Source organism: Lissotriton helveticus, chromosome 1_1 (assembly GCF_964261635.1).
Source record: "Lissotriton helveticus chromosome 1_1, aLisHel1.1, whole genome shotgun sequence".
Lineage (NCBI taxonomy): Eukaryota > Metazoa > Chordata > Amphibia > Caudata > Salamandridae > Lissotriton > Lissotriton helveticus.
Window position 1 is genome coordinate 62,556,484 of NC_136057.1, and position 288,358 is coordinate 62,844,841.

The 288,358-nt window shown below is 46.7% G+C and overlaps 2 protein-coding genes and 1 long non-coding RNA gene across 4 annotated transcripts; 2 read left to right on the forward strand and 1 right to left on the reverse strand.

Annotated features, from left to right (window-relative positions):
* Window positions 1–31,011: 31,011 nt before the first annotated feature.
* On the reverse strand, window positions 31,012–109,511 carry LOC144825096 (uncharacterized). Of its 2 annotated transcripts, none has more exons than XM_078684004.1 (2): window positions 109,444–109,511; window positions 31,012–33,412 (listed from the first exon to the last, which is right to left on the reverse strand). In XM_078684004.1, exon 2 carries the CDS (start codon window positions 32,718–32,720, stop codon window positions 31,971–31,973), a length of 750 nt encoding a protein of 249 aa, XP_078540130.1. In that variant the 5' UTR covers window positions 32,721–33,412; window positions 109,444–109,511; the 3' UTR covers window positions 31,012–31,970. The 2 variants fall into 2 exon arrangements, with proteins under 2 accessions (XP_078540130.1, XP_078540180.1); XM_078684054.1 differs by lacking the exon at window positions 109,444–109,511 and adding an exon at window positions 109,267–109,421.
* Window positions 109,512–110,311: 800 nt separating this feature from the next.
* On the forward strand, window positions 110,312–242,098 carry LOC144825590 (uncharacterized). The gene is made up of 2 exons (XR_013609465.1): window positions 110,312–110,482; window positions 239,713–242,098. It is a non-coding gene; the product is annotated as an uncharacterized LOC144825590 (long non-coding RNA).
* Window positions 242,099–280,918: 38,820 nt separating this feature from the next.
* LOC144824342 (uncharacterized) lies at window positions 280,919–283,387 on the forward strand. The gene has a single exon (XM_078683473.1). The coding sequence runs from the start codon at window positions 281,395–281,397 to the stop codon at window positions 283,066–283,068; it is 1,674 nt and encodes a 557-aa protein (XP_078539599.1). The 5' UTR covers window positions 280,919–281,394; the 3' UTR covers window positions 283,069–283,387.
* Window positions 283,388–288,358: the final 4,971 nt, after the last annotated feature.

Sequence of the window (288,358 nt, forward strand, 5' to 3'; positions counted from 1 at the left end):
CGGGGTCAGCCGCGACAGCGTCAGCAGGGCTCTTGACTCCAGGATACAACTGGCGTCCTACTCCAGGGCTGGCCCAGATATAGGACTGGAGTCCTTTGATGTCCGGACCCTCGCGCCTGGGGGTCAGAGGGGCCGGGATGGTGGTGCCCAGACACCCAGCAGGGGGGTGGAGCCAGCGCCCAGGGAGGCCGGAGGGCGATCGATACCAGGCGTCCGGGGACGGCTGGAGGGCCATCGAAACTCCCCTCCTCTTGGATCCGTTGAGTGGCCACTCTACCACCCGGGGGGGATCTTGGTGCCTCGATGTCGGGGCTTCGCTGGGGCCTTGGCCGGGGCCACGTGCTCGGGACGTGATGGGCCCAAGATGGAGTCGGGCGAGGCCTCGTGCTCGGAACGTGATGGGCCCAAGATGGAGTAGGGCCTGTAGGGGTGGTCCGGAGTGGTAGCCGGACCGGCAGTGTTGGGGCGTGCAGGGTTCGCCGTGTTCCAGGGGGGAGAGCCGTGGTTTGCCAGGGTGGTTGCTCTCGTCGGTAGTTCGTGTAGGGTCGTGCTAAGGGGGCGACCGTGGCTCGATGGAGGGCCGATGTCGTCCTGGGCCCGCCATGCGGGAGGGGTAAGACCACGCCATGAGGCCGGGTCCAACAAGGTATGTGACTGTACCCAGATTTAGTGTTGTGTCGTAATTTTAACAAAGAAGTTACTTCTTACAAAGACGTTAACTGTAATAGTGTTAGGGGTGAAATGACTGGCTGACTGACTGAAACATTTATAAAGCGCTCGAATGCCGCGGCGTCTTGGCGCTAAGGTGCAGAGAGAGTGGTGTGAACGGGAGTCTACTGCAGAGAGAAAAGCCAGGTTTTCAGTGCCTTTCTGAAACACATTTTGGATTTTTGTGAGCGCAGTACGGGGGGCAGAGAGTTCCACAATCTAGAGGCTTGGTAGGAAAAGGATTTCCCGCCCCAACGAGCTCTCCTTATTCTGGGTTGGCAGATTAAGTCCTGGTTGGCTGATCTCAAGGTACGAGCCGGCGAGTACCGAGGAAGGAGTTTGATAAGGTCAACAGGCCCCTTGCCATACAAGGACCTGTGAACCAGGCAGAGGGCTTTGTACTTTATTCTGCTTCTAATTGGTAGCCAGTGAAGCTCGCGTATGGCTTTAGAAGTTGGATGGCGACGCGGTAGGTTCAACAGGACCCTGGCTGCGGCATTTTGGATTGCCTGTAATTTGGTCAGCTGCTTTTCTCCAGTGCCCAGGTAGAGTGCGTTGCAATAGTCCACTCGGGACATTACCAGGGCCCCCATCACCGTCTTTTTTAGTGCTGACGGAATGTATGGTAGCACTTTCCTGAGGATCTTGATGGTATAAAAGCAGGTGGAAGTCACCTGATTGATTTGCGCCTTGCAAGAAAGATCTTTGTCCAGCAAAAAACCGAGGTTCCTGACCTTCTCTGCAGGGTTAGGACAAGAGCCCGCCTCTGGGGGCCACCAAAGGTCACTCCAAATGGAAGGTTTTTGTCCGAACTCAATTATCTCGGTTTTATCCGTGTTTAATTTTAGGAAATTTCCGCTCATCCAGTTTTTTACACTAATGAGGCAAGTCTTAAAGCGCTCGGCTGTTGCTTCGATTGATTGGGATATTGACACTACAATTTGAGTGTCGTCTGCGTACGACACTAATTGTAGGCCATGAGCTTGGATTAGAGCGGCAAGAGGAGTGACATACAAATTAAATAGTGTAGGTGATAGTGCAGAGCCCTGGGGAACCCCACCCGGCAATGTGAATTCATCGGATTGTAGACCGTCCCAGTGAACCTGCTGGATTCGAGAATCCAAGAAAGATTTTAAAAGGGTCAACGCGGTGCCGGTAAAGCCAAGAGTTCTCAATCTGCTTATAAGGACCAGATGATTCACGGTGTCGAAAGCCGCTGTGAGGTCCAATAGAATCAGGGCCGTTCTGCCGCCTTCATCCATTGTCCTACGTATGTTTTCCGTTGCCATTATCAGGGCAGACTCAGTTGAGTGGCAAGGACGAAACCCATGTTGTGATGGATCCAGTAGCTTGTTAGAGTCTACGAATCTCATCATTTCGTTATTCATAGCTTTCTCCAGGATTTTAGCTGGAAAGGGCAGGCAAGATATGGGCCGGTAGTGTTTAAGTTCGGCAGGGTCCAGGGAGTCCTTCTTAAGGATGGGGCGGATACAGGCTTTTTTCCAGTTTGTGGGGAATTCGCCGGAGGTGATGACCTTGTTTAGGAGGGGAGTTAATACAGCTGACACAGTCTTTGGGATCATATGCAGTACATGCGGTGGACAGGGGTCAAGTGGGGAACCTGATTTCATTTGTATAATTAAATCCATCACTTGCATCTCCTCTAATAGAGGGAAACAGGAGAAGTTGGGGTGAGGCATCATGATGATCGTATTGTTGTCAGTGGGTGGGTCAGCTGATGAGACACTGAGATCATCGTAAACTGCCTGGACTTTCTGTTGAAAGAAGGTAGCGATGCTTGTCACCATGTTCTGGTTGGGACTAAAAGCAGTATCACGGGGGCTCTTTGTCAAGTGGGTGACGGTTTTAAATAGTTCTCTAGCAGTGTTGGAGGCAAGTTGGATTTTATTTGTAAAGTAGGTTGATTTGGCCAGAACTATTGCTAATTTGTATTCATGCAGGGCTTTAGAGTATTCCAATTTACTTTGGTGACTGTAGTCTGAACGCCACGACCGCTCTAATCGCCGGCACTTCAGTTTTATTAGTTTCACCTCAGCGGAATACCATTGTGCAGTGGCAAACCGTCTTCTAGGTTTTTTTATTTCTACTGGAGCCAGCTCGTCCACTGCCTGGCTGATCCAGTTATGATATTTAAGAGCCCCATTGTTTGAGTTTTCATGCTCAAGTCTCGGGGAATCCTTTGCAAGTATATTTGCCAAAGGAGTAGGTTCAAGCTTCTTCCACGGACGTATTTTTTCAGGGAGTGTAAGGCCTCTCCTATGGTTGACCAGATTAATTAATTGCAGGTTAAAGAAAATAGCATTGTGGTCAGACCAGGGAACTGGTTGAATTGAGATAACTTTAACATGGTTATTATTTGTAAAAAGGCCATCCAGAGTATGTCCTGCGATATGAGTGGGCTTTGAAATTAATTGAGTCATGCCAAAGCTCTGAAAATTATCAATTAGTGCAGTTGAATCGGGGTCCTTAATTGCTTCCAAGTGGAAGTTAAAATCACCCAGAATTGTATGAGTAATCGAGTCCGAGGTAGTTTCTAGGTAGGTATGTAATGCTCTAATAAATGGAGCTCTCGGGCCTGGTGGCCGGTAGATCAGCAGGCCATCGAAGATCAGGCAGTTATTGTTTTTAATTTTAAAGCTCATAGCTTCGGCTTCTAGGTCTTGTTGGGAGCATGCAAAAACTTTTAAGTGGGATTTATAGATTATCCCAATTCCACCACCCACTGCTCCTCCTCTATTTACATATTCCACCGAATAACCTTCCGGGGTGGCCACATTCCAGTCCGGGCCTGAAACATCGGATGCCCATGTTTCTGTTAGAAACATTAGGTCAGCAGCATGGTCTGAGATCAGTGCTTCAATTTCATATTTATGTTTGACCATGGATCTGGTATTTAGCAAGATACATTTTAAAAATCTGTTCCCACTACCTGTGCACCCTGCCCCGGGTTTCTGATTGTTGTTTCGCCCCTGATGAGCAGTAGGGCATTTGTTTGTAGCTAGCGACAGGATGGGCAGTTTATAGGTTAAGCAGGGGGAGTTATTAATCACCTGCAAGCCACAGGTAGCACACTTGAGGGTAGAGGAAATATCTACCGGGTTTAATCTTCGCGGAGGTTTACAGGAATGCGTATCCAATCTTATCCAATCTTGGAAACGTAACTGAAACGGTAATAGCAGTAACATTTTGAAGTGTTTGAAAGGATTGATCCGCAGTTTGTACTCTGGTCAATGCTGAACATTTGAGAATTGCAAACTTAATTCACTGCCTGAGATTTATATGGAGGCGCAAAGAAACGTTGACATCGATGATAACATTATCGTTAATACATTTTAAAAATGGCTTCAAGCGGTGTTTAGAGATTCTTCTTCGAACACAGCTTCCAGTGATGTTTGAAGATTCTTTGTAGCTGACGTAACGACGCTTCATGTGTATTGAGTTTGCGCAGTACGTGTTACAGTGTAACGCGTCATCGGCGGACATTTTGTTTATCCATTGTTGCCAAGGCAACCAACCCAAGTCAATGCAACTCATGCAGCAATAAATAAACAGTTATCATATTAACGCAACGTACTCTGCAATTTGAATTCCGGATCGGTAGTCGTTTTATTTAATATCGACTGGCAAGCTAATCCATTTGAATATAACAGCGAACAGTGGTTACCTCCATCAACGAAGCATTATTATTTTGAACAAAGAACGGTTACAACACAACAAAAATACCGTGACAGTGTTCAAGACATATTGATATTGGGAAGAAGAAACTTTTGTTTAAACACTATCTCAATGCAATGTTGTGAATAGTATTTCTAACTGTGGTACACTTATATTTTAATTAGAAAAGAAAAGTATTTTGTTTTAATCTTTACCTCCTTTTGTTATATGCTACTTATTTGACATAACAATAGTCCTACAAATTTGTGATTGTTTGCAAAACCAGTAAGCACATAGTATACTAATAATTATGGAGGGCAATACAGTGCTACCACCACCCTTATTTCTTCAACAACCATGTGACCCTCCCATTGAGTGGGATGAATGGATAGAGATTTTTGAAAACTATACAACAGCTTTGGATGGTAAAGACTTCAGTGCTGAAAGAAAGGCGTTATTATTGAGCATGTTGGGAAAGGAAGGACAACATGCTTTTCGATTTCTACCCATAGGTATGGATGCTGATGGTAGGGTAATTTTGCAATGTGTATAATGAAGCGAAAGCAAGACTAAAGAAAAAATATGCAAAAGAAGTAAATATAGTAATGTGTAGACATAAATTCTATACACAACCTCAGAGGTGTGATGAGACCATAGACCAGTTTGTCACACGGTTACGTGAGTTGTCCCTCAAGTGACATCTCAAGTGTCAAGTGAAATGATCAACCGATAGTCCAATGTTGCAATAAGAAAATGCAGGAAAGGTTGTGGGCTGCGAAGAACCACATTCTAAGCAATGCAATTGACATAGCTAAAGTTGTTGAGCAGTCAGAAACATGCATGAAAGAGATGGAAAAGAAAACAAATACAACTAATGTGAGTAGTGTAGGGCAGGAAGAAGTTGCTGCAATAAGTTCTAACAAGAATAGTGAAAATAATGGAAAGAAAGTAATCCCTAGTGGGAGGAACAACAACAATTCTGGAACAAATTTAGAACAGAATAGGATACAGGAAAAATGCGTACCAGATGTGGTAGTACATATCACACAGCTGAGTATAAGAGGTGTTATGCATTAGATAAACAATGTAAGAAATGTGGTCGAAAAGGTCAATTTTTACAAAATGTGTAAGTCTAACTATAAATCGAAAGTATCAGTTGTTCACAGTCAGGTGAACAATGAAACATCAACATGTGTAATAGAAGGGGCTAACAAGATATTATGTGTTGAGGAAGATGATAAGACAATGGCACCTGGTAGAAGTACTAGACCTAAAGATATGTTTACAATTGATGGTAAGGAAACTGAATTAATGATTGATTCAGGGTCATTTTGGACGATCATTCCACAGTCAGTATTTAAACAAAATTGGCCAAATATAAAATTACTTCTCAAGGATATCAACCCGGGAGGATACCAGGGTGAGAAAATTGACATTATGGGATACATGTTAAGTAGTATACATTTTCAAGGGAGAAATGTTGAAGGCAAAGTTTATGTGGCTGGTAGTGGTCCACCGATATTAGGTTGGGCACACCAATATGATTTGCATATAATTATAAATCCTAGAGCAAGTCAACAAGTTATGGTTGTAGATGAAATGACTACTGAGATGATTGTGGATAGCATGGGTAATTTATTTGAAGAACAAATAGGTGAATTAGAAGGATATTTCCACAAGATAATACTTAAACCCAACACAATTCCTATGCAACATAAGGTTCAGAAAGTCCATTATTGCCAGACAAGAGGTTAAACGTATGCTGGATGATATGGTTGAGCAGAGGATTATTAAACAAATTGAGACATCTAGCTGGATTTCTCCAGTTGTGATCATGAGCAAACTTGATGGTAGTTTTAGTTTCTGTGTGGACTTGCGCACCGTAAATCAGAACATAGTGGTTGAAAATGTTCCTCTACCCAATATCAACAAATCGATTTTGTTATTAAAAGGGGGAATTTATTTTTCAAAACTTGACTTACGAAGTGCGTATCACCAAATTAAAGTACACAATATTTATAAACAACTCACAGCATTCATCGCTACGGAGGGCATATTCCAATTCACTAGAATGCCGTTCGGACTGGCTTCAACTGCTGGGGTATTTCAGAGGATGATGGGATCGGTATTAAAAGGGTTGGAAAATGTAGTTTATTTCCTGGACGATGTACTAGTATTTGGCAATACAATGGAACATCATATTCTTGTGTTAAAGGAAGTTCTGATTAAGATGGATGATGCAGGACTAACACAAGGAAGAAAAATGTAAATTTGCAGTTGAAAAAGTTTAATATTTGGGTTATACACTATCTGCCAATGGAATTAAGCCAACGCGTGATCTGTTAGAAGCCATACAGAAGGCTCCAGCACCAGTAGACAAAGACCAGCTTAGATCTTGGATCCCATTCTGGACAGGTCAATGTCCACGATCTACCGTAAGTTAATCAACAATATGTCGGACCCGTTGGTGTCATTAAGGGTGACCTGAGAGAGGGATCTGGGCCCCGCGGACGACGACGATTGTCAGGACGCCCTACAAAGCCCGCAGGAAATTGCGATCAGAGTCCGGTTCCGGTTGGTGCAATTTAAAATTCACCGGGTGTACTACCCCCGCAGTCTGTCGTATCCCTGGGGGGGGGGGTGCCAGTCCTCTCTGGGTGCTCGGGGATGTGGGGGGGAAGGGTCTTTCTACCACATTCTTTGGGACTGCCCGGAGATTGTTACCTTCTGGACCACGGTCACAGACATAATGTCAGAGGTGGTGGGGTCTCCGGTCCCGAGGGAGCCCAAATGGCTGCTTTTAATGATAAAGGGACCCACTGACTGGACCAGGTATGGGGAACTCTGGCTGGCCATGGCGGCTGGCGTGGCCAACAGGAATATCGCCAGGGCTTGGGGGGCGTCGGCGCTCCCACAGTGTGACCAGTGGAACCTGGACTGGTGCCAGAGGGCCGAAGAGACCATTTATAAGAGAAGGTGTTGCCCTAAAAAGTGGAAGATATGGAGGCCTTGGAGAAGATACAGGAGGATGGGGGGAGGCCTAGGGTAATGGGTTCCACTGTGATTGTCTTGATGCTGGCTTACTCTGATTATTCTGTTTGCCTTACACTGCCTGTTTATCCGATGCAATGTGACCTATGGATGGATATGTCAATCGGACTGAGCACTGTTAATAAAAAGAGTTTTAAAAAAATTAAAAAAATTAAAAACTGTGGCATTTGCTTCAAGGTCATTAACTATTTCTGAAAGAAATTATTCGGTAATAGACAAAGAAGCTTTAGCTGCAGCGTGCGGGGTCGAATACTTCCGCATATACTTGTGGGGTTTCCACTTCATGTTACAGACAGATCACAAACCTCTTATCAAAATATTACATCCTGGAGGTGTGAATAAGGGTTCTGCACGTTTGGCTAGGCTTGCTGCACATCTTCAAGAGTATTTGTATAAAGTAGAATACTTAGCAGGATGGAAAAATTGCCAAGCGGATGGATTGTCCAGGTTACCCTTACCTTGGAATCAGGTTGATAAAATAAATGTTAAATCTTTCCAATCTGAATGTGCGGTTGCTACGATTGATGAGCTGGTTGAATTGTGTGGTGGTGCTATAGAAAAAAAACAATGGAGAGTAAGCATGGCTAAAGATGAAACGTTAAAAATAGTGAGGGATCTGATTATTAAAGGGGGGAGACGGGAAAGTACCCTTCCCATGGCTGTCAGACTTTTTATGAAGGCTCTGGAAGATTTATCCATTTTTTATGATGGTGCAAATATAATTATGAAAGAAGAAAAAATGATTCCTCCGCAAGATCTTAGATTTACTCTTTTTAAGATAGCTCATGAAGGTCATATGGGTCAATCACTAACTAAGAAAAGAGTAAGGGAACACTTTTGGTGGCCTGCTATGGACCAACAAGTTTGAGAGTGGGTTGAGAGGTGTGCTGAGTGTATAGAAAGTGAAAAGAGGTTGAAAGTCAGGAGTCAATTAGATTTGGGAAAGATCGATGATCCAGGATTACCATGGCATACGGTGTGCTTGGACTTTATTGGCCCCTTTTTCAGGCATTAGTGGTGATCTTAGATTTGGTTTAGTCATGGTGGATGTCATGTCCAAATGGTTAATAGTGAAATTTGTCAAAGAGATTACTACAAAGAGTACTATAACGATTTTATTTGAAGTCTTCAATGAAGAAGGTTTACCCATTAAGTTAATTACAGATAATGGCACACAATTGATTTCTAAGGAAATGACTAATTTTTTTTTAAATCTTGTGGTATTGTACATTCGAAAAAACATCATTATACAACCCACAGGGAAATGGTATTGTTGAGAGGGCAAATCGCAGGGTGACGGGGGCGTTTCAGATGGCAATAGCTAGCAGGAACGATGTCAGGGAAAGTGTGAATGATTTAGAATGGGCTTACTGGACGACTGAAAACACTGTTTCTGGAAAGATTCCTTTTGTGGTTATGAGAGGACGTTCTGCTGGTACAAAACTAAATCCAGCATGGTTAAAAGACTGTCTAGGTCTAGCAAATCTCAAGTGTGATAAAGGAGAGGATAATAAAATCACCATGCATAAGTCAAATATAAAACCAAATGATTGGGTTAAGGTTAAACCTGGTCGTATCAGTACTGGATTTACCAAATTTCGTGGACCATACAAGGTAAAAAGTGTTTAGAATTAGGGCTCCCGGTTTTATGGTATTTATTTTTTTGCCATTTCCGTATGTATTTATCCATATTTATTTTTTGGGCATTATTTCTGTATTTATCCGCATTTATTTTTGCCACAAGGAAAACACGCTGCTACAGCTAGTATTTTTCTGCATTTATTTAAGTTGACAATACACACTAGCCCCCTAATTCACAATATGAGGTAGACTGCGAGACTAATATGAGTGTATATCTACCGAAACAACACTTTTCAGCGGCATTAGGAATAGATAATGAAAGACTGGGGGGAAAAAACATAACAACCTGACTATTTTAGACAGTTTGCTTGCAGCTCTTTGATGACAGTTTGTAAGAGTCACTGTTCTATATTAGGGTTGTAATTTATGAACTACGTAACAAAAAGGATCTCTGTGACAAAAGCAGGAATCCTCTCAGCTATCCACGTAAAATAAGGGTCTGTGACCTGCATGAGACGAGTTCTTTGAAGCAGGCTTATTAACCCTCTGTGCTACTTTTTGCCACCAGGCCAAACTCCGATCTCACTCTCTAGTACGAACATTAAACACAAGAGTTATCTTGACATTATATTGCTGCCGGAAAGCTGGATGGGACAAGGAATTCTGGATAAAGTTGTTTTAAATTGTACATTATTGTTAACAAAGCGCACCCCCTCAGGCCAAGTGGGCTGGATGTCGCGCGCACAGAGGTAAGCCTGCTTCAGTGCCAGAGATCAGCCGAAAACTTGATAAAAATCGTCTAAAAACGGAGTTGTCCTGCAAACGTTGTGGGGGAGTCACCGAACTGATATGTGCCTCGTTACAAGGCTACGTGGGGTGTGATGTGACTGGCTGTCCCTGTGTCCCAGCGCTACCAGCCGCGTATCAGGCGAGGTCATCAATGGTCATGCACGTGAACGTTTCCTCCCGCGCTGAAGCAGAGACTCCCTCTATTCAGGTAGCTAAGTGCACCCTAGGGAGAACACGTCTCACCCTGGAGGCCCCGCTCTGACGCGGACTCTTTCTTCCTGAACTCCATGCAGCACTGTCTTTGCCCTAACGCTGGGAACACGTCTGTCAGCAGCCTAATGAGAGTATCACTAGTGAAGGGGCATCGTTGTAAAATGACCCTCATTTCCTGCCTCTTGTATCGCTCCATCAGCCCTAGGAGTCAATCATTAGAAGTAGTGGCAAGTGCAAGAGTGCCCCCGGGTTCCCAAAGATGTCAGATATCACTTACCGGGCCGTTGTACACGACGCTAGCATTCTGCCTCGGCCTTCTGGGTTTCTGTCCCAGAAAAAGCATCTTTAGGTATTTATCAGGACCCCTCCTCCTCCAGGAGTGCAAACAAATGACCAAGCACTATCATCCAACCCATCTATTGAAACCTAATGTAGACAGACGCTACCCCCACCAACTCCGCAGTCTCAGACATACCCCGCCCTCTATCACCTCAGACCTCTCGGATCAGGAAGAACGGATACCCCAGAGGGAGGGTGGCAAACAAACTGAGCAACAGCACAGCCGGGAGAGGAAACGGAATTATTTTGAGTTCATGTGTGAAATATTCGTATCTACAACGTCCCTAGCGCTACACTTAACCTGCTTCCTGTGCCGGGGACTGGAGACGCGCAGAGGTGGGGAGGTTAGTGGCACTAGGAAACAGATCAACAAGCATTTTCAATTGCTTGGATGATGGATCAGAGGAGGGTAATTGCGCATTAAAAACCCTCAAGGCCAGGGCAGCGTCTGCCGTATATATGTAAGGACGGGACGACGGAGGAGAGAATCACAGTTGGAGAGATGCAGAAACGATACATGCTCACGTGCCCCTGGCAGGGGAATGAGTGCAGGGGCACCTAGGGTGATTCAGTCGCTCCTCCACTCGCTGCCCGTGCTTCGAGAGCCGAGGTAATGCCCCCAACTGTGCAGCCCACGCACTTCAAGCAGAGCCGCCACAAGAATCAATTCCGACTCGATAGAGACTGAATTTGTGAATAGGAATGGCGTCGGGCTGACGCAGAGATAAAGCCAACGGTGGCAACAGGAAGGCGCCTTCACACCTGGTGGTCCGTAGTGCAGGCAAACAGGAAGAATAGGCAGGTGAGCCCCAGAAATAACGGCCAAAGTTACGAGGCAGGGGCCGGAGGTGTTGGAATGCCCACAGTGACGCTATGATCAGACCAGGATAGGCTGAGGGGCACGATCGTCACTGAAACAACCTGCGCTCCAAGGCCCACATGAGGGCAGTAAAAGATCCTGATTGAAGGATTCCAAGGAATTTCCTGGAACGGGGCGTGGCAAGGAAACTCTTCACTGGAGCACGGCAGAGCACGCAGCAACATTTAGTAGTATTTTGCCGTTTATACATATAAATACAGACAAAGGAAATATCGATTTCCGTTTGTATTTATATGTATTAATCCGTAAAAACAGCAAACCGGGAGCCCTATTTATAATAGAAATGTTACTGTTTATAATAGTGAACATTGGAATATGACGAGAGTTGCACTGTATAAAAAAGAAAATTTAGATGATGTGAGTGTCACGAGTGAGATTGAAGGAGTATTAAATCCTCACCTTTTCATGTAAATGTAAATGTATTGCGACTTATATAGCACACGTATCACCCGAAGGCATCAAGGCGCTTGCCTTGGGAACCCGTCCTGGCTTTTCCCTGTGAGATAACCCCTACTGGGTATCCCCAGGGTGAAAGCCAGGCATCCCGCAGCGGGTGGGCCGCCGTAGTGGAGATTAAGCAACTATTGCCCAGAGTTGCAGCGTGGGAACCCATGATTAGAATAGGCACCGAGGCGAGAATTATCGAGTCCGTGGACATTTTGGCTCAGGACCCTGCCGTATCGGGAATTGAACCCTGGTCCCGGGCCAGACCTCTGCATCAGGGTCTGCCGCTCTAATCAGTGAGCCACACTCCTCCACATGTGTGAAGATGATGCCACTGAGAGTCCATCTAGCATGATGCCAACTAATAGTGGAGATAATATTTCCAATAGTGTAAGGTATCAAAGATCAAGAGTTCCTCCCAGATATCTTGAGGATTACATTAGTGGGGATTTTTAGATCTCAAAGTCTATTTGAGTATAGTGAATCAATTAATGCTTTATCAGTATTTCCAACATTTCTTGATTGTATTAAGCATGATACGTTTTTACATACACTGTATTTTATTTAGTTTTTTTTTTGCCTTATTATTTTTGCTGTTATAGTTTATTAATCCAGTTCATGCTAGTATCTTAAAGTAATAAAGGAGAAGGATGTGTTGTATTCTTAAATGTTAATTTGAGAAGAAGTATGTGTTACTTTAAATATAAGATTCTCTGTGATGTTCCACTGTTGCTATGTTCTATGACACAGCTGTATTCACCTAACCAGATGAAAGCTGACTGCAGTGGGATGGCCACTGTTACCTCTGTGCTCTCATAATAAATACTGAAACATCTTCAATTGGATTTCATTGATTGTATATTTGTGCTACAACAGACCGTAGAAGAAGGGCGAAGAGACAAGAGGTTACAGCATGGCAAGATAGGCCGGTCATGTAACTGCTGGAATCAGAGAGCTCATCTTTGTAAAAATAAACCTGCAAAGGAACGAAGTACAGTGCAATGAACAGGAGTGGGAAGAAGTCCTGAGCAGGAAGACGCCCTGACCAGAACAGCTGACGACACCCAGCAGAACACTCCACTTGAGTACTCTCAGGCAGGAGCTGTCAGGTGCTGGAGCTGGAGAAGCATTTTCTTGGGGTCTCGTGATCAGTCAGTGGAGACTTGGCACTATTACAGGCAGGCACTGTGCTTTCAGGGACACCAAGGCTGCAGCACTTCAACTAAATAACCAGGTTACTTTTTTTGAGTAAATGACCCTCGAGGTAGTAAGGTCAAGCAGTCAAGGAATGCTCTGGCACAGGCTAGAAATCAGACACAGCACAACATAGTAAACCACACACAATAAGGCCAATGTGCAACCACAGCTACAATGTGAAAGAAGAATTTGACTGTCACCAAGAGGTATAAAATGGAGCAGCAAAAAATATACAGAAGGTGCCGGGACCCTTTTGGGGAGATAGAAAGTCAAAAACATTTACTGTGTAGGAGCACGAATTGGCGTCTCAAATTACATTGAGTCCCATGTTCAATGTTAACCTCTGGGATAGCGCTTGAATGTTCTCAGAAGTCTTTAGGACTCAGTGGCTCTTCCTACGTTTTTAAACAAAACTAGTCAATAGGAAATTGGTGCCACATAGAAACTGGACAACTCATTGAACGTGAGTCCTTGCTACTGTGTTTCAAGTTATAAACATTTCAAAAATCCCTCCTTGCCCACAAAAACGTTTAAGACACAAAAGGACCCACCAAAATTAGTTTTATGGCACCAAGCATCCCAGTGTCCAGTCAGAAAGTTGTAAATGGATCAGCTGATGTCCGACAGCGACCCACAAATAAATACCTGCCAGGTGTACATATTTTGACACTGTATAAATTCCAGTCATATATGCACAGAATTACACACACATGGTCTGCTTTGTCAGTTTGTATGTGTAGAACTCCAATTTGAACTTTTAACAACTTGGAAAATGTTACATTTTACTTCAGCAGAATGCTGGGGTAACTCTCCTACCATAGTGGGAAGGCAAATGGATCACCCACCAAACATTGTGGTTTGTACAAGGGTGTGTCAAAAGAAAACTGGGGAAATATCAATACGCATTGGGAAAATGGAATGACACCAAAATGGGATACATTTTCACTAGATGGTATTACACTTTTATTTTACAGATGGGGCACTCTGTGTTTAGTTTATCAAGGCCCAGTGCTTGGTATTAAGACATAGAGCAGAGTTAACCTAATTAAGACCTCAACTGGTCTGGTAGCTGCAAAGTACTCAATTTGAGATAAAGGCAGTGTAAGTAAGTGCCCTCTTTGGAGTCCACTGGAATAGGACTCTGCTGCCGTGTCGTGAAAGCTTCCCATTGCAGCCACTCTTTTTAGTGGTGCAGGAAGCTTAAGGACTGAGTCCAGTCTCTATACTGCTTTAGAGACTGTCAAATACTTGCTTTAAGTCGAATATCCCTCGATGGAAGGCATGCAGGCAGACTAGACTTTCCAATCATTCTGCTCCTATCAGTGTGGGGGTTCTCAAAACGTTCCTCTTCTGCTCAGCAATATAACCGAGCAACTCAAGGGCTATGCTACCTCACCCTTTCTCTTTAATCTGTTTGTGGCAGAACTGAGGGGTTAGTCCACTCCTTTGGTTTAAAGTGTAAGCCTATGCCGATGACACACAGCTCCTCTGATGCTGGACCAGGATTCTGACGATTCCATCAGTCATCTGGGGGTCTGCTGGACAGTCATTCATGTGCTGATGACTACTAAATGTATTCAGATGAACAGCGATAACACAGAAGTTCTAGTTGTTGGAGGAACAACATCAGCTGGGAAGTTGGACCACTGGCCCATGCAGTTGTAGCTAAAAAGATTAAGAACCTGGTCATCACATTTAACTTTCCATCCTTAAATTAAAAAGGTTTGCTCTTCTTGCATTTTACAACCGTGGATCATAATATGATATTGCCATTGACCCACAGCCCTAAACAAGAGGAGGGGGTAAGAGCGTTATTTTCTACCTCGGCTTGCTGAAAACTACGTTGTTAAGACTACAGTGTAGTCACAATATACCAATAATGCTATAGAGTTAGAGATGCTGAAATCTCATACTTCTTCAATGGCTCACAGGAAAAAAACTGATCCACTTTAAAATTCTCTGTCTTACTCATCAGGTCTTTTACAGAGTGCAAAGGCATCCCAAATTCATTAGCTGACGTGTTGGTGCCCCACACTCCTATGTCGCTTCTACAATCCAGCGCCCGGGTCCTGTGTCATATACTTTCCTTCCAGTGGGCTAGATGTGAGCAGGGGACCTTCGGTGAACTTAGACTGCACATCCAAATTCAGCTATTTTTGTCTCCTCAATTCATTCCTTCCCACTGTACAATCATAATTGTTTCAGAAGAGCTGTGACAATGTTTTATTCTGCTACCATGCAGTCCTGCTGGCTTGTGCTTTGTCTGTCTGTTTCAGATCTATCAGTATGCTCTTGGTTCCCGAGTGCCATGACACCTGTGGTCACAGAACGACGGACTGAAAATAAATTTCTACAGCACCACTGCCCTGGATGATTCTTGTTGTTGCTCTGAGGCCAGCAGGGCTGGAAGGAGCTTGTGGTTTGTTGGAGGCTCACCGGCTTGAAGCCACCTCCAGGCAGGAGGTGCCTCATACAGATCTTCCAGAGCTTTCTTCCAGTCAGGTGTTGCTCCTTTCTGGGCTTAGCAGTTCAAAGGTCAGGTGAGTCAGAATTGCTCCAGGTCACCTTCTTCTTAATTGGTGTTTGACTGAGACAATGAAAGGGATTTAAGATCACCCCAATCTTCTCTCCCACCTACTTCAAGTCCTTAACCAGAGAGGATACAATGGTTGCTAACTGAAGAAGGTGACCATCACACGGACCAAACCCCGTGTGGAGGAAACTCCAATTTCTTTTTCCCCTCAAATGTTCACAAACTGAATGATGTTCTCATTGGGTCAGAGATTGAAGCATTCAGCACAGAGGGTCATCAAACTGTTTGGAAGAATTACAGTGAACTAGCCAACTTAGGTCTTTCTAGGTTAACAACAAAGTGAATTATCAAAAGCCAGCAGTCCCAAAGTAAAATACAGAAAAAAATGGGAAAATGCTTGTCTTGACTTTGATAATATCGAGATATAGGACCAGATGTAGGTAGCTAAATACCGGTCGGTAACGGCCGAAAATCGGTAATTTTCCCGTTACCGACCGGTATTTTGCCCTTTAGCCCTAGGAAGCTCTAAATAAGGATTTGGTGATTTACCGAGTCGTTATTTTAAGGAATCTGTAAAATACCGATTCCTTATTTTAAGCAATCAATAAATTACCGAATCCTTAAAACCTATGTAGGTAGCACTCAAGTGAGTGCATTTTTGCTTTAAGGATTCGTTATTTACCACCAACTACACGTTGGTGCTAAATACCGAATACCTTTAAAAAAGCAATTATTTGTTTTTTTAAAAGGGCATGTATGTGCGCCACATGTGCACACATGCACGATTCAGGGGTGCAACAAGGTGTCAATGTGACACCCTGCCACCCTTGAATATACTCCCCCTATTACCAATTCGGTATTTACCGAATTGGTAATAGTGAATGGCTTCCCATTCATTCCTATGGGGTTCCAGGTCCATAGAAATGAATGGGAAGGTATTCCTCATTACCGAATCGGTATTACCGATTCGGCAATGAGGAATATTACCCAATCAGTACATTTTACCGATTTATTACCTACATCATATGTACCGATTCTTAAATACTGAATAGGTAAAATTTGGTATTTACGATTTGGTAAATTGTGATTACCTACATCTAGCCCATAGTTCTGTTTAACAGAAAGAGTGGAAACTGGAATGAATCTAGTTCTGAGATTACCATCAACTCCAGAACTTTCATCCTCCTTTGAGACGCGGACTTTCACTTAGAGGACCGTAATGACTGAAATTCAAATACCCTCCTCAAAAGCCTTAGGAACCCCAACCTTACTCAGCACATCACCAGGCCCACCCATACTGGCAATCACTTCCTGGCACATCTCTTCTCCACACTAAACAACATCAGAATCTACAAACAAAAGCCTATCACCTGACCTGACAATACCCTTTTGAGTTTCAAGTTCACCATTCTGGATTACTGGAGATCCACCACCTCTCAACAGGCAGCTGCTGCTGGAAGAACATCTCGTAGAAGGACTGGGCTTCTGCCCTCTCCATACGCCTTCAAAGCACACCAGTAACCTAGTGGAAGACATGCAAAACTGCAATGAATGGATCACCACCTGCACCAACAACCTGGCCCCCCTCAAGCACAGAAAAAAAATCAAGATCACAAAAGCAAACCAGCTGGTACACAGAAGAACTCTGGATTGTGATGCAGCACTGTAAGCACCTGTAAAGCAAGTGGAGAATGATCCAAGATACCGCAGACAGCGCCGTCTTCTAATCTGCCCTGACATGCTTCCACCAGCATGTCTGAAGTACCAAGTGAACAGCCCACACCCAACGCATCAAAGCCAGCAACAACAGCACCAAATACATTTTCTTCATAGTCAGAAAATTCAGTGCTGCAGCCACCAGCAGCAACATCTCCCCTTACAGGCAGGACCCATTGCAACAACCTCTGTAACTCCATTTGGAAGGAGATCACAGCAACCTACGCCAACTTCAACATTCAACCTGACTCCAGCAACCTCGCAGCCAGTCTTCCAATCTCAGCTGAAGAATGGACCTTGACCATGTAGAACGCCATCTCCACAAAGGAGACTGCTGCAACCATGAAGACCATCCACTGTGGAGCCCCATGAGACCCATGCCCCCACCACACTTTCAACAAAGGTCTAACCACCATCAGTGAAGACCTCACTCCCATCCTGAATGACTCCATCAATGCGGTCCTCTTCTCAGAAACACGGAGGCAGGCAGAAGTCACAGCCCTGCAGAGGAAACCCTCTGTGGATCTCACCAAACTCTCCAACTACTGACTAATCACGCTCCTATCATACATGGCCAAAGTCCTAGAGAAAACCATCAGGAAGTGTCTGACCAGTTACCTCGTCAACCACCAGCTCCTCAAGGCCACCCAGTCTGGATGCAGGCCCAACCAGAGTAAAGAAACAGAGCTCATTGAACCGACCTACGCATCATCCTAGACAGAGGAGAAGGTAAGGCTTTCATCCTATTGAACCTCTTGGCGGTGTGTTACATGGTACCACATCTCATCCTCATCAGGCGCCTTCACGAGATCAAGATTCAAGGACCTGCATGCAATTAATCTGCTTCTTCCAGATAAAAATAACTCCAACAATCAACCTGACATCACACTCCTTGGAAACTGGAAATCTCATCTGCAGAGAACCTCAAGGTTCATCCCTCAGCAGAACACTATTTAACACTTAAATAACCCCACCGGCCAATGCCATCCATACTCACTACATTAATATACTCACCTACACAGACAACACACAACTAATAATGTCCCTCTCGGAGAAAATTCACAACAAAAGGAACAAGTTCACTGCCTGCATGATGGAAGTAGCCACTAGGATTAAGTTTAACTGTCTCAAACTCAACACTGACAAAATAGAAGTGTTGATCGTTGGAAACATCACCTGTCCACGGGACTCCACTATCCAACCTAAGAACTACTCCCACCTCCAGCTTGTGCACCAGCAATCTAGGAATCATCATCAACAAAAAGATGGACAGGTTCACCCAGGTCAATGAAGTCACTGCTTCCACAACCTAAAGAACATCTTCAAATGGCTCCCGAGAATCACCATAAGACCGTCATCCGCACATTCATCAACAGTAGATTGAACTACAGGAACTCTCTCAATGCAGGAATAATTAAAAGGCTCACCAGAAGGCTGCAAACCACCCAAAATACAGCAGCCAGGCGTATCCTCAACCTCCCACTCCGAACACATATAACAGCTCCCTGGCTCCAGATACATAAGCGCCCACAGTTCAAACTCTTCACCCACACATTCAAGACACTACCCAACAAATCCCTGCCTACACAACTGCATCTCCTTCCATCAGCCTCATAGGCACCTCCGTTCAGCCAGACTCATACTCAGACACATCAAATGCATACATAGAAACAGACCCAGAGGCCAGCTCTTCTCATACATCACCCCTAAAGTGTGGATCTGTAAAAGTAAAAAACCTTTTAGGGGTTCACTGATGCACCTGGTCCTTAAACCAACAAAGAAGAGACTGGCACGGAAGCTGTAATATCAAAAGAAGTATTTATTAACCTCACATGAGGGAGACTGCGTCAATACGGTACCCTCAGGGCACTGTAGGAGGCAGTCTAAGGAGTAGAAAGATCACAGGTCTTATATACCCCATTTACCGCTGAGTGGGAGTAAAGACTCAAAAAGAGGCAGTATAAGTGTGTAAACAAATACATATAAGGATACATAAGAAGCGCGTAGTCAACAGAGTGGGAGGAGAGACTAAACTGCTTACATCAGTAAGAATAGCCTGACAGTTACATACTAGGACAGGTGTATTGGCAGCTACAGGTCTTTCTGAGCATGTGCAAGGCTCCGGCTCAGTGATGAAGAAGTGAACTAGATCACATGACACAAGCAGAATACAAGGACAGTCACCAGTGAAGAGGGAGAAAGCACATGGCGAGCACATGGCTAACTAAAATGACTAAGTGTGAAGGTACCGCAGCACTCCAATGTGGTTAGGGTATTCTGTAGGTAAAACAAAAGTCAGTATCTTGTAGGTACTCCGGGTGTTCACCTCCTGGATCCTGAGGTGCTAGTAACCAAGTGATTAGAAAAATCTTACAGGGAGTAAGAATAACCCGGGGCACTCTTAGGCACCAAAATGTGCTGCATGTAAGTAAATCTCAGTAGTCCAAGATAGAGTATATAATTTTACTCGATGCATATAACGAATTATTTACACGATAATCCAATGTTCCATCATATTAGCATCATATGGTGAATTTATAGAAGCATATCCATCATTGGTTATCCAAAGTAGATCCTTGTCCCAACCGACGATCACTTCCACATGTTTACGTCATACCCTACGGGGTCCTTACGATCGTGTGGGAAACGGGGAGATCTTTTCTGTCCCTGGGAACTCCTGGACAGGATGCCAGTCAACTAGCCCTTGGAGAGTGCTTGGGGACCTGGGCCACAACAGTTCAGTTGCCAATTAGCTGCAGGCCAGCAACACCCAGGCAAAATCCACCAAGTGATAGTCCCCTTCCTAGAGCACAACAAGCCCCAGGCCACCACTAGTCTGCAGATAATCCCGTTGCAGACCCCCCACCCCAACAGTTCTTCTTGTTGATGTCGCAGCATCGAACCAGCGTAGTATGTTTCCAATCCCCAAAGTGTCTCTAACTCCTAAAGGCAGAGCCCCAGTGGTTATACTCACAATGACCTATGAAGATGAGATCAGCTCAAAAGGCCACCTTTGAAAGGCACGGGCCCTCTCTAAATTTTGTCATGTCAGACATCCTACCCTGTGAGGCTTGATCAGTATCTTTAGTGGGGCCACAACCCTGCCCCTTGGAATGCAGGTGCCAATTCCACCCCTCTTAACCAATACAGGAAGGCCCCTCAGAGTGAGAGGTCTACGGTATACCTTGAGTCCTTAGTTTATGGCTGTCTTATCAGAAATGCACAGATGTAGCCATCCCCCCAGCAGCCAGCTGTGAATTGGAGACAGGTGGATACGCATACAGAGCCATGAGTACAGACATTCCCACTTTCCCAAAGTGGTATTTCCACCGTCATAATGTCGAATTCACTCGCACCACCAGAGCAGGTTCGCCATTACAAACTCATCGATATCAAGCACTATACGGACACTCTTCAGCATACAGGAAATCCAGCTCAATAGCCTTTCCACAGATCCCTCCGGCCAATCCAATACGAGGAGCAGGCCCTACTGTCCCAAACACACTACTCAGTGCCATTCACTACCAGTGTATGTAGCAGACACTCGCACATGCCCTACCCTTTACCGACATCGCACCCTGTCCCCAGGGAGTACTCAAATATAGCAAGAGACATGCAGAACCTTGGCAAGCGTCTTCTTGAAATGCCAATCCTAGTAACAGTAACCTGCACACACAGGCCCCGTCATGGCAGATCTGTGGCACATTTAAAGAACTACCTCTGTGGGTGGCACAACCAGTTCTGCAGGCCACGAAGAAGGTGTTGAGTTACATGCCCTAGGTATAATTCTTATCTTAGACAATAGACTTACAGCTAACTCAATTTAGCCAATCATGCATACACTAGTCACCAGTATGTATAGGACAAGCACATCACTTTGGCACTGAATGGCTGTGTAAAAAGCGATCAAAGTCCTTAGACTATTACATAGATCAACAGAAAACCAGGAGGGACAAAAGCAAAACAATTAAAAAGTTGAGGGAAAGCACCCTAGAAAGGGCCACCTCCAACAGAATTTATTAGGATTGGTATGTTTAATACAAAGGTAACACAGATCTGTGCAGTATGTGCATAAACACATTTATTAAGGAGGACGGTTGGAACCTGGGACCTCTTAACTATCTCACTTGAGCTGAGATTGGTAACCCGAAAATACATTGATCCCTCCCTTTGGTTCATTTACAGCGTTGGCTAATTGGAATTAAATCCCAGATCCAAAGCTATAAAGTTGGTTCAAGTATTGGTACCACTAAACAGCACATTACACCTATAACACTTGAAGACTCTCATTCACGTCACACTTAAACTACATTTTAAGCTCCTAAAATACAATTCAACTTTTGGCAATTTATAAATAATGTTCATAGAGATTTCTTTTCCTGGCCATCTTTTAGAACTATCGTTCCCTCCCATACAAATTTCTTTCTTTCATATTTTGGCCGATATCTATTATGTACTTTTCTCCATCCTTCGTGTGTTTTCTCTCTGTATCCCTTTAATTTCTCTTCTCTGGCCTCTTTTTGCTTTTTCTGCTCGCTCTTCTTGTTCTCCCCTTCCTGCTTGTGAGAAGTTGGCCTGATAGGTGATGTTTCCGATTCTGGAACCACCGGTTATCAGACCAAACAATCCCTTATGGTGTCTGGTTGTAAGTCAACCTTATTAGACAAGCTATCCTAGGGGTAGCATGGACTAAGCAGCCTAAAGGCTTAACTTAAGAGGTTGTGTTAAGCGAGCTGTTTTACCACATACAATCCTGTAATATCAAATGAAAGGACACCACACAAGTATATATTATAAAAATATATGTGTTTATTACTAAAAACAATCCCCAGTATTCTTTATGAATAAAGGGGCACAAGCGTTAAATCAAAAGCACAGTTTAAACATACAAAGTTGCACAATTATGGATGAGGGCGGGGCCATTCAAACCATATACTAAACAAGTGGTATAAGAGATACCAATCGAACAGTGGTTAGGCCTAGGGCCTAGGGAATCGCTGGGAGCAGTCAGGACAAGCAGTGCTGAAGTCGGGAAAAGCCCGCGGGATTCGGGTGCAGTGCGGAAAGCGCACGCATGCACCAATGTTAACCAATGGTGCGTAAAAGTTATAAAGTTAAAGTTTTAAGGACACTTCCGCTGAACCTAGAGGAACAAAACTTAAGACACAGACCCTAGAGATGTGTACCAGTGTGGGAACACCGGCGGGGCAAAGTTACCTCACCCACAGGAAGCGGGTGCACAGGGTCGAAGTTGAGTCGGGTTTCGTCACGCAGGCTCTTGGTGCTTGAAGCTGAAAGGGCTGCAGGCGGGGTGAAGGAGAAGTGTCCGGTGGAGTCCAAGGGTGGACTCAAGTCGAAAAGTACCTGAAAGCAGAGGGGACAGAGGCTGGGTCACTCAGCAGTGACCAGGGTGGAACCAGGACGGAACCAGGCAATGTCGGGCGCAATCAGGTGGTCGTCGAGGAGCTTCTCTCCGCTGTCACGTGGGCTCTGGGGCATCTACGACGTCCAGGAGCAGGTCATGATCTGTCCCACGCAGGCTCTCGCCGTCGGCGCTGTCAGCTTCAAGATTGGAGCAAACAACACTTGGCAAAAGCAATACACGCGGAACCGGGAGATTGCTTCTCACTCGAACCAGGAGGGTCAGAGTGGGGGCTCCTTTTCAGGGGAGCTGGTGCAAATCTGGAGCAACCAGATTCACAGGTCGAATTTCAAAGTTCGTCGGCACAGGGGCCACTAGCCGGCTGGCAAGTGACCGGGCCAACGCGTTGAGCCAAAAGTAGCAGAAGGGCCCCACGCAGCACTCGTCGAGTGTGGAGGGCTGAACTTCGGTGCAAGTGTGGCTCAGGGTTGGGGCTTCTCAAACCCCGGTGTACAGCTTCGAGGGTCACTCGTGGGCTGCACGGTCAGCATCTCGTGGTCTTTCCAAGATGGCGTGCCCCACGCTTCCGGTCGCCTCCACGGGTCTCAGCTCTGCAGGGACTGTGGATCGGGCTGTTGGAAGGCAGGCAAGCTTGATCTCGTCGATCTCAGTCGCTCGAGTTCCGGCGGGAACTGCGACAAAGCAGACGTCGATGGCTGGATGGTGCCTGTTTGCACAGGGTGGTCACTCCTTGACCACAAGGGAGATTCTTCGGGCTTCCACGTTGAGTAGGATGTCGAAGGGTCCAGAGTTTCGTTTCTTATGTTTCATCAGGATAATCGGCCGTGTCTTGGCACTGCTCCCACTCTTATTCGAATCTGGGGGGCTGGATTACCTGCTAGGTCCCCTCCTATGGGTGGGACCCAGGAAGTGGGTGGATACACCCCCTTCCTTTGATCCAGGCCGCCCTGGCACGAGGGCTGGAGTGCCCCAGAACCGGTTTGGCCGGATTATGCAAGGGGCAGCCTTGTGCGCCCCAAGCAGTGTCTGGTTTCTTTCAGACCTCCCTGCTACAATCCACTATCTCCTGTCTGGAGGGTGGTAACACCCCCCTGCGACAGGAAACCCTTTGTCCAGGCCCCATTTGGCTGAGTTTCGGTCAGCTGCAGGGGGTCAGACTCTTGTCTGTGGCAGAGGCATCCATTTTGTGGATCTAATGTCCCTTTTAGAAATTAACCGCATTTAAGTAAAGTAACATGTCTTACCCCTCTAGAGGGGTGGAATGCTATCCCCGTCGCCAGAACTGGCGAGGGGATAGTATTCCAAATCGTATGACACCTTACACGACATGTTTTGATAAAGCCAAACCAGAGTTGCTATATAACCGCGAGGATTATAAGGCACTTAAGAGTATATGGTATGGCATTATCCTGAAACAGCTTAGGGAGTTGTTCCCGACAGCTGCAGACAGGCTCAGCTCATGCTAGAGCTCCATCTCACATTAAACCACGCACTCTGCCTCCAGGATTGATGAGGCCTTCCATAGGAGTGGCTCACAGGTTTATATGTGTCCAGATATAGGTTTAGATATAGGTATACTATATCTAAGTAAGGGGTGGTTACACCACCTTACCCCAGCTGAGTGATCAGCCAGTAGTGTTAATTTAAGAACCAGCCAGGGGTGGCAATAGATATGCTGCAGCCCCTGGTAGGCCTTGGTGGCCCCTATGCCCTGGGCACCTATAGTGCATTATACAGGGGCTGACAAGGAGTCCATTTCCAATTGTGGTATGTACCTAGGGTACATGGAATCCATTTTACAGAGAGAGCAGATGGCCTGGGGCCCTGATTAGCAGGGAACCAGGTCAACTAAGTCAAAAAACCAGCTAAACACAGGCAAAAAATCTGGGGTAACCATAGTCAGGTAGCCACCTTCCTACATAACCCCCCCCCCAAACGAAAGGAGATAAGGCTATCCTTGGCCAGGTAAGCCTATATTGCCTGAGTGGCCATATAAGGAAGTACCTGCACTAGCATGGGTACCCCCTGTCTCATGGTCCACTAAGCAGTCCCTCACCCTTGGGTTATTTGAGGGTCTCCACCATAGGGAATCACTACCTTGGGTGTGTTTATGCAAAGTCAAAGGCTGGTTTGGATATGGAGTATTGAAGTGAGGCTCTACTAATTTAGGGCTTAGCTTCCTCCAATTATCTTCCACCATGTGTGCCTTTCTTTCTTTAACTGAGTTGCACTGTGCTCTCAGGGTCAACCTCTGGCTACCTAAAGCTGGAGGCTGGGTCCCTCTGTTTGGCTTGCTGGAGGGACAGTTCAGGTTTGGGCCCCTTGGGTCCCAGGTTTGGCTGTGCCCAACAGAATCCATCTGTGGGAGGTCCCTAACTGTCTTTAAGGGGGCCCCCTCAGGAGTTTTTAAAGTTTTCACCTCACTAGGGCTACTAGTTTTGGTGCCCCTAATCTGTTGATGGGGGTGCTTTATTTGACAGGGGGCCCTCTGGGTCTCACTGTCCTTCTTGTCCTCTGCAGCCCTGGGCTGACTAAGGCAAGGTAGAGAGGGGCAGGTTACCTGCTCCAGACTGGGTCCCACCTGAGAAGGGTCCACTGACATCAGGGGTTCTGTCAGGCTAGGCCCAACCACCTCTGGGGCAGTTCCTTCATCAGGGGTAAGATCAGTTCCCTGAGGAGGCTGATCCTGTCCTAAAGTCTGGTGAGGGGGAGATGTCTCTTCCTCCTCCATGCTCTCAGTTTGTGTGGAGTTATCCATCATTTCAGGCTTCACAACACACAGATCAGTGTGAGTTTGGGCTGTGGCCATCACAGCCCCACCAACCTTTTCAGGAGGAGACTCAGTTTGGGTTTCTGCTGTTATCATAACAGCTTTGCTATTCTGTTCAGGAAGAGCTTTTGCTAAAGATGGGGCAGAGAGTTTCTCAGCCCTACCAACCTTTTCAGGAAGGACATCTTGGATTGGGGCTGTAGCCATTACAGCCCCACTAACCTTTCCATTGGAATTCACCATTCTAGAATGGGTTTCCTGTTCAACCTCAGCCCAGGCTGAGATTTCCAAATCATTACCAAGTAGGCAGTCTACAGGCAAGTTTGATGACACTGCCACTCTCTTTGGGCCAATGACAGCTCCCCAGCTGAGACTTACTACTGCCATGGGATGATTTGTTTTCATTCCATCAATGTTTGTTACCTGGTATGTGGCACCCGGTAAAAGTTGCTTAGAGGGGACTATACAGTCAGCCACCATGGTGATGCTAGCCCCTGTGTCTCTAAAGGCCTCAACTTTCAAACCATTGATGATGGGTTCTTGTCTATACTTGCTCAAAGTATTTGGGCAATCAGAGAAGTTGGCAAACCCCATGCCAGTCTCATAAACAAGATTATGTGGGGAGGGGGACCTGAATAGGCCAGGGTCCTCCTGAGCTCCAAAAGTAAACCCACCCAGATTCCTGGGTGTGCTCCCACTTCCTGGGGGATTACTGTTGACAGTAACAGGAGGTGTTGGAGCTGGCTTTGGAGGTATATTCTCTTTATTGTTATTCTTGGGACAACAGTTGTCTGTTTTGTAATGCCCAACCTGTTTACAGGCATAACAATAAGGCTTTTTCTCAGTTGAAGAAGTGTCTTGGGACCCACCCCCATTCTTGGAGTTTTGGGGCCCTGGGGAAGTCTTTTCTTTATTTTTATCCCCACCCTTATCTTGAGGCTTGGTAGACTCCTTCTTCTGGTTATTGTCCTGATTCTTAGGCCTAATCCTGGTTCTGACCCACTTGTCTGCCTTCTTTCCCAATTCTTGGGGAGAGGTCAGATCAGAATCCACCAGGTGCTGGTGTAAGAGCTGGTTCTGACAATTACTTAGGATCTGCTCCCTCATAATCAAATTATACAATCCTGTAAAGTCATGTACTTTGCTGCCATGTAGCCAACCCTCCAGAGCCTTAGTTGCACAATCAACAAAATCAGTCCAGTCCTGAGTCTGTGTCTTCTGGGTGTCTCTGAACTTCAACCTGTACTGTTCAGTGGTTAAGCCAAACCCATCTATTAGGACACTCTTCAGGACTTTGTAATTGTTTGCATCCTCATGTCTAACAGTGAGGAGCTTATCTCTCCCTTTCTCTGAAAATGAGTACCATAAGATTGCTGCCCACTATTCCTCAGGAACCTGCTGTACCATGCAGGCTCTCTCAAGAGCAGTTATCCACTTGTGGATGTCATCCCCTTCCTTGTAGGGGGGCACAATCTTTGTCAGGTTTCTACTATCATAGGACCTGGGTTTCTCTTTAGGAATATTGCTGCCACCAGTGGCATCTAAGCCACACAATTTTTGCTCTCTTGCCAAGGCAAGTCTAGCTTGAGCCAAGGCTACCTCCTCCCTCTCTATTTGGAGTTTGACAGCCCTCATTCTGGCCCTATGCTCTATCTTCTGAGAGGCAGTCATACCTCTCTGAGATTCTCTTGAGGCACTAGAAATATGAGAGTCCCCTGAGGGAGATCTCACTCTTCTGTTGCCTGGGAGAATGATATGGTGGGATCTGGGGAGGTGCTGGCCCTCTCCAGTTCCCAGTAGGTCTAAGTTGGCCTGGTTTAGCCTGGCAACTAGGACCTGGCTACCCCTCTGATCCTGATCTTCTGGGTCCTCTACATCTGAGTCCTCCTCCCCCTCCTCTCCTTCCTCTTGAGGGGTATCAGTTACAGGGGGGTTCACTCCATCTCCTGACTCTAAGGGAACTTCATTCACCTTCTCTAAGTCATCCTGTTCTAGAATGGCTATCAGGATAGGACAGGTGGGACTTCTGCCCCTTTTTAACCCTCTTGAGATGCACAAGGCAATCAAGTCTTTTCGGGTTAATTTGTCATCGCTGGAAGTTGCCTTGGTAAGGTCAACTGTCTCAGGAGCAGACCCTGAGGCTATTCCTGTGTCAGACATGACTCTAGTGTGGTGTAAGTGATGCACCTACCTACACTAAGTGTTTCCCTACTGTACCTTGCTAGTGAGTTGTAGTCAGGGTGTGCTAATCCCTTTAATCTACAACTACTAAGTTCAGTAGAACTTAATATGCTAAGCTTTTGATTTATATGTACATAGAGGTACTTGATGTGATCTTTCAATTTGATAAAAGATTGCAATGGTAAAACAACAGCAAGCTCAAATCCGCACCGCTGCTCACCAATGTGAGAAGTTGGCCTGATAGGTGATGTTTCCAATTCTGGAACCACCTGATATCAGACCAAACAATCCCTTATGGTGTCTGGTTGTAAGTCAACCTTGTTAGACAAGCTATCCTAGGGGTAGCATGGACTAAGCAGCCTAAAGGCTTAACTTAAGAGGTCGTGTTAAGCGAGCTGTTTTACCACATACAATCCTGTAATATCAAATGAAAGGACACCACACAAGTATATATTATAAAAATATATGTGTTTATTACTAAAAACAATCCCCAGTATTCTTTATGAATAAAGGGGCACAAGCGTTAAATCAAAAGCACAGTTTAAACATACAAAGTTGCACAATTATGGATGAGGGCGGGTGCCACTCAAACCATATACTAAACAAGTGGTATAAGAGATACCAATCGAACAGTGGTTAGGCCTAGGGCCTAGGGAATCGCTGGGAGCAGTCAGGACAAGCAGTGCTGAAGTCGGGAAAAGCCCACGGGATTCGGGTGCAGTGCGGAAAGCGCACGCATGCACCAATGTTAACCAATGGTGCGTAAAAGTTATAAAGTTAAAGTTTTAAGGACACTTCCGCTGAACCTAGAGGAACAAAACTTAAGACACAGACCCTAGAGATGTGTACCAGTGTGGGAACACCGGCGGGGCAAAGTTACCTCACCCACAGGAAGCGGATGCACAGGGTCGAAGTTGAGTCGGGTTTCGTCACGCAGGCTCTTGGTGCTTGAAGCTGAAAGGGCTGCAGGCGGGGTGAAGGAGAAGTGTCCGGTGGAGTCCAAGGGTGGAATCAAGTCGAAAAGTACCTGAAAGCAGAGGGGACAGAGTCTGGGTCACTCAGCAGTGACCAGGGTGGAACCAGGACGGAACCAGGCAATGTCGGGCGCAATCAGGTGGTCGTCGAGGAGCTTCTCTCCGCTGTCACGTGGGCTCTGGGGCATCTACGACGTCCAGGAGTGGGTCACTATCTGTCCCACGCAGGCTCTCACCGTCGGCGCTGTCGGCTTCAAGATTGGAGCAAACAACACTTGGCAAAAGCAATCCACGCGGAACCGGGAGATTGCTTCTCACTCGAACCAGGAGGGTCAGAGTGGGGGCTCCTTTTCAGGGGAGCTGGTGCAAATCTGGAGCAACCAGATTCACAGGTCGAATTTCAAAGTTCGTCGGCACAGGGGCCACTAGCCGGCTGGCAAGTGACTGGGCCAACGCGTTGAGCCAAAAGTAGCAGAAGGGCCCCACGCAGCACTCGTCGAGTGTGGAGGGCTGAACTTCGGTGCAAGTGTGGCTCAGGGTTGGGGCTTCTCAAACCCCGGTGTACAGCTTCGAGGGTCACTCGTGGGCTGCACGGTCAGCGTCTCGTGGTCTTTCAAGATGGCGTGCCCCACGCTTCCGGTCGCCTCCACGGGTCTCAGCTCTGCAGGGACTGTGGATCGGGCTGTTGGAAGGCAGGCAAGCTTGATCTCGTCGATCTGTCGCTCGAGTTCCGGCGGGAACTGCGACAAAGCAGACGTCGATGGCTGGATGGTGCCTGTTTGCACAGGGTGGTCACTCCTTGACCACAAGGGAGATTCTTCGGGCTTCCACGTTGAGTAGGATGTCGAAGGGTCCAGAGTTTCGTTTCTTATGTTTCAGGATAATCAGGATAATCTGCCGTGTCTTGGCACTGCTCCCACTCTTATTCGAATCTGGGGGGCTGGATTACCTGCTAGGTCCCCTCCTATGGGTGGGACCCAGGAAGTGGCTGGATACACCCCCTTCCTTTGATCCAGGCCGCCCTGGCACGAGGGCTGGAGTGCCCCAGAACCGGTTTGGCCGGATTATGCAAGGGGCAGCCTTGTGCGCCCCAAGCAGTGTCTGGTTTCTTTCAGACCTCCCTGCTACAATCCACTATCTCCTGTCTGGAGGGTGGTAACACCCCCCTGCGACAGGAAACCCTTTGTCCAGGCCCCATTTGGCTGAGTTTCGGTCAGCTGCAGGGGGTCAGACTCTTGTCTGTGGCAGAGGCATCCATTTTGTGGATCTAAGGTCCCTTTTAGAAATTAACCGCATTTAAGTAAAGTAACATGTCTTACCCCTCTAGAGGGGTGGAATGCTATCCCCGTCGCCAGAACTGGCGAGGGGATAGTATTCCAAATCGTATGACACCTTACACGACATGTTTTGATAAAGCCAAACCAGAGTTGCTATATAACCGCGAGGATTATAAGGCACTTAAGAGTATATGGTATGGCATTATCCTGAAACAGCTTAGGGAGTTGTTCCCGACAGCTGCAGACAGGCTCAGCTCATGCTAGAGCTCCATCTCACATTAAACCACGCACTCTGCCTCCAGGATTGATGAGGCCTTCCATAGGAGTGGCTCACAGGTTTATATGTGTCCAGATATAGGTATACTACATCTAAGTAAGGGGTGGTTACACCACCTTACCCCAGCTGAGTGATCAGCCAGTTGTGTCAATTTAAGAACCAGCCAGGGGTGGCAAAAGATATGCTGCAGCCCCTGGTAGGCCTTGGTGGCCCCTATGCCCTGGGCACCTATAGTGCATTATACAGGGGCTGACAAGGAGTCCATTTCCAATTGTGGTATGTACCTTGGGTACATGGAATCCATTTTACAGAGAGAGCAGATGGCCTGGGGCCCTGATTAGCAGGGAACCAGGTCAACTAAGTAAAAAAACCAGCTAAACACAGGCAAAAAATCTGGGGTAACCATAGTCAGGTAGCCACCTTCCTACACTGCTGAAGTGACAACTAGAGCAGAATGACTATAAGAGTCTCATGGAATCCTTCATGTAGGCTTCATATCATAGCACAATCCTCATCAACACACCGTTGATGAGAGAAATAAACTAGCATTTGCACATGGCATTTCTTGAGATCAGTTGTGAGTAGCCCCATAGCTTGTCCCATCTCTCCTCAGTGAATTGTTTGCTCTAGGTTTCCTCCCATGTTCTACATTTGTATCACCTGGTATAATTCGGTCACAGCCTGACATCCAGTGACAAACGTACAGGTGGGATTACTGGTGGGCTTTTAGTAGGGTATTTGTGACACATAAAATAAAAGCATTTTTTGCTTATGAAATCAGAGGTGGTACCATCTCTAGCAAAGAACCGCCTCTCACACTGAGAGAAGGCACACTGTTGAGAATAGTCCACTCTGATGCCACCTGCGCCAGACTCTCTGCAGAAAGCAGTCATGTTATCAAGATTTGACCCCTCTATTGCCAAATAAACTAGGCTCCTTGCTGACATCACAAATTATCTTTAAAATTTAGTGAATAAATCACATTTAAGATCTCCTATACAATCAGCAATCAAATACCGTGAATTCAAATAAATTTGTTGTTTTATTACATATCTAAAAACATAAATTTCATATGAATATGTAAAATCTAGTCATTATTGTGTACATTTCATAGCCTCATGATTGTTTCTGCTGTATCATAATTTAGTTCATGTTAATGTTAAAGTAAATTGAGTTTGAGCCTGATACACACCTCTGTAGTGTGTTTTTTAAAGGCTCTTGGATGTCCATACATGGGTGGTGTTTGGATGTTTGGTTATGTATCATTCATACAGATTTATAAAGTATTGGGTTTCAAATGTATTATGCCACTAATGGCCATACAAACCACTTGTTCCTAAATATAATTTGTTCAGTTTAGAACTTGTTGCTGATAACGTGTAAGGAAAGTGAGTTTGACCCTGGAGCAAACCCCTGTAGTGTGTTATGTATAAGGATGGGTGTGCTGAAGAGCAGTCTCATTCCTGTTCCTGACTGGCAGTGTGGTTGGATGGTGGTGGTGAGGATGATGATGATGGTCGGCAGCAGGAAGAACTTCCCGGACTCAGCACTTTGTTAAAATGAACTCGGTGGAAAGCATTCGTTTCTACTATCTTTGGCTACTGAAGATGTATCCTTTCTTCTGATGTACATATTATATCGAAGAACTCCTTCCTCTGGGCAAGGCTGGTCTATGAGAACACTGTGTATTTGGCAGCTCCAGCAACACAAAAGCACCTTACAGATCATTCAGAATGCTACGATCTAGAGTGTGTTCACTGATGTCTCCGCAGAATTGATAACATACTAAAGCTCTTCATACGTTCCTGGCACTGTAATGGCGTTTCCCCTATGTGTGTTCGCTGATGATTTCTGAGATTTGAGGAATCACTAAAACTGCTTCCACATTCATTGAAATGGTATGGTTTTTCCCCAGTGTGTGTTTGAATATGTTTTTGTATATCTGAAGACCCACTAAAGCGCTTCACACATTCTCTGCAATGCTATGGTTTTTCTTCTGAGTGTGTTAGCTGATGTATTGTGAAGTTTGAGAACTGACTGAAGCTCTTCACACATTCAGTGCATTGATATGGTTTTTCCCCTGTGTGTGTTCTCATATGTATTTTGAGGTGTGATAACCGACTGAAGCTCTTCACACATTCACTGCAAGGGTATGGTTTTTCTCCTGTGTGTGTTCGCTGATGATTCCTGAGAGTTGAGGAATCACAAAACATACTTAAACATTCATTGCAATGGTATGGTTTTTCCCCAGTGTGTGTTCGCTGATGTATTTTGAGGTGTGATGACAGACTGAAGCTCTTCAAACATTCAGTGCAATGGTACGGTTTTTCCCCTGTGTGTGTTCGCTGATGTATTTTGAGGTTTGATAATTGACTGAAGCTCTTCACACAGTCAGTGCAATGGTATGGTTTTTCCCCTGTGTGTGTTCGCTGATGTCTTTGGAGTTGTGATGACAGACGGAAGCTCTTCACACATTCAGTGCAATGGAATGGTTTTTCTCCTGCGTGTTCTCGCTGATGATCTTTTAGGAGTGCTAACTGACTAAAGTTCTTCACACATTCATTGCAATTGCACGTTGCTTCTCCTGTGTGTGTTTGCTGATGGCGCTTTAGTAGTGATGACAAACCAAAGCTCTTGCTGCTTGTGTATGATTTCTCTTTCTTGGTTAGTGTCTCTGGGTCAGGTTTATAATTATCTGCATCCCGTGACTGGGTTTCCTGAGGAGCTAACATGGTTGATAAAGCACTTGTGTTACTCTCACATTCCTTGTATGTGTGTGGTATTTTGGATGGTTGATTTCAGATTTCACAATGAAATACAAGACTCACCAACTACACATATTATAATTGCGGAAAGTAAAGCTTCTTTGTAGGTGGTTATGTCTTTAGATTGAGGAATGGTTTGGCATGTTTATGAGTGATGATTAGTCTTCCTTCTGGTCGAAGCAAATTGGGACAGTCTCAGAGACCCTCTTTCCTTTGCCCTTAGTTGTCTGGCTCCACTCCCTTGGGCTTTTCTCTTGCTCCTGTGATATGGCCAGCAAGAGTTTACAATACACCTAGCGTGCTCAATGGTGGTCTGTCATCATCACAGGAAGCAGAGCAATGCTGTATCCACCTCATACCGAACACATTATCAAAGCTGGTGGTAGAGGTCTGTTAATACAGGAAGTGGTTTGATAGTGCTGTTGCCTTAATTTTCTAGAGGTCATTTCTTAGTCCTGTTGCACAGCTCAGACTCTTAAATCCACTGAATTGCTCTTGACTGCCTCTTCGAGGATCTATCCGTTTATGTTCAGGTTTCTCAGTCTCTGACTGTGCAGATCTTTTCCTGAATATTGGAGCTCATTTTTTTTACCACTTTTTTCAGATTTGCACGATTACTGTCATTATTCACGATCATTTGTGCATTCAAGGCTGGTTTCCTATTGGATGTAAAGAGAATTAAAATCACTAAATGGAAATGTAAGAGTATGTGAATACACAATATTTAACTAGTTGTAAAATACATCTCGTCATGACCATTTATGAAAGTTACCAAGAGATATTTCACCATACACAGATATTTAACTAAATGTTCTACTGAACATGTAAATCTTACTTAATTCAGAAAAGGAGGTGATTTTCCAGTGTTCACAGAGTAACTTAGTACAGAAAGAGCACACATGGAGCGCCCACTTGCTAGAAGTACAGCTTTACGAAGACACACATGGCTAAGATTTCATTTAAACAAGAAGGTATTGTGTAAAAAGAGATGGATCAGGATGTGCTGCTGTCACTTCAGTTTCAGGAAGTGTATGACAACAGTAACCCTTTCAAGACTAAATGACAAAGAAAACTCTTCATGAAGTTTATAATAAATGTAACACTTCAGGAAGTATATAACTAAGCTAACGCTCCAGGAAGTATATAATAAAGGTAACGCTTCAGGAAGTATATAATAAAGCTAATGCTCCAGGAAGTATATAATAAAGCTAATGCTGCAGGAAGTATATAATAAACGTAACGCTTCAGGAAGTATATAACAAATGTAGCTCCATTCACACTCTTCTTGACAGTACTTCACAGTTTACACTGGAGGAGCTGAAGTTCTAACTCCTGTCTTTACTTCTGTTTGTTAAGTTATTTTTGCCACATTCCTAGGGATGGTTCAAGCATTTGTTGGAAGATTGCACCATTTATTATAGTGATTCCATCACAACTAATAATATACCTGCGATATCTCTGCTGCCAGTACGTGTCTGCTTTTTATCTTTTTCTGCCTTTACCGGGGTATCTAGCTAAATGTCTTCTGTTTGGTGCCAGCATGCTCCTCGGTCAGTGGATGGAGCATTGGAAGAGTAAGACAAGATGTCCATTGCTTGAGGGGGAGTGCAGCACCTACACCTCTGGATATTTCTTACATTCAGCTCCCTTATGGCTGCATACTCGCTCAGCAGGGTTCATTGACCGCTAAAGCAGGGGAGTGACACAATGAACACAGCAGACATCAGGTAATGAACTAATAGACAAACACCATGATAGCGTAGATGGATCAAAAGCATCTTTAGAGAAGCTCGCCGGGGACATAAAAACTGAGGAAGTGCACAGGTAGCTACTTATGAGGTACAAACAGGGGAGGCGAACATGTAGGTACATGCTCGATTTTGGGTCTGTTTAAGGCTTTTACTGAGCTGGGAATTGGGGTGCACTGTATCTTAATCCTGTGGCTGATAAAGGCACTTGCTGCAAGGGTGTTACCACTTTGACCCTTTACAAGAGGGGAGCCGAGGCTTAGAAAGCACAACACCTGAAGGCTGCCTGCCTGCCCTGAGGGTAAGGTAAGGGTCCGGGTGTCAGAAAATATCAGCAAGGGACATAAAAGGATCCTAATAAACACAGCCCCAGAGAGGCGAAATAGTCAGCCTAGATGGAGAAGAGCTGGGTCCTCCACTGTTTCCGGGACAATAAGTGATATTGAATCTTTCTTAGGTTAGGAGGCATAGAATTTTATCTGGGTTGGAGCTAAGACATGGAAGGAGAAACCTTTCGTTCGGTCTCTCCTGACGAGGGATGTGGGCCAGGTTTGGATTGGATGGAGGGTAGCGTTCTGGAGGGCATGTAAAGTTGCATCCAGGCAGCTAGGCTGGTTGCTCCTTAGAGCTCTGTTTGTTTAATTAAGTTTTAAACAGTTGTCGTGCATACATTTGGCCAACGCTGATACACATTTTTTAGATTTGACACAAAAGCCAGTCGACTCTGCCGACAGGGAAATAATTAGCTGAGTGCCATCAGCATACAACACTAGTGAGATATTCCAAAATATTTCAATACCTCTGCCAGAGGTCTGATGTAAATATTAACAAGTATCTGCAATGCAAATAGGTCTCGCATTTGTGAATTAGAGCTATTGACGTTGTGAATGCCAATTATTTTTTACCTACACGTTTTATTTTTAGAGTGAATGTATGTAGTGTGCAAAATCCCTTGGGAAGGTCCTGCACTTCGTAATAAATATATTGAAAAAGACGCAAGGTGTGGATTGTGTCAACAATTGCTTGGCAAGTACCTCATGGGTGAAGTGTCGCCACACATGTACACCGTGGTGCTTTACTAATGAGAAACTCATTAATAAAAGTAGTGCTTACAGACTAACCAACGTGATCGTAGCATGTGAATCCGTTTCCCGGCTTCTCTTTCATTTTCTAGACTATTTGACTCATTCTGCGTCTTGGTTATCCCCCAAACACTTGGAGGCAATGAAGTTTGCCAAGGGGATTGGGGCAGGGGAGTTTTGGGGGTACATGAAAACGTATTCATCGCCTAGTTGTCAAAGTTAGCCCGGTGCTATTAGTTAAAAGTGAGTGAAAAGAGAGGGGTCCCAGTAGCAATGGAACTTGTAAACACATGAATGAAAAATAATCAAAGAAACATGACTTGAGTCCACACTGTTTACTTCACAATGGGAATGCGTATTTAAATATGCTGTATTAGTATACACAATAATAAATCGGTAATTTACATGGTGCCCCAAAGACAGGAAGGGGTTGGAGGTAGTGGTGGTTGTGGGGAAATGGTGAGGGAAAAAGTGAAAATTCGAAAGTGACAGTAAAATCAACAGTTGTCAATCATTTAACAATGTTACAGACTATGTACAGTGAAATGAGACCAAAATGTTCATTAGATTATTCAAAGAACGCCATACTCCAAGCAGTTCAATTAATGAAAATAGTAGGGAGTAGAGTTGACGATGGAAAGTAGACGTATGTCGACGTTTCGACCCTTTAGAAGTGCAGATATCAGTGGTTATCTTGCTGTAGGGTCTTCATCAGGACTGGAGGGGCACACACCCTATTTGGTATATAAAAATATTTTGTGAGTACGGGAAACAAGTCCCTGTAGATAGTTGTACATAGGCAATAAAGCACATCACCCCATAGTGGGTAGAATTCAAGGCACTGGTTAAAGTCCCATACAGTATATAGGGACAGTGATATCTGTAAGAATACATTGAATTAGACTAGGGTCAAATAAATTGGAGGTTGACTAGTTATTGGCACGTGGAGATAGGCCACAGCGAACAAGGTGGACAGTTGTACGCGACTGCTCAATATTGAGACCGCGTTAGTGAGAGGCCCAGGCAACAATATGGCTAAGGATTGTAAAGCGCCTACATACAGCACAATTTGAGAGTCGTTGTATGACTTACCACAGATGTGGTAGAAACAGGACCGAGTCTGGTAAGTAAAACGTGTCCCGGATGGATCTGTGGAGTGAATATATCCAAAATATGAAGCACTAAATGGCTACTGAATAATAGGTGATCGGGGATAATGGTAAAGGCAAAACTCACCGTCGTTTGCAACAATAGTTGTAAGTACGTTGCTGGTATGGATCCGGGTTACAGTTACCCTGGAAAGTCGACTCTACAAAATTGAAACGGAGGTGCATTGTAGTAAACTGGAGAGAGTGAGAATTACACGAGCAAAACGGATGGACATGAACTCACCCGGTAGCCGTCGTGAGTAAACGTCCGGCTTGGAGATTAGTCCGTGTCGATGTGGATCAGGGTAAACAATACCCGCAATTATAGAATCTGGAAAATTCAAGCGGACGCAAAATCAATTAAACTAGAGGGACTGGTGGATACAGACTGCGGCAGGCATGCAGGGTGGAAGGAAACTCACCCGAATACCGTCGTGTGAATGCGTCCGGCTCGGAAATGGGTCCGTGTTGATCAGGCAAACCTTGCTCGTTCAGGGATCTGAGGAGCATAGAGTCCTAAAATTACTCGTGAGCCAAAAAACCAAGTGGATTGCATACAGATGTAGGGATTAGAGGAACGCCGAATGGCGGCTAACCGGTCTCGGACTGAATCCGTGCTAGATCGCGGCAGGCTGTCACAGTGACGGCGCCCGGTTCCGGGTATGATAATATCGCCGTGGCAACCGGGTCACGTGACAGAGTGGGCGGGGATACGAAAAGGCATGAGGTCGCTTAGCAACATGGAAGCCATGGAAATAGTCAACATACTGCGTTAGAGATAGGATAGCTACAGGCGTATGGAGATTAGAATGGTTAAACGTGGTCCCGGTGAATGGAAGGAATCAGCATTCACAATGAGAAAAACCACCAAAGGGAATCGTCTGCAATACTTATTCAAAGAAGGGCAAATACAGGAGTGTTGGTATTGTGTAAAGACTAAATCAAAGCCTATTAAAGCAACAATATAGTTGTAACTAAATCAAGCCAAGGTTAGACCATCAGGCTCCCAAGTGGATACTAGGGGCCCGAACATGGGCCAGAATTCCCGTTTAAAACATACATGTAGATGGAACATTCTGCTGTACATTTAAGAAGTTAAAGCCACAAAATTAGTAAACTGATGACCAATGTATAACAACAATAAGTAAACTAATGACCAATATATAACAACAATAAGGGGCGTACCTCACTCAGGCGGGTAAAGGCCCTTTACAATTGCAATAAGACATGTTTGAGCGATGATGGCGTACCTCGCACATGCGGGTAAAAGCCACTGAACATTAAATTGAGATACTAATTAAGTCAAAGTGGCTAATTGTGAAAAAGAACTGTCCTGCTCGTTGAGCCCTTATTCAATCGAGTTGAAAGTGAACATCCATTTGAGTTCACGGGTATTGAGGATGCTGGAAATACTACCCCCCCCGAGGTCCCAAGGAGGCTTTCTCAATGATAACCCACTTTAAACTTTCTGGTAAGTAATCCATTCAGAGACCATCTCGGTCTCTGGATGAGATACATAGACGACATCCTATTGATATGGCAGGGCAATTTGGAAGAATTGAGGTTGTTTTTTGACTGGTTGAACGTCCAATCCCAGTTTCTAAAATTCACAATCCAATCTGACAAGCATCAAATCAACTTCTTGGATCTTACTATCTATGAGAACGAAGGCCACTTGTTGACCAAATTATACAGAAAACCAGCTGAAAGAAATTCCTTGCTGCATTACGGCAGTCATCATCCTCGAGCATTGCGGGATAATTTGCCCTTTGGGCAATTTCTACGCCTACGCCGTAATTGTTCCATCAAAGACCATTATTTCACTGAATCTGAAGAACTCAAACAGAGACTTTTGAGTCGAGGCTACCCTAAACAACTGGTTAAGCGAGCAAGGAAGAGAGCCTGGTTCTACCCACGTGAGGAGTTGCTCATTCCTAAGACGGACAAAGATGAAACGGAACAGAGAATGGTATGCGTCACAACCTTCAATACAAAAAGTAACAAAATAAAACGGATCATAAACAACCATTGGGAACTGATATCGGATGATATCCAACAAAAAGACCCGCCACTACATGCTTTCAAGAAAGCAAGGAGTGTTAAAGACCATGTGGTCCGCTCCCTCTTTAAGACACCGGAGGCCCCCACCATCAACACTATGTGGAACTTACCCCCCATTCTGGGACACTTCCGATGTGGTGGCTGCAAAGCCTGTGACAGCACAATACAGACTAAAGAGTTCACCTATCGCCATCACAAAATTCAACTGAAGAGCCATACCAACTGCAACACGGTCAACGTCATTTATGCCATCCTCTGTCCATGCAATTTGATCTATATAGGACAGACCCAGCAAAAGGCTAAAACCAGGATACTTCAACATATGAGCAGAATCCGTTGCCAAGTACAAACTGCACCCATGGTTGACCATTTCTCCACCGCAAGTGACTTACCAGAAAGTTTAAAGTGGGTTATCATTGAGAAAGCCTCCTTGGGACCTCGGGGGGGTAGTATTTCCAGCATCCTCAATACCCGTGAACTCAAATGGATGTTCACTTTCAACTCGATTGAATCAGGGCTCAACGAGCAGGACAGTTCTTTTTCACAATTAGCCACTTTGACTTAATTAGTATCTCAATTTAATGTTCAGTGGCTTTTACCCGCATGTGCGAGGTACGCCATCATCGCTCAAACATGTCTTATTGCAATTGTAAAGGGCCTTTACCCGCCTGAGTGAGGTACGCCCCTTATTGTTGTTATATATTGGTCATTAGTTTACTTATTGTTGTTATACATTGGTCATCAGTTTACTAATTTTGTGGCTTTAACTTCTTAAATGTACAGCAGAATGTTCCATCTACATGTATGTTTTAAACGGGAATTCTGGCCCATGTTCGGGCCCCTAGTATCCACTTGGGAGCCTGATGGTCTAACCTTGGCTTGATTTAGTTACAACTATATTGTTGCTTTAATAGGCTTTGATTTAGTCTTTACACAATACCAACACTCCTGTATTTGCCCTTCTTTGAATAAGTATTGCAGACGATTCCCTTTGGTGGTTTTTCTCATTGTGAATGCTGATTCCTTCCATTCACCGGGACCACGTTTAACCATTCTAATCTCCATACGCCTGTAGCTATCCTATCTCTAACGCAGTATGTTGACTATTTCCATGGCTTCCATGTTGCTAAGCGACCTCATGCCTTTTCGTATCCCCGCCCACTCTGTCACGTGACCCGGTTACCACGGCGATATTATCATACCCAGAACCGGGCGCCGTCACTGTGACAGCCTGCCGCGATCTAGCACGGATTCAGTCCGAGACCGGTTAGCCGCCATTCGGCGTTCCTCTAATCCCTACACCTGTATGCAATCCACTTGGTTTTTTGGCTCACGAGTAATTTTAGGACTCTATGCTCCTCAGATCCCTGAACGAGCAAGGTTTGCCTGATCAACACGGACCCATTTCCGAGCCGGACGCATTCACACGACGGTATTCGGGTGAGTTTCCTTCCACCCTGCATGCCTGCCGCAGTCTGTATCCACCAGTCCCTCTAGTTTAATTGATTTTGCGTCCGCTTGAATTTTCCAGATTCTATAATTGCGGGTATTGTTTACCCTGATCCACATCGACACGGACTAATCTCCAAGCCGGACGTTTACTCACGACGGCTACCGGGTGAGTTCATGTCCATCCGTTTTGCTCGTGTAATTCTCACTCTCTCCAGTTTACTACAATGCACCTCCGTTTCAATTTTGTAGAGTCGACTTTCCAGGGTAACTGTAACCCGGATCCATACCAGCAACGTACTTACAACTATTGTTGCAAACGACGGTGAGTTTTGCCTTTACCATTATCCCCGATCACCTATTATTCAGTAGCCATTTAGTGCTTCATATTTTGGATATATTCACTCCACAGATCCATCCGGGACACGTTTTACTTACCAGACTCGGTCCTGTTTCTACCACATCTGTGGTAAGTCATACAACGACTCTCAAATTGTGCTGTATGTAGGCGCTTTACAATCCTTAGCCATATTGTTGCCTGGGCCTCTCACTAACGCGGTCTCAATATTGAGCAGTCGCGTACAACTGTCCACCTTGTTCGCTGTGGCCTATCTCCACGCGCCAATAACTAGTCAACCTCCAATTTATTTGACCCTAGTCTAATTCAATGTATTCTTACAGATATCACTGTCCCTATATACTGTATGGGACTTTAACCAGTGCCTTGAATTCTACCCACTATGGGGTGATGTGCTTTATTGCCTATGTACAACTATCTACAGGGACTTGTTTCCCGTACTCACAAAATATTTTTATATACCAAATAGGGTGTGTGCCCCTCCAGTCCTGATGAAGACCCTACAGCAAGATAACCACTGATATCTGCACTTCTAAAGGGTCGAAACGTCGACATACGTCTACTTTCCATCGTCAACTCTACTCCCTACTATTTTCATTAATTGAACTGCTTGGAGTATGGCGTTCTTTGAATAATCTAATGAACATTTTGGTCTCATTTCACTGTACATAGTCTGTAACATTGTTAAATGATTGACAACTGTTGATTTTACTGTCACTTTCGAATTTTCACTTTTTCCCTCACCATTTCCCCACAACCACCACTACCTCCAACCCCTTCCTGTCTTTGGGGCACCATGTAAATTACCGATTTATTATTGTGTATACTAATACAGCATATTTAAATACGCATTCCCATTGTGAAGTAAACAGTGTGGACTCAAGTCATGTTTCTTTGATTATTTTTCATTCATGTGTTTACAAGTTCCATTGCTACTGGGACCCCTCTCTTTTCACTTACGTAACCAACCCAGGTCCCCGTAACTTTAACTGGGTCAACCCCCCTACTAATAAATTAGTTAAAAGTGTGCAGATATCATTTAGATTACTTTACTCGCATCTATGAGAAAATCGACATTATTTATACAAAATGCCAGAATGAGTCAGTTTTCACAGTGCTGGTTGATTAGTTTGATTGCATTCATTTTTGTATTTAATCTTTTACATAGCATCCTAAGTAGGTTACCTAACCCCAAAGCACAGAGTTGTTAAATGACCCATAGTAGGGAGTATTTTACAGTTGAGCAAATGTGTCCAAATGTAATTTTGGTAGTGCCATGAAATGATCAGCCAATGAGGTACTCGATGAGCAGGTTTTCAACGACAAGTTCAAAATGCTCAAAATGTACGGTATTGTGACTGTTGTTTGTTTGTACACAACTACCTCTCTGAATGTGTTTAATAACACAGAGCTCCATCTACCAGACATTGCTCACAGAGGGGCGACTGAAGCACAGAACAAAATGTATTCATTTATCCTGAGTGTGAAGGCACCCGGAAGGTTTAGGTGCCCACCCTGAGAGGCTAGGGATCCCTGCGCTTCTACAGACTCTGCCGTGCTCCTCTGCAACAGAAGGGCACAGCTCAGAATCTGCTGCTTCTGCTAAGAATAGGGGAGGGGGATGAGGTTGGAGCATGCAGGAGTTTCGGGCAGGTTTCCAGGTTATTGAAAGTGATGATTCTAACGGGAGGCAAAGGAGTTTGACTGTCAGTTTGTCTGCACCAGTCTATTTCTCTACCATCTACGGGGCTCACGGTCATGTATCCATTCATCTCTTTGTTAGAGGTGTGTGAGCCAATATATTAATTAGCAGGTAGAGCCAGCCCGAGACAAGCCAAAGCGTATACGAGTCAGTGGGTGAACCGTGAAAATGATCGGCATGTTAATCATACAGTAAACATGATGCAAATGTGTAAATGTGCCACAACGTCTCTTCAGAATTCAAAAAAGTGCATTTCGTTAGCGTGTCACTTCAGTACACAAGATTATAGAGCTGAATTGAGAGGAAGTTATTAAAAGTGCTCGTTTTAAGCATGAGGTAAAACACTGCCGCTCCTCCGGCCTGACAAAAATGCCAATTGGGAACTAAGGGGAGTCAGTTGCCATGCATACCCCGAATGTTGCCTAGAGTCTTACTATATTTAGAGTAACATCAAAATCGAGTTGATTAAACACAAGAAGTTTTTGCACAGCACGCATCATGAACTTGCATATTTCAAAGTGGCAATAATAAAGATGAAAACGGAAGTGCCAGCAGGAAAGAAAACACGAATGGCAGTGGGGGGGGGTGTAAAGTCACAGACTGAGGGACGGGGCGGGTGAGGTGGGGAGACAGAGAAGAAAATAGTGTTAGCAGTAAAGGGGCCAATAGCCGTGGAAGAATACAAATGATGAATGAGGAGGGACAAACAAGCCTCAAACCAATCTGAAGGCAGCATTTAAGACCAAAGCCAATGGGCAGAGAGTGGGCGGAGCTTCCATGAAGCTTCCACACTAGAGTGTGTACTGCATGCCTCGCAAAGAGACGGTAGCGCGTTCACGCTGCAACGCTAGGCAAGACCTAAAAAGGGTAGGAATGAGCTCCGAACCCAGAGGGACACCAGGAGCCAGTCCTCTTTGTGATGAGGCGAAAGGGGAGGGTTTAACTTTAAAAGACCACTTGTTCAAGTAGGGGACAACCAGAAGTCAAATATGAAGGTATAGATACGTTTTATTGTAGCTTCTTTCATCACACAGAGATCCCACACACCTGCCTCAGCAACCACCACTCCTAGAATGACCGGAAGACCTGGAAAAAACTAGAGTTCCAAGGAAGACCAGTCAACCTCGCGCGGCAGGTCAATGAGGAAAGAGAGAGAACCATAATAACACTACTCCTTTAAAAAGAAGGTAAACCAAGCGAGTTAATATTATTGCATGTGAGACAGTGTCGAAGATCGAACTTAAATCTAGGAGTATCAGAGCCTGGGATTTGCCAGCCTCTGCAGTACTGCAAAGGGATTCAGTAACTGTTAAAATAGCAATTTTGGTGCTGTTTATCGAATTCCATTTTGGGTACAATCTAATAGTTTATATTGTTCTAATATTTTAGTTAGGAGATTGTTAACATGTTTCTCCCCATCCTTGGACACAAACGACAGAAGAGAAATAAGTTGATAGTTTTCTGGCTGAGTGGCATTTAGCAAAGGCTTTTTAGAAGAAGTATAACCTTGGCATGTTTCCATGATATTGATACTTCTTCAGTGCTCAGCAAGAGTTTGGCTAATTCTAGAAATATGGGTGTGACGCTCTCCTGAAATGTTAAAATAATATCAGGTTTAAATGGGTTATCTGGAGATCCAGATTTCACTTGACGCATTAAGGTGGTGATAGAATCTGTGTTAAGTAGAGCCAATTGGTCCAAGGTAGCCCATTGTGAGTGGTAGGTCCCTGTATCAAGAGAGACAGGTTAGACTGTTTTCTCACCCCTGTTAAAGTAAAGATAAAGATAACTGACCAAGCTTGCTGCAGTGGCTGTTAGAAGCTTCCGCTAATCCAGGAGTGGAGGTGGGTTTAATCAGGTTGTTTACAACAAAGAAGATTACTTTTGAAAGCTTGCTGCTGCTTTTGATTTGTCGGCAAATAATTTGACACGGGCTGTTTTAATCAGTTTCTTGTAGCATTTAATCGCTCTCAAGAATTGCATTCAGCATGATGCTGCAGCATCATAGGATTTGTAGCAAGCACACTCTAGTTCTTTGAATTGCTTCTTTTATGAGCAATGCTTTATAGAACCAAGCAACTGGGGGGCTGCTTCCTACTTTTAAAGAGCTTGGCAGGAAAAAAATGATCCAAGGCAGAATTGAGCCATGCTTTGGTGGAAGTCTCCTCCCGTTCTATATTGGAGTCTAATAGAGGTACACTCCTTTCAATTAACCTTGAAAAGACAGATGGGTCCAGTTTATGCCACTACCTTCTCATTGTGGGGTCACCGGTAATGTTTTTTTCAACGCTAGGTGTATCAATGGTCATAGGCACCAAATAATAGTTTGACCAGGTCACTGGAATAGGGGGAGCAGTTTGAAGGGTGGCAAGGTTGTAAAACTCAGGGTTCAGCAGATGGCCAGCCTAGTAGCTGAATGTTTTTAATAACTGAGCTAATTGGAAAGTGGCCATGCCATTAGTAAAGTCATGGATTTCTTTATTGTTGATTAGATCAAGATGAAGATTCAAGTCTCCAATTATGCTCAAGTTGGACAATTGAAGTGAGTGCAAGGTAGAGCACTCTATTAGAGATTCCCTGGGGAAGCATCGGAGCAGAGGCGGGGCACTGACTACAACCCCCAGGCTCCACCGCACGCCACATCACTCTTCCTGCACCAGGACATGCTGCAAGGCAGCTGCCTGGTACCTCTGCGCGGGTCCATCCACGCTCGTCGGCGGAGGCTAGGCTGGGGCCCCCCCCTTTAACCTCTACACTCCCCTGTTACAGGCCCACCATGGGCAAGAAAAATCTGAGAGCAACAGAGGAGGTAACTATTACTTCTTTAGATACCTTTCTGGCCAAGGCAACATCGGCTTAGAAAAATAAATCCCACTTATAGAAAAGAGACTTTGGTTGGGGTCAGGGGCAGGGCAGTCATCTAGTTGTTTCTACAACCAAGAGGGGAGTAACAAAACTAGATGGGGTTTCTCTTCCATAATTGCCAGCAGTCTCTGTACCAACTCCCGAACATTCACAGCGTGCCTCTACATTTAGTGGGAAACCAAACCACGCTACCTCCATGAATGGTAAATGAAAACGAGGCCATGCGACACTGCCCTCCAAGTGTCCTGCCGAGAAGATCAGAAAGGTCGCATTGCCAGCGAGTACCACATGTATGAATGGGCACCAACATTCAGAGACTACATTTCCCTCATTGGTGTGATCTTCTTGATAACTTTAAACAACTTTTGCGACCTATCTAGATTCTATCGCTTGCACCTTACAAGGTTAGCAGAACAAATGACGGTAGATTCCAGTGGTAGTTTAGCTACTTCTATCCTCTAACCACCAACTAAGGTCATCCCCTCTGATGTCTGTAAAACTCCTTAAAACTATGACTGTGAAAGTCATAATTTGTGTACTAATTGTGAAAACATGATCCTTGGTCGTGAGTTAGTTAAATCGCCCTCTAATTCTATTGGTCATCCTTGTGTTGAAAATCAGTGGCTCCCAGCAGGGATCCTAAAGGTCCAGACCATGTAGATCTGGTCTCTAGGTGTTGCCTACCGCAGGTGACCATACAAGATTCTATGGGTAAGGGGCAATCACATGACTTATGAAGACCACAGGTTAAGGTAAATCCCCCATCTACTCAGGCCCATAGCAGACCAAATCACCAATACATGGACTCCTGCAGCTTGTCACAGTGTTAAAATTTTAGTCAACGTCCCTTTACTACATCCCAATCTTACAAAATCTTCACTTCAGCTGATGGCCAAGGCTCGATACTGAATGACTCAAAACTAAAATAAAGGTCATCTCATCCAAAATCATTTGATCAAGACCAGAAGAACGCAGTGAATTAGGTCTGATGAAAAACAACCAATATTGACTGGTTATTTTAAATTTTGATAATGAATGGCTTGTGAGAGACCGGTTAGGGAGTTTACCGGTTGCCCCTTCACTCCATTCTCAGATTTATGCAGTCTCGTTGGGCTTTTTCTATAGGTCGCACCAGTACGTAGTTCCATCGTACTCACTAAGGGCCTTTCTTTAGTGAGAACTGGTCATAAGCCTGCCCAGGTGGCTTTTAATGCCCTTGCTCTATCAAATAGGTACTCATTGTTGGAAGATATGAAGGCATGTGATTGACTGATCTCTCCACTAAATCATTTGCCTCCTCAGTTTGGTACCCATGGAGAGGATTCAGTTGGTTGTTTTAGATTCACTGAGCAGTATTACATCCTTACCAATTGACCCTACATCATCCTTCTTACCAGTACCGACAGCGATTCGGTCGCAGGAGTCCCTAAGTGATATAAAGTTTCTCTCCAGTAATATAGCGGGCTATGAAAACAAAAAGGATAATCAAAATTCGCATAAAGTGTTTAAGAATTCTGATACTATCTGCTTTAAGGAAAATTGGACAGAGCAGTCGGTCTATGTAAATGGCTACAGCTCCTTTGTTATGCCAGCAGTTCCATCAGCAACAGGTAGATCTACTCAGAATTATAGCAAACAGGATTACCCTAGGTAATGTGACCTTTATCAATAACGTGCCCCATTTTCATGTCATCACGACTGAAGGTTCTGGGAAAATTGATTTGTTACGGATTCAGTTTTAGAATAATAATTTTAAGATTCCTACACAGGTGATAGATGAGTTGGCGGGAATATTTGGAGGTTCTGTTAACATACCACACATGTTCAAGTTTTTTTATCTGAGCTGGGGATTTTCATGTGTACTGTAGCCCCAATTCGGACAAACGTATTAGTGGGGTAACTGACACGAATGATTCGTTACTAGTCCATTTTTATGCATCATAACTACGGAAACATTTCAAACAGTTTTTCCATTAACTTGGGACATAGTTATAATAAATCTGTGTCACTCCACGACTGGTCAACTCCTCCCCAGCTTTCAACGTACTGGAGTTACCTCGACAACTGATTTTAAAATTATTCAGACAAATTTGAAGAGATGTATTAAGTCCTCCATAGCCAAGTTGACAGAGTTCCGTGATCATGCTTCCCTTCTTTTTTTGTTTTGTTTGTCCTCTTTCTGCTATGTCAAGCTCTATAAATGCCCCATACCGATTAAGAAAAATGGATCTACTCTTAAATGGGAGAAAATTAACCCTATTACCTTCCTCCCAAAAGTTGTAAAAGAGGTGTTACCTGACACTGAATCCTGCTTAGACTCCAACACTGATAGTCATCAAGTAGTAATAGCATTTAGTAAAATTTTAACATCTATAAATTCTAATCTTTTATATCCAGGTACAAGAAACACTCCATCGACGATAAGGGGGTTTGAGACAAATTGCTCGAAGGCATCCAAAGATCTTTACACTGCTCTTAAAACAAGTCCAACAGAAACAAAGATTTGATAAGGAAGCTACGAGCTGACTATAAGACAGCTAGGGGGGTGAGAAAAAAGGAGTTACGGAATGAAGTATAGGTACATTTGTGTGAGGCTTCGAGGAGTAAAGATAGCAAGGCATTTTGGAGGGTGGTAAATGCCCTTCTTCTGCATGATCAGGGCAGCCCCTCTCTTGATATTCATATAGATCAATCCACCTGGCTGTTTGACTTCCTACTCATTTTTATTGTAGAGATGGATAGCGCTACAAAAAAACGTTAGGACTTGATGACTGGCCATTTGGGCATGCAATTCTCATGGGAGGAAATTGAGCTTGCACTCTCTCAATCACCTGCCCTAACGGCAGCAGGTTCGGATGGGATTCCTCTGCAGTTTTTCTTTGTACATAAACATTTATGGGCGTCATTCTTGACCCATGTTTTTAATACTGTTTTCCAAAGTGGCACCCCCGGTATCGTGGAAACAATCCATGATTATCGCCAAATATAAGAAGGGGGATCCCTCGAATCCGGCAAATTACCGCCCATTCTCCCTGCTGGATAGCCCTGCCAAACAAATGGGGAGATTGCTCCTAAATAGACTGGAGGAGTGGGCATTTGTTAATAATGTTTTAGCTGAGACACAATACGGGTTTAGAAAGGGGAGGAGTATGATCGACTACGGACAAAATTCACTCTTACTTGCAGCAAAATATGTTTGTGCAAAAAAGGGCCGTTTTTATATGGCTTTTGTGGACTTGTCCGTGGCCTTTGACTGCGTAAACCACTCAGACAACTCCATGATTCTTTTTATTAGAGAGATGTATAGAGAGACAGGGGCAGTAGTCAGTTTTGGGAAAGAGGGGGAATGTTCGGAAATATTTTTAAATTAAAAAGAGGGTGTGACAGGGGTGCGTCCTTGCCCTCTTTCTTTTTTCCTTGTACACTAATAAATGTAATGAAGTTTTGACCGCGCAGTGCAGAGATCAGCAGGTGTCATATTGATATCCTTTGCATTCGCACTGTGTTAAGTTAGCATGAGCTTATTAGGAGTTTAAACGCCATTTTACCTTTCTGCTGCTTCTACACACGGCACATATTGTTATTAGAGCCTTTAGCCTAGTAGAGTATTTTGCTTCACACGAGAATAATATGTTTTGCTATTAGTATCAGCTTTGTTTGGTAAGCTATGTCTGTACAGTGAGTGCCGAGGCCTTCAAGGTTAGTCCAACACAGTGGTTGTTGTGAGGTTTGATCTTCGCACGTTCTGACATAACATACATGCAGATGCAGTGAAATTCTAGCTTTAGGCACGTTTAATATTGTACTACACAGAGCATTAACACACACTTGATGCTTCGCATGCAGAGAGCTGGTGGAAGATGATGTGATCCCTTACCACTAAGATCAGAGGTATGGGGCCGCCCTGCTAAAACCCAAAGAGATCTTCTTAGATATAATATAATATACTAGCAAGGGAGGGTGAGAATTAGGTGTCTTTGAGCCTTCTTCCCCCTAGCATTTTAACATGCTTTCACTCTTTGTATTCTATGGACTAGTAACTATGCTGATGACTTTGTTTCTTATAATATGTTTACTTGTATTAGTTAAGATACTGCGCTTGAGAACACTGCATTAGAAAAGAAACATTTCAAATCTGCACGCGTCCTCATTTACTCCTCGTTCTGGATTGATATGATTGTATAACGAAAGAGTGTTCATGTGTTCTACGTCACCTGAGATGTTCTAAGTCCATGTTCTGGGTTGTCTAAACATTGGGAGTTTGTAAGAACCAATGAGACACTGATTGCTAGTCTAATCCCTGGTCTAATCCCTGGTATGATGTAACCCTTAAAACCATGCGTAAGGACTGTAAGAGAGCCGAGCGCCAATGGAGGAAAAACTTTGACGGCCAGGATAAAACTAAGTACTTATCTAAGCTCAAAACCTATCACAAAGCCATTAGCTCTACCCGCGCAGCTTTTTATGCTGATAAAATCAGCTCCAACCCGAACCCATCTAAAGTGATCTTTAAACTTGTCAAAGAGCTACAAAACCCTAGGTCACCCTCTCCCAAAATCTCATCCAACTAACAATGCGAGCAGTTGGCCACATTCTTTGTGGAGAAAGTCCAAAAAATCCATGCAACTTTTTTGCAGAATTCTCCTCATTCTGAGGAACGCAAGAAACCTGCCTCTACCAGCACCCCTCTTACCCAAATCCCTGCCATCACGGCTACTGAGCTGATTCAACTTTGCAAGAAAGTGAAATCTGGCTCCCCGACGGATCCCATGAGCCCTTCTCACTTTCTGGATTCGATTGACTTTTTCCTACCCCCATGATGGATATTCTCAACCTTTCCTTCACTTCCGCTTCCGTACCCATAGCTTGGAAGCAAGCCTGGGTATCACCTATAATCAAAAAACCCACCCTGGACCCTTCAAAGCGGGAAAATTTCCGACCAATATCCCTCCTCCCCTGGATATCTAAAATAGCAGAAGCCCATGTCAATGGCATTCTCTCTAAACATGTGCACCTAAATGGAATCCTGGACCCATCCCAAAATGGCTTTAGAGCAGGTCACAGTACCGAATCTGCCCTATTGGCCACGACCGAACATCTCCGGACTATTCTAGACTCCGGTCAAAGTGCTGCGCTGGTCCTCTTAGATCTCAGCGCGGCCTTTGACACGGTATCTCATGACATCCTTCTGAATCGTCTGGAGATGGCCGGTGTGTCTGGCTTCGCGCTCGCCTGGTTCCACGCCTTTCTTAAGGACAGATCCTTTAAGGTATCAGCCCCCCCATTTCTCTCAAAATCCCATCCTATAGCACAAGGAGTTCCCCAGGGCTCAGCGTTGAGCCCCTCCCTCTTCAACCTGTATGTCCAGCCACTCGCGGAGGTGGCCAAAGAGTGGGGGCTCACGCTGGTGTCGTACGCCGAAGACACCCAGCTGGTTGTCTCTCTCACGGAAATCCCGTCCTCCGCGGCATCCAAGTTCAGAGAGGGCATGGCAGCAGTGGCACAATGGATGACGGATAACCACCTTCAACTCAACGCCGGAAAAACCGAGGTGCTCCTCCTTGGCAGAAACACCAGCCTATGGAACGAGCACTGGTGGCCGTCATCCCTTGGCACCACCCCACTCCCCAAAAACTGTGTAAAAAACTTTGGAGTTTGGATGGATGCCAACCTCAGCTTCCAGTCACACACTAAAAAGGTGGCAGCCACCTGTATAGGTCTTCTAAGAAACCTCAGGCCTATACTCGGGTTCTTTGATCCTAAGGTTCGACAGATAATTGTCCAGGCAACCATTCTGTCACGCCTAGACTATGCGAACGTCCTCCTCCTGGGAGCAAACAAAGCAGAAACGGCTAGGTTCCAACGAGTCCAGAATGCGGCAGCTAGAATGTTGGTCGGTCTCCCACGTAGATGTTCAGCCAGAGCCACCATCCGCAAACTCCACTGGCTGCCCGTAGAACACAGAATCAAATTTAAAGCTCTCATTACGATCTTTAAAATTGCCAAACAGGGAAACCCCCCTCTGCTGCGATACCTGGCTTGCCCTTATGTCCCTGGCCGTGAACTACGCTCCTCCAACCAACTTCTCCTGAAAGTACCCAGAACAAAGCGCTGTCGTACGGGAGGCCGATACTTTGGCGTTCTCAGTCCCAAACTTTGGAACGATCTTCCTCTCAGTATACGCTCCATAGATACTCTCTCGGTCTTTCGTAAGGCAATCAAAACTCTCCTTTTCCCTGCCCCCTAGGGTATCTCTCCATTCCCCCCCTCCCCCGTCCAGTAAGGTGTGTGCCTGTCTCTCAGCGCCGGGACGCCCCATTGCTGGGGTAGCTGTTGCGCTTCACCAAACATAGAATAGAATAGAATAGAATAGTAGGGGATTTTGGGTACTAAGGTGAGTTTTGGCACACCCTAATTCACTGAGGTTCCAAGTCTCTATGCACAGTTCTGTGTAGGAGCAGAATCCCTGCGACAATCGCTGCCTGCTCTCTTCTATGCAGATGATGCAGTTTTTATGGCCAGGACACCCCAGGCCCTACACTGCGTGATTGGGTCTCATTCAACTTTCAAGGCTGAACTGGGTCTGCTTGTTAACAAATCAACAACCTTGGGAAGGAAAACGTCTACTTCATTCCATCTAGATAGGTTTTCTCTGGAACGGGCACAGTCCTTTATTAGGTCGAGCCTGAGCCAGCATGAGGGCACTGCTCTGTGGAGATCTGTGGTAGTTCAGTACGGTACGGAGAGAAGCTTTGCTCACTCTCCCGACCTTATTTTTGATTGGCTTGTGTCTTTGTCCTTCCTAAATGCTGGCGTCTGATTCATTATGAGGCTTATTAGTCCCTCCTTAGAAAGCGCATATCCCCATTTATATTCTGCCGTGGCTACTAGCACCTTTTCTTAGTTGTTAAATGGTGCGTGCTCTATTTTCTGTAATGAGTTTTTCCTACAGCAGGCACGACAACGTACCCAGCCGGGACAATGGCGTAGCCGATTTTCCAAGCGCTGCAATTAAATTTTATTTCAGCTTCAAAGCTGCATCTGCTCCTCCTCCAGCCCCACCCACATCTTCATCAGCGGCAAAAGCCTGTTCCGGCCATAGTGATCAGCCACTGAGCTGGACTCAGAAAGGCCCGCCTCCCCTACTCCCCTGCAACAGCTGACCAGCAGCCCATGTGGCTGCAAGGAACGCGATGCACGACAGTACTGATTTTGTTAAATGTAAAATATCAGCTTACTTCCTAGCATAGATTTGCAAATGGAACACTTATGCCATCTACACTGCGTGTACACGTTAGTTCTCCGAAATGCATCCTAACTAAAACGCTTCCAAGTTAGACATAAAAGCCTAATTATAAAGCTTCCGTTTTCAATAAATGATGTGGAAAACAATGGGCAAGAGCTCTCTTGCAACCAACCTTGTTAATCTCCCCCCACCTCTGAAGCTATTTTGGCCAATCAGCAAGGAGATTGTTGTCCTGCAACCTGCTTGTTCCACATGTGCAGGTCATGCTGGGAACGTGAAGGTAATGGCTGCCTCCTATTGCGCCAACGCATAACAGCAACAGCTCTGGACCCTGGGGCTCGCGGATTCCGGAGAACTGGTCGCTTTGCAATCTGGCCTCCCTCTCTCCCGTGCTGTTCCGAAGGGCTGTCAACATGATAGATAGCTGCAAAAACAACAGAAGCACAACCAGCAGCAGGACTTTCAGGACATCTGTACCTGCTGAGGATTTCGAAGCAGTCATGAAAGACAAATAATGCCTTGATCTGAACAGCCAGAAAACACTGAAGGAGGGTCAGTGAGTCTGTGGATGGACGGGGGCGTGAGGGCAAGCCATGCAGATAGGACTTCAGCTTGGGCTGAAAATCCTGTGGATGAGACGGTGTCTGTCTGCCCCTGCTGCACATTCCTGTCCGCAGTGCACACATCCCACCCCTGCCCAGACCTATGCAGATCAACCAGCCACACCCGGATCCAATGTCAGAAGACGGGGGGGCGCGTAAATGTTTTCTGTAAAACCACAGAAAAAACATGCCCTTCTCAAAACATTTCACAATATAGTTGCTCTTCTGTGCACATACACACACACACACAATCAATACACAAATCCGAGGGTTGTCCCAAAAATCTTTTGCTTTGTGGGGTAAAATCGATCCATACTATGAATTAATTACTATAGTCACCATCTGTTGTAAACAAAGTAGGCACCATATGACTGCCCATGTGATGAGAGAGCAGTCCGTGAACCATTTTAAACACACGCCGTATGGGGATTCACTGAATAGTTATTATAGCTAAAGATATGAAATATGCCCAAAACGTAAATGCGGTTACTTCTTCCCAGATTCCAACATATGTGTGTCCTCAATTATAGATCGTATTTTAATTTGTAAAGATCTAGAGCAATTCTTTAAGAGCTATGTAGTGAGGGCAAGTTGCATGAGTGACCACAATCCTATTGTCATACCTCTACATTTGCCTTTGGCAAAAATACGGTATAAAAAAAACAAAGAGTAAAGTTGTGTATAATAGGAACAAGGGTATTAATATCAAATGGGTAAAGATCGATAAGTTTGCATTCCTGGAAGGTCTTATGACAAACAATAAGCTGGAGATAGTCACAGTTCTCTCGGATACTGCCCCCCCAGTTGACATTATATCTGCCTTCTCAAATATAAATGGCCTTATGGCAGACAAATTAACGAAATGCCATAGGATATGTCTGTAAACCCGAGATGGTTCAATAAGAGTAGTTCTGAAGCCCATAAGGAGCTATGGGTGGCACTTACAGGAACCAGAGGAACAAGGATGAAATAACTAGAGTAAGGAAAGACTATAAGAAGGTAAAGGCCTGGGAAGATTTAAAAGCTGCGTCAGCTCGGAAAGACTTGGGATTTCTGGGAGGTGGTTAATTCAGTTTCTACGTCTGGCGCCGAGGTGCCCAAAATTGATACTGTAGTTACAGCTGAAGCGTGGGTTACCCATTTCTCAAAAATGTTCTCCCCGCAGCCTAGGACAGTAAATTTACCCTTCGTAATGGAAACTCCTTTTGATCTGGGTTTAGCCCAGGGCTTAAGTACCTCCATAGAGGTGAGTGAGGTACTTTTAGCCATAGAACAAAGCCACCCAGAGAAAGCTCCTGGTCCAGAGAGAATCCCCGTGGATCTATACAAGCACTTACCAGACTTCTGGGCACCACTGATTACAAATGTCTTAAAAGCTGTAATAGTAGGCCCATTAGTTAAGACCTGGCAGGAGGGAATTATAGTGCTGATTCTTAAAAAAGGTGATAAAACGCAAACCAGCTGCTATCGCCCAATCTCCCTTCTTGATAGCTCAGTAAAAATATTTGGCAGGGTAACTCTGGCGAAATTGAAACTCTGGGCATCGAAATGTCGGACACTCTCAATTTGCCTGTTTGAATCCGACCTGGGCTTGGAACTGTGGAACAATCTCTTAATTCATCATTAATTTTTCAAAAGTATACTAAGGCACAGAAGGGCTGTGTTCACCTAGCTTTTATGGACCTAACGTGTGCTTTTGACACAGTTAATCGTAGTCAATTGTGGTCCATAATGTCAGAAATGGGAATTGACAAACCAATTATTATGTTGCTTAATAGACTTCATGAACACACCACAGCCACAGTCCGTTACAGCTGTGAGGGAGATCTGATGGAAGGCTTTCCCTCTGAAATGGGTATAAGGCAGGGGTGTGTCTTGGCCCCATTTCTCTTTTTATTATATATTAAAGGGCTGGGAGATCAACTGTGTAAGGTGGGAAAGGATATCTCAAGATGTAATGAGGGTCCAATTTCCATTCCCTTATATGCGGACGATGCTGTCCTGATAGCCAGGAAAGCAAATACACTACAAATACTGCTAGATTCCGAACAACCTGGGGTTAAAAGTGAATCGTACTAAATCATTTGTCATGAAATGTGCACCTAAAAACGCTAAAACCAGAACTTTTTTATTGGGGGAGAAGTAATTGAGAAAGTTACTTGCTTTACCTACTTAGGGATACCATTCAATGCTAACTTTAATTGGAAACATGCCTTAGATATTAGGATTATGCAATTTCAAAAGTCAAATGATGCAATCTTTAGATTTGCTAAAAGGCTAGGAGGTTAACCAACTAAGGAGATTTATGTATCTACAAGAGCAAAACCCTTTCTGTGGCAACTTTTAGGGCTGGGGATATGTAAATTGTAAATCATTGCAAATAGTAGAGAATAAGTTTCTATTTTATTCGGTCACGAGGAAGTAAGTCTGAATTATCTGAAAGACTGTTTTGCGATTCAACCACTGTTGCTCTGACAAACAATTTGGAAAAACCCTGAGGCTGCCCTTTGTAGAACAATATTGACAGACTGCATGAATTTGGACAATAGTTTAGACATACCTTGGCTTAAGTATGTCATAAGTGTGTTTTTCCAAAATGGGTGTTCCAGAACTTTATACAAACCCGACACATTACAAAATGTATCCTCTGCTACTATAAAGTCACTCTTTCTCAAAAGCTACACCCAGGCTGGCCTCACAAGTAGAGAGACCAATCAGTTAGCGTGTCATGCGCAACCACGAAGAGAACCTGCCTTGTACCTTCGATTCGATCTAAATAAAAGAACATTTTTGTTGACAAGTCTGGGGCTAAAAATAATACACTTCTTAGTTGCCTTCCCTATTCAAGGCTCGTGGTTTCCCTCACTCCCAGTTTGTCCATGTGATAACTTCTCATTGCAAAGCAATATGCACTTTATTCTTTTCTGTAGATTTTATTTCCCTCAGAGGAAGCAGTTTATTTGTCCATTATTACTTACTGCAGGGATTGCGAATCATAATATGGCAATAGAGTTTTTATTTTGCCTAGGTAAAGTTGAGCTAATGCACTGTATTTTAAATTATCTTTTTATTGCTGTTAAAATTCGAAGCAGGTACTAATTGTTTTTAAAACTGTAATTATTGATCGTGTTGAAATATTGTTTTATTATAAAATGAAATTATGTGTGTACAAACTTTTATGGCTCTTTTAGAGTCGAAATAAAGTATTTCTGACTGACTGACTAGCAATGCTATATAAATTGGGTGGTTGCTTTATCCTTTCAAAAACTTGTTGCGTTTTACATATAATGCCAAGGTGGCATAATTTGTCTTCCAGTATCCAGCACGTCTAATTAAATGGCTCCTTCATCTGAAGTGATTATTGTTTTCTGATTCTGTACTAGCAGCTGTGATTAAAAATCTGTCCCAACCAAGCTCAGTCTAATGTGCGCGAGTCAATAAATCAGTATTATATTCTGTTTTCTCCTGGTGAATATTCTTTTGCTAATTTGTAAGATCGGTTACTTGGTTTTTGCTGGAAGTGTTATGCTGTATCCCGGTGCCGCCTTGCAGCACTCTTGTTTCTGTCGGTTCTCTGCTGTCGAAGAGCTTGGTTACAAAAATCTGTAAGGTGTGGTTAAGCATTAAATGGGCCATTCGGTGAATTATGTTACGCTGGATATCCACACCCAAACTGATTTCTTTGAACAAAGGAACCTTCTGGAAGGCCTATTGATGAAGATGCAGAATTGGGCAAAGTGTACCTTTTTTTATCTCTACACTGGATGGCATCTTTAAATACATTTAGAGTGAAGGCTCAAAGCTGGGTTCGAGTCTCAGCAGGGATGCTCAACATCCTGTGATTCTGGGCAAATCACTTGATCTCCCCATGCATAACAAAAACAACAAAAATTAAGGTGTCTGTCTGTAAGCAACTGGTGCTCACGTAAAGGGTTCTGATACCATCAGGTCTAGTTTGAGCTATATTGAACTCCCCCCAAAAAGTAATCAGGCATATTTTTGAGAACCCGCAACTATCTGTTCTAGAAATTGGTTATTTTACGTGGGCTACAGACTTTCAAAAACAACTTTCTTCTTGAAAAATTAGTATTTAACCCGTTTGCTGCTTCGAACATTCAACGCCAGTGCTGAACGTTTGAAGAAACGGGTGCGGCCGCGTCGGCAGTTGGACGTGCGCAGCACCAGGGAGGTAGCTCACGCCACGGTCGACGGCAGCAGAAGCAGAAGGGGTTAAGAAGCAAACACTCTTAATACTTTACAATCTTGGCGGTATTTTATATAAAACTGCAAATAATATGATTATAAGTTTGTACACCCCACTCTGGGCTCTATGTCTGATAATCGTAATGAAAAATTATGTCTGACAAACATTTTGTCCTAAATATAGTTTACAAAAATATTGTCCCATTGGGGTAGATTTCACATTATTACTCCAGTGTACCAATGGATTTGAATCAACAAGGCACAATATTTACATCCAACAATATTACAACCACAGTTTTCTGGCACCATACCCACTCTAGAAGAATTAAGGAATTCACAAATAGTGTTTTTTGTTAATTTAATTTTTGGAGAGTTTGTTAGTCTTCCTGCACCTTGCATTTCTGCTGGATTTTGTTTTCGGTTTCCTCAAAATGACCATACTTGTTTAAGAATAACAGTGTGTATCAAAATGCTTAGCAAACACCCATGGCTTGCCTTGTGGAATATGCTGTTATAATTTCCTATTGATCAGTAGCGGCCGGTGGTGGAGTGCTGCCTTGGGAAGGATAGGGCGGGGGGGGGTAGTAAACCGCGGATTACGGCCGATTACAGGTAAGTAAACATATAAATAAACACAAATGTTTTGAGCGCGCTTCATCGCATTTGGCGTTGCAGCATGCGCAACAAAATTTGATTTATTTATTTAAATTCGTATTCAGTTGGGAAATCTGGTAACTTTCAACGTGATATGTTTGTATGTAAACTGAATACTGGGCCTGGACATGCATTGAGCACATATATAAGCATAGACTAATCTTCTGCATTTGGTTCAACTTCTGGATAGGAATGTGCTATTGACCACAAATATTATGGAGTTGGCAGTGCCTTTCCCAGTAAGTCCAAGAGCTCTTCCATTAATCTAACAATATACTTTTTCTGCTTCTTAACCTTGAAAAAAATGCCCCACCCTCCATATTCAGTGCAGGAAGCTGAAAATAGTAAATTTGTGTTACACGTCATCTGTATTAAAGCCACATGACCATTTGTTTTCAAAAGCCGGTTTTATTAACACCACCACCGCCACCAATAATACCACCACCACCACCAGTACCAATACCACCACTTCAGTGCCTCTCGCTCACTAGTAATAGCAGGGGCTCTGTAAGTGGCCGGAGCTGCAGCAGATTCTTTCCCTCCCTCCCTCCATGCCTGCCATAAAGCACAGCCCGCCCTGCACCAGGAGGTGAAGCCAGGGCCCTATAACAGCTGGAGTGTTTTTTATTAGGCCAAAGATAGCAATGACATTACGCAATACCACACTGCACACTCAAATCACGGAGAGGTCAGGAAATAGCCCACCCCCTGCTCTTTCTCCTGAGGCACGACAGTGTAATCATAGAGCGAAAGGCGTTGGAGTGCTTTGTTAGTGTTTATAGCTCGGACCATATGTAACTCTCCCTTCAAACTTTGTGTGTGTAATTTACAACATTTTCACATCATCTTCACTGCACTATTTATCACTACTTTGAAGACGTCGCAGGCCGGTCGCATCCTCCGATATTTGCAATCTAACAAGCGGTTGAAAAGGCCCTTTATTGCAATGCGAAAGGTCTTGCTAGAGCTTAAGCTATTAGTATTGTAAATGACAATGCCTTTTATTTAGGTTTTATAACTCAATACATAAATAAAAGGCATTGTAATTTACAGTGCCAATAGCTTAAATTTGCATGAATGCAAAACCTATTGCATTGCAAATGCTTGTGTTCTAGTCCTTTTCTTCGATTCAAAACTTGACTGGTCTGCTATGGTAGAAAACAGAATTATTTATTGCAAAGAAGCATAGCTGCTCTGTGGAAATTTGCCTCTAAACTGGGTAAGAAATAAATTAGGGAAATGGTATAAGTTTATTTGGCAAACTCCTTAGTCATAGAGCCTTACAGAGCAGAATTATGGGGCACAGCTGAAGTGGGTGCTCTGCAGAAAGTGGAGGATAAGTATGTTAACAAGCTGCTTTCAGTTACTTTGGCTTGCTCGAATCTGATAGCCCACAAAGAACTTGACCTCCCTTTTATTACTGACTTGATCAAAATGGCCCTCGTCTCTTATGGCTAGAAACTTGGTTATGTTGAATCAAGCTGTAATAAAGATATAATCAACCATGAACGAGCCATTAGTATTCCTTGGCTAGCATACGTCAAGAAGTCTTTCACAGATTTGGGCCTGGCTTTTCTGTACACAACACCCTCTAAATGCGTATCTTTCTGCAAAATTGAGTTAAGAGGGGCTTTAGTAAATAAATGTGAGTTAGAAAGATGGCAATGTAATCAAAGTAAAGTCACAGTTCCATTCGACCAGACACTTCCTAGAGTGCCCAGAGGATACGATTCATATCTCTCCCTTATCTCTAACGACATGCATCGATATCTTTTAACAAGAATGAGATTGAATTTTTCCCTGATGGTAGGATATCCAGCTTGAATAAAATGAAATGAGACTTATATAGCGCATGGCTACCCTGAGGCATCCTAGCGCTGCGGACAGATCAAGCAGGCAAGGAGCAGATGTTAGAGAGGGATGATAAAAAGATACGTTTTCAGGAGTTTACGAAATGCCATCAAGTTGGACTCCTTCCGCAGAACATTCACTAAATAATCTATTGCTATGTCCTTGTGATGGCATGTCTACTCAAACGTTGTTTCATATTTTATTCTTATGTTGTTTTTATAAAATGGAAAGAAAAACGAATTCTCCCAATGTTAATAGCGCTGAGACTATTTTCTTACGCTTCAGGCCTTCCTTAATTCGCTGGAAACCCCTTTCATCTGTTTTATGAAAGCAAATGTGTTATACTTAGTCATTCGGACTAGGAAAAGTTCATTAGAGAGGGGGTTGTTTTATTTGATCATTTTCCTGTCGTTAATTGCTTAATTACTGATAATGAATTATTGTAAGGTTTTAAACATGTTAACTAGAATTCGACACAGGATTAGGAAGAGTTTGTGTACGGTTGGCGTCATTTTAAATTGCTGGTCATAATAATTTGTTCTTATTACGTTTATACATCCATAATGAATTGTTGTTAGTTTTAGTGACGAGGATGCTTGGAAATATTTTTATTTTAAAAATAACTACTGATTTTAAATGCTTTTCAATCAATTTGCATTGTGATATTTCTTTGTACTTTTATGCTTTCGCCAAATGCAAATAAACTTATTTGATTAATTGAGTGCAAGGTAGGGCACTCTATTAGAGATCCCTTGTACTGTTTAGAGGTGCCTAGTGGTCTATAAATCAGAAAGCATGCAAATGTAATAGTTTTGCTAAAATGCAATTTAAATGGCATGCTTTCACAGTCCTAAATAAGGCCAGGGTACAGAATGCCCTTAATATAGGTTCTGTGTATGATTGTGATGCCAAACTCTCTGCCACAGGGTCTATCGCATCTTTGAATGAGATATCAAAGAGGGGGAGTCCAAACAGGTTCACCATATGTAGATTGAGTGAGCCATGTTTCGATGAGGAATAAGACGCTGAGCTTGTGATCCAGGACCAGATTGTGGATATCAGAAAAGTGGCAGGTTGGTGGCTGCAGATCATCAGGTGAGAACTGCTCAAAATGATGAACACCACTGAAACTGACCTACATGCAAAGAAGAAATGTGTACCATCTGCCTCATTGTGATGTAGAACCGGTATGTCTTGGACTTAATACCACAATGGAAGGGGGCGTATGCGTCAAGATATGTACAGTGTGCTGTACCTTCATTCCCATGAAAGACCTGGACAAGGACACACTGACAATCGCCTTCCAAACACTATACAACCTACAGTGGATCATGATTAAAAAAAAAAAATAAAAAAAAAAAGGTGCCCCAAACATAGAATGGATTACAGGTTTGTATACCTGGCTACCTAAGTGGATCGCAGGTCTAAGCAAGGCCTCTTTACCAGTGGTTACAATTTTGCTCTTGCTATGCAGCACCCTGCAACTAATATGGGGCTGCATGAAGAAGGTTACCCTGAAACTAGGGAGAATACACCTGATTAGGACACACAATGCCAAGGGAAACACTCACACCACAAGCCAGAAACAGGAACCATCCATGCTCAAGACACAGACACAAACAACCAGGGAAGTAGATAACTCAATTAGGGAGGGGGAATGTTAGATTTGGATTAATTTATAGAAAGGGCCAGCTCTTTGGAGTCCAGCACACCAGAGAACAACTGTTGCCTGCACTACCTAAATCACCATAAAACACTTGTTACGGTTCCAGAGTAACCCTTTATCAGATCAACACAACACAGTTGTCCTCTGTTCATCCCTAGCACTTACCGTGATGGAAACATCAGACATGGAACAAGCCTCAAACACACCAGGAAGATTGCAACAGGAAAAATTACATGTTGCCTCAGGATCTAATACCTGAAGAAACAAGTCAGATGCACACTGTTAGAAATAGGGGTATCTAGTTGGCAAGGGCTTGCACCTTTTCCAAATAGGGACCCTTCTTCCTAGTCAGGATAAGGGAGTTACACTCCTAAAATAACCCCTGCTCAACCCCTTGGTAGCTTGGCACGAGCAGTAAGGCTTATCTTCGAGGCAGTGTGTAACGTATTTGCTCATAACCAACAGTAATACACTGTAAGCACTAAATAAGGATGCCACACCAGTTTAAAAAAATATCCAATCTATTTATATATAAAAACGAATGTCTGTCTGTCTGTTTGTCCTTTATGCATTACTACACCATTCATCCGATCGCCATGAAACTTTGGGAAGTTGTTGAGTACACTCCGCGAAGGTTTCTGGCATTATAATTGTTTAAATATCGCCCCCCCCCCCCCCAGGGCCCTCCTAATCTTTCGAATACTGATGTATGCACCAGACAGAAAAACCAAAAATTGCGTATCCACAAGCACTCAAATAAATAAATAGAATTAAAACACCATTCATCCGATCGCTAGGAAACTTTGGGAAGTTGTTGAGTACAATCCCGCAAAGGTTTCTGGCATACATTTTTTTTAAATATCGGCCCCCCAGGGCCCTCATAATCTTTTGAATACTGATGTACGCACAAGACGGAAAAACAAAAAAACCTGTATCCACAAGCACTCAAATAAATAAATAGAATTAAAACGACACTTTGAAACGTTTTCCATGTTAAAATGAATAGGTTTCAAAGAAATTGACAATGTAAATTGAATGTTATCATAACGAGTTTCCTTGAATTTTCTTTCTTCTGAGATCGCAGCAACACGCGACTGGTAAGCTAGGTTTCAATAAAAATGACACAATGTAAATTGAATGTTATCATAACGAGTTTCCTTGAATTTCCTTTCTTCTGAGATCGCAGCAACGCGCGACGGGCATGCTAGTACTTTTATATATTTAAGACAAGACCCAAAACTATAAAAATCCACAATACAGTAAAAATCTACAGTTATCAAAATACGCTTTAAAAATAGTTCCTTGATGTCAATAGCTTCGTCTGGGGCTTTCACGGCGCTATGAGCACACAAATCCAAACAGTTCTGGCTGACCGCGTCATCGCGGGCCAGCTACAGTGTCAGGAACAAGTGCAAACAGTACCTTTGAGAAATGCAGGGCATCGTTGACCTCTCGTTGAGCTTCCGAAAACACGGCGTCTGCAGGCGCCGGTTCCAGAGGTCGGTTTAGGATTTGTCGGGCCCCTTGAAGTCACACGCATTGCAGGTAGATCTCCTCTTTGTTGGAGTCAGGAGCGCTGGCGTCGCCAGGTATCATGTGCTGCGGTACGAAGTGCAGCGGTGCGGCGCGCGGTGCCCTCAGGTCGCGGGGCGAGCAGCGGCTCGGTGGCGGAGTCAGAAGGGGTCGTTGGTGAGACCAGTGTTGAGGTGCGAGATGAAGGCAGTGCTCGTCATGGTGCTGGCAGGTCTTGGTGCAAGCAGTTGAGTCGTCACTGCTGAAGCGCTGTAGTCGGCTGACGAAATGGAGTCGATGGCGTCGGTAAGCCAAGGCTGCAGTGCGTCGTGTAACTTCACGAATGGTGCCCTTGAATCACGGTGCAAGCAGTGGCGTCAATTTTGGCGTGTAGCGGTGTCGTCCAGGATACCAAGGTGTTGAAGCGAGGTGGTGCGGAGCGCTGTGCCCACAGGTCGCGGTGCATGCAACAGCTCAGGGCGGCGTCAGCAGGCGTCTTCAGTGAGACCAGGGTTGCGGTGCGGCGTTGCGGTGGTGCCCTATGGTGCCAAGGCATTATCGTGAAGCGAAGTGGGGCAGAGTGCGGTGCCCACAGCTCGCGGTGCGAGCAGCGGCTTGGTGGTGGCCTAAGCCATCGGTGGTGGTTCGGTGGTAGCCTAAGCCAGGCATCGTCGGTGAGACCAGGGTCGCAGTGCGGCATTGCTGTGTTGCCCTCTGCAGTGCCTTCAGGACACGGAGTCGGCAGCGGCATCCTAGATGTCGTCAAGTTGTTTTTCTTCAGTTGCAGCACAAAACACACAGTCCCCAGTGCGGAGGGCAGAGGCTCTACCTCCAGCCCTTGGAGAGACTCACAAAGTAGATTGCAGAAATTTCAGTCCAGTCCTTTCACACCCCAAGACGGAAGCAGCCACTGCAGGCCAACACAGAAAAGCACACAACAAAGTGGTAGTTCATCTTCACAGCTTCTCCGGCTCTTCTTCTTGGTAGTCTTCTTGATCCAAAAGAGTTCTAAAGTTCAGGGTTCTAGGCCCCAATATTTATATCCCAAAATCCTTTGATTTCTTAGGCAGAGACTGTGCCCAGGCAGAACCAGTTTTGCATTTTCTGGTGTGATTTCCTGGCAGGAGGTTTAGAAGGCATTGTCAGAAGCAGACCAGGCCCTTTGAGGTGCAAGGAAATCTCCTCCTTCTTCCCTCATTGCAGCCCAGGTCTATTCAGCCCTTTCCTGACCCATCTAGACTATCTGCAACCAATCCTGCTCCGCCAGTCTTCTGTCATCTGCAACCAATCCTGCTCCCCCCCCAGTCTTCTGTCATCTAAAACCCAGACAGGCAATCCACATTCCAGCATAGGCACACAGGAAGACTGAGCAAGAAAATACACACTTTCTAAAAGTGGGATTTTCAAACAAAGAATGTAAAAATCACCTTCAGTAAAAGATGCACTTTATATTCCGAGTTCAGGCATGCTAAACTTTATTTTCCTACCTAATTCACCGGGCCAGTTATGTTTATAAGATGTTATCTTATAAAGATGGCGGGTGGAGTTTAAAGCCCTTTGCCTAGTGCATAATGCCCCGTTACGTCCCACTGCGTTGCCTGAGATCCACTGACACTGCACTAGTACTTCTTCCGAGGAAAAAAAAGAATAAGATGGGGAGGAAAAAGTTTTTCATTCTTTCTTTTAGGAAAAGTATAAAAACCTGGCTCTACACAAGAATCTAATCTTTTTAGTCTGTCTTGGTTCCACATTATCCAGTGCCAAGATGCCTCAGCAATAGTGCGCTCTACAAATAAATAAATAATAAATAAATAATAATAAATAATCCACATTTGTAAAGTGCACAATCACCCGTAAGGGTCTCTAGGCGCTGGGGGCCGTCGGGAAGATTAAGCGAGCTATTGCCCAGAGTCACATGGTGCTGGGCTAACCTGCCGCCGGAGCCGGGGATCGAACCCTGATCCCCAGATTCCAGCGTCAGTCGCCCTGGCCGCGGCGCCACACCTCTCCATTAACCCTTCTACTTCCTTTTCTGGAGGCCTTGTCTATCGCCCTCCTGGTAACGCTACGCCCTTCCTAGATTCCTTGGATGAAACCCTTGGATCCCTTCTGTCCCACTATCCCAACTTCACCCTTCTCGGTGACTTCAATCTCCATTTGGAATCCCGCGTAGACCCTCACACTCTCACTTTCCTACAATCCCTTGACATCTTTGGTCTCTCTCAATTAGTCATTCCCCCCACACACCAGGCCGGCCACACACTAGATGGCATTTGCTCAAATTCAATCACTCTTGCTGTATCCCCCCCTATCCCACAAATTTGGACTGATCATTGCTTTATATCCTTCTCAGTCCTGGTAAAACCCATAGCACAACCGATTACCAAGAACACCCCCCCAACCTACTCGACCAACTGGAAGAAAGTAGCGGATTCCATTAAACTCCACCCTCAGCTCCCCACCCCCCCCGCCCACTACTATCGGAGATGTATCACAAGACTCCATAAACTTTCACACCTGGATTAATCAAATTGTTCTGGCCAATTCTAATTCAACCCACCTAAAATCTACTCTTCACAAAAGAAAACCCAATGCCCCCTGGTATACCCAGACCCTTAGCGATAGTCACCATAAGTGTAGGGTTCTTGAAAGAGAGTGGAGGAAAACCTATGATCCTTCTTCCAGAGCCCGATACACCCAACAGAGGAAACAATACCTGTCTCTCATAAAAAACGCAAAAAAGGAGTTCTTTTCTGCAGCAATTGAATCAGCCAATCAGAAACAACAGACGATTTTCAACATTGTCAAGTCCTTCACCCATCCCAAGGCCCTCACAGTGGAAATCCCCCCATCCCAAACCCTCTGCGACCAAATCGCCGACTTCTTCGTTGAGAAAATTAATAATATTCGTCAGGATTTTCCCCCCGCTTCCGGCCCCCCACAAGCTGCCACCACCAATTTGCCCCTGCTTGGTAATTTTCCAACAGTGACCTTGCTCCAAACCCAGAAGGCCATTATGTCTTGCCGATCAGGAGCCCCCACAGACTCATGCCCCCCTGCTATCCTCCACCTTTTCATCGAGGCCGTCAACCCTCTCATCAATTCCATTGTTAACCAATCCCTCAGCTCAGGCACCGTCCCCGCAGATTGGAAGAAGGCCATCGTTAAGCCGCTTATGAAAAAACAAAATAAATCCCCCACAGACCTTTCCAACATGCGCCCAATCTCCCTACTCCCGGTACTAGGCAAAATCACTGAGCAAATAGTACATGTGGAGTTAAAAGCATTTGTGGAAAATAACCACATCCTCCACCCACAACAATCTGGTTTCCGCCCCGGCCACTCCACCGAAACTGCCTTGATCGAGCTATCTGACACCATCAAGTTCTTGCAGGATGAGGGGAAACACGCTGTACTCATCCTGCTCGACTTGACTGCCGCGTTTGATACCATCTCCCATGACATCCTCATTTACAGAATGCGCGAGATCGGTGTGACAGGTACTGCACTAAAATGGATAACGTCATTCCTCTCCCAAAGGTCCCAAACCGTCTCACTTGGCCCCTTTCTCTCCGGTGAAAGAACCATTATATCAGGGGTGCCTCAGGGGTCCATCCTTAGTCCCCTCTTTTTTAATATCTACATGGCCCCACTGCTCGCCCTGATTGAATCCCATGGCCTCCTAGTAACATCTTATGCCGACGACACACAACTCGTCATCACCTTGGATAAAAAAACACCGGATGCCGCTTTGAGATTCCAGAATTGCCTCTCCCAAGTATTTGCTTGGCTCAAAAACAACCATTTTAAGTGCAATAGCGCCAAAACCGAAATCATACCCTTAGGCAAAGACATCCGTTTTTCCCCAAAAGATTGGTGGCCTCAACATTCGGAAGCTCCTCCCAGTGCAGTCTCCTCGGCCCGCAATCTGGGCGTACAATTCGACTCTTCCCTCAGTTTTGACGATCATGTGCGCAACACGGCGGGATGCTGTTTTAACCTTATCAGACAACTTAAGAAATTCTTCGACTTTCTCCCTATCTCTGCCAGGAAATCAGTTGCCGTTGCCCTAATTCTATCTAGGCTAGACTATTGCAACGGTCTCCTGGCAGGCATAAAGAAGTCGACCCTTAAGAAGCTACAGAGCGTACAGCACGCAGCGGCTAGGCTCGTCCTCAAACTCCCCCGAAGGTCTTCTGCCTCCGCAGCCCTTAACACGCTCCACTGGCTGCCCCTCCCCAAAAGAATCCTTTTTAAACTTCTTGTCACAGTGTTTAAAGCTACCAAGAACACAGGCCCCTCCTATCTCATTAAGCGCTTCCCACACTATATTCCTTCACGTTCCCTTAGGTCATCAGGAGCCAACCTGGTCGCCATACCCAGGTTTAAGCTCAAAACAAAGGGCGGAAAAACTTTCTCGCTCCTGGCAGCAAAGGCATGGAATAGCCTCCCCTCCTACCTCAGGCACGCCCCCTCAGAAAGCCTCTTCAGGAAACTCCTGAAGACATGGATATTCTCTCAGCTCGACTCTTCAGTCCTCGCAGCCATCTGATCCTGTTTCACGCCCAGGAGGCTTCTTCTGTTCTGCTCAGCGCCAAGATGCTCCTTCCGGAGCGATAGACGCGCTTTATAAAAACTAATAAATATCAAATATCAAATATCTTCAGTCAGTCAGTCAGTTATAAACAAACTTCCCATCTGTCCTATTGGGGGAACAGGTAGCCTTGCAATAGTGAAAAATGAAATTGGCTGTAATTCACTATCAGGACACACCTCACACACCAGGGCATGTCCTAACTTTCACATACTCTGCACCCTGCCCACAGGGGTACCTTGGGCCTACCTTAGGGGTGCCTGACATGTAAGAAAAGGGAAGTTTAGGGACCGGCCAGTGTGTGCACTGGCCAAGTCGACATGGCAGTTACAAACTGCGCGCAGACTCTGCAATGGCAGGTCTATGGTACCTTTTCAGGGCTACTCACATGGGTGGCACAGTCAGTGCTGCAGGCCCACAAGTGGCATTTGTTTCACAGGCCCTGGCACACTCAGTGCACTTTACTAAGGACTGACAAGTAAATCAAAAATCCAATCATGGAAACACCAATCCATAACACACTTCACCACAGGAGCACTTGCACTTTACCACTGCTCAGCAGTGCGAAAAGTGCGCAAAAACGCTACGCCAGCAAAAAAAAGAGTAAAAACTTGGGGGTCATAAAGCAAAAACTCAGGCGAAACACGCCAAAAGATGCCAAGTCTAACACATGTCCCCTCCAGCTGAAAGTAGGGAGAACTACCCACCCTCCTGGGAGTTCTCTTTACTGAGGCAGAAGAACCTGGACAGACCATCTGCATTGGCGTGTCCTGTGCCAGGAGGGTGTTCCACCGTGAAGTATATTCCTTGTAGGGAGATCTACCACCTTAGCAGCTCACCCCTCATTTACATCCACCATCTGAGGGGCCAGTGGTCTGTCTGAACCTGGAAGGGAGTCCCAAAAAGGTATGGCCTCAGCGTCTTCAGCGCCCAGACCACAGCGAAAGCTTCCCTTTCTATGGCACTCCACCTCTGTTCTCTATGGAGTAGTTTCTGGTTAAGGAATACTACAGGCTGGTCTAGGCCCTCTTCCTTCAATTGTGAGAGGACCGCTCCCACTCCATGCTCTGGAGCGTCAGTCTGCACGATAAATTCCTTGGAGGAGTCGGGTGGCTTGAGCACGGGTGGCGTGCACATGGCGGCCTTCAGGGCATCAAAAGCCTTCTGACAGGACTCAGTCCAGATCACTTTCTTGGGCTCTTCCTGGAAGTCAGCTCCGTTAAGGGGGCAACAATGGTGGCATGCCTCTAAACAAACCTCCTGTAGTACCCGGAGAGTCCTAAGAAAGCCCTCACCTCTGTCTGGGTCTTGGGGGGCTCCAAAGCCAGAATGGTGTCAATCTTGGGTTGTAGGGCGCCACCTGACCACTTCCTACCTGGTGTCCCAAGTACACCACCGAACCCTGCCCGATCTGACCCTTGCAGCGCCTTCAACACTTCACCAAGGTTTTGCAAGTGTTCTTCCTAGCTGGAACTGAACACTGCGATGTCATCCAGGTAGTCGTCACTGAAATCCTTCAGCCCAGTCAACACCTGGTTCACCAACCTCTGAAAGGTGGCAGGGACATTTTTCCACCCAAAGGGCATCACCCGGAACTGGTAATGTCCTTCTGGGGTTGAAAATGCTGATCTCTCCTTGGCCCCACCGGTTAAGGCAATTTGCCAGTACCCAGACGTTAAATCAAATGTGCGGAGAAACTTGGCAGTTCTCAACCAATCAATGAGCTCATCAGCTCTGGGGATTAGGTATGTGTCAGTCCTGGTGACAGCACTGAGCCCACAGCAGTCCACACAAAACCACAGTTCTAGAGTGGCACCGGTGCAGCAGCCTTTGGGACCAAGACCACTGGGCTGGCCCAAGGACTGTTGGAAGGCTCGATCACCCCTAACGCCAACATCTTAGAGACCTCCTCTTTAATTGGGTAACAGTACGCTTGCCAGTCTGCGCCAGTATTGTGCTCAGCATATTTTACATAATTTAAATAGTGTGATATCTGTGTGACTTGTTTTTTTAATACCTGCACCTTGTGTGTTGCTCCTCGCACCAAATTAGCCAGTCCCCAGTCCACCGCAGTGTGTGCTGTTTCTGTGGAGGGACGTGGCTCCGCCCCCGTCTCCCCATTTCTGCTACCGGGGCATATTTAGTCAGCATGCTTCATCGACCGCGCAGCGGGTGCGCCGTCGGCACGCCAAAGGCAAGCCCGTCTGCGCCAGGCCGTCGCCAGACGCCAGACATGCTGCCAATTTTGGGAAATCATATCACACTTATACCCAGAATGAGATGCTAGCAATCAGGACGATGTCCGGGAGGTACTTAGTCCACAGGTTAGGGGGTCTAGAGGGCTCCTTTAGCTGCAGATGCTGTGGTTTTTCATCTGTCACTCCTGTAGTCTCTCAAGATTGTACTCCTTCCCCAGGCAAAAGTTTGACTATTTTCTATCTGAATTGTCGTTCTTTGGTCAAACATTGCTCTGATGTCTATGACCTTCTTGAAACCGAATCTCCAGATAGTTAAAAATAAAGTAAGACTTGGCTCTCTAAAGACTCGGTGGCGATTCCAAAGCTGGCACTGCCGGAGGGGTATGTTATTTATACCCTGAATAGGGACACGAGAGGTGGGGGTATTGTGGCTATTGTTAAAACCGGCAACTCCTGCACCTTCACTAAACAGCCCATTCTGGGCTGTGATGGTGCTTGTTTTAAAATTACTTTTAATTCTAGCTACACTATGACTGGTATACCGGCCACCAGGCCCAACCAAAGCTTTCAGGGAAGCGCTTGTTGAAACCGTCTGTACTTTGGTGGTTAATACTTCTAACTTTACGGTTCTGGGAGATCTTAATCTACATTTTGATAACCACCTAGATGTGGCCAATTTTATGGCAGATTTGGCGGCTTGTCAGCTTGATCAGCGTGTCTCTGGCCCCACACACTTGGTTGGTCACTTGTTGGACCCTGTTTTTACTAACATTTTGTCTCTCACGATCCAACCCGCTGGTCCCGATGGCTTGGTCTGACCATTTTTTGGTCCCTTTCTCTAGTCAGGGCATTGCACCTTTGAGTAAATTGAACAACCCCCACTGTTTTAAACGCCCATGGCATAAGCTAAACTGAGATAAATTCCTAGCCCATCTTTCGGCCTCCGTTCCCTCGGACCCGGATAAGGCCAATTCTGCCTTTTCAGATTGGATTAATCTGCCGTTAGATAAACTGATCCCAGCTAAGTGGTCCCCCAATAGTATGTCTAAATCAAATCCATGGTACAATGAAAAATTAGCGCTGCTAAGAAAAATTTGTAAAAAATGCAAGAAGAGACTTTGATCCTTTGCTTAGAGATCGCCATCAGGAGGCAGTAAGGATCTACCACAAAGCTATTCGTACTGAACGCGCTGCTTTTTACGCCAAGGAATTTAGTAACAGCACTAATCCCGCGAAGATTATCTTCTCCATTGCCTCAGGCCTCAAAAATCAGAAGGGGGTTGCTGGTCCATTGATTACTTCAAGTAAGCAATGCGAGGAGCTTGCCTTGTTCTTTTCAAAAAGGTGGAAGACATTTACAAAAGCTTTCCTACGGCCAAAACAGACTTCCTAGAGCCAATCAATAATGGTACAATGGCCACCGTAGAGGTTTTTCCTCAGATCCAACAGGACCGCTTACTTGCCCTCTGTGTTAAAATTAAGTCAGGCTCACTGACTGACTCACTGGAACCTGACCAATTCAGGAAAATTCTACAAACTACCTCTCCTCTTCTTGGTCAGGTGATCAATAAATCGTTCAGTTCAGCTATTTTGCCCATAGCATGGAAACAAGCCAGTGTGTAACCATTGCTCAAAAAAACATCTTTGGATGCAAAAAAAACTGAGAACTTCAGTCCAATTTCATTGCTCCCTTGGCCTGCTAAGATCGCGGAGGCATATATTAACTCCATCCTTTCAGAGCACCTGACCATTAACAACATGCTAGATCCCTCGCAAAACGGCTTTCGCCCCGGCAATGGCACGGAGTCCACGCTTCTGGCGGTGACAGAAGACCTTTGGACAGCGTTGGACGCAGGACAGACATCGGCACTGATCCTATTGGATCTCAGTGCCGCGTTCGATACTGTGTCCTATGCCGTACTGCTGCACCGTCTGGAAGAGGCTAGTATCGCTGGCCTTGCATTGAAGTGGCTAGCGTCAATTCTCTCTGATAGAACCAATCAGGTGATTGCCCCCCCATTCTCCTCATCTACCTTTCCCATCAAGCATGGAGTACCACATGGTTCCTCTCTGAGCCCTCTGCTCTTTAATTTGTACGTACAACCTCTGGCTGCAATTGCCAGGAGCAGAGGACTGACGGTGGCCTCCTACGCCGACGACACTCAGCTGGTGGTAGCCTTTTTGAGCAACACCAGGTACGACGCCGCTATGTTTCAAGGAGATCTTGCGCTAGTTGCCGAGAGGATGACAGCTAACTGTCTCCAGCAGAAAGTCAGCAAGTCGGAGGTGTTGCTGGTGGGAAGGGATCATGGGTTATGAAATGAATACTGGTGGCCAATAATTCTAGGCACCCCTCCTTCTCCTAAACAGGTTGTAAAGAACTTAGGGGTTTGGATGGACTCCTCTCTTAGCTTCCAGATTCAATCGACGAAGGTGGCGGGCACCTATTTTGGTTTATTACGCGGGCTGAAACGTATCTTAGGTTTCTTTGATGCCCCGACCAGACAGGTCATTATTCAAGCCTTGATTATATCCAGACTTGATTATGCAAACTCTCTGTACCTAGTGGCTAACAAGGCTGAAATTCATAGGTTACAGAGCGAACAGAACGCCACAGCAAGAGCTCTTCCGGGCCTGCGTAAAGTCTGTTCGGTGACCAGCTCAATTTATCGCCTTCATTGTCTGCCTGTGGCTCAACAAATTGAGTTCAAGGCTCTTTGTAAAGCCTGCAAGGTCTTGAAACTGGCCTCCCCTAATATCCTGACAGATTTGCTCTCTTTTTATGTTCCTCCCCGTCAGCTTTGGTCCATGGGTCAACACCTGCTGGTGGTCCCTCGGGTTAGGAGAACCCGGGCCGGAGGCCGCTCCTTCCGTAACAGAGCAGCAATTCTTTGGAACTCTTTGCCACCCTATAGTCGAGGTCTTGACAAATTGTCTGAATTTAGGAAAGCTGTTAAAAACGTCCTCTTTCCCACTGTATAGACTGCTTCCTGTGCTGATGCTGCCTATTTTGCGGTTAGCGCCGGGAAGCATCTTGGCTGGGGCAGCTGTGGCACTCTATAAATGATTTAAATAGAAATAGAATGCTGGCCTTGACCTGGTCAGTCAACCTGTAAATCTTTTTTTTGCCCTCATTTTACCATATAGCGACTGCAAATAGAAGCTAGAAACCATCCTTCCAACCGGGGTGCCCATGGCTTCTGCGATTGCATTGGCTGTAGGCCTAGCCAGGCCAGCTTCTTCGTGTGAAGCTTCGTGTGATCATAGGACTTAGGGGCACTGAATCAGTCTCATTTCTCTGCCCCATACTAAAAGCTGTGACCAGATATTACAACCATTATCATTCACATGTCCCAAGTCCAATGAGGCCCTCAGCCAATTCTCGTACAGCGGAGGCCGTGGTCCTTCCATAGCTTGCAAATCTCCCTCCTGGCAATAAGAATCAGATACATAAGCAAGCCTCTTTGTGTTGCCGACAATGAGTTCATCAGGTTGTTATCAATGCCAAATATTACTATTGACAAATTCGAATTAATCTTGAGTTTGAAAATAGCACCAAGAGTGCATTCCACATTCTGCCAAAACTCCTTTAACATGACACATTCATAAAATATATTTATATCATCGGCCGTGGAAAAATCGCATCTTGGGCATTTTGAAGAGGAGAGGGGGCAAATTTAGCTATTTTCATGGGGGTGTAGTATAACCTGTTAACAAAAAAATTGTTCTTTTTTAACGAGGCAGGTTTGACCGACTTATATGGTCTGGAGAGAGGATTCATACAAGTCTACAGCAGCAGCATCCAAGGCTGACGTGTTCCAGACTGCATGCTGTAGGGGAAGGTCTATATCCTCGGCATCCAGAAGCTTCCTATACCAAAACCCAACCTCCTTTTTATGAGATTTGTGTTCTGACATCGAAACTCAATTTCCCAGTTTCCGCCAATAGAATCTTTCTCTGCTATAAACCAGGAGGCCAATTGTAAATATTTAAATCTTGAGAAAGCGTTTCCTATTTTTGATCTTAAAACCTCCCAGGGGAGTATTCCATCTGTAGATAAAAGATCGGACCAGATCAGAATACCGGCGTTTTTGATAGGCAACGCGAGGCTATCTTCCAGACAGGCGGGTAGCCCAGGGGAATCCCAAATGGGGGCGAAATCAGAATAGTAACCAATCACCCATTGCTTCCTGACCCTGTACCATACATTTAATGCTGATTTTAAAACTTTTAGGAGAACCTTTTTGAAGAACCTCGTGGCGCCGAACTTATATAGGAAGCCCAGTCCTCCGCCCTTAAAGATAACCATCTCGTTTAACAGCTTCCCCCAATTAGATCCCCCCGTTGTGCCCGAATGTTTTTAACCTGAAAAGCAAAAGAATACCAAAGTATATCAGGGAATGCAAGACCTCCTTTCAGAAGCTTACGTCTTAATTTCTTCGATGAGAGCCTTGCGGTTTTATTAGACCAGATAAAACTGCCTATTTTACCTTGGATTATACTTAAATCTCTACATGGAAAGTCAAGAGGAATAGCACTGAAAAGGTAGATCAGTTTTGGTAAGATGATCATTTTTACCAAATTAACTCTGCCGTATATTGTATGGGGCAGGTTTTTCCATCTTAGAAAGAGACGGTCGATCTTTTTAGATACCTTCTTTAAATTCATCTTGGGGATATCCTCTATGTTGTTAACTAAAATTATCCCAAGATATATGAATTTGTTGCTTACTTTACCACACCAATTATCGACGTGCCAACACATTATCTCTGTCTTGGAGGAATTGGCAAGATATCCAGAATATGAAATGAATTCCTCGAATAGGGCTTCCACCCTAGGGAGAACCTCGGCTGGATTATCAGTATACAGCAGCATGTCGTCTGCATAGAGGGCTAACTTGCTACTATATTGGTGAACAGTGAAAGGGGCAATTGATTCATCGAGCTTGGGCAAGGGGCTCATATATAGATCGAAAAGAAAGTGCAAGATGGGACAGCCCTGCCTCGTTCCTCTCGTTATATTGAAACGATGTTAACATGCCATTTAACAAAATCATCGCCGAGACTCCCTGGTAGCAATTAATCAGTGTCTGTATAAAAATTTAGCAAAATCCCATTATCTTTAGGGTTTGCCACCAGAAGGTGCAGCTGACACGGTCGAACACCTTAGCCGCGTCGAATGCCACACATGCGGCCACAGCCAGGGGCTCTGACCTAGCCACGGCCAAATCGATACTCCCAATCAACTGTAGGGTCTGTTCAGGAATAAACCTCCCCGGGATGAAACCCTTTTGGTCCATGTTTATCAACTGTGGGACTAACTTGACCAATCTCCCTGCCAAAATACTCATAAAGATCTTGAAATCAGCATTGAGCAGGGAGATTGGTCAATAGGAATCTGCTTTGAGAGGATCCTTTCCTGGCGTTAAGATAAGGATGATCGTAGCCTCCTACCAGGAGTTCGGGACTCTACCTTCTGGGCTATATACATAATTGAATAAATCACACAGCCTTGGAGCCAATTCATCCTGGAGGATGTTGCAACCTCACCTGGGAGAGCACCAGTCCCCGCAGCCTTGTTGTTCTTGATCTTTTTTATATGTTTTTATTTCACTCTCTGTAATGGGAGCATCCAAAGAAGCTCGGCTACCCTTGGTTAAAACTGGAAGCTCTTTAAGCCTCAGCCACTTTTGGATGCTCTCTGGACAGGGGGTAGTCTCTTCTCTATAAAAGTCATAAAACAGAGAGAGTAGACACTTTTGCATATCCACGTGTTTACATGAGGTCTCCTGTTCTCATTGATAATTAATTCACTTATATTGTTCTTGGCTCGACCTATCCGCGCCTTCCAGGCTAAAAGAGACCCCACCCTTTCGCCATATTCATAGTGTTGCATGTTATGCGAAAGCCACGGGGCTTTTACTTTTAGATCCAATTTGCCCCTATATTCTTGACGGAGGCGGTCAAGGTCTTTTTTGACTTGTACCAACCTACTAATAGATATCTGGGGACTACAGAGCCTCTCATTTTCCAACTTTCCTATCTCTTTTTCTAGGTTTTGAAATTCCAGTGACTCTTCCTTATTTTTTTTTAGCAGATCATACTATGAATCTGACCGCGTAGATTTGCCTTATAGGCATCCCAGACAAAGTCTGGGGATGTTGAGCCAATATTAAGGGTGAAATAATCTATTGTAGCAGCTTTAAGTGCCCTGATTATTTCGACATAAGAAAGCAATTGCCCTTTTCAAAGTCCATCTAGATCTAAGGCTTCGCATACCCCCTTCATAGGAAAAAGAAATAGGAGCATGGTCAGAAAGAATACAAGGTAAAATAGAAATATCACCGACATTCTCTAAGCCCAACCTATCAGTTAAGATGTAGTCAATCCGCGAAGAATTACCATATTTTTTACTAAAAAAAGTCAAACCAGTTTTATCTCCCATCTTAGCCCTCCAAAGGTCCGCTAGCCCGAGATCGTGAATCATGTTGAATAGAATGAAACTATAGTTAACTGGGTACCCGCTATTTCAGTCGGTGCTATAACCCATCCCCCAGATTGGTCCGAGGTAACTGATTTAATAGTGCCATTTGCCCCGTATCTAATTATGATCGCAACCCCCTTATTATGTGTAACCTGCTCAGAGGAACAAAAAGACTCGATCCAACGATATTTACCAAAGATGGTGCTACACTCCGAATGACTCAGGTGCATCTCTTGAAGGAGGCAAACCTGAGCAGAGGACTGTACGATACTTCATAACCAGCCCATGCCTACGTGGACATCTGAGCCCGTTAATATTCCAAGAGATACATTTAATTTTACTACTCATTGAAGCGGCCTATTTCTGCCGATTAACAGTGCAACATTCAAACATTCTAAGGATGGCTTCGATTCTAAAATAGGTTTGAGATTGAGGATATTTTTATTGATGTTCTCCCGATGCAGCCCCACCCGTGCTCCTGCCACCCATCCCTGATCCTGTGACCCCCCCTCGCTACCCTGGGAAACCCCTCTATTACTCCGGGCGAATGCCCTGTGGGCAATGTCCCCTAGAAGCTTTCAAAAAAAGACAATTATACATATGATAAGCCAGAGCCCTCTAAACAAACCAGCCAGGTTATTCTACGAGGATTGCTACCTTAGGACTCACCCACCCACCCAACGTATACCCCACCGCCGCACTTAATTTTGTCAATGAGGGTATCTACCTCCTCAATCTGTCGCATGTTATACATGTGGTTATTCCACATAATTCGAAGCGATGTCGGGAACCTTAATTGTACCTTAGCATCCAATGAATTCAAGATTGTCATTCTTTTACCCAGCTCCCACTGTTTTGTTGTGGTAATGTGGGATACATCAGACCTTATAGAGAAAGAGAATCGGCTAGAAAAGGAATTACATTTGACCACGACTGCTTCAATGCGAGGGATAGGATTTTCTCCTTTAGGGATTATGTTAAAAAGGTCACTAAGATTTTCCTTGGCTTTCAATTTGCAGGATTCCTCTTATATGGATCTCGATTGACACGCTGAATGTCCTGAGTCCGATCAAATTCCGGGGAGTCTTTAAGAATGATGTCTTTTAGAAGAGAAATCACAACATTTTTAATATCTCCTTCCTCCAGGTCTTAAGGAAAATTTAATATTTTTAAGTAATTTTTCCTAGCATGGTTCTCAAGGCGCTCTATATCGTCTTGAAGGTCTCTGTTTTGGAGAGCTAGTTTGTCCATTTCCACTGAAGAACTATGCAACGCTTCCTTTATTTTGGGAATTTCGAGTTCCAAAGCATCGGTTCTTTGTGAAAATTCTTCCGTTTTTTGAGATAACACCTCACATGAGGATTTAATTGCGACTTGGTTGGTTTCAGAGATGGTAAATCTTCTCCCTATATCCTCCCTTAGAGCCATCACAATGTCCGCTAATGATGCAGCCCCCACAATGTTAGAGGATTCCTTTTTCTGTAGGTCTGATGGACCAAGTAAATCAGAGTCTGAAAATGGTAGCACCGCCGCCACGTCGACCATCGCCATAGCTTGAGAAGGACCCGGTCCATTATCTTGGTTTCCTTGATTTACTAGGGCTGAATATCTGTTAGAGATATCAGGAGGGATGGATAGCCACCTGCTGTTCAGTCAATGAACACGTTTCATTCATTACCCCAGAAAGAGACGACAGCATAGTAGAGGACAAAATGGTTTCTTGAGGCGGGGGAGGGTTCTGCAGGTGGACTGTCTGTGTGTTCAGAGATAACATACTGACTATTTTATTTAGACCCTTATCTGAAGAAGTAGATAGAACTTTGTAAAACGTCTTCAGAGAGGTTTACTCTGACTTTAGACGATAGGACTTTCTTAGCCCTGCCCTTCCCTCTTCCACCACCTGGAGAGATATTCTCTGTGGTAGCTTCCCTTTTGCACAGCCTAGCAGTGGCCATTACCTCGGCAACTGGAGGTGAGACACGAGTATGAATGATGGAATTGATACCAGTATCAAATTTTGCGGTCCTGTTACGCAAAGTATACCCGCACACACTTGGTTTTGAGCTCTGTTGAACTCTGGCACTGCAGGGGGCACTACGCGAGGGAGACTGCTCTCCCTATTCTCCATACAACTTCGAAGACCCACCTGCTGAGTAGTCCGGGCAACCTTTTCTGAACTCTCTTGAGCAGCGCGGGTCCCGCAGGCCTCGCCACACGACTCCAGGACAGGCACTGAGAGGCCCAACAAGCTCCCCCTCTGAATTGCCACCAAAGTCTTACCTCTATGTGGGGCCAAGTCAGAGAGAAAACGGTCTCCGGGCTCACCTCGGGTCCTAGATGTGCTCCATCCAGTCAGCCCACTGCCTGCGGCCCTAGCGTGCTCGCCTGTGCTGACTCTGCCACTATGAGCCCGGAACTGTAGGCAGAGGATCCGGCGCCGCCTCCACTCCCACGCAGCACTGTCAACCCGCAACAGTGAGAGGTCCGGCGGCCCTGGGCCTCAAACACCATTCACTCCAAAAGGCTGCCTTCAAGGGCAAGGATGCCACACAGAGGGAGAGGAGAAAAAGAATAAAAAAATTAAAGTAGCAAAACGTAAGTGTTCCCGTTGTTAGCCTCCGCGAGGCGCTCAAAAGATGAAAGGGTGAAGTTCGCGGTCAATCCTCTAAGACGCTTGCTGCATTCCATAGAGGAGTCCAGTAGTACATGCGCGTCTGAGGAGCTCGTACGCTGCCGTTCTGCTTCTGGCCACCATGTTTCCCCTCTAGACCCCTTCCTCACTACTGTTCAGTCAACATGTAATTCTTGTCGTGGGTACACCAGTGACTAACACCTGGGGTCAGGAAGAACAGTGGGGCAAACTGTCCTAACAACTGGTGACAGTTGCTTTGCTGATCTATGGTCAGTGTAGGGGAAGAGGATCACACCTTCCACTGACCCATCGCCTTCCTTGGTAGACAGGAGGTCAGGGAGAGGCTCACTCTCCTCTTCCACCCAATCATCTGTCGCCAAGAGCATGCTCACTTCAGACCTCTCGAAGTAGGGCTTGAGGTGGTTTACGTGGAGGACCCTCAAAGGGTTCCTTGGAGCCCAGAAATCCACCAGGTAGGTGACATCACTGTTGTGCTCCACCACCTCAACAGCCCAGTTCACTTGTCTTGTAAGGCACAAGGTTCCACTGGGGCCCTGAGCCACACTTTTTGTCCAGGATGAAAATCAATCAGAGTGGCATTCTGGTCATAACACTCCTACATTACTTCCTGGCTTGCTTCTAGGTTCGCCTGAGTGAGTGAGTTTTCTGAAGCAGGCAGTTTGGTTTCTGCCTCCCAGCCTTTCTTCACCAAACTCAGATGTCCTCTCACAGTGTGACCATACAGAAGTTCAAAAGGGCTGAACCCAAGAGACTTCTGTGGTACCTCCCTGTATGCAAAGAGAAGGCACGGCAAGAAGACGTCCCACTTACACCTCATGGGTTCTGTTAGACCCATAATCATGCCCTTCAAGGTCTGGTTGAATCTCTGCACCAGACCGTTACCTTGTGGGTGGTAAGGGGTAATGAACATGTAGGTTACACCACACTCCTTCCACAGGGATGTCATATACTTGGATTTGAAGTTGGTCCCTTTGTCAGAAACCACCTCTCTGGGGAACCCCAGTTGGGAAAAGATCCCCATTAACGCCTGGCTCACCACTGGCGCCGTCCTTCTCCTGGGAGGGATTGCCACCGGGTGGCTTGGTCCACCAAGACCAGGATGTACCTGTTGCCAATGGCTGTCTTGGGATCCAGTGGCTCCACAATGTCCATCCCTACCCTCTCAAAGGGTGTCCCAACAATTGGAAAAGGTTGGGGAGGAGCTTTGACCTTCCTCCCACGCACACCACTTGCCTGGCAAGTTTGGCAAGACCTGCAATGTCCATCTGACTGCCTACACATTTGGGGCCAGAAGAAGTGGGTGACAAGCCTATCAAAGATCGTGTCCGGCCCCAAATGTCCTGCCAAAGGCAAGTCATGAGCCAGACCCAGTAGGAAGGTCCTAAAATGCTGGGGTACCACCAGCACACAGGCTGACCCAGGCTCAGCAACCTTAAGCTCACTATACTGGAGATCATTCTCCCAGTAGATCCAATGTGATCCGGGCTGATCACCAGCTGCCTGGTCTGCAGCCTGCTGCTGCAGAACCTCTAGAGAAGGGTACTCTTTCTGCTCCTTGCAGAATTCTTCCCTGGTGGGACCCCCTTCTTGCTGCCTGCGGGTCAGCTCAGAGATGTCCCCCAGTTCAGCTACTTGATCCCCTGTAGACACCGGGGCGTCCCCTTCAAGGTCCGCCTCCTCCCGGTCCATGGGAACTTCAGGGTCCGTTTCCCGCGCCCCTTGCCCTTTCTCTTGGCAGGGACTTGGGCCACTGTTTCAGGCTCCAAGTCCTCTTGACCGCCCTCTCTGGCCGCCATTGACCGAGTGGACATGCATGCCCACTCTGGCAACCCATTATTATTTACTACAAGGGGTGGTGATGGACAGAGTCTCTGAATTAAGCAGAGTACTCTCACCCAGTCAAGAGATCAGGGCTAGATCCAACACCGTTTTTTAGCTCATTGCACCATCCCAGTTTCAGAACCTGGCTGTATGCAAATTAGTCTGTCCCTGGCCCAGTGCATCATGGGAACAGGGCAGACCAGACTACAAAAGCCAATTCTTACACTGGGAAGGAAACAAGCTTCCGGGGACCGGTTTCTGGCATTACAGCCGTCTTCGGCCCGGCTTGCTTGAATCCTGATGGTGCAATGAGCAAGGGACTCACATCTGAGTATACCCTTCCACGCTTAGGGTGGACAAAATTATTTACTACAAGGGGTGGTGATGGACAGAGTCTCTGAATTAAGCAGAGTACTCTCACCCAGTCAAGAGATCAGGGCTAGATCCAACACCGTTTTTTAGCTCATTGCACCATCCCAGTTTCAGAACCTGGCTGTATGCAAATTAGTCTGTCCCTGGCCCAGTGCATCATGGGAACAGGGCAGACCAGACTACAAAAGCCAATTCTTACACTGGGAAGGAAACAAGCTTCCGGGGACCGGTTTCTGGCATTACAGCCGTCTTCGGCCCGGCTTGCTTGAATCCTGATGGTGCAATGAGCAAGGGACTCACATCTGAGTATACCCTTCCACGCTTAGGGTGGACAAAATTATTTACTACAAGGGGTGGTGATGGACAGAGTCTCTGAATTAAGCAGAGTACTCTCACCCAGTCAAGAGATCAGGGCTAGATCCAACACCGTTTTTTAGCTCATTGCACCATCCCAGTTTCAGAACATGGCTGTATGCAAATTAGTCTGTCCCTGGCCCAGTGCATCATGGGAACAGGGCAGACCAGACTACAAAAGCCAATTCTTACACTGGGAAGGAAACAAGCTTCCGGGGACCGGTTTCTGGCATTACAGCCGTCTTCGGCCCGGCTTGCTTGAATCCTGATGGTGCAATGAGCAAGGGACTCACATCTGAGTATACCCTTCCACGCTTAGGGTGGACAAAATTATTTACTACAAGGGGTGGTGATGGACAGAGTCTCTGAATTAAGCAGAGTACTCTCACCCAGGCTGACCCAGGCTCAGCAACCTTAAGCTCACTATACTGGAGATCATTCTCCCAGTAGATCCAATGTGATCCGGGCTGATCACCAGCTGCCTGGTCTGCAGCCTGCTGCTGCAGAACCTCTAGAGAAGGGTACTCTTTCTGCTCCTTGCAGAATTCTTCCCTGGTGGGACCCCCTTCTTGCTGCCTGCGGGTCAGCTCAGAGATGTCCCCCAGTTCAGCTACTTGATCCCCTGTAGACACCGGGGCGTCCCCTTCAAGGTCCGCCTCCTCCCGGTCCATGGGAACTTCAGGGTCCGTTTCCCGCGCCCCTTGCCCTTTCTCTTGGCAGGGACTTGGGCCACTGTTTCAGGCTCCAAGTCCTCTTGACCGCCCTCTCTGGCCGCCATTGACCGAGTGGACATGCATGCCCACTCTGGCAACCCAAGCATCTCCAAGTGAGAGCTGAGCTCAACATCCTTCTACAAGGACTGCTCCCGGTTGTTACCTAGCTGACAATCTACAGGCATGGAAGGGCTCACTACCACCCTCAAGGCACCTGATACCCCTCCACACTCGAAGGGAACCTGTGCCACCAAACTCTGGCACTGTGAATTGTCCACCGCAATTACTTGGTGGAATGCCCCTAGGACCACCTGCTTCTCAGAGACCAGGTGACACCGGACTGATGTCACACTGGCTCCTGTATCTTCGAAAGCCTGTACCCTTTTCCCATTGATGGTCACCCAGGTGCTGTATTTCTTTGTGTTAGGGGGCACCTGGGGTCCTGGGACCATCTCACTGTCCCCTAGTGGGACGAGGGTAATTTCTGCAGGGTCCCCACCCTCCTGTGGGTACCTCTCCCCAAACGCTACACTAGCCAACACCTTGGACTGCCCACCAGTGGATGGCTGAGCCCCTTTTGAACACTTGGGGTCCCCCTTCATGTGGCCCACCTGGTCACATGCAAAACACTTGTGTGGGCCTGTCTCAGCAGGCTTTCCTGATGAGACCCCTTGCTTCTTATCTCCGGGGGGATGGGACTCTTTACCCTGGGTGTTAGTTTGGGGCAGTTTAGAGAACTCCTGTGATTTATCCTTGTCCTCCCCACTTTTCTGCTTGGGACCCTGCCCAACTTTGGCTGAGTCTCCCCCAAACGCTTTCTTGTGGAACCTGGTACTCACCCAGCGGTCCGCCTACATAGAAAGGTTCCTGGGGTCCATCAGCCTACTATCAAATAGGAGCTGGCACAAAACACAGACTAGACTAGTGCTCCCATCCAATCATATCGAAGAGCCACTAAAAATCTGTCACATTACTGCCCTTCACCCAGCCATCCAGTGACCAGCAAAACACATCCACACATTCCAACCAAGTGTTGGAATCAGACTTCTTACTGGACCTGATATGATCCCTGTACTTTTCAGGAGTAAGCCTAAACTTAGTGAGAAGGGCGTCCTTCATGTCTGGATAGGTGCGGTGATACCCCTTACCCAAAGCTATTGAAAGTATCCCTTGAAATAAAACTTATAACGCGCAACTTTGCCCGGAGGCGTCAAGGCGCCTATAAAAGAATCATAAAAGGCAAAACCAGGGAACTAAGGGTAAGCTTTGGCAAAAAGCCATGTCTTCAGGGCCTTTCTGAAAGTTTGTATTGAAGGCAGAGTCCTAATTTCATGGGGAACAATATTCCACCATCTAGGAGCAAGACTGGAAAAGGCTCTACCTCCCCACTTGGCTCTTCGGACTCGGGGGACTGATAGAAGAAACTTCTTTTAAGAGCGGAGATTTCTAGAGGGGACATAGGGAATCAGGAGATCTTTTACTCCTCCAGTCTCTTTTCTGTTCAAGGCTCCGTAAACCAAACAGAGAACTTTAAAGGAAATCCTGGCATCAATTGGAAGCCAGTGCAAGGATTTCCTGGCGAGAGTTGCTGATGACCTCCTGGGTAGGTCCAGTACAAACTTCGCCGCGGCATTTTGCACAATTTGAAGTCTTTGTAACAAGCATTTATTAACTCCAGCGTATAGAGCATTGCAATAATCAAGCCGAGAGGCTATCAATGTAACCACAGTTTGCTTCCGGGCTTGAACGGACAAATAGTGCTTAATTTTCCGCAAGATCTTGATAATGCCCCAACAAGTGGAGATGGTCCTATTGACTTGATGACCCATAGCAAGGGTCGGATCGATCATGACCCCCAGGTTTCGTGCTAAGAGGGTTGGAACCGGGCAAGTCCCCAGAGATAAGGGCCACCATTCCGTCGACCAGATGTCTTCCTTTTCGCCGAACACAAGGATCTCCGTCTTTTCGCCATTTAGCCTCAATGAATTGTCAATCATCCATTGCGCAACTGCCTCCATACTGTGTCTAAACTTGGAGGCAGAAGAGCTGGCAGGCTGGGCGAGAGACAGCAGGATCTGAGTGTCATCGGCGTAGGAAACTACCTCCATCCCGAATGATCTAATAAGCCTGGCCAGTGGGGTCACATAGATGTTGAACAGGGTCGGACTTAACGCCGACCCCTGTGGGACCCCCACTTCACCGGCAGGGATGGAGATAGGAACTTCCCCAGCTTCACTCTCTGTTCCCTCTGGTCCAGGAAGGAGGCCAACAGACTTAAAGCAGGCCCCTCCACCCCTATCTCCCTCAGTCGAGATGTTAGGACGAAGGGAGACAGGGTATCAAACGCAGCCGTGAGATCTAGCAGGATCAGCAGGGTACTCAAACCCTTATCGACTGTGGTGCGGATGTTATCGATCACCACAGTCAGGGCCGACTCCGTGCTGTGACCCTTTCGAAATCCGTGATGCGAATGGTCCAAAAGACCAGATGTTTCCAGAAAGGGTGCAAGATGCTGGTTAAGATGGATTTCCAGCATCTTTGCTGGGGCTGGAAGCAACGAAATGGGGCGAAAGTTTTTAAGCACCTCCAGATCAAGGGTAGGCTTTTTCAAGAGCGGTTTCACCACCGCTTTCTTCCATTGGGAAGGAAAAATGCCATCCCTCATAGCCCTGTTCATGATCTGGAGTAGAGAGGGCAGAAGAATATCCTTACATTGTTTAAGGAGATTGAGAGGGCAGGGGTCAAGGGGAGAGCCCGACCTGGTCATAGCCAAGAGGACATCCAATTCCTGCAAGGAAAGAAGGGGAAAACTGGACAGAAGGATCAGATTGGCAGGTCTAACAAACACTGGGGATTGAGGGACCTGAGAGGTGGAAAAAGATATTGAGGCCCTTTGTAGCTCTATGGCCGAAACAATATCAGCAATTTTGGTATGGAAGTATTGGGCGATATTGTCACACAGCTGTTGCATGCAGGTAATGGGGTAAGGGGTCTTCAAGGTGGTCAATGAATCCACGATGTTAAATAGCTCTTTCGGCGAGGTAAGAGCGGTAGTGAGATTCGAAAAGTATTCCTGCTTAGCTGTTATGACCTCAGCCCTATATTCCCTCAAAAGAGTTTTATGGATTTCCCTATCCTGTGTGTTCCAACTAGTCCTCCAGAGTCGTTCCTGCTTTCTGCAGCCTTGTCTTAGTTGTCTTAACGACTCCGAGTAACAGGGGGCCGACGGCCTTTTTCTGGCGGTGTAGCGTAGGGAGGCAGGTGCTAGCTCATCCATGGCAGCTGTGGTGGCGTTTTCAAACTTCCATACCGCTGAAACCACATCCTCATCCATAGAGATCGCCATGGTGGGAATTAGGGGAGCCAATAACTCATTGGTTATCCTCCTCAAATTTCGCCTGAGTTCCATTTTACTAGAGCCCTTCGGAATATTGTTAATGGGAGTAGTGTCCAGTTTCAACGGGACTGCAAAGTGGTCTGACCAGGTGAGCAGGATAGGGGCATCGGTGGTCAGGCGCCTATCATTCGAGAAGACCCCATCAAGCGTATGGCCCGCCTGGTGGGTAGCACCTTTAACTAATTGCTGCAGGCCACAGGCCGATAGGGTATCGAGGAGAGAGAGAGAGTTTAATTTGCCTCTAGATTGTCTAGATGGAAATTCATATCTCCCAAGACCGTGACATACTCACAGCCAAAGTAGGGTTCTAAAAAGCTAAGCAAATGCTGACCAAATTCTACTCTAGGCCCAGGAGGTCTATATATAAGAATGCCTATAAATGGGACAGCATAGGATGCATTACTAGAAAAATGTAGAGCCTGAATGGCTTCGTGGGGGGCTGATAGAGGGGTAATGCGACACGTGTGGGAGTCCCTATACAAAATACCCAGCCCTCCACCTATACGTCCCACTCTATCCTGCCTAACTAGGGTATAACCGTCAGGCACTGCCTCTACCAGATCCGGCCCAGAAGATTCTTTAGCCCACGTTTCAGTAATTAAGACCCAAGAGGGTCTACTGTCCAAAACGAAGTCCTTAAAGGAGACATTATTCTTAATTAGGGATCTCGTATTAATCAGAAAACCATGGTCTCTACTTATGCGAGTTAAAGATTTATCTAAGGAACCTACGTTTGGGGGTCGAGGAGGTAGCGCAACTCCTGTGCAACATAACCTGAAACATCTGCAAACGGGCGAGTTTTGGAGAGCCTCGGGGGTAAACGAGTAGTGGCAAGGTAACCAGGAAGGTTTAAGATCCAGCAGGACCTGGTGGGAGTACCTGATACGACCACGTCCACTCTCGGTAGAGCTGAGCGCCCCCCCGTCCAGCTCGTCCTTAGCGCGGACAGGCGCAGACGGGCAGGACTCTGGCGTGACTCCGGCGTTATTGCGAAACACACGCCGTGCGCATGCGCCGTACGCTAGCATACTCATGTTTAAGTAGAGCTCTAGCCAGTCATCCTGACTGCTGGAGCGCTAACCTACAATGGCGCCCGGCGTCCCTTTCGGTCCCCTAAGAAGGAGTGTAGGCTGCCGAGGAGCGCGCAGGAGAGCCGCTGAAACCGCGGTGTGGGCACAATTAAGGTGCAAGGGTGTGGAAATCAGTTAAAAACAGGGCAAACAATCAAAGAAAATTTTTAACTAAAATACAAAACGGGGTATTTAAAATACAGCACAGCGCGTTAAGCAAAGCGTTACACGCAGCAGTGGGTTACCTTATCAAGGCTGACCTACCCTTCGTTCTGCCTTTAAGTACACTTCGCGCTCGCCTCTAGCCAGTCAGCCTGACTGCTGGAGCGCTAACCTACAATGGCGTCCGGCGTCCCTTTCGGACCCTTAAGATGGCGTGTAGGCTGCCGAGGAGCGCGCAGGAGAGCCGCTGAAACCGCAGTGTGGGCACAATTAAGGTGCAAGAGTGTGGAAATCAGTTAAAAACAGGGCAAACAATCAAAGAAAAATTTTAACTAAAATACAAAACGGGGTATTTAAAATACAGCACAGCGCGTTAAGCAAAGCGTTACACGCAGCAGTGGGTTGCCTTATCCCTTGCTTCTTCTGGGAAGAGAGGCCACAATCCTGCTCCCCAATTCTCCTCAGGGGGCCCATTTCATGTGGATTGCTGCCTCATACCCCTGAAACCACCTTTGTATGTCATCCCCCTTCTTGACTTACTCGTATACATTCTTAGGGATGTCCAGAATTCTGTCTGCCTGTCTTGACGGGTTGCTGCTACCATCTGAGTTGGCTCTACTCCACTGATCCAGCTCCTTTATCCTGATCACGTGATCTATCATCATCCTTTTCTCTTCCATGCCTAACTTAAGCTTCTCCAGTTCTACTGCAACTCTCCTTGCTTCCTGCCTGTCCTCCATCTCTTCTGGGGACAGGCCACAGCTGCCTGGTCTGGAGGGTTCCCCCCTCCCAAAATAACATCCACCCTAGGAATAGGCTCCTTCGCCTCTCCACTGAGATCACCAGACTGCTTGCTGGCATGTTTGGCTGCTACCGAGGCCTCAGCGCCTTTTGTAGCTTGTCCTTCCTAGTGAGGCCTCTGACTTTTGGGTTTTTGCAAATTGATTTTAATTCCCTAACATTGTAGGCTTCCAATCTATCCTCCTCCAAAGCAATTTCCTGGGATGCAACAGATGATGCTCTTGATTCCGGCATGATGAAGTATCAAGTTCAAACTGGTAAGATCAAAAATACGCCAAAAAGAAGCAGTATGTGGTACGTAATGGTCTGCGATCTGGTTGTAGTGCACACCAATCACTGTGAGTCAAGTGCAAATACAAGTCAAAACCAACACATAAATAAAAAATGTGTCATTTAAAATACCAATAGGTCAAACTTTCCTAATGCGAGACCTATTGTATTGCAAATGCTTGTTTTTTTTGATAACCAAATGTATTGTTTTACAACACAAAAAACAAATCAGCAAAAGCACAGAAGACCGTAGATCAATTACATTCTTGAAAAGATAGCATCCCACGATTTCAAACCCAAGACATACACAGGCAAAAGTACGGAGGCAAGTCAATCCGAACACTCCACAGTACCCAACCATTTCCCCCACACCTGTCGGTATTTTTTGGGACACCCTCTCGCCACATACGCACCAAACCACCCCCCTTCGCCACCTCCCAAGGTCAGGCGGGTCAGGACTTTCCCATGCCACCACTATGTCACGCTTGGCCACAATCATAGTTGTATTACAAAATATCTCATCATTTCTGGACCCGTCCAGCCCGTCCGTGTCCCCCGTAGTGAATGACGTGAATGACCTCCCATCCCAAGACCTCTGTGAGCTTCGCTTCAATTGCCCCCCAAAACCATATGGAAAAAATCAGCCGGGGCATGATTACATCTCGTACATGACTTGTCCGGGTACAAGCCTGCTCGGTGAAGGGGCAGGGGAGTGAGGTAAGTAGCATGTAAGTAATAAAGCTGGATCAGCTTAAGTTTGGCGGAGGCGATGACAGTTCTGGGCGCCATGAGGGCGTCGCGCCAGTCCACCTCATTGAGGGGGCTACCCATTCTACCCATTGGTCCCTCAATTTATCCAGGGAGGTGGGGGTATTGTTGACTAAGGAATGGTATATAAGGGAGATGCTCCCTTGCCTAGGTCCCCCAGCATTGTCTGTGCCTCGGTAGGGCTATACTCTGGGAGCCTTGTGTCATCCGTGATGTGCGTTTGGAGGGTGTGACGCAGCTGCAGGTACTTATAGAATTGGGATGTATGTAAGGAATAGCGGGTTTGAAGCTCCTGGAAGGAAAGCAGAAAGAGGGCGTGTATGTGGCCACTCTTCTAAACACAGATTTTAACCTTTCAATTTTAAGTGACCGAATTACATATGCCATGCCCCTTTGAAAGAATACAGCGGTCTTGCCAGTCACAGGGAGTCACCCCCTCTCAGCCCCCAGAATTACGAAAGATGCTACCAAGGGTTCTTATTTTAGTGGGAGGCAACCCCCGGCTGTCACTAAATGTTATATTGACTGAAGACCAAGATGGGGCCCGTGCACAGGCCGTTACACTATCCCGGTTGATGTTGATAAATCTAATCCCTGCACAGTAGTGGAGTAAACCAAGATTAGCCAAGTTGCACCATAACTAGGACTATACCCGTTTTGAAATCCAAATTCTCACATGCAGGGCTTGTCCATGCCTGTAAATTTGCCTTTTTCTAGATTGTGGGACTAAGGTGCTTGTGCATTCGCGTCTGACTTCGTGTTGGTCGCCAGATGGCGCGATTGTTATGTTATGTTATGTTAATAGGGATTTTTAAAGCGCACGGTCACCTAATGGTTTCATGGCGCTGATTAAGTTAGACGATTGCTGTTCCGTCTTTGTTCTCTCGCCGCTAAACCACAAAGAGCCCAAGGGGCAGTAAAGAGGAAGTCCTCTCTACCCCATATTTGTCCTCCTGCTGGAGTAGGAAGAGAAACATTTGCTGGCTCAGATTACCAGCTATGAGGGGCATGTATACAGTACATTCTCTGCACCCAGTATGCTAAAGTTTTCTGTGGTAAATATGATCCGGCCTATATTATTATTTCTGATCAGCTAGACAGAGATCTTTTGAGTAAAGAAGGCAGTTGCTTTAAAGAAAATCCATACAAAAGGTTTTACGATCTCCAATTACAGCTTCTTGCAATGCTGTGCTGCATAGCTTTGTATTGAATCACAGGCCCGGTGCATGTACAGACCCATCCTTCTAGATAAACACTCTTTCGAGTTAGGATCTCAATTTATAATGTGCCTTTCTCGCACTCAGCTGGCCAGAATTGCTGCGCAAACAACCTATTCATTGTCAGAGTAAACTTTGAGGAAAATTAGATTCCACCAGGAGGAATATTATACAGATAAATGCCTCTAAACAGCGAATAAAATGAAACTGGTTAATGTTGTGGAGCTGTTTTCACAGCGCTATTCCGTGTTTTAAAAAAATAGTTTTACTCATGCTTGATCGGAATTTCTGAAACCGGAGCATGACTTCAGCACTTCACTTCCTTCCAGAGATGATTTTTTTTCCATCAGCCCACACTCCTGCGCCTTGCAATTGGGACTCCAGCAGGAAATGGGTGACACAAAAAAACAAGCGCGGACGCGAAAGGAATGCGAGGTATGCAGCTGGAACCTGGCTGCGCTGCTGCTCACTCCGGAGCTCACTAGGCCAGCGGAGAGAGAAGGCGGAACATGCACCCGCCTTTGGCCAATTGCGGGCTGTCTTTCTTAGAAAGACGCACGCAAAGGCTAATAGTATGTGACCTTAAACTCCGACCACATGCAGGAGCGTGTGGTCAGAGTTTAAAGTCCTTACTAGAAGCCTTGCAGAGCAGCGCATGCATGCTGGCTCAGGCGAGACCTACAAACTATCAAAGTCCTTAGGCTAGTACATAGATCAACAGAAAACCTGGAGGGACAAAAGCAAAAGAGAGTTGAAGGGAAGCACCCTAGAAATGGCCATCTCCAACAGAATTTATGAAGATTGGTATGTGTGACACAAAAGGTATAAGCCAACCTATGCCACAGGAAACTATTGCAATGACTGAGGTTTTCACTAGACTACGATATGAAAAAAGGGGAAAAGGGGCACGGGCAACAGGGAAGCCTTGACGTTCAACTGCCTGGGGCGTACATGTGGGTAAGTCAACAAATTAACAGCGAGAGCCGAGCAAAGAGTGTTCACAGATTTCTCATACAGCACTATGATGGAGTGCAATGTGAACAGATTTTTTACAGTGCAGTAATATGCAGTGCAGTGGCACAGATTCCTCAGTAAAGATAGATGCATAGCATTGATTCAGATTCATCATAGTGCAGTGAAGTGCAGTGTGCACAGATTTCTCACAGTGCATTAAGATGCAGTGCAGAGTTCAAAGATTCCTAATAGTGGAGTAAGATGCAGCGCACAGATTTCTCACGTTGCAGTAAGATGCAGTGCAGCATGCACAGATTTCTCCATAGTGCAGTAAAATTCAGTGCAGAGTGCACAATTTCTCACAGTTCGTTAAGATGCAGTGCATCGTGCACAGATCCCTTCTTTAACACAAATGTTCACCACACACACCCCCAGGACTGGACGGAAAGCCCCCCACAGGTCTCTGGATAGAAGAGCCCTGCTCCTGGCGGGATTATTCAATCTATATCTGCCAACAGTCAGAAAGAAGCCTGTGCAAACATTTCCAGGCTCTCTCATCCTCCTAGGGCTAGGGTGGGGCAGGTGCAGATTTGGAGTCTGGGGGATGGGGGTGGGGGCTCTGCGAGGGTCTGAAGATGCAGATAACTGCACAGACAGACATGGCTTCCTTCCTTCTCTGTAGCAGACTGGACACAGATGGAGAAGCAGGAAGTAATGTCAGCATCCGTTGCTGGTGCTGTCTCTGCCACTGCGGACCTGGAACAGGAAACCCTTATCCATTCATAAATGTGCTCAATGGATTTATCTCAGCAGGCGAGGCGCGCACTCTGCTGGCCACTTGAAGAACCTTCACATCCAGTCTCAAGGAGTGAATACACGCAAACAAGCATTTTGTGGTGGGAAATGCCTGGATTTTTAGATGTCACAGATATGGATGTTTTAAGACACACAGGCCGCGTACAGGGTCTCACCCTTGATTGCTGCTGCAAAAAAGTATTTGCAACTTCACATGAGCATCTCTAAAACACTGATACTGAGGGCTATAGAGTACTTACAGAAGGTTGTCAACAGGAAGTGACGGTTTATATTTCATTAAATATATGAAAAAATGTATTAGGTGTGTAATTAAACTGGACGGCTTATTTGTTTTTTTATTTTATTTTTTCAAACTCTTCCTTTATCGTGTTTTTCAAATGCACATCATGGTACATAGCAATGTAAATAAAGAAAGATCCCATGCAATTTCATTCACCAGACCAAATACAGTATGGCATAAGTCACATGTCAAAGCGGAAATTAAAAGAACAGATTTTTTTCTAATCTTCCTGTATTTTTGGGTTGTTCCTTATATTTAATACAGTTTTAAATCCTCGAACAACACTGAATTTAGGCCCAAATTAGCTGGTGTTGAGCTTCTGGTTTAAGATCACAAGTGCCTTTTAAAATATTGAAATAGCGGCCTCTGCCAAGCTTTGATACCAAAGACTGTGTTTGTTGTTTTGTTACAGCCCTGCCAAGTCCAACTATCGGAAGTAAGTCTCCCACATTTTAGTGCTGGTGTGGACATCACTGCAGTAAAATGGATTAGCCATCGACTTCTAGCGCCCTGGGACCACCACAAGGCGTGCTCCACGAAACTGCCCTTTGATCGATTAAAGAGGTGCTGTGCTGGGCAGAGCGTGCCGTGTTAAACAAAGGTGACTGTCTTTATGAGCCCGGCCGCCTACAGCCCCGTACACACTTTTCATTGATGACTAGATATGTGCATTGCCATTAAAAACCGTTTCAGGCGGTATCTTCCCCTACCATTGCTAGGTGGGTCAAATGGATCATGACAGAATCTGGTATTGATGTCAGGCACTTTGGGGCTCATTCCACAAACAGAGCTATGGCCTCCATGGCTGTCCAGGTAGGTGGCAGATTGGAGGACATTATGAATGCAGCTGATTGGTCTTCGGAATCTATTTTTAAAAAGTTCTATTTTAAACCAATTCATGAAGCCGCTGCGCTGGTGGTAAGCTTTGAACTTGCATAATCCTCGCCTCTGCTTCCTGACATAGAATAAGAAATTTCCTAGGTTATCACAAAGAAAAGTTTCAATTCTATAAAGGACGCGGATGCGAGGATTATCCCCCCTGGGTTTTCTAGCCTCCCTCCCTTATGCTTGGAGGTCTTGCTTGATGTCTTTTTTTCTACATATCAGGAAAGTAATGTTTTCTTGTGAATTCTTATGGTATTTTGTGCATTGATCTGGTTCTGTACATTTTGCACGTTGTTTTACAGCTTCTGTTTATACCGATGCTAAAGCTATTGCAATTGCATTTCGTCTTTGCTCTGTGGTTCTTTCTGCTTTCATTTACGAGATTTTTATGGTGAAGAGATTATAACGTTTTCTGTTATCCTAGGATCTGATCAGAAGACGGATTAGATTGGGGACAACTAAACTTCCTGCAGCACTGAAAGAGGAAGGACTACGTTGAGGGAGTTACTTTATGTATATGTGGAGAGGTGTGGCTCACTGGTTAGAGGCGGCAGACCTGTAAGCAGAGAGCGGCCCGGGACCAGGGTTCAATTCCCGACGCGGCAGGGTCTTGGACCAGGGTCAACGGACTCGATAATTCTCGCCTCAGTGCCTACTCTAACCAGGGAACAACTCTGGGCATTAAGCTTGCCTCATCTCTACAACGGCCCCCCACAGATGCCGGGGATGCCTGGTTTCACCCTGGAGATACCCAGAAAGGGACCATCTCACAGGGAAAACCAGGACGGGTTCCCCAGCGGTCTACAGCGCCAGGACACTCGGGTAGAGTAACAGTGCGCTTTACAAGTATCTTACATTTACATTTACATATTCGGCTGGACTGTGATTGGTGGACTGGCTCCCATGGTTACTGCTGTGCCTCATGGGCTATGTAGTTTGCAGCCTGTGTTTTTTCTGTTACCTTTCAACTTGCTGTCAATAAAATGAAGAAAGGCCATGCATAGTCCTCGCCTCCGCGTCCTTAAAAGAATTGAAACTTTCCTTTGTGATAACTAGGAAAGTTCTTATTTACTCTTCTTGCTGGTGTTTAATAACCATCTCCCGAAAAGCACTTCTACTGTGTGCTTATTTAATGGTACAGTATTTTCAGTGGTTTCAGGTTGCAGTGGTAGAGGCGTGAAAGCAACATCCAGATGTGCACTGAGCAAAGTCCTTTGCAAAATCTCCCCAGGATTTGAAGCAGAGGATTCAGAACGAGCTTCCCAAGGGAGAATTGAGGACCAAACAATGGCGGACCCAATGATTTTCCATGTTATTCAAGGGTATAAAACAATAAACAGAGGCCAATTGTTTTGTATAGTGTGCTCGCACAAGCCAAAAGGTCCCATGCCCTTTTATGGAATGTCTTCTTCCAGCTTAGATTTCAGACATTTTTGAAACATACAGAAGCTACTTTTCACCATTTGCCCAACAAGAGGGTTTTAGACGTTACATAGCCTCAATTGCACCTACCCCTTAACACCACACTGCCTCGATCTCATACATAGATACTAAGCCCCCACAACAACCAAAGCCTCTGTCTCTCTTATAAGAATTGAGATCCCTGGAAATTACACTTCAGTCTCATGTACACTAAATACACAAGCGTCTACGCCTTACTGACAAGTACAGGTTCCCTTACAAATTCCAGGGTCTCAAATTATCAGTCAGAACTGGTATGCCTGGATATACAGCAACCTCAACCTCATGTATATGAATCAAAATTCCTGGACATTACGCTGCATAATTGGACTCGGGACATTCCACCGGCTTAATCTCAACTGCTAGGAATCGAGCCCCCCCATGGACGTTCCAGGCCCTAAATCCAACCTGTAAGAATTTGGGCAAAGCCTGTGATGTTTACCTGTGGATAATCCCCTCTTAACACTTTAGAAAGGCCAATTTGTAGGCTTTTGGACGTCAAGGTTGGTTTGATAAGCACACAATGGGGGGGCTCCATTGAAGCGACACCAGGCATAGCGGGGGAGTTTGTTGCCTGTTTTAAACTCACGGGATCATTAAACTTATCCCCAGCTCCTTCAGCACACGGCAGCACTCCCTGTTGGTCTCCTCCGCCGCCACTGCTCCGGACATCGACGCGGCCGCCGAGAGGTGAGACCACAGGTTCCAGGACGCCCTGCGCACGGACACAGGCGCACATGCCCACTTCCGCTCCCGGAAGCGCTTGTAAGGCAGGCTGAGCTCCCGCGTCGCGGGACGCGCGCGGGCAGCGCCGGGAGAAGCCCAGGACAAGGGCGGGACCATCTGCGACCATCAGCGGCCAGAAGAGGCTGGGCTGGGCCACCTCCTTTGACCCTTCCAAAAGGTACACTACTACGAGCTTGTCCACTTAGCACAATACCACGACGCCCAAACAAGTCTGCACTGTTTTTAAAGGACATATAAATAGTGGACTACAAACCATTGTGCAATTGTGGGAAGGGGAGGAGATAATATACATAATTGGTCTCGTAATAGGGAGGACTTACTTACCAGCTTACTAGCGAAGGAGGGAGAGCAGTGGTTGGTAGGTGATAGTGTAAGTTCATGTACCCTCCTTTTCAGTTTCGCTATGTCTAACAAAGCGAAAACGCGCTCGGCCACAGGCAAAGCACACTCGTCCCGCACCCCAAACCCTTCAGGCCTCGAGCCAAATGATGCGTTGCCCCACAAAGCACAACCTACTGCAATTGACCTGATGTTGAGGAAAGTCATCGGGGAAATTGAGCGTACAGAGAGGAACTTGTCTATTTAACCGATACCTATCCCAGCCACACCCACACAACCTACGGACTCAAATACATCAGTAATTTCTCACACTGACACCCTGGAAAACTCAACTGAAGGTATTCCCTGTGCGCAGTTGGCAATAGAGGTAGCGGCAGACACAACTAGGGATAGAAACATAGCTACAAGTAAAAGATCTAAACAAGGGGGTTGCAGGAAGGGCCAACCTCGAAAAAACAAATCAAGTATGGTCGCACACGGGCCAAAAGACAGGGACGAGGCGGTTACGGAAGTGGTAGCGCCATGCCACCCAGGCCCACCAGGATGGATGGATGACGTAATAGGAGACCTCCAAAAACGCCTGAAAGCCTTTATTATGAGTCAGTTAAAACCAATAAATAGCAGATTAGACAAAATGGCAAATGAACTGACTAAGCAGGGAAAGTCAAAAGGCCCCACAAGCAGTAACATAACAGCTAACCCTACCCCAGCAGCTATTACGCCATCTGGCAAAACTCCTGGCTATAACAACTGTGTTAGTAATGTGCAATATACCATTGCACAAGTGCATTAATCACCCAAACCTACAGCCCAGGTAGAGAGGGGAAACATCCAAAAGGGGGAAACAAGCATACAGCCAAGGTTTCACAGCGAATAAATATGTTGACAGGGCAAACAGGGAATTAGACAACTCATAGCTTGTTTGAAATAAACCAGACAGGTTATGAGTCAAATGACAGAGCAGACCACCCTTCACCACACAAACTTGCCACCTGAAGCATGCCCTTATGTTATTGTTTTTGCTGGGGCACCTGAACTTAGGGCAGCGGAGAAAGAATCACATATGGAACTGAAAAATAAGATAATCAAGTGGCTAAGTTTTCCAAGGCCCCTGAAAGGTGGGGAATGCGGGGAGATTCTTCATGTGAGAAGAGCAAACTGGTTAGGTAGCAGGAGGAAAGATATCACAGGGGACTGTATTGTGGTGAATTTTAGGAACACCAACCTAGTAGAATACATACTAGGTAACTGTAATAGAAACCAGACTAGTACTATACGTACATTACCGCTAGGTTACTTCTACCCGAGGAGACGGGTTATACACACTCCGAGCTATACCAACTGCAGTACAGGAAGGGCACCAGCTAGACACTGGGCTAAAATCCACGAGCAGATAGGCCCGATCATACCAAACCAGGGCTACCTCCAGTGGGCAAACAGATTCAGTCCGCTACAGTCCCTTGATGAAAACGATTGACTACCCCAAATAGGGAACTGGCAAGAGAAGATGGGTACAAGGGTGGGCAATGAACCTAATGTAAACTTTTCCGCTTGAAGTAGAGACGAGAGAACGCACCGCGCTGCACGGCAATATTTCACTATACACAGACAGCCGGAGATCTGTAATCGCTTTTATCTTTACAACCGATGTACTTTAGAACATCCGGCCCGCCCGTAACCCTTGTCTGAATAGATAGCCACTTAGGGGGCGTACCACGTGACGTCAGCCCGCCGTTACTAAAGCACTTCAATAGATATTGAATGCATTGCAACTTTACAAACTACTAGTGGCTTCACATTATATTACATCTACGGCTTCTTTTATGGCTCTAAGCGACATCCATATCAGCGGATCTAAACTCTAAATAGATCATCGACGGCTTGCCCTGAATAGGAACTTACCCAAAGTTATATGTGACCCAAATAATCCACGTGCACACTGATATTAACAAATACGCGGCTCTTATTCATCAGGAAGATTCCCATACAGTATTATGATGGTGTTGTCCTGAAGAAGACACTTCCAGCGTGTCGAAACGGTGACCGTTCTGCTTCCAGCGGACTCGGACGCTCCCTACGCTGCTCCCTGACTCACCTGCTTCCCTGCTGGGTATCGTTAAGCAGCTCCGCTGCTCGCTTTGGCTGCCATTACATTGCTGCCTGAATAATTAGCATCGCGCTAACTCCGCATACCTTCGCCAATTTAAAATTACCGATTTGCATTTTCTTTATTAATTTGCGCCGCTCCGCTGCTTGCCCTTGCCGCTGCTGCCTGCCTGGCACCACATTTCCCACTGCCGCTCTGCGCTGCGTGTTACTGTGTTCAAAAGTGCAGCTGATCGACCCTACGAGGCCACCGGCCATTTTGTTGTTGTTGTTGTTGGTCGCCCTGCCCTAGTCTCCACCCCGCTCCCGCCTTCCCAGCTGACCCGCCCTCGCCCCTCTCCCCTCGCCACCATATATGACAGTAGTTCCCGCGCGCAGCGTTCACGCGCAGCGACCGCGCCCAACCCGCGCCGAAGGTGCGCCAAAGGTAAGCCCGTCTGCGCCCGTCCGCGCCTGGACCGCGCCCAGCGCCAGACCCCCTGGCCCTCGCACTGCCCCGCTCCCCCGCGTTACCTACGATGCCGCCACCCTTTCAGCCCTCAACCCCGGCCGCTCCCTCAACTGCTTCCAAGCCGCTCCTGGACACACCCATGGACCATTCTCCTGCTACTCCTGCAAATTCAGCTGCACCGACATCATCTCCGCTACGACCACACCACAGATTCCTGACCCCAACCACCTACAATGCATCCTACTCAACACCCGCTCGATCCACAGACACGCCATCGACCTATGGAATCTATTAGACACCATCGCTCCAGACGTCGCCTTCCTAACGGAAACATGGATGAACGCTTCCTCCACCCCAGACATCACCATCGCTATCCCTGATGACTATAAGATCACACGCAAAGACCGCACCGACCACACAGGAGGAGGAATCGCTATCGTCCATAAGAAATCCATCCGCATCTCTACCAGCTCTGACGCCAACCTCGTTAACTCAGAACACCTTCACTTCCAGATCCACATCGACCCCAAGACTACTCTCAGAGGCACCCTCCTCTACAGACCACCAGGACCCCGCGCAAAATTCAGTGAAGACATCACAGACTTCATCACCCCACACGCGCTCCCCTCCAAAGACTACATCCTTCTGGGAGACCTCAACTTTCACCTCGAAAAGATCAACGACCGCAACTCCGCAACCCTCTTAGACAACCTCGCCAACCTCGGACTTAAACAACTTGTCACTACCCCCACCCACATCGCAGGTCACACACTCGACCCCATCTTCACCTCCAGCAACCATGTCTCCTTCAGCCACACTACGGATCTCCTCTGGACTGACCACAGCTGCGTTCACTTCACCTACAACAAGCCGAAACCCATCATCCACCTCCAACCAACTCTACAGAGAAACTGGAACAAAATCACCACGGATCAGATCTCCGCATCACTCCTTCGAACCTCCCCAGCCCTCTCTTCTAACGCCAACGAAGCCGCCTCCAACCTCACCCTTTGGTTATCTAACACCGCCGACTCCTTAGCACCGCTTAAAAAACGTCAACACAAACTTGGAAACAAGAAGGCCTCATGGTTCAACGATGATCTCAAGAAGTCCAAGAAACTATGCCGCTCCCTTGAAAAGGCATGGAAAAAAGACCCATCCACCAGCAACAAGGACGCCTTCAAAAGCGCCACCCGCACTCACCACCAACTGATCCGAAAAGCCAAGAAATCAGCATTCAAGGATCGACTTGACAACAACGCCCACAACAGCAAGGAACTTTTCAACATCGTCAAGGAATTCTCCAACCCATCGGCCAACTCCAACGACATCACCCCCTCTCAAACCCTCTGCGACTCCCTAGCTTCTTTTTTCCACAACAAGATTGCTGACATCCACAACAGCTTTGACAACCAACCCGGAAGTCATCCCACCCTACCATCTGCTGACCATCCTCCCCCCGTGAACACCCTTAACGCCTGGAACCCAGTCTCCACTGAGGACACCATCCGCCTGATGAACTCCATCCACTCTGGATCCCCCACAGACCCATGCCCCCACCACATCTTCAACAAAGCTGACTCCATCATAGCACCGCACCTCCGAGACGTCATCAACGGCTCCCTCAACTCCGCCACCTTCCCTGAAGACTGGAAACATGCTGAACTCACCGCCCTTCTGAAAAAACCAACAGCAGACCCCACCGAACTCAAAAACTACCGCCCCATCTCGCTTCTTCCATTCCCGGCCAAAGTCATCGAGAAAGCCGTCAACAACCAGCTCACCGCCTTCCTCGAAACCAACAAATCCCTTGACCCATCACAATCTGGCTTCCGAGCCAAACACAGCACTGAGACCGCCCTCATCGCAGCAACAGACGACATTCGAACTCTACTGGACAATGGAGACACAGTCGCCCTCATCCTCCTTGACCTCTCTGCAGCATTCGACACAGTCTGCCACAACACCCTTCTACAACGCCTCAATAACATCGGAATCCAAGGAAAAGCACTTGAATGGATCACCTCGTTCCTCACCGGAAGAACCCAAAGAGTCCGCCTCCCACCATTCAAATCCGAGGCCTCTGAAGTCATCTGCGGCGTACCTCAAGGTTCCTCACTCAGTCCCACCCTCTTCAACGTATACATGAGCCCCCTCGCAGCCATCGCCCGCCAACACAACCTCAACATCATCTCTTACGCGGATGACACTCAACTGATCCTTTCTCTCACCAAGGACCCCAGCACCGCCAAAACTAACCTACACGAAGGAATGAAAGAAGTCGCCGAATGGATGAAACAAAACCGTCTGAAACTGAACTCAGACAAAACAGAAGTCCTCATCTTAGGTACATCCCCCTCTGCATGGGACGACTCCTGGTGGCCGGAAGCCCTCGGAAAAGCACCCATCCCAACAGACCACGCACGGAACCTTGGCGTCATCCTAGATTCTTCACTCTCAATGAACAGACAAGTCAGCGCCGTATCCTCTTCCTGCTTTAACATTCTTCGCATGCTCAGAAAAACATTTCGCTGGATCCCCCCCGAAACAAGGAAAACAGTCACCCACGCTCTAGTCACGAGCCGACTGGACTACGGAAACACCCTCTACGCAGGTACCACCGCTAAACTCCAGAAGAAACTACAACGAATCCAAAATGCCTCAGCCAGGTTGACATTAGACATCCCACGCAACGAACACATCTCTGGTCACCTTAAAGACCTCCACTGGCTTCCCGTCAATAAGAGGATCACTTTCCGACTGCTTACCCACGCACACAAATCACTCTACGACATCGGACCAGATTGCCTCAACTCTCGACTGTCCTTCTACACCCCCCCCCGCCAACTTCGCTCTTCCAGCCAAGCCTTCGCCACTGTTCCTCGCATCAACAAGACCACCATGGGAGGCAGATCCTTTTCATACCTGGCTGCTAAAACATGGAACTCACTCCCCGCCTACCTTCGCCTCACCCAGAACCACCTAGCGTTCAGAAAGCAGCTTAAAACATGGATATTCGACAAATAACCCCCCTCCCCTTCCTAAGCGCCTTGAAACCCTCTGGGTATGTAGTGCGCTATACAAATTTTATGACTTGACTTGACTTGAGACAGGAAACCATCCTATTTTATCATACTGTATACAACAATGTATTAATGTTATCTGTTTTATCACATCTTTTATCAATATCCTAATGATCCAATTCATGATATCTTTTATCAAAATTTATTAAAATATATCTTTTTATGCTAATTTAGTCTGCTGTTATTTAATTTTGACTTTGTTTATTTATTGAATTGTGCCAGTTTTATGTTCATTTGCCTGGGTAAGTTACCTTACACACACCCTAATGTAAATGGGGCCATAGAAAGCTTTCAAGCAAAGAGGGCAGAGGAACCCCTAGTAATGGGAGGAGAGGGAGACCAAGGGCTTACGTTGCTTAGGAAGGACGAACCCAGGCCATACAATCAGAGAGCAAAGGGTGGAAAAGTACCTAGGGAAGGACTGATTCTATTGTCCTGGAATATAGCAGGCCTGTCGGGGAAATTTGAAAATGAGGATTGGAGGAAGTACCTTCGCAGTTTCCATATATTAGCGTTCCAGGAGACGTGGGTGGTTGACTCCTCCCCCTACCAAATAGAGGGTTATAAATGTTTCTTTGTGCCAGCTCAAGAAAGCAGATCAGGCAGGGCAAAGGGAGGCCTAGCACTGTATGTTGACCTTGATCTAGAAGGCACATGGACACAACCCTCTTGGACGTCGCATACCATCCAGGCAGTTGTATTTCAAGGGCAAGGGCTGAGGTTACTGATATTCAATATCTATAACTCAGGCCCTGTAGATAGAAATAATGCAGTAATTCAGGAACTAGACAGCAGACTTAATCAAGAGATTGAGCAAAGGAAAGGGGGTGGAGAACCAACAGTCCTGGTGATGGGTGATTTAAATTGCCATCTATGCCCAAAGCGGTTTCCTGTAAGCGCTGATAGGTCATCTTGCCTGATAGAGAGTGGGCCACATTTTGAGCTTAATAAGGAGGGAACATCACTAATGAAGCTACTAGACTCACGCTCTCACACATACAATAGATTTGGTGGCCCCGGGAAAAGAGGGTTCTCTTACACCAACATTCAAAGGCAGAGGATGCACCTCTATTATAGACTATATGATATCTATTTTTGCAAAAGATCGGGTCAAAGAGGTGAGAACGGACTGGAGTCCCTTTAGTGACAACAACCCCCTAATTCTGGAATTAATATATAGCGGTCGCTCTACAAGGAACAAACCGTCGGATATTGAGGTGCAGCCAGTGGATCAGGGGAGGCGACAAAGGTGGTCAAAAATAAATGCCCAGGAATTCTATAGAACTCTGATAGAACAAGCATTGGCATAGCCAATAGGTCTCGCTTTTTGGACCCTATAAGTATTTAGTTATGCAGCAGAATATCCTTGGTGCAACAACACCAACTGTTTCATGGCTAAACACTTATAAGGTCCCAAATGCGAGACCTATTGGCTATGCCAATGCTTGTTAAAGTTTGCATTCTGCCTTATTTTCAGCCAGAAGCTGAACATTTGCCATGGGGTTTCAGTAGAATAAGTAGATATGAGGGAAAGAAAGAGCAATACCGTAACCAACTCCTTTTCCACTGAGCAGTGGTCTGAAAATTATGGAGGTGGTTTATGTTTGTTACTCCCGGTGGGTCCGTAGTGTGTAATTTTAGAACTTGAGTGAAAGTAAAGTAAAAAAAGTAAAGTCCACATTTGTAACGCGCACAATCACCCGTAAGGGTCTCTAGGCGCTGGGGGGCCGTCGGGAAGATTAAGCGAGCTATTGCCCAGAGTCACATGGTGCTGGGCTAACCTGCCGCCGGAGCCGGGGATCGAACCGTGGTCCCCAGATTCCAGCGTCAGTCGCCCTGGCCGCGGCGCCACACCTCTCCCACAACACTGGCTGTGCAAAATGCTGGTATATACTACTATGCAAAATCCCGCATAAAGGTTTCAAACTGTAGTTAGTTCAGACCGCTTTATAAATTACAATATATGGAGATCCTGCAGGGACAGCTACGATGTACACAATAACAGTCTGCAGCAGGCTTGGTCTCCTCGTCATAAGTGGTACATATGGCATCAAACAAGCCTCCCTGCTACCCTCTAAGTGCCATCTGTGGAGCCTATTCTCAGCATTCTGCAGGGCGCTAGGTTACCTGTAAGCGCGCTACTTGATTCAAAATGTATCAAAGAGCATGATGAGTTTACAGGCATGAAAACAAATTAACAATTTCCACTCAAGGAGAGAACACTTAAGAAAGCAGAGTACGAAAATGAAAATCATTGAAACCCTCGGATTCCAAGTGCATCAGCTTTGATTTTTTGGGGTTTTAGTAGAATTACTTTCTATTTTTTTTTTTATCCGATAGAGTGGACTTTATGATTTTAAAAATTCGTGCCATCGGGTTTTGCTGAGATGCTAAATACTATTTATTATAAAGTACCGCGTGAATCTATCTCAATACATTATTGAAAGAATTAAACAGCGCGGTCTCTCAACACAAGCTCATCTCTAGTAAGGTTACTGCTCAGATTCGGGTGAAGCCCGCGCAATCATGGAAGGCGCTCTCACGGCCGGTTCTGTCCGATGCATGATCTAAGCGGCAGAGAGGCCACAGCAGCAGAAGGGGTTTGCCCAGGGAGCTGCGGCTGTCAATCAGAGCCAGTGCAGGCGAGTCCAGTGTTAATCGACAGCACAAAGGAGAAGCTTTGGGAAGTGCGGTGGACGCTCGAGGCGGCCTGTTAGAGCCTAGGCGCTGGCAGAACAGCCCCTCATTTAGGATTTAAACCTTCTCCATTAAGCTCTACTGAGGAGCAAGTAGTGACTAAACGAATACAACCATGTTAATGTTAATAGCATCGTTCCTGTAACATGTAATTAAAGGAAATGCTGCGCAGAGCCAGTACTTTTGTCAAGCTCCTGTAAATGGAAAGATGGATAGCACTCGGGCAAGGGAAAGAAAGCACAGCTTCATATTTAACCCAAACACTCTTGTCATTAATGGTTTGTCTAACTTGCTTTATAAAAGTCGAGGTACTGCTCCATTGAAGGAAAATTAAACAAGAGCGACCGGGAAAATGAAAGTACGGCCGGCCACCGGCCAGCCATGAATAATTAGGGGAGGAGAAGCCGCAGAGCACACGCTGGGAGAAGCCCTTTGATGTGGTGGCGGCCGTGAACAAAATGCAATTAGGAGGGAGGGAGGGAGGCTGATGCGCGTGCTTGTTTGGTCACGTGATTCACGTGAACTCAAAGAAAACCGCACCAAAAAGCCCTTGGTTTCACGAGTATTTTGAGCACTTGAATTCTCTCCATTTCCCATTCCTTCGGAATGGAAAAGGCGAGACCTAAAAAGGTAAAAGGCAGATACAAGATTGTCTCGAACCCACAGTAGAGGGAGGTCTGCTGGTCTCAGCATTCGAGTCCTTAACCAACTTGGTTGACAGACTACTAAAAACAAAAGGTCCCAAAAAGAACATAATACAACCACGATGGTTTGACACCGACTGCTCTCGAGCACTGAGAGATTTAAAATCATGTCTCAAAATTCACCCCAGGGACAAGCAGAAAGTAGCCCGCTGTAGACATACATATAAAACCAAGATTAAACAGAGGAAGATTACGCTACAAGCGGAAGTCTGGGCCGACCTGAGGGAGGCAGGGGAGAATAGGGATTACAATGAATTTTGGAAAATTATCAACAGGCCTTGTTTTCAAGACAGTAGTGCCCCGGTGATTAGCACTAATATACTCCCAGAACAGTCGGTGACTCATTTCAAGGGCCTTTACAATCACACTTGCGACACAGTCTCCGTAGGGGGCTGGGACGGGGTCCGGTCCATGGAAACAGAATTTTCACTTGAAGAGATAACTGAAGCTATCCAAGGCCTGACCCGAAACAAAGCACCAGGGCCCGATGGCACGCCACCAGACCTTTATCAAAGTAACATCGACCTCTGGGCTCCTATCATGACAAGGGTGTTAAATGCAGCTATAAAATCTGGGCTCCCGCGATCTTGGTCTACCACACTAATTGTCCCTATCTTCAAGAAGGGGAGCAGGGACCACCCCCAATGCTATAGACCAATATCGCTGATCGATGTGTCAGCCAAATTACTGGGCAGGGCGGTACTAAATCGCCTCATGGCCTGGACAGAAGAGCACCACATTATTGTAGACACCCAATATGGTTTCAGATCGGGTAAATCAACTAGCGATCAATGTCTTAACCTTTATCTATTAGTTGCTAAATACACAAAAGCTAGTAATGGAACAGTCTATATGGGTTTTATGGATGCGGCTGCGGCCTTTGATAATGTAAATAGGAACGGGGGGGGGGGGTACTGATCCCTTCCCGTGCACTAGCGGAGTGAGGCAGGGGTGTATCCTTGCTCCCTTTTTAGGTCGAGCGACCTATCTCAATGCGCATGCACATTGAGCGGGAGCGAGATATATAGGGGCTTATCGAGAGTTTACTGAACTGGCGATTTCTTGCAGTGCATGTGCTTTTTAGGTCATTGCGCAAGCGCAAGCCCTAAAAAGCGGGTGCACAATGCCACCAGCCGCCTGCCTGCCTCGCATTACCACATCAAAGGCAGCCCTCCCAGCGCATTTCTCACCCCCTAATTATTCACGGCTGTACTTTCAGTTTCACTGCCGCGTCTCCTATTAAAACTTGTTTAACTTGTTTTTTTATCTTGCCTTCTGCAGCGACGTAACTTAAGATCCCACGCCCCTTCATGAGAGACCAAACGGAGTTCTTAAATGTACACCAAGCAGGGTTAGGCTCTGGGGTCGTGCACTCCTCATCGCCTGGGCGTCGTGCTTCATGTTTGAGCAAAGCACAGCGCATACAAACAATGGCGGGCGAGGCTTTTTTTCCTCACAGCAGGCTCCCTTAAATTTCAATTACTCATGGTTTTTTAACCAGCTCCGCACTTGCGCTTCAGCAGTAGTGCCGCTGCATATGTTTTTAAATCTTGCCCCCCAAAGCAACACGACTTAAGATACCACGCCCCCTCATGTGAGACCTTCACACCCTCATCGCCGCTCTCCCCGCTCCGCCCCCTCCCCTGCCCGCCGTGTCGCATTTCTCCTCCCCCCTCCCCACAGCAATGCCCTCCGTCTTGTTCTCCTCCGTCGGCTGTTCCTTACCCCAGTTTCCCTTCCTCCTCGCCTCTCCTATTTCTTTATCTAAGCCCCTCGTACTCACTATAATACAGTCCACGTTGATTGAGCACAGGGTCAAAGAAAGGATTATTGTCATTATAATGGAAATGAAAACAAGGCATGCGCAACCCACCATCTACAACCCTTACATTAACATCGGTCAGTGATTGGTACAAAATAAGTACCCCTCTGTATATAATAAAAATGTCATAGTGCTGTGCTACATTTAGGTTCGCCGGTATAAATATTTTCTGTCGCCCCTCGTTTCTAATGCCTCTCAATCTCCCCTCACTCTTTCACTCTCCCTCTCTCCGTCTCCCTCTCTCCCTTTCCCTCACTTTCCACTCTCCTCTCACCCTCTCCTTCTCTCTCCCTCTCTTTACCTTCCCCCTGCTCTCCTTTTTCTCCCCCTCCCCATCTTACCCTCTGCTTGCTCTCCTCTCTCTCCCTCCCTCCTCTCTCCCCTCTGTCCTTCGCTCTCGTCCTCCCCCTCTCTTCTTACCCTCCCTCTCTCCCTTTCCCTCACTTCCCTCTCTCCCCGTCTCCCCCTTTCTCTCTCTCCTCTCTCCCCCTCTCTCCCTCTCTCCCCTCTCTCTCTCCCCCTCTCTCTCTCCTCTCTCCCCCTCTCTCTCCTCTCTCCCCCTCTCTCTCCTCTCTCCCCCTCTCTCTCCTCTCTCCCCATCTCTCTCCTCCCTCCCCCTCTCCTCTCTCCCCCTCTCTCTCCTCCCTCCCCCTCTCTCTCCTCTCTCCCCCTCCCCCTCTCTCTCCTCTCTCCCCCATCTCTCTCCCCCTTTTTACCCTCTCCCCCTTTTTACCCTCTCCCCCTCTCTCTCTCCTCTCTCCCCCTCTCTCTCCTCTCTCCCCCCATTTTTACCCTCTCCCCCTTTTTACCCTCTCCCTCTTTTTACACTCTGCATCACTCTGCATCACCACATCACAAAAGTTTAAGCTATTGACATTACAAATTAAATAAATTATTTAAATATTAATTATTTAAAAAAATTAAAAGCCATTGTTAATTGTATTATCAATACATCTAAGTCACGTAAATACAAAACATGTTGCATTACAAATGCTATAGGTGTCACATTTGCAAAAGTTATAACTATTGGCATTGTAAATGACAAAGCTATTAACTTAGCTATTTTAAAAAACAACACATAAATTAAAAAAAATCATTTATAAGACCATTAGCTCCAACTTTCCTAATGCGAGACCTATTGCATTTCCAATGCTTGTTATTCTCATTGTACATAAATGATCTGGAGAGAACATTGGTTGCCTTGAATGTAGATTGCCCCAAAGCAGGAACACGTCATATTCCGGTACTGTTGTATGCGGATGACGCTGTCCTGCTTGCACGAACAGCCTTGAGTCTACAACACCTCGTTGCCGGTTTTGTGAAGTTCATGGACAATCTAGACCTGTCCGTGAACTTGAGCAAGTCCTTCGTGATGGTGGCGGGAAAAAAACCCTCTAGGAAATTTGCACTTAAAATAGGGTCCCACACACTAGAAACCGTAAGCACCTTTTCCTATCTGGGTCTTTTATTTGATGGGGAGATAAAGTTTGATTCCTTAATCGAGGAAAGGTGCAGAAAGCTGGTTTCTGCAAACGGTGCAATACTAAACTTTGCCCGTAGGCTGGGCCGCTGGTCACCAGAGCAAGTAATGAATCTATATGGAGCTGTAAGTACTGCAAAGGCTCTGTATGGTGCAGAGGTCTGGGGCTTTAGGGAAGCAAGACAATTAAAACTGGAGGAAGACAAATTCCTACGCAGGATCCTTAAGATATCATAGAGTACCCCAGCAGAAATTGCACACACTGAGCTTGGGATTCCATATATTACAGATCAGGTGAAGGTGAGACCCATCATGACATGGCTCAGAATCTGGGTAAACCCCGAAGCCGAATTAAGCAGGATAATAGCTGGAGATTGTTTACAAAAAGATAAGTGCCTCCAAATCCCATGGTTAGACTATGTTAAGGATACACTAGGGGTCATAGATCAGCAGATACTCTTTAGCGACCCGATCTCAATTGCCACATCTTGTAAATATCAAATAAAAAAAACTGCTATTAGTGAACTTGAATTGGGCAGATTAAATTCTGGCTCACTAAAAAGATTAGTTGTGGCACACTGTTTAGTAAGCAATGGGGAGGGTATGGAACCTTATTTATTTCTGATGCACAACCAGCAGGACAGATTTTTAATGTGTCGTTTTAGGCTCAATTTGTTACCTAATATTTTAGCTTATCCTTCAGGTTTCACTTTAACAATTGAGCAGAAGGGTGCCTGCGGCTGCGATAATAGGTCTCCGCAGGACACCCTTCATTTTGTACTTTTGTGTTCTTTTTATCGGATTCCCCGTCGCAGATTTCTTGTGGATATTTTAAAAGAGGCAAAATTTTGTCATGCTAAAACTGCACTACTTTTTTTGCAAAGAGCAAATGACATGCGTACTCTATGTTCTATTATGAATTTTCTAAAAGTAGCCGTAAGATTAAGAAGTACGAGAGGTTGAGCAAATGATGTATATAATACCACATGTTTTAATTGTATAAACTTTGCTTTTAATGTGACACGGTTCAGAATTGTAACTAATTAATTTTGTAAAATGTATTTTTATGATGGTTTTTAATCATCGAAATAAAGATCTACTGAACTGAACTATGCACACAAGTTACAGGAATATTCGCCCCTGGTGGCCTTACGCATGAAAGGGAAAACCAATCATTTGGGGCTTTGTTTTTCTTGGTGTTACATAATCAGAGCGTGCCATGTCGAATCCTGATGACGACACAACTAAGGAGACTTGGATGAGGTATTATTCTCTGGCTGAGGATAATGATAAATAGTTTTGATCTGTAAAGTAGTGCAGCCCCCAAGCCTGCAAAGCTATGGTCTGATTCAGATATTGGTGATTGTATATGGTCCTCCGAAAAAATGCCTTTACCATTTCGTTTAGGAGGATTACATTTTACTACCCTTATCTCTACCAAGACCCAGTACTGTAGCAACACCATTACCTAATTTTCTGGGAGCAAGCCTGTGACAAAATGTTGAGAGAGAAAGTTCTCTCATCTCAGAGGAAATGCCCATGCAACTTTCGAATCAGACTCGACCTTCAGTATCACAGCCTCACTCCCACCCCCTACCTTCCCTTCGATGACAGAACAGAAATAAATGTGACCCCTTTAAAAAGTGCTGTTATAAATGTCTCATTTACCTGACAATGCGAAGGTTTCTCATTTACATATTTCTTGAAATCATCCTCATTGAACCATGATTTCATTCCCAGGCTTGGATTACAGAGTACTGGTAATGCCTGGAGACTTTCTGAACACCTACGTAATGCAAATATCAAAATCCCACAGCCATAACTGTGCAAACACTTCTTACATACCTAGGAAATAGCAAATACACAGGCTGCGTTAGAGGCCAACCCCAGAGTCCCTGAAACCCGAGCAGACCCAGACATGCCAACCCTCCCGATTCAGGCGTGAGACTACCGATTTGAAGGCTAGTCTCCCGCCTCCCGATTCCTGCAAACAAAAACCCGATTACTCTGGGTTTGTTGACAGGGCTTAGTATTGTGTGAAGTGCTAATTTTTCCAGCAATAGTGAAAGTGGCCATGCAGGGGCTCGCGATGGGGTGAAAAAACAACAAAGGGTCATTTACAAGGCAATAGTCTTTTGAAGACCTGTGAAGTAGGGGGGGGGGGCGTGTGTGTGCACAGGATGCTGTTTTCGGCTGGGTGTCACACAGGGGGGTGGGGGTGGGGCGGGGGGTGGGGGGGACAACACTTGCATCACCCTCTCTGCCTGCCATTGCGCTCCATGCTTGTAAAAGGTAAGAAAAAAAACGTACATTTGTGTTTCAAATTGTCCAATCCTGCAGCAACACACTTCCAAAGCCCATACACGCCAGTAACCCAATTTGAAGCCCCATTCTCCCGATTTTTAAAAAAAAATCTCCCTCTTTGCTCTTCTGAAATGTTGGCATGTATGCAGACCAGGCCCTCCAGGGATGGCGACGGTTAACCACCGAAGCAAGTGCTGGTCCAAATCCGGGTTGTAATGGATTCAAACTGGCAACTGGCGCTGGATTTCCTTTGTTCGCCTCGATTATTGTCAATTATGTTCACTAACCCTAAACATGGCGCACACTCCACTGAGAACAGCAGTGGACAGCGAGGCCTGGCACGCAAATATAACCCGAAACAGAGGCCTGGCACGCAAAACGAACCCTCAAACATGCCACACACGCCACCTAGACCAGCAATGCACAGCGAGAGCGAGGCCTGGCACGCAAAACGGATTTCCGGGCGGGAGAAAGGAGAGGCGTGAAACGCACGAACCGTCTGGAAGGGACGGAGAAACAAACAACAGAGCGGGCTGCGGAGTCTGGACACAGGGAGGAAAGATGAGAGCTGGAGCCGGAGGTGAGAGGGACGGAGGGGGACACAGGGAGGAAAGACGAGAGCTTGAGCCGGAGGTGAGAGGGATGGAGGGGGACACAGGGAGGAAAGACGAGAGCTGGAGCCAGAGGTGAGAGGGATGGAGGGGGATACAGGGAGGAAAGACGAGAGCTGGAGCCAGAGGTGAGAGGGACGGAGGGGATACAGGGAGGAAAGACGAGAGCTGGAGCCGGAGGTGAGAGGGACGGATGGGGATACAGGGAGGAAACATAGCTGCCAAGGTTTGAGATTGCTTGTGTGTGACATTTTCATATTTTAAGTGTAATTATGAGTGACATTCCGCGACTATGAGTGACACTTTCTTGCAAGCAAAAATCGAGCAACGAAGACGAGGGAAACATATACATATCAGAAATAACACCCATTTGAGCAACGAAAAACTCCAAGATCATCTTAAAATGTCTGCAAAGCACCAGAATTGAAAGGGTGCTAACCTAGTACCCTTGTAAGTACTGTTAAACAAATGTGTAGGCAATAACAACTACACAGATCCTGCCTTAGCCAGACCGGGCCTCCTGGCTTCTCCCTTGCAATCAAATTACTGCACGACATGCAACGAAATCAAGTAGGTGAAGTAATTGAAATACTTCAGATATGCAGGTTACTCTGACTTCACTGAAAAGTAAACATGACATTCACTTGCCGCATGTCAATGACATGCACTAAAAACGTGGTTGACATCCAGTGGAGTGTGAATGACAGAGAATTAAAGAAGCACATGAATACCATGCATTGGAACCAGAATGGCATGCAACTAAACCTATCAAAGGTGTGTACTGAAATGCGAATGTGCCATATATTGAAACAAGACTGCCATGCATTGAAACTTCTGTATGGTAGGCAATCAAACATGAACAGCACGACACATGGAATGAAACATGCGAGAGACCCCAGTGAGGAGCCTGAGCCAGCCTCACCAACTCACGCTGAACTCAATTTAGTGCAGATTGGTAGGGACGGCAATTATGCAGATGATCTCAGCTGTATCTTTACTTACAGTAACGGCTGAATGATGACACTTCTCAAGAACTAGAATAATTCATATGGAAGAAGGTGGCTCAGTGACACTAACTTATAACTTTGTGCAGACTTCAGACAGATTAGTAGTGGCTGCAGAGCACGATATGGGAAGAGTGGGAAGAAACTGACAGATAATAAGACAGGATTAAGAGAGAGCAACGCAAATGAAATATGGGAGACACAAGGATGTGAAGTATGGAAGTAGGCACAATAAAAGACAGGAAGAGACAAAGACGACAAGAGATGGGTGGATATCAATACAAGAGAGGGGACATGAATAAACAAAAATACAGAGCTCGCAGAGAGACAGAAGAGAGACAGAAGAGAGACCACAAAGTAGGAGAAATAAATGAGAGAGAGCAGGACAGAGGAGCAGGACAGAGAAAGAGACGACGAGAGAAATGAAGATGTCTGAGGGAGAGATAAAAGAGAGGGGAGACTTGGCGAGATGGACAAATGCTGAGGAAGGAGTGGATAACAAATTAGAGACATTCAGAGAAAGCACTACAAATGGGCTAAGTCAAAGAAGGGAAACTTGGGAAGATAGCAATGCCAGGAGGTGTGGGAGAAAGGGGAAGCGTGCCAAATGTGAGGAAGGGATAGCCAAAGGAAAATACATAAGTGGGAGAGGGGCGGAAATGCGCAGCGATCATAGAGGAGCGAGCAGGAGAGGCCGAGAGACCAGTGAGAACATTAACGGTAGGTGATAGGGTGAAGAGTCGGTAATCTGTCACAAAGAAAATGGGTGTCCCCTCTGGGGAGGGGAACTAGCGGAGAAAGCACGTTGGTGTGGGGACGACGAGTGAGAAAGATGTGCATGAAGAAAGGAAGGGAGTGAGCGTCCGAGACTGCGTAGTACAGACAGTGTGAGTCTTTAAACTCTGGACCAGGCCACGTGAGACTGAGTGTGGAGGAGTGAGTCATTTGCACGGAACGATCAGAAAGTAATTGGGTGGCATCCTGTTGGCGATTGCTTTAATTTAGTTTGTCACTAAAAATAGTAGCTTGTGTAAAGGGGCTAACAATGTTTCCTAGAAAGTTTCAAAAATGTGTTCACGAAGTGCTGTCACAACAATTTGATTTAATGTTATTCTCATTTGAGACGTATGTTCATCCCAGAAATTCAACTGTTGCCCGTTTACAGGAGACTTTATGCATTCACTAGAAGAACATCGTAATATGGGCAGGCTTAGTTTTAAAGGAAAGGGCTGCTCTGCCAAGGACCAAACCACCCGCTGAGGCTTGACAGATTTGTAGCACTTTGCTTTTCAGACTCACCCTGCAGAAATAGAGGAACTAGCGTATTGGGCACAAATGGCTTAGCAGTCAACTCATTTTAAAAGTTCTTATGAGAAGTTAAAAAGTCATGAATCAGAGTGGCACTTACTTTGAGCCAGGAGCGCCTGACGGTCACGGGACTGTAAGAGCAGGCAGCGAAGTGCTCTGCGCACCGGGCAGTGCGATTGCGGCCCAGAAGAGGACTCAACTCGCGCTGCAGTGCCATATTCATAACTCCTGTCTGCACTGGACTGCACAATGTAGGTACCTGCGGGTAAGGCGCCTATTTGGGTGGCATGGCATGATAGAACGCGGTGAAGGCGGCAGCCTCCCGGCGTCTGCACAATTTCTCAGACTGCTAAACTTTTAAACTGTGCCCCCTCTCTCCAGCTGCGATTGGATAAATTAGTGCTCACGTTTACTGACTCTCGTGACGTCGAGACGTCGTCAATCAGTGAATCTCGACTTCCCGCGGCCGAGATGATGTGAAAGTTCTATTTGTAGCAGGCAGGTCCAGAAGCCCCTCAGGACACATTTCATTAGCTGCACTGGAACAGATATTGCAAGAATCGGGAGCACGCGTGCAACTTGTGCGAGGGATTGAGTGAAGAACCGGCCTGGCTCGCCTCTCGATGGTCAGGACGGTCTGTCTCCATTAGTAAATATGAATTGTCACCGGCGCTGTGGGGGTCATTGTTTTAAGACAGGATTCGGTGGCCGGTGCAGGCTGCAAAGGGCGGCCTGCCATCATGGCATGAGAGAGGCTGTGGCAGGCTGCAATTTCCCCCGCCGCCGACTTGAAGTTCCGGGCCGGACGTGACGGCAGTACCGCAGCCTCACATCCGGATTAATTATTCCCGGCCCCCTTGATGACACGATCGTTGGTGATTGGCTGAAGTATAGCCGGTCGTGGCTGAAGTTATAGCCGGTCGGAGGGAGCAGCAGAGAGAGCCCGGGCACAGTCAGTGGCAGGCGCCGCTGGTATGCGTGACAATTCATTTCAGTGCGGTGAAGCGGATCACCGCACTGAAATGCGTGAGCGTCACACCTGTTGCGTGACGCTTGGCAGGACTGAGGAAAGAGGAGAGCTGGAGCCGGAGGTGAGAGGGACGGAGGGGGACACAGGGAGGAAAGACGAGAGCCGGAGGTGAGAGGGATGGATGGGGATACAGGGAGAGCTGGAGCCGGAGGTGGAGGGACGGAGGGGGACACAGGGAGGAAAGACGAGAGCTTGAGCCGGAGGTGAGAGGGATGGAGGGGGATACAGGGAGGAAAGAGGAGAGCTGGAGCCAGAGGTGAGAGGGATGGAGGGGACACAGGGAGGAAAGACGAGAGCTGGAGCCGGAGGTGAGAGGGACGGAGGGGGATACAGGGAGGAAAGAGGAGAGCTGGAGCCGGAGGTGAGAGGGATGGAGGGGGACACAGGGAGGAAAGACGAGAGCTGGAGCCGGAGGAGAGAGGGACGGAGGGGATACAGGGAGGAAAGACGAGAGCTGGAGCCGGAGGAGAGAGGGACGGAGGGGGACGCAGGGAGGAAAGACAAGAGCTGGAGCCGGAGGTGAGAGGGATGGCGGGGATACAGGAAGGAAAGACGAGAGCTGGAGCCGGAGGTGAGAGGGACGGAGGGGGATACAGGGAGGAAAGACGAGAGCTGGAGCCGGAGGAGAGAGGGACGGAGGGGGATACTGGGAGGGAAGACGAGAGCCGGAGGAGAGAGGGATGGAGGGATACAGGGAGGAAAGAGGAGAGCTGGAGCCGGAGGTGAGAGGGATGGAGGGGGACACAGGGAGGGAAGACGAGAGCTGGAGGTGAGAGGGACGGAGGGGGACACAGGGAGGAAAGACGAGAGCTGGAGCCGGAGGTGAGAGGGACGGAGGGGGACACAGGGAGGAAAGACGAGAGCTGGAGCCGGAGGTGAGAGGGACGGAGGGGGAAAGACGAGAGCTGGAGCCGGAGGTGAGAGGGATGGATGGGGATACAGGGAGAGCTTGAGCCGGAGGTGGAGGGACGGAGGGGGACACAGGGAGGAAAGACGAGAGCTTGAGCCGGAGGTGAGAGGGACGGAGGGGGATACAGGAAGGAAAGACGAGAGCTGGAGCCGGAGGTGAGAGGGACGGAGGGGGACACAGGGAGGTCAGACGAGAGCTGGAGCCGGAGGTGAGAGGGACGGAGGAGGACACAGGGAGGAAAGACGAGAGCTTGAGCCAGAGGAGAGAGGGACGGAGGGGGACACAGGGAGGAAAGACGAGAGCTGGAGCCGGAGGTGAGAGGGGCGGAGGGGGACACAGGGAGGAAAGACCAGAGCTTGAGCCGGAGGTGAGAGGGACGGAGGGGGATACAGGGAGGAAAGACGAGAGCTGGAGCCGGAGGTGAGAGGGACGGAGGGGGACACAGGGAGGAAAGACGAGAGCTGGAGCCGGAGGTGAGAGGGATGGAGGGGGATACAGAGAGGAAAGACGAGAGCTGGAGCCGGAGGTGAGAGGGACGGAGGGGGATACAGGAAGGAAAGACGAGAGCTGGAGCCGGAGGTGAGAGCGACGGAGGGGGATACAGGGAGGAAAGACGAGAGCTGGAGCCGGAGGAGAGAGGGATGGAGGGGGACACAGGGAGGAAAGACGAGAGCTGGAGCCGGAGGTGGGAGGGATGGAGGGGGATACAGGGAGGAAAGACGAGAGCTGGAGCCGGAGGAGAGAGGGACGAAGGGGGACACAGGGAGGAAAGACGAGAGCTGGAGCCGGAGGAGAGAGGGATGGAGGGGGACACAGGGAGGAAAGACGAGAGCTGGAGCCGGAGGTGAGAGGGACGGAGGGGGATACAGGGAGGAAAGACGAGAGCTGGAGCCGGAGGTGAGAGGGACGGAGGGGGACACAGGGAGGTCGGACGAGAGCTGGAGCCGGAGGTGAGATGGACGGAGGAGGACACAGGGAGGAAGGACGAGAGCTGGAGCCGGAGGTGAGAGGGACGGAGGGGGACACAGGGAGGTCAGACGAGAGCTGGAGCCAGAGGTGAGAGGGACGGAGGACGACACAGGGAGGAAGGACGAGAGCTTGAGCCAGAGGAGAGAGGGACAGAAGGGGACACAGGGAGGAAAGACGAGAGCTGGAGCCGGAGGTGAGAGGGGCGGAGGGGGGCACAGGGAGGAAAGACCAGAGCTTGAGCCGGAGGTGAGAGGGACGGAGGGGGATACAGGGAGGAAAGACGAGAGCTGGAGCCGGAGGTGAGAGGGACGGAGGGGGACACAGGGAGGAAAGACGAGAGCTGGAGCCGGAGGTGAGAGGGATGGAGGGGGATACAGAGAGGAAAGACGAGAGCTGGAGCCGGAGGTGTGAGGGACTGAGGGGGATACAGGGAGGAAAGACGAGAGCTGGAGCCGGAGGTGAGAGCGACGGAGGGGGATACAGGGAGGAAAGACGAGAGCTGGAGCCAGAGGAGCGAGGGATGGAGGGGGACACAGGGAGGAAAGACGAGAGCTGGAGCCGGAGGTGAGAGGGATGGAGGGGGATACAGGGAGGAAAGACGAGAGCTGGAGCCGGAGGAGAGAGGGACGGAGGGGGATACAGGGAGGAAAGACGAGAGCTGGAGCCGGAGAAGAGAGGGATGGAGGGGGACACAGGGAGGAAAGACGAGAGCTGGAGCCGGAGGAGAGAGGGACGGAGGGGGATACAGGGAGGAAAGACGAGAGCTGGAGCCGGAGGAGAGAGGGACGGAGGGGGACACAGGGAGGAAAGACAAGAGCTGGAGCCGGAGGTGAGAGGGATGGCGGGGATACAGGAAGGAAAGACGAGAGCTGGAGCCGGGGGTGAGAGGGATGGCGGAGATACAGGAAGGAAAGACGAGAGCTGGAGCCGGAGGTGAGAGGGATGGAGGGGATACAGGGAGGAAAGAGGAGAGCTGGAGCCAGAGGTGAGAGGGATGGAGGGGATACAGGGAGGAAAGACGAGAGCTGGAGCCGGAGGTGAGAGGGACGGAGGGCGATACAGGGAGGAAAGAGGACAGCTGGAGCCAGAGGTGAGAGGGATGGAGGGGGACACAGGGAGGAAAGACGAGAGCTGGAGCCGGAGGAGAGAGGGACGGAGGGGGATACAGGGAGGAAAGACGAGAGCTGGAGCCGGAGGAGAGAGGGACGGAGGGGGACACAGGGAGGAAAGACAAGAGCTGGAGCCGGAGGTGAGAGGGATGGCGGGGATACAGGAAGGAAAGACGAGAGCTGGAGCCGGGGGTGAGAGGGACGGAGGGGGATACAGGGAGGGAAGACGAGACCTTGAGCCGAAGGTGAGAGGGACGGAGGGGGACACAGGGTGAGGTACTGGGTTTTTAAGAACCGGCACAGAACCGGTAACCCAGCGGTGCCAGGGGATCAACACCCAGAGACCTCGGGTTCTCCTGAGTCAGACCGACAGAAACTCAGAGTTTTCTAGGTGAAGTCAAAGATTAGTTTATTGGCTGCAACCAAGGTGACAGGGTCCTAGAAGTACAATACGAGTATATTCAGGAGACTGCACACTTTCACGAAGTTAGGCTTCTCTTCTTATACATAATATTCAGCCTTGGGCAAAACATTCCTTGGATTCGTGGTATTTCATTTATGGTTACTGATTACAAAAGAAAAGCAGAGTCATGATGACATGTACATATTTCACGTCGTGCTGCCCATAACAAATCATCCGGCAAGGCCCAACATTTCATCAGATATCGCTGGACCCCTAATAAAAATGGTCACCTCCCCATCATAAAGCAAGTGAAGAAAAGGAGTGGAGAAAGATGTGAGCGAGATATGGCAGGTGTGCGCGCTGAAATGGTTTTATGGCTGGTTGGGCCTAGATGCTATCTTGCTCGGCCACTGGGAGGGAACTGACCTAACGAGTTCGGCCTGGGGCAATGGTTCTAACTTGTACTGGGGTCAGGGAGAAGTCGATTAAGGAGTATGTGTCCTTGTGGAATCAAATTCAACTGGATTAAGGCCTATGTAAAGGGCAACATGCAGCTAAGGGTTTAGAAGGTAAATGACGATTTCGAGGTGAAATCGTCACTCGAATATGCCGAAAATACATGTACTTGATGTACTCGTCATTCTCGGTCTTTTGATACCAAATTCGTCCTATTTCGACGAAGTTTTTATTCTCGAGTCCAGTACTATTATATGAATCCAGATTTTTCAGAACCACAGACCCTCCTTTTGCCCTTACATAGGCAATTAATCTATCCTCATGTTAATCTGAGTCCAGATCTATATTCCTAAAGTCATTGAGATGTTGCTGCAACATCATTCTAGTGCTGAGCTCATGTCTTGACACAGGCTTCCTTACACATGATGTAACACAGAGGCCACATATTGCAGGAGCACACTGTATGCATAGACAGAACAGGAAAAGAATGGCTAAGACCATCCCAATGACCATCAGAATTTTCCATCCCCAGGCAGATATCAGTCCCCAGAACCATCCCATTAATGACCAATCTCCTTTATCCACATGAATAGATTCGGAAATTTTATGTAGTTTGGAGATGGCCCCGTATACTGTTGGAGCATTATCTGGAATAAAAATGCAACAACTGGACTGGATCAATTTGCATACTCCACCTCGGTCCGCAAGTATTACATCCAAAGCGACCCGGTTCTGAAGGGTCATCAGTCGATCCGACTGGAGCTCAGCAGTCAGGTTACTAAGGGCACCAGCAGTTTCAATCACGGTGGATTCAACTACCCTTGTCAATTGCCTTATGTTTCTGCTGTTAGCCATGGCTCCCCAGAACGGCAGAACACCCATTGCAAAGTCACCAAATTCTTGACCTGCAGTGTCTTCTTTACTAAAAACACCTCTAACTACCCTTGTCCGATGGTAATCCGCCGCTGCTGTGTAGGTGGGAGGTAACAGGAATGAAACAAAACATGAGCCCGAGAAGTCAGGGGGCAACCATGTATAGGCTCTATCATGGCAGATGAAATAAGTACCCTTAGCGGCTAAAAAGGCAGGGGAAGTCTGAGATCCAAAAACGTACGTTTCTGTACAGACACTCTTCCCTAGCTGAGCTCTGGGATTCCTACCAATACCTTGCAGACACAGGGGACCTTGATGGGGTACGATCCAAATAGGGGACGATCTCTTGGCTTGCTGTTTCTCACTTAATGTAATGCCATATCCGGTCACATTCCAACCTACATATGCAAGTATCTCATCATCCGGGGTATCTTCGTAAGAAGTTACTTCCTTGATCATGTCAACTATACCCTTGACTAGGGCGCTAGTCTTGAGGTTGTCTTTTACCGAACGTAGGGGTTGGATTTCTCGTGCATATATGAACATTGTCCTATATGCCCATACTGACCCATTGCGACTAAATGGCAGGACCAAATAGGGGATACCTCTATCCGTGGTGTGGGGCATGAGACCACACACCCAACAGTTGGTTGTGTTCATTACAAGTTGGTGTTGGTGTAATAACTGAACGAAGGAGTTATTAATGAACTCTAATCTCCTATTTGATTCGTGGTCAGGCAAAGGGTGGAAAGAATGAGAGGAAACAGTAGGGGGAGGTATGGGTGATGTAGTGGGCGCAAATGTCACATGAAAAGAGAATAAAACATAGCTTATCAAAAAGACCATTACGCTAAATAGCATAAAAATACACATTATTATAAAAATTTTCTTCCTTATTGTTTTCAAAAGTCTCTGCTTAAAGTTCATTTGTTTGGCAGGTCTCTCCACATCAGGAAACTCCATCCTCTCTAAGGTGCTGCCCGCGGCGGTAGGTTGTTTCTGCTAAAGGATGCTTCCGTCAGTCTAGGGCAGCTCCCTTGGAACAACTGGAACCAGCGACCTATCGTCGTCAGCTGCACCCAAAAGTCTTTAATCAACCGCGACCCTAGCAGCGGAACCCGGATGGCGGTTCGAAAAAAACAAAAAATAAGCAAGTTACCTAGATGGGAGAATCTGCACTTTCAAAAATAGGATTTGGGGAAAAACACATTTTTTATTAGTCCACAGGTTTTTCTCTCGGATCATAAAATAAATCACTTTTACTTTAGTCTGTTTTTTCTTGGTCGCAACTTGTAGCGTCTTTTCCCGGGTACTGTCTGGTCCAGAAATAGTAGCTCAGGTTCCACAAAGTTCAATTGTTCTGGTGGTGGCGCAGTTTCTTGAAAAATGTTCCCACTTTCACAATCAGGATTAGCTTCTTTTACACGTTCATAAGTTGTGCGCTCTGAGTCAGTGCCTCCTTCTCGGACCCATTGGTCATGTGGCAGAGGGAAGGGTATTTTCTTACAATGGATCCCGTGGACCCAATTGGCCTTCCCCTCCACCCTAACAGCCGACCTTGTAGACAGGAGGAGGAGGTGAGGCCCGGTCCATCTGGGCTGGTCGTTTCTTGTTCTTTGGAAGTTCCTGACAAGCACCCAGGAACCGGGGTCAATGGAGTGACCCGGTGTCTCAGAGACCGGAGGCAAGGTGTTGTGGACCTGTTGATATAAAACACGCAATTTAGCCGTCAATTCATACAAATAGTCAAGCAAAATGGGGTGTTGCAGCTCGCTAAACTTCGTGGGCCTAGGCACTCCCCATATGTTGGCTGGCCGACCAAAGATTATTTCATAGGGGCTGAGTTTCATTCGCGAATGCACAGTCATTCTGGTGGATAGGAGTGCTAAGGGTAGAGCGTCAGGCCATTTAAGACCTGTGCTCGCTTGGATTTTGGCCAATTTAAGTTTAAGCGTGCCATTGTAACATTCCACTAATCCAGCTGATTGGGGGTGATTTGCAGCGTGGAACTTCTGCCTAATGCCTAGCCCTTCACACACTCTTTTCATCACACAACCCACAAATTCACTTCCGTTGTCAGACCAGACCATTCTAGGCATTCCGAACCTGGGGAAGAACTCTTTCACAAGGGCTTTCGCTGTGGACAAGGCAGTATTGTCCCTTAGGGGATAGGCTTCTACCCATCTTGAGAAGGCACAAACAACCACGAGCACGTATTTTAAGTTGTTGCACCTCTCCATGTGTATGAAATCTAGCTGCAAAACCTCGAACGGATACGTAGGAGGTGCAAAATGACCAGCTGGAGTTGGGGTTCCCCTACCAGGATTGTGCTTCAGACATACCATGCAATTCTTGACAACATTCTCTGCACACTTGGGAATCCCTGAATTCTTCCACACTGGGGCCAACAACTCGCAAATCCCTTTCGCGCTGATATGGGCCATCCCATGAGCCATTGTAACCACTGCAGGCACATATGCATCGGGTAAGAACCATCTCTGTTGCTCTGTCGATTCAATCCAACAACCATTTGCATCCATTCTCCCTGTACTTTCTCTCCACATGCTTAACTCTTTCTCCGTGGCCTCAGCTTGGATGGACTTCACACTTTCCATCGTGTCTTCACATATTCCAACATCACCAGTCCATCTTTCTGGGCTCACAACATACATTCGGCTCATCATATTCTTTGCAGTTTCCTTAGCAGTTTCATCAGCAAATGCATTTCCACGACCAACATCATCAATCACTTTCTTGTGTGCACTACATTTCACGATCGCTACTTTCAGGGGCAACGTCAGTGATTCAAGAAGCTCATTCACCAACTGACCATGCCGAATCTTAGCTCCATGCGAAGTCAGGAACCCACGTTCTCTCCACAATCGTCTAAACTGTGAGCCACTCCAAAAGCATACTGACTGTCGGTATAGACAGTCACTTTCATTCCTTTAGATAACACACATGCTCTCGTCAGTGCCACGAGTTCAGCGGCTTGAGCTGAACCATGTGGTATTCGCGCGGTTTCAACGATTGTGTGCAAAGTTGTGACAGCATATGCTGTAGTCACGTTACCATTTGGGAGTTTAAAGCAGGAACCATCCACCCATAATGTACCATCACATTCAGCAAGAGGAGTGTCGAACAAATCAACTCTCCCTTCCGTCTCTTCCTCTGTTCTGAGGAAACAATCGTGCTGTTCTGAAGCATCCGATTCCTCTGTAATTGGTAACAATGTGGCTATGTTCAAGGTACTGCACCTTTTTATGTGCACATGGCTCGCTAGTAGCGTCAATTCATAACTGGACAGTCGAGCACTAGTTAAGTGCTGTGTCTTGGTCCTATTTAACAACGTGTCTACTGCATGCGGGACCATCACGATTAGTGTATTATTCATTACTAGACCTGCAGACTGTCGAATAGAAACAGCTGCTGCTGCTGTGGCCCTTAAACAACTTGGCAATGCTCGTGCTACCGGATCCAAAGTTGACGAAAAATAGGCGCATGGCCGCTGTCTATCTCCGTATAACTGAGTCAGCACAGACAATGCACAGCCCTCCTTCTCGTGGACATATAATGTGAAAGGTTTACTGTAGTTGGGGTTACCTAACACAGGGGCCGAACATAATGCTGTGCGTAATTCGAGAAAACTTTTCTGACACTCATCAGACCAAGGAATGGGATTGGGTGTATTTGTACACGTTAGTGCCAATAAGGGTTTGGCTAATAACGAAAAATTTGGAATCCACTGTCTACAGTACGATGTAATGCCCAAGAAAGCGCGTACTTCTCTCTGCGTTCTTGGCACATTCAATTTAGCTCTTGCCTGAATTCTTTCTGGGGTCAGTTTCCTTCCCTCCTTCGATAAGAGATGACCTAAGTAGGTCACTTCTTGTCGGCAATATTGAAGCTTGGAAAGTGACACCTTGTGATGCAGATCACATAGATGACGCAGTAATTCCAACGTTGCCATTTTACATATTTTCTCAGTATCCGCAGCTATGAGCAAATCATCCACGTACTGTACGAGAGTGGCACCTTTGGGCAAAACCATTGTGTCAAGCTGACTTTTCAGAGCTTGACTATATATTGAGGGGCTTTCACAGTAGCCTTGAGGGGCGCGTTTAAAGCGGAAACTGCGACCACCTAAACTAAAGGAAAAAATATCCCTGCTTTCCTCAGCAATCGGGATACTGAAGAAAGCATTCTTCAGGTCAATCACCGAAAACCAGGATGCAGAGGCTGGAATCATAGTCAATAATGTTGTAATGTCGGGGACAACTGGGAATTGTGGCACCACTATCTTATTTACTTCCCTAAGATCAATCACGAATCTATACACAGGTGGCTGAGAAGGGTCAGTTCGTTTTAAGACAGGCAGAACAGGACTATTGCAAACATTGCCTCGTGTTTCTTCAATTACGTCTTTTTCAATCAACTCGTAAACAATCGCTAGCAAAGCTTTTTCGCCCTCATTGGATATCCTGTATTGGGGAATTCGTGGCATTTTGACATTCGGCTTCAATGTTACAACATACGGTGGAATTTCTAAAAGACCTACATCATTCGGACCAGTAGCCCAAAGAATATCTGGTAGAAGTGCCAATTCTGCTGGAAGTGTATTTCTCGACAAATACATGGGAGAAACCACTTTCTTACCTAAAGTAAGTTGTACTCCTGAGGGAGAACAGTACAAAGTCGCATACAATCTTTTTAGCAAATGTAATCCTAGCAAATTTTCACCACAACCTGTTGTCAAAATAAGGGGTGCTTCGAATTCACAAGGACCAACAGAAAGAGATAAAGGGTCAGAAATCGGATTTCTAACCGGGGCGCCAGAAAAACCTACGGAAACGTTCATTTCGCCAGACAAAGGTGCGCCAGGGAGTTTGGAGTGCATAATAGAACTCTTTGTAGCACCAGTATCCAACAGAAAAGGTTCTGACACACCTGATGTAATCACCTCAACGTAAGGTCCACTCTGATCTACTGGAACTGAAACAACTCCCTCTCCTTGTCTAAGGCTGTCCTAGCAATCATTACTCTCCCACTGCTCATTTTCTGTGTAATACTCGTCAACGTAGTATTGAGCTGTCCTGTCAGATACATTATTTTGCTGGTCAAACCTGTTCATAGAGTTTTGTGGTGGAAGGGGACGTGCGTCCTGAGGGGTGTTTCCACGCCCTCTACCTCTAGGCGCTTGCTGACTACCACGACCTCTTACGCCAGTAATTCCATTTGCACGTTGTGGTAGGGCAGGACAGTCATATTTGTAATGACCCTCTTGTTTGCAGTATAAACACTGGTTGGGACCTACGCGGTTTTGATTGTAATCGAATCTTTGCAAGTTTCTCTGATATTGTTGAGGCTGCTGAAAAGTGTTCTGGTAGTTATTCTGACCATTATTATTTTTATTACCACCACCACGTGGCGGATAGGCTTGCTGTAGTAAAACCTTCGTATTGAGTTCTCTAGTTTTCTTCTCTACTTTATCTTTCTCATCTTTGTCTCTATTCTCGTAGTACTGTGCGGTAGCTAATATCTGGGCTGAAGATGAGACTGCCCAAGAACTTTCCGAATCTTTCAATTTCCTACACAAGTCTGGAAGTAGATTGTGCACAAATTTATCGACAAACAATCTCTGACCACCTTCTGTGGTCATATCTTGACCGCTGTGGTCAATGAATGTTTCTTCAAATCTGGTGAAGAAATCTGACACAGTTTCTTCTTTCTTTTGCTTACATGCAGATAACTTATCCCAATTTACGCGTATTGCAGGCATTATCGTTTTCATGTAATCTACTATTCTACCAGGTAGTTCCGCTATCAGAGGCTCAGGCTTGGCACCACCGACTTGTCGCGCGTCTGCAGTAGTAATATTAGCCCACGTGTCACCTAATTCCTGGTCATGATCTACATGGCGAATTTTTCCCCATAACGGCTGTGGAACAACATTCCCGAATAACATATCGATATCGGCCAAATTCATTATACATGACCCAGCAGTTTGCGACAATTCTTTATAGTACCCTGCAGGATTTTTACGCGGATCTGGTAGTGTTTGTTTGAGTGCTAAAACTTCAGCTCGCTTCCATGGAACATGTATCCATACGCGGTGAAAGTGGGGCAGGACAGGTGGGACAGCTGTGCCGTCACCCTCTCTCCACTGTGGGGGAACTTCTCTCATAGGGTATTGTCGTGCCTTTTTCCTACTAGATGCACTAGATTCCGATGGTGACCCAGAACTGCTTCCCTTACTTCGATATGATAATAGCATTTCAACTGCTTTTTCCACATCGGGACCTACAATCATACCCTCTCCAAACTTAAATCGTATACGACACATCTCTCGCGGGATGCATTCTTGATCATTGTCTTCTATATCCTCGCCAAGAAAGACACACATTTGTTCGAACATATATCTCTGTGTCGCTGCTTCCCATTGATGGAAGACTTCCATGACAGACTGTAAATCATATTTTGCAGTGTCCATGACCCATTTCCGAGCTAAACTATTCAGGGAATCTCTCTCTTGATAATCAGGCAGTTGACTTCGCAACTGTCTTCGTCCTATGTTAGGGGTCGTAGCAGGCGACCCAAAAAGAGGTAAAAGAAGATTAGTAACAGTGCTGGCCATTTTCTGCCGAATAGAAGGTGAAACTGAAGGACAAACAGATGAAAAAACGGGGTGGGATAAGGCGGGGGTAGAGATGGCAGAAGAGGTATCAGGAACAATAGATGTGGTACTAGGCAAAATCATAGAGGGGGCATTAGGAGATGTAGAAAGCACTGTAGGCAAAATCGTAGAAAACACAGGTGAAACAGAAGTGGTCGGTGGGCCCTGGAGGAGGCTGCACCGAAGAAGTAGGAGCCAGCTGAAGAACAGCTGGTGGGTGCTGTGGAAGAGCCGGAGGCGCAGCTTGTGCAACTAAAGGTTGCGGGGGTGCTGTAGCATTCTGCGCATAGGGGGGTGGTGAAGTTAATAAGTGCGACATTAATTGGTCTTTTTCACGCTCTTTTGCTGTCCCTTGCTGAAGAGACGGCAAAACTGGATAACACTTATCTATTGCCATTTTACGTTGCCTGTGCAACTGTTCATTTATCTGCTCTTCCTCATTATCTTTAAACTGCACGGCAGCTTGCATTACTGAAAGTCCCCCTTCTCTCTTATTTTTCTTAGCTAATTTAATTTCTTTTTGTTTGGCTTCTTTGCGCCATAAGCGGAAAGAGTCAAACATCGCCGGCCAGGCTTTCTTTTTGAAGAGTTTAACTTCAAGGTTGTCTAAGATCTCAGAATCAAAGCTACCATATTGGGGGCATTTTAAAACACCATCTTTCCTAGTGTATTTAATCCATACCTCGTTGTAAACGATGGGGCCTACCCCATGTTTAACGTATAGCTCGTAAGTCGGAGTTCCAACTGGAGGAACCGGACATGAGTCCTCCAATCGGGAGTCCCTATTATTACTACCAAGACAAAACCAATTCCCGAGTCTAAGACTAGGCATCCTCGCTCTCTAGTCTAGTTCCAAAACTTCAAAGGATTTATCGATTACGATATTTCTCGTGAATACACGAGTCCTTCGGTTATGGTGCTTGCAAGAACCAATAAAAACCTTTTGTATCTCCAAGATACCACAAAGTAAGTCCAACTAATGACTGGGAGACGCTCCACTTATACTTAACTGAAAATATCGATGGCTTCACCAGAAGACTCGTCTCAGCGTTTCGCTCTACCGAAAACTTCAAGGGTCCAACATCAGGGCGATAGCCAGGGCAGCAGTCCTTGTAGCCGTCAGGAAGCAGGGAACCTCGCAGTAAAGACCCTCGGACCACGTCGACATGCAGGGGTCGATGAGGTGGTGGGCCCTCCTCCGGAATTTCCACACGAAGCTCCTCACGATCTTCAGGCTGATTGGTACCACTGGAATCGCCCCAAACGCTGGGCGCCAACTGAGGTACTGGGTTTTTAAGAACCGGCACAGAACCGGTAACCCAGCGGTGCCAGGGGATCAACACCCAGAGACCTCGGGTTCTCCTGAGTCAGACCGACAGAAACTCAGAGTTTTCTAGGTGAAGTCAAAGATTAGTTTATTGGCTGCAACCAAGGTGACAGGGTCCTAGAAGTACAATACGAGTATATTCAGGAGACTGCACACTTTCACGAAGTTAGGCTTCTCTTCTTGTACATAATATTCAGCCTCGGGCAAAACATTCCTTGGATTCGTGGTATTTCATTTATGGTTACTGATTACAAAAGAAAAGCAGAGTCATGATGACATGTACATATTTCACGTCGTGCTGCCCATAACAAATCATCCGGCAAGGCCCAACATTTCATCAGATATCGCTGGACCCCTAATAAAAATGGTCACCTCCCCATCATAAAGCAAGTGAAGAAAAGGAGTGGAGAAAGATGTGAGCGAGATATGGCAGGTGTGCGCGCTGAAATGGTTTTATGGCTGGTTGGGCCTAGATGCTATCTTGCTCGGCCACTGGGAGGGAACTGACCTAACGAGTTCGGCCTGGGGCAATGGTTCTAACTTGTACTGGGGTCAGGGAGAAGTCGATTAAGGAGTATGTGTCCTTGTGGAATCAAATTCAACTGGATTAAGGCCTATGTAAAGGGCAACATGCAGCTAAGGGTTTAGAAGGTAAATGACGATTTCGAGGTGAAATCGTCACTCGAATATGCCGAAAATACATGTACTTGATGTACTCGTCATTCTCGGTCTTTTGATACCAAATTCGTCCTATTTCGACGAAGTTTTTATTCTCGAGTCCAGTACTATTATATGAATCCAGATTTTTCAGTACCACAAGGGAGGAAAGACGAGAGCTGGAGCCGGAGGAGAGAGGGACGGAGGGGGATACAGGGAGGAAAGACGAGAGCTGGAGCCGGAGGTGAGAGGGACGGAGGGGGATACAGGGAGGAAAGACGAGAGCTGGAGCCGGAGGAGAGAGGGACGGAGGGGGATACAGGGAGGGAAGACGAGAGCTGGAGCCGGAGGAGAGACGGATGGAGGGATACAGGGAGGAAAGAGGAGCGCTGGAGCCGGAGGTGAGAGGGATGGAGGGGGACACAGGGAGGGAAGACGAGAGCTGGAGGTGAGAGGGACGGAGGGGGACACAGGGAGGAAAGACGAGAGCTGGAGCCGGAGGTGAGAGGGACGGAGGGGGACACAGGGAGGAAAGACGAGAGCTGGAGCCGGAGGTGAGAGGGACGCAGGGGGAAAGACGAGAGCTGGAGCCGGAGGTGAGAGGGATGGATGGGGATACAGGGAGAGCTTGAGCCGGAGGTGGAGGGACGGAGGGGGACACAGGGAGGAAAGACGAGAGCTTGAGCCGGAGGTGAGAGGGACGGAGGGGGACAAAGGGAGGTCAGACGAGAGCTGGAGCCGGAGGTGAGAGGGACGGAGGAGGACACAGGGAGGAAGGACGAGAGCTTGAGCCAGAGGAGAGAGGGACGGAGGGGGACACAGGGAGGAAAGACGAGAGCTGGAGCCGGAGGTGAGAGGGGCGGAGGGGGACACAGGGAGGAAAGACCAGAGCTTGAGCTGGAGGTGAGAGGGACGGAGGGGGATACAGGGAGGAAAGACGAGAGCTGGAGCCGGAGGTGAGAGGGACGGAGGGGGACACAGGGAGGAAAGACGAGAGCTGGAGCCGGAGGTGAGAGGGACGGAGGGGGATACAGAGAGGAAAGACGAGAGCTGGAGCCGGAGGTGAGAGGGACGGAGGGGGATACAGGGAGGAAAGACGAGAGCTGGAGCCGGAGGTGAGAGCGACGGAGGGGGATACAGGGAGGAAAGATGAGAGCTGGAGCCGGAGGAGAGAGGGACGGAGGGGGACACAGGGAGGAAAGACGAGAGCTGGAGCCGGAGGTGAGAGGGATGGAGGGGGACACAGGGAGGAAAGACGAGAGCTGGAGCCGGAGGAGAGAGGGACGGAGGGGGATACAGGGAGGAAAGACGAGAGCTCGAGCCGGAGGAGAGAGGGATGGAGGGGGACACAGGGAGGAAAGACGAGAGCTGGAGACGGAGGTGAGAGGGATGGAGGGGGATACAGGGAGGAAAGACGAGAGCTGGAGCCGGAGGTGAGAGCGACGGAGGGGGATACAGGGAGGAAAGACGAGAGCCGGAGGAGAGAGGGACGGAGGGGGATACAGGGAGGAAAGACGAGAGCTGGAGCCCGAGGAGAGAGGGATGGAGGGGACACATGGAGGAAAGACGAGAGCTTGAGCCAGAGGTGAGAGGGATGGAGGGTGACACAGGGAGGAAAGACGAGAGCTTGAGCCAGAGGTGAGAGGGATGGAGGGTGACACAGGGAGGAAAGACGAGAGCCGGAGCCGGAGGTGAGAGGGATGGAGGGGATACAGGGAGGAAAGACGAGAGCTTGAGCCAGAGGTGAGAAGGATGGAGGGTGACACAGGGAGGAAAGACGAGAGCTTGAGCCGGAGGTGAGAGGGACGGAGGGGGACACAGGGAGGAAAGACGAGAGCTGGAGGTGAGAGGGACGGAGGGGGACACAGGGAGGAAAGACGAGAGCTGGAGCCGGAGGTGAGAGGGACGGAGGGGGATACAGGGAGGAAAGACGAGAGCTTGAGCCGGAGGTGAGAGGGACGGAGGGGGACACAGGGAGGAAAGACGAGAGCTGGAGGTGAGAGGGATGGAGGGGGATACAGAGAGGAAAGACGAGAGCTGGAGCCGGAGGTGAGAGGGACGGAGGGGGATACAGGGAGGAAAGACGAGAGCTGGAGCCGGAGGTGAGAGCGACGGAGGGGGATACAGGGAGGAAAGACGAGAGCTGGAGCCGGAGGAGAGAGGAATGGAGGGGGACACAGGGAGGAAAGACGAGAGCTGGAGCCGGAGGTGAGAGGGATGAAGGGGGATACAGGGAGGAAAGACGAGAGCTGGAGCCGGAGGAGAGAGGGACGGAGGGGGATACAGGGAGGAAAGACGAGGACAAGAGCTGGAGCCGGAGGAGAGAGGGATGGAGGGGGACACAGGGAGGAAAGACGAGAGCTGGAGCCGGAGGTGAGAGGGATGGAGGGGGATACAGGGAGGAAAGACGAGAGCTGGAGCCGGAGGTGAGAGCGACGGAGGGGGATACAGGGAGGAAAGACGAGAGCTGGAGCCGGAGGAGAGAGGGACGGAGGGGGATACAGGGAGGAAAGACGAGAGCTGGAGCCGGAGGAGAGAGGGATGGAGGGGACACATGGAGGAAAGACGAGAGCTTGAGCCAGAGGTGAGAGGGACGGAGGGTGACACAGGGAGGAAAGACGAGAGCTTGAGCCAGAGGTGAGAGGGATGGAGGGTGACACAGGGAGGAAAGACGAGAGCCGGAGGTGAGAGGGATGGAGGGGATACAGGGAGGAAAGACGAGAGCTTGAGCCAGAGGTGAGAGGGATGGAGGGTGACACAGGGAGGAAAGACGAGAGCTGGAGGTGAGAGGGACGGAGAGGGACACAGGGAGGAAAGACGAGAGCTGGAGCCGGAGGTGAGAGGGACGGAGGGGGATACAGGGAGGAAAGACGAGAGCTTGTGCCGGAGGTGAGAGGGACGGAGGGGGACACAGGGAGGAAAGACGAGAGCTGGAGCCGGAGGTGAGAGGGACGGAGGGGGATACAGGGAGGGAAGACGAGAGCTGGAGCCGGAGGAGAGAGGGATGGAGGGATACAGGGAGGAAGGACGAGAGCCGGAGCCGGAAGTGAGAGGGATGGAGGGGATACAGGGGGGAAAGACGAGAGCTTGAGCCAGAGGTGAGAGGGATGGAGGGTGACACAGGGAGGAAAGACGAGAGCTGGAGGTGAGAGGGACGGAGGGGGACACAGGGAGGAAAGACGAAAGCTGGAGCCGGAGGTGAGAGGGATGGAGGGTGACACAGGGAGGAAAGACGAGAGCCAGAGGTGAGAGGGACGGAGGGGGACACAGGGAGGAAAGACGAGAGCTGGAGCCGGAGGTGAGAGGGACGGAGGGGGATACAGGGAGGAAAGACGAGAGCTTGAGCCGAAGGTGAGAGGGACGGAGGGGGACACAGGGAGGAAATACGAGAGCTGGAGCCAGAGGTGAGAGGGACGGAGGGGGATACAGGGAGGAAAGACGAGAGCTTGAGCCGGAGGTGAGAGGGACGGAGGGGACACAGGGAGGAAAGACGAGAGCTTGAGCCGGAGGTGAGAGGGACGGAGGGGGATACAGGGAGGAAAGACGAGAGCTTGAGCCAGAGGTGAGAGGGATGAAGGGGGATACAGGGAGGAAAGACGAGAGCTTGAGCCAGAGGTGAGAGGGTTGGAGGGATATGAATAGATCATGTAAAGGAGAGAAAGGTCAATATTAGCCGAGCTGTGGGCGGCTGGTGACACAAGGGAGGAGGCTGCTGGGAGGGGAGATTGAAGTGCATGCATGCCAATAGTCGCCTCAAATTGCATTTTCTACAATGGAAGTCAATGGGGAATTTTTATTCTCCCGATTTTTTTATTTTAAATCTCCCACGTCCCTGTCCTAAAATGTTGACCTGTTTGGAAGTGTGTGACGAGAAAAGTAGGGATGGAGGAGAGAATGGAGCCTGAAGGGGTTTGGGACACATATTGATAATCAATCAGAAAAGGACACTGGTATCTACAATAACCATTGGTTATCTTTGACAACCCTCATAGACGCTGAAGATTGTAACGATGCGGTGTATTTGTTTTTCCGCCCCTCATCTAGCGTCATGGCATAGTCATTGGGTGGTCAAAGGTATAGTATGCCTGCCTCACCCGAGGCAACCTCTGGAGAATGTAGAAGTGTCCAGAGATCAGGTGACACCTCCAGAGGGATGATGTCCAGAAGCCAAACTTAGAGGGTGAATTAAAAAACAGTTATTCACCGAATTAACAACTTTATTAGAAAAGGTGAGTACTGTTGATAAGATAACTGGGTATATTCGATAATCGAGTTACTGGATTATCATATATGACATTATAAAAAAGTCGACATGTTTCAGCTCCTGTTGGCCCAGCCGGGTCTAAAGAGCTTTCGTCAGGACAAAGACAAAGGGAGGGGTACTTACACAACTTGTGCAGTATTCTTGTGCTTACAGGCAATCACAAATTCATATTCCTGTATATTGGAAAACAAGAACAAAACATCATACTGTACACATACGCGGGTACACTTGGCATACTTGACTGTTCATTTTTCTCACAGCCTATAACACAATATTATAGTAAATAGGTGCCATTTTTAGGGGTGCATGGTACTGAATGCACTCAAGCTATTGGGGAGCAGTGAAAAGGGGGAAACAGGGTAAGGGTCTCAATCGAAAAGTGAACACTCTAACTGAAATAGGGCGCTAACCTGTTAAATCGCTGTAAAGGCGATTAGGTTTTTGTGCATAATTTCTAGTAATGTTGTCTATTATGCCATCATCATAAACAATTGTCAGGTGCATATTGGTTTCTACAACGACTAATGTGCTGTGTGTTGTTTATAGACTTCATGTAATTGTACAATGTACCAGGGACAACAACATTAGCTGTAAACGTTTTCAAAACTTATTTCGCGTGTGGCAATCAATGGATGTTACCGTTTTCTACCTCCTTTCGCGTGTGGTAATCAGTAGATGTTAGAAGGTACGACACGGACGTTTTAAGAATACAATAAACTCAAAATACAACGAGGAGAAGTACCTGATTGCTGGAAGAATTACTCCTCTTCAGGGCGCATGAAGTCGCTATTAATCATGGTCTAGGCTAAAGGTATTAAAAAACAATGTGTAAATACCGTAGTGATCCTCAAGAGCGCAGCGAGTGCACGCGCTCGGAGGCTTCTCTCTTACCCACGTGGAGATTCAGACATTTCCTGTGCTGACTCTGCCCCTGGAAGCGCTGGGCGAGGTCAGATCGTCGTCTAAAAGCACTGCGAATAGACATAGACGAGGTCTGGCAACAGAAAACAGACTCTCGTCATGGTTCTCAATGTAAAAACTAGTGTGTGCAAAGTTTTATAAATCTGGCCGGAAATATTAGGTCATGGCGCTTTTGACACCTCGTAAAAGCCATAGGTATTGTTGAGGTGGAAAAATTAAATGAATACATTTAAATCGATTGGAAAATGCCTACATTCATTTACTCAAGGTCGAAAAAAATTATTAAATGAATACATTTAAATCGATTGAAAAATGCCTACATTCATTTGCTCAAGGTGATGTAATATTTAAAGATAAGGGCTTTTTTTAAAAAACCCAGTGTAGGCTAAGCTACACCTCGCTCGGAGATCAACAGGAATTAAGAGTGGTATATATAGCCCAAATACAAAAAAATGATAGTTACAGCGCTATATGTATTAGTTCTAATTGAGTAAGATGGGAATCAGTAAAAATGGTGCCAAGGAATATTATCGTTCATTCCCGACACATGTGTCTTGAGACGATTCACCCATCTTTGTTCCTTTTCAAAAAGGATTTGGTTAGCATTGGTGTCTTTATCCTGAAGCATCTCGAGGACCGTCCATCTAAGGTCGTCACATGTATGGCCTGCTTCAACATAATGAGTACAGAGTTTCGTTGTCTTCTTTTTTAGTCTCACATTGCTTCTGTGTTCACCGATGCGGATTTTAACCTTCCTGCAGGTCATACCTATATATTGCTGTTGGCACGGACAGGTGATTAGGTATACCACCTGTGTGGAATTACAATTTGTGTGCTGACGTTGAGTCCAGAGTAGGTGTTCAGTCAGTTGCAGTGTTTTGGTGTTCTTAGTGAATTTACACACCCCACACATACCGCAAGGGTAATGCCCGGTCACTGGAGCCATATTCGCATCTCTAATGCTCTGTGGTGGTCGCCTTATCATGGGGCGTGTGTGCACCAACACGTCCCTGATGTTTTTTGTCCTCCTGTTGGCGAATCTTGGCTTGGGCCAGTTGTAAGCACCCGAAGTGATGATCGGCCAATTTTTCTTTATCAATTTTTGCACCTCATAAGTTGCTGGACAAAAAGTAGTGATACATGTCACAAGGTCTTTAAATGGTTCTTTTTCATAGGTCTGTAACAAACAATCTCGAGGTTGATTGTGTGCCCTTTTTCTGCACTTGGAAATGACCCGTGGTGTATAGTCTCTGGCCTGTAGTTTTTCGCTCAGGATTAGTGCCTGTTGTGCGTAGTCGCTGTTTTTACTGCAATTGCGTTTGTGTCGTAGAAACTGGCTATATGGAAGATTGTCTCTTAGGGGTTGGGGGTGATAGCTCAGGTACGGCAAAAGGCTATTCTTGGCAGTAGGCTTTGTATATGTTTTAGTTTCCAATTTTCCATTTTCGCAGAAAATCGTCAGGTCCAGAAAGTCGATGCTCTTGTTGCTTGCTGTAAACGTAAATTTTAGCCACCGGTCCTGCCCATTTAACCAATCGATGAACATCTGTAGATCTTGTCTGATATCCCAAATCAGCAGAACATCATCAATATATCGTTTCCAGTAGAGTATACTGGAAACGAATGGGTTTTGATTATGTAGAACACAGTTTTTTTCAAATTGGCTGACGTATAATCCAGCTACCGATGGAGCAAAGGCGCTGCCCATAGAAGTTCCATGGCATTGTAAAAAAAGTTGTTCATTGTATTCAAAATAATTTTATTTCAATGCCATGTGGCAACCGTCCAAAATGAAATGGCGGGGGGTTCGATATGTCCATTCTTCTTGGAAGAGTAGGTCTTCAAGCATTTGCATCGTTTCATCCTGTGGCAAACTCGTATACAGGGATTCGACATCTAATCCCACTAGAAGCATAGTATCAGGATCAAAATCTCTGTTAGCAATTTGTATCAGAAGATCACGTGTATCTTTAAGATACGTCGGTGTCCGCTGCACTACAGGTTTCAGGAATTGGTCAGCGAACTTGGACAATGGCTCGAGAAGAGAACCAATCCCCGAAACTATCGGGCGACCCGGTGGAGGGGACTTGTTTTTATGGATTTTTGGTAGGGAGTAAAAGAAGGGGACTTTTGTAGATCTTGGTGTTAAATAGTCTGCTTCCTTCTTAGAAATCCACCCATTCACCTCCGCTTCATGTGTCATGATAGCTATAGTGTTGGTAATTCTCTCGGTGGGGTCAGAGTCAAGACGTTTGTAAAAAGTTTCATTTGAGAGTAGGGCGAGGCACTGTTGATTATAGCCTTCCTTAGTTAGAATGACGACACCCCCACCCTTATCTGCGGGTTTTATGACTATATTGTCATTGTCTCTCAGCTCTGCTAGGGCACGGTGTTCATGTTTGTTCAGATTCTGGAAAGCTCTCTTATTGTTTTGGGGGGGTTTGGGACACAGGCATAAATCCAACATTCATTCATTCATTCATTCATTCAAATGCACAGTGAGAGAGGCGGTGCTTTTCAGCACAAAGTGTCCGATAAAGACACGCACGTGCGCGCCCCTGCTCGTGCCCGAGCCAATACTCAATTACTCCACAAAGTATTTATTTTATTTTATACGTTTTTATACAGCGCGAACTTTACCCGAAGGTGTCAGAGCGCTTCACAATAGGAGCAGAACTGATACATGAGGAGAAGATTACAAGTGAACAAATTACAAAAGCAGACGTTGAGTTACATGAGGCAAAAGTGACAATTGTGAGCAACAAAACACAAGAGGAGCAAATGGTACGTTCCAAGAGGAAAAAAAGTGACGTGTATGTTTCAAAAGCGTACAAAGTACAAGTAGAGGTATAATACTGCAATAAATGGCAGATACTCAAAACCCAAGAACAAACCTTATGTTACGTTACATGAGGCAATGGTGGCACTTTTGCAAGTATCAAAAGCAAACAAAATAAAATACAAGAGGTAGCAACGATACATTGCACGAGGAAAAGTGACATGTGCATGTTACAAAAGAGTAGACAATACAAGTAGAAGTATAATACTGCAATAAATGGCAGGCAGTCAAACCACAAGAACACACTGGGAAGACACTTCTATAGTCCTGTAGAACAGAATTTCCTATAATGGAAGGTCTTCCTTCAGATAATAGAGAGGGTGTGAATTACATTTGGAAGTGTCTTTGAAGGAGGAGAGCTTTGGAGGTCAGATTTGAAGGCCTGGGAAGAGGTGGAAGTCCGGAGCTGAGGCGGAAGTGAGTTCCAGATTCTCACCGCGTTGCCAGAAAAGGATTGGGCCATCGACCTTTCTTCTTGAAAGTGGGAGGTTCAAGCAATAGATTTTCCTTATTACGTGATGGTCTAGAGCCTCCAGAGAGTTTCAGTTTATTCACCAGGTAGCGAGGAGAGGAGGAGTGCAAGGCTTTGTGGGTGATACAGGCAGTCTTGTAGATAGATCTTGCCTCGATGGAAAGCCAACGGAGGGTGGATAAAATGGGTGTGATGTGGTCGCTTCTTTTGGCCCCATATATGAAACCACCTGCTGAATGGAGAACACATTTAAGGGGGGGGGGGGCAGGTGGGATTTGAGGAAGCCAGTAAGAAGAGAGTTGCAGTAGTCCAGTCTGGAGAGGACCAGCGATTGGACCAGGGTTTTAAGATCATGCTCCGGGAAGAAGCGACATATCCCCCAAAGAAGGCATAGTTGGTATCAAGCAGACTTTGCAATGCAATTTATGTGGGAGAGTATATTGAGTTTTGTGTCGAGTATAACACCAAGGGATTTTGCGCTGTTGACAATGATGGGTTTATTGTTAAGTAGATTCATCTGACCCATCCATGATTGAACCGGGGGAGGAGAAAGTGAAAAAGTGAGGAGGGGAGGAGGTGGAATTCAGTTTTAGAGGGATTCAGAATCAGTTGATGAGTTAACATCCAGTTTTGAATGGAGTCGAGAGTAGAGCTTAGGATGGAGAGGTCGTGAATGGAGGCAACCTTGAGGTACATTTGAGTGTCTTCCGCATAGAGATGATAGTGGATCCTGGATTTGCTTAGGAGATTTTCCAAATGGTCCTAAATAGAGATTGAGCAATGTGGGTGCAAGTATAGAGCCTTGAGGAATACCTTGACCTACCGCCAAAGGAGATGAAAGACTATTCGCTATTTTGATCATTTGGGATCTATCAGAGAGGAAGGAAGCAAACCATTTAAGCACAGTGCCCTCCATGCCCATTCTCTGTTGAAGAGTGTTAAGGAGAGTGTTGTGATTGACAGTGTCAAAGGCTGCAGAAAGGTCAAGGAGAATAAGAAGACAAGACTCCCCAGAATCGAGTATCCTCAGCGCGTCATCAATCACTTGCAGCAGGGCTGTTTCAGCGCTACAGTTTTGAATGAAGCTGGACTGGAACATGTCAAGAATATCATTGTCCTTGATATGACGAGAGAGTTGTTTCGCTACACATCTTTATGTGATTTTTGCTAGAAAAGGTAGGTTAGTGATGGGGCGGAAGTTGAGGTCGTTCGCATCAGCAGTGGGTTTGTTAAGCAGAGGGGTGACCTGCCCAGTTTTGAAGGAAACAGGAAGGGACCCTTGACAGAGGGAGAGGTTCACCAAAGTGGTCCAATAGGACAGAGAATGCGTATAGAAGTCAATGGCACTAGGGACGGGGTCAAGGGAATGGTTAGAGGGCCTTGTTTCGAGGATGCATTTGAGGAGGGCATCTTCGGAGATGGGGGTCAAAGTTCTGCCAAATGGCTAAGGATTTGCGCTCCTCTGGAGGGGTAGGATGACTGACCTGATCCACAAGTGATTTCACTTTTTCGTCAAAGAATATAGCGAATTCTGCTGCTTTCTTTGTAGAATCCTCCAACTTGGAGGTTGGGGGTGAGCAGTTTGGATTCTTGATGAGATCGAATAGTTTTTTGGGTCTATTTTTGGCTGAGTCGAGGAGGGTTCTGAAGTGCGTCGCTTTTCCAAGGAAAATGTGCTTGTGGTACTCGGATCTTGCTGAACGAAGCGTGGCCAAATTATAGGTGGAGGGCGCTTGTCTCCATTGTTTCTCCAGGAATCTAAGGTACTTCCTTTCTTCATAGAGGGATTTGTTGAACCAAGGTGCTGAGGGAGAGGGCCTTTTCTTTTTGCCTTGGAGAGGAGCGACGTTATTGATTTCGACTGCAAGCACTGTGAGGCTTTGGGAGGCGAGTTTGTTAACATCTAGGTTCGGGTCTAGCCTTGGAAGTGATAGCAAAGCTGATTCACAGAGGGTAGAAAGGTCAATATTTTTAGTGTGACGGAACCAGGAGGTAGCCCTTTTAGGTTGGCCGACAGTTATAGAGTGTGATAGGTGAAGGGAGAATGGGGTGAGGAGGTGGTCAGACAAGTCTACATGAATAGGGGTAGCGGTAGTAAGCATGCCTGTTTTTGAAATTACCCTAGTCCAGGATTGAGCCCTTAGAGTGTGTTGTTTCTGTGCAGTGTTGGATAAGATCGTTTGCAGAGAGGAAAGTGGCCAGAAAATTCGCAGAAGAGTCTTGAGACGAGCCCCAGTGGAGATTGAAGTCACCCACGAAGATCTGATTGTCACTTTGCGAGTATTGGTCGCTAATGAAGTCAGTGAGTTTCCCCATAAACGAGGGGCTGCTACAAGGCGGGCGGTAAATGGCATGGAATCTGAGGGGTGAGCGGTGGTGCACTTGAAGTACAAGGGATAGGCTTTCAAAAGTGAGGAAGGAGCTGTTAGGAAAAGCCTTAAGTTGAAGGGATTTTCTAAAGATGACTGCAACACCTCCCCCAACGTTGTCAATTCTGTAATTTCTAAATATAGAATAGCGTGTGGGTACTAGGAGATCAAACATAGAGTGAGCGGTATCATTGAACCAGGTCTCTGTGAGGAAGAGCATGTCAATATTGTGAAGTATGATGGTGTCGGAAATTTCAAGTTTGTGTTTTATTGCAGATCTGCAGTTATGGAGTTGACAGCGCAGCTCTGTTGAGACTGTTTTGGTGACGGGGCACTTGGGCTATGAGGGGAGATAGGAATATTGTACTTATACGAGGGTGCTCGGGAGGGTTTAGGTGGATGAGTGTTTCTGACAGAGGAGATGGTCGGAATAGTGTAGATAGTAGGACTAGTTGGAGACGAAAGTGGAAGAAGGGTGGCGTTTGAGGGCTTGTGTGAGTTAGCAGTGTTTGCAGGCGACAGGTTATGCTTGGCTATTATGGGGGCGAGGTGCATCTTGTGGGCAGGAGAGTGTTTTCCAAAGGAATTGAGGTGTACGGAAAAGTGGAAATCTTGGAGCTTAGAAGTGAAATGGTAGCTTCAAGTTGGGAGATGGAGATGATGAGAGAGCGTAGCTTATTTTCCAGAGAGAGTAGGGCAGAACACGGCATGTTGGGTGGCTCGATGGAAACAGGAGGGGGTGCAATTGGCAGTGGAAGGCAGTGGGAAGTCAGGGGACTGGAGGGGAGTTGGGGTATAGGGTTCAGAGGTGGGGAAAGGTGGTGGTTGAGAGCGGGCGTTGGTGCATTAGAGGTGAAAAGAGAGTTGTCTTTGTTGGTGTTGCAAGAAGGATAGGAATTAAGGACATAATTAGGGGGAGGTAGGTGAGGAGCGAGGCGGTGGGGTGGAGGAAGAGGGGAGGAATGTGTGGAGACATAGGAATGAAGGAGGTTTGGGAGGAAGCGAGGGGAGGGGTTTGGAGAGGTCCTGTATGCTAGGTGAGGTGGCTGTGAGGGAACGGGCATCTGGCGGAGTGAGGGGGTTGGGAGATAGGGAAGTTGAAGAAAGTAAGTGGTTCTGCTAGGCCCGAGGGAGGGAAAGGGAAAGGGTTACCAAGGGGGTAGCACAGTATGGGGGAAAAAGAGAGATTCAATGGGTTTGTCGAGAAATTGGGGTACATAGCGAAGGGAGGAAGGGGAAGAGAAGAGGAGGGAATAAGGGAGACGTAAGGAAAGTTAACTAGTGGGGAAGGTTGGAGGAGAGGTGGACTAAAAAGGGGGATGGCAGGTAGGGAAAGGGGGGAGGAGATGAGGTTGGATGGTGCAGATTGGCCGAGGAGCGGATTAGCTAGAGGTCCGGCTGAGGTGATGAAAGGGCGGGGGTGGGGGTGCATGCTGTGAGAGGGGAAGAATGGGAGAGGAGGGCACAGGGGAGGGGGAGGGAAGAGGGTCGACCTGTGCTTCCCAAGGGTGCAGCCTATTGGAGTGTAGGGGGGTCAGGGGCGGAGAGAGGGAGTAATGGGTGGAGCTAGATGAAGAGTCAGGGGACAACCCGGTCACAGGGGAGGGGAGTAGGGAAGAGGGAGAAAGAGAGACGGGTGTCTTTGGCTTGGATCATGACTGTACCGTTGTTATAGAGTGAGATAGTGAGGGAGCTGTTGAAACACGCAGAGGGGGAGATTTTTAGCTGTTACCCATGAGGGATAGAGGAGGAGGTGACGTTAAGGGAGTTATGTAAGCTGATGGACCAAGAGGGGATGTCATGAGTGAAGAAAATGAAATAGTTTTTGAGCCTCCCATAACGACCATTGTAAAATTGATTGACAAAAAGGGAATCAGGGAAACATTCCATGGTGTTATGCTTGAATCGTTTTGCTGCAGCTTTAGTCAGGTAAGGAGTATAAATGATTTTAAAGCAATTAATTCCAGACTTGAGTGGTGGCCATGTTGGGAAAATGAGGAGGAGGAGGAGGGTGGTGGGAATAAGAGAGGGGTGTTATCAGGAAGGCGGTGGTGAGGAGAAGTATAAGGACAGAAAGGGGGCACATATTCCAGACGTCGGGTGAAATCTGAACTAATGTGCAGTCTGGGAAGTGAGGCGATTAGGGACAGGTTGTTACTTCCGAGCAGGAGAAGATGGGGGAACAGATTCCAGTAGTTGAGAAAGCTTTACTGCTTGGGAGTCTCTATGATTCCGTTAGTATTATGATGGGCCCTTTACCTAGGTAATCACATAATATACATGGTGCCACCTGGCACTAGATCATATTTTCAAGGGAATTGTTTACACATGACAGGGCCAACTGGACCACTGTCAGAACCATCACAGAGCGTACTTAGTAAGAGTAAAACAGATCATAAACGTACGGCCAGTAACCACTGGTAATCATTGTACCTAGCATCAGCCTGTAAAAAAAACTACATTAGGCGCCAAACGCATTGTATGCCCATAATCTTAGCAGTCTAATATTAGACCCTAATTTCCTAGGTATCACTAACATTAGGGGCATAAAGCACAGGGTGGAACATAACCTCACTAGCATAAACCATAATATGCAAGATAATCTCATAATCATAAAAACCACATTTAGAGGTAACTAGGACTGGGTGCATAGATCATACTACATGAAATACATTTCCTGGCACCACATAATCACATTAGGGCCTGGCGCCCATCAAACCTCCCAGTCCCCTTGCCCAACTGGCCATCTCAAATGGGCTCCGTGGATGGTCACTGTCAGTTGAACTTCACTGGGGTGGAGGTGGAAGCAAAGGAGACAGTAGGAGAGTAGTTACTCAGGCACCACGATGCGCTGGCTCCCCAGTGAGCCATTCCAACGGGGGAAACCTTCGGCAGGCCCACCAAGGTCTCTCCTCCAGGCCTCGTCATTAGGCTTCTGCGCACAGTTCCTCCTGCGCAGCTGTGTGAGTCCACGGGGGGGATGTGATGGGAAGATGGCCCCCTTCTCCCTCTCCAGGGCCCCCCTTTCTAATCCCAGGGGTCCCTCTCACCTCAATCTGTCATCTACTGGTGTCTATGCTGTCTGCAGGCCTCTGTACCCCCGCAACGCCCTCTGAAGAGGCTCCAGCATTTGCAGAGGTCTTAGACGGTGCAGGTTTACTCGGGAGGGGGGCCAAGCCACCGCTCCCAGACCCCGACCGTGGCACTCAGATCTCCGTGCCTGCTGCCAGGCACGAATGCAGCCAGGCCTCACCAGCGGCTGCCGGTCCCGGCGCCGGCGCCTGCCCCTCGGTCGGCAGAGCTCCGCTTCTTGGCACCCAGAGTCACTCGCAGGCCTCAGCACCCATGTAGCGCTTTCCTCAGGATCTTCGCAACTCCCAGGGTTTCAATGGTGGTGCTCTACTTAGGGGGGGCCAAACCACAGTCTGTGGTACAATAGATCACCTACAGCGCAAGCGCTGTTTAGGCTCGACCTAAAAATTCAAGAGCAGAAAAGTGGTTACAAATGTATCTATACGATTTTGTTTAAAGCCCTATTTAGTATCATACCCGGGCCTTTCAGACTCTTAAAACAACAACTACTGGTCGGTATTTTTCTTGTGGGAAAGGGTCATCCCTACCTGAGGTGAGAGCATGAAAAGCACAGCGGAGCAGGGCTTGAGTCGGGGTACCACGAGGGTGGACGGCTTACCCCCCCACTTATTTTACCAGGAGCTCGGTTACTGGAGCAAATGGAGCCTCACATTCCCTCTTTGGCCTCTCTGGGGCGAGATCGGAGCTCATTCAGAACGCTGCTCACTCGCTGGCTTCTCTGATGCAATCGCATCTAAGGGGTGAGCGATGGGAGGCAATGAATCTGATGGTGTAAGCGACCTTTCGTGACGTCACTTCCTGTCGTGACGTCCGCATTCCCCCCCCCCCCCCCCCCCCCACTTCTTTTTCTAGGACTTGTACCCTGCAGCAGAGTCATAGTGGGCTATGCTCAAGCCTGCAGGATGTGGGTGGAGAGGCATCAGAGGCTAGCGCTGAGCTGTCTCCTGCTGCCATAAGCCTGAAAAGTGAGATAAGGAGGCACAGTGGTGAAATGAAAGAAGGGTGACTTGTGCTGGCTTGAAAACCCCTGGCCTTGTGCACCTGCAGAGACCAACGTCTGCACATATCTAGTCACCAATGAAAAGTGTGTACGGGGCTGTAGGCGGCCGGGCTCGGCTTGATTCAAGCAATGTAAAGACAGACACCTTTGTTTAACACGGCACGCTCTGCCCAGCACAGCACCTCTTTAATCGATCAAAGGGCAGTTTCGTGGAGCACGCCTTGTGGTGGTCCCAGGGCGCTAGAAGTCGATGACTAATCCATTTTACTGCAGTAATGCACTCACCAGCACTAAAATGTGGTAGACTTACTTCCGATAGTGGGACTTGGAAGGGCTGTAACAAATCAACAAACACAGTCTTTGGTATCAAAGCTTGGCAGAGGCCGCTATTTCAATATTTTAAAAGGCACTTGTGATCTTAAACCAGAAGCTCCACACCAGCTAATTTGGGCTTAAATTCAATGTTGTTAGAGGATTTAAAACTGTATTAAATATAAGGAACAACCCAAAAACACAGGAAGATTAGAAAAAAATCTGTTCTTTTAATTTCCACTTTGACATGTGACTTATGCCATACTGTATTTGGTCTGGTGAATAAAATTGCATGGGATCTTTCTTTATTTACATTGCTATGTACCATGATGTGCATTTGAAAAACACGATAAAGGAAGAGTTTGAAAAAATAAAATTAAAAAACAAATAAGCCGTCCAGTTTAATTACACACCTAATACATATTTTCATATATTTAATGAAATATAAACCGTCACTTCCAGTTGACCACCTTCTGTAAGTACTCTATAGCCCTCAGTATCAGTGTTTTAGAGATGCTCATGTGAAGTTGCAAATACTTTTTTGCAGCAGCAATCAAGGGTGAGACCCTGTACGCGGCCTGTGTGTGTCTTAAAACATCCGTATCTGTGACATCTAAAAATCCAGGCATTTCCCACCACAAAATGCTTGTTTGCGTGTATTCACTCCTTGAGACTGGATGTGAAGGTTCTTCAAGTGGCCAGCAGAGTGCGCGCCTCGCCTGCTGAGATAAATCCATTGAGCACATTTATGAATGGATAAGGGTTTCCTGTTCCAGGTCAGCGGTGGCAGAGACCGCACCAGCAACGGATGCTGACATTACTTCCTGCTTCTCCATCTGTGTCCAGTCTGCTACAGAGAAGGAAGGAAGCCATGTCTGTCTGTGCAGTTATCTGCATCTTCAGACCCTCGCAGAGCCCCCACCCCCATTCCTTAGACTCCAAATCTGCACCTGCCCCACCCCAGCCCTAGGAGGACGAGAGAGCCTGGAAAGTTCTGCACAGGCTTCTGACTGTTGGTAGATATAGATTGAATAATCCCGCCAGGAGCTGGGCTCTTCTATCCAGAGACCTGTGGGGGGCTTTCCGTCCAGTCCTGGGGGTGTGTGTGGTGAACATTTGTGTTAAAGAAGGGATCTGTGCACGATGCACTGCATCTTAACGAACTGGGAGAAATTGTGCACTCTGCACTGCATTTTACTGCACTATGGAGAAATCTGTGCATGCTGCACTGCATCTTACTGCAACGTGAGAAATCTGTGCGCTGCATCTTACTCCACTATTAGGAATCTTTGAACTCTGCACTGCATCTTAATGCACTGTGAGAAATCTGTGCACACTGCACTTCACTGCACTATGATGAATCTGAATCAATGCTATGCATCTATCTTTACTGAGGAATCTGTGCCACTGCACTGCATATTACTGCACTGTAAAAAATCTGTTCACATTGCACTCCATCATAGTGCTGTATGAGAAATCTGTGAACACTCTTTGCTCGGCTCTCGCTGTTAATTTGTTGACTTACCCACATGTACCCCCCAGGCAGTTGAACATCAAGGCTTCCCTGTTGCCCGTGCCCCTTTTCCCCTTTTTTCATATCGTAGTCTAGTGAAAACCTCAGTCATTGCAATAGTTTCCTGTGGCATAGGTTGGCTTATACCTTTTGTGTCACACATACCAATCTTCATAAATTCTGTTGGAGATGGCCATTTCTAGGGTGCTTCCCTTCAACTCTCTTTTGCTTTTGTCCCTCCAGGTTTTCTGTTGATCTATGTACTAGCCTAAGGACTTTGATAGTTTTTAGGTCTCGCCTGAGCCAGCATGCATGCGCTGCTCTGCGAGGCTTCTAGTAAGGACTTTAAACTCTGACCACACGCTCCTGCATGTGGTCGGAGTTTAAGGTCACATACTATTGGCCTTTGCGTTCGTCTTTCTATGAAAGACAGCACGCAATTGGCCATAGGCGGGTGCATGTTCCGCCTTCTCTCTCCGCTGGCCTAGGGATCTCGGGAGTGAGCAGCAGCGCAGCCAGGTTCCAGCTGCATACCTCGCATTCCTTTCGCGTCCGCGCTTGTTTTTTTGTGTCTCCCTTTTCCAGCTGGAGTCACAATCTCAAAGCGCAGGAGTCTGGGCTGATGGAAAAAAAAATCATCTCTGGAAGGAAGTGAAGTGCTGAAGTCATGCTCCGGTTTCAGAAATTCCGATCAAGCATGAGTAAAACTATTTTTTTTAAAACACGGAATAGCGCTGTGAAAACAGCTCCACAACATTAACCAGTTTCATTTTATTCGCTGTTTAGAGGCATTTATCTGTATAATATTCCTACTGGTGGAGTGTAATTTTCCTCAGTTTACTCTGACCATGAATAGGTTGTTTGCGCAGCAATTCTGGCTAGCTGAGTGCGAGAAAGGCACATTATAAATTGAGATCCTAGCCCGAAAGAGTGTTTATCTAGAAGGATGGGTCTGCACATGCACCGGGCCTGTGATTCAATACAAAGCTATGCAGCACAGCATTGCAAGAGGCTGTAATTGGGGATCGTAAAACCTTTTGTATGGATTTTCTTTGAAGCAACTGCCTTCTTTACTGAAAAGATCTCTGTGTAGCTTGTCAGAAATAATAATATAGGCCGGATCATATTTACCACAGGAAACTTTGGCATACCGGGTGCAGAGAATGTACTCTATACATGCCCCTCATAGCTGGTAATCTGAGCCAGCAAATATTTCTCTTCCTACTCCAGCAGGAGGACAAATATGGGGTACAGAGGAATTCCTCTTTACTGCCCCTTGGGCTCTTTGTGGTTTAGCGGCGAGAGAACAAAGATGGAACAGCAATCGCGCCATCTGGCGACCAACACGAAGTCAGACGCGAATGCACAAGCACCTTAGTCCCACAATCTGCAAAAAGCCAAATTTACAGGCATGGACAAGCCCCACATTTGAGAATTTGGATTTCAAAACAGGTATAGTCCTAGTTATGGTGCAACATGGCTAGTCTTGGTTTACTCCACTACTGTGCAGGGATTAGATTTATCAAAAACAACCGGGATAGTGTAACGGCCTGTGCACAGGCCCCATCTTGGTCTTCAGTCAATATAACATTTAGTGACAGCCGGGCTTTGCCTCCCACTAAAATAAGAACCCTTGGTAGCATCTTTTGTAATTCTGGGCGCTGAGACGGGGTGACTCCCTGTGACTGGCAAGACCACTATATTCTTTCAAAGGGGTGTGGCATATGTAATTAGGTCACTTAAAATTGAAAGGTTAAAATCTGTGTTTAGAAGAGTGGCCACATACACTCCCTCTTTCTGTTATTGCATCCAGATTTACAGCGCAACCACTGGCATTACACCTAAAGAAAGCCGGAACTCCTGGTGGTCCACGACTGGTTCACTGGGGGCTGGTCTGACCCGGCCTATCCACTCGAGCTGAGTGAGCTGGGACTACCTAAAATTCAAGCTATGATGTACGGGGGCCATTCAATCCCAACTACCTGATGTGACACGTTCTGTATTACTGGCCTGGCGGGCCTCGCTGCGTCACACTGGCTGGACGCGTAGGTCGACCTTATGTACACCCCTCTGGCATGGGGCTTGGCTCTGGGAGGTTAGTGGGCTGCAAGGGTTTCAATCTTGGGACCTCATTAGCATATCACAGCTAGGGGACGTTTGGGCTAAAGGCCATATGCTTTCCTTCCAGGAGCTTCAAACCCGCTATTCCTTATATACATCCCAATTCTAGAAGTACCTGCAGCTGTGTCACACCCTCCAAACGCACATCACCGATGACACAAGGCTGCCAGAGTATAGCCCTACCAAGGCACAGACAATGCTGGGGGACCTAGGCAAGGGGGGCATCTCCCGTATATACCATTCCTTAGTCAACAATACCCCCACCTCCCTGGATAAATTGAGGGACCAATGGGTAGAATGGGTAGGCCCCCTCGATGAGGTGGACTGGCGCGCCGCCCTCATGGCGCCCGAAACTGTCATCGCCTCCGCCAAACTTACGCTGATCCAGCTTTATTACTTACATGCTACTTACCTCACTCCCCTGCCCCTTCACCGAGCGGGCTTGTACCCGGACAAGTCATGTACGAGATGTGATCATGCCCCGGCTGATTTTTTCCATATGGTTTGGTCCTGTCTCAGCCTGGAGCAATTTTGGGGGGCCATTGAAGCGGAGCTCACAGAGGTCTTGGGATGGGGGGTCCCCCATGATCCGCGTCATTCACTACTGGGGATCACGGACGGGTTGGACGGGTCCAGAAATGATGAGATATTTTGTAATACAACTATGATTGTGGCCAAGCGTGACATAGCGGTGGCATGAAAAAGTCCTGACCCGCCTGACCTTGGGAGGTGGCGAAGGGGGGTGGTTTGGTGCGTACGTGGCGAGAGGGTGTCCCAAAAAATACCGACAGGTGTGGGGTAAATGGTTGGGTACTGTGGAGTGTTCGGATTGACTTGCCTCCTTACTTTTGCCTGTGTATGTCTGATGGGGTTTGAAATCGTGGGATGCTATCTTTTCAAGAATGTAATTGATCTACGGTCTTCTGTGCTTTTGCTGATTTATTTTTTGTGTTGTAAAATAATACATTTGGTTATAAAAAAAAAACAAGCATTTGCAATGCAATAGGTCTCGCATTAGGAAAGTTTGAGCTATTGGTATTTTAAAGGACACATTTTTTATTTATGTGTTGGTTTTGACTTGTATTTGCACTTGACTCACAGTGATTGGTGTGCACTACAACCATATCGCAGACCATTACGTACCACATACTGCTTCTTTTTGGCGTATTTTTGATCTTACCGGTTTGAACTTGCTACTTCAACATGCCGGAATCAAGAGCATCATCTGTTGCATCCCAGGAAATTGCCTTTGAGGAGGATAGATTGGAAGCCTACAATGTTAGGGAATCGAAATCAATTTGCAAAAACCCAAAAGTCCAAGTCAGAATCCTCACTAGGAAGGACAAGCTACAAAAGGCGCTGAGGGCCTGGGTAGCAGCCAAACATGCCAGCAAGCAGTCTGGTGATCTCAGTGGAGAGGCGAAGGAGCCTATTCCTAGCGTGGATGTTATTTTGGGAGGGGGGAACCCTCCAGGCCAGGCAGCTGCGGCCTGTCCCCAGAAGAGATGGAGGACAGGCGGGAAGCAATGAGAGTTGCAGTAGAACTGGAGAAGCTTAAGTTAGGCATGGAAGAGAAAAGGATGATGTTAGATCACGTGATCAGGATAAAGGAGCTGGATCAGTGGAGTAGAGCCAACTCAGATGGTAGCAGCAACCCGTCAAGACAGGCAGACTGAATTCTGCACATCCCTAAGAATGTAGACCAGTAAGTCAAGAAGGGGGATGACATACAAAGGTGGTTTCAGGGGTATGAGGCAGCAATCCACATGAATGGCGCCCCCTGAGGAGAATTGGGGAGCAGGATTGTGGCCTCTCTTCCCAGAAGAAGCAAGGGATACTTTAATAGCTTTGGGTAAGGGGTATTAATTCACCTATCCAGACATGACGGATGCCCTTCTCATTAATTATGGGCTTACTCCTGAGAAGTACAGGGATCAGATCAGGTCCAATAAGAAGTCTGATTCCAACACTTGGTTGTAATGTGTAGATGTGTTTTGCTGGTCACTGGATGGCTGGGTGAAGGGCAGTAATGTGATTTTTAGTGGCTCTACAATTTGATTGGATGGGAGCACTAGTCTAGTCTGTGTTTTGTGCTAGCTCCAAGTTGATTGTAAGCTGACGGACCCCAGGAACCTTGCTATGGAGGCGGACCGCTGGGTAAGTACCAGGGTCCACAAGAAAGCGTTTGGGGGAGACTCAGCCAAAGTTGGGCAGGGTCCCAAGCGGAAAAGTGGGGGGGACAAGGATAAAGCACAGGCGTTCTCTAAATGGTCCCAAACTAGCACCCAGGGTAAAAAGTCCCATCCCCCCGAGATAAGAAGCAAGGGATCTCATCAGGAAAGTCTGCTGAGACAGGTCCACACAAGTGTTTTGCATGTGACCAGGTGGGCCACATGAAGGGGGACCCCAAGTGTTCAAATGGGGCTCAGCCATCCACTGGTGGGCAGCCCAAGGTGTTGGCTAGTGTAGCGCTTGGGGAGAGTGTAGGAGAGTAGGGTCTGCTATCCTATGGTCACCCCAAATTTTTGCTTTTTGCTTCACTGGTTTTCGACTACTGAGGCTGTGGGCCTGCTGATCAGACCCCCAGCCTGCTGTTCTCTCACTAAATTACTGACACATGTGCTATAGGCACATACCAATTGGAAATGGACTCCTTGCCAGCCCCTGTATAATGCACTATAGGTGCCCAGGGCATAGGGGCCACCAAGGCCTACCAGGGGCTGCAGCATATCTTTTGCCACCCCTGGCTGGTTCTTAAATTGACACAACTGGCTGATCACTCAGCTGGGGTAAGGTGGTGTAATCACCCCTTGCTTAGATATAGTATACCTATGTCTAAACCTATATCTGGACACATGTAAACCTGTGAGCCACCCCTATGGAAGGCCTCATCAATCCTGGAGGCAGGGTGCGTGGTTTTATGTGAGATGGAGCTCTAGCATGAGCTGAGCCTGTCTGCAGCTGTCGGGAACAACTCCCTAAGCTGTTTCAGGATAATGCCATACCATATACTCTTAAGTGCCTTATAATCCTCACGGTTAAATAGCAACTTTGGTTTGGCTTTATCAAAACATGTTGTGTAAGGTGTCATACGATTTGGAATACCATCCCCTCGCCAGTTCTGGCGACGGGGATGGCATTCCACCCCTCTAGAGGGGTAAGACATGTTCCTTTACTGTAATGCGGTTAAATTCTCCAAAGACCTTAGATCCACAAAATGGATGCCTCTGCCACAGACAAATGTCTGGACCCCTGCAGCTGACCGAAACTCAGCCAAAGGGGTCCTGGACAAAGGGTTTCCTGTCACAGGAGGGTGTCACCACCCTCCAGACAGGAGATAGTGGATTGTAGCAGGGAGGTCTGAAAGAAACCAGACACTGCCTGGGGCGCACAAGGCTGCCCCTTGCATAATCCGGCCAAACCGGTTCTGGGGCACTCCAGCCCTCGTGCCAGGGCGGCCTGGATCAAAGGAAAGGGGTGTATCCACCCCCTTCCTGGGTCCCACCCATAGGGGGGGACCTAGCAGGTAATCACGCCCCCCAGATTGGAATAAGAGTGGGAGCAGTGCCAATGCACATCAGATTTCCTGGAAGAAACATTAGAAACGAAACTCTGGACCCTTGGACCTCCATCTCAACGTGGAAGCCCGAAGAATCTCCCTTGTGGTCAAGGAGTGACCACCCTGCAGCAGCAGGCACCATCCAGCCCTCGACGTCTACTTAGTTGCAGTTCCCGCCGGAACTCGAGCGACTGAGATCGACGAGATCAAGCTTGCCTGCCTTCCAACAGCCCGATCCACAGTCCCTGCAGAGCTGAGACCCGTGGAGGCGACCGGAAGCGTGGGGCACGCCATCTTGAATTGACCACGAGACGCTGACCGTGCAGCCCACGAGTGACCCTCGAAGCTGTGCACCGGGGTTTGAGAAGCCCCCACCCTGAGCTACTCCTGAGCCGAAGTTCAGCCCTCCACACTCGACGAGTGCTGCGTGGGGCCCTTCTGCTCCATTTGGCTCAACGCGTTGGCCCGGTCACTTGCCCGCTGGCTAGTGGTCCCTGTGCCGACGAAACTACAAAGAAGACTCGTGAATCTGGTTGCTCCAGATCCACACCAGCTCCCCTGAAAAGGAGCCCCGACTCTGACCTTCCTGGTCCGAGTGAGAAGCAATCTTCCGATCCCGCGTGGATTGCTCTTGCCAAGGCTTGTTTGCTCCAAACTTGAAGCCGACTGCACCGACGGTGAGAGCCTGCGTGGGACAGATCGTGACCTGCTCCTGGACGTCGCAGATGCCCCAGAGCCCACGTGACAGCGGAGAGAAGCTCCTCGACGACCACCTGATTGCGCCCGACATTGCCTGGTTCCGTCCTGGTTCCACCCTGGTCACTGCTGAGTGACCCAGACTCTGTCCCCTCTGCTTTCAGGTACCCTTCGACTTGAGTCCACCCTTGGACTCCACCGGACACTTCATCTTCAACCCGCCTGCAGCCCTTTCAGCTTCAAGCACCAAGAGCCTGCGTGTCAAAACCCGACGCCACTTCGACCCTGTGCACCCACTTCCTGTGGGTGAGGTAACTTTGCTCCGCCGGTGTTCCCACACTGGTGCACATCTCTAGGGTCTGTGTGTTAAGTTTTGTTCCTCTAGGTCCAGCGGAAGTGTCCTTAAACTTTAACTTTATGACTTTTACGCACCATTGGTTAACATTGGTGCATGCGTGCGCTTTCCGCACATCTCCCGAATCCCGAGGGCCATTCCCGACTTCAGCATTGCTTGTCCTGACTGCTCCCAGCGATTCCCTAGGCCCTAGGCCTAACCACTGCTCGAGTGGCATCTCTTATACCACTTGTTTAGTATATGGTTTGAGTGGCCACCCGCCCTCATCCATAATTGTGCAACTTGTATGTTTAAACAGTGCTTTTGATTTAACGCTTGTGCCCTTTTATTCATAAAGAATACTGGGGATTGTTTTTAGTAATAAACACATATATTTTTATAATATATACTTGTGTGGTGTCCTTTCATTTGATATTACAGGATTGTATGTGGTGAAACAGCTCGCTTAACACGACCTCTTAAGTTAAGCCTTTAGGCTGCTTAGTCCATGCTACCCCTAGGATAGCTTGTCTAATAAGGTTGACTTACAACCAGACACCATAAGGGATTGTTTGGTCTGATAATAGGTGGTTCCAGAATTGGAAACATCACCTATCAGGCCAACTTCTCACATTGGTGAGCAGCGGTGCGGATTTGAGCTTGCTGTTGTTTTACCATTACAATCTTTGTATCAAATTTAAAGATCACATCAAGTACCTCTAGGTACATATAAATCAAAAGCTTAGCATATTAAGTTCTACTGAACTTAGTAGTTGTAGATTAAAGGGATTAGCACACCCTGACTACAACTCACTAGCAAGGTACAGTAGGAAAACACTTAGTGTAGGTAAGTGCACCACTTACACCTCACTAGCAGCCATGTCTGACACAGGAAAAGCCTCAGGGTCTACTCCTGTGACAGTTGACCCTACCCAGGCAACTTTTGGATATGACAAACTAACCCGAAGAGACTTGATTGCCTTGTGCAAAGCAAGAGGGTTAAAAAGGGGCAGAAGCCCCACCTGCCAAATCCTGGTAGAAATCCTAGAGCAGGATGACTTAGAAAGGGCAAAGCAAGCTTCCCTAGAAACAGGAAATGGAGGGAACCCCCCTGTAACTGACCCCCCTCAGGAGGAAGATGAAGAAGAAGAAGAGGAGGAGGAGGACTCAGAAGTTGAGGACTTAGAAGATCAGGATCAGAGGGGTAGCCATGTTCCAGTTGCCAGGCTTAGCCAGGCCAACTTGGACCTACTGGGGAATGGAGAGGGCCAGCACCTCCCCAGAACCCACCATGGGATTCTCCCAGGCAACAGAAGAGTGAGATCTCCCTCAGGGGACTCTCATATTTCTAGTGCCTCCAGAGAATCAGAGAGAGGCATGACTGCTTCTCAGAAAGCTGAGCATAGGGCTAGAATGAGGGCTGTCAAACTCCAGATAGAGAGAGAGGAGGTAGCCCTGAGTCAAGCTAGACTTACCTTAGCTCAAGCTAAACTTGCCTTGGCAAGAGAGCAGAAATTAAGTGGCTTAGATGCCACTGGTGGCAGCAAATTTCCAAGAGAAAAAGACAGGGGCTATGACAATAGAAACCTGACAAAAATTGTGCCCCCCTTTAAAGAAGGGGATGACATCCACAAATGGATGACTGCTCTTGAGAGAGCCTGCATGGTACAGCAGGTTCCTGAGGATCAGTGGGCTGCAATTTTATGGTACTCCTTTTCTGAGAAAGGGAGGGACAGGCTCCTCACAGTTAGACCTGAGGATGCCAAAAATTACACTGTCTTGAAGAGTGCTCTTATTGAAGGGTTTGGCCTAACCACTGAGCAATACAGGTTGTTGTTCAGAGACACCCAAAAAGCACAGACTCAAGACTGGACTGATTTCGTTGAGTGTGCCACTAAGGCTTTGGAGGGTTGGTTGCAGGGAAGTAAAGTTTCAGACTATACAGGATTGTACAATCTTATGATGAGAGAACAGATCCTTAATAACTGTACAAACCAGCTGTTGCATCAATACCTTATTGACTCTGATCTGACCTCTCCCCAAGAATTGGGAAAGAAGGCAGACAAATGGGTCAGAACAAGGATTAAGCAGAAACCCCAGAACCAAGGTGGTGACCAGAAGAAAACAGACCAGAAGGGTGGTAATCAGAATCAGAAAGATAAAGAAAAAGACCAGAAGTCTTCAGGCCCCCAAACTAATAGTAAGGAGGGTGGTTCCCAAAATGGAAACAAGAAGAAGAAGAACAAAGGTCCAAAGACACCTTGGTGTAATACCTGCAAATCAGTTTCACACTGGGGCAGTGAGTGCACCAAGGCAAATCCAGTTCCCACCACTACAGCTCCTAAAGCAACTGCAACCCCAAGTACAGTAAGCAGTGGTGGAACACAGTCCAAGGGTGTAGCTGGGTTGACCCTGGGTATTGAAGTAGGATCTGGCCTAGTCAGAATCCCTACACAGGCAGTTCTCCTGTATGATGTGGACATTGAGTTGCCCACTGCAGTAAGCCCCAGTAACCTGGGCAAATACAGGCAGACTCCCTTAATTAATGAGAAACTGGCTCAAGCCTACAGGGACACATGTGCCAGTGTCACAATGGTGACACCTGGCTTTGTGGACCCTGGACAGATTGTACTAGGTGAGAGCTACCTAGTAACCAATGCCAGCAACTCCACTACTTCCCATAGTGTGGCAGTTGTGAACTTCTCCTGGGGAGGAGTTGATGGCCTAAAGAAAGTTGTGGTGAGTGCAGACCTACCAGTAGACTGTCTGTTAGGCAATGACCTTGAAAGCTCAGCATGGTCAGAAGTGGAGTACAGGACTCATGCAGAAATGCTAGGGATTTCAGAGCATGTCCTTGCCATGACAAGGGCTCAGGCTAAGAAGTGCCTTCCTGAACCAGTGGTGGATCTTGAAACAATAGACCAACCACAACCCAAGAGAAGGAGCAAGAGAGGAAAGGCTCAGCCTTCCACCTTGCCCCAGGTTGAGGATCAAGTTTCAGAGGAAACTGATTCTGCAGTCCAAGAGGAGACTGTCTCTGAGGAGCTTGAACCTGACCAGGTTGAGTTTCTGGGGACAGGGGGACCCTCAAGGGCAGACCTGAGGCAGGCTCAATTAGATTGCCCTTCCCTTGAACCCCTCAGACAGCAGGCTGCTGCTGAGGCTGCTGGGGATGCCCAAGGTACCCATACTGTGTATTGGGATGATGGACTCCTTTACTCAGAGGCTAGAAACCCCAAGCCTGGCATGACCAGGAGGTTGGTTATACCTCTGCAGTTTAGGGGGTTTCTTCTTACTTTGGCCCATGATATTCCCCTTGCAGGACACTTAGGCCAGAACAAGACGTGGGACAGGCTTGTTTCACACTTTCACTGGCCTCACATGTCAGAGGATGTCAAGGAGTTTTGTCGCTCCTGTGTCACTTGCCAAGCCAGTGGTAAGTCAGGTGGCACAACAAAGGCCCCCCTAATACCACTACCTGTGGTGGGGGTTCCCTTTGAAAGAGTTGGAATTGATATTGTGGGTCCAATGGACCCCCAAACAGCATCTGGGAACAGATTCATACTGGTGGTAGTGGATCATGCCACCAGGTATCCAGAGGCTATTCCCCTGAGGACCACCACAGCACCTGTGGTGGCAAAAGCCCTCATTGCAGTTTTCTCAAGAGTGGGCTTCCCAAAGGAGGTGTTATCAGATAGGGGCACCAATTTTATGTCCAGCTATCTGAAAGCAATGTGGAAGGAATGTGGAGTAAACTATAAGTTTACCACCCCATATCATCCACAATGCAATGGGCTTGTGGAGAGATTTAACAAGACCCTTAAAGGCATGATAAAAGGATTACCAGAGAAGCTCAGGCGGAAATGGGACATTCTTTTACCCTGCCTGCTCTTTGCTTACAGAGAGGTCCCACAGAAGGGGGTTGGCTACAGCCCTTTTGAACTTTTGTTTGGCCACCCTGTGAGAGGTCCATTGTGTTTGGTGAAGGAAGGATGGGAGTTACCTCTCAAAAAGCCCAAACTAGACATAGTGGACTATGTACTTGGTCTCCGCTCCAGGATGGCTGAGTACATGGAAAGAGCATCCAAAAACCTGGAGGCCAGCCAAGAATTGCAGAAAGCTTGGCATGACCAAAAGGCTGTACTGGTAGAGTTCCAACCAGGACAGAAGGTGTGGGTACTGGAGCCAGTGGCTCCAGCAGCATTCCAGGACAAATGGAGTGGACCTTATCCTATCATTGAAAAGAAGGGAGAAGTCACCTACTTGGTGGACTTTGGAACACCCAGGAGCCCTCACAGGGTAATCCATGTGAATCGCTTGAAAGCATTTGTGGACAGGGAGGACATGAGCTTGCTCATGGCCACAGATGGGGATCAGGAGGAAGAGAGTGACCCTCTCCCAGACCTGCTTTCTCAGAACCCTGATGATGGTTCAGTTGATGGAGTAGCCTTGGCAGGCAGCCTCACTGACCAGCAACAGGTGGACTGCAGACAAGTTTTGCAGGCCCACAGGCATTTGTTTTCACTCACACCCAGCCAGACTGACTGGTGTACCCATGTAGTGGACACTGGTGACAGTCTGCCTGTGAAGAATAAGATCTACAGGCAACCTGACCATGTCAGGGATTGCATCAAGGCTGAGGTGCAAAAGATGTTAGAGCTTGGAGTGATTGAGCCATCAGAGAGCCCATGGGCCAGCCCAGTAGTCCTTGTGCCAAAACCTCATACCCAAGATGGAAAGAGAGAAATGAGATTTTGCGTGGACTACAGGGGTCTCAATGCTGTCACTAGGACAGATGCTCACCCCATTCCAAGAGCAGATGAACTCATTGACAGATTGGCTTCTGCTAAGTTTCTGAGCACATTTGATCTGACAGCTGGCTACTGGCAAATCAGATTAGCTGAGGAGTCAAAAGCCAAAACAGCATTCTCTACCCCTAGTGGACATTATCAATTTGTGGTAATGCCCTTTGGTTTGAAGAATGCACCTGCCACTTTCCAAAGGTTGGTGAACCAAGTCCTTACTGGGTTGGATGACTTTTGTGCAGCATATCTAGATGATATTGCTGTCTTTAGCTCCACCTGGGAGGATCACCTGATCCACCTGAAGAAGGTTTTGGAGGCCCTGCAAAAGGCAGGCCTAACTATCAAGGCCACTAAGTGCCAGATAGGGCAGAGTAAGGTTGTATACCTGGGCCACCTAGTAGGTGGAGGCCAGGTTCAGCCACTGGAGAGCAAAATCCAGGCCATACAGGACTGGGCTCCTCCAGTTACCCAGACACAAGTCAGAGCCTTCTTGGGCCTGACTGGGTATTACAGAAAGTTTGTGAAAAACTATGGGTCTATAGTGACACCATTAAATGACTTGACATCCAAGAAGATGCCAAAAAAGGTTCAGTGGACAGTTAGCTGTCAAAAGGCATTTGATGACCTGAAGAAGGCCATGTGCTCTGCACCTATCCTGAAGAGTCCTGACTACTCCAAACAGTTCATTGTACAGACAGATGCTTCTGAGTTGGGGGTGGGAGCTGTGCTCTCACAACTTAATCAAGATGGTCAAGACCAGCCTATTGCTTTCATTAGCAGGAGGCTGACTCCCAGAGAGAAACGTTGGTCAGCCATTGAGAGGGAGGCCTTTGCTGTGGTTTGGGCATTAAAGAAGTTGAGGTCCTACTTGTTTGGAACTCACTTCCTGGTGCAGACAGACCATAAGCCCCTCTTATGGCTTAATCAGATGAAGGGTGAAAATCCCAAACTGCTCAGGTGGTCCATTTCCCTACAGGGGATGGACTTTACAGTGGAGCACCGCCCAGGGACTGACCATGGTAATGCAGATGGTCTCTCCAGGTACTTCCACTTAGAACATGAAGACTTATCTGGTCAAGGTTAGTTTAATGTCCCTGCGTTTGGGGGGGGGTTGTGTAGGAGAGTAGGGTCTGCTATCCTATGGTCACCCCAAATTTTTGCTTTTTGCTTCACTGGTTTTCGACTACTGAGGCTGTGGGCCTGCTGATCAGACCCCCAGCCTGCTGTTCTCTCACTAAATTACTGACACATGTGCTATAGGCACATACCAATTGGAAATGGACTCCTTGTCAGCCCCTGTATAATGCACTATAGGTGCCCAGGGCATAGGGGCCACCAAGGCCTACCAGGGGCTGCAGCATATCTTTTGCCACCCCTGGCTGGTTCTTAAATTGACACAACTGGCTGATCACTCAGCTGGGGTAAGGTGGTGTAATCACCCCTTGCTTAGATATAGTATACCTATGTCTAAACCTATATCTGGACACATGTAAACCTGTGAGCCACCCCTATGGAAGGCCTCATCAATCCTGGAGGCAGGGTGCGTGGTTTTATGTGAGATGGAGCTCTAGCATGAGCTGAGCCTGTCTGCAGCTGTCGGGAACAACTCCCTAAGCTGTTTCAGGATAATGCCATACCATATACTCTTAAGTGCCTTATAATCCTCGCGGTTAAATAGCAACTTTGGTTTGGCTTTATCAAAACATGTCGTGTAAGGTGTCATACGATTTGGAATACCATCCCCTCACCAGTTCTGGCGACGGGGATGGCATTCCACCCCTCTAGAGGGGTAAGACATGTTCCTTTACTATAATGCGGTTAAATTCTCCAAAGACCTTAGATCCACAAAATGGATGCCTCTGCCACAGACAAATGTCTGGACCCCTGCAGCTGACCGAAACTCAGCCAAAGGGGTCCTGGACAAAGGGTTTCCTGTCACAGGAGGGTGTCACCACCCTCCAGACAGGAGATAGTGGATTGTAGCAGGGAGGTCTGAAAGAAACCAGACACTGCCTGGGGCGCACAAGGCTGCCCCTTGCATAATCCGGCCAAACCGGTTCTGGGGCACTCCAGCCCTCGTGCCAGGGCGGCCTGGATCAAAGGAAAGGGGTGTATCCACCCCCTTCCTGGGTCCCACCCATAGGGGGGGACCTAGCAGGTAATCACGCCCCCCAGATTGGAATAAGTGTGGGAGCAGTGCCAATGCACATCAGATTTCCTGGAAGAAACATTAGAAACGAAACTCTGGACCCTTGGACCTCCATCTCAACGTGGAAGCCCGAAGAATCTCCCTTGTGGTCAAGGAGTGACCACCCTGCAGCAGCAGGCACCATCCAGCCCTCGATGTCTACTTAGTTGCAGTTCCCGCCAGAACTCGAGCGACTGAGATCGACGAGATCAAGCTTGCCTGCCTTCCAACAGCCCGATCCACAGTCCCTGCAGAGCTGAGACCCGTGGAGGCGACCGGAAGCGTGGGGCACGCCATCTTGAATTGACCACGAGACGCTGACCGTGCAGCCCACGAGTGACCCTCGAAGCTGTGCACCGGGGTTTGAGAAGCCCCCACCCTGAGCTACTCCTGAGCCGAAGTTCAGCCCTCCACACTCGACGAGTGCTGCGTGGGGCCCTTCTGCTCCATTTGGCTCAACGCGTTGGCCCGGTCACTTGCCCGCTGGCTAGTGGTCCCTGTGCCGACGAAACTACAAAGAAGACTCGTGAATCTGGTTGCTCCAGATCCACACCAGCTCCCCTGAAAAGGAGCCCCGACTCTGACCTTCCTGGTCCGAGTGAGAAGCAATCTTCCGATCCCACGTGGATTGCTCTTGCCAAGGCTTGTTTGCTCCAAACTTGAAGCCGACTGCACCGACGGTGAGAGCCTGCGTGGGACAGATCGCGACCTGCTCCTGGACGTCGCAGATGCCCCAGAGCCCACGTGACAGCGGAGAGAAGCTCCTCGACGACCACCTGATTGCGCCCGACATTGCCTGGTTCCGTCCTGGTTCCACCCTGGTCACTGCTGAGTGACCCAGACTCTGTCCCCTCTGCTTTCAGGTACCCTTCGACTTGAGTCCACCCTTGGACTCCACCGGACACTTCATCTTCAACCCGCCTGCAGCCCTTTCAGCTTCAAGCACCAAGAGCCTGCGTGTCAAAACCCGACGCCACTTCGACCCTGTGCACCCACTTCCTGTGGGTGAGGTAACTTTGCTCCGCCGGTGTTCCCACACTGGTGCACATCTCTAGGGTCTGTGTGTTAAGTTTTGTTCCTCTAGGTCCAGCGGAAGTGTCCTTAAACTTTAACTTTATGACTTTTACGCACCATTGGTTAACATTGGTGCATGCGTGCGCTTTCCGCACATCTCCCGAATCCCGAGGGCCATTCCCGACTTCAGCATTGCTTGTCCTGACTGCTCCCAGCGATGCCCTAGGCCTAACCACTGCTCGAGTGGCATCTCTTATACCACTTGTTTAGTATATGGTTTGAGTGGCCACCCGCCCTCATCCATAATTGTGCAACTTGTATGTTTAAACAGTGCTTTTGATTTAACGCTTGTGCCCTTTTATTCATAAAGAATACTGGGGATTGTTTTTAGTAATAAACACATATATTTTTATAATATATACTTGTGTGGTGTCCTTTCATTTGATATTACAGGATTGTATGTGGTGAAACAGCTCGCTTAACACGACCTCTTAAGTTAAGCCTTTAGGCTGCTTAGTCCATGCTACCCCTAGGATAGCTTGTCTAATAAGGTTGACTTACAACCAGACACCATAAGGGATTGTTTGATCTGATAATAGGTGGTTCCAGAATTGGAAACATCACCTATCAGGCCAACTTCTCACAGAGAGGTACCCACAGGAGGGTGGGGACCCTGCAGAAATTACCCTCATCTCACTAGGGGACAGTGAGATGGTCCCAGGACACCAGGTACCCCCTAACACAAAGAAATACAGCACCTGGGTGACCATCAATGGGAAAAGGGTACAGGCTTTCGGAGATACAGAAGCCAGTGTGACATCAGTCCGGTGTCACCTGGTCTCTGAGAAGCAGGTGGTCCTAGGGGCATTCCACCAAGTAATTGCGGTGGACAATTCAGAGTGCCAGTGTCTGGTGGCGCAGGTTCCCTTCGAGTGTGGAGGGGTCTCAGGTGCCTTGAGGGTGGTTGTGAGCCCTTCCATGCCTGTAGATTGTCGGCTAGGTAACAATTGGGAGCAGTCCTTGTAGAAGGATGTTGAGCTCAGGTCTCACTTGGAGATGCTTGGGTTGCCAGAGTGGGCATGCATGTCCACTCGGTCAATGGCGGCCAGAGAGGGTGGTCAAGAGGACTTGGAGCCTGAAACAGTGGCCCAAGTCCCTGCCAAGAGAAAGGGCAGGGGGCGCGGGAAATGGACCCTAAAGTTCCCATGGACGGGGAGGAGGCGAACCTTGAAGGGGACGCCCCGGTGTCTACAGGGGAGCAAGTAGCTGAACTGGGGGACATCTCTGAGCTGACCCGCAGGCAGCAAGAAGAGGGTCCCACCAGGGAGGAATTCTGCAAGGAGCAGAAAGAGTACCCTTCTCTAGAGGTTCTGCAGCGGCAGGCTGCAGACCAGGCAGCTGGTGATCAGTCCGGATCACATTGGATCTACTGGGAGAATGATCTCCTGTATAGTGAGCTTAAGGTTGCTGAGCCTGGGTCGGCCTGTGTGCTGGTAGTACCCCAGCATTTTAGGACCTTCCTACTGGGTCTGGCTCATGACTTGCCATTGGCAGGACATTTGGGGCAGGACACGATCTTTGATAGGCTTGTCACCCACTTCTTCTGGCCCCAAATGTGTAGGCAGTCAGATGGACATTGCAGGTCTTGCCAAACTTGCCAGGCAAGTGGTATGAGTGGGAGGAAGGTCAAAGCTCCTCCCCAACCTTTTCCAGTTGTTGGGACACCCTTTGAGAGGGTAGGGATGGACATTGTGGAGCCACTGGATCCCAAGACAGCCATTGGCAACAGGTACATCCTGGTCTTGGTAGACCAAGCCACCCGGTGGCAATCCCTCTCAGGACAAGGACGGCGCCAGTGGTGAGCCAGGCGTTAATGGGGATCTTTTCCCAACTGGGGTTCCCCAGAGAGATGGTTTCTGACAAAGGGCCCAACTTCAAATCCAAGTATATGACATCCCTGTGGAAGCAGTGTGGTGTAACACTACATGTTCATTACCCCTTACCACCCACAAGGTAACGGTCTGGTGGAGAGATTCAACCAGACCTTGAAGGGCATGATTAAGGGTCTAACAAAACCCATGAGGCGTAAGTGGGACGTCTTCTTGCCGTGCCTTCTCTTTGCATACAGGGAGGTACCACAGAAGTCTCTTGGGTTAAGCCCTTTTGAACTTCTGTATGGTCACACTGTGAGAGGACATCTGAGTTTGGTGAAGAAAGGCTGGGAGGCAGAAACCAAACTGCCTGCTTCAGAAAACTCACTCAGGCGAACCTAGAAGCAAGCCAGGAAGAAATGTTATGACCAAAATGCCACTCTGATTGATTTTCATCCTGGACAAAAAGTGTGGCTCAGGGCCCCAGTGGAACTTTGTGCCTTACAAGACAAGTGAACTGGGCTGTTTGAGGTGGTGGAGCACAAAAGTGATGTCACCTACCTGGTGGATTTCTGGGATCCAAGGAACCCTTTGAGGGTCCTCCACGTAAACCACCTCAAGCCCTACTTCGAGAGGTCTGAAGTGAGCATGCTCTTGGCGACAGATGATTGGGTAGAAGAGGAGAGTGAGCCTCTCCCTGACCTCCTGTCTACCAAGGAAGGCGATGGGTCAGTGGAAGGTGTGATCCTCTTCCCCTACACTGACCATTGAGCAGCAAAGCAACTGTCACCAGTTGTTAGGACAGTTTGCCCCACTGTTCTTCCTGACCCCAGGTGTTAGTCACTGGTGTACCCACGACAAGAATTACATGTTGACTGAACAGTAGTGAGGAAGGGGTCTAGAGGGGAAACATGGCGGCCGGAAGCTGAACGGCAGCGGCCGAGGAGCTCCTCAGACGCGCATGTACTACTGGACTCCTCTATGGAATGCAGCAAGCGTCTTAGAGCAGCCGGATGATTCTGCTAAATATATTTGGGTGACGGACTCCTCCCACCTCCCCCCCACGTCTGCACCATTGCCACTTAATCGAACATTGACCGCGAACTTCACCCTTTCATCTTTTGAGCGCCTCGCAGAGGCTAACAACAGGAACACTTACGTTTTGCTACTTTAATTTTTTTCTTTTTTTCTCCTCTCCCTCTGTGTGGCATCCTTGCCCTTGAAGGCAGCCTTTTGGTGTGAATGGTGTTTGAGGCCCAGGGCCGCCGGACCTCTCACCGTTGCGGGTTGCGGGTTGCCGGTGCTGCGTGGGAGTGGAGGCGGCGCCGGATCCTCTGCCTACAGTTCCGGGCTCATAGTGGCAGAGTCAGCACAGGCGAGCACGCTGACTGGATGGAGCACATCTAGGACCCGAGGTGAGCCAGGAGACCATTTTCACTCCGACTTGGCCCCAAATAGAGGTAAGACTTTGGTGGCAATTTAGAGGGGGAGCTTGTTGGGCCTCTCCGTGCCTGTCCTGGAGTTGTGTGGCGAGGCCTGCAGGATCCGTGCTGCTCAAGATAGTTCAGAAAAGGTTGCCCGGACTACTCAGCAGGTGGGTCTTCGAAGTTATATGGAGAATAGGGAGAGCAGTCTCCTGCGTAGGCGCCCCCTGCAGTGCCAGAGTTCAACAGAGCTCAAAACCAAGTGTGTGCGGGTATACTTTGCGTAATAGGACCGCGAAATTTGATACTGGTATCAATTCCATCATTCATACTCATGTCTCACCTCCAGTTGCAGAGGTAAGGGCCACTGCTAGGCTGTGCAAAAGGGAAGCTACCACAGAGAATATCTCTCCAGGTGGTGGAAGCAGGAAGGGCAGGGCTAAGAAACTCCTATCGTCTAAAGTCAGAGTAAACCCCTCTGAAGACGTTTTACAAAGTTCTATCTACTCCTTCAGATAAGGTTCTAAATAAAATAGTCAGTATGTTATCTCTGAACACACAGACAGTCCACCTGCAGAACCCTCCCCCGCCTCAAGAAACCATTTTGTCCTCTACTATGCTGTTGTCTCCTTCTGGGGTAATGAATGAAACGTGTTCATTGACTCAAAAACAGGTGGCTATCCATCCCTGCTGATATCTCTAACAGATATTCGGCCGTAGTAAATCAAGGAAACCAATATAATGGACCGGGTCCTTCTCAAGCTATGGCGAAGGTCGACGTGGCGGCGGCGCTACCATTTTCATATTCTGATTTACCTGGTCCTCCATACATATCAGACCTACATAAAAAGGAATCCTCTAACATTGTGGGGGCTGCATCATTAGCGGACATTTTGATGGCTCTAAGGGAGTATATAGGGAGAAGATTTACCATCTCTGAAACCAACCAAGCAGCAATTAAATCCTCATGTGAGGTGTTATCTCAAAAAATGGAAGAAGTGTCACAAAGAACCTTTGGAACTCGAAATTCCCAAAATAAAGGAAGCGTTGCATAGTTCTTCAGTGGAAATGGACAAACTAGCTCTCCAAAACAGAGACCTGAACGACGATCTAGAGCGCCTTGAGAACCATGCTAGGAAAAACTACTTAAAAATATAACATTTTCCTTAAGACCTGGAGGGAGGAGATATTACAAATTTTGTGTTTTCTCTTCTAAAAGACATAATTCTTAAAGACTCCCCGGAATTAGATCTGACTCAGGACATTCAGCGTGTCCATCAAGATCCATATAAGAGGAATCTTGCAAATTGAAAGCCAAAGAAAATATTAGTGAACTTTCTAACATAATCCCTAAAGGAGAAAATCCTATCCCTCACATTGAGAGCAGGCGTGGTCAAATGTAATTCCTTTTCTAGCCCATTCTGTTTCTCTATCAGGTCCGATGTATCCCACATTACCACAACAAAACAGAGGGAGCTGGGTAAAAGAATGACAATCTTGAATTCATTGAGTGCTAAGGTACAATTAAGGTTCCCGGCATCGCTTCGAATTATGTGGAATAACCACATGTATAACATGTGACAGATTGAGGAGGTAGATACCCTCATTGACAAAATTAAGTGCGGCGGTGGGGTATAGGGTGGGTGGGTGGATGAGTCCTAAGGTAGCAATCATCATAGAATCACCTGGCTAGTTTGTTTAGAGGGGTCTGGCTTATCATATGTATAATTGTCTTTTTTTGAAAGCTTCTAGGGGACATTGCCCACAGGGCATTCACCAGGAGTAGTAGGGGGGTTTCCCAGGGTAGCAAGGGGAGGTCACAGGATCCGGGATGGGTGGCAGGAGGGAGGGAGAGCACGGGTGGGGCTGCATCGGGAGAAAATCAATAAAAATATCCTCAATCTCAAACCTGTTTTAGAATCAAAGCCATCCTTAGAATGTTTGAATGTTGCACTGTTAATCGGCAGAAATAGGCCGCCTCAATGAGTAGTAAAATTAAATGTATCTCTTGGAATGTTAACGGGCTCAGATGTCCACGTAGGCATGGGCTGGTTATGAAGTATCTTGAACAGTCCTCTGCTAAGGTTTGCCTCCTTCAAGAGATGCACCTGAGTCATTCGGAGTGTAGTACCATCTTTGGTAAATATCGTTGGATCAAGTCTTTTTGTTCCTCTGAGCAGGTCACACATAATAAGGGGGTTGCGATCATAATTAGATACGGGGCAAATGGCACTATTAAATCAGTCACCTCGGACCAATCTGGGAGATGGATTATAACACAGACTGAAATAGGGGGGACCGAGTTAACTATAGTTTCATTCTATTCAACATGATTCACGATCTTGGGCTAGCAGACCTTTGGAGAGCTAAGATGGGAGATAAAACTGGTTTTACTTTTTTAGTAAAAAATATGCTAATTCTTCGCGGATTGACTACATCTTAACTGATAGGTTGAGCTTAGAGAATGTCGGTGATATTTCTATTTTACCTTGTATTCTTTCTGACCATGCTCCTATTTCTTTTTCCTATGAAGGGGGTAGGCGACGCCTTAGTTCTAGATGGACTTTGAAAAGGGCAATTGCTTTCTAATGTCGAAATAATCAGGGCACTTAAAGCTGCTACAATAGATTATTTCACCCTTAATATTGGCTCAACATCCCCAGACTTTGTCTGGGACGCCTATAAAGCAAATCTACGCGGTCAGATTCATAGTATGATCTGCTAAAAAAAAATAAGGAAGAGTCACTGGAATTTCAAAACCTAGACAAAGAGATAGGAAAGTTGGAAAATGAGAGGCTCTGTAGTCCCCAGATATCTATTAGTAGGTTGGTACGAGACAATAAAGACCTTGACCGCCTCCGTCAAGAATATAGGGGCAAATTGGATCTAAAAGTAAAAGCCCAGTGGCTTTCGCATAACATGCAACACTACGAATATGGCAAAAGGGCGGGGGCACTTTTAACCTGGAAGGCGCGGATAGGTCGAGCCAAGAACAATATAAGTGAATTAAATATCAATGAGAGCGGGGCGACCCCATGTAAACAGGTGGACATGCAAAGGTGTCTACTCTCTCTGTTTTATGACCTGTATAGGGAACAGACTACCCACTGTCCAGAGAGCATCCAAACGTGGCTGAGGCTTAAAGAGCTTCGATTTTTAACCAAGGGTAGCCGAGCTTCTTTGGATGCTCCCATTACAGAGTGAAATAAAAACACGTATAAAAAAGATCAAGAACAACAAGGCTGCGGGGAATGATGCTCTCCCAGGTGAGGTTTACAAAATCCTCCAGGATGAATTGGCTCCAAGGCTGTGTGATTTATTCAATTATGTGTATAGCCCAGAAAGTAGAGTCCCGACCTTCTGGAAGGAGGCTACGATCATCCTTATCTTAAAGCCAGGAAAGGATCCTCTCAAAGCTGATTCCTATAGACCAATCTCCCTACTCAATGCTGATTTCAAGATCTTTGAGTATTTTGGCAGGGAGATTGGTCAGGTTAGTCCCACAGTTGATAAACACGGACCAAAAGGGTTTCATCCCGGGTAGGTTTATTCCTGAACAGACCCAACAGTTAATTGGGAGTATCAATTTGGCCGGTGCTAGGTCAGAGCCCCTGGCCGTGGCGGCATTCGACGCGGTTAAGGCGTTCGACGGTGTCAGCTGGGCTTTCTGGTGGGAAACCCTAAAGATAATGGGATTTTGCGAAATTTTTATACAGACACTCATTAATTGCTACCAGGGAGCCTCAGCGATGATTTTGTTAAATGGCATGTTAACATCAAGTTTCAATATAACAAGAGGAACGAGGCAGGGCTGTCCCATCTCGGCCTTTCTTTTCGATCTATATATAGAGCCCCTTGCCCAAGCTATAAGACTCGATGAATCAATTGCCCCTTTCACTGTTCACCAATATAGCAGCAAGTTAGCCCTCTATGCGGACGACATGCTGCTGTATACTAATAATCCAGCCGAGGTTCTCCCTAGAGTGGAAGCCCTATTGGAGGAATTCGGTTCATATTCTGGATATCTTGCCAATTCCTCCAAGACAGAGATAATGTGTTGGCACATCGATAATTGGTGTGGTAAAGTAAGCAAAGAATTCAGATATCTTGGGATAATTATAGTTAACAACATAGAGGATATCCCCAAGATGAATTTAAAGAAGGTATCTAAAAAGATCGACCGTCTCCTTCTAAGATGGAAAAACCTGACCCTGACAATATACGGCAGGGTTAATTTGGTAAAAATGGTCATCTTACCAAAACTGACCCACCTTTTCAGTGCTATTCCTCTTGACTTTCCATGTAGAGATTTAAGTATAATCCAAGGTAAAATAGGCAGTTTTATCTGGTCTAATAAAACCTCAAGGCTCTCAAGGAAGAAATTAAGGTGTAAGCTTCTGAAAGGAGGTCTTGCACTCCCTGATATACTTTGGTATTCTTTTTCTTTTCAGTTTAAAAACATTCGGGCACGACGGGGGGATCTAATTGGGGCAAGCTGTTAAACGAGATGGTTATCTTTGAGGGCGGAGGACTGGGCTTCCTATATAAGTTCGGCGCCCGAGGTTCTTCAAAAAGGTTCACCTAAAAGTTTTAAAATCAGCATTAAATGTATGGTACAGGGTCAGGATACAATGGGTGAATGGTTACTATTCTGATTTTGCCCCCATTTGGGATTCCCCTGGGCTACCCGCCTGTCTGGAAGATAGCCTTGCGTTCAACGCCGGTATTCTGATCTGGTCCGATCTTTTATCTACAGGTGGAATACTCCCCTGGGAGGTTTTAAGATCAAAAATAGAGAACTCTTTCTCAAGATTTAAATATTCACAATTGGCCTCCTGGTTTATAGCAGAGAAAGATTCTATTGGCGGAAACTGGGAAATTGAGTTTCGATGTCAGAACACAAATCTCATAAAAAGGAGGTTGGGGTTTGGTATAGGAAGCTTCTGGATGCCGAGGATATAGACCTTCCCCTACAGCAGAGGTCTTCAAACTTTTCTGCTCCGAGCCCCCCCCTAAGCAAAATGTTTTGAGGTCGGGCCCCCCTACAAAACTTTAAGGCAATGATTGGTGGAGCGGGAGGGACATGGCTGTGTGCAAGAAACGGGCTTATGAGATGATTTCAGGAATACTTTTTCTATAGCTCATAAACCACACTAAGTATGATACTCATAAAACAGCAAATGCATCAAACAAAAACATGTGTGCTCCCAAAAATACTGCTCCCCATTGTTGGGGTGTTGTAGCCCCTCACACTCTTGGACCCAAATGCAACTACACCTGCTGTATTATTGATAACAGCCGACATGAGTAGCAGGCTATCTCCTCTACATCTTTCACCTCTTCCCCACCATGCCTGCCCATCACTCCGATTTTGAATAAGGTCCTCTGTCCCTTTCAGAAAAAACATAAAGCTCCCACACTATGTCTCCCTTTTTTCTGCAAAGATGCCCTCGGTCCTAATGCTAAAAAGGAAAATAAGCTCCCATGCCTCTTTTTAAAGGTAGACAGTGATAACTGGGATGCAGTGGGCCCCTCAAACCCATGGGCCCCAGTCCTTCTGCATCTGCTTAATTATTGATAATCAGCAGTGGCCACTTACACACCTGGCAGCAGTACCTGCTTCCCTAATGAATGGCCTTTTTTAAAGTAGAAAAAGGCCACTTATATAATCTCTCATCTGCTGCATAGTACTGCATATCCAATTCTTCAGTGCTGTAAACTAGTACTGACAAACATTCGATTCTGGAGGACAGATTTATGTCTTTTCAAAAGTTCTGCTTTATTGTGCAGTACAGTAAGACAAATACATTTTGTTGCACACATGAGTTTTTAAGTGAACCTAGTTCTATGTATGTTGCGGTTTATTTTGCTGCACAATTCACTTCTTTTGTGGTCTTCTGCCATGTTTTTTAAATATGTTGAGCGTGGATTCAGCAGCCATTTAATCTCCCAAACATACTTTGGGATTGGATCACCACGTACACCTTGTTGCTGTTGTCATAAGGCCGTTTGAGCTCAGGTACAAAAAAAACCCATCTGCTTATTGCCGCTCAGATTAATATGTCCTCACAGCACTCAAACAAACATTAACTATTCCCTTGGCCGCTAAACAATTCCCACCTCCTTTAACAATTTCTTCTTTAACTTCATCTTGACAACTTCCGTTAGTGACGAACCCTTTTGCCTTTTCTCCTGACTCCAATATTTCTTTGTACCGACCCAGCCTATCTGCCCCTGAACCAAGCCTGCCTTTCTTTCATTCCACCATTCTCATCTTACTTTCTGTTGCTCTTTTCCCTGTTACCTCTAAACTCGTCCTTGGTGCCTTTTGATGAGCTTGACCTCTATAACTAATACCTCTTTCTCTGACTGCAGCTCTTTCCGAGTGCTCAACCTGCTGCTGAAGCCTATTGTTCCTGTACCAGAGTTGGCTGGTAGGCTCAGTGCTTCCCTAGAGTAACTGCTCGGTTGTGAATTCAGTGCTGTGAAGCAATTACCACTCCCAAATCTCCCGAGGTGAAGAGGGCAGTACCGACCAATCCAACCAGTGCCCTGTAAGTCCCTCCCTGTGTGGTGTGCATTTAAACCTCATAGGAAATAACAATTGAATTTACCAACACTGTTGTTTTGTAATTACCACATTTCTTATAATCATGATTCAAGCAGAAAAAAACTGTTACCACAAGATTCGGGACTAAGGAAAATTCTGTAATAAAGGCCTCCGGGCCAGCCTTAGTCCTGGTGGCACCCTGTGCGAAAATGTTTGGTGACGCCCCCCTCACCCCCCAATGACCACCTCGCCACGGATTCCCTCTCTACCACCATTTGACAATGCCCCCCAAGTCTCAATTACCACTGTCTTTTAGATTAATTTAGTTTTATAGCGCCACTCATACCAGTTTAAGGTGTCAGAACGCGTTACATAACACATACGTTGCACGGAGCAAATCATACAAGTGTTAATCCGTGTATGGGAAATGTTACATAAGACAGTGGCCCACAAGTTGTAGGAGTCACATGCCATGCATACTGGTAAGCAGTATAGTTTGAGTCCTTGGTCTGGAAAATCACAAATTCTGAATTTAAAATGTAACACCATTGAGAGTGGTTTTCTTTAATAAGAAGACTTGATTTCTACCCAAATGAACCCTTTTTGCAATACTAGGATAAGGAAAAACTGGTCAAAAAAATATGTAGCTGTAATATATTCCTTGCAGTTTGCATGCAGCTCTTTGGTGACAGTTAATAGCACTCAGCTATATATTAGTATTTTAACTTTTAAACTGCAAGTAACAAAAACATCTCTCTGAGAAAAAAGATAAGCCATTGACCTATTTATAGTGTATGTACTTTGTGATCTGAATCGGACATGTTCTGTGCAGCAGGCATATTAACCATCTGCACTATGATGAGTCAAAAGAAACTTCCACTTCCAGACAAAGCTCTGGTCTCTCCCCAGAAAGAACATTAATCACTGGAGTTATCCTGGCATTTTTATTGATACTTTGAAAATTGCTGGGGCAAGGAACGTGGCATCAGGTGCTTTGAACATTATTGATGTTTATGCATCATAATAAAAACAGCCAGTTGTGAAAAATACATAAATGTCTTTTGATTTTAGCAACCTTTTTGACCCTTCCAGCACACTTCCTGACCTGCCCCCATGGCATGCTGATCACTGTTCCCACCAGGGCTTGAAGTAAATGAAGACAGCCTGGAAATGCAGCAAATAAACATTGCCGCACTTCCAGGCCATCTTCATTTACATGCAATTACAGAGGCATTCGCGCCCCCCTGGGAACTCATTCACGCCCCCCCCAGGGGGGCGCGCCCCACAGTTTGAAGACCTCTGCCCTACAGCATGCAGTCTGGAACACGTCCGCCTTGGATGCTGCTGCTGTAGACTTGTATGAATCCTCTCTCCAGACTCTATATAAGTCGGTCAAACCTGCCTCGTTAAAAAAGAACTATTTTTTTGTTATTAACAGATTATACTACACCCCCATGAAAATAGCTAAATTTGCCCCTCTCTCCTCTTCAAAATGCCCAAGATGCGATTTTTCCACGGCTGCTGATATAAATATATTTTATGAATGTGTTATGTTAAAGGAGTTTTTGCAGATTGTGGAATGCACTCTTGGTGCTATTTTGAAACTCAAGATTAATTTTAATTTGTCAATAGTAATATTTGACATGGAGAAGCGTGGCTCAGTGGTTAGAGGCGGCAGACCTGGAAGCTGAGATCGACCGTGGACCAGGGTTCGATTCCCCGCCTCGGTGGGTCTCGGGCTCAAAATTCCACGGACTCGACAATTCTCGCTCTGGTGCCTACTCAACTCACAGGGTCACACTCTGCGACTCTGGGCAATAGCTTGCTTAATCTCCACTACGGCCCCTCGCGGCGGGATGCCTGGCTTTCACCTTGTGGACACCCTGCCGGGGTTTCTCACAGGGGAATACCAGGACGGGTTCCCTAAGCAAGCGCCGGGACGCTTACGGGCAGCCGTGCGCTTTACAAGTCCAATACACACACATAACAACCTGATGAACTCATTGTCGGCAACACAAAGATTCTTGCTTATGTATCTGATTCTTATTGCTAGGAGGGAGATTTGCAAGCTACGGAAGCATCCACAGCCCCCGCTGTATGAGAATTGTCTGAGGGCCTCATTGGACTTGGGACATGTGAATGATAATGGTTGTAATATCTGGTCAAAGCTTTTAGTATGGGGCAGAGAAATTAGACTGATTCAATGCCCCTAAGTCCTATGATTACACCAAGCGTCACACGAAGAAGCTGGCCTGGCTAGGCCTACAGCCAATGCAATCGCAGAAGCCATGGGCGCCCCGGTCGGAAGAATGGTTTCTAGCTTATATTTGCATTCGCTATATGGTGAGATGAGGGCAAAAAAAAGATTTACAGGTTGACTGACCAGGTCAAGGCCAGCATTCTATTTAAATCATTTATAGAGCGCGACAGATGCCCCAGCCAAGAGGCGTCCCGGTGCTAACAGCAAAATAGGCAGCATCAGCACAGGAAGCAGTCTACACAGTGGGAAAGAGAAAGGTTTTAACAGCCTTCCAAAATTCAGACAATTTGTCAAGACCTCGAGTATAGGGTGGCAAAGAGTTCCAAAGAATTGCTGCTCTGTATCGGAAGGAGCGGCCTCCAGCCCGGGTTCTCCTAACCCGAGGGACCACCAGCAGGTGTTGGCCCATGGACCGAAGCTGACGGGGTGGAACATAAAAAGAGAGCAAATCTGTCAGGATATTAGGGGAGGCCAGTTTCAAGACCTTGCAGGCTTTACGAAGAGCCTTGAACTCAATTTGTTGAGCCACAGGCAGCCAATGAAGGCGATAAATTGAGCTGGTCACCGAACAGCTGCGGCGTTCTGTACTCTCTGTAACCTATGTATTTCAGCCTTGTTAGCCCTTAGGTACAGAGAGTTTGCATAATCAAGTCTGGATATAATCAAGGTTTGAATAATGATCTGTCTGGTCGGGGCATCAAAGAAACCTAAGATACGTTTCAGCCCGCGTAATAAACCAAAACAGGTGCCCGCCACCTTCGTCGATTGAATTTGGAAACTAAAAGAGGAGTCCATCCAAACCCCTAAGTTCTTTACCACCTGTTTAGGAGGCGGGGGGTGCCTAGATTCATGGGCCACCAGTATTCATTCCATAACCCATGATCCCTTCCCACCAGCAACACCTCCGACGTGCTGACATTCTGCTGGAGGAAGTTAGCTGTCATCCATTCGGCAACTACCGCAAGATCACCTTGAAACATAGCGGTGTCGTACCTGGTGTTGCTCAAAAGGGCTACCACCAGCTGAGTGTCGTCGGCGTAGGAGACCACCGTCAGTCCTCTGCTCCTGGCAATTGCAGCCAGAGGTTGTACGTACAAATTAAAGGGCAGAGGGCCCAGCGAGGAACCCTGTGGTACTCCGTGCTTGATGGGAAAGGTAGATGAGGAGAACGGGGGCAATCACCTGATAGGTTCTATCAGAGAGGATTGACACTAGCCACTTCAATGCAAGGCCACCGATACCAACCTCTTCCAGACGGTGCAGCAGGACGGCATGGGACACAGTATCGAACGCGGCACTGAGATCCAAAAGGATCAGTGCCGATGTCTGTCCTGCGTCCAATGCTGTCCAAAGGTCTTCTGTCACCCCCAGAAGCGCGGACTCAGTGCCATTGCTGGGGCAAAAGCCGTTTTGCGAGGGATCTAGTATGTTGTTACTGGTCAGGTGCTTTGAAAGGATGGAGTTAATATATGCCTCTGCGATCTTAGCAGGCCAAGGGAGCAATGAAATTGGACTGAAGTTCTCACGTTTTTTGGCATCCAAAGATGGTTTTTGAGCAATGGTAACACACTGGCTTGTTTCCATGCTATGGGCAAACCAGCTGAACTGAACGATTTCTTGATCACCTGACCAAGAAGAGCAGAGATAGTTGGTAGAATTTTCCTGAATTGGTCAGGGTCCAGTGAGTCAGTCGGTGAGCCTGACTTGATTTTAACACAGGAGGCAAGTAAGCGGTCCTGTTTGATCTGAGGAAAAACCTCTAAGGTGGCCATCGTACCATTATTGATTGGCTCAAGGAAGTCTGTTTTAGGCGTAGGAAAACTTTTCTAAATGTCTTCCACCTTTTTGAAAAGAACAAGGCAAGCTCCTCGCATTGCTTACTTGAAGTAATCAATGGACCAGCAAACCCCTTCTGATTTTTGAGGCCTGAGGCAATGGAGAAGATACTCTTCGCGGGATTAGTGTTGTTACTAAATTCCTTAGCGTAAAAAGCAGCGCGTTCAGTATGAATAGCTTTGTGGTAGATCCTTACTGCCTCCCGATTAGCGATCTCTAAGCAAAGGATCAAAGTCTCTTCTTGCATTTTTTACAAATTTTTCTTAGCAGCGCAAATTTTTAGTTGTACCATGGATTTGATTTAGACATACTATTGGGGGACCCCTTAGCTGGGATCAGCTTCTCTAACGGTAGATTAATCCAATCTGAAAAGGCAGAATTGGCCTCATCCGGGTCCGATGGAACGGAGGCCGAAAGATGGGCTAGGAATTTATCTCAGTTTAGCTTATGCCATGGGCGTTTAAAAGAGTGGGGGTTGTTCAATTTACTCAAAGATGCAATGCCCTGAATAGAGAAAAGGACCAACAAGTGCTCAGATCAAGCCATCGGGACCAGCGGTTGGACCGTGAGAGACAAAATGTTAGTAAAAACAGGGTCCAACAAGTGACCAGCCAAGTGTGTGGGGCCAGAGACACGCTGATCAAGCTGACAAGCCGCCACATCTAGGTGGTTATCAAAATGTAGATTAAGATCTCCCAGAACCGTAAAGTTAGAAGTATTAACCGCCAAAGTACAGACGGTTTCAACAAGCGCTTCCCTGAAAGCTTTGGATGGGCTTGGTGGCCGGTATACCAGTAAACCAGTTATAGTGTAGTTCGAATTAAAAGTAAATTTAAAACAAGGACATTCACAGCCCAGAATGGGCTGTTTAGTGAAGGTGCAGAAGTAGCCAGTTTTAACAATAGCCACAATACCCCCACCTCTCGTGTCCCTATTCAGGGTATAAATAACATAACCCTCCGGCAATGCCAGCCCTGGACTCGCCACCGAGTCTTCAGAGAGCCAAGTCTCAGTTAAAAATAAAGTATCGGGAGATTCGGTTTCAAGAAGGTCATAGACATGAGAGCAATGTTTGACCAAAGAATGACAATTCAGATGGAAAATAGTCAAACTTTTGCCTTGGGAAGGAAAATAGTCAAACTTTTGCCTTGGGAAGGAGGACAATCTTGAGAGACTACAGGAGTGACTGATGAAAAACCACAGCATCTGCAGCTAAAGGAGCCCTCTAGACCCCCCCAACCTGTGGACTAAGTACCTCCTGGACATCGTCCTGATTGCTAGCATCTCATTCTGGGTATAAGTGTGATATGATTTACCAAAATTGGCAGCATGTCTGGCGACGGCCTGGCGCAGACGGGCTTGCCTTTGGCGTGCCGCCGGCGCACCCGCTGCGCGGTCGATGAAGCATGCTGACTAAATATGCCCAGGTAGCAGAAATAGGGAGACGGGGGCGGAGCCACGTCCCTCCACAGAAACAGCACACAGTGCGGTGGACCGGGGACTGGCTAATTTGGTGCGAGGAGCAACACACAAGGTGCAGGTTTTAAAAAAACAAGTGACACAGATATCACACTATTTAAATTATGTAAAATATGCTGAGCACAATACTGGCCCAGAATGGCAAGCGTACTGTTACCCAATTAAAGAGGAGGTCTCTAAGATGTTGGCGTTAGGTGTGATTGAGCCTTCCAACAGTCCTTGTGCCAGCCTAGTGGTCTTGGTCCCAAAGGCTGCTGCACCGGTGCCCCTCTAGAACTGCGGTTTTGTGTGGACTGCTGTGGGCTCAGTGCTGGCACCAGGACTGACGCACACCTCATCCCCAGAGCTGATGAGCTCATTGATTGGTTGAGAGCTGCCAAGTTCCTCCGCACATTTGATTTAACGTCTGGGTACTGGCAAATTGCCTTAACCGGTGGGGCCAAGGAGAGGTCAGCATTTTCAACCCCAGAAGGACATTACCAGTTCCGGGTGATGCCCTTTGGGTTGAAGAATGCCCCTGCCACCTTTCAGAGGTTGGTGAACCAGGTGTTGGCAGGGCTGAAGGATTTCAGTGCTGCCTACCTGGATGACATCGCAGTGTTCCGTTCCAGCTAGGAAAAACACTTGCAACACCCTGGTGAAGTGTTGAAGGCGCTGCAGAGGGCCGTAAGTGTCAGATCGGGCAGGGTTCGGTGGTGTACTTGGGACACCGGGTAGGAAGCGGCCAGGTGGCGCCCCTACAACCCAAGATTGACACCATTCTTGCTTGGGAGCCCCCCAAGACCCAGACAGAGGTGAGGGCTTTCTTAGGACTCTCCGGGTACTACAGGAGGTTTGTTAAGAGGCATGGCACCATTATTGCCCCCTTAACGGAGCGGAGTTCCAGGAAGCAGCCCAAGAAGGTGATCTGGACTGAGTCCTGCCAGAAGGCTTTTGATGCCCTGAAGGCCACCATGTGCACGGAACCCGTGCTCAAGCCATCCGACTTCTCCAAGGAATTTATCGTGCAGACTGACGCTCCAGAGCATGGAGTGGGAGCGGTCCTCTCACAACTGAATGAAGAGGGCCTAGACCAGCCTGTAGTCTTCCTTAGCCAGAAACTACTCCATAGCGAACAGAGGTGGAGTGCCATAGAAAGGGAAGCTTTCGCTGTGGTCTGGGTGCTGAAGACGCTGAGGCCATACATTTTTGGGACTCACTTCCAGGTTCAGACAGACCACTGGCCCCTCAGATGGTTGATGTAAATGAGGGGTGAGCTGCTGAGGTGGTCCATCTCCCTACAAGGAATATACTTTACGGTGGAACACCCTCCTGGCACAGGACACACCAATGCAGATGGTCTGTCCAGGTTCTTCTGCCTCAGTGAAGAGAACTCCCAGGAGGGTGGGTAGTTCTCCCTACTTTCAGCTGGAGAGGACATGTGTTAGACTTGGCACCTTTTGGCGTGTTTCCCCTGAATTTTTGCTTTCTTACCTCCAAGTTTTGACTCTGTTTTTGCTGGCGTAGCGTTTCTGCGCACTTTTTGCACTACTGATCAGTGGTAAAGTGCAAGTGCTCCTGTGGTGAAGTGTGTTTTGGATTGGTGTTTCCATGATTGGATATTTGATTTACTTGTCAATCCTTAGTAAAGTGCACTGAGTGTGCCAGGGCCTGTGAAACAAATGCCACTTGTGGGCCTGCAGCACTGACTGTGCCACCCATGTGAGTAGCCCTGAAAAGGTACCATAGACCTGCCATTGCAGAGTCTGCGTGCAGTTTGTAACTGCTATGTCGACTTGGCCAGTGCACACACTGGCCGGTCCCTAAACTTCCCTTTTCTTACATGTCAGGCACCCCTAAGGTAGGCCCAAGGTACCGCTGTGGGCAGGGTGCAGAGTATGTGAAAGGTAGGACATGACCTTGTGTGTGTGGCGTGTCCTGATAGTGAATTACATCCAGTTTTATTTTTCACTATTGCAAGGCTACCTGTTCCCCCAATAGGAGAGATAGAAGTTTGTTTATAACTGACTGATTGACTGAAGATATTTGTAGAGCGCACTATTGCTGAGGCGTCTTGGCGCTGGATAATGTGGAACCAAGACAGCCTAAAAAGATTAGATTTGTGTGAAGAGCCAAGTTTTTATACTTTTCCTAAACAGCGTGCGGCAAGACTGGAGTCTCATTTGGACGGGGAGGGAGTTACTTAATTTAGCTGCTTGGAATGAAAAACGTTTTCCTCTCCATCTGACTCTTTTTATCCTCGGAAGAAGTACAAATGCAGTGTCAGTGGATCTCAGGCAACACAGTGGGACGTAACAGGGAAATAAAGATTGTAGTTCTGTCGCCCCTCCTCCGTAGAGGGCTTTATGCACTAGGCAAAGGGCTTTAAACTCCACCCGCCATTTTTATAAGATAACATCTTATAAACATAACTGGCCCGGGGAATTAGGTAGGAAAATAAAGTTTAGTATGACTGAACTCAGAATATAAAATGCATCTTTTAATGAAGGTGATTTTTACATTCTTTGTTTGAAAATACCACTTTTAGAAAGTGGGTATTTTCTTTCTCAGTCTCCCTGTGTGCCTATGCTGGAATGTGGATTGCTTTTCTGGGTTTTAGATGACAGAAGACTGGGGGAGCAGGATTGGTTCCAGATAGCCTAGATGGGTCAGGAAAGGGCTGAATAGACCTGGGCAGCAATAAGGGAAGAGGGAGGAGATTTCCTTGTACCTCAAAGGCCCTGGTCTGCCTCTGACAATGCCCTCTAAACCTCCTGCCAGGAAATCACACCAGAAAATGCAGAACTGGTTCTGCCCGGGCACACTCTCTGCCTAAGAAATCAAAGGATTTTGGGATATAAATATTGGGGCCTAGAACCCTGAACTTTAGAACTCTTTTGGAGCAGGAAGACTGCCAAGAAGAAGAGCCGGAGAAGCTGTTAGGATGAACTACAACTTTGTTGTGTGCTTTGCTGTGTTGGCCTGCAGTGGCTGCTTCTGTCTTGGGGCGTGAAAGGACTGGACTGAACTTTCTGCAATCTACTTTGTGAGTCTCTCCAAGGGCTGGAGGTAGAGCCTCTGCCCTCCGCACTGGGGACTGTGTGTTTTGTGCTGCAACTGAAGAAAAACAACTTGACGACGTCTTGGATGCCGCTGCCGACTCCGTGTCCTGAAGGCACCGCAGAGGGCAACACAGCAACGCCGCACTGCGACCCTGGTCTCACCGACGACGCCTGCTGAGGCCGCCACTGAGCCGCTGCTCGCACCGCGAGCTGTGGGCACCGCACTCTGCCCCGCTTCGCTTCACGATGACGCCTTGGCACCGCATAGGGCACCACCGCAACGTTGCACTGCGACCCTGGTCTCACTGAAGATGCCTGCTGATGCCGCCACCGAGCTGTTGCTAGCAACGCGACCTGTGGGCACAGCGCTCCTCACCGCCCCGCTTCAACACCTTGGTATCCTGGACGACACCGCTGCACGACAAATTTGACGCCACTGCTTGCACCGTGGTTCAAGGGCACCATTCGTAAAGTTACACGATGCACTGCAGCCTTGGCTTACCGACGCCGGTGCCATCGACTCCAGTTCGTCAGCCGGCTACAGCGCTTCAGCAATGACGACTCAACTGCTTGCACCATGACCTGCCAGCACCATGACGAGCATTGCCTTCATCTCGCACCTCGATACTGGTCTCACCAACGACCCATCTGACTCCGCCACCGAGCCGCTGCTCGCCCCGCGACCTGAGGGCGCCGCACCGCTGCACTTCGTACTGCAGCACATGATGCCTGCCGACGCCACCGCTCCTGACTCCAACAGAGAGGAGATCTACCTGCAATGCGTGTGACTTCAAGGGCCCGACAAATCCTACACCGACCTCCGAAACCGGCGCCTGCAGACGCTGTGTTTTCGTAAGCTCAACGAGAGGTCAACAATGCCCTGCATTTCTAAAAGGTACTGTTTGCAGGTGTTCCTGACACTGTAGCTGGCCCACGACGACGCGGTCAGCCAGAACTGTTTGGATTTGTGTGCTCACAGCGCCGTGAAAGCCCTGGACGAAGCTATTGACATCAAGGAACTATTTTTAAAGCGTATTTTGATAACTGTAGATTTTTACTGTATTGTGGTTTTTTATGGTTTTTGGTCTTGTCTTAAATATATAAAAGTACTAGCTTGCCCGTCGCGCGTTGCTGCGATCTCAGAAGAAAGGAAATTCAAAGAAACTCGGTATAATAACATTCAATTTACATTGTGTCATTTTTAGTGAAACTTATTCATTTTAATATGGAAAACGTTTCAAAGTGTTGTATTAATTCTATTTATTTATTCGAGTGCTTGTGGATACACGAGTTATTGTTTTTCCGTCTGGTGCGTACATCAGTATTCGAAAGATTATGAGGGCCTTAGGGGGGCGATATTTCACAATTTTTATGCCAGAAACCTTCGCGGAGTGTACTCAACAACTTCCCAAAGTTTCATGGCGATCGGATGAATGGTGTAGTAATGCATAATGGACAAACAGACAGACAGAGCTAGGGATGAACAGAGGACAACTGTGTTATGTTGATCTGATAAAGGGTCACTCTGGAACCGTAACAAGTGTTTTTATGGTGATTTAGGTAGTGCAGGCAACAGTTGTTCTCTGGCGTGCTGGACTACTAAGAGCTGGCCCTTTCTAGAATTTTATCCAAATTTAAAATTCCCCCTCCCTAATTGAGTTATCTACTACCCTGGCTGTTTGTGTCTGTGTCTTGAGCATGGATGGTTCCAGTTTATGACTTGTGGTGTGAGTGTTTCCCTTGGCATTGTTTGTCCTAATCAGGTGTATTCTCCCTATTTTCAGGGTAGCCTTCTTCATGCAGCCCCATATTAGTTGCAGGGTGCTGCACAGCAAGAGCAAGATTGTAACCACTGGTAAAGAGACCTTGCTTAGACCTGCGATCCACTTTGGTAGCCAGGAATACAAACCTGTAAACCATTCTATGTTTGGGGCACCTTTTTTTTATCATGATCCACTGTAGGTTGTATAGTGTTTGTAAGGCAATTGACAGTGTGTCCTTGTCCAAGTCTTTCATGGGAATGAAGGTACAGCACACTGTACATATCTTGACGCATACGCCCCCTTCCATTGTGGTATTGAGTCCAAGACATACCGGTGCTACATCGCATTGAGGCAGATGGTACACATTTCTTCTTTGCATTTAGGCCAGTTTCAGTGGTGTTCATCATTTTGAGCAGTTTTCACCTGATGATCTGCAGCCACCAACCTGGCACTTTTCTGATATCCACGATCTGGTCCTGGATCACAAGCTCAGCGTCTTATTCCTCACCGAAACATGGCTCACTCAATCTACATATGGTGAACCTGTTTGGACTCCCCCTCTTTGATATCACATTCAAAGATGCGATAGACCCTGGGGCAGAGTTTGGTATCACAATCATACACAGAACCTATTTTAAGGGCATTCTGTCCCCTGGCCTTATTTAGGACTGTGAAAGCATGCCATTTAAATTGCATTTTAGCAAAACTATTACATTTGCATGCTTTCTGATTTATAGACCACCAGGCACCTCTAAACAGTACAGGGAATCTCTAATAGAGTACCCTACCTTGCACTCAATTAATCAAATAAGTTTATTTGCATTTGGCCAAAGCATAAAAGTACAAAGAAATATCACAATGCAAATTGACTAAAAAGCATTTAAAATCAGTAGTTATTTTTAAAATAAAAATATTTACAAGCATCCTCGCCACTAAAACTAACAACAATTCATTATGGATGTATAAACATAATAAGAACAAATTATTATGACAAGCAATTTATAATGACGCCAACCGTACGCAAACTCTTCCTAATCCTGTGTCGAATTCTAGTTAACATGTTTAAAACCTTACAACAATTCATTATCAGTAATTAAGCAACAGGCTAATGAAAATGATCAAATAAAACAACCTCCCTCTCTAATGAACTTTTCCTAGTCCGAATGACTGAGTATAACACATTTGCAGTCATAGAACAGATGAAAGGGGTTTCCAGGGAATTAAGGAAGGCCTGAAGAGTAAGAAAGTAGACTCAGCGCTGTTAACATTGGGAGAATTCTTTTTTTCTTTCCATTTTATAAAAACAACATAAGGACATAGCAATAGATTATTTAGTGAATGTTCTGCGGAAGGAGTCCAACCTGATGGCATTTCGTAAACTCCTGAAAACGTATCTTTTTAACATCCCTTTCTAACATCTGCTCCTTGCCTGCTTGATCTGTCCACAGCGCTGGGATGCCTCAGGGTAGCCATGCGCTATATAAGTCTCATTTCATTTTATTCAAGCTGGATATCCTACCATCAGGGAAAAATTCAATCTCATCCTTGTTAGAGACAAGGGAGAGATATGAATCATATCCTCTGGGCACTCTAGGCAGTGTCTGGTCGAATATAACTGTGACTTTACTTTGATTACATTGCCATCTTTCTAACTCACACTTTAACTAAAGCCTCTCTTAACTCAATTTTGGAGAAAGATAAGCATTTAGAGGGTGTTGTGTACAGAAAAGCCAGGCCCAAATCTGTGAAAGACTTCGACATATGCTAGCCAAGGAATACTAATGGCTCGTTCAAGGTTGATTATATCTTTATTACAGCTTGATTCAACATAACCAAGTTTCCAGCCATAAGAGGCGCCGGCCATTTTGATCAAGTCAGTAATAAAAGGGAGGTCAAGTTCTTTGTGGGCAATCAGATTAGAGCAAGCCAGAGTAACTGAAAGCAGCTTGTTAACATACTTATCCTCCACTTTCTGCAGAGCACCCACTTCAGCTGTGCCCCATATTTCTGCTCTGTAAGGGGCTATGGCTAAGGAGTTTGCCAAATAAACTTATACCATTTCCCTAATTTATTTTTTACCCAGTTTAGAGGCAAATTTCCACAGAGCAGCTATGCTTCTTTGCAATAAATAATTCTGTTTTCTACCATAGCAGACCAGTCAAGTTTTGAATCGAAGAAAAGGACTAGAAGAGAAGCATTTGCAATGCAATAGGTTTTGCATTCATGCAAGTTTGAGCTATTGGCACTGTAAATGACAATGCCTTTTATTTATGTTTTGAGTTATAAAACCTAAATAAAAGGCATTGTCATTTACAATACTAATAGCTTAAGCTCTAGCAAGACCTTTCGCATTTCAATAAAGGGCCTTTTCAACTGCTTGTCAGATTGTAAATATCGGAGGATGCGACCGGCCTGCGACGTCTTCAAAGTAGTGAGAAATAGTGCAGTGAAGAAGATGTGTAAATGTTGTCAATTACACACACAAAGTGTGAAATGAGAGTTACATATGGTCCGAGCTATAAACACTAACAAAGCGCTCCAACGCCTTTCGCTCTATGATTACACTGTCGTGCCTCAGGAGGAAGAGCAGGGGATGGGCTATTTCCTGACCTCTCCATGATTTGAGTGTGCAGTGTGGTATTGCGTAATGTCATTGCTATCTTTGGCCTAATAAACAAGCACTGGCGTTGCCAATAGGTCTCGCATTAGGAAAGTGTGGGCTATTGGTATTGTAAATGACAATTATTTTTTTAATATGTGTTGGCACTGAAAATATATAAATTAATAGCATTGTTATTTACAAAGCCAATAGCTTACACTTTCCTAATGAATTATTCAGATTATAAACATGAGCCATGTGGCAAGAGCGCCTCCTGCCGGTAGATTTAAGACTGGTGTTAGTCTCTAAAATGTCCTCCTCTTAATCTACAAATGTAAAACTTGAAAAGAAATAAGTAAACAAAATAGAGAAGAAGTACCTGAAGGACGGAGCACATAAAACAAAATAATGAAAACATGAATTATAATGGACTAACCCTGCACCACGAAGAAACTCAAGGCTCGTTTTGATATTTCATTACGTAGCTTCATGTTTTTTTATTAATTGTTGATACAAAACTCCAGCCACAAGGAAAATATAGCATTGCCCAAAGTAGGAGTGAAAGTTAACAGTGAAAAGGAGAGATTGTTGATAAGCAGAGTGCTAAACACATGTAGAGAGCATTCCGTATATTTTGAAAGTAAAAAACGCTGTGGTTGATACAAAACTCCAGCCACAAGGAAAATATAGCATTGCCCAAAGTAGGAGTGAAAGTTAACAGTGAAAAGGAGAGATTGTTGATAAGCAGAGTGCTAAACACATGTAGAGAGCATTCCGTATATTTTGAAAGTAAAAAACGCTGTGAAAGCCGTGGAAAACTAGATGTGCGGGCCGGCCAGCAGTGAATAATTAGGGGAGAGAGAGGGGAAGTGCTGGGGAACAGATGGCCGTGAAGCAGGGGGCACCCTTTGAAGTCACGGCCTGCGGCCGTGAATAAGTGGGGGCGGGGCAGCGGAAGCCTTTGATGAGGCAAATGCTGCTGGCAAAGCTGGCTGGGGAGGGGGAAAGTTTATGGCCCAAAAGCGCGTGCCTGTGGCCACGTGAAATCGAAGAAAACCGCATGGAAAAACCCGTGGTTTCACGAGTATTTTGAGCACTTGAATTCTCGCTCCGCTCAATGCGCTTGCGCGCATTGATAGGTCGCGAGACCTAAAAACACTCCAGCTGTCGTAGGGCCCTGGCTTCACCTCCAGGTGCAGGGGGCTGTGCTTTATGGCAGGCATGGAGGGAAGGAATCTGCTGCAGCTCCGGCCACGTACAGAGCCCCTGCTATTACTAGTGAGCGAGAGGCGCTAAAGTGGTGGTATTGGTACTGGTGGTGGTGGTATTGGTGGTGGTGTTGTAAATAAAACCGGCTTTTGAAAACAAACGGTCATGTGGCTTTAATACAGATGACGTGTAACACAAATTTGCTATTTTCAGCTTCCTGCACTGAATATTGAGGGTGGGGCATTTCTTTCAAGGTTAAGAAGCAGAAAAAGTATATTGTTAGATTAATGTAAGAGCTCTTGGACTTACTGGGAAAGGCTCTGCCAACTCCATATTATTTGTGGTCAATAGCACATTCCTATCCAGAAGTTGAACCAAATGCAGAAGATTAGTAGTCTATGCTTATATATGGGCTCAGTGCATGTCCAGGCCCAGTATTCAGTTTACATACAAACATATCACGTTGAAAGTTACCAGATTTCCCAACTGAATACGAATTTAAATAAATAAAACAAAATTCATTGCGCACGCTGCAATGACAAATGCGATGAAGCGCGCTCAAAACAATTTGTGTTTATTTATATGTTTACTTACCTATAATCGTCCGTAATCCGCGGTTTACTACCCCCCACCCTGTCTTTCCCCCGGCACACGCCAGCGCCCGGCAGCACTCCCACCACTGGCCGCTACTGATCAACAGGAAATTATAACCGCATATTCCACAAGGCAAGCTTGGAGCTCTTGAGTTCGTCGGTGAACCATGGTGCTTTCTTACTGCCGGGTCTGCTGGTCGGGGTCCTCAGAGGGGCGAGGTCGTCAGCGCATCGGCTGATCCACTTTGTGAGGTTGCTGGCGGCCTGGCTGGGGTTCGCTGAGCTGGTGGGGGGGTCCTGGCTCAGGGATGCGGCGAGCTGGTCGGCTGTGATCTTGTTCCAGCTCCTGCGTGCGACCTGTTGCTGGTGGTGGTGTATCGTGTTCTTTCTGAAGCTGAAGTGGATGCAGCTGTGGTCCGTCCAGTGGAGACCGGTGGCGTGGCTGAAGGTGATGTCCTTGCTGGAGGAGAAGATGGGGTCGAGCGTGTGTCCAGCGTAGTGGGTGGGGGTGGTCACCAGGTGCTTGAGACCGAGGTCGGCGAGGTTGTCCAGCAGGGTGGCGGTGTTGCGGTCCTTGTTGTTCTCCAGGTGGAAGTTGAGGTCCCCGAGGAGGATGTAGTCAGCGGAGGGGAGGGCGTGCGGCTGATGAAGTTGGCGATGTCTTCGCTGAACTTTGTGCGTGGTCCCGGGGGTCTGTAGATGAGGGTGCCTCTGAGGGTGGTCTTGGGGTCGGTGTGGATCTGGAAGTGCAGGTGTCCGGCGGCTGTGAGGGTGTCGTTGGTGTTGGTCGTGATGCGGATGGTGTTCTTGTGGATTTTGTATCCGTCCGGGATGGCGATGGCGATGTCGGGCGCTGAGGAGGCGTTCATCCAGGTCTCCGTGAGGAAGGCGACGTCTGGTGATGTTGTGTCGATCAGGTTCCAGAGTTCGATGGCGTGTCTGTGGACGGATCGAGTGTTGAGAAGGATGCACTTCAGGTGGCTGCTGTTGGTGCTCTTCTTGGCGGGTGCGGGTGCAGTGCAAGTCCAGATGCAGGAGAAGTTGCAGGAATGGCAGCTGAAGGGTCCGTGGGTTCGTCTCGGGGTTGCTCGGTAGCATCCCGGGATCCGGCCGGTGTTGAGTGCGTAGAGTTCGGTTGCGTCGTAGGTCCGGCGGGTGGGCTGGTGCCTACGGGGGCCAGGGGTCCGGGCTCTGGGCGCGGGCCAGGCGCGGACGGGCGCAGACGGGCTTGCCTTTGGCGCGCCCGCTGCGCGTCAACGCTGCACGTTTGCCACTCTGCCATATGTGGAGAGTGGGGGGGCGGAGCGAGGGAGGAGCAGCTGGAAGGTGGGAGCGGGGCGGCGAATGGGAAGGGTCCCAGGTGGAAGGGGGCGAGGCCGCACGGGAGCAGCGGCGGGGAGGTGGCGGGAAACGCGGCGGGGGCACAGCAAGAGGGAAAAACAGCGAAAAACAAATAACCAGAGGACAATGGCTGGGCACAGTAAGGGCAACAAGGGAACAAACTAAATATAACAGGAGACAGTGGCTGGGCACGATACGGGCAACAGAGGATAAAACAACAGTCAGCGGGGAAACAAACTGGAAATCACAGGAGACAGTGGCTGGTCACGATACGGCCAACAGGGGAGAAAACAACAGTCAGCAGGTGAAAAGCAGCGCTGCGCTACAGAGGCGGATACCACACCAGTGGTCAGGAGCACAGCTGCGGGCAGCGGCGGGATCGGGGCAGCCTGGGATCACTCACGGGGAGTGTGCGCGGTGCGTGGTGTAACCGGCCCAGAGGGCATAGATCAGAGATTAGCAGAATGCCAAAAGGGTAAATAATGATAAGCCCTTAACAGTACAGTTAACATATCTCTCAATGCCCCTCCTGCAGAAAATTCCGGCCTGTAATTGCTAGCGTTTAGGATGCAATTATATTGGGTCGCATTAAATAAGGAGAATTAAATTCATCCGATTTTGTACAACTGCCGGCTGAACCTCGGGCCTGCAGAACACGGTATTCTTACTTCATGTGTTACGCTTTTAAGAAAATAAGGCATCTATTTTAATGTTAGATCCGGGAGATGCGCATTTTTATAAAGAAGTGCTTTATCAGGAGGTTACACATTCTCTGAGCGCAGAAGAACGAAAAATATGTGGAAATGTTTTCTTTTTCAAGTTTGTAGTTTTGGACATATGTGCCTCAGTTGCAATGCAGAACTACCGCATGTCCTAACAGAACACTTCAGTTCTGTGATCCTGCTGTAAGTGAAGTCGTGTAATTAAAGCGCTCTGATACCTACGGGTCAAGCTAGCGCTATATAAAACTTTTAAATTAAAATAAATAAAAGGGTGGGTGACGGTGTACTGCGAAGGACTCTGGGCGCCAGTTCTGCAGCTGCGAGCGAGCAGCAGCACCAGCTTTTATCGAAGTTGCACAGCAGGGCTTGGCAGTAGGAGACACACCCACAGGTGCCACCGGAGAGGGGTGTGTGTGTGGAGCAGCCGCCACTGGTGTTGCTGGGTTTGCCACCTTTGCATTAAATTCCCCTTGGGACACCATGGTCTGGGTTTTCTATGTTGGTGAGCAATGTCGATGAAAACATTCCGTTCTCCTCGGACAATGCAAAAATGCAGTACTCACTCTATTTTAGCCTTCAGTTTATTTTTAAATATGATTACCCTAATTAAAATAACGTATTCAGATATTAGTAAAATCATTGTTCATCCAAATATTCCAATACACAATATTAACCCCCTTTTCTGCAACTGAAGATAGACCCTTAATTACGCTTGCTGCCACATCTTGTGGCAGGGCTGTAAATGTCCCAAACTGTGTCGATCGGGCCCCTCCAGTCACCTTGCAAAGAAAGATAATGTAGCAAAACAACAAACAGGACAATAGTGCTCCAATCTCTTGAAGGATAAAAGTAAAAGTGAAATGCAAGGACGGAGGTACCATTGTAACAGTATCCCAAGCAGAATTAATAAATACATTTCGATAAGCTGTATGCATTTTATTAATAAATACCCAGGAACTAGAATAAACACTAGTCCCATCAAACAGCCCTTGTGCGTGATTAATAACCCGAGTCTTGACCGTCCGAAGCAGGTGAAAAGCATTCAACATTTTGCTGTTTTAAATGAGTATTTAATTAAAGAACAGACAACGCTTGCACTTACTGCCAGGAAAAAACACACCAAGCAAATTGCATTTTAACACCGAAAGTATGAGCGGTTATCAGTTTTCTGCATTTCACCTGTTACCCATCAGAAAAGTTCCAAATTTAAGAAATGCGACATAGTTTAACATGAACATCTTTAAATCTCAATTGTAACACTTCCTACCTGAAAGGAGTCATTCAGTGGATGGAAGCGAGTAAATCTCGAGAGCAGCATATGTAAAGTCAGTATCCACAAGACTGTGAAACAAGTGCGAAGATTACCTGAAAACTACTTTGAATGACCATTTTAGTTCGTAGAAACTTTCGTAGATGCATGACAGTCATGGCTGCCGGGCAGCAAAGGTATCTTTTGTCGGTCACCTAATAATGCATTGAAAGAGACGCCTCAGTGAGAGATGACAGTGCTTCGAAGGACAAGGTAACAAGACTGGACAATGTACAAGAAGCTCAGAATGCATTCAGCAGACCCCCCAGGATATAGCGGCTTTTGTAAAAATGCCGCGCGATTTCTACAAAAGTGCCGATTTCGCGAGCACTTTTGTAAAAATCGCGGCATATTTACAAAAGTGCCGATTTCACGGCAAATCGCGAAATCCTGGAGGGTCTGATTGATCTTGTGTGTGTGCACAGAAGAGCAACTATATTGTGAAATGTTTTGAGAAGGGCATGTTTTTTCTGTGGTTTTACAGAAAATATTTACGCGCCCCCTGGCTGCTGACATAGGACCCGGCTGTGGCTGGTTGATCTGCATAGGTCTGGGCAGGGTTGGGATTTGTGCACCGCGGACAGGAATGTGCAGCAGGGGCAGACAGACACCGTCTCATGCACAGGATTTTCAGCTCAAGCTGAAGTCATATCTGCATGGCTTGCCCTCACGCCCCGTCCCCAGACTCACTGCCCCTCCTTCAGACTTTTCTGGCTGTTCAGATCAAGGCATTACTTGTCTTTCATGACTGCTTCGAAATTCTCAGCAGGTACAGATGTCCTGAAAGTCCTGCTGCTGGTGGTGCTTCTGTTGTTTTTGCAGCGATCTATCATGTTGACAGCCCTTCGGAACAGCACAGGAGAGAGGGAGGCCAGATTGCAAAGCGACCAGTTCTCCGGAATCCGTGAGCCCCGGGGTCCAGAGCTGTTGCAGTTATGTGTTGGAGCAATAGGAGGCAGCCATTACCTTCACGTTCCCAGTATGACCTGCACATGTGGAACGAGCACCACGATTGCTGGTTGCAGGACAACAATCTCCTTGCTGATTGGCCAAAATAGCTTCAGAGGTGGGGGGAGATTAACAAGGTTGGTTGCAAGAGCGCTCTTGCCCATTGTTTTCCACAACCTTTATTGAAAACGGAAGCTTTATAATTAGGCTTTTATGTCTAACTTGGAAGCGTTTTAGTTAGGATGCATTTCGGAGAACTAATGTGTACACGCAGTGTAGATGGCATAAGTGTACCATTTGCGAATCTATGCTAGGAAGTAAGCTGATATTTAGCATTTAACAAAATCAGTACTGGCGTGCAGCGCGTTCCTTGCAGCCACATGGGCTGCTGGTCAGCTGTTGCAGGGGAGTAGATGAGGCGGGCCTTTCTGAGCCCAGCTCAGTGGCTGATCACTATGGCCGGAACAGGCTTTTGCCGCTGATGAAGACTTGGGTGGGGCTGGAGGAGGAGCAGATGCAGTTTTGAAACTGCAAATAAAATTTAATTGCAGCGCTTGGAAAATCGGCTACGCCATTGTCCCGGCTGGGTACGTCGTCATGCCTGCTGTAGGAAAACTCATTACAGAAAATAGATCACGCACCATGTAACAACTAAGAAAAGGTGCTAGTAGCCACGGCAGAATACAAATGGGGATATGCCCTTTCTTAGGAGGGACTAATAAGCCTCATAAGGAATCAGACGCCAGAATTTAGGAAGGACAAAGACACAAGCCAATCGAAAATAAGGTCGGGGGAGTGAGCAAAGCTTCTCTCCGTACCGTACTGAACTACCACAGATCTCCACAGAGCAGTGCCCTCATGCTGGCTCAGGCTCGACCCAATAAAGGACTGTGCCCGTTCCAAAGAAAACCTATCTAGATGGAATGAAGTAGACTTTTTCCTTCCCAGTCCCGCTATCACAACGAAGGCTGTTGATTTGTTAACAAGCAGACACAGTTCAGCCTTGAAAGTTGAATGAGACCCAATCAAGCGGTGTAGGGCCAGGGGTGTCCTGGCCATCAAAACTGCATCATCTGCATAGAAGAGAGCAGGCAGCGATTGTCGCAAGGATTCTGCTCCTACACAGAACTGTACATAGAGACTTGGAACCTCAGTGAATTAGGGTGTGCCAAAGCTCACCTTTAGTACCCAAAATCCCCTACCAGACTAGCAATCAGTGTCTCATTGGTTCTTACAAACTCCCAATGTTTAGACAACCCAGAAAATGGACTTAGAACACCTCAGGTAACGTGGAACACATGAACACTCTTTTGTGATACAATCATATCTATCCAGAACGAGGAGTAAATGAGGACGCGTGCACATTTGAAATGTTTATTTTCTAATGCACTGTTCTCAAGCGCAGTATCTTAGCTAATACAAGTAAACATATTATAAGAAACAAAGTAATCAGCATAGTTACTATTACATAGAATACAAAGGGTGAAAGCATGTTAAAATGCTAGAGGGAAGAAGGCTAAAAGACACCTAATTCTCACCCTCCCTTGCTAGTATATTATATTATATCTAAGAAGGTCTCTTTGGGTTTTAGCAGGGCGGCCCCATACCTCTGATCCTAGTGGTAAGGGATCACATCATCTTCCACCAGCTCTCTGCATGCGAAGCATCATCAAGTGTGTGTTAGTGCTCTGTGTAGTGCAATATTAAACGTGCCTAAAGCCCGAATTTGGCCGCAGCTGCATGTATGTTATGTCTAGAACGCGCGAAGATCAAACCTCACAACAAACACTGTGTTGAACTAACCTTCAAGGCCTCGGCACTCACTGTACAGACATAGCTTACCAAGCAAAGCTGATACTAATAGCAAAACATATTATTCTCGTGTGAAGCAAAATATTCTACTAGGCTAAAGGTAAAATGGTGTTTAAACTCCTAATATGCTCATGCTAACTTAACACAGTGCGAAGGCAAAGCATATCAATATGACATCTCCCTTTGATCCGAGCACGAATAACACAAGAAAAAATAATATAAGGGGCAAACTTTTGAAAAGCAGAGTCCAAGAACGACAGTCAGCTCAAATTTGCGCATGTGAAAAAAGTAAAAACTTTCACTCAAAAAAATCTCATAAGCAAGAAATTTAGTCATTGGCTTAGGCAAAGTCAATAGGCCTGGGGCAGAGAAAATTGTCATATGCCAGATGAAATAAAAATAATATATATAAAAAATGTTCAATGTCCAATTAATGGTGACGAAATACTTAATTCTAACATTGAATATGCAAAATACGCAGCAACAGCTTCCAATAGGAAGTCACTGTTCTCATCAGAAAATAGTTCAGCCATCCAATTTAATACTGGGAAAGAACATACATGCTCTTCAATTACCGGAGCCTTTAGCACCATCAGAGGGCAACTCGGTGGGTTCTCAATGAAGCTGTGTGCCAAGAAATCTTGCGCCGCTGCGAACACATTCCAACGACCCAGTATTCCATGCATCGCTGCAAAGGCCATAATCACTCCGTCAGAACAAAGCAATTCATGAGCAACTAAGGGGCTCATGAGCTGGTTATAATCCACATCAGGAGACACCGTATTGCAGAGACACAAATCCAGGGCCCAGTCGAAATCGCAACTAAGGCAATGAAAGACAGGCTGTACGCATGTAAAATAGGAAAATCGAAACGATAATCCATAAGCTGCACTTAAGGTGGCAATTGGCAGCGCTCCATAGAATTCAAGCATTCTGTTGCGAAACCGAGCCAGTTGTGACAGCTCGTCGTGAAGCACAGAGCCAGTAAAATGGGAAATCCAACAAACAGACTAGAAAAGATAGAATGAAAGAAAGCAGGAAAGACCCCAAATATACTTTGAAACGAAGTCAGAAGGCCTTTAAAAAAGTGCGCCAGCCCAGTTGTGGAGGATGCATTAAAGATTGTGTGAATTAATTCACCAAAATGTAATGGCAAGTCAGTATTTAACAAAGCAGGCACCTCTGTGCGGGTGTTAGCTACATGAAGGACAAATGTTTCACAAGCAGATGTGAGGGCAACTACTTATTGGGACAATAGAGCTCTTATGCGACTCATCTTATTGAACTCTGCTTTCAAGGTCGAAATCCTCGGCCAGATGGAAACATCCAGTTTCCCATGCGTGGGTAGATGCATCACATTTTTACAGCAAACCACACGCTCACTGACGGTAACGACATAAGCAATGCCTTTTATTAACCCACAACAATCCTCATTGTTTAATAGTAAATAACTCCCATTTGCCAGTAATGTGAATGTGGGAACGATAGCGGGCACGGGGGTACCTTTCAAAACACAGGCTAAATTAGGCTCGTCTTGATTACAGGAGCCGTGTAATTGGATATGTCTACACATTAATGAGTGATCCGGTGTTTCAGTGCATTCTTCACCATTCAGATAAACTTCCTTGCCCTCCCTAAGGCATCTATATGTAAATGAAGGCGACCAGGCTTCATTGAGATAGGAACTACCAAGAGGCTCGTATCTACCAATGGCAAAATTTTTCATACAATTTTTAAACTCGAACAGAGGAAACGGTAGAGTTATTAATCCGTGGATAAGCCACGTTGCAGTAGTGGCCTCTGCCACAGAAAATGGTAAGGACTTTAATCGTTCAATGTGTAATAGAATGAATGAATATTTATTGTTGGTTACTAAAAACCATTACATAAAACCAGAAATACAAAAGTCATCACGTTACAAAAATTTGCATCAAGGAACTTTCAAAAGTCAAGTTGTATAGTTAATCCAAAAATGCAAAGAAGCCGGAAAAAGGTTCCTGGGCCGGCTGAAGGCTCTGTGATCTGGCCAGTAGCAGTCATCAGCATTGCCCGATAAACTTCCCAAAGGCAGCCATATGCGTAACTCTGGACAGGGTGTAGAGGTGAAAAATCCCATCCTTTGCAGAGCTTGACCCAGAATGTCAAAGTAATGGCCTAGGATAAAGACTGCGGGGCAACCGCAAAGCAGGGCAACAGAACAGAAGATGTGCCAATGACTCCCATTTATAGCTGCAGAGCCTGCATACCTGTGCACCTGGGCTCGCCTTGTCACATGGTTAAAGTTCTTTAAGGGGCAATGGGTGTAGTCTGTAGGCCAGGATCTTGTGAAGGGCTGCACTTCCCACTGTCTGCGTGAGATGCTGTTTGGGGGAGTTCAGGATGTGCGGGAAACACAGGGTCTCATGCAGGTCTTTTCTTCGCCACAGGGACTCCAGATCCAGTTCCCGTGACCGCGCGCGCACTTGTTTTTTAATCGCGTTTTTGATTGTGGGGTATGTAACATATTCAGGATTCCAGGAGTCCATGGCAAGGTTAAGATGGGCCTTAGCCACTTCAAGGGAAGCCGACCAAGTATTCCCTGGCTCACTGAAAATACATTTCAGCACTGCCTTCAGAGTGTTCTCTTGTGCCGCCGTCGTTAAAAAATATTTGCTTAAGGCGGCCAACTCTTCCAGATTTTGCTGGTTGAGTGAGAACGTTCCAAGCGAACAAGGGTGTTTCTGGTGCAGCTTGGGAGGTGGAAAAGTTTCTTGTATGCCCTGCAATTAATTTTTTCCAGTTCATGGCTCAGTTTACCCGGAATTGCCTGAAGGGCGTAGTTGAGTGCCGGCATGAGTTTGGCTTTAAGCACTCTGTTAATGGCCGTAGTAGACGGGCTGTGTAGGGAGGCTTGCAGCTTACAGATGACATAGGTGATAGATTTACCTTTGGTCTTGATAGACTTAAGATGGGCACTTGGGAGCCCCGACTCCTGAAAGCAAATGCCCAGGTAAATGTAGCGCTGTGTGCTTTCCAGCAAAAGATTGCCTAGCCTCCATTTCAAAGATTTTTTCCTTGGATGATGCCCGAATATGATTACCTTTGATTTAGATCGATTAGCTACAAGCCTATTTTTGTCGTTGTATGCGGCAAGTGCCGTCAACGCCTTTTGCAGCCCCATTCTCGTATGATCCAAAAGGACCAGGTCATCAGCATATTGCATAAAGTATATTTTGTGTCCACCGATCTTTGGAGTGGCCAGGGCTGCGCCAGTCAAGGCCCTCTCCATGTCCGCCGTGTATAAGTTGAATAGTAATGGGGCTAGCACGCACCCTTGCTTTAGGCCTCTGTCTGTGTAGATCTTAGCAGAAGCATGGTCCCTTGAGAGTTTGATACGCACCCAAGTTTTTTGATACAGGGACTGTATCGCTCTTAGCAGCCCCGGATTGATGTTCCATTGGACCAGCTTATGCCACAGGATTACGCGGTCGACCCCATCAAATGCTGCCGAGTAGTCAATAAAGCAGGCGAAGAGTGGAAGGCTTTTGCCTGTCCGTGCGCGATGCGCCAGATAGGAGAGAGCGATGATGTTATCTACTGTGGCTGACCCAGGTCTGAATCCGGTTTGGCAGAATGGAAGGATGCCAGCTGCACTTGACCAGTCTACCCTCAATATCCAACAAGGCAATCATGCGGTAATTGGCAGGTTCCGATTTTGGGCCTTTTTTGTGGATATGCTGTTAAAGCGAGCCTCTCCACAAATCTGGAACTTCCCCCCGGAGCCAACATTCGGAGTACAGATGGGTCAGGTTTTTGGTCCAAAAGTCGATATTTGCCTTGAATAAATGCCCAGGAAGCCCATTGCGGCCCGGAGCGGCATTTTGTCTAATATTTTTTAAGATTTTAGAAACCAACGATTTTTCCGGTGGGACCATCATCTCGATAGTATAATCAAGGTAGTCTTCCGGAATAGGTGTTACATTTTGCATGTGTCCTGAACCATCATTGGTGTATAATGCCTTAACATGGGCGACCCAGATGGAGGCTTCGAGAGCATTTTCTCTATGATTTGGGCCTCGTCCCATGTTGCTTATGTAATTCCAAAACTCCTGTGATTTTCCCGGCCTCAGCAACTCAAATATAATTAACCATTGTGAATCGCAATGGGCTCGCTTTGCGGCCCACAGCTTTTTTGCGTGACTTTTTTTGACTTCTTGTAATTCCTTCTTATTTTGTTCAGTCCTGCTTTTGTGGAACTGTTTACGTTCCTTGTTTAGTGCTTTGGCACTTTTCTTAATTTCTATATTATGTCCATATTTAGGGGGAGGATGTGCAACATGGAAAAATAAGCATCCTTCATTGAAAGTAAACATTGCTTGTCAGTCAAATTAAACGGGGCAAATAGGGTAGAGGTATTCATGTAATGCCATGGCACTTTTCCGGCCTTGAGCGTTTGCAGGGTCCAAGCAAATTGCATAAGAGAACGCAATTGATTTTGACCATGGTACAATACAGACACTTCATCCAATGTGTAAATGCGGGAAGAAAGCATGTTAATGCTATTACCTACCACTGCTAGCACCTTTTCTAAATTAGCCTGATCTATAGCCCTAAGGCGGGTAGCCGCCTCAATCTGGGATGTTTTCCAGAATTCGTTATAAACCGCATATATCCATCTTTTAGATCTACCTTTAGCCGGGCCTTTTATGATATCATTCAGATCAGTTTAGATAAATGCTGTTTAACTGACGCCAAGGTAGAATTTTGAGCCAATTCTGACATCATTTGCGTACAGAATAGGTAGTTACAGAATGGTCACTTTCAAAACGGGGGATCCACCCTGACCTGTGTAAAGCCTTGGGCCAAACCCAGAAACCGATGTTGGCACGAGTCAGCACTTCTGTGCCAGAGCAACCGGCCATTGGGATCCAAACTGGATATGTTAAAAGAAGAATTTAGCAACAGAGTTTGCAACTCTCTGATCGAAAATTTTGTAGTATTACCCCAACCTGAATATTCTTCTAAATCAGGGAAAGAATGAGCATTTAATTTTTTAGAGGTAGCCAATCCAAGGCATGTTGTCTGTGAAATGGTAGAATTCAAAAACAACATATGATTCGGGATGAGACATGCGCGGTGCAAAGCCTCAGTGCCTTGCACCTGCCAACTTTTAGAACCCCTAACAGATTTAAGGTCAACTGTTTCTTTCCACAACTCGTAGCCACCAACACCTAGCTGGTCTAGAAAGGACTTTGAGTACAATAATTTAGTATCGGTAAGTCTAACCTTGGATATGGACTTTTCGGTTATTTTAAAATGAAATGCTTGGGGATTGGACTGATTAAAACCAGTAAAATAAGTGTACTTTTTGAAAAAGGCACTAGAACTGCCTTGTATAGGAGCTGGACAATGTTCCCAATGTGTGTAATTCACATTGATCCTCCTAGTATTAGTTTTATGTTGGTAGTGATTGCCATAATGTTGGTAACAAAAGAAATCACCGTAATTAGAAGATTCTAAATACAAATCTTCAGCATCAAAATCAGCATAATATTTCAAATCAGAAAACAATGCTTCTACGGCCTGGACATCCCAATCATCAGAACGTATATTTTGTTTAACTACATCCCCCATGTTAACTCTAAGCACATTAGGGACATTTATAACCTCAGTGGGGCCATGGATTTGAAATTTAACAGCATCCTATACAATCCCATCCAGGACAGGCCAAGCTGTGATGTTAACAAAAGACAAGTCTCTCTTCAATCTCTGTGCAGTATGCGAGGAGGAATGGGGTGCCAATGTTCTATTGAGATGTCGAATGCATGTTCTCTCTTCGACAGTGTCCATTGACGATACAAAAAAAATAAAACACAAAACCAATTGACATAAAAAGGTAAATCGAAAAAAGCACTAGCCAAATATATGTTAAAGGGGGAATCAAAAAATGTTTTAAAAATAATCTTGCATAAACAGTAATCCGTGAAGGCTTTCTTGATGTGTGTGAAACAGTGTCAAATGAAAATCTGGATTCTGTGGCCAAGCAAGTTTGTAAATCAGGCATTGATAAGTCAGTTGGGTAAGTGTAGTCAGTTTCATCAAGTTGAGTACCAGGCAATGTACTCAATAAAGGAGTAGAAATTGCAGGCATCTCGAAGGCAACCTGAGGCTCAGGAATCGAAGCCGTGGCCAATACAGAATTTCTCACAATTGAAGGACAGGAGACTGCCGGTGTCATACTAAGAAGAATCGACCACTCTGTGTATCTTGACATTGTCAATGGAGAAATACCTGTTTTCCTTACGACCTGGAAGTGGTGGTAAAATGACTGTTCTTGTGCCCTTCACACTAAGCACTGGAACTGGAGCTCGATAAGAGGGACCAAATTGTTTCTTCTTTTCGATCTTCTCCCGAACCAATTCTCCAACTTGGGGTAGCCAGCCAACTACCGGGATCTGCAACGCATCATCCAAGGTGGAGGGCAAGTGTTCCTTTGCAAGACTGTCTCTCGTCTCTTGTAGAGTCTGTAAAACATTGCAATGTTAATCTACTTCAAAGGTGGCAGCAACAGCCGCCAAGTCTAGACCGTCAAGGTCCGGTACATACATCTTGATACCAAAGAGCATGTCGGATGGGGTCCGCCCACCCAGAGACCTTCTAGGGAGGTTATTAAGTGCACGCTGCATGCCATTGAGTTGGGCCAGCCAGTTCCTGCCAGTGCCTATAACTCGTGCTGTCAAAGATTGCTTTAAGTCACGGTTCCTTCGTTCCACAACACTATTACCCTCAGGTCTGTATGGAGACGAAAACTTGACTTGGCCACCCAACGAAGCCATGGCATCCTTTTACGCCTTAGAGGCGAAAGCAGGACCCTGATCCGAATGGAAGGTACCACAGGCAAAAATCCCTACAAAGACACACAAATCTCTTATGACAGTCTGTGAATCAGCGCTGCGGTGAGGCCATACCCACACAAAGCGTGTGCATGAATCTTCAGCATCGTCAAGGAGTTCTCCAACCCCAGCACCGGCAACAACTACATCACTCCTTCACAAGATCTCTGCGACTCTCTCGCCACGTACTTCCACTGCAAGATCGCCGACATCCACAACAGCTTCGGCGACCATCCACGCACCTAACCGTCGAACCACCGCCACCCTCCGCACCTGGACCACGGTGACCACCGAAGACACAGCCCCCACGATAAACACCATCCACTCCGGATCTCCAACCGACCCCTGCCCCCACCATCAATCAATCAATCACGGCATTTGTAAAGCGCGCTACTCACCCGGGAGGGTCTCAAGGCGCTGGGGGGGAGGGGTATGTTACTGCTCGAACAGCCAGGTCTTGAGCTGCTTCCTGAAGGAGAGATGGTCTTGGGTTTGCCGAAGGTGGGTGGGGAGGGAGTTCCAAGTCTTGGCTGCCAGGTAGGAGAAGGATCTTCTTCCGGCGGTGGCTCTGCTGATGCGTTGTACGGTGGCGAGTTCTTGGCTGGTCGATCGTAGCTGGCGGGTGGGCGTGTAGAAGGTCATGCGGTCGTTGAGGTACTTGGGGCCCAGGTCGTGGAGAGCCTTGTGTGCGTGGGTCAGGAGTCTGAACGTGATTCTCTTGTTGACGGGGAGCCAGTGCAGGTCTCTCAGGTGTCCGGTGATGTGGCTGTGACGAGGGATGTCCAGGATGATGAGTCGTGCGGAGGCGTTCTGGATGCGTTGGAGACTTTTTTGACGTTTGGCTGTGGTTCCGGCGTAGAGGGTGTTCCCGTAGTCCAGTCGGCTGGTGACGAGTGCCTGGGTGACGGTCTTCCTGGTTTCAGTGGGGATCCATCTGAAGATCTTGCGGAGCATACGCAGGGTGTTGAAGCACGAGGATGATACAGCGTTGACTTGTCTGGTCATTGTCAGGGAGGAGTCCAGTATGAAGCCCAGGTTGCGTGCGTGGTCCGTTGGTTTGGGAGCGGTGCCCAGGGCCGGGGGCCACCAGGAGTCGTCCCAGGCGGAGGGTGATGATCCCAGGATGAGGACTTCCGTCTTGTCTGAGTTCAGTTTGAGGCGGCTGTTCCTCATCCAGTCGGCGACGTCTTTCATCTCTTCGTGTAGGTTGGCTCTGGCGGTGGTGGGGTCGTTGGTGAGGGAGAGGATGAGCTGCGTGTCGTCGGCGTAGGAGATGATGTTGAGGTTGTGTTGGCGTGCGATGGCTGCGAGGGGGCTCATGTAGACGTTGAAGAGGGTTGGACTGAGTGAAGATCCTTGTGGTACGCCGCAGATGACTTCGGTGGCCTCAGATCTGAACGGAGGGAGGCGGACTCTCTGGGTTCTTCCGGTGAGGAACGAGATGATCCACTCCAGCGCATTCTCGCGGATTCCGATGTTGCTGAGGCGCTTCACTAGGGTGCGGTGGCAGACGGTGTCAAACGCAGCAGAGAGGTCCAGGAGGATGAGGGCCGCTGTTTCCCCGTTGTCGATCAGGGTTCTGATGTCGTCGGTGGCTACGATTAGGGCGGTCTCGGTGCTGTGGTTGGCCCGAAATCCGGACTGCGAGGGGTCGAGGGATCCGTTCGTCTCGAGGAAGGCGGCAAGCTGTTTGTTGACGATCTTCTCGATGACTTTTGCCGGAAAAGGGAGGAGCGAGATGGGACGGTAGTTCTTGAGGTCGGTGGGGTCCGCCGTTGGTTTCTTCAGGAGGGCGGTCAGCTCGGCGTGCTTCCAGCTCTCCGGGAAGGTGGCGGTGTGGAAGGAGGAGTTGATGGTGTCTCGGAGATGGGGTGCGATGATGGCGTCGGCTTTGTTGAAGACGTGGTGTGGACACGGGTCGGTTGGTGATCCGGAGTGGATGGAGTTCATCGTGCGGGTGGTGTCTTTGGTGTTGATCGGGGTCCAGTTGCAGAGGGTGGTGGTGGCGGGCGTTGGTTCGGTGGTAGGGTGCGTGGTCTGTGCGTCGAAGCTGTTGTGTATGTCGGCGATCTTGCGGTGGAAGAACGAGGCGAGTGAGTTGCAGAGGTCTTGCGAGGGAGTGATGTCGTTGTTTCCGGCGCTGGGGTTGGAGAACTCTTTGTCGATGCTGAAGAGTTCCTTTTTGTCGTGGGCGTTGTTGTCCAGTCGTTCCTTAAGTGCCATCTTCTTGGTGGCGCGGATCAGCTGATGGTGTTTGCGGGTGGCGTGCTTGAGGGCGGTCCTGTTGTCTGTGGTCTGGTCGAGCCGCCAGGCTTTCTCGAGGGTGCGGCAGTTCTTCTTGGATTCCTTGAGTTCTTCGGTGAACCAGGGGGTTTTCATGCTGCTGGGTCTGCTGGGAGGGTTCTTAAGTGGTGCGAGGTCATCGGCGCAGGCGGTCAGCCACTTGGTGAGGTTGCTGGCTGCTTCGTTGGGGTCTGTTGTGCTGGTGGGAGTGTTCTGGCTGAGGGAGGCGGTGAGCTGCTCGGCGGTGATCTTGCTCCAGCTTCAGCGGGGGGCCTGTTGCGGGTGGTGGTGGGTCATAGTTCTTCTGAAGCTGAAGTGGACGCAGCTGTGGTTGGTCCAGTAGAGTCCGGTGGCGTGGCTGAAGGAGATGTGCTTGCTGGATGAGAAGACAGGGTCAAGCGTCTGTCCGGCGTAGTGGGTGGGGGTGTTCACCAGTTGCTTGAGTCCGAGGTTGGCGAGGTTGTCCAGCAGGGCGGTGGTGTTTCTGTCGTTGTTGTTCTCCAGGTGGAAGTTGAGGTCCCCTAGGAGGATGTAGTCGGCGGAGGGAAGGGCGTGCGGGCTGATTAAGTCTGCGATGTCCTCGCTGAATTGAGTGCGTGGTCCCGGTGGTCTGTAGATGAGGGTGCCTCGGAGGGTGGTCTTGGGGTCAGTGTGATTCTAGAAGTGCAGGTGTTCGGCGGCGGTGTAGGTTTCGTCGGAGTTAGTCGAGATGCGGATGGTGTTCTTGTGTACGATGGCGATGCCTCCTCCCGTCTGGTTGGTGCGATCCTTCCGGGTGATCTTGTATCCGTCCGGGATGGCTATGGCGATGTCGGGCGCTGAGGAGGCGTTCATCCAGGTTTCGGTGAGGAAGGCGACATCCGGTGCTGTCGCGTCGAGCAGGTCCCAGAGTTCCACGGCGTGCCTGTGGACGGAGCGGGTGTTGAGCAGGATGCACTTCAGGTGGTTGCTGCTGGTTCTGGACTTGGTGGGGGCGGTGCAGGTCCGGTAGCAGGTGAATCGGCAGGCTTGGCAGGCGAAGGGTCCGTGAGTGCGTCTCGGGGTGGCTCGGTAGCAGGCAGGGTTCCGGCCTTGATTGAGTGCGTTGAGAGTGGCGGCGTCGTAGGTCTGTCGTGTAATCTTGCATCGGCGGTGGGGACCAGAGGTCCTGGCGCTGGGCGCGGGCCAGGCGCGGACGGGCGCAGACGGGCTTGCCTTTGGCGCGCCTTCGGCGCACAATCGGCACGCCCGCTGCGCGTCAACGCTGCGCATACGTGGGGGCGACATAAGAAGGAGCGGGGAGGGAGGAGCAGCTGGGTGGCGGGAGCGGGGCGGCGAATGGGTAGGAGGGGGGCGGGCCGCAGGGAGGCAGCGGCGGGAATGGAGGGGAGAGGGCGGCTCAGCGGCGGCTGGGTCGCCCTGTGAAAATAAGTTTAGGAGAGGGAGAAAAAAACTGGGGGCAAAAACGAAGAAAAAAACGAAGGCAGCAGCGAGGCAGCAAAGGGCACAGCTGATGGGGGCAAAAACGAAGACAAAAAAATGAAGGCCGTCTTCAACAAGGCCGACTCCATCATCGCACCCCAACTCCGGGACGTCATCAACTCCTCCTTCAACACCGCCACCTTCCCGGAGAGCTGGAAGCATGCTGAGCTCAACGCCCTACTGTAGAAACCAACAGCGGACCCCACCGACCTCAAGAACTTCCGCCCCATCTCGCTCCTCCTTTTTCCTGCCAAGGTCATCGAGAAGACCGTCAACAGACAGCTTGCAGCCTTCCTCGAGATGAACGGATCCCTCGACCCCTCGCAGTCCGGCTTCAGAGCCAACCACAGCACCGAGACCTCCTTCATCGCAGCCACCGACGACATCTGAGCCTTGCTTGACAACGGGGAAACAGCGGCCCTCATCCTCCTGGACCTCTCTGCAGCGTTCGACACCGTCTGCCACCGCACCCTAGTTCAACGCCTCAGCAACATCGATATCCAAGAAAAGGCACTGAAGTGGATCATCTCGTTCCTCGCCGGAAGAACACATAGAGTCCGCCTCCCCCGTTCCGATCCGAGGCCACCGAAGTCATCTGCGGCGTACCGCAAGGATCATCACTCAGCCCCACCCTCTTCAACGTCTACATGAGACCTCTTGCAGCCATCGCACGCCAACACAACCTCAACATCATCTCCTACGCCGACGACACCCAACTGATCCTCTCCCTCACCAGAGACCCCGCCACCGCCAGAACGAGCCTACACGAAGGGATGAAAGACGTCGCCGAGTGGATGAAGAACAGCCGCCTGAAACTGAACTCAGACAAGACGGAAGTCCTCATCCTGGGACCATCGCCCTCCGCCTGGGACGACTCCTGGTGGCCTCCTGCCCTGGGCACCGCTCCCAAGCCAACAGACCACGCACGCAACCTGGGCTTCATCCTGGACTCCTCCCTCTCGATGACCAGACAAGTCAACGCCGTCTCCTCATCGTGCTTCAACACCCTGCGTATGCTCCGAAAGATCTTCCGATAGATCCCGACCGAAACCAGGAAGACGGTCACCCAGGCACTCGTCACCAGCCGACTGGACTACGGGAACATCCTCTACGCGGGAACCACAGCCAAACTACAGAAAAGACTCCAGCGCATACAGAACGCCTCCGCCCGACTCATCTTGGACATCCCCCGACGCAGCCACATCTCCGGCCATCTGAGGGACCTGCACTGGCTCCCCGTCAGCAAAAGGATCACGTTCAGGCTCCTTACCCACGCACACAAGTCTCTCCATGACCTGGGCCCCAAGTACCTCAACGACCGCCTAACCTTCTACACGTCCACCAGCCAGCTACGTTCTACGAGCCTCGCCTCGCCGCCGTACCACGCATCCGAAGAGCCACCGCCGGAGGAAGATCCTTCTCCTACCTGGCAGCCAAGAAATGGAACTCCCTCCCCATCCACCTCCGGCTGACACAGGACCATCTCGCCTTCAGGAAACAACTCAAGACCTGGCTGTTCGAGCAGTAGCGGAACGCTCCCCCAAGCGCCTTGAGACCCTTCCGGGTGAGTAGTGCGCTATACAAATGTTATGATTGATTGATTGATTGACCTTCAATAAAAAGGACCATTTCATAAAGTCTATCAGGGGGAGCTACTCTAGTGTCAGCTGTCTCCACAACAACATAACGGTCATTCGCTGTCACCTTCAGTAGTGGACGCAGGGCCTCTCGCACTATGGTAATCTCCGCCGCGCTGTCCAGCAAGGTCAGAGCCCATGTCGGATTCCGAAGCTGCGTTCTCACTATCTGTGGCATATCTCGCTGTTAAAGCGGCGACTTTCTTTTTCTGAAACTGGGGTCTTTTCATTGTAGAATCGTCCTGCTTGCCTTTACCGTCTTTAGGGCGGGGCTGGTCGCGTCCTTGCTGGCCACCCCGACCTCTTCCGCCACCTCCACCACCGGTCGATGAGGCCGATGAGTCCTGAAAAGAGCGAGGAGAGTGTTGATCAGAAACCTGAAAACGATCAGGTGATTTTATCGTTGCGCGATTGCGCAAGTCATAAATACGTTCTGTGGGCGCAGGCAATGGAGATGCAGGACGAGACTCCTGTTTCTGTTGTTGTTGTTTACCCTGTTTCTGTTTTTTCGGCCAATTTTATTTTTTGCTCTTGGGCTGTTCGTCAGTTTCAGACTTCTGCCCTTGAGGATGGTTTTTCTCTTTAGTGGAAAATGGCTTGACTCCCACGCTATTAAGGCCCACGGTCTTATAAGCCGCCACCATAATCCTCGGTAACTGTCGGGGTTTGTCGGCATAGGGAACCGCCTGCAAAGCATTGGACACCTGAAAGTTCACCACATCTCCCTTGACATTCGCAAGTATGAGATCGGAAACTACATCAAAGGAGCCACATACGCGCATACCTAATTCAACCGCCGCCTCAGGTCCATGCTCATCCTGAACTCGTTTAATGAACGTCGGAAGGACAGTCATAGACTGAGTGCCGTAGCACCTCGCATAGACTGCCGCAAAGGTTTTTCCCCACGACTCACAGTCACTAATTTCTGGGGTCAAGTCTTTTGGCATGCTAATTGTTAGAATCCTGTGTTTTTCACCAGGAGTCGTGTTAGGAAATACTGCTTCAAGCTGGTCAATCTTTTCGGCAAGCCAGAAAGGAAAATCATCCTTATCCTCGGGGCGCTTGCCCATTACAGCGTTGACCATTACAGGACTAAGCTTCATTCCGCCCTGTCCGGCAGGAAGCGCCGCACCACCTGGGGCCTGCCTGGGAGATTACGGGTTATGTATTTATTTATTTATTTTATTTATTTTGAAAGTTTTATATAGCGCGAACAAGATCTTTGCAGATATCAGAGCGCTTTACAAAGAAGGGGTAGATGAGGGAGCATAGTCAAACAGGTAAGTCAGTAACGCTAGCAGTACAAATAGGTGGGGGCAAAGCCAATCATATAGATCAATAATACAGTTCATACAAATAAGCAAAGCGGTCGAACAAGTAGTACAGATCGTTCCAGAGTCTTTAAAGAGTCCGAAATAATAGTTCAGGTGTATTTAGCCATGAGGATAGCTTTTACTTCTTTCTTAAAGAGTGTAGTGGAGGAGATGAGCCTGGTTTCGGGAGGGAGTGAGTTCCAGATCCTAGGTGCCATTCCTGAGAAGGAGCGTTTATAAGTTTTTTCCTTCCGGAATCTTCGAGGCTTCAGCAGAAGATTGTTTGTGCCTCTAGTGTTTCTAGAACCGCCAGAGATTGTCAGCTTCTGAGTGAGGTAGCCGGGTGAGTTCAGGTGTACTGCCTTGTGTGTCAAGCAGGCTATTTTCAGATGTATTCTGGCTTCAAAAGGCAGCCAGTTCAGGGATTTCAAGTCAGGGGAGATATGAGAATGCTTTTTTGACCCAGTGATGAGTCTTGCTGCAGCGTTTAGAGAAGCTCTTAGTGGTGCGGTAGTAGTTAGGGGGAGTCCGCAGAGGGCGATGCTGCCATATTCTATTCGAGGGATGACTAGTGCTTCTACTGCGGTTTGGAAGTCTTTGGCTGGGAGGAAGGGTTTAAGTTTCCTCAGGGTATTTATTTGGAAGTTCGTTCCCTTAGTTGCCTTGCTGATATGTTGCTGCATGTTGAGATTGGTGTCGAGTTTATGCCTAAAGATTTTGCTGATTCCACAATGGTGGGTTGGACATTGAGTGCGGTTAGGTGTTTAAGCCAAATTTGAGTGGTAGAAATCTCCGATGGAGGTGAGATCAAAAGGAATTCTCTTTTCAGAGCATTGAGTTTGAGATGATTGTCGGCAAGCCAGGATTGAGTGCTTCTGATCGTTGAGTTTAGGAGCAAAATGTCTTTGGGGGATTGTAGTTTGAGATAAAGTTGGGTGTCATCGGCGTACATGTGAAAGTGTACATTGGATGCTTGTAACAGGGTGGTGAGAGGTTCCATGACTAGGTTGAACAGGGTCGGGGATAGGGAGGATCCTTGTGGGACGCCTAGCGATACAGGTATTGGCGAGGACATCATGTTGTTGCTCTTGAATTTCTGCGTCCTGTTGTGTAGAAAGGAAGTGAACCACTTGAGAACAGTTCCAGATATACCCATTCTTGTCTTTAGTAGATCGAGTAAATTCTCATGCTTAACGGTGTCGAATGCTGAAGAGAGATCAAGAAGGATGAGGAGGCAAGTGTCGTTTTGGCCTAGCATTTGAAGTGCGTCGTCAATTATGTGAGTCATAGCAGTTTCTCTACTGTGCCCTGCTCGGAAGCCTGATTGATGAGGGTTGAGGAGGTCAAACTGATCAATGTGTTTGGTCAATTGTAGTTGTGCGCATTTTTCCAGCAGTTTGGCGAGAGTGGGAATATTGGTAATGGGACGGTAGTTGTTCAGATCAGAGGGGTCGGCTGTAGGTTTCTTTAGTAAAGGTGTGACTTGTCCAACTTTGAGGGAGTCAGGTATGGTTCCTTGTTGAAGTGAGCTGTTGATAATTTTAGTCCAGAGTGGGAGAAGCAAAGGGGTAAAGTCTTTAACAGCGTTAGCAGGAAGGGGGTCCGTGAGGTGATTGGATGGTTTCAAGGTGCTGAGCAGTTTGCCAATTTCTTCTTCAGAGTAGGTGCCAAAGGATGACCATGATTATTTACAACAAGGGGTGGTGATGGACAGAGTCTCTGAATTAAGCAGAGTACTCTAACCCAGTCGAGAGATCAGGGCTAGATCCAACACCGTTTTTTAGCTCATTGCACCATCCCAGTTTCAGAACCTGGCTGTATGCAAATTAGTCTGTCCCTGGCCCAGTGCATCATGGGAACAGGGCAGACCAGACTACAAAAGCCAATTCTTACACTGGGAAGGAAACAAGCTTCCGAGGACCGGTTTCTGCCATTTCAGGCGTCTTCGGCCCGGCTTGCTTGAATCCTGATGGTGCAATGAGCAAGGGACTCACATCTGAGTATACCCATCACCACCCCTTGTTGTTAATTATTTTGTCCACCCTAAGCGTGGAAGGGTATGCTCAGACATGAGTCCCTTGCTCACTGCACCATCAGGATTCAAGCAAGCCGGGCCGAAGAGGCTGAAATGCCAGAAACCGGTCCCCGGTAGCTTGTTTCCTTTCCAGTGTAAGAATTGGCTTTGTAGTTTGGTTTGCCCTGTTCCCATCATGCACTGGGACAGGAACAGACTAATTTGCATACAGCCAGGTTCTGAAACTGGGATGATGCAGTGAGCAAAAAAACGGTGTTGGATCTAGCCCTGATCTCTTGACTGGGTGAGAGTTTTCTGCTTAATTCAGAGACTCTGTCCATCACCACCCCTTGTTGTTAATTAAAGGATGACCATGAGGCATTGTTTTTTGGTTCAGTGGGTGCTATGCAGTGGGGTTTGGAGTAGAGGCTTGCGTCAATGAGGAGATCGCTCTTTATGTTGTCAGTTTTTTGGATAAAGAAGGCGGAGAAGTCTTCACAGGAGGGTGCTTTGCGCACAGTGCTGAATGGTTGGGGTTGTTCCTTGGATTGTGTTCTGATTAGCTCAAACAGTTTTCTCGGACGGTTTTTTGCTTGGTCGAGCTGAAGGCTGAAGAAATCTGATTTTGAGCGTTTTATTTTCCTGAAATAGGCACTAACGACCTAATCACGCTAATTGCGACTACATGTAGTCGTCTTAACTCAACAACGGTACACGCCCCGTGCTGAGGATGAGGTGTAAATCCAGCCAAAACAGGCCAAGTCGCGCCTGGAATGGACAAAGGACCCAACCTCAGAGCTGTCAAAGAGTGGGGTAGGGCGCCATTAAACCAAACTCAGTGCTGCCAAGCGTCAATCGAAACTTCCTGTGCCCTATACGGAGCATATTCCTGTGGCACAGTAGTGGGAGTGTACGTGTCGAACACAGTAGTATTTGCGTTCACAACCAGGAAGGTCACCCACGAGTAAAGATTTCGTACGGGTAAGCCACCTCTGCACTCACCACCATTATTACGCCCATGCCATCCACGGGGACATTATAAGTCTGCAAATGATTGCACACCGCAATGCGACTATGTTGCGGAATGTCCACCGCGGCCATAGTGACACAGGAAGAAAAAGGTACAATAAAAACTTTGTAGCACAACTGGGTAGTAATTCAAGGAAACCATTTTGAAAGAATCAAGCTTGAAAATGACCTATGTAAATATAGGTAGGTTTGTCCGACACTACCGCTAACCGGAAACAATAGTGAAGGTGTTAAGGACTGTATATTGCACTACTCAAGTGTCATATAATAAGACCACCAACGATTGGGCGCCATGTTGCAGGGATTCTGCTCCTACACAGAACTGTGCATAGAGACTTGGAACCTCCGTGAATTAGGGTGTGCCAAAACTCACCTTAGTACCCAAAATCCCCTTCCAGACTAGCAATCAGTGTCTCATTGGTTCTTACAAACTCCCAATGTTTAGACAACCCAGAACATGGACTTAGAACACCTCAGGTAACGTGGAACACATGAACACTCTTTTGTTATACAATCATATCAATCCAGAACGAGGAGTAAATGAGGACGTGTGCACATTTGAAATGTTTATATTCTAATGCAGTGTTCTCAAGCGCAGTATCTTAGCTAATACAAGTAAACCTATTATAAGAAACAAAGTAATCAGCATAGTTACTAGTCCATAGAATACAAAGAGTGAAAGCATGTTAAAATGCTAGAGGGAAGAAGGCTAAAAGACACCTAATTCTCACCCTCCCTTGCTAGTATATTATATTATATCTAAGAAGGTCTCTTTGGGTTTTAGCAGGGCGGCCCCATACCTCTGATCTTAGTGGTAAGGGATCACATCATCTTCCACCAGCTCTCTGCATGCGAAGCATCATCAAGTGTGTGTTAATGCTGTGTGTAGTGCAATATTAAACGCGCCTAAAGCTAGAATGTGGCCGCAGCTGCATGTATGTTATGTCTAGAACGTGCGAAGATCAAACCTCACAACAACCACTGTATTGAACTAGCCTTGAAGGCCTCGGCACTCACTATACAGACATAGCTTACCAAGCAAAGCTGATACTAATAGCAAAACATATTATTCTCGTGTGGAGCAAAATATTCTACTAGGTTAAAGGCTCTAATAACAATATGAGCCGTGTGCAGAAGCCTCTGAAAGGTAAAATGGCGTTTTAACTCCTAATAAGCTCATGCTAACTTAACACAGTGCGAAGGCAAAGCATATCAATATGACACGATATGCCACCTGCTGATCTCTGCACTGCGCGGTCAAAACTTCATTACATTTATTGGTGTACAAGAAAAAAAGAAAGAGGGCAAGGAAGCACCCCTGTCACACCCTCTTTTTAATTTAAAATATTTCCGAACATTCCCCTTGTTTACCAAACCTGACTACTGCCCCTGTCTCTCTATACATCTCCCTAATAAAAAGAATTATGGAGTTGTCTGAGGGGTTTACGCAGTCAAAGGCCACGGACAAGTCCACAAAAGCCATATAAAAACGGCCCTTTTTTGCACAAACATATTTTGCTGCAAGTAAGGGTGAATTTTGTCCATGGTCGATCGTACTCCACCCCTTTCTAACCTGTGGAAAAGTAAATTTTGCCATGTTGTATGTGCCTACGTGTTCCCCATCTTATGCTATATGTGCATGATCGATATGCATGTATTCCCCTCTGATCGATTAAAGACGCAATTACAAGTTGTGTCCATCTCTAGTATGCCAGTTTCCAGTCCTTGTGAAAGCAACGAATATTAAGCCTATGTAAACCTACGTTGCCACATTTTACAGTGTGCACGTTAATTCATTGAATTGTCCCCGTTTCTAGGCCTCAAAAGGGCCCAGACTCAGATTCAGCTCCTGTCTCCTGAACCCTCTCCGAGGAGCGATACAGCCCCCACCTGCATCCCTGACCCCTTAGCTTACTTCATGCCTCGCAGTGCCCGGCCCGGCCTGTCTCTGCCTCCCAGTCTGCCAAGATTATGTTATGTTTCTAGTTATCAGTCCAGCCCTCCTTCTCTGCATTCCTAAGCTACTGAATCGCATCAATAGTTTCCGTCATGGTCTAGCCTTTATGTCTCCATGTAAGAGAAATACTGTATTAATATTCATAGAATATTCCTCGCACACGCAATACATGTAGAATTATGCATGCACCAGTCTTAGAGTCTATTAGCCTTTACCCTGATAACTTTTGGATTCCATCAACATGTACTCTAAACACCAGATACCAGATATGCTTTGGGTACACGTCGCTCTGACACTCCAGACTTTAGTCTCCTCTTCTAGCGCAGAAGTCATAGCCCCAGTTCTCCCTGGTAACACGTCATTGCCCGTTTGCGCGCACCACTAGGTTAGAGGTCCCAGCTGCTCAGGTAGCCCCCTCCATGTTTCCGCCCCGTTTATGACACTTCTGTTACGTTTACATCACATGTCTATGTACACGCCTTCTTGTTACATCATTTTGCCCTTATCTTTCGTGACTGTTACGAGTCACGCCTACTGCTACGCCTACTGTATTGAATGTAATGTATTTGTTTAAGTATATATACTGTGCACCCATATTAAAAGTTGCCAATTAGGCAATTTGCCAGCCAATTCCCAGATCCTGCCCCCGGCAGCTGCCTTCATTTCTTTCCCGTACAGGCTGTCCTGTTCCTGTCCTTATGCCTGATTAAAGCCTGTCGACTCAAGATACCTCGAATCCTGACTCTTATTTATTGAGCTACCTGTTTTATTGATTATATGAAAAATAGTACCGGTAATTAATTATTTATTTACCACATAATGGCGCCCGAATAGGGACTTGCCCTTTCCCCACGCGCCGGAGAAGCCACGCAGGCCCCCTGATCCTCTGCAGCCGTGACGGAACCATACCGTGCACGTGCAGATATTTCTGCTTCAAGTATCCCTCAGGCCCACGGAGGAGACGGAGGTTGCGGTCCAGCATCCAGACGAGGCGGTGAGGAACGCGGCGAGTCCCGACCAGAGCCCAAGCCGAGAGTCCAAGGTCCGAGGTATCCGGAGGCCCACCTGTAACTGAAGTCCGAAGTTCGTAGTTCGTAGTTCGTAGTCCGTCGTCGTAGCAGTCCAGTCCAGTCCGAGGCCTTCCGTTCTTGCTGCCCGGTGAGTACCGTTGCTGGGGTAGTATCTAGACAGGGTCAATTAATTTGTCTCTGGTCCGTGGGTTTGGGTACACAGATCCAACACGAAGTGTTCACCTAGGTGGACGCGGGTCCTGACGTGTCTCTTTATGGGACCGGTAAGTTTCGTGCTGTTTTAGCAGTGCATCTAGTCATTCTAGTAAGCTCTGTTCTTGAGAAATTCATGTGTCCTGTCCGAACTGTTATTTTAAATGTTATTCCATGTGTTTTCAATGTCGTGGTATGAGTGATTTGTTTTTCCAGTTATTATTGTGTTTATCGTGTATTGTATTGTGTCCAGACTCCAGCCTAAACTATGCCTCTATTCTCGAAGTTACGTCAGTTAAAAACCCGAAAAGGATTATTAGAGGAAGCAGTTCCTGTCCCGCCTAGGGACAGTCCAGGTCATTTTATGTATCATAAGCATGGCTTAAGTGCCATATTATATCTAGACTTATGGGTGGAGTACACCAAGGAATTAGAAGAGAAATATAGATGGCCCGTATCAGGTACGTGGGATGCCGAGTGCATCATGCGAGTAGAAGAAGTATTATGGAAAAAGAAAGCCAGACAGTCCCAGAAAGATGCCATCGAGTTATGGCGCAAGGAATCTCATAGAAGAACCGAAAAAGAAATCAGAAAGACAGAATTAAGTAGGGAATCCTCAGAAAGAGCCCAAGAAAGGGAATTAATCGAAGTAGGTGAACGAGTTAAAGCCGAACAGTCAGACAGACAGAGAAATGCCCTTATTAAGGGTATGTATCCTCTTCTTGCCGAGGGATTGCCGAAAGCAACCCCGGAAGCACCATGTAATTTTCCGCCGCCATTAGTTCCGATTAAGCTACGTCACAAACCGACCGCAGCTGATATTTTTCTCTCGTCCTATTTGGACGACACAGTCCCAGCATATGCAAATCATGTTCTGCCAGCTCCCGTAAATAATGTAATTCCTGTTCCTCCAGACACCGGGGCACCCGTTGCAGCACCTGTTACGGTACCCCCGGTCCAGCCTACAGTACATGTACCCGCTACATCAGTCACTCTCCCAGCACGTACGATACCCATAGACGATTCTAGTCTAGGGGCCACGGGGGGAAGTCCTCCTGGAACCCCGCCTCAACACAGACGTCTGACATTACTCGAGCTACATGCACGAGCGTTACAGCGTTCGCCCAAACTTCAGTCAGTCGCAGATATCAAGCGAGCCCTTACCGAATGCCGTTATGATCCGGTCCCAGGCGATGATGATATGGTCCTGTATTCATTACGTGTAAGACGGGTGACCGAATATTTGGACACCCTACCGAATATGAAAGGTTATCTAGACAGAATATATCGTTTTATCCGTACAGGAGCAGATCCAGGAAGTATTGGCGATGCCATGGTTCAAAGGAAAGTCGAGATTCAACTCATGCTTTTAAAATTTCTAATTAATTGTTTAATAAGGGAACAAGATTATCCGGATAAAGATCCGGAAGAAATGAAAGTCCTGACCAGATGGAGTGACCATATAGCCGAGGGAAGACACAAGACACAGAACTGTATAGAGAGTATGTACAAGAAAATCCGTAAGGAAATAATAAAGATACACGAGAAACGAGAAGCAGCACAAGTAACCGAGAAAGAAGACAACTCTTCTACTGAAGAGGTAGACGACGAGAATCCCTCCAGAATAGCGTATGTAGGTAGAACTAGACTTCCCGACCGACATTCATGCCTAGATCACAAGAAAGTTTTCCCTCCTCCAGCACCAGAACAAGGTTCTCTTGAACAAGTATTTCAAGCTACCGATCATATTCTGAAGTCACGAATCGGTTATAGTGAACTTAGTACCATGCATGAACAAGAACTAGCCCGATCGGCAGTCCGATGGACTACTGATTCTACCACTTTTCCAGACGAAATAGTGGCACAAAAGTTTCTGAAACTGCCCCCAGCCGAGCAGCGACTGGTGGGTATGTATATGATCCAGCACCTCATTACACTGTATGAGGGACAGCATTCTGATCCAGGTCCGTTACATGATGTTCTGAACGAGTTACTCCAGTATAGATGGAGAGGTCTAAGTACCGATTTAATTAGTATCATTCTAGAACAGCGCCACAAATATCGAACGTTTTTGAATCCGCATTTTGTTCATGTCTCACCTCCAGAAAGTAAATCATTTTACATGGATAGACAGCATCCGTTACGAGAAGTACACCCAGTTAGGACAGCGGGTGGTGAACTAGAACGAGTATTTGTCTACACCCCTATCACAAAGATGGAACTCTTAGAGATGAAAAAGTTAATTCCCTGTCACGACAAAGATCCAGCAGGGTTCCATCGAGAATTAAAAGACATGCTCCGTATGGGAGAATACACTTATCCTGATATCATTAAAATGTTAAAGGTCCTGCTGCCCGCAGGGGTATATGAAAAACTCAAGGAAAAAGAATGGGAGGTGGGAGAGAAAAAGATAGATTGGACAGCTCTAGAAGCTGAAGATAATTCACGAGTACCAGGTACCGGTCTTGGGGGTAAAGTTAAAGAATTGCCCGAGTTATTGATACAGGTTTTGCCAAGGTTACTAGCCACGAAAAAGGAAGATTGGGATGCAATCTCAGCTTGTAAACAGAAACAGGATGAAGACACTAGTGATTTTTATTCTAGATTTGAAAAATGTTTTATTATTAACAGTGGTCTGAAAACAAGTAGTGAATCGTACCCTCATCTTTTTGTTACTAAACTAGTCGAGAATTCAAGTCCACAAGTTAAAAATCGAGTATTGAAAGTCGAAAGTAGTTGGCAAGCTAATACTCCGTCACAAATGTTACAGATGCTCCAGTATCACCAGAATAGAATCAGGGAAGAGCAAGAACACGAAAGGAGACGTATGAAAGACACGAAAATGAAAGTATTAGTTGCACAATCTGTTCCACAAGACAGTCAGAAGAGGGGTCCGAATCAAGCCAGTCATCCTGCAGCTCCCGTTAAAGGGACATGCAATTATTGTAAACAGCCAGGTCATTTTATAAACGAGTGTGCAGTTCTGAAACACAACATAGCTACTGGTAAGACTAAAGAAAGACCACGTCCGCCTAGACATGAACAAGTTTCACAGACTTCTCAACCATCACAGAATGCACAACAGACAGTTCCAGCACCGCAGCCTATTGCTGCAACACAGCATGTTTCACAGCAAATGTACCAGTATGCTCAGACAGAGTATCCAGAGTATCAGCCATATTCATGAAACAGCCTAGAGAGGGAGGTAGGCTTGCCTCTCATCGAGATACCTGTAGATCAAGAGGGTCCCTATGTACACAGTCAAGTATTAGGGAAAGACAGAAAGTTTTTGATTGATACAGGGGCAAGTAGGACTACTATCAGTCATGACGAGGTTCCAGGGGCTCCGCTCTCAGGCTCTAAAAATGTTTCCCTTGGATTTTCAGGAAAGCCGATTGTTAATGAAATTTCGAAACCAGTTACTCTAGAAGTTGGTCCATTGTCCCGAACTACTGATTTGTTACTCACGAAATCATGTCCAGAAAATTTGTTAGGCATTAAAACGTTAAAAGAATTAGGTGCAGTAATTTGCTGCTCCCCAGAAGGAGTCCGATTGTTCCTGAGAGACTTTAAAGGTCACTATGTATTACGTGATTTTGACCCAAGATTATTGAATGTACCACAGCATTTATGGGCGCAAGGTCCAACTGATGTAGGTTGTATGAATATCACACCCCATCGTGTGACTCTCAAGCAAGGTGTAGTTTTGCCACGAATCAGACAGTACAGATTGCCACCTGAGGCTGTAGCAGCCTTATCCAAAATTATTGACGAGCTTATTGCTCAAGGAGTGGTTGTAGAAACTGACTCCAATGTATGTAATTCTCCTATCATTCCAGTCCTGAAACATACTGATCCAAATGCACCTGCAGTATATCGATTAGTGATTGACCTTCGAGAGCTTAATAAATGTATCATTCCTCAGTATCCAGTAGTCCCAGATATTTCTTCCCTATTGACAGCCATTGATTCTGAAGCCACATTTTTCACAGTTATCGATCTCAAGAACGCATTTTTCAGTGTCCCGATTCATCCAGACAGCCAGTACCTTTTCGGTTTTTGTTTAAATGGAAGAAGCTATAAATTCACACGAGCTCCTCAAGGTTTCACAGAAAGTCCTAGTATTTACAGTCAAGCACTTAAGAGACAACTAGACAATATTCACATGCCAACTGACACTGCCCTGCTCCAGTATGTCGATGATCTACTGATCACAGCCCGTTCTGAACGTGACTGCGAGCGTGCGTCACTTACAGTTCTGTATTTTCTAGCCGAGCAGGGGCACAAGGTGTCCCCTTCCAAATTACAATTCTGTGTCCAGCAAGTGGTATACTTAGGACACTTACTGTCCAAGTGGGGTAGGCAGTTGACACCAGACCGTATCCAGTTAATAGCGAGTCTTCCACAGCCCAAGACACAGAAGGAGGTACGAGCTTTTATTGGCCTCACTTCTTACTGCAGACAATGGATTCCACAGTATGCATTTCTAGCCAAGCCACTGATACAGTTAACGATACAGGAGGCAGCCGTATCGACTGTCCTCCCTTGGACCCAGGAACATACACTTGTTTTTAATGAATTAAAGAAAGTCTTATGTCAAGCACCTGTTCTAGCGACACCGAACTACAGTAAGCCTTTTACACTTTTTGTCACAGAACGTGATGGTACTGCATTATCTGTTCTCACACAAGATCAAGCAGGACAGTACAAGCCCTGTGCTTATTTTTCGAGCACATTAGATCCAGTAGCCCAGGCTCTGCCTGCGTGCCTCAAGTCGGTTGCAGCCACAGCTCTAGCTATCAGACAAAGTGATTCCATAGTGTTAGGACACTCCCTGACAGTACAAGTTCCACACTCCGTGGAAGTTCTTTTAAACCGAACACAGACTCAGCACTTGACAATTGCACGTTTAACAGGTTATGAACTGACACTGTTCCAGCCACACATAGAAATCAGACGCTGCAACATTCTAAATCCAGCTACACTGTTACCGTCAGTTACTTCAAATCCGGCCACACATGACTGTGTGGAAGTTGTTAACACTATGACAAAACCAAGACAAGACCTGACAGACATTGCATTACCTAATCCTGACCTGACACTTTATGTGGGTGGTTCATGTATGAGAACAAGTACAGGAGAACTAGTAGCCGCGTATGCAGTGACTACTGAAACCGAAGTTCTAGAAACACATCGTATTGACACCCTGTCTGCTCAAGCAGCAGAGCTAGTAGCTCTGACCCAAGCCTGCATACGTGCTAAGAACCTGAAAGTAAACATATATACAGATTCACGTTACGCATTCGGAGTCGTACATGACTTTGGAGTGCTCTGGCAGGAGAGAGGTTTCATGACTTCTCATGGAACCAAGATTCAGCATGGTCTCCTCATTCAAGCTCTGTTAGATGCAATACATTTACCGACAGCTATCGCTATCATGAAGTGCAAGGCACATACGAAAGTTACTGACATCATTTCCCAAGGTAATGATCTAGCAGATCGAACAGCCAAGCTTACAGCTCAGACCCCAGACATTCCAGTTAACACGACACAGACACTCATTCCAGATCCGACTACTTGTATGACAGTTAAGGACCCTACACAAGATGTCATAGACATACAGTTACATGCTACTCCCGAAGAAATCAAGAAATGGTCCGAACAAGGAGGGGTCCAGACAGATCAAGGATGGTTGACGAAGGGAAAGGCCACATGGTTTCTCCCCGACTCTATGGTTCAAGTCATTATTAATACCGCACATAGTCCAGCACATCTAGGAGAAAAAGCTATGTTAGACAGTATTCAGAACCTATGGTTCAACAAGCATTTACGAGCTGCAGCCAAGCAGAAAGTCCGTACCTGTATGATATGTTGTCAGTTCAATCCAGGTAAAAGTGTCCCGGTGGAACAAGGTGGATTCCAACCTCCTGACCACCCTTTTGAAGTCCTCCAGATGGATTATATTCAGATGGAGCGATGTCGAGGTTTCAAGTATGTCCTCGTAGTTGCATGCGCTTTGTCCAGGTGGACAGAAGCATATCCAGTCCCAGACTACACAGCCGCGACCACTGCCAGGCAGTTGGTTCGTGAATTCTTTCCCCGCTATGGACTCCCTAGGGTCGTGTATTCTGATAACGGCCAGCCATTCTCATCTGAGCTTATGAAACATGTTTCCCTTCTGTTAGGGTACCAGTGGAAGTTCCATTGTGTGCGCCATCCTGAAGCAGCCGGTCTCGTAGAGAGACATAATCAGACGTTGAAAATACGCATTGCGAAAATATGTAAAGAGAAAGGTGTAGACTGGCTAGTTGCCCTGCCAGTTGCTTTATTCTATATGAGGATGGTTGCACATTCCAGATCAGGTCTGTCCCCGTATGAGGTCGTATTCGGCCGCCCCCCAAACATGTGAGGTACACCTAGACCCCGCAGTATTACAGATGTTTCCAGTAATATGCTGACAGATTACCTAGCTTCCTTGATGTCTGCCCTACACTCTTGTCGTTCACAGGTTGCCGCCGCATTTCCAGACAACACCGAGGTGAAACCGCATGAAGTCGTCCCCGGTGACTTCGCATTCGTCCGGAATTTTGATCGTTCAAGTCCACTGGAGCCCCGCTGGAAGGAGCCTCGTATGATCTTGTTAACTACAAGGACCGCCGTAAAGCTCGAGGGCCGGAAGGGGTGGGTCCATCTGAGCCATATAAAGAAGTTCCATGGAATACGTAAACAGACTTTTGCTAAGGACTGCTTTATTCCGAAAGACTGCCTAAAAACAGACTCTGAACTTGACTCTGAACTCAAAGTTCCCCTGTTAGAAAAAACTCCGCAACAGGAGTATAAACAGAAGCTTCGGTCTAGTAAAATAAGTCAGCCAGTTTAATTGTCTAAGTCCCTCTCGGGTGAAACGGTTAGACAGGTTCCTGACATGTATGAGATAGACCCCCACAGTGAGAGAGTTAGTCAAAACTCTAAAATATGTATTATTGTTCTATGTTTTTTATTATTTTTGAGTCTTATGGTTACCTGCACAAGTTATGCTTTACATTTATGTTTTCCAGTTTCACATGTACATATGTTTTCTAATGATACAGTAGAGCACACATTTAGTGATCTGCCTCCTCACGAGTTATCCTATCGTCTTGCTATGCGAAATAATACATTCATCCGAATGTTGCACTATTCACACCAGACCAGCAATGCCACTAATTGTTGGGTATGTGGTCGACTCCCCCCTTTCCAGACACCGAAGGGAGTTCTGCCACTCTTTCCCTATCCGTTTTCACATAATGGGTCATGTGGAGCATGGTCCACGTTAACATCATCCTCCAATGATATGTCCCTTCTGAATAGAACATGTTTTCCAGACAAGCAAGGTCTCTCCCATAGAACAGGGTTAGATCTAGAAAATGAAGTATATGATTTAGGTAATTATTCTTCGAATTTCATGGTCCTGAATGTTCAGTCTGATACTACTCCAGATTTACCTGTTATTTCAGTACTACCAGTCAAAGGCGAATTATGTGTCTGAAAGAATGGTTCCGCACATGTAGGACATAGTGATTGTACTACTACTGTCGAGTATAGTGACAGTGGGAAATCTATTTTCAAAGCCTCACGTCATTCTTATTTTGTTTGTGGTCAGACCGCATATGTTCGTCTGCCCCTCGATTGGGATGGAACATGTTATATTGCCTTCCTACTGCCACCAGTTTTTTTTAGCCCCATCTGATTATCACAGAAACACACATCTAGTACACGTTAGACATAGAAGGGAGATCGAGTCCCCAATTGTCGATCAAACTGAAACTACTCTAGAACAGTATACAGACTTTAATAAAGGTTTCTTCTTTTTTATAGGACCTATCCAGAATAGTAAGTTAATACGTAGGTTAACCAGAACCCTTGAAGCTGTAGTGAATGAGACTACTTCTGCTCTAGGTAACTTAACTGAAGAGCAATCTGCTATGAGATTTGTCGTGCTCCAAAATCGTCTCGTTCTTGACGTCATACTGGCCGATAGAGGAGGAGCATGTAGAGTCATCGGATCTAGTTGCTGCATTTTCATTCCTAATAACGCGCCGTCTGTTTATTCAGCTATAACCAGACTTCATAAAATTGCCCATCAGTTACACCAGAATCCAGGCACCTGGACATGGTCCGGTTGGCTCTGGAGTATTATATCTGCCTGGGGATGGAAAGTATTGTCATTTCTAGGTATTGCAGTAATGATCATATTCAGTTGCTGCCTCTGTATACAATGTGGCCCTGCGATTTGCGGCATGTGTGCTACCTCTTGTATTCCTAGTCCTAAGTCCCGTTCCAAGACAATTCGAGACGAGCAAATGATGCTATATGAAATGATAGATGGTATCATGAATATTGATGTTTCCTGATGGAAACGTAGGGCACAAGGAGGGAATGTGGAAAAGTAAATTTTGCCATGTTGTATGTGCCTACGTGTTCCCCATTGTGAGAAGTTGGCCTGGTAGGGGATGTTTCCAATTCTGGAACCACCTACTACCTGACCAAACAATCCCCTTATGGTGTCTGGTTGTAAGTCAACCTTATTAGACAAGCTATCCTAGGGGTAGCATGGACTAAGCAGCCTAAAGGCTTAACTTAAGAGGTCGTGTTAAGCGAGCTGTTTTACCACATACAATCCTGTAATACCAAATGAAAGGACACCACACAAGTATATATTATAAAAATATATGTGTTTATTACTAAAAACAATCCCCAGTATTCTTTATGAATAAAGGGGCACAAGCGTTAAATCAAAAGCACTGTTTAAACATACAAAGTTGCACAATTATGGATGAGGGCAGGGGGCCACTCAAACCATATACTAAACAAGTGGTATAAGAGAGGCCACTCGAACAGTGGTTAGGCCTAGGGCCTAGGGAATCGCTGGGAGCAGTCAGGACAAGCAATGCTGAAGTCGGGAATGGCCCTCGGGATTCGGGAGATGTGCGGAAAGCGCACGCATGCACCAATGTTAACCAATGGTGCGTAAAAGTCAAATAGTTAAAGTTTAAGGACACTTCCGCTGAACCTAGAGGAACAAAACTTAACACACAGACCCTAGAGGTGTGCACCAGTGTGGGAACACCGGCGGAGCAAAGTTACCTCACCCACAGGAAGTGGGTGCACAGGGTCGAAGTGGCGTCGGGTTTTGACACGCAGGCTCTTGGTGCTTGAAGCTGAAAGGGCTGCAGGCAGGGTGAAGACGAAGTGTCCGGTGGAGTCCAAGGGTGGACTCAAGTTGTAGAGTACCTGAAAGCAGAGGGGACAGAGTCTGGGTCACTCAGCAGTGACCAGGGTGGAACCAGGACGGAACCAGGCAATGTCGGGCGCAATCAGGTGGTCGTCGAGGCGCTTCTCTTCGCTGTCACGTGGGCTCTGGGGCATCTGCGACGTCCAGGAGCAGGTCACGATCTGTCCCACGCAGGCTCTCACCGTCGGTGCAGTCGGCTTCCGGTTTGGAGCAAACAAGCCTTGGTAAGAGCAATCCACGCGGGATTGGAAGATGGCGTCTCACTCGGACCAGGAAGGTCAGAGTCGGGGCTCCCTTTCAGGGGAGCTGGTGTGGATCTGGAGCAACCAGAATCACGAGTCTTCTTTTGTAGTTCGTCGGCACAGGGACCACAAGCCAGCTGGCAAGTGACCGGGCCAACGCGTTGAGCCAAATCGTGCCAAAGGGCCCCACGCAGCACTCGTCGAGTGTGGAGGGCTGAACTTCGGCTCAGGAGTAGCTCAGGGTGGGGGCTTCTCAAACCCCGGTGTACAGCTTCGAGGGTCACTCGTGGGCTGCACGGTCAGCGTCTCGTGGTCACTTCAAGATGGCGTGCCCCACGCTTCCGGTCGCCTCCACGGGTCTCAGCTTTGCAGGGACTGTGGATCGGGCTGTTAGAAGCTGGGCAGGCTTGATCTCGTCGATCTCAGTCGCTCGAGTTCCGGCGGGAACTGCAACTAAGTAGACGTCGAGGGCTGGATGGTGCCTGCTGCTGCAGGGTGGTCACTCCTTGACCACAAGGGAGATTCTTCGGGCTTCCACGTTGAGATGGAGGGCGAAGGGTCCAGAATATCGTTTCAAATGTTTCTTCCAGGAAATCTGCTGTGCATTGGCACTGCTCCCACTCTTATTCGAATCTGGTGGGCGTGATTACCTGCTAGGTCCCCTCCTATGGGTGGGACCCAGGAAGTGGGTGGATACACCCCCTTCCTTTGATCCAGGCCGCCCTGGCACGAGGGCTGGAGTGCCCCAGAACCGGTTTGGCCGGATTATGCAAGGGGCAGCCTTGTGCGCCCCAGGCAGTGTCTGGTTTCTTTCAAACCTCCCTGCTACAATACACTATCTCCTGTCTGGAGGGCGGTGACACCCTCCTGTGACAGGAAACCCTTTGTCCAGGACCCCCTTGACTGGGTTTCGGTCAGCTCCAGGGGTCCAGACATTTGTCTGTGGCAGAGGCATCCATTTTGTGGATCTTAAGGCCTTTGGAGAAATCAACCGCATTAAAGTGAAGTAACATGTCTTACCCCTCTAGAGGGGTGGAATGCCATCCCCGTCGCCAGAACTGGCGAGGGGATGGTATTCCAAAGCGTATGACACCTTACACGACATGTTTTGATAAAGCCAAACCAGAGTTGCTAAATAACCGCGAGGATTATAAGGCACTTAATAGTATATGGTATGGCATTATCCTGAAACAGCTTAGGGATTTGTTCCCGACGGCTGCAGACAGGCTCAGCTCATGCTAGAGCTCCATCTCACATAAAAACCAAGCACCCAGCCTCCAGGATTGGTGAGGCCTGTCTATAGGAGTGGCTCACAGGTTTACATGTGTCCAGATATAGGTTTAGACATAGGTATACTATATCTAAGCAAGGGGTGTGTACACCACCTTACCCCAGCTGAGTGATCAGCCAGTTGTGTCAATTTAAGAACCAGCCAGGGGTGGCAAAAGATATGCTGCAGCCCCTGGTAGGCCTTAGTGGCTCCTGTGCCCTGTGCACCTATAGTGCATTCTACAGGGGCTGACAAGGAGTCCATTTCCAATTGGTATGTGCCTATAGCACATGTGTCATTAATTTAGTGAGAGAACAGCAGGCTGGGGGTCTGATCAGCAGGCCCACAGCCTCAGTAGTCGAAAACCAGTGAAGCAAAAAGCAAAAATTTGGGGTGACCATAGGATAGCAGACCCTACTCTCCTACACAACCCCCCCCCAAACGCAGGGACATTAAACTAACCTTGACCAGATAAGTCTTCATGTTCTAAGTGGAAGTACCTGGAGAGACCATCTGCATTACCATGGTCAGTCCCTGGGCGGTGCTCCACTGTAAAGTCCATCCCCTGTAGGGAAATGGACCACCTGAGCAGTTTGGGATTTTCACCCTTCATCTGATTAAGCCATAAGAGGGGCTTATGGTCTGTTTGCACCAGGAAGTGAGTTCCAAACAAGTAGGACCTCAACTTCTTTAATGCCCAAACCACAGCAAAGGCCTCCCTCTCAATGGCTGACCAACGTTTTTCTCTTGGGGTTAGCCTCCTGCTAATGAAAGCAATTGGCTGGTCTTGACCATCTTGATTAAGTTGTGAGAGTACAGCTCCCACCCCCAACTCAGAAGCATCTGTCTGAACAATGAACTGTTTGGAGTAGTCAGGACTCTTTAGGATAGGTGCAGAGCACATGGCCTTCTTCAGGTCTTCAAATGCCTTCTGACAGCTAACTGTCCACTGAACCTTTTTTGGCATCTTCTTGGATGTCAAGTCATTTAATGGGGTCACTATAGACCCATAGTTTTTCACAAACTTTCTGTAATACCCAGTCAGGCCCAAGAAGGCTCTGACTTGTGTCTGGGTAACTGGAGGAGCCCAGTCCTGTATGGCCTGGATTTTGCTTTCCAGTGGCTGAACCTGGCCTCCACCTACTAGGTGGCCCAGGTATACAACCTTACTCTGCCCTATCTGGCACTTTGTGGCCTTGATAGTTAGGCCTGCCTTTTGCAGGGCCTCCAAAACTTTCTTCAGGTGGATCAGGTGATCCTCCCAGGTGGAGCTAAAGACAGCAATATCATCCAGATAAGCTGCACAAAAGTCATCCAACCCAGTAAGGACTTGGTTCACCAACCTTTGAAAAGTGGCAGGTGCATTCTTCAAACCAAAGGGCATTACCACAAACTGATAATGTCCACTAGGGGTAGAGAATGCTGTTTTGGCTTTTGACTCCTCAGCTAGTCTGATTTGCCAGTAGCCAGCTGTCAGATCAAATGTGCTCAGAAACTTGGCAGAAGCCAATCTGTCAATGAGCTCATCTGCTCTTGGAATGGGGTGAGCATCTGTCCTAGTGACAGCATTGAGACCCCTGTAATCCACGCAAAACCTCATTTCTCTCTTACCATCTTGGGTATGAGGTTTTGGCACCAGGACTACTGGGCTGGCCCATGGGCTCTCTGATGGCTCAATCACTCCAAGCTCCAACATCTTTTGCACCTCAGCCTTGATGCAATCCCTGACATGATCAGGTTGCCTGTAGATCTTATTCTTGACAGGCAGACTGTCACCAGTGTCCACAACATGGGTACACCAGTCAGTTTGGCTGGGTGTGAGTGAAAACATTTGCCTGTGAGCCTGCAAAACTTGTCTGCAGTCCCTCTGTTGCTGGTCAGTGAGGCTGCCTGCCAAGGCTACTCCATCAACTGAACCATCATCAGGGTTCTGGGAAAGCAGGTCTGGGAGAGGGTCACTCTCTTCCTCCTGTTCCCCATCTGTGGCCATGAGCAAGCTCATGTCCTCCCTGTCTACAAATGCTTTCAAGCGATTCACATGGATTACCCTGTGAGGGCTCCTGGGTGTTCCAAAGTCTACCAAGTAGGTGACTTCCCCTTTCTTCTCAATAATAGGATAGGGTCCACTCCATTTGTCTTGGAGTGCTGCTGGAGCCACTGGCTCCAGTACCCATACCTTCTGTCCTGGTTGGAACTCTACCAGTACAGCCTTTTGGTCATGCCAAGCTTTCTGCAATTCTTGGCTGGCCTCCAGGTTTTTGGATGCTCTTTCCATGTACTCAGCCATCCTGGAGCGGAGACCAAGTACATAGTCCACTATGTCTAGTTTGGGCTTTTTGAGAGGTAACTCCCATCCTTCCTTCACCAAACACAATGGACCTCTCACAGGGTGGCCAAACAAAAGTTCAAAAGGGCTGTAGCCAACCCCCTTCTGTGGGACCTCTCTGTAAGCAAAGAGCAGGCAGGGTAAAAGAATGTCCCATTTCCGCCTGAGCTTCTCTGGTAATCCTTTTATCATGCCTTTAAGGGTCTTGTTAAATCTCTCCACAAGCCCATTGCATTGTGGATGATATGGGGTGGTAAACTTGTAGTTTACTCCACATTCCTTCCACATTGCTTTTAGATAGCTGGACATAAAATTTGTCCCTCTATCTGATAGTACCTCCTTAGGAAAGCCCACTCTTGAGAAAACTGCAATGAGGGCTTTTGCCACCACAGGTGCTGTGGTGGTCCTTAGGGGAATAGCCTCTGGGTACCTGGTGGCATGATCCACTACCACCAGTATGAATCTGTTCCCAGATGCTGTTTGGGGGTCCATTGGACCCACAATATCAATTCCAACTCTCTCAAAGGGGACCCCCACCACAGGTAGTGGTATTAGGGGGGCCTTTGTTGTGCCACCTGACTTACCACTGGCTTGGCAAGTGACACAGGAGCGACAAAACTCCTTGACATCCTCTGACATGTGAGGCCAGTGAAAGTGTGGAACAAGCCTGTCCCACGTCTTGTTCTGGCCTAAGTGTCCTGCAAGGGGAATATCATGGGCCAAGGTAAGGAGGAATCCCCTAAACTGCAGAGGTATCACCAACCTCCTGGTCATGCCAGGCTTGGGGGCTCTAGCCTCTGAGTAAAGGAGTCCCTCATCCCAATACACAGTATGGGTACCTTGGGCATCCCCAGCAGCCTCAGCAGCAGCCTGCTGTCTGAGGGGTTCAAGGGAAGGGCAATCTAATTGAGCCTGCCTCAGGTCTGCCCTTGAGGGTCCCCCTGTCCCCAGAAACTCAACCTGGTCAGGTTCAAGCTCCTCAGAGACAGTCTCCTCTTGGACTGCAGAATCAGTTTCCTCTGAAACCTGATCCTCAACCTGGGGCAAGGTGGAAGGCGAGGCCTTTCCTCTCTTGCTCCTTCTCTTGGGTTGTGGCTGGTCTATTGTCTCAAGATCCACCACTGGTTCAGGAAGGCACTTCTTAGCCTGAGCCCTTGTCATGGCAAGGACATGCTCTGAAATCCCTAGCATTTCTGCATGAGTCCTGTACTCCACTTCTGACCATGCTGAGCTTTCAAGGTCATTGCCTAACAGACAGTCTACTGGTAGGTCTGCACTCACCACAACTTTCTTTAGGCCATCAACCCCTCCCCAGGAGAAGTTCACAACTGCCACACTATGGGAGGTAGTGGAGTTGCTTGCATTGGTTACTAGGTAGCTCTCTCCTAGTACAATCTGTCCAGGGTCCACAAAGCCAGGGGTCACCATGGTGACACTAGCACATGTGTCCCTGTAAGCTTGAGCCAGTTTCTCATTTATTAAGGGAGTCTGCCTGTATTTGCCCAGGTTAGTGGGGCTTACTGCAGTGGGCAACTCAATGTCCACATCATACAGGAGAACTGCCTGTGTAGGGACTCTGACTAGGCCAGATCCTACTTCAATACCCAGGGTCAACCCAGCTACACCCTTGGACTGTGTTCCACCACTGCTTACTGTACTTGGGGTTGCAGTTGCTTTAGGAGCTGTAGTGGTGGGAACTGGATTTGCCTTGGTGCACTCACTGCCCCAGTGTGAAACTGATTTGCAGGTATTACACCAAGGTGTCTTTGGACCTTTGTTCTTCTTCTTCTTGTTACCATTTTGGGAACCACCCTCCTTACTATTAGTTTGGGGGCCTGAAGACTTCTGGTCTTTTTCTTTATCTTTCTGATTCTGATTACCACCCTTCTGGTCTGTTTTCTTCTGGTCACCACCTTGGTTCTGGGGTTTCTGCTTAATCCTTGTTCTGACCCATTTGTCTGCCTTCTTTCCCAATTCTTGGGGAGAGGTCAGATCAGAGTCAATAAGGTATTGATGCAACAGCTGGTTTGTACAGTTATTAAGGATCTGTTCTCTCATCATAAGATTGTACAATCCTGTATAGTCTGAAACTTTACTTCCCTGTAACCAACCCTCCAAAGCCTTAGTGGCACACTCCACAAAATCAGTCCAGTCTTGAGTCTGTGCTTTCTGGGTGTCTCTGAACAACAACCTGTATTGCTCAGTGGTTAGGCCATACCCTTCAATGAGAGCACTCTTCAAAACAGAGTAGTTTTTGGCATCCTCAGGTCTAACTGTGAGGAGCCTGTCTCTCCCTTTCTCAGAAAAGGAGTACCACAAAATTGCAGCCCACTGATTCTCAGGAACCTGCTGTACCATGCAGGCTCTCTCAAGAGCAGTCATCCATTTGTGGATGTCATCCCCTTCTTTAAAGGGGGGCACAATTTTGGTCAGGTTTCTATTATCATAGGCCCTGTCTTTTTCTCTTGGAAAATTGCTGCCACCAGTGACATCTAAGCCACTTAATTTCTGCTCTCTTGCCAAGGCAAGTTTAGCTTGAGCTAAGGTAAGCTTAGCTTGACTCAGGGCTACCTCCTCTCTCTCTATCTGGAGTCTGACAGCCCTCATTCTAGCCCTATGCTCAGCTTTCTGAGAAGCACTCATGCCTCTCTCTGATTCTCTGGAGGCACTAGAAAGATGAGAGTCCCCTGAGGGAGATCTCACTCTTCTGTTGCCTGGGAGAATCACCTGTTGGGTTCTGGGGAGGTGCTGGCCCTCTCCATTCCCCAGTAGGTCCAAGTTGGCCTGGCTAAGCCTACCAACTGGAACCTGGCTACCCTGATCCTGTACTTCTAAGTCCTCAACCTCTGAGTCCTCATCCAAGTCATCATCATCCTCCTCTTCAGGGGGATCAACTGCAGGGGGGTTCCCTTCAGTTCCTGTATCTAGGGAAGCTGCTTTTGCCTTCTCTAAGTCATCCTGTTCTAGGAGTTCTACCAGGATTAGGCAGGTGGGGCTTCTGCCCCTTTTTAACCCTCTTGCTTTGCACAAGACAATCAAGTCTCTGCGGGTTAGTTTGTCATATCCAGAAGTTGCCTGGGTAGGGTCAACTGTCACAGGACTAGACCCTGAGGCCTTTCCTGTGTCGGACATGGTTACTAGTGAGGTGTAAGTGGTGCACTTACCTACACTAAGTGTTTTCCTACTGGACCTTGCTAGTGAGTTGTAGTCAGGGGTGTGCTACTCCCTTCAACCTACAACTACTAAGTTCAGTAGAACTTAATATGCTAAGCTTTTGATTTTATATGTACCTAGAGGTACTTGATGTGATCTTTCTATTTGATATAAAGATTGCAATGGTAAAACAACAGCAAGCTCAAATCCGCACCGCTGCTCACCAATGTGAGAAGTTGGCCTGGTAGGGGATGTTTCCAATTCTGGAACCACCTACTACCTGACCAAACAATCCCCTTATGGTGTCTGGTTGTAAGTCAACCTTATTAGACAAGCTATCCTAGTGGTAGCATGGACTAAGCAGCCTAAAGGCTTAACTTAAGAGGTCGTGTTAAGCGAGCTGTTTTACCACATACAATCCTGTAATACCAAATGAAAGGACACCACACAAGTATATATTATAAAAATATATGTGTTTATTACTAAAAACAATCCCCAGTATTCTTTATGAATAAAGGGGCACAAGCGTTAAATCAAAAGCACTGTTTAAACATACAAAGTTGCACAATTATGGATGAGGGCAGGGGGCCACTCAAACCATATACTAAACAAGTGGTATAAGAGAGGCCACTCGAACAGTGGTTAGGCCTAGGGCCTAGGGAATCGCTGGGAGCAGTCAGGACAAGCAATGCTGAAGTCGGGAATGGCCCTCGGGATTCGGGAGATGTGCGGAAAGCGCACGCATGCACCAATGTTAACCAATGGTGCGTAAAAGTCAAATAGTTAAAGTTTAAGGACACTTCCGCTGAACCTAGGGGAACAAAACTTAACACACAGACCCTAGAGGTGTGCACCAGTGTGGGAACACCGGCGGAGCAAAGTTACCTCACCCACAGGAAGTGGGTGCACAGGGTCGAAGTGGCGTCGGGTTTTGACACGCAGGCTCTTGGTGCTTGAAGCTGAAAGGGCTGCAGGCAGGGTGAAGACGAAGTGTCCGGTGGAGTCCAAGGGTGGACTCAAGTTGTAGAGTACCTGAAAGCAGAGGGGACAGAGTCTGGGTCACTCAGCAGTGACCAGGGTGGAACCAGGACGGAACCAGGCAATGTCGGGCGCAATCAGGTGGTCGTCGAGGCGCTTCTCTTCGCTGTCACGTGGGCTCTGGGGCATCTGCGACGTCCAGGAGCAGGTCACGATCTGTCCCACGCAGGCTCTCACCGTCGGTGCAGTCGGCTTCCGGTTTGGAGCAAACAAGCCTTGGTAAGAGCAATCCACGCGGGATTGGAAGATGGCGTCTCACTCGGACCAGGAAGGTCAGAGTCGGGGCTCCCTTTCAGGGGAGCTGGTGTGGATCTGGAGCAACCAGAATCACGAGTCTTCTTTTGTAGTTCGTCGGCACAGGGACCACAAGCCAGCTGGCAAGTGACCGGGCCAACGCGTTGAGCCAAATCGTGCCAAAGGGCCCCACGCAGCACTCGTCGAGTGTGGAGGGCTGAACTTCGGCTCAGGAGTAGCTCAGGGTGGGGGCTTCTCAAACCCCGGTGTACAGCTTCGAGGGTCACTCGTGGGCTGCACGGTCAGCGTCTCGTGGTCACTTCAAGATCAAGCCTGCCCAGCTTCTAACAGCCCGATCCACAGTCCCTGCAAAGCTGAGACCCGTGGAGGCGACCGGAAGCGTGGGGCACGCCATCTTGAAGTGACCACGAGACGCTGACCGTGCAGCCCACGAGTGACCCTCGAAGCTGTACACCGGGGTTTGAGAAGCCCCCACCCTGAGCTACTCCTGAGCCGAAGTTCAGCCCTCCACACTCGACGAGTGCTGCGTGGGGCCCTTTGGCACGATTTGGCTCAACGCGTTGGCCCGGTCACTTGCCAGCTGGCTTGTGGTCCCTGTGCCGACGAACTACAAAAGAAGACTCGTGATTCTGGTTGCTCCAGATCCACACCAGCTCCCCTGAAAGGGAGCCCCGACTCTGACCTTCCTGGTCCGAGTGAGACGCCATCTTCCAATCCCGCGTGGATTGCTCTTACCAAGGCTTGTTTGCTCCAAACCGGAAGCCGACTGCACCGACGGTGAGAGCCTGCGTGGGACAGATCGTGACCTGCTCCTGGACGTCGCAGATGCCCCAGAGCCCACGTGACAGCGAAGAGAAGCGCCTCGACGACCACCTGATTGCGCCCGACATTGCCTGGTTCCGTCCTGGTTCCACCCTGGTCACTGCTGAGTGACCCAGACTCTGTCCCCTCTGCTTTCAGGTACTCTACAACTTGAGTCCACCCTTGGACTCCACCGGACACTTCGTCTTCACCCTGCCTGCAGCCCTTTCAGCTTCAAGCACCAAGAGCCTGCGTGTCAAAACCCGACGCCACTTCGACCCTGTGCACCCACTTCCTGTGGGTGAGGTAACTTTGCTCCGCCGGTGTTCCCACACTGGTGCACACCTCTAGGGTCTGTGTGTTAAGTTTTGTTCCCCTAGGTTCAGCGGAAGTGTCCTTAAACTTTAACTATTTGACTTTTACGCACCATTGGTTAACATTGGTGCATGCGTGCGCTTTCCGCACATCTCCCGAATCCCGAGGGCCATTCCCGACTTCAGCATTGCTTGTCCTGACTGCTCCCAGCGATTCCCTAGGCCCTAGGCCTAACCACTGTTCGAGTGGCCTCTCTTATACCACTTGTTTAGTATATGGTTTGAGTGGCCCCCTGCCCTCATCCATAATTGTGCAACTTTGTATGTTTAAACAGTGCTTTTGATTTAACGCTTGTGCCCCTTTATTCATAAAGAATACTGGGGATTGTTTTTAGTAATAAACACATATATTTTTATAATATATACTTGTGTGGTGTCCTTTCATTTGGTATTACAGGATTGTATGTGGTAAAACAGCTCGCTTAACACGACCTCTTAAGTTAAGCCTTTAGGCTGCTTAGTCCATGCTACCACTAGGATAGCTTGTCTAATAAGGTTGACTTACAACCAGACACCATAAGGGGATTGTTTGGTCAGGTAGTAGGTGGTTCCAGAATTGGAAACATCCCCTACCAGGCCAACTTCTCACACCCATCTTATGCTATATGTGCATGATCGATATGCATGTATTCCCCTCTGATCGATTAAAGACGCAATTACAAGTTGTGTCCATCTCTAGTATGCCAGTTTCCAGTCCTTGTGAAAGCAACGAATATTAAGCCTATGTAAACCTACGTTGCCACATTTTACAGTGTGCACGTTAATTCATTGAATTGTCCCCGTTTCTAGGCCTCAAAAGGGCCCAGACTCAGATTCAGCTCCTGTCTCCTGAACCCTCTCCGAGGAGCGATACAGCCCCCACCTGCATCCCTGACCCCTTAGCTTACTTCATGCCTCGCAGTGCCCGGCCCGGCCTGGCTCTGCCTCCCAGTCTGCCAAGATTATGTTATGTTTCTAGTTATCAGTCCAGCCCTCCTTCTCTGCATTCCTAAGCTACTGAATCGCATCAATAGTTTCCGTCATGGTCTAGCCTTTATGTCTCCATGTAAGAGAAATACTGTATTAATATTCATAGAATATTCCTCGCACACGCAATACATGTAGAATTATGCATGCACCAGTCTTAGAGTCTATTAGCCTTTACCCTGATAACTTTTGGATTCCATCAACATGTACTCTAAACACCAGATACCAGATATGCTTTGGGTACATGTCGCTCTGACACTCCAGACTTTAGTCTCCTCTTCTAGCGCAGAAGTCATAGCCCCAGTTCTCCCTGGTAACACGTCATTGCCCGTTTGCGCGCACCACTAGGTTAGAGGTCCCAGCTGCTCAGGTAGCCCCCTCCATGTTTCCGCCCCGTTTATGACACTTCTGTTACGTTTACATCACATGTGTATGTACACGCCTTCTTGTTACATCATTTTGCCCTTATCTTTTGTGACTGTTACGAGTCACGCCTACTGTATTGAATGTAATGTTTTTGTTTAAGTATATATACTGTGCACCCATATTAAAAGTTGCCAATTAGCCAATTTGCCAGCCAATTCCCAGATCCTGCCCCCGGCAGCTGCCTTCATTTATTTCCCGTACAGGCTGTCCTGTTCCTGTCCTTATGCCTGATTAAAGCCTGTCGACTCAAGATACCTCGAATCCTGACTCTTATTTATTGAGCTACCTGTTTTATTGATTATATGAAAAATAGTACCGGTAATTAATTATTTATTTACCACAAACCCCGTATTGTGTCTCAGCTAAAACATTATTAACAAATGGCCTCTCCTCCAGTCTATTTAGGAGCAATCTCCCCATTAGTTTGGCAGCGCTATCCAGCAGGGAGTATGGGCGGTAATTTGTCGGATTCGAGGGATTCCCCTTCTTATATATGGCGATAATCATGGATTGTTTCCACAATACCGGGGGTCCCACTTTGGAAAACAGTATTAAAAACATGGGTCAAGAATGACGCCCATAAATGTTTGTGTACAAAGAAAAAATCCAGAGGAATCCCATCCGAAGCTGCAGCGGTTAGGGCAGGTGATTGAGAGAGTGGAAGCTCAATTTCCTCACATGAGAATTCCATCCCCAAATGGGCAGTTATCAAGTCCCAACGTTTTTTTGTAGCGCTATCCATCTCTACAATAAAAATGCGTAGGAAGTCAGACAGCCAGGTGGATTGATCTATATGAATATCAAGAGAGGGGCTGCCCTGATCCTGCAGAAGAAGGGCATTTACCACCCTCCAAAATGCCTTGCTATCTTTACTCCTCGAAGCCTCACACAAATTTACCTATGCTTCATCCCGTAACTCCTTTTTTCTAACCGCCCTAGCTGTCTTATAGTCAGCTCGCAGCTTCCTTATCAAATCTTTGTGTCTGGGTCTTGTTTTAAGAGCAGTGTAAAGATCTTTGGAGGCCTTCGAGCAATTTGTCTCAAACCCCCTTATCGTCGATGGAGTGTTTCTTGTAGCTGGATATAAAAGATTAGAATTGATAGATGTTAAAATTTTACTAAATGCTATTACTACTTGATGACTATCAGTGTTGGAGTCTAAGCAGGATTCAGTGTCAGGTAACACCTCTTTTACAACCTTTGGGAGGAAGGTAATAGGGTTAATTTTCTCCCATTTAAGAGTAGATCCATTTTTCCTAATCTGTTTTGGGGCATTTATAGAGCTTGACTTAGCAGAAAGAGGCCAAACAAAACAAAAAAAGAAGGAAAGCATGATCACGGAACTCTGTCAACTTGGCTATGGAGGACCTAATACATCCCTTCAAATTTGTCTGAATAACTTTAAAATCAGTTGTCGAGGTAACTCCAGTACGTTGAAAGCTGGGGAGGGGTTTACCAGTCGTGGAGTGACACAGATTTATTATAACTAGGTCCCAAGTTAATGGAAAAACTGTTTGATATGTTTCCGCAGTTATGATGTATAAAAATGGACTAGTAACGAATCATTAGTGTCAGTTACCCCACAAATACGTTTGTCCGAATTGGGGCTACAGTACACATGAAAATCCCCAGCTCAGATAAAAAAAACTTGAACATGTGTGGTATGTTAACAGAACTTCCAATATTCCCGCCAACTCATCTGTCACCTGTGTAGGAATCTTAAAATTATTATTCTAAAACTGAATCCGTAACAAATCAATTTTCCCAGAACCTTCAGTCGTGATAACATGAAAATAGGGCACCTTATTGATAAAGGTCACATTACCTTGGGTAATCCTGTTTGCTATAATTCTGAGTAGATCTACCTGCTGCTGATGGAACTGCTGGCATAACAAAGGAGCTGTAGCCATTTACATAGACCGACTGCTCTGCCCAATTTTCCTTAAAGCAGATAGTATCAGAATTCGTAAACACTTTATGCGAATTTTGATTATCCTTTTTGTTTTCATAGCCCGCTATATTCCTAGAGATAAACTTTATAACACTTAGGGACTCCTGCGACCGAATCGCTGTCGGTACTGGTGAGAAGGATGGAGTAGGGTCAATTGGTAAGGATGTAATACTGCTCAGTGAATCTAAAACAACCAACTGAATCCTCTCCATGGGTACCAAACCAGAAGCCGTTTGATAATCGTTATAAAGAACAGACTGAGGAGGCAAATGATTTAGTGGAGAGATCAGTCGAACACATGCTTCCATATCTTCCGACAATGAGTACCTATTTGATAGAGCAAGGGCATTAAAAGCCACCTGGGCAGGCTTATGACCAGTTCTCACTAAAGAAAGGTCCTGGGTGAGTACGGTGGAACTACGTACTGGTGCGACCTATAGAAAAAGCCCAACGAGACTGCATAAATCTGAGAATGGAGTGAAGGGGCAACCGGTAAACTCCTTAACAGGTCTCTCACAAGCCATTCATTATCAAAGTTTTCATCAGACCTAATTAACTGCGTTCTTCTGGTCTTGATCAAATCATTTTGGATGAGATGACCTTTATTTTAGTTTTGAGTCATTCAGTGTCGAGCCTTGGCCATCAGCTGAAGTGAAGATTTTCTAAGATTGGGATATAGTAAAGGCACGTTGACTAAAATGTTAACACTGTGAGAAGCTGCAGGAGTCCATGTATTGGTGATTTGGTCTGCTATGGGCCTGAGTAGATGGGGGATTTACCTTAACCTGTGGTCTTCATAAGTCATGTGATTGCCCCTTACCCATAGAATCTTGTATGGTCACCTGCGGTAGGCAACAGCTAGGGACCAGATCTACATGGTCTGGACCTATAGGATCCCTGCTGGAGGTCAACTGATTTTCAACACAAGGATGACCAATAGAATTAGAGGGCGAGTTAACTAACTCGCGACCAAGGATCATGTTTTCACATCTAGTACACAAATTATGACTTTCACATTCATACTCTTACGGTTGCTGGTCCAACTTTGTGGAACAGCCTCCCACTGTATTTGAGACAGTGCAAGGACCACCTTCCTTTTAGGAAGCAATTAAAGACACTCCTTTTTCAAAATTGACTTATGTTTATGGTTAGGGTCCGCTAGTTGCTTTTTGGCTGCCAAAGGCGCGGAGATACTCCTTCGGGAAGTGATCCTAGCGCGGTACAAACACGCAAAATAAATAAAATAAATAAATAGTTTTAAGAGTTTTACAGACATCAGAGGGGATAACCTTAGTTGGTGGTTAGAGGATAGAAGTAGCTAAACTACCACTGGAATCTACCGTCATTTGTTGTGCTAACCTTGTAAGGTGCGAGCTATAGAATCTAGATCGGTCGCAAAAGTTGTTTAAAGTTCTCAAGAAGATCACACCAATGAGGGAAATGTAGTCTCTGAATGTTGGTGCCCATTCATACATGTGGAACTCGCTGGCAATGCGACCTTTCTGATCTTTTCGGCAGGACACTTGGAGGAGAGTGTCGCATGGCCTCGTTTTCATTTACTATTTACGGAGGTTGCGTTGTTTGGTTTCCCACTCCTTAGAGCTCTGTTTGTTTAATTAAGTTTTAAACAGTTGTCGTGCATACATTTGGCCAACGCTGTAGAAGAGTAGGGTCTGCTATCCTATGGTCACCCCAAATTTTTGCTTTTTGCTTCACTGGTTTTCGACTACTGAGGCTGTGGGCCTGCTGATCAGACCCCCAGCCTGCTGTTCTCTCACTAAATTAATAATACATGTGCTATAGGCACATACCACAATTGGAAATGGACTCCTTGTCAGCCCCTGTATAATGCACTATAGGTGCCCAGGGCATAGGGGCCACCAAGGCCTACCAGGGGCTGCAGCATATCTTTTGCCACCCCTGGCTGGTTCTTAAATTGACACAACTGGCTGATCACTCAGCTGGGGTAAGGTGGTGTACTCACCCCTTACTTAGATATGGTATACCTATATCTAAACCTATATCTGGACACATATAAACCTGTGAGCCACTCCTATGGAAAGCCTCATCAATCCTGGAGGCAGAGTGCGTGGTTTAATGTGAGATGGAGCTCTAGCATGAGCTGAGCCTGTCTGCAGCCGTCGGGAACAACTCCCTAAGCTGTTTCAGGATAAGGCCATACCATATACTCTTAAGTGCCTTATAATCCTCGCGGTTATATAGCAACTTTGGTTTGGCTTTATCAAAACATGTCGTGTAAGGTGTCATACGATTTGGAATACTATCCCCTCGCCAGTTCTGGCGACGGGGATAGCATTCCACCCCTCTAGAGGGGTAAGACATGTTACTTTACTTAAATGCGGTTAATTTCTAAAAAGGCCTTAGATCCACAAAATGGATGCCTCTGCCACAGACAAGAGTCTGACCCCCTGCAGCTGACCGAAATTCAGCCAGATGGGGCCTGAACAAAGGGTTTCCTGTCGCAGGGGGGTGTTACCACCCTCCAGACAGGAGATAGTGGATTGTAGCAGGGAGGTTTGAAAGAAACCAGACACTGCTTGGGGCGCACAAGGCTGCCCCTTCATAATCCGGCCAAACCGGTTCTGGGGCACTCCAGCCCTCGTGCCAGGGCGGCCTGGATCAAAGGAAAGGGGTGTATCCACCCCCTTCCTGGGTCCCACCCATAGGAGGGGACCTAGCAGGTAATCCAGCCCCCCAGATTCGAATAAGAGTGGGAGCAGTGCCAAGACACTTCAGATTATCCTGATGAAACATAAGAAACGAAACTCTGGACCCTTCGACATCCTACTCGACGTAGAAGCCCGAAGAATCTCCCTTGTGGTCAAGGAGTGACCACCCTGTGCAAACAGGCACCATCCAGCCATCGACGTCTGCTTTGTCGCAGTTCCCGCCGGAACTCGAGCAACTGAGATCGACGAGATCAAGCTTGCCTGCCTTCCAACAGCCCGATCCACAGTCCCTGCAGAGCTGAGACCCGTGGAGGCGACCGGAAGCGTGGGGCACGCAATCTTGAAAAGACCAGGAGACGCTGACCGTGCAGCCCACGAGTGACCCTCGAAGCTGTACACCGGGGTTTGAGAAGCCACAACCCTGAGCCACTCTTGCACCGAAGCTCACCCCTCTACACTCATCGAGTGCTGCGTGGGGCCCTTCTGCTACTTTTGGCTCAACGCGTTGGCCCGGTCACTTGCCAGCCGGCTAGTGGCCCCTGTGCCGAGGAACTTTGAAATTCGACCTGTGAATCTGGTTGCTCCAGATCTGCACCAGCTCCCCTGAAAAGGAGCCCCCACTCTGACCCTCCTGGTTCGAGTGAGAAGCAATCTCCCGGTTCCGCGTGGATTGCTTTTGCCAAGTGTTGTTTGCTCCAATCTTGAAGCCGACAGCGCCGACGGCGAGAGCCTGCGTGGGACAGATCGTGACCCGCTCCTGGACGTCGTAGATGCCCCAGAGCCCACGTGACAGCGGAGAGAAGCTCCTCGACAACCACCTGATTGCGCCCGACATTGCCTGGTTCCGTCCTGGTTCCACCCTGGTCACTGCTGAGTGACCCAGACTCTGTCCCCTCTGCTTTCAGGTACTTTTCGACTTGAGTCCACCCTTGGACTCCACCGGACACTTCTCTTTCACCCCGCCTGCAGCCCTTTCAGCTTCAAGCACCAAGAGCCTGCGTGACGAAACCCGACTCAACTTCGACCCTGTGCACCTGCTTCCTGTGGGTGAGGTAACTTTGCTCCGCCGGTGTTCCCACACTGGTACACATCTCTAGGGTCTGTGTCTTAAGTTTTGTTCCTCTAGGTTCAGCGGAAGTGTCCTTAAACTTTAACTTTACAACTTTTACGCACCATTGGTTAACATTGGTGCATGCGTGCGCTTTCCGCACTGCACCCGAATCCCGCGGGCTTTTCCCGACTTCAGCACTGCTTGTCCCGACTGCTCCCAGCGATTCCCTAGGCCCTAGGCCTAACCACTGTTCGATTGGTATTATACCACTTGTTTAGTATATGGTTTGAGTGGCCACCCGCCCTCATCCATAATTGTGCAACTTTGTATGTTTAAACTGTGCTTTTGATTTAACGCTTGTGCCCCTTTATTCATAAAGAATACTGGGGATTGTTTTTAGTAATAAATACATATATTTTTATAATATATACTTGTGTGGTGTCCTTTCCTTTGATATTACAGGATTGTATGTGGTAAAACAGCTCGCTTAACACGACCTCTTAAGTTAAGCCTTTAGGCTGCTTAGTCCATGCTACCCCTAGGATAGCTTGTCTAATAAGGTTGACTTACAACCAGACACCATAAGGGATTGTTTGGTCTGATAACAGGTGGTTCCAGAATTGGAAACATCACCTATCAGGCCAACTTCTCACAAACGCTGATACAGTTTTTAGATTAGACACAAAAGCCAGTCGACTCTGCCGACAGGGAAATAATTAGCGGAGTGTCATCAGCATACAACACTAGTGAGATATTCATTCCAAAATATTTCACTACCTCTGCCAGAGGTCTTATGTAAATATTAACAAGCATTTGCAATGCAAATAGGTCTCGCATTTGTGAATTAGAGCTATTGACGTTGTGAATGCCAATTATTTTTTACCTACACGGTTTATTTTTAGAGTGAATGTATGTAGTGTGCAAAACCCCTTGGAAAGGTCCTGCACTTCGTAATAAATATATTGAAAAAGACGCAAGGTGTGGATTGTGTCAACAATTGCTTGGCAAGTACCTCATGGGTGAAGTGTCGCCACACATGTACACCGTGGTGCTTTACTAATGAAACTCATTAATAAAAGTAGTGCTTACAGACTAACCAACGCGATAGGAGCATGTGAATCCGTTTCCCGGTTTCTCTTTCTTTTTCTAGACTATTTGACTCACTCTTCTGCGTCTTGGTTATCCCCCAAACACTTGGAGGCAATGAAGTTTGCCAAGGGGATTGGGGTAGGAGGGTTTTGAGGGTACATGAAAATGTATTCATTGCCTAGTTGTCAAAGTTAGCCCGGTGCTATTAGTTAAGTGTGCAGATATTATTAAGATTACTTTACTCGCATCTATGAGAAAATCGACATTATTTATACAAAATGCCAGCATGCGTGTCAGTTTCCACAGTGCTGGTTGATTAGTTTGATTGCATACATTTTTGTATTTAATCTTTAACATAGCATCCTAAGTAGGTTACCTAACCCCAAAGCCAAGAGTTGTTAAATGGCCCATAGTAGAGAGTGTTTTACAGTTGAGCAAATGTGTCCAAATGTAATTTTGGTAGTGCCATGGAATAATCAGTGAACTAGGAGTATTCCCTTGAGTGAGAATAATTGGGAGAAGCCCAAAAGGGGTCAGGGGAAAACAATACCACAATACAAATATATATAAAGAATTCTTACAATTTATTGAAGTATACAAATGTTAAAAGGAGAGTGAACCAAAAATGGAACTCACTCAGCATTAATAAAACAATAAAAACAATTAATAAAAAGGTTTCAATTTTGGCCAGCAAGATTGAATCACAAAAGACAGAAAAAACAGTAAGACATGAAATTAGTGCAATACTTCTTGTATATTCGGACTCTATTGTGAACACCTAAGCTATATGTACTATAATACAATATTTTAGCAAAGATGTCGAGATCCTGAATTATACTGGTATGAAGCGTCGACGCGTTTCGGTGGTTTTCCAAATTATTGTCCACCTTTATCAAGACACCTTTTGGTTTCTGTCGTCGTGTTGGGGTCTATATAATTGCCCTTGAAGTCCGTATGTCTAAATTGAATTTCTATATTGTTCCATTTTTAAATGCCGAATGTATAGGGCTGTGTCTCTGGGTTGTGTATCCGGTATGGTACTCCTGTAGATATAGGTACCTAGGCGTATCATCAATTCAGAGTTGTTGTGCCTCAAATATATATTGCTGGTCTTCTTTACTTGGTTAAAATCCAGAGGCGCCTAAGTCTTGTCCTTGCAGGATTTGGTTCTGTTTCTCCAGTGCTCCGCCAAGGACTGCTCACTTCTCTGGTTATAGATAGTCTTAAAAATATAGAACTAGGGGCATTACTATCATGTCCTCAAGTTGTGTGGTTCTGTTGTTTCACGACGGACTGCCTGCTTCTCTGGTTCTGCCGGGAAAATTGAAACCTTTTTATTAATTGTTTTTATTGTTTTATTAATGCTGAGTGAGTTCCATTTTTGGTTCACTCTCCTTTTAACATTTGTATACTTCAATAAATTGTAAGAATTATTTATATATATGTGTATTGTGGTATTGTTTTCCCCTGACCCCTTTTGGGCTTCTCCCAATTATTCTCACTCAAGGGAATACTCCTAGTTCACTGGTCTAATAACCCTACTTCCCTTGACTTTTGTTAAGGGGTACCTCTCACTTTTACCCCCATGGAATAATCAGCCAATGAGGTACTCGATGAGCAGGTATTTAACAACAAGTTCAAAATGTTCAAAATGTACGGTATTGTGGCTGTTTGTTTGTACACAACCACCTCTCTGAATGTGTTTATTAACACAGAGCTCCATCTACCAGACATTGCTCACAGAGGGGCGACTAAAGCACAGAACAAAATGTATTCATTTATCCTGAGTGTGAAGGCACCCTGAAGGTTTAGGTGCCTGCCCTGAGAGACTAGGGATCCCTGCGCTTCTACATACTCTGCCGTGCTCCTCTGCAACAGCAGGGCACAGCTCAGAATCTGCTAAGAATAGGTGAGGGGGATGAGGTTGGAGCATGCAGGAGTTTCCGGCAGGTTTCCAGGTTATTGAAAGTGATGATTCTGACGGGAGGCAAAGGAGTCTGACTTCGTCTGTTTCAGAAAAAAAGGTCTCTCCTTCCATGTCTTAGCTCCAACCCAGATTAAATTCTATGCCTCCTAACCTTAGAAAGATTCAATATCACTTACTGTTCCGGAACCAGTGGAGGACCCAGCTCTTCTCCATCTAGGCTGATGATTTCGCCTCTCTGGGGCTGTGCTTATTAGGATCCTTTTATGTCCCCTGCTGATATTTTCTGACACCCGGACCCTCACCTTCCCCTCAGGGCAGACAGCCTTCAGGTGTTGTGCTTTCTAAGGCTCAGCTCCCCTCTTGTAAAGGGTCAAAGTGGTAACACCCTTGCAGCAAGTGCCTTTATCAGCCGCAGTATTAAGATACAGTGCACCCCAATTCCCAGCTCAGTAAACGCCTGAAACAGACCCAAAATGGAGCATGTACCTACATGTTCGCCTCCCCTGTTTGTGCCTCATAAGTAGCTACCTGTGCACTTCCTCTGTTTTTATGTCCCCGGCGAGCTTCTCTAAAGATGCTTTTGATCCTTCTACGCTATCATGGTGTTTGTCTATTACTTCATTACCTGATGTCTGCTGTGTTCATTGTGTCACTCCCCTGATTTAGCGGTCAATGAACCCTGCTGAGCGAGTATGCAGCCATAAGTGAGCTGAATGTAAGAAATATCCAGAGGTGTAAGAGCTGCACTCCCCCTCAAGCAATGGACATCTTGTCTTACTCTTCCAATGCTCCATCCACTGACCAAGAAGCATGTTGGCACCAAACGGAAGACATTTAGTTAGATACCCTGGCAAAGGCAGAAAAAGATCAAAAGCAGACACTTACTGGCAGCAGAGATATCGCAGGCATATTATTAGTTGTGATGGAATCACTATAATAAATGGTGCAATCTTCCAACAAGTGCTTTAACCATCCCTAGGAATGTGGCAAAAATAACTTAACAAACAGAAAAGTAAAGACAGGAGTTAGAACTTCAGCTCCTCCAGTGTAAACTGTGAAGTACTGTGAAGAAGAGTGTGAATGGAGCTACATTTGTTATATACTTCCTGAAGCGTTACCTTTATTATATACTTCCTGAAGCGTTACCTTTATTATATACTTCCTGGAGCGTTAGCTTTATTATATACTTCCTGAAGTATTACATTTATTATAAACTTCATGAAGAGTTTTCTTTGTCATTTAGTCTTGAAAGGATTACTGTTGTCATACACTTCCTGAAACTGAAGTGACAGCAGCACATCCTGATCGATGTCTTTTTACACAATACCTTCTTGTTTAAATGAAATATTAGCCATGTGCGTCTTTGTAAAGCTGTACTTCTAGCAAGTGGGCGCTCCATGTGTGCTCTTTCTGTACTAAGTTACTCTGTGAACACTGGAAAATCACCTCCTTTTCTGAATTAAGTAAGATGTACATGTTCAATAGAACATTTAGTTAAATTTCTGTGTATGGGGAAATATCTCTTGGTAACTTTCATAAATGGTCTTTTACAACTAGTTAAATATTGTGTATTCACATTTAAATCTCTTTACATCCAATAGGAAACCAGCCTTGAATGCACAAATGAACGTGAATAATGACAGTAATCGTGCAAATCTGAAAAAAGTGGTAAAAAAAATGAGCTCCAATATTCAGGAAAATATCTGCACAGTCAGAGACTGAGAAACCTGAACATAAACTGATAGATCCTCGAAGAGGCAGTCAAGAGCAATTCAGTGGATGTAAGAGTCTGAGCTGTGCACCTCCACGCAACAGGACTAAGAAATAACCTCTAGAAAATTAAGGCAACAACACTGACAAACCACTTCCTGTATTAACAGGCCTCCACCACCAGCTTTGATAATGTGTTCAGTATGAGGTGGATACAGCATTGCTCTGCTTCCTGTGATGATGACAGACCCACCATTGAGCACGCTAGGTGTATTGTAAACTATTGCTGGCAAAAACCACAGGAGCAAGAGAAAAGCCCAAGGGAGTGGAGCCAGACAACTAAGGGCAAAGGAAAGAGGGTCTCTGAGACTGTCCAAATTTGCTTCGACCAGAAGGAAGACTAATCTTCACTCATAAACATGCAAAACCATTCCTCAATCTAAAGACATAACCACCTACAAAGAAGCTTTACTTGCCACAGTTATAATATGTGTAGTTGGTGAGTCTTGTATTTCATTGTGAAATCTGAAATCAACCATCCAAAATACCACACACATACAAGGAATGTGAGAATAACACAAGTGCTTTATCAACCATGTTAGCTCCTCAGGAAACCCAGTCACGGGATGCAGATAATTATAAACCTGACCCAGAGACACTAACCAAGAAAGAGAAATCATACACAAGTAGCAAGAGCTTTGGTTTGTTATCACTACTAAAGAGCCATCAGCACACACACACAGGAGAAGCAACATGCAATTGCAATGAATGTGTGAAGAACTTTAGTCAGTTAGCGCTCCTAAAAGATCATCAGCGAACACACATGGGGGGAAAACCATACCATTGCACTGAATGTGTGAAGAGCTTCCCGTCTGTCATCACAACTCCAAAGACATCAGCGAACACACACAGGGGAAAAACCATACCATTGCACTGACTGTGTGAAGAGCTTCAGTCAGTTATCAAACCTCAAAAGACATCAGCGAACACACACAGGGGAAAAACTGTACCATTGCACTGAATGTGTGAAGAGCTTCAGTCTGTTATCACACCTCAAAATACATCAGCGAACACACACTGGGGAAAAACCATACCATTGTAATGAATGTGGAAGTATTTTTTGTGATTCCTCAACTCTCAGGACTCATCTGCGAACACACACAGGAGAAAAACCATACCATTGCAGTGAATGTGTGAAGAGCTTCAGTCGGTTATCAACCCTCAAAATACATCTGCGAACACACACAGGGGAAAAACCATATCATTGCACTGAATGTGTGAAGAGTTTCAGTCAGTTTTCAAACTTCACAATACATCAGCTAACACACTCAGAAGAAAAACCATAGCATTGCAGAGAATGTGTGAAGCGCTTTAGTGGGTCATCACATACTTGAACACACACTGGGGAAAAACCTTCTCATTGCAATAAATGTGGAAGCAGTTTTTTGTGATTCCTCAAATCTCAGAAATCAACTGCGAACACACATAGGGGAAACGCCATTACAGTGCCAAGAATGTATGAAGAGCTTTAGTATGTTATCAATTCTGCGGAGACATCAGTGAACACACACTAGATCGTAGCATTCTGAATGATCTGTAAGGTGTTTTTGTGTCGCTGGAGCTGCCAAATAAACAGTGTTCTCATAGCCCAGCCTTGCCTAGAGGGAGCAGTTCTTCGATATAATATGTACATCAGAAGAAATGCTACATCTTCAGTAACCAAAGGTAGTAGAAACGAATGCTTTCCACCGAGTTCATTGTAACAAAGTGCTGAGTCCGGGAAGTTCTTCCTGCTGCCGACCATCATCATCATCATCACCACCCAACCACACTGCCAGTCAGGAACAGGAACAAGACTGCTCTTCAGCACACCCATCCTTATACATAACACGCTACAGGGGTTTGCTTCAGGGTCAAACTCACTTTCCTTACATGTTATCAGCAACAAGTTCTAAACTGAACAAATTATATTTAGGAACAAGTGGTTTGTACGGCCATCAGTGGCATAATACATTTGAATCCCAATACTTTATTAATCTGTATGAATGATACATAACCAAACATCACCAATGTATGGACATCCAAGAGCCTTTAAAAACCACACTACAGAGGTGTGTATCAGGCTCAAACTCAATTTACTTTAACATTAACATTAACTACATTATGATACAGCAGAAACAATCATGAGGCTATGAAAAGTACACAATAATGACTAGATTTTACATATTAATATGAAATGTATGTTTTTAGATATGTAATAAAACAATACATTTATTTGAATTCATGGTATTTGATTGCTGATTGTATAGGAGATCTTAAATGTGATTTATTCACTAAATTTTAAAGATAATTTGTGATGTCAGCAAGAAGCCTAGTTTATTTGGTAATAGTGGGGGCACATCTCGATAGCATGACTGCTTTCAGCTGGGAGTCTGGCGCAGGTGGTATCAGAGGGGACTATTCTCACCAGTGTGCCTTCTCTCAGAGTGAGAGGCGGTTCTTTGCTTGAGATGGTACCACCTCTGATTTCATAAGCAAAAAGTGCTTTTATTTTATGTGTCACAAATACCCTACTAAAATCCACCAGTGAGCCCACCTGTAGGTTTGTCACTGGATGTCAGGCTGTGACCGAATTATACCAGGTGATACAAATGTAGAACATGGAAGGAAACATAGAGCAAACAATTCACTGAGGAGAGATGGGACTAGCTATGGGGCTACTCACAACATCAACGGTGTGTTGATGAGGATTGTGCTATGATATGAAGCCTACATGAAGGATTCCATGAGACTCTTATAGTCATTCTGCTCTAGTTGTCACTTCAGTAGAAAGGGGAGAACAAGATGAGTGAGCAGAAAAAGCAAGAAGAGGCCAGAGAAGAGAAATAAAAGGGATACAGAGAGAAAACACACGAAGGATGGAGAAAAGTACTTAATAGATATCGGCCAAAATGTGAAAGAAAGAAATTTGTATGGGAGGGAACGAAAGTTCTAAAAGATGGCCAGGAAAAGAAATCTAATGAACATTATTTATAAATTGCCAAAAGTTGAATTATATTTTAGGAACTAAAAATGTGATTTAAGTGTGACGTGAATGTGAGTCTTTAAGTGTTATAGGTGTAATGTGCTGTTTTGTGGTACCAATACTTGAACCAATTTTATAGCTTTGGATCTGGGATTTAATCCTAAGTAGCCAACGGTGTAAATGAACCAAAGGGAGGGATCAATGTATTTTCGGGTTACCAATCTCAGCTCAAGTGAGAAAATTAAGAGGTCCCAGGTTCCAACCGTCCTCCTTAATAAATGTGTTTATACACATACTGCACAGATCTGTGACACCTTTGTATCAAACATACCAATCCTGATAAATTCTGTTGGAGGTGGCCCTTTCTAGGGTGGTTTTCCTCAACTTTTTAATTTTTTTGCTTTTGTCCCTCCTGGTTTTCCGTTGATCTATGTAATAGCCTAAGGACTTTGATCGCCTTTTACACTGCCATTCAGTGCCAAATTGATGTGCTTGTCCTATACATACTGGTTATTAGTGTATACATGATTGGCTAAATTGAGTTAGCTGTAAGTCCATTGTCTAGAGGTAAGAATTATACCTAGGGCATGTAACTCAACACCTTCTCCGTGGGCCTGCAGAACTCGTTGTGCCACCCACAGAGGTAGTTCTTTAAATGTGGCACAGATTTGCCATGACGGGGCCTGTGTGTGTAGGTTACTGTTACTAGGATTGCCATTTAAGAAGACGCTTGCCAAGGTTCTGCATGTCTCTTTCTATATCTGAGTACTCCTTGGGGACAGGGTGCGGTGTCGGTAAAGGGTAGGGCATGTGCGAGTGTCTGCTACATACACTGGTAGTGAATGGCACCGAGTAGTGTGTTTGGTACAGTAGGGCCTGCTCCTCGTATTGGATTGGCCTGAGGGATCTTTGGACAGGCTATTGAGCTGGATTTCCTGTATGCTGAAGAGTGTCCGTATAGTGCTTGATATCGATGAGTTTGTAATGGTGAACCTGCTTTGGTGGTGCGAGTGAATTCGACATTATGACGGTGGAAATACCACTTTGGGAAAGTGGAAATGTCTGTACTCATGGCTCTGTATGCCTATCCACCTGTCTCCAATTCACAGCTGGCTGCTGGGGGGGATGGCTACATCTGTGCATTTCTGATAAGAAAGCCACAAACTAAGGGCTCAAGGTATACTGTAGACCTCTCACTCTGAGGGGCCTTCCTGTATTGGTTAAGAGGGGGTGGAATTGGCACCTGCATTCCAAGGGGCAGGGTTGTGGTCCCACTAAAGATACTGATCAAGCCTCCCAGTTGAGCTGATCTCATCTTTATAGGTCATTGTGGGTATAACCACTGGGGCTCTGCCTTTAGGAGTTAGAGACACTTTGGGGATTGGAAACCTACTATGCTGGTTCGATGCTGCGACATCAACAAGAAGAACAGTTGGGGCGGGGGGGCTGCAACGGGATTATCTGCAGACTAGTGGTGGCCTGGGGCTTGTTGTGCTCTAGGAAGGGGACTATCACTTGGTGGATTTTGCCTGGATGTTGCTGGCCTGCAGCTAATTGGCAACTGTTGTGGCCCAGGTCCCTAAGCACTCTCCAAGGGCTAGTTGACAGGCATCCTGTCCACGAGTTCCCAGGGACTGAAAAGATCTCCCCGTTTCCACACGATCGTAAGGACCCCGTAGGGTATGGCGTAAACATGTGGAAGGGTTCGTCGGTTGGGACAAGGACCCTCCCGGCGTGTGCAGTCATCAGATTGTGCCCAAGAGTGAGCTGGTAAAGTTTAGTAGCGCACCTGGGGTGGCTTTAGCGTTACAAGTTCGACCAGTGCGGGGGATGTTTAATGAGTCCGAGAGGCTCCAGCTTACAGCCGGAAACCTCTGCTAGTTAGTATTCCTTAGTGTATGGTTTCTAAGCAGTGTTGGGAAAAGTTTTCAGATTCTGCGCTAGCCAAGCTGGCAGCATAGACTGTGTCTGACCTCCAGATTGGGAGGACGACAGTGCCTGACATCGCGGCCTCAGTCTGAGGTCACGGCTACCTTTCTCCAGGCTAATGCCATAAGGTACTACGTTGTTAAGGATAGCGTGACTGAAATGTCTAGCTGTGCCTTATGTGCACCCACGACTTGCTCCCTGGAGCAACTGTAGCTCCCACCTCTGCCAAAGGCGAAATCATTCTCCAAATTGGGAGGGTGCCAGCTTCTGGTGTTGGTCTTTTTCCTGCAGGGAGGATAGTGATTCTGCACTCATGAAGGTGCCACTGGGTGCCTGAGGACCTAATCTGGATGGACGGAAACACGTGGCTGTTTCCTTCCGCTTTAGGTGGTCCCTTAATCTAATCAAAGTGTTGACAGCAGGGGCAATCTGTATCGTTGGCTGGTGTAGTTTGAGTGGCTGAGGGACTAAGTCACAAGGTGCAGCGAGAACCTGTGATTTCTTGACCATTACAAGTATTCCGAGTACGCGTTAATGGGAATTTTGTTGTTTACGCAAATGTGTTAGCGGAAAAGTGGAATACCTCTGAACAGCCTGGATATATGCTTCTGTTGCTTTTAATGTGGAAGGGATTGCTTGTATTGTGTGTATGTTGCTTACAAGGCTGAAGGGAAAATGGTGCAAGTGAACACCCAAGACAATTATATATAGGTTAATGCCTTTCTGCTGCTAATAGAAGAGTTTGAAAATTCCATATAACTGTAAAGTATATATCCAATGTGTATGTAGTTTTGATTTCAATGTGTGTGCAATACAAAGACCAGTGTTGTATACATACCGTGTGGAGTCTTTTTGTAGCATCCACAGGGATCTTGTGAGGTGGAGGGTTGTATCAACACTTTACACTGTGACCCTGAGGATAAGCCTGACTGCTCTGTGCCAAGCTATCCAAGGGTGAGCGTAGGTTATGAGACAAGTGTATCGTACTCATCCTATCTAGGACAGTGGATTCTGCCTTAGATGCATCCCAGCCAGAAACCACTGTGTGTAACAGATTCCTAATAATACATTGAAAAAGAATTTAAGCTGCACCAATTTTGCACCCTCAATCTGTCCAAACTCTAGACATGTTTTGAAGAGCCATGTCTACAGCTTCTTGCTTAGCTCAAGAAGTGAGGAGGAGGCTCTGATGTGTTGAGGGAAGTCGTTCTATGGAAAACTAGCTGCCATTGCTGTTAGCATCAGCTGAAGCCATTTTTGTTTGTGGCAGTCATTTTAGTTATGCAAAGAATGCTGTGCTGTTCCTGATAGGAAGGGGAAGGGGTTGATACAGTCAGTGATGTGGATGAAAAATGGTCGGGTAACAAGTGGTTAACCCTGGGGATCCATTTTGTTGGATTTAGTGCCCTCACACACCCTTTCAGGTGTCATGCTTCATCATTTGGGCCTGCTCCTCGTTGGGTCGGCGGTGCAATACCCAACGGGCAACACCTCATAGAGGGGCTCTTTGGCGGAGATCTTTTTCCAACTGCCATATGGATGAAGTGCGGGAATGGGGCCAGAATGGAATAGTAGACGTAGTGGAGTGAAAAAAGTGAATTAAAATAAAGCTAGGGGTACCTGGAATGATTTATTCAGGTGGTCCGCTGCTTTTGTTAAAAACAGAATTCTAGAGGAGAGTTCTGGAGTGTTATGCTTCCAGAGATCCTCCAGATGTTATTATTGTATGGTCAACATGTTTCTCGCTGGCGTCAATTCAACAAGCGATTCTTCAGGACCTATATAATAATTTAGCTAGTATCTAAAGGTGAGGACTGTCTACTTTAAATCCCTAGTTGTGATGTGTGTATACTAGTGTGGGTACAAAACAATAACTAGGGTTGAAGGGAGAGTTACTATATTACCCTTCTTCTATTGTGTTAAGGTGTCATTACCTAAATTTTATTACAGTTGAACAACAACAGTATCCAGCGGGTAAAGCTTCAGGTTAGATCTTCCACCACAAGGTTGGGAGTTCCTGAGCTGCGTGTTTCGCGCCTACCCCTCGCCGCTGGATCCGGACCCTGACTTTAATAAAATTTGAAACTCAAAAGGGTATTGTCAGGTCAGGTGATAGGCTTTTGTTTGTAGATTCTGATGTTGTTTAGTGTGGAGAAGAGATGTGCCAGGAAGTGATTGCCGGTGTGGGTGGGCCTGGTGATGTGCTGAGTAAGGTTGGGGTTCCTAATGTGCAAGATGGCCGCCTGAGGAGGAGCTGACTGAAAAGCTCCTGGTTTAGGGATCACCTTTTGGTTGAAAATCCCTGGAAAAACCACTTAAAGCAGTGCTGCTTCTTACACCACCATTAATCGGAAGACAACCTCTCGATGCACATGCTTCAGAAATAGACTTCCGACCGCCACTTACCGAGTTTCAAAGACCAGACGTTTGAACTGCCTGGACGGTCTCTGCTCGACCCCGCGGACTGAGTGGCTGGGTCCCCTGCTTGCGGCTCCGTGATGCTGCCGATGCCTCTGCTCCTGTGGCCGCATACCACTGTGTCCGCTGTTTGCACCCCCGTCTAGCTGGCGCTTTGGAGGGGAATGCGCTCTCGCCCGGTTTGGTGAGTCTTCCTTTGCCTCTGCTTCTCCTGCCTGGAGCTTCCGAGGGTTACTGTGTCGTAGCTCCAGCGTCTGTGCAGAGACTTCCCTGCCTCCCCATCGGATGAGACATCGCTACTTGCGCCACCACCACTCCTCTTGCTCTGAGTCTTGGTTTCGGCTTCTGGGGCCCTCCCGATCTGTGAACACTTCGCTGCCCGTGCCGCCACCGCTCATGTATGCACGGTTCCGCCCAGCTCCTCAAGCTTTGCACAAAGCGAGTGTGTCGGCTCCCAAGGTCCAGCAGTGATTGTGCTCGGCCTCCGCTCATCAATATCCCGACCAAGGCACACAGCACAGCACTGTTTTTGGGTCAGGAGGACCTCTCCGTAGCCCGCCGCCTGTTATCTTCCACACGCCCACGTCGCTCTGCTGTTGAGGCTCGCCCCTCTACCGGGTCGGACCTTTGGCCTGGGATGACCCTGCTGCCCCTGGAACGCTGCGGGGCTCTACCATCTTGTGCCTGTTTGAGGGGCGCTCCCTGCTCCTATTGCCCCCGACCGTCGTATGCTCTCAGCCTGAGGGATCCCTGCCCCCGTCATCCGAGCATTTGTTCTGCTGGATCGAAGCTGAAGACCTGAGTCCGAGTCGTCTGCCGCCTCGCCTGCCTCATTGACTCAGGCCCTCCCACCGTTCCCTGGTTCTGGAGCACGGATCGGACTGATTTCATGGTAGAGCAGGGTATATGTCGAACTTGGCGGAGGGCACGCATCTGCCCAGTGTTTTTATGCATCTTTTGTGGACGCTTTCTGTATCTCTTCTTTTGATCACCAGATGATCTCTGTTTGCTTCCCCATTTTGTTTCTCTGTGGCTCATGGTCAATAACACTCTCTAGCTGGCATCCATTTTGTTCGCTCTGTTATCCTCTATCCACTTGCCCTAATTGAGTCACTGTCATTAAAAAAGGACTGACTGCACCTCGGCTAATTCGGCGGCCATCTTGGAAAGGTAGCCCTGATCAATATTTTATATCTGTTATCTCCTTTCCGCTGTCTCTACACTGTACACTTACTCCCATACCTCTCATTGTATTTTATTTCTCTCTAGCTACCTATCTCCTCATTTCTCCTCATTTCTCTTTTTTCTATCGCTTCCTTTTAATTTATTACGCATCCTAATGTTACTCTATACTACTATACCCTCCAATTATATCCACAGTCTTTCCCAACTACCTCATTTCATCTTTATACCCTCCTTAACTGACCTCCGACCTATCCCCTGCAATTCATAATACTTTTATATGCACTTTATTAATTTTTGTTTGGTTATGTTATTTTATTGCTGTATTTGTTTTCTATTCTGTATTGTGTTTGCTGTGCTCCTGAGGCAAAAGTCGGGAGCGAAGCTCTGCGCATATTTCTAAAAATAATTTGTGTCACTTGAATACTGTGTCTGATTTTAAAATACCACACCTTTGCTGAATACCTGGGGTTGAAGCAGTCGATTACTTACTGCTGGTAGACCGCCTGGGATCGTTGTTTGGCGACAGCGCCAGCGTGTGGAAACCGGAGGCCACGCCCCCTTTTCAGGCCACGCCCCCCCCACCTCTCCGGAAGCAGCATTAAATATGTGCATGACCAGGACGCGCAGCGGCCGAGCGCAGCGGGCGCGACGATTGCGCGCCGAAGGCGCGTCTAAGGCAAGCCCGTCTGCGCACGACCTGGCCTAGGGCCAGAACCTCTGCGAGACGGGCTTACCAAGAGGGTGAGTTACTCTAGGCGTGACTTACTTAGTCTCAGACCCACCAAAAGCACACACTGTAATTATGTTCATGATTCAGGTGGAACTTTTACAAATTGTGCCATCTGCCCTCCGGTCAAACTACAACTGACTCAAGGGCCACTTACACACTCTGGCCTGAAACTAGCAGCACTAAACTGTAGGTCGCTCCCTATGCATGCCTTGCTCATTAACCATCTGCTTGATGACCATGAACTAGACATTCTGTTCTTAACAGAAACATGGCTTACACCGCACTCTGACTCGGATGTGGTTATGGCTCTGCCCCCGGGCTTCCTCATCCAATCCCAGCCACGCCCCTGTGGCACTGGAGGCGGACTGGCAATTCTGCATCGGGAGTATCTCCCGTGCAGAATTAGCGATGCTCTCATCAAGGACTCAGAGAGCTGCCATTTTAACATCCGCCTGTCCCCTGTTACCTCACTGACAGGCATTCTGGTGTATCGCCCCCTCGGCCATTTTGGCCCCTTTGCTAGCGCCCTACGGGATTCCATATCAACGCTTGCCCATTCGACCTCCAACTTCACGGTGCTAGGTGACCTCAATATCCATTTTGACGATCCCTTAGACACAGGGGCTGCCGACCTGGCACGTGATCTAGCTGCTTATGGTCTCCAACTAGCAAACACCGGAGCAACCCACATAAAGGGCCATTTACTAGACCCAGTCTTCACCAATGCTCATACCCTCCTGGCCAAACCTGCATGCCCTCTACCCTGGACTGACCATTTTCTGGTCCCCCTCGTATTACCAGGAGAATTCAGGAAGCCTCCTAAGTCCATTACGTACACCCGAGACAGGGCTTGGTCCAGACTCCCTATCAAAGACTGGGCCAATGCTTTAGAAGCATCAACTCCCAATTCTACCGGGAACCCGGTTACAGCTGACAATAACTTCAGGAAGTGGATCTCCGACTCACTTGATCCTATCATCCCCATGAAAACCCGCGGAAAGCTAGGTTCAGCCCCATGGTTTAACTTAGAACTTAGAGCTCTCCGCAAAAACAGCAAAAAAGCTGAACGATTATGGAGGAAGGACTGGCTTCACTCCAATAAAGACGCATACCGGAGGACTGTCAGAGCATATAAAGCTGCTCTGAAAACCTCTAAAGCCTCCTACTATGATGACAGAATAAAAAATGCCACCAATTCCGCAAGAGAATCTTATCTCATAGTAAAAGAACTCCTAAAGATCCCTGAACCTCCATCACTGTCCAGCATCTCCCCAGACAGGAGTAAAGAACTAGCAAAATTCTTTGACTCCAAAATCACCACCATCCTGGACTCACTTCCACAGCCTAATCAGCTAACCTGCCGGGACACGATCGCACCTAGCACCAGCTTAGGAAGCACCCCTGGCCCGTCTCTTGATGCCTTCAGAGCAGTCACACTGGATGAAGTCGAAAAGACCCTGGCCAAAATGAAAAGTGGCTCCCCCCTAGATCCCGCACCCATGAGATTTCTTAAAGCAGTCGCCCCAGTGATCGTTCCTCCAGTCACGGAGCTGATCAATGCCTCTTTGTCTCAAGGCATGTTCCCTCCTAGCTGGAAGGGAGCGGTCGTCAAAGCCCTGCTAAAAAAAAAACCAACTAGACCCTTCCGACCTAGCCAATTATAGACCAATTTCGCTCCTTCCTGGCATCAGCAAAATTGCCGAAAAACTGGTCAACGCGCAGCTGTCCCAATTTCTGGAATCAAACAATCTGCTGCGCCAGTCCCAAACGGGGTTTCGCCCTGGCCAGGGCACGGACACCGCCCTCCTCGCTGTCATCGAGGAGGCAAGGTGCATTTTGGATTCGGGGGGATCAGTGGCAGTGATCCTCCTGGACCTTAGTGCAGCCTTTGATACGGTGGACCACCGTGTCCTGCTCCACCGGCTGGCTAGGGCGGGACTCGGGGGCACAGCGCTGGCCTGGTTGGAGTCTTTTCTTTCGGGCCGCTCTTTCCAGGTCTGGGATGGCTGCTCCCAATCTGACTCTCTTCCTTTGATAAATGGGGTTCCCCAGGGCTCTTCATTGAGGCCTACCCTTTTTAATGCCTATATGGCCCCTCTGGAAGATGTAGTTGCCCCCTTTGAATTTAAGATCGTGAGCTACGCGGACGACACGCAATTGGTCGTCTCACTGTCCCACTTAGACCAGCGCCCAGACAGTCTTCTGCACTGCCTCCAGAAGATCCATCACTGGATGTGCGAATCTTCGCTCAAGCTCAATGGGTCCAAAACAGAGGTCATGCTGATGGGCAAGAAATGGACAACTATCCCACCATCTGTTTGGCCCGACTCCCTGGGTAAGGTGCCCTCCCCCAGAAAAGAACTTAAGAGCCTGGGGGTATGGCTTGAACCAGACCTTATCATGAAAACCCAGGCTACTAAAACAGCGGGTACCTGCTTTGGACTCATGCGGTCAGTCCGCAAGATTCTTCCCCTACTCCCCCCACCATCCAGGAAACTACTGATTCAAGGACTAGTTCTTGCCCGACTGGATTACAGTAATGCTGTCTATTTGGGAGCCCCTGAATCCACCCTGGGTAAGCTGCAACGAACCCAAAATGCAGCTGCCCGGATGCTGCTTGGTCTCCCCTCCAGATCTTCCGCAAGACCTGCCCTCAAAGCACTCCACTGATTGCCAGTACGAGAGAGGATCGAGTTCAAGGCTATGTGCATTGCCCATAGGCTCCTAAATGGACAAGGCCCCTCCATTTTGGAAGAAATGGTTACCCGTACAAGGCCTTGAGGTCCCTTCGATCGGACAATGATCGACTGGCGAATGTTCCCAAGTTTAGGAGGGCACGTACCGGAGGCCGTCGTTTCTCCGTAAAGGCAGCCTCTCGTTGGAACTTGCTTCCCCGCAGCCTGCGATTGGAGCCCTGCTACCTTCGCTTTCGCAAACAACTTAAAACGCTGCTTTTCCCCAAATAAAGAGTTCCGCTCCTCCTCTCTCCCCTCTTAGCCAACTTACAGTTTATAGCGCGGGGATGCCCTCGGGTCACCAGGCGCTCTATAAATCCTTAAATAAATAATAAATAAGGCTTTTGAGGAGGGTATTGGAATTTCAGTCATTACGGTCCTCTAGGTGAAAGTCCGGGTCTCAAAGGAGGATGAAAGTTCTGGAGTTGATGGTAATCTCAGAACTAGATTCATTCCAGTTTCCAGTCTTTCTGTTAAACAGAACTATGAGCTAGATGTAGGTAATCACAATTTACCAAATCTTAAATACCGAATATTACGGTAATAGCGGAAGCATATTCAAGGGTGGCAGAGTGTCACATTGACACCAAGTTGCACCCCTGAATCGTGCATGTGTGCACATGTGAAGCACATCTGCCACATGGCACTTTAAAAAAAAGCCAATAATTGCTTTTTTAAAGGTATTCGGTATTTACCACCAACTTGTAGTTGGTGGTAAATAACAAATCCTTAAAGCAAAAATGCACTCACTTGAGTGCTACCTACATAGTTTTTAAGGATTCGGTAATTTACTGATTCCTTAAAATAAGGAATCAGTATTTTACTGATTCCTTAAAATAACGAAACAGTAAATTACCAAATCCTTATTTAGAGCTTCCTACATTGGAAAGGGCCAAATACCGGTCGGTAACGGGAAAATCACCGGTATTTAGCTACCTACATCTGGCCCTACATCTCTATATTATCAAAGTCAAGACAAGCCTTTTCCCATTTTTTTTCTGTATTTTACTTTGGGACTGCTGGCTTTTGATAATTCACTTTGTTGTTAACCTAGAAAGACATAAGTCGGCTAGTTCACTGTAATTCTTCCAAACAGTTTGAGAACACTCTGAGCTGAATGCTTCAATCTCTGACCCAATGAGAACATCATTCAGTCTGTGAACATTTGAGGGGAAAAAAGAAATTGGAGTTTCCCCCACACTGGGTTTGGTCCGTGTGAAGGTCACCTTCTTCAGATAGCAACCGTTGAATCCTCTCTGGTTAATGACTTGAAATAGGTGGGTGATCTTGAAATCCCTTTCATTGTCTCAGTCAAACACCAATTAAGAAGAAGGTGACCTGGAGCAGTTCTGACTCACCTGACCTTTGAACTGCTAAGTCCAGAAAGGAGCAACACCTGACTGGAAGAAAGCTCTGGAAGATCTGCACGAGGTACCTACTGCCTGGAAGTGGCTCCAAGCCGGTGAGCCTCCAACAAACCACAGGCTCCTTCCAGCCCAGCTGGCCTCAGAGCAACAACAAGAATCATCCAGGGAAGTGGTGCTGTATGAATGTATTTTCAGTCGGTCGTTCTGTGACCACAGGTGTCATGGCACTAGGGAACCAAGAGCAGACTGATAGATCTGAAACAGACAGACAAAGCACAAGCCATCAGGATTGCATGGCAGCAGAATAAAACATGGTCACAGCTCTTCTGAAACAATTATGATTGTACAGTGGGAAGGAATGAGTTGAGGGGCCAAAGATAGCTTAATTTGGATGTGCTGCCTAAGTTCACCGAAGGTCCCTTACTCGCATCTAGCCCTCTGGAAGGAAAGTATATGATGCAGGACCCGGGCGCTGGATTGTAGGGATTGTAGAAGCGACATAGGAGTTTGGGGCACCAACACGCCAGCCAATGAGGTTGGGATGCCTTTGCAAGCTGTAAAATACCTGATGAGTAAGACAGAGAATTTTAAAGTGGATCAGTTTTTTTGCCTGTAAGCCATTGAAGAAGCATGATATTTCGGCATTGCTAACGCTAGCATTATTGGTATATTGTGACTACACTGTAGTCTAACCAACGTAGTTTCCAGCAAGCCGAGGTAGAAAATAAAGGCTCTTACCCCCTCCACTTGTTTAGGGCTGTGGTGCAATGGTAATATCATATTATGATGCACGGTTGTAAAATGCAAGAAGAGCAATCCTTTTTAATTTAAGGATGGAAAGTTAAATGTGGTGACCAGGTTCTTAATCTTTTCAGCTACAACCGGCATGGGCCAGTGGTCCAACTTCCCAGCTGATGTTGTTCCACCAATGACTAGAACTTCCATTTTATCTCTGTTCATCTGAATACATTTAGTAGTCATCGGGACACGAATGACTGTCAAGCAGACCCCCAGATGGCGGATGGAATTGTCAGAATCCTGGTCCAGCATCAAAAAGAGCTGTGTGTCATCGGCATAGGCTTACACTTTAAACCAAAGGAGTGGACTAACCCCTCAGTTCTGCCACAAACAGATTAAAGAGAAAGGGTGAGGTAGCATAGCCCTTGAGTTGCTCAGTTATATTTCTGAGCAGAAGAGGAACGTTCTGAGAACCCCCACACTGATAGGAGCAGAGTGATTGGAAAGTCTAGTCTGCCTGCAATGCCTTCCATCGAGGGATATTCGACTTAAAGCAAGTATTTGACAGTCTCTAAAGCAGTTTAGAGACTGGACTCAGCCCTTAAGCTTCCTGCACTACTAAAAACAGCGGCTGCAACTGGAAGCTTTCAAGACATGGCAGCAGAATCCTATTCCAGTGGACTCCAAAGAGGGCACTGACTCAGCACTGCCTTTATCTCAAATTCAGTACCCTGCAGCTACCAGACCAGTTGAGGTCTTAATTAGTCTAACTCAACTCTATGTCTTGATACCAAGCACTGGGCCTTGATAAACTGAGCACAGAGTGCCCAATCTGCGAAAAAAAAATTGTAAACACATCTAGTGAAAATGTATCCCATTTTGGTGACATGCCATTTTCCAGTGCGTATTGATATTTCCCCAGTTTTCTTTTGAGACACCCTTGTACAAACCATAATGTTTGGTGGGTGATCCATTTGCCTTCCCACCATGGTAGGAGAGTTACCCCAGCATTCTGCTGAAGTAAAATCTAACGTTTTCCAAGTTGTCAAAAGTTCAAATTGGTGTTCTACACATACAACCTGACAAAGCATACCATGTGTGTGTACTTCTGTGCATACATGACTGGAAATTATACAGTGTCAAAAAATGTACACCTGGCAGGTATTTTTTTGTGGGTTGCTGTCGGGCATCAGCTGATCAATTAACAACTTTGTGACTGGACACTGGGATGCTTGGTGCCATAATACTAATTTTGGTGGGTCCTTTTGTGTCTTAAATGTTTTTGTGGACAAGGAGGGATTTTTTGAATGTTTATAACTTGAAACACAGTAGCAAGGACTCGGGCTCAATGAGTTGTCCAGTTTCTATGTGGCACCACTGACTGATCACGAGACCCTAAGGAGATGCTTCTCCAGCTCCTGCACCTGCCAGCTCCTGCCTGAGAGTACTCAGGTGGAGTGTTCTGCTGGGTGTCTTCAGCTGTTCTGGTCAGGACATCTTCCTGCTCAGGACTTCTTCCAGCTCCTGTTCATTGCACTGCAGTTGGTTCCTTTGCAGATTTATTTTCACAAAGATGACCTCTCTGATTCCAGCAGGTCACATGACCGGCCTATCTTGCCACGCTGTAACCTCTTGTCTCTTAGCCCTTCTTCTACTGTCCTTACCAGAGATTTTATTGTAGTTTGTAACTTTTCAAGCCTCCAGGCTGACTCCATTATACTTTTCATGTGGCCATTGGTGTCCAGAGTTCGACTGTTCTCTACACACACAGGTTTATTGATCATTTCAAGAAGTCTCAGTATTCCAACTCTCACCAAATGTCTCAACACATCAAATGACACAATAACGGAAATATTACATTGCTGGCCATTATTTACACCAGCTCTTGACCCGAGGTCACTGCAGGGACATTATTCCAACTCTAGAAAAGGATACGGTGTCGGCAGGATTTACAACTACAATTGAAATCTGCCAAACTACATATTGTAAAGTCATATCTAAGCGTACACACTTGACTTTTATAGCTATTGCTGTGAAAGGGGTACCACAAAGTCTTAATTGATATTGATCTTCTTAAGAGAGCTCGAATCCGTGAGAATATTATCCCTATTGATGTGGTTTATCTCGCAAGTCCATATGTTGCTGCAAGTGCTCTCTATCAGTAATCCAGCTGTTCCTACTTGTTTCTTGAGCTGTTTCTTTACTGTTGTGGTTGTTGATCTCCTTTTTGGAGCCAGACTAGTGAGCGGAAGGTTTATCTTACAGTGCACTTGTGAAATAACTTAACAAGGTGTGGCTGCAGGACTCGTACTTCAAGATTTTGGACATTTGCAGAGATTCTATCACAAAGACAATCTCAGTCTAATTAGAAAAAGAGTAAGCTTGATCTGTCTGTCCAAGCAACCGTAGATGTATCCATGAGAAGGCTTCTGGTCCGGGTACTTAACCAGGGTCAATCACATAATTTCACCTTGTTTCACGCCCAACCCTCCATTGGCCATGGTAGACGTACTATTAATTTCTACCTCATCTCCGGCAATCGGGCACTTCATATCATCTCCACTGGAAAGCCAGCCTGTGCCAACCGGCACTAGAGAGAATCTCCTCATGCTCGGGATACTTCCTCCCTACTATAGTCCTGTCAGCACCTGTGTCAGGGTAATGACCTTCCTACCTTGGAGGGTAGCTAAGAACAGAGACCCAATGATGTTTGAACGGATGCACCTAGGAACGTCCGTGTCCCTTTTGAAAATGGTGATTGCCGCTAGATTGAGTCCAACAGGGGGTCATTACCCAAGTCAACACACTCAGTATAATGGGTGCTGCCGAGACACATCTGTCACCTGAGAGTTCTTTACTGAATGCCCCCTCGGTGTAACCCCTGTAGCAAGTTATCCCTTTGAGCTTGAAAGGATGTTCTTTCATTTTTGTACTGACTTGAAATCCAATTCCTTCTTTGACTGTGTCATACCCCTGGGAATGTTATACTGTTCATACGAATATAGTAGGACTGTGTATTCTGGGCAACATAAATGTCAGAATATGGTAATTCGGTTCACACGAATCATCAGGCATTTTTGGCCTGGTTCCTAACTAGCTCACAGTGCCCCATCTGAACCCCCTAAATTTACTAGGATACCAGATGGTTAAGACTTTTATGACCCCAGCTGCCTGCACTCACTCCAAAGAGGCCTCGGGTAAATGGAGAAAAGAACGGGCAGGTTTTTTAGCATTCAAAGTATTCAGGCAAGCCTAGGAGTAGGCAGAATACCGGCTACTGATGCAGAAACTAATAAAAAACACTCCAGCTGTCGTAGGGCCCTGGCTTCACCTGGTGCAGGGCGGGCTGTGCTTTATGGCAGGCATGGAGGGAGGGAGGGATGGTCTCGGCTGCAGCTCCGGCCTCATACAGAGCCCCTGCTATTACTGGTGAGTGAGAGGCGCTGAAGTGGTGGTATTGGTACTGGTGGTATTATTGGTGGTGGTATTATTGGTACTGGTGGTATTGTTAATAAAACAGGCTTTTGAAAACAATTGGTCAGGTGGCTTTAATATAGATGCCATGTAACACAGATGCGCTTAAGAAATAGAAAAAGTATATCGTTACTTTAAAGGACCACCTCTTGGACTTACTGGGAAAGGCACTGCTGACTTCACATTATTTTAGGTCAATAGCACATTTCTATCCTAAAGTTGAACCAAATGCAGGAGATTAGTAGTCTATGCTTATATATGGGCTCAATGCATGTCCAGGCCCAGTACTCAGTTTGCATCCAAACCAATCACGTTGAAAGTTATCAAATTTCTCAACTGAATGCAAATGTAATCATAATTCTTTTTATCAGATCATTTTCTCAAAAAGTAGTGGCTTTTAGTGTCTTTCTCCTGAAAATAAACAGTTAGTTAAAGCGTTATGAAACCGTTAAACAAAGTAAATACATTAATAAAGATGTCAGCATATCACCAGCAATAAGAAAAAGTATATACACTGACTCTTGCTTAGCACTTTACAAATTTTTCATTGTCTTCATCCACACATAACTGTTGTTTCTGAATTGCTTACTTGTTTTCACCATTTTTCTAACGTAAAAAGCAGATTCAAACTCCAACCGTATACAGTCATTCAATGCAGGGTCTATGGGTAGCAACCACTTAAACATCAACAGGAAATTAAATCAGCCTATTCCACGAGGCAAGCCATGGGTGTTTGCTAGGCATTTTGATACAGACTGTTATTCTTAAACAAGTCTGGACATTTTGAGGAAACAGAAAACAAAATCCAGCAGAAATGCAAGGTGCAGGAAGACTAACAAACTCTCAAAAAATTAAATTAACAAAAAACACTATTTGTGAATTCCTTTATCCTTCCAGAGTGGGTATGGTGCCAGAATACTGTGGTCCTTATATTGTTGGACGTAAACATTGTGGCCTGTTGATTCAAAACCATTGCTACGCTGGAGTAATAACATGAAATCTACCCCAATGGGACGATATTTTTGTAAACTATATTTAGGACAAAATGTTTGTCAGACATAATGTCTGATTACGATATTCAGACATAGAGCCTAGAGTGGGGTGTAATGATATTATTTTCAGTTTTATATAACACGCCAACAAGATTGAAAAGGATTAAGAGTGTTTGCTTCCTAAATGCTAATTTTTCAAGAAGAACGTTGTTTTTGCAAGTCTGTAGCCCACCTAAAATATCCAATTTCTAGAATAGGTAGTTGCAGGTTCTCAAAAATATGCCTGGTGACTTTTTTTGAGGAGCTTAATATAGCTCGAACTAGACCTGAAGGTATCAGAGCCCTTTACATGAGCACCAGTTGCTTACAGACGGACACATTCATTTTTTTTGTTATGCATGGGGAGATCAAGTGATTTGCCCAGAATCACAGGATGTTGAGCATCCCTGCTGAGACTCGAACCCAGCTTTGAGACTTCACTCTAAATGTATTTAAAGATGCCATCCAGTGTAGAGATAAAAAATAGGCCTTCCAGAATGTGCCTTTGTTCGATGAAATCAGTTTGGGTGTGGATATCCAGTGTAACATAATTCACCGAATGGTCCATTTAATGCTTAACCACACCTTACAGTTTTTGTGTTTACAAGCTCTTCGTCAGCAGAGAACCGACAGAAACTGGAGTGCTGCAAGGCGGCACCGAGACACAGCATAACACTTCCTGCAAAAACCAAGTAACCGATATTACAAATTAGCAAAATAATATGCACCAGAAGAAATCAGAATATAATACTGATTTATTGACTCGCGCACATTAGACTGAGCTTGGTTGGGACAGACGTTTAATCACAGCTGCTGGTACAGAATCACAAAACAATAATCACTTCAGATGAAGGATCCATTTAGTTAGACGTGGTGGAAACTGAAAGACAAATTATGCCACCTTAGCATTATATGTAAAACACAACAAGTTTCTGAAAGAATAAAGCAACCACCCAATTTAAATTGCATGGGCAGTCATATGGTGCTGTGTCTGTGTGTGTGTGTGTAGAAAAGCAACTATATTGTTAAATGGTTTGAGAAGGGCATGTTTGTTGTGTGGTTTTACAGAAAACATTTACGCGCCCACCCGGCTGCTGACATTGGATCCAGGTGTGGCTGGTTGATCTGCATAGGTCTAGGCAGGGGTGGGGTGTGTGCACTGTGGGGCAGGGATGTGCAGCAGGGGCAGACAGACACAGTTTAATGCAGAGGATTTTCATCCCTGGCTGAAGTCCTGTCTGCGTGGCTTCCGCTCGCGCCCCCGTCCATTTACAGACTCACTGACCCTCCTTCAGACTTTTCTGGCTGTTCAGATCAAGGCATTACTGGTCTTTCATGACTGCTTCGAAATCCTCAGCAGGTAAGATGTCCTGGAAAGCCTGCTGCTGGTGCTGCTGCTGTTGTTTTTTGCAGCTATCGATCATGGTGACTGCTCTTCGGAACAGCATGGGAGAGAGGGAGGCCAGATTGCAGAGCGGCTGGTTTTCCAGAATCCCCGAGCCCCGGGGTCCAGAGATGTTGCAGTTATGTGTTGGAGCAATAGGAGGCAGCCATTACCTTCGGGTTCCCAGCATGACCTGCACAAGTATCCGGAGGGGAGGACACTTGTATCCCAATACCAATCAAAGAAGATGAAAGCTGTTAACCATTCAGCATATGAAGACGGCAGGCTCAGGAAACTATGTGCTATGAAGGAATCTGCCTGCAATCCTTCTTTACAGCCTCAGATCCTGTTAATAGCACAGCAAGTGACGACAGCAGGCATCAGAAACAAAGGGCGGTTACAAATCCACTATCAATCCCTTCTGGTAACCTCACACACTGTTCAATATCACAGCGCACTGAGAAGAAACCAAAGGAACAGCTCAAAAGCAAAGCCGCCCCCAGAGTCCCAGAGACGGTCGCTGTCAAATGTTTTCACATAGTACTGGGTAGGGTGTACTAACACGCCAAAGTCAAGAAGAGTGCCTAAATACCTGAAAGGGGAAATGCAAAAACAACAGTTGATGGACAGTATGCAGAACAACAGCCCTCATCAGCCATGATAGCTTGATTCCAGTGGCATGGAGAGCACAGGACTCGCATCTGAGCATACCCGCCCCACTCAGGGTGACAAATGCAAAAACAACAGTTGAAGGACAGAATGCAGAACAATGTCATACATTCACCCCAATAGAGAGATCTGCGCCTAAATCCATCGTTTTTTGTTCACCATGCCATTCCAGTTTGAACCCAGCCATATGCAAATAAGTCTTGACCCTGTGCCCCATGGGAACAGGGCTTTATAGGCGGCTCCTGCCCTGGTGCTCGGATCGTTGCCCCATGGCCTTCTGGGCCTTATAGTTCTGTCTTCCCTGCATCATTGGAGGTGGAGCCCTCACTGCTCTGGGACAGGATGTGTGTATTTTACCACGCCAGGAGGGAGCAGACATCCCATAACCCTCTCTCTGGCTTAGGACCGCGACACCAGCTCAGCGGCTGACAACTATGGCCAGAAGAAGCTTTTGCGGCTAATGAAGACGTGGGTTGGGTTAGAGGGGGAGCAGATGCAGCTGTGAAGCTGCAAATAGCATTAAAGTGCGGCGCTTAGAAAATCGGCGGCACCATTGTCCCAGTGGGGCACGTTGTTCTGCCTGCAGCAGGAAAAACTGATAACAGAAAATAGAGCACGCACCATGTAACAACCAAGTAAAGGTGCTAGTAGCTATGGGAGGATACAAATGGCAACATGAGCGAAGCTTCTCTTCGAACCGTACGGAACTACCACAGATCTCCGCAGAGCAGCGCCTGCACGCTGGCTCAGGCTCAACCTAATAAAGGACTCTACCCGTTCCAGAGAACACCCATCTAGATGGAATGATAAATACTTTTTCCTTCCCAGTCCCACTATCATAATAAAGGTTTTTGATTCGTTAACAAGCAGGCCCAGTTCGGCCTTGAAAGTTGAATTAGAGCCAATCAAGCGCTGTAGGGCCAGAAGTGTCCTGGACATCAAAACTGCATTAGCTGCATAGAAGAGAGCAGGCAGCCATAAGCCTCCTGCTGAGGGAACATGCCCTGCACGGTCAAAACCTCATTACATTTATTGGTGTTCAAGGAAAAAAAGAAAGAGGGCAAGGACACCCCCCCGTCGTACCCCCTTTTCAATTTTAAATTTCCGAACATTCATCCTGTTTCCCAAATATGACTACTGTCCCTGCCTCTGTATATGTCTCCCTAATAAAAAGAATGATGGAATTGTTCACTCCCATCGACTCCAAAAGAACCCACAATTTTGAGTGGTTTAGGCAGTCGAAGGCGCGGACAAGTCACAAAAGCCATATAAAACTGGCCCTTTTTTGCACAAACATATTTTGCTGCAAGTAAGGGTGAATTTTGTCCGTGGTAGATTGTACCCCTCCCCTTTCTAAACCCGTATTGTGTCTCAGCTAAAGCATTAAATACCAAATGCCCACTCCTCCAGTCTATTTAGGAGCTATCTCCCCATTAGTTTGGCAGCGATATCCAGCAGGGAGATTGGGCGGTAATTTGCAGGATTCGAGGAATTCCCCTTCTTATATATGGGGATAATCACGGATTTGTTCCAAGATACTGTGGTTCTGAAATTCTGGACCCCGTTGTTGTACCGGTATCGCGGTCCAATACCCGTGTCCCAAAATATCACCGTACCATGACGAATTTGGTGTTGACGAACCGATAATGATTAGGACATCATTCCTATGCATTTGCGTCATGATCGAGGGATGCCAACACCCTTAAATCGTAGTTTCCGTCCCGACCCCTTAGACTCCATTTTGTAAACGGTATCCATCTTGTGCCTTGCCCTCATGATAAGTCAATTAAGTAAGGTCGAGTCTGATCTAAAAGGACACGTCCACCTTTCCCTGACTTCCCCCTGACCTGTCCCAACTGACTCCATTGCCTCCAGCCAAACCTGTTTGGGCAGCTCCTCGCCCAGTGGCCGAATACGATAGCATCAATGCATAACATTCCACAAACCATTCACTACATACAGACCATGTTTTCTACAAACATGCACCTGTCCATGTTCCTTGTTTATGGCCAGTTTTTATGACTAGGAGGGTCCTTTCTTTATTGGGGTTTATCGATATCTGATGGGAGTTCCGGGCCTGGCCGGGTAATCTATCACGAGTTAGACGTCTAAAATATGGGCTTGCCTACATGACTTCGCTCTTTTGTATTATTGTAGAAATATGTGCATAGCCATATCATAATAATAATAATAATAATAGGGGCATTTGTAAAGCGCTGAGTTACGCGCACCGGCGTGTCCCCGCGCTGAACGGTGAGAGAAACAGAAACAAGGAAAACAGTACTGGCAGGCCAAAATTATCTGGTGTAGAGGTAGGTTTTTAGCTTAGCTCGGAATCTCGTTTCTGCTTGTTCCAGGCGAAGGTCTACTGGGAGTTTGTTCCAGTGGTTGGGGGCCAAGTGCCTAAAGGACCTGCCTCCCATACAAGCTTTCTTTACCCTGGGAGTCCTCAGCAGTCCTCCGCCCGCAGATCTAAGCGCTCTAGGAGGTTCATAGGCTTCGATCAGTTTCTGCAAAGGTCGGGGCGCCCTACCATACAAAATCCGATGACACGTGCAGAGAGCTTTGCACTCAACTCTGCTCTTTACCGGAAGCCAGTGAAGTTTTTGTAGAGCCAGCTTCGAGGGCGCCCTTTTGGGCAGCCTAAGAATCAGGCGTGCCGCCGCATTCTGCAGCACTTGAAGACGTGCAACGCTTTTACTCGGTGCCCCAAGGTACAGCAAGTTCGCGTAGTCAAACCTTGCGGTCACCAAGGCATGCACTAAGGTTTGACGCGCTTCCAATGGCAGAAGGTCTAAAACCTTCTTCAATCTCTTCAGGACCCCAAAACAGACTCCGACTACCCGATTGATCTGAGGCCCGAAGGTAAGAGCCGCATCGAACCACACGGCAAGATTTTTGGCCTCCTGACAAGGGGTGGGAGTAGATCCGAGACAGGATGGCCACCAGGCTGACGACCAGGCCGACTGGGCTCTCCCTACCACCAGCACCTCTGTCTTGCTGCCGTTTAGCTTCAAACAATTCATGGCCATCCAATCGGCCAGATCTTTCATGCACGACTGGAAGCCATCTGCAGCAAGACAGGGCGCGTGCGACAGGGAGATGACCAGCTGCGTATCGTCGGCATATGTCACCAATTGGAGGCCATAGCTCTCCACAATCGATGCAACGGGCACCACATACAAGTTGAAAAGGGTCGGGCTCAGGGACGAGCCCTGCGGCACGCCCTGACCCAACGACACCCCTTTGGAGTAGTAGTCGCCCTGCCTCACTCGAAAGCTCCTTCCTGTGAGGAAGTCCTGGATCCACCTCAACGCGGTGCCAGCGATGCCACCTTTGCTCAGACACTGCAGCAAGGTGGAATGTGCTACAGTGTCGAACGCCGCGCTGAGGTCAAGCAGGATCAAGGCCATGGTTTGCCCCTCGTCTACGCCCTGTCTCGGTTGTTCTGTTGCCATGAGCAGGGCGGACTCTGTGGAGTGACGCGGTCTGAAATCAAACTGCGTATCGTGGAGCAAACCCACCTCCTCTACATGCTTCATAATTTGGGTGTTCACCACCTTCTCAGCCACTTTGGACAGAAAAGGTAGGAGTGAGATGGGCCTCAGATTTTCCAACACCTCAAAGCACATGTGAGGTTTCTTTCGGAGGGGGAGTACCACCGCCTGTTTCCACCCCTCAGGAAGTGTGCCAGATTTGAAGGAGATATCCAAGACGTGCCTTATGTAAGGCTCCAGGACACTCAGACTGTCCCCCAACCGCTTGGGAGACACCGGGTCCATAGGGGTGCCAGATTTTACCGAAAGGCACGTCCCGACCAGCTCCTCAGGAGGTGGCGTGGTGAAATTATCATAAACTCAAGAATTCTTGCTTGCAGCTATTATTTTTGTATATAAGGAGAAGGCTGGTTCTGTAAAAACTAACAGTCTCCCGAGAATATACTTCCCGTGTGGTGTACTTCTGGGACACATGTTACTTGGTAGCTGCCAATAAAACTTGATCTCTGACTGCGACTAGAAGACTCCGTGTTTCTGTGGTCCGGAACAAGGGAGAACTCAGAGGTCTTCGGGTGTTATCCCCTGGCACCAACGGGTCCCTAAAAACCCGTTACCTCAGTTGGCGCCCAACTCGGGGCGGTATCGAGCGGCGACGGTCCAAGCCAGATGTTCGTGAGGAGCTTCGTATGAAAATTCCAGAGGACGGCCAGCCACTTCAGCGACCCCTGTATGTCGACGTGGTTCCGAAGGTCTTTGCTGCGAGGTTCCCCGCGTCCCGACGGCTACGTAGGACTGCTGCCCTGACTATCGCCTTGTTTTGGACCCAGTGATCCTTGGTAGAGCGAAACGATCGACGAGTCTTCTAGCGACGTCAGCGATCTTCAAATACTTCAGTTAAGTATAAGTGGAGCGTCTCCCAGTCCTTAGTTTGTCCTTAGTTTGCCCGTAACAGATAATCCTTTGAAGTTTGAAGCTAGACTAGTGAGCGAAGATGCCTGGTTTTAGCAGACTTGGAAACTTGTTTTGTCTTGGTTATAGTAAGGACTCCCGATTAGAGGATTCTTGTCCGGTTCCTCCGATTGGAACTCCAACATATGAGTTATACGTAAAACACGGCGTAGGTCCTATCACATATAATGAAGTGTGGATAAAATACACCCGCAAGGATGGTGTTTTAAAATGGCCCCAATACGGTAGTTTTGACGCAGAAATTCTAGATAATCTTGAGGTCAAACTGTTCAAAAAGAAAGCCCGGCCGGCGATGTTTGACTCTTTCCGCTTATGGCGTAAAGAGGCCAAACAAAAGGAAATTAAATTAGAAAAGAAAAATAAAAGAGAAAGAGGTATTTCAGTAATGCAAGCCGCGATAAAATTTAAAGACAATGAAGAAGATCAAATAAGTGAGCAGTTGCACAGGCAACGTAAAATGGCGATAGATAAATGCTATCCTGTTTTACCATCTCTTCAGCGAGAGACAGAAAAAGAGCGTGAAAAAGATCCATTAATGGCACATTTGCTAAATTCGCCACCACCCTATGCACAAAATGCCACAGCACCTCCGCAACCTTTAGTTGCACCTCTGGTAGCTGTTATGCCGGCTCCTTTACAGCACTCACCAGCTGCTCTTCAGCTGGCTTCTGTTTCTCTGGTGCAGCCTCCTCAAGGCTCACCGATCACATCTACTTCTCCTACTGTTCCTTCTACAACTTCGCCTAGCGCACCTTCTATTTCTTCTGATGCTCGTTCTACGAATGCTTCTGTTTCTGCTTTGCGTGACTCTGTTCTGCCGCCAGTTATTCCTCCGCTTTCGCCTTCCGTCTGGCATAAAATGGCCAGCATTGTTACTAACATTCCTTCACCACTTTTTTGGTCGCCTAAAACGACCCCTAATACGGGACGAAGACAATTACGAAGCCAAATGCCTGATTATCAGGAGAGAGAATCATTGAATAAGTTAGCATGGAATTGGGCTATGGATACCGCGAGATATGATGTAGAGTCTGTCATGGACGTTTTTCGTCAATGGGATGCACCGACACAGAGATACGTTTTTGAGCAGATGTGTGTTTTTCTGTGTGAGGATTTGGAAGTTAATGGTCAGAAGAGCAACCCGCAAGAGTTGTGTAGTGTACGATTTAAATTTGGGGAGGGCATGATCGTAGGTCCCGATGTCGAAAAAGCAGTTGAGATATTATTATCATATCGAAGTACGGGTGGTAGTTCTGGGTCATCATCTGAATGTGGTACATCTAGTAGGAAAAGAGCGAGACAGTACCCCATGAGAGAGGTTCCTCCGGTTTGGAGGGAAGGTGATGCAAATGCAAATCCACCAATCCTGCCTCATTTCCAGCGTGTATGGGTACATGTCCCCTGGAAAAGATCCGAAGTTTTAGCACTCAAGCAGACACTGCCTGATCCCCGTAAAAACCCGACTGGGTATTATAAGGAGTTATCGCAGACTGCAAGCTCATGTATAATGAATGTAGCGGATGTAGACATGTTGTTTGGGAACGTTGTTCCACATCCTTTATGAAGCAAAATACGCCATACGGATCATGAACAGGAACTAGGTGACTCATGGGCGAACATTACGACTACAGATGCTAGACAAGTTGGTGGTTTTAAACCTGAGCCGTTAATAGCTGAACTTCCCGGTAGGATTATAGCGTACATGAAAACAATAATGCCTGAAGTACGCGTAAACTGGGACAAGCTGTCTGCGTGCAAGCAAAAGAAAGATGAGAATGTATCTGACTTTTTCACGAGATTTGAGGAGACTTTCACCGATCATAGTGGTCAGGATATGGCTACCGAGGGTGGTCAAAGATTGTTTGTAGACAAATTCGTACATAATTTGCTTCCAGAACTGTGTAATAAACTGAAAGATTCAGAGAGTGCTTGGGCTGTTTCTACCTCAGCGCAAATTTTAGCTACAGCCCAGTACTATGAAACTAGGCGCAAAGACGAGCTAGATAAGGCAGACAAAAAGACGAAAGATTTAAAAACTAAAGTTCTTCTCCAGCAGGCCTATCCGCCCCGTATGGCTAGTCAGCCCAATTATCAACAACAACAGCCGTATTTGAGAAACGCGCAAGGAAACGAGTTTTCCCATCAGCGTCTTCCTTATGGCCCGAATCAATGTGCGTATTGCAAGGAAGAGGGTCATTTTAAAGGTAATTGTCCGGCTCTTGCGCGACGTTTAAACGGTTCTTCAGGTGTAAGGGGAAGAGGTGTTCAACATGCCCATAGAGGTAGGGGCCGTGGAAATGTCACCTAGAATACAACTTCTTTTCCGCCTCAGAATTCTATGAACAGCTTTGACCAACAGAATAACACATCGTCTAGGTCAGCTCAGTACTATGCTGACGACTATTACACCGAACACGAAAATGAGGGTAACGATTGCTAGGACAGCCATGGACAAAGAGAGGGAGTCGTTTCAGTTCCAGTAGATCAGAATGGACCTTATGTCGAGGTAATTACCTCAGGAGTGTCAGAGCCATTTCTGCTGGATACTGGTGCTACAAAAAGTTCTATTATGCACTCAAAACTTCCTGGCGCACCTTTGTCTGGCGAAATGAATGTTTCAGTAGGTTTTTCTGGCGCCCCTGTTAGAAACCCGATCTCTAGTCCTATATCCCTTTCTGTTGGCCCATGCGAATTAGAAGCACCCCTCATTCTTACAACAGGTTGCCGTGAAAATTTGTTAGGTTTGGATTTACTAAAGAGGTTATATGCGACTTTGTACTGTTCCCCCTTGGGAGTACAACTTACTTTAGGAAAGAAAGTCATTTCTCCAATGTATTTATCAAAGGAAAATATTCCAACTGAATTGTCATCACTTCCTGATATACTCTGGGCTAACGGTTCTAATGATGTAGGGCGTTTGGAGATAGCACCGTATGTCATAACTTTGAAAGCCAACGTTAGGTTGCCACGTATTCCCCAATACAAAATATCTAGCGAATGCGAAAAAGCATTGTTGACGATTGTTTATGATTTAATCGATAAAGATGTCATCGAAGAAACGACAGGTAGTTTGTAACAGTCCAGTTTTGCCCGTCTTAAAGCGTACTGATCCTTCACAACCGCCTGTGTACAGGTACGTGATTGACCTCAGAGAAGTGAATAAGGTAGTTATACCACAGTTTCCAGTTGTCCCCGACATTACTGCTTTATTGACAATGGTTCCAGCTTCAGCAGCTTGGTTCTCGGTGATTGACCTGAAGAACGCTTTCTTCAGCATCCCGATTGCTGAGGAGAGTAGAGACATCTTTGGCTTCAATTTAGGAGGACGAAGCTTCCGCTTCAAGAGCGCTCCTCAAGGCTACTGCGAAAGCCCATCAATATTCAGTCAGGCCCTGAAAACACAACTGGACACGATTATTCTACCAGATGGTTCAACTCTGATTCAGTATGTAGACGATCTGCTGATCGCTGCAGACACTGAAGAGATTTGCAAGAAAGCTACGTTGTCATTATTGCGTCACTTATGTGACATGAAGCACAAAGTCTCTCTTTCCAAACTACAATTTTGTCGACAAGAAGTAACCTACCTAGGTCACATCTTATCGAAGGAGGGAAGGAAACTGACACCAGAAAGAATACAGGCAATTGCAGAACTGAGTGCCCCAAGGACACAGAGAGAGGTTCGGGCCTTCTTGGGCATTACATCGTACTGTAGACAATGGATACCGAATTTCTCACTACTAGCTAAACCCTTGCTGGCACTACTCTGCAAAGACACGCCAAATCCTATGCCCTGGCCTGAAAATTGCCAAACGAGTTTCCACGAGTTGCGTGATGCATTGTGTTCGGCTCCTGTGTTGGGAAACCCCAACTACAGTAAGCCTTTTACATTATATGTCCATGAGAAGGAAGGTTGTGCATTATCAGTCTTAACGCAACACTTTGGGGACAAACAGCTCCCATGCGCGTATTTTTCGGCAACTCTGGATCCTGTGGCTAAGGCACTACCAAGTTGTCTGAGGGCCACCGCCGCAGCGGCTGTCTGCATTCGACAGTCCGCTGGATTAGTCATGAATAATACTCTGATCGTTATGGTCCCGCATGCAGTAGACATTTTGCTAAACAGGACGAAGACACAACATCTTACTAGCGCTCGACTATCCAGTTACGAACTTACACTGCTAGCGAGTCACATCCACATAAAGAGGTGTGATACACTCAACCCTGCTACGCTATTACCCATTCCGACAGAAAAAGACAACATTGATAACCATGACTGCTGCTTTAGGACAGAAGAAGAGACAAAAGGGAGAGTAGACTTACAGGACACTCCCCTTCCTGAATGCAATGATACTTTATGGGTTGATGGTTCATGTTTCAAGTTGCCGAATGGTGATACGACTGCAGCATATGCCGTAACGACATTACACACCATTATATAAACCGCGCGTATTTCCCAAAATTCTGCACAAGCCGCAGAACTGATTGCACTTACCAGAGCATGTGTGTTAGCGAAAGGAAAGCGAGTGAATGTGTACACTGACAGCCAATACGCCTTTGGCGTGGCTCACAGTTTTGGGAGATTGTGGCGTGAACGTGGGTTCCTTACGTCACATGGTGCAAAAATACAACATGGTCAGCTAGTTAATAAGCTCCTCGAGTCACTGACCTTGCCACTACAAGTTGCAATAGTAAAATGCAGTGCACACAAAAAGATTCAAGATGATGTTGGCCGCGGGAATGCATTTGCAGACGAGGTTGCGAAAGAGACTGCAAGGAACACGATGAGTCGGATGTATGTCGTAGGTCCCGCTAGGTGGATTACTGATGTGGGAATGTGTGAGGACACCATTGAAAGCGTGAAATCTATACAAGCCGAGGCCACTGAGAAAGAGGTGAATGAATGGAGAGAAAGTCAAGGTAGAGTAGATGCGAATGGTTGTTGGGTCGAACTATCAGAACACCAGCGATGGCTATTACCTAACGCATATGTACTTGCAGTAGTAACGATGGCTCATGGAATTGCACACATCAGTTCGAGAGGAATATGTAAACTATTGGCCCCAGTATGGCAAAATAGTAATATCCCAAAATATGCAGAGAATGTGGTCAGAAACTGTATGGTGTGTTTGAAGTACAATCCCGGTAGGGGAACCCCAACTCCAGCTGGTCATTTTGCGCCTCCAACGTATCCGTTCGAGGTTTTGCAGCTCGATTTCATCCACATGGAGAGGTGCAACAATCTAAAGTATGTGCTCGTTGTTGTTTGCGCTTTTTCCAGGTGGGTGGAAGCGTACCCCCTTAAGGACAATACCGCTTTGTCGACTGCCAAAGCCCTTGTCAAAGAGTTCTTCCCTAGATTCGGTATGCCTAGAATCGTCTGGAGTGATAATGGAAGTGAATTCGTAGGACGCGTGATGAAGAGAGTGTGTGAGTGTCTAGGCATACACCAAAAGTTCCACTCTGCAAACCACCCCCAATCAGCTGGATTAGTAGAGTGCTACAATGGCACGCTAAAGCTCAAATTAGCCAAGATCCAAGCTTGTACAGGTCTTAAATGGCCTGACGCCTTGCCTCTAGCACTCCTGTCAACCAGAATGACCGTCCATTCCAGATTAGGACTTAGCCCCCATGAGATAGTGTTTGGCCGCCCAGCCAACGTCTGGGGCGTGCCAAGGCCAAAGAAACTCAGCGAAATAGAGCACCCCGTACTGCTTGACTATTTGTGCGAATTAACAACTAAATTGCGTGTTTTACACCAACAGGTTCACAGTTCCTCTCCGCCAGCCTCTGACGATCCAGGTCACTCCATCGAACCCGGCACGTGGGTCTTGGTGCGGAATTTCCAGTGCACAAACAACGGACAGCCGAGGTGGACCGTACCGTACCTGGTACTTCTTTCCACGAGGTCAGCCGTTCTGGTGGAAGGCAAAAAGAACTGGGTGCATGGGACCCATTGTAAACGGGTCCCTCTACCCCTTCCATACGACCGGTGGGTCAATGAAGGACTTGCCGACTCTGAGACAGAATCCATACCTCGTTTCATCCCTTTCAGCGATGCACGTTTGAAAGAAACTGGTACCGAAAAGGAGAGTGATTATATTTTACAAGGAGTTGTGCCACCGTCTATGCAGTTGGACACTACCGAACCTGAGACATTGTTTGAAGACCACACCGTACCTGGGAAAAGACGATACGACCTAAGGTCTAGACAAAGAGACTAATAAAAGGCAAACTAATGTGATTTTCTTTTCCCCTAAGAACTATTTTTGATTTTTCAGCTCTCTCGCCCAGGGAACTTGCTCATTTTTGATTTTCAAACGGCCATCCGGTTCCGCTGCTAGGGTCGCGGTTGAAGTCTGGGGAGTGCAACTGGGGACGTTTAGGTCGACGGTTCTGGTTGGTCCAAGGGAGTTACCCCGGACTGAACAGAGCGCACTCCCTGGCAGAATCAACCTACCACCGCGGGCAGCAAGTAGAGGATGGAGTTTCCAAGGGTAGAGAGACCTGCCAGATTCACGAACCTTGAAAGACAATTGTGCACGATACTGGCCAGAAGAAGGTTTTTGATAATATGTATTTTAATGTTGTGTAGCATAGCAATGTTCTTGACTGGTTACACTCTATTCGTATTTCAAGTTTCCTTGTTTTCAAATGACACTCGGCCAACGCCTCCTCCCACTCTCTCTCCGCACTCCTTTCACCCTCTACCTGAACACGAGTCTGCCAGAAGACTCGAATTTATAAATAACTCATTCATTCAACTCCTACACCAACACCAGTCCATAATGAACACATCCAACTGTTGGATATGTGGACTCATGCCACACACGACTGATAAGGGTATCCCATACTTCATCCTGCCATTCAGTTATTATGGTTGTCTGTGGGCTTTCCAGACAATGTTCCTATTTGCCCTAGAACCATACCCGACCCGTTCCACTGAGAGCGATTCCAGTAACAAGGCACTAGTAGCAGGAATAAGAAATATGAGTAGGGAGTTCGACACCTATCTAACGATTCCCAAAGACGAACTCACTCCGTACACCCGTTGGAACGTAACTAAATATGGGGTCTACCTGAGTAAGAGCCAGACAGCAAAGAAATCCTGCCCAGTTTGGATAGTACCCCACCGAGGTCACTTATGTTTACAAGGTATCGGTAGGGATCCCAAAGCACAATTAGGACGGAGCATATGCACGGAAACATATGTGTTCGCTTCCCGAACTTCCCCTATACTTTTAGCAGCCAAAGGCACGTATTTCGTCTGCCACGACCAAGCCTACACATGGTTGCCCCCTGACTTCTCAGGCACATGTTTTATTTCATTTCTGCTGCCTCCCACCTAAACGGCCAGAGCAGATACAATTGGACAAGGACAGCTAGGGGTGTCGTGAGTAAAGACGACACCGCGGGTCAGGAATTCGCTGATTTCGCGAAGGGTTTTCTGCCATTTTGGGGGCCTATGGTGAACAGCAGGAATATTCGCCAGTTATCAAGGATAGTTGAATCCGCCGTGATTACAACGGCCGGAGCCCTTGGAAATTTGACGACCGAGCTTCAGTCGGATCGACTTATGACCCTTCAGAACCGAGTTGCCCTAGACATCATACTCGCCGATCGTGGTGGTGTGTGAAGAGTGATCCAATCCAGTTGTTGCATTTTCATCCCTGATAATGCGCCGACAGTATACCAGGCCATCTCTAAGCTACATGAAATATCTGGTTCTCTTCACGTAGAGAAAGGGGATTGGTCCTTGCTAGGGTGGGTCTGGGAACTGATCACTACCTGGGGATGGAAAACACTGATCTTCATTGGGATGATCTTAGCACTTCTGTTTATGTTCTGCCTGTGTGTACAGTGCGCTCCTGCACTATGCGGCCTCTGTGCTACCTCATGTGTACGGAAGCCTGTGTCCAGGGACGAACTGAGCAACAGAATGATGTTACAGCAACATCTCCACGAATTCCTCCATACAGATTTAGACTCAGACTAACATGAGTTATTGCCTTATATGAGGGCAAAAGGAGGGTCTGTGGTTCTGAAATTCTGGACCCCGTTGTTGTACCGGTATCGCGGTCCAATACCCGTGTCCCAAAATATCACCGTACCATGACGAATTTGGTGTCGACGAACCGATAATGATTAGGACATCATTCCTATGCATTTGCGTCATGATCGAGTGATGCCAACACCCTTAAATCGTAGTTTCCGTCCCGACCCCTTAGACTCCATTTTGTAAACGGTATCCATCTTGTGCCTTGCCCTCATGATAAGTCAATTAAGTAAGGTCGAGTCTGATCTAAAAGGACACGTCCACCTTTCCCTGACTTCCCCCTGACCTGTCCCAACTGACTCCATTGCCTCCAGCCAAACATGTTTGGGCAGCTCCTCGCCCAGTGGCCGAATACGATAGCATCAATGCATAACATTCCACAAACCATTCACTACATACAGACCATGTTTTCTACAAACATGCACCTGTCCATGTTCCTTGTTTATGGCCAGTTTTTATGACCAGGAGGGTCCTTTCTTTATTGGGGTTTATCGATATCTGATGGGAGTTCCGGGCATGGCCGGGTAATCTATCACGAGTTAGACGTCTAAAATATGGGCTTGCCTACATGACTTCGCCCTTTTGTATTATTGTAGAAATATGTGTATAGCCATATCATAAACTCAAGAATTCTTGCTTGCAGCTATTATTTTTGTATATAAGGAGAAGGCTGGTTCTGTAAAAACGAACAGTCTCCCGAGAATATACTCCCCGTGTGGTGTACTTCTGGGACACATGTTACTTGGTAGCTGCCAATAAAACTTGATCTCTGACTGCGACTAGAAGACTCCGTGTTTCTGTGGTCTTCGGGTGTTATCCCCTGGCACCAACGGGTCCCTAAAAACCCGTTACCTCAATACCGGGGTCGCACTTTGGAAACTGTATTAAAAACTTGGGTCAAGGGTGGAGCCCATACATTTTTATGTACAAAGAAAATATCCAGAGGAACCCCATCTGACCCTGCTTCCTTTAAGGCAGGCGATTGAGAAAATGCAAGCTCAATTTCCTCTAATGAGAATTCCATCCCCAGATGGTCAGTCATCAAGTCCTAAGGTTTTTTGTAGCGCTATCCATCTCTAAATTAAAAATGCCCTGGAAGAGAGACACCCAGGTCGATTGATCTATATGAATATCAAGAGAGGGGCCGCCCTGATCCTGCTGAAGAGGGGCATTTACCACCCTCCAAAATGCCTTGCTATCTTTACTCCTCGAAGCCTCACGCAAATTTACTCATGCTTCATCCTGTATCTCCTTTTTTCTCACCACCCTAGCTGTCTTACAGTCAGCTCATAGCTTCCTTATCATATCTTTGTTTCTGGGACTTGTTTTAAGAGCAGTGCGAAGATCTTTGGAGGCCTTTGAGCAATTTGTCTCAAACCCCCTTATCGTCGATGGAGTGTTTCTAGTAGCTGGATGTAAAAGAGTAGAATTTATAGATATTAAAAGTTTACTAAATGTATTACTACTTGATGACTATCAGTGTTGGTGTCTAAGCAGGATACGTACGGCCCGATTCACAGAATGAACTTAAGACTCAATCCTAAACTTACTACTATTTTGATATTCACAGAATGCACTTACTACTTTTGGCATTCACAGAATGCACTTACTACTTTTGGCATTCACAGAAGTTAGGATTTTGTCTTAAGTCTGTCTTAAGTCTGTCTTAAGTTTGTCTTAAGACAAGCTGAAGACAAAATCCTAACTTCTGTGAATACCAAAAGTAGTAAGTGCATTCTGTGAGTACCAAAATAGTAGTAAGTTTAGAATTGAGTCTTAAGTCGGGCCCAATGTCAGGTAATACCTCCTTTACAACCTTTGGGAGGAAGGAAATAGAGTTAATTTTCTCCCATTTAAGAGTAGATCCATTTTTCCTATTCAGAATCGGTTCTGGGGTAAATATAGAGCTTGACTTAGCAGAAAGAGGCCAAACAGAACAAAAAAAGAAGGAAAGCATGATCACTGAACTCTGTCAACTCGGCTATGGATTACTTAATACATCTCTTAAAATTAGTCTGAATATTTGTAAAATCAGATGGCGAGGTAATTTCTGTACGATGAAAGGTGAGGAGGGGTTGACCGGTCATGGGTTGATACGGGTTTATTATAACTAGGTCCCAAGTTAATGAAAAAATGTTTGAAATGCTTCCGTAGTTATGATGCATAAAATGGACTAGCAATGAATCATTAGTGTCAGTTACCCCACAAATACATTAGTCCGAATTGGGGCTACAGTACACATGAAAATCCCGAGCTCAAATAAAAAAAATTGAACATGTTTGGTATGTTAACATAGATTCTAATATTCCCGCCAACTAATCTGTCACCTGTGTAGAATTCTTAAAATTATTATTATAAAAATGAATGCGTACCAAATCAATTTTCCCAGAACCTTCATCGACGATAACATGAAAATGGGGCGAGTTATTGATAAAGGTCACCTTAACTAGGGTGATCATGTTTGCTACAATTCTGAGTAAGCCCCCCCTTAGATCTACCTGCTGCTGATGGAACTGCTGGCGTAACAAAGGAGCTTTAGCCATTTACATAGACAGACTGCTCTGCCCAATTTTCCTGTAAGCAGATATCAGAATTCGTAAACACTTTTGATTATCCTTTTTGTTTTCATAGCCCGCTAAATTCCTAGAGAGAATCTTTATATCACTTAGGGACTCCTGCGACCAAATCGCTGTCTGTACTGGTGAGAAGGATGATGTAGGGTCAATTGGTAAGGATGTAATACTGCTTAGTGAATCTAAAATGACCAACTGAACCCTCTCCACGTGTACCAAACCAGAAACCGTTTGATAATAGTTATAGAGAACAGACTGAGGAGGCAAATGATTTAGTGGAAAGATCAGTCAATCACATGCCTCCATATCTTCCAACAATGACTACCTATTTGATAGGGCAAGGGCATCAAAAGCCACCTGCGTAGGCTTATGGCCATTTCTCACTAAAGAAAGGCCCTGAATGAATACGGTGGAACTATGTACTGGTGCGGACCTATAAAAAAAGCCCAACAAGACTGCATAAATCTGAGAATGGAGTGAAGGGACAACCAGTAAACTCCCTAATAGGTCTCTCACAAGCCATTCATTATCAAAGTTTAAAATAACCAGTCATTATTGGTTGGTTTTACACCAGACCAAATTCACTGCGTTATTCTGGCCATTATCAAATGGTTTTGGATGAGATGACCTTGATTAGAGTTTTGAGTCATCCAGTGTCGAGCCTTGGCCATCAGCTGAAGTGAAGATTTTCTAAGATTGGGACGCAGTAAAGGCAAGCCAACTAAAACTTGAACATAGTGACAAGCTGCAGGAGGGAAGTCCATGTATTGTTGATTTGGTCTGCTTGGGCCTCAGTAGACGGGGGATTTACCTTAACCTGTGGTCTTGATAAGTCGTGTGATTGCCCCTTACCCATAGACTCTTATATGGTCACCTGCGGTGAGCAACACCTAGGGACCAAATCTACATGGTCTGGACTTATAGGATCCCTGCTGGGGGCCAACTGATTTTCAACACAAGGATGACCAATAGAAGTAGAGGGCGATTTAGCTAACTCACGACCAAGGATCATGTTTTCACAATTAAAACGCAAATTATGAGTTTCACAATTATAATTTTTTAAGAGTCTTACAGACATCAGAGGGGATGACCGTAGGTGCTATCTGTAGAATCTAAACGGGCATAGATTGGTTGCAAAAAGTGTTTAAAGTTATCAAGAAGATTACACCAATATGAGGAAAATGTAGTCTCTGAAAGTTGCTGGCTATTCATACATGTGGAACTCGCTGGCAGAGAAACCTTTCTGATCTTTTTTGGCAGGACACTTGGAGGACAGTGTCGCATAACCTCTTTTTCATTTACCATTTACAGAGGTAGCGTCAGTTGGTTTCCCACTAAATGTAGAGGCAGGCTGGGAACGTTCGGGGTTGGTACAGAGACTGCCGGTAATTCTGGAAGAAAAACCCCATATAGTTTTGTTACACCCCATTAGTTGGAGAAACAAATAGATTAGATGACTGCCCTGTCCCTAACGAAATTCTCATTTCTGTGAGTGTGATTTATTTTTCTAATGCCGATGTTGCCTTGGCAAGAAAGGTATTTAAAGAGGTAACAGTTGCCTCCTCTGTTGCTCTCAGCTTTTTCTTGCCCATGGTGGGCCTGTAACGGGGGAGTGTAGAAGTTAGAGGGGGGGCCCAGCCTCCTCTGGGCTCCGACGGGCATGGATGGGTTTGCCCATGGCCCATGCAGAGGTACCACGCTGCTGCCTTTAAGCAGCTGTAGTCCGTGCCCCGGCTCTGCTCCGATGCGGCCCCCACAGCGGGACCTCGCTGCTGCCTCTAAGCGCCTCTGGGCACGGGAAGAGTGATGCGGCATGCAGTGGAGCCTGGGGACTGTAGTCAGTGCCCCGGCTCTGCTCCGATGCTTTCCCAGGGAATGTCTAATAGAGTGCTCTACCTTGCACTCACTTCAATTGTCCAACTTGAGCATATTTGGAGACTTGAATCTTCATCATGATGTAATCAACAATAAAGAAATCCAGGACTTTACTAATGACCTGGCCCCTTTCCAGTTAGCTCAGTTAGTAAAACATTCAACTATGAGGCCGGCCATCAGCTGGACCCTGTTTTTTCCAACCTGGCCACCCTTCAAACTGCTCCCCCTATTCCAGTGACCTGGTCAAACCATTATTTGGTGCCTATGACTATTGATAAACCTAGCATTGAAAAAACATTACCGGTTACCCCACAATGAGAAAGCAGTAGCATAAACTGGACCCTTCTTCCTTTTCAAGGTTTATCGAAAGGAGTGTACCTCTATTAGACTTCAATGTAGAACGGGAGGATACTTCCACCAAAGCATGGAAATCCGCTCTATTGTGAACAACCTGATTAAACCCACCTCCACTCCTGGATTAGCGGAAGCTTCTAACAGCCACAGCAGTGAACTTGGTCAATGATCTTTATCTTTACTTTAACAGGGGTGAGGAAACAGTCAAACCTTTCTCTCTTGACACAGGGGCCTACCACTCGCAATGGGCTCCCTTGGAACAATTGGCTCTACATGACGCAGATTGTATTTCCACCTTAATGCGTCAAGTGAAATCTGGATCTCCCGATGACCCCTTTAAACCTGATAATATTTTGAAATTTCAGGAGAGCGTCACACCCATATTTCTAGAATTAGCCAAACTCACGCTGAGCACAGAAGAAGTATCAATATGGAAACACGCCAAGGTGAGTCTTCACTAAATGCCACTCAGCCAGAAAACTATTGACCCATTTCTCTTCTGTCATTTCCGTCCAAGGATATGGAGAAACATGTAAACAATCTCTTAACCAAAATATTAGAACAATATCAAATATTAGATTGTTCCCAAAATGGATTTGGATCATACAACACCAAAACTGCTTTTTTAACAGTTACCAAATCCCTTTGCAGTACTACAGATGCTGGTAAATCCCAGGCTCTGATACTCCTAGATTTAAGTGCGGCCTTCGACACTGTCTCACATGCAATAATATTAACTCGCCTCACTGACCTATGGGTACAGAGCAAAGGTCTGACCTGGTTTACCTCCTTTTTAAAGGAGTGGTCCTTTTCAAGTTATACCCCCCCTTTCGTCTCATCACAAAGAGGACTGGCTCCTGGCATCTCCCAGGGTTTGGAGCTCAGTCCTACCCTTTTTAATATTCACATCAGACCTCTGGTAAAGGTAGTTAAATCCTTTGGAATCTCACCAGTGTTATATGCTGACGACACTCAGCTAATTATTTCCCTCTCAGCAGAGTTGACCAGCAGTTGTTTCAAATATAGAAACTGTCTAACAGCGGTGGTGGCATGGATGCACAACAACTGTTTAAAACTTAACACCTGCTGGGCAGGCATACCCATCTTTGGAGTGATCAATGATGTCCAGAAGCACTATGTACCCGTCGAACATAAAGTGGTGGTAGAAAACCTTGGGGTATGGATGGATAGCTCTTCATCCTTTGAAACCGAAGTCAAGATTCTCGCAGGTCACTGTTTTGGCACCCTAAGGAACCTCAAGCCAATTATAGGATACTTTTCCTGGCAATCCTGCCAACTGATTGCACAATCCCTTGTCATTTTGCTCCTGGACTATTGCAAATATCTCTATTTGGGCTCAAAGAAATCTGTTCTAAATCGATTCAGCTCTGCTTCCCAACTTTTGAGCAAGTTCCATTGGCCACCTATTGGGAAGCTTTCAAAGTTTAAAGCCCTATCCATCTCCCACAAAATCCATGCAAGCAAGGAGAGCTCAGCCTAGCTGCCTGGATGCAATTTTACACGCCCTCTAGAACACTACGCTCCGCCAATCTAAACCTGGCCCACATCCCTCGTCACAGCAGAGCCAGAATGGGAGGTTTCTCCTTCCATGTCTTGCTCTGACCCGATGGAATTCTATGCCTCCTAACCTTAGAAAGAGTAAATATCACTTACTGATCCGGAAACAGTGGAAGACCCGGCTCTTCGCCATCTAGGCTGGCGATTTCGCCTCTCTGCCGCTATGTTTCATAGGATCCGTTTATGTCCCTTGCTGATATTGTCTCACACCCGGACCCTCACCTTCCCCTCAAGGCAGGCAGTCTCCAGGTGTTGTGCTATCTAAGGCTCTGCTCTCTTCTTGTAAAGGGTCAAAGTGGTAACACCCCTGCAGCAAGTGCCTTTATCAGCCGCAGGAATAAGATATAATGCACACCAATACCCAGCCCAGAAAAGGTCTGAAACAGACCGAAATAGGAGCTTGTCCCTACATGTTCACCTCCTCTGTTTGTACCTCATTAGTAGCTACCTGTGCACTTCCTCCGTTTGTATGTCCCTGGCGAGCCTCTTTAATGACGCTTGGGATCCTGGTACTGCCAAGCATGGCCGTTTGTCTATCAGATCATTACCTGATGTCTGCTGTGTGCATCGAGTCACTCCTCTGCTTTAGCTGTGAGTGAACCCTGCTGAGCGAGTACACAGACATAAGGGAGTATGGAAGGCGATGAACTGGGAGTAAGGTGAAGTTGATTTCAATAAATGCCCAAAGGTGTAAATGCTGCACTCACCTGCAACTGACATCTTGTCCCACTCTGCCAACGCTCCATCCACCCACAGAGTAGCATGCTGGCACCAAACGGAAAACATTAAGTCAGATGCCCTGGCAAGGTAGAAAGAGACAAAAAGCAGACATGTATTGACAGCAGAGATATCACAGGTATATTACAGGTTGTGATAGAATCGCTATAATAAATGCTGCAATCGTCCCAAAAATGCTTGAAAAGTAAAGACAGGAGTTGGAACTTCAGCTGCTCCAATGTGAACAGGAAAGTATTGTTAAGAAGAGTGTGAATGGAGCTTCATTTCTTATATACTTCCTGGAGCGTTACCTTTATTATATACTTCCTGAAGAGTTTTGTTTGTGATATGGTTCTTGAAAGGGTTACCGTTGTTATACACTTCCTGAAACTGAAGTGACAGCAGCACATCCTGATCCATCTCTTTTTCCACAATCCCTTCTTGTTTAAATAAAATCTTGCCCATGTTGCATCTTCCTAAAGCTGTACCTCTGGTGAGTGGGCACTCCATGTGTACTCTTTCTGATCTAAGTTACTCTGTGAACACTGGAAAATCACCTCCTTTTCTGAAGTAAGTAAGAGTGACATGTTCAATGAAAGATTTAGTTAAATATCTGTGTATGGTGAAATATCTCTTGGTAACTTTCATAAATGGTAAAGAAGAGATATCTTTTACAACTAGTTGAATATTGTGCATTCACATTCTCTTACATTTCCATTTAGTGATTTTAAATCTCTTTACATCGAGTAGGAAACCAGCCTTGAATGCACAAATGATCGAGAATAATGACAGCAATCGTGCAAATCTGAAAAAAAGTGGTTAGAAAAAATGAGCTCCAATATTCAGGAAAAGATCTGCACAGTCAGAGACTGAGGACCCTGAACATGAACTGATAGATCCTGGAAGAAGCATATCAGTGGATGAACGCAACTGGACTAAGAAATGACCTCTAGAAAATTAAGGCAACAACACTGACAAACCACCTCCTGTATAAACAGGCCTGCACCACCAGCTTTGATCATGTGTTCGGTATGAGGTGGAAACAGCATTGCTCTGCTTCCTGTAATGATGGCAGACCACCATTCAGCGTGCTAGGTGTATTATAAACTCTCTCTGGCCAATCCAAATGAGCACGAGAAAAACACATGGGAGTGGAGCCAGACAACTGAAGGGTAATAGAAAGAGAGGGTCTTTGATCTACAACAGACTGTGCTAATTTGCATCTTCCAGAAGGAAGACTAATATTTACCCGTAACACACAAAACTGATATGCAATCTAAAGACATACCCAACTACAAAGAAGCTTTACTTGCCAAAATAATAATATATGTAGCTGGCGAGTCTTGTATTTCTGAAATCAACCATCCCAAAATACCACACACACACCGGGAACGTGATAATAACACAAGTGCTTTATCAACCATGTTAGCTCCACAGGAAACGCACTCATGGGATACAGACAAAGATAAACCTGACCCAGAGACACTAACCAAGAAAGAAAATTCATACACAAGCAGCAAGAGCTTTAGTTTGTCATCGCTACTAAAGAGCCATCAGCAAACACACACAGGAGAAGCAACGTGCAATTGCAATGAATGTGTGAAGAACTTTAGTCAGTTAAGACTCCTAAAAGATAATCAGCGAACACACACAGGGGAAAAATCATACCATTGCACTGAATGTGCTAAGAACTTCAGTCAGTTATCACAACTCCAAAGACATCAGCGAACACACACAGGGGAAAAACCGTACCATTGCACTGAATGTGTGAAGAAATTCAGTCAGTTATTAGACCTCCAAGTACATAAACGAACACACACAGGGGAAAAACCATTCAAGTGCAGTGAATGTGGAAGTAGTTTTAGTGATTCCTCAAATCTCAGGAGTCATCAGCGAACACACACAGGGGAAAAGCCATTCCAGTGCAGTGAATGTGTGAAGAAATTCAGTAAGTTATCAACCCTCCGGAGCCACCAGCGAACACATACTGGGGAAAAACCATACCATTGCAATGAATGTATGAAGAGCTTTAGTCAGTTATCAACTCTCCAATCACATCAGCGAACACATACTGGGGAAAAACCGTACCATTGCAATGAATGTGGAAGTAGTTTTAGTCATTCCTCAACTCTCAAGGTTCATCAGCGAACACACACAGGGGAAAAGCCATTCCAGTGCAGTGAATGTGTAAAGAGCTTTAGTGGGTCATCAGAGCTACAAAAACATAATCGAACACACACTGAGATAAAACCATTCCAGTGCAGTGAATGTGTAAAGAGCTTCAGTCTGTTATCACATCTCCAATCACATCAGCGAACACACACTGGGGAAAAACCATACCATTGCATTGATTGTGGAAGTAGTTTTAGTCATTCCTCAGCTCTCAGGAGTCATCAGCGAACACACACAGGGGAAAAACCATTCCAGTGCAATGAATGTGGAAGTAGTTTTAGTGATTCCTCAACTCTCAGGGTTCATCAGCGAACACACAACGGAGAAAAACCATTCCAGTGCAGTGAATGTGGAAGTAGTTTTAGTCATTCCTCAGCTCTCAGGAGTCATCAGCGAACACACACAGGGGAAAAACCATTCCAGTGCAGTGAATGTGGAAGTAGTTTTAGTCATTCCTCAGCTCTCAGGAGTCATCAGCGAACACACACAGGGGAAAAACCATTCCAGTGCAATGAATGTGGAAGTAGTTTTAGTCGTTCCTCAACTCTCAGGGTTCATCAGCGAACACACACAGGGGAAAAACCATTCCAGTGCAGTGAATGTGGAAGTCGTTTTAGTGATTCCTCAAATCTCAGGAGTCATCAGCGAACACACACAGGGGAAAAACCATTCCAGTGCAGTGAATGTATGAAGAAATTCAGTCAGTTATCAACCCTCAGGAGCCACCAGCGAACACACACGGGGGAAAAACCCTCACCAGCCAGCCAGTGAGGAACAGCAACAAGACTGCTCTTCAGCACACCCATCCTTATACATAATACACTCCAGGGGTTTGCTCCAGGGTCAAACTCACTTTACTTTCACGTTAACAGCAACAAGTTCTAAACTGGAGAATCTATATTTAGGAACAAGGGGTTTATACTTCCATTAGTCGCATAATACATTTGAAACCCAATACTTTATAGATCTGTATTAATGATACATAACCAACCACCACCCATGTATGGACATCCAAGAGCCTTTAAAAACCACACTACAGAGGTGTGTACCAGGATTTACTTTAACATTAACATGAACTAAATTATGATACAGCAAGAACTATCATGATGCTCTGAAATGTACACAATGATGACTAGATGTTACATGTTAAAAATAAATGTATGTTTTTAGACGTAATAAAAAAACAAATGTATTTGAATTCATGGTATATGACTTGCTGAGTATATGAGGCGATCTTAGATGTGATTTATTCCCTAAACTTTAAAGATAGTTTGTGATGTCAGCAAGAAGCCTAGTTTATTTGGTAACAGAGGGGTCAAATCTCAATAGCATGACTGCTTTCAGCTGGGAGTCTGGTGCAGGTGGTATCAGAGGGGACTATTCGTACCAGTGTGCCTTCTCTCAGAGTGAGACGCGGTTCTTTGCTTGAGATGGTACTTCATCGCTGGATTCCACACTACCAGCCAGTTTCAGGCCAATCTCCCTTCTCCCCTTTCCTATAAAAATTCTGGAAAAGACAGTTAGCAGAATCCTATCTTAACATCTCGAGGATAACCAGCTGTTGGACGAATTCCAGTTTGGGTTCCGACCAGCACACGGCACTGAAACGGCATTGAACACAGGGATGGATAATCTTCTATTGCGCGCTGACAGAGGGGACGCATCGATCCTCGTCCTTCTTGATATGTCGGCGGCTTTCGACACTGTGAGTCATGCAGTTCTGATGCAAAGACTGTGGAATAACGGGGTGAGAGGAAGAGCCTTTGAGTGGCTACAATCATACCTCCTGGATCACCAACAGATGGTGTCTTTGGGACAGTTTACATCGAAAGTTTCTACTGTCCATTATGGAGTTCCACAGGGATCATCAGTTAGTCCCATCCTGTTTAATGTTTATCTGAGACCCTATTGTCCATCATTAAATCTTTTGGAATCAGCGTGATAAATTACGCGGATGATACCCAATTGATTTTCTCTCTAGAGGGCAAACAGGAGACATCGCTTCAGGTTTTTCAGGATTGTATGTGGAAAACGGCTGGCTGGCTCAGAGGTAACTCCCTCGAACTTAATGGGGGGAAAACGGAGGTGATGTACTGCTCAGCTGCAAAAATTCCAAAACACCCTCTAACTGAATTCAGGCTGACTCCAGAAGAAGACTCTTTAAGTCCGACTAATACCGTACGGAACCTTGGAGTACTTATGGACGCCAATCTCCAAATGGTGTCCCAGGCTAATAAAACCATTCAAGTCTGCTTTGCTCTAATTCGCACGCTGCGAAAGATCCTTCCTCTTCTGCCAGATGATTCCCGAGCATTGGTAGTGAGGAGCATAGTGCTAAGCAGGCTGGATTACTGTAATTCCCTATATTTGGGGCCCCCCCCAGTATATCATCCAGGGGCTGCAACGGGTGCAGTCGGCAGCCGCTAAGGTGGCTCTGAATAGATCTTGGAGCTCCTCCACAACTATGGCACTAACTGATCTCCATTGGTTGCCAATAAAAGAGCGGATAAGCTTCAAGTCACTATGCATCGTTTTCAGAGCCGTTCATGGATATGGACAACTGCCCCTGCAGGATAAACTCAACTGGTATGAGCCTTCTAGACAATTACGGTCTACCAATATAGGCTTAATACCGGTTCCCAGATTTAAACGAGCCAGAATGGGGGGTAGGGCCTTTAGTTTAGCAGCTGCACAGTTATGGAATAGGCTGCCACAGAATCTTAGGCTAGCTGACTCTCTTATGGAATTTAGGAAGGGTTTGAAAACCCTATTATTTCCTAGAAGTTAGTCAATCTGCCATCATCACTTGAGCCGCAAGTACAGTTGTCCCGGGTTTGTCTGAGCGCCAGGATGCCCGTAGGGCGATAGCAGCGCTATATAAAAACCTAATACAATACAATACAATACAATGAAGAGAGAAGTGCTACCAGTAATACTGAGATCTGGGATTCACGGCTGTTTTGGGAACTTAATTCAGTCATTTTTACCCAATCAATACCTGATTTATTTAGGAAAGCTAAAATATGTCTGTGTGTTGGCAGTCCTTGTTAATAATCCATAAAAATACCACAGTGCCTTAAATCCAACCCGCCTTTCTTTAGTGATTTTTCTATTTTGAGTTACATTTGAGGACTGTCCCGCTCATTTATAGTTTGACAGGGGTCCACGGTCTGCCAGAGGAACAGACGTAACAACCTCCACTACCCCGTTGGACTACTATGCACCATATTTAGCGATCTCCGCCAACCTGGCCATCCCTCTGCCTTCAGAGGAGCAACAGGAGCTCCTCTAAAAGCACCTAAAGTTTGCTGAGTGGCTGCCATTTTTCACACGGTTGCCCAACAGACTCTTTTGTTTTACTCTTTAAGTGAGAGTTTGCTTTTTGTAAAACTAATAAATAATCTACTTGATACACTGAGAGCTTTCTACAAGGGAGTCTGGGTCATTTGTTCCTAGTTTATTCTGTTTGAGAAAGCCAGTCTTTTCATAATGTTCCTGAAGAGAAACAAGCAGGTCAGAATGCCTACCATAAGTAGGGCGGACGGTCTGATGTACTTACACCAACTGCCCCAGGTATGTCAGTCATTGTTGTGAGGGTTCCTGAGGTTCTGACCCTTGTTCAAACAGAGGGTACAGTGATATCTTCTTCTCACCAACCTCCAAAATTCTCCAATTTATTTGTATAATCCTTTTAATACAATTTGCAAATGGATTATACATGAGAACCACGGCCATGCTTTCTTCTCTTACTCATGCATAAGGGATCAGGAGGTTGTCTCTATGACTCTTGGCCTCTTCTTCGCCTGCTCTAGTCCTTCTGGGATAACCTCTTCCACCAATTTATCCTTCAAGGATTCCTGTTGTTTCATTAAAGAGCCTTATTCGAAACAGTTTCTCCAAATCTGTAAAACAGTTGAAAGTGGAGATTCTTCCTTAGAGACCTTGGTGGGAAGTTTGCAACATTGTGTCCGGTGTTGTGTAAAACCAGTGTGACGTTCTCCAAGGCTGTGCTGTTGAATCAAATGTTGTGTAAAAGCAGTGTTCCACCCTCCGAGGCTGTGCTGTTGAATCAGATGATGTGTAAAAGAAGTGTGCAGCTCTCTTTGGTTGCAAAAGGACATAAGTAAAGCATTGTGTCTCCATACACTTGCTGCTTAAAGCGTCATCAGTTTCCACCTTCTACCTGGGATCCTATCTGTTTCTGACCATCATTATGAGACGCAGGAGCTGCAGAAAGAAGGGCCTGAGGATTCACTAATAATGTGTCGGTATTAAAATGTTACAGATCACAATGCCCATTCACAATTAGTCAAATTGACACACTCGGTTAAATGGTGCGGCTCTGTCTGTTTTGGCAAATATCTTAAGCTACCTTTCGTCTTCATCTAAGTCTTACAGAATGATGAACACAATTGGATCGACCATTGTGGACACCACACTTTATTGATGAAAAACCTGTGCGGGAGCATCCATTAATTTGACTATTTAAAGTGGAATATGGATAATCAGACCTCCTTTACTGACATTTCAGATGTTATGATGTAGTAACGTAGTCTTTATTCTGTTAAATGCCTGGCCGATCTCTCTCTGATAGGTCTATCAAGTCTAATTGACCATGCTTTTGCGTTTTAGAGAGCAATCCTGTGGATTTTTTGTCTAGGCAATATTCTCCTGGAATTCTGTTCTCAATTTCCAGATGTACAAAACATTTTTAACACCAGTGGATTATCCTGCCTTTCCTGAGCGACCAAATCTCTGTTTAGCTACATGTCTTAAAGACGTGGGGCCTCATTTATGAGGCTGTGCGTCACTTTTACGCCGCTGGTGCGTCACTTTTTGTGACGCACCAGTGGCGTAAAAAAATGTGCCTTGTTGCGCCATATTTACAAAGTGACGCATCTAGGTAGATGCCTCACTTTGTAAACCCCTGCGCAACATTATACCTGCGCAATGTATAATGTATGCAAGGGGGCGTATTGACACAAGAAAGGGTCATAGAAGTGACGCAGTGAAATCTATGTTATTTCACTGCGCCACTTCTAGGACACAAATGCGTCAATTTCTTACGCCTGCTGTATTTGACTGATGCAGTTAAATACAAAGTGGTTCTGTCGGGTAGTGAGAAATTGCTTTAAAGGATGGCTGACTCAGCTCAATATACATGAAAAGTAAACCCTCTGAAAACAATCACCTCAACATGAAGTCTTTATATTAGTAAAAAGCAATCACGATACACAAGAATTACTTCATTCTGTGATGCCACAGGTTTCAATAAATGGTAAAATCATTATGAAAACATGTGATGAACGTGACTGTTGGTGAACCAAGTGATCAGTGCATTAAATCAGTGACACATATATACAATTTATACAGGGGAATGAAGATGGCCAGAGTGTTGCGTTCGTACTCCAAGGAGACAGGGGGTAAATGTACAAGCTCCTGGAGTTATCTTGACCAGAGGTGAGCGTCGACGTTTCGACCCTAGAGCGCCCCAGTTGGTGGTCGCGGCAGGTCTTTATCAAGACAAGGGACAGTATGAAGGGCAGGTGGAGATATCACTGCCTGGTGGGTGGCCAAAGGGTCCAACCCCGTGATGAAGTGCAGCAGAATCGCGAAGTAATGGGCTGTACGTCCGCACGCGATTAGTGCAAGCGATTAGACTGATGCAGGCCTTTCACATGGGGCTTACCCCATATGAAAGGATACATTGCTGGAGTTGCGTCACTTTTGTGACACACTCCAGCAATGCGTCACATTTGCACCATACAGATACGTCAGAAATACTGACGTATCTGTAACTCCTTCCGCAATGATGCGTCATACTGTAAATATGATGCATCATTGGTGTTGCAAGGAGGGCGCAGTGAAAAGTGACGCATCGCTGTTTTCACGCAGCGATGCGTCACTTTTCATAAATGTGGCCCTAGGAAGCTTGAGGTATACAGTCATAATATCGAGTAAAAAATATAGTATTACCTTAATATCGAGTTGAAAATATAGAATGGACAGAATATCGAATGGACAGAATATAGACAACAAAAATATCGAATGAAATGGACAA

What these genes read in the sequence shown, in the direction of transcription:
- LOC144824342 (XM_078683473.1), top strand. Translation starts at nt 281,395, where the DNA reads ATGCAATCTAAAGACATACCCAACTACAAAGAAGCTTTACTTGCCAAA.
- LOC144825096 (XM_078684004.1), bottom strand. Translation starts at nt 32,720, where the DNA reads ATGTTAGCTCCTCAGGAAACCCAGTCACGGGATGCAGATAATTATAAA.